This window comes from Onychomys torridus, chromosome 12 (genome assembly GCF_903995425.1).
Source record: "Onychomys torridus chromosome 12, mOncTor1.1, whole genome shotgun sequence".
In the NCBI taxonomy this organism is placed as follows: Eukaryota; Metazoa; Chordata; class Mammalia; order Rodentia; family Cricetidae; genus Onychomys; species Onychomys torridus.
In genome coordinates, this window is record NC_050454.1 from 27,867,809 (window position 1) to 28,140,960 (window position 273,152).

Genomic DNA, 273,152 nt, shown 5'->3' on the forward strand with positions numbered 1-273,152 from the left:
ACCAAATTGCATCAGGAAATACAAACTCTTCCAAGGATTAGAGCCTTTCAAGGGGTTTCTGCAAAAGGCCACTCCTATGGCCAGGAAAAAAGGCTGGCAGAGGGGGAGTACAGGTGCAGACAACGTCCTGAGGAAGAAGTGTGAGCCTAAAGCCCTTGTCAGAAAACAAAACAAAACAAAAAAAACCAAAGTGAAAATGGAAAGTCTTTCAAAACAGATAGGCATGGCTACTAACTGCGGAGTTAGAACTAAGGGCTGGAATGGCCTGAGGCAAACGGGCCACAGGCAGTTGATTTTTCTCCCTGTTTACAGCCAGCAGACATCCTTGTACTTTATGGACAGATGTGATCACAGGTCAACAACATGGACATGGACCTCCAAGTTGTTTCACATGTGGGTCAAGTCCAGTTGCTAAATCAAAACAGAAAGGCATAAATGCTAAGGGAAAGAAATCTGGCTTTTATTTTATAGCAGTGAAAACTATCTTCTAAAAGGAAAATTAGAAACAACCAAAATCATCAACCATATACTCTGCAGTTAGTGTTTTGCTTCAGACAGGGTCTTACCATGTAGCCCAGGTTAGTCCCTTCCTCATGATCCTCCTGCCTCAGCCTCATGAGTACTGGGATGGTAGATACACACTATCACTCCCTACTCCATTTAACCCTTAATAATGTTCAAAGAATGTCTTACCGGGGAAATGGATTTCAAATCCATTTATTTTCCATAAAATCCCTTGCAGACCAGGCTGGCCACCAGCTCATTCTGTAGCCAAGGATGACTTTGAACATGTCTTGATCATTTTTAAGTGCTGGGATTACAGGTATATACTACAATATCAGGTTTATATAGTGCTGAAGACTGACCCCAGGGTTTCAGGGCATATTAGATATACACTCCCCGACCTGAGCTATATCCCCAATTCCCATATTTCTTTCTCCTCCCACTGCCTACAATATCTAGTATTCCCAGGATGTCTCCCATCCAAGTACTAACCAGGCTTGACCCTGCTTAGCTTCTGAGATCAGACAAGATCTGATGCATTTAAGGTCGTATGACCATAGACTCCAATTTACTCTTTATATTTGATTTTAATAAATGCCCCCGTTGAGACAGATATACATTGGATTTAGCACTACTCGGAGCAGTGCTAGAGTGAGGAACTGCCTGGAAAAGCTGCTGGCTGGGCCCTGTTACCTTGTCAAATATGGTCACCCAGTTTGCTGACTCCTGTTTTTTGTTTGTTTGTTTGTTTGTTTTTAATGAGGAACCCAGTTATTGGTGAAATTATTAAGGCCACTCCACATAGTTAAAAGGGAGGTTTATTTTGTGGGGTAACTTACAAATGAAGGGGTAGGTTGTAGGGTCTGGGAAAGGTATGGCTCAGTCTGGCTGTGTTCTCTGGAGAACTCTGCTCAGGTCTACTTCCAACGTCCAGGGTCCCAGAACCAAGAGAGACCTCCCCTCTCAATCCTGGGTCTTCTGCTTCCTCTCTCAGCCCCGCCTTGTGGGCGTGACCATTACCGAAGCCTCAATGGGGGTTGGAACTTCCAGGCCAAGGCTGGGATGGCTACCCACTATACCCAGTGGTCATCTTAGTGGGTCTAGTTCTCCAGGACGAGGCCTCAACTCTGACTACAGTGCTGCAGTGAACGTAGTGTATAGCAGGATGAAGAGTTTGCTCTCAGCAGTCCTCCACACATGACGTGAAAGGGCCGCAGCATCCCACCTGGGATTAGCCTAGCAGTTTGCTCACATCACTTCTCAAAGTTCCCAGTTTCCTTTTGATGAAACGGGGACGTGGAACTGATTTTCAGAGTGATTAGGAGGCTTGGACTACAATAATATGGAAAGTCCCTGACACATAAAAGGGACTTAGATGGCAGAATTAATATTTGCTGACTTTAATTTAGGAGAAGGCAGTTCTTGACCTAAATGTTCAAAGGAGGGATAATGATTTTTTTAAATCAAATTATGGCACCCACACTTGTAATTCCCTATCCAGGGAGTGTCTATGTTACTACTTTGAAAACAAAATCAGTAAGATACTTTGGGAACTCTGCTCTTAAGTTTAGTGACTTGAGTGAAGCTTGCCATCATTTTTGAAAATGGATAATGAGGCTTTCTCCCTCCCACCTTAAGTCAAGTTCCAGGGGAGAAGTCATTTGTTGCATAGCTAATCTGTTATGAAGAAAACTGTAAATGATAAAAATAAACTTTCAAAGAATTTATTTATTTCAGGAAGGGTCCTGGGAAGTACAGATGTGTAGACAAAGTTTTCCATCTAGAGCACCAATCAGCTTGTCCGGCCAGCTGCTCCCCAAATAATCACAGAGACTTAGTATTAATTATAAATGTTTGGCTGATAGCTTAGGCTTGTTTTTACCTAGCACTTATAACTTAAATTAACCCATTTATATTCATCTATGTGCTGCCCCAAGGCTTTTATCTCTCCTGCATGTCCTGCTTCCTTTCTGTCTGACTGGTGACTTCCCTGACTTCACCTTCCTTCTTCCCAGCATGCTCTCTGCCCCCAAAATCCTGCCTAGCCATCAGCCAATCAACTCTTCATTAACAATGAAAGCAATGCATAGTTACAGTGTACAAAGATTGTTCCACTGCACAGGTGAAAAGGCTTTGTTCTTACATGAACAAGAAAGTGAGGCAGAAGCAGAAGAAGTTGACTCCATACCTGCTTCCCACTCTAGAGCTGCCTAATTTTGAAGATGTTAGTTAAACTAGTCATAAGTGCGACAGATAAGCATAATTCTAAAGACGGTGTCTACAGCCTGTAAATAGAACAGGGTTCTTCCCTGAGGTCTGATGGGCTGACCCAGGACAGCAAATGATTCTCTAGTCTCACTTTCCAGTTCTCAGACTATTTTTCTCTTGAGCTATAGTTATTCAACTTCATTTTCTTTTTTGTTGAAGCAATGTTAGCCCATTCAATTGTCCTGCAGGTAGTTGTATTAACATCTGAGAGCTTTGAATTAATGGCTAAATACACACATAGACACACATAGAGTTGCTTCTATCTATGGGAGGAGCTTCATGTAAAAAATAATTCTTTGTATGTGTCTTAAACTTATGAAAGAAACAAATTTATTCTGAATTAAGGATCTTTACCGGAAATATGTATAAATCATATAGGCTTAACTGTTAATTTAAGTATTTTCAGGATTGGTTACAAGGAAGACAAATGACCATTCAGTTCAATTCTGATGTAAGTTACAAATTTCCTGGGTCAGTTTGGCAGCAAATCACCTGGACTCTCTGGTGCTTTCCTTCATCTGTCTCTCAAACATGGAGCTCAGAGAAGGTCAATGAATTCATGTTCCCAAAGTACTTGGCGGTCTCCTTACACTGCTACTGTGGGAGCGTTACAATTTTGAAAAATTGTTTTAATCTTTCCTTTGTTCAAGGACGTCAGGACATTTCTTTGGAAGAAACAATTAAACCAGAGTGTTAATACGTTAATTCATAATCGGAAATAAAGCAATAACACACTCACTACATGAACAGCTTCAAAATCGCAGCATGGCACGTTTCCTCGGCTCCCTCAATGCTTTTGAGGTCTACAGAGGAGACACACTTGTTCCTATCTTTACAAAGTTAAAAGGTGTTACTACCCTGATAGCTGTAAAAGATGCGGCAGACATGAAACGTTGTCTCTTACCTATTAGCAAGGTGGAGCATACAGCTGCTTGAAGCAATTTATAGGCCATGATCCTGTTTTAGAAAAAAAAAAAAAAGATGTATTTATTTTAGTCTAGCCCAGATAAAGCTTTAGGGTCCACTAGATACTTTCCCCCAGGCATATAAAGCATTTACTGTGTACCTGACTGCTAGAAGACATCAGGGAGAGGCCCTTGCTTGACGTAGCGCTTTTATATACCACTTGCCTTTTTAACCTTTGGACTTTTTGAACTGACTTCACAGGCTGTACTTACACAAACCATTCATTTATTTACCAATTTAACCTTCCATGGGCACTTACATAATATATCAAAAAAAATATATATAGGAAGCCAAGATCACTCATCTACTCCTAATGGAAATATTTTTAAAAGGACAATGATGTCAGAAAACAGTTTGGCAATTCCTTAAAAGCCACAGCACGTAATAAGCATTCAACCCAACAGTTCCGCTAAGGGACATGATGTCAGAGATGCAACATTCGGGCCCACAACAGCTTTATTAGTAGAAAGTCAAGCCATGAAACAATCCAGGTGCTGTTCAACACTGAATGTTAAGTTGTAGTACATATGTGTCATGAATTTCTACTGAGAGTAAAAAGTATCGTTGGTAGATAGAGCAGCTGAGTGAATTGCAGAGAATTCTGTAGCAGTTAAATGGTTATACCCTTTATGGTTCATTTATTTAATATTCTTGAAAAACGACCAAATTATGGTTATTCAGGACAGAATAGTGGTTGTGAGAGATTAGGGATAAAGAGAGAGAAGGAGGCCAACATGGACTACAAAGGGGGAATGTGTTGGTATATCTCCTCTGTATCTGGACTGCGGTGGGGATGTAACCATAAAAATATGACCAAATTAAAGGGAACTGACCGCTCATCACACACAAAGGAGCCCATGCAGAACCAGGAAACCTGTGAGATAACAGATTATATCCGTGTTAACACCCCCTCTCTGTGTTAGCGTGTACTCTCCTTTTGTAAGATGCTCCCATTGGGAAAACCTTGGTAAAGGACACACGGGGCCTTTCTGGGTTATTTCTTACAAGTGTGTGCAAATCTACACATCTCAAAATAAAGCTTAATTAAGAACAAAGTGTCTGGCTACATTGCGATATCTGTTTCCAACAAAAGAGTGTAGGAGTAAAGCCAGCACCCTGCTTTCATGTCTCCAACAATTGTTTTTCCCCTGGTGTGATGAACAGTTAGCTGAGTGAATTCATCATCTGAAACAATTTGTTCTGAATGGTAAATCGTACATCTGTTACCCAGTCTCACCAAGAGTTGCAATTTGGAATATGTATAAAGAAGTAATAGTGTCAAAACAACTCTTCGATGGGCAGGGTGAAAGGTAAACAGTGCTGGTTACCACGTGGAAAGGTCGCGGTCACAACAGAACACAGTGCTACTTTTAGAGCTTTATTAGGAGGGAAAGGTGGGGCTAGGGGGTGGGAGGGTGGAGGGCAAGAGGGGAGAGCCAGGCCTGGTGGGGGAGGGAAGCAGGGGGAGGGAGCAGAGCAGAGAGCAGGGAGAGAACACAGAGAGAGTGGGGAGGGTGTCTACATCCAGCTTTTTAAGGCACAGATTATGTGACCATGTAGTTGCCAGCGCCTGCTGATGGTGTAAGACGTAAGACACCAGACCCCGAGCTGTGCATGTACAGGATCCTAACACAGGGTATTTGAATACCTGGATCTCTGACTGGGATTATATCTCTGTGAGTTTGTGGATGAAAGGCTTGGAAGAACTAGATCTGAAAAGAACCATAGCAAACTTGGAAGCCCATCCCAGGTGTCCATCTACATCACACTTCCCAGGTGTCCATCTGCAGCACACTTCCCAGGCATGAACCTATCCCACTTCCCAGGTGTCCATCTACATCACACTTCCCAGGTGTCCATCTATACCACACTTCCCAGGTACAGTCTCCACCTCTATAACTCTATTAACCTCCTTTGCTTTGACTCTGAGGAGAGGTAAGATTCTTAGTTGTGTGTTGTATTCTGGAACCTTAGGAAAATACTTAACCTTAAAGTTATAGGATGAAAAAAGAAATTATATCTTACCCTCCCACCACTTTCATAATTTTTTAGTTTATGAACTTAAAATAACAAGGCTTATGTAGAAGAGGGATGGAGTGGGGTTGCTTTGTGTATTTTATTATTCTCACATAACAAGTTGTTATTCATCTCTGTTGGGTGGGATGTAGAAAATCGTAGTATATCGTCCTGCTACAGAAGGGTGAATTTAGGCTCACAGACGTTTCCTAGTGAGATTCAGGATGAACCTTCACAGAGCAGTCCCACTGATACTCATGCACACAGGCGGGAGCTGGGCACTATGTCAAACCAAGTGTTCGCAGTCCCAGAGGCACGTGGTCTGGCCAACAAACCCAGTTTCATAGAATTAGCAATGATATAACACAGAATCCTTCATGGGCTGGAAAATAGTGTTCTTCCTGTAAGTGAAACCGTCCTTGAGAATCAAGTGTGACAGGGCTCCTCTTTCTAATATCTGCCTCCCTGCAATACTCAGGTCAGGCTTCCCTACAGTGTGATATTCCCAAGTAAATGACAAGCCTTTGAAAGACCACTGCTGCTTTTCACTCTTCCCTGGGTATCTTCAGAGCTTAGCACGCGCCGTCCTACAACAGTCCTCACTAAGCACTATCAAAGTTAATGGAATCAATTGATTCAAATTTAATTAAACTGCCTTAAATCCAGTCAGGGTTTTCCAGGACAGGTCTGTCAGTTTGCAGCCTTATCCAGCTGGCTGCACAAGATAAGCATCATGTAGCAAGTACTTCTGTTTTTATGTTGAGGCTCGGGTTTTTAAAGTACTTTCCTCCAGAGCTTGTCTTCTCTTGTGATCTATGAACGAAAGAAGCTAGAATCCATGAGAATTGGCAACTTTAATTCTAAAGAAACTGAAATGCTCTTTGAAATGAAATTGAAACATCTCTCTTTGAAAAAAAAAAATAACGATCAAGTAGCATGGATTAATGAAACCCGCCCCTGGGCTGTTTATAACTGAAGTTTCCCACTTGGAAATAGCTGTTTTTCTATGCTAGGAAAGACCCCTCAGCTCCCAGAGTCTCTTGCATATCAACAACATGTAAATGTGAGAAGAGAAGAGGGGGAAATCACATCCAATATCATCAAAATGATTTTTTTTTTTTTTTTTTGGTTTTTCGAGACAGGGCTTCTCTGTGTAGTTTTGGTGCCTGTCCTGGATCTCACTCTAGACCAGGCTGGCCTTAAACTCACAGAGATCTGCCTGGCTCTGCCTCCCGAGTGCTGGGATTAAAGGCATGTGCCACCATTGCCCGGCTTGGGTATTTGTTGTTGTTTTGTTTTTTTAAAGAAGAAAAATAAAGGAGAGAAAAGTTTCTTCTACCATGGAAGAAGATGAAATGGGTGTATGTGCTGAGTCATGCTACCAATGCCATCACGCTCCCCAGACTGCAGAACCACCAATGCCATCACACTCCCCAGACTGCAGAACCACCAATGCCATCACACTCCCCAGACTGCAGAACCACCAATGCCATCACACTCCACAGACTTCAGAACCACCAATGCTATAGGACTCCACAGATTAGGTAAAGCCTTGGAGAATGCATCCCTCCTTCACAAAGTTCTGGTGTTGAGTGAAGGGCATGGTGCAGCTTGGCTCAATCCAACTATCTCAGCATCAGTGAATGGTGAGAGACAGCCTGTGGTCAAGGAGAAGATGGAAACAGTACTGAACGTTGCACTGAACTTTGAACTGTAGTTGACCTCTGGAAAAGGAGCTGCTGATGGCACTTATTTCCGTAAAGTTAGCTGGGGTTCTCAGAGCAGCTATAGGAGAAGAGCACTTCCTCATAGCACCTGGTAAAGGGTCATTTGTAAACCAATTTGACAGCAGGTGAATTTATATTCACTCACCCAGGGTGAAGGACTCTAGCAGGCTGGGTCATGACACACTTGGAGCTGGCAGGCCTTGCCCTTCCCCCTTCCCTCTCCCTTGTAAACCATAGATTACATCCCTAAAGCCAAGGTCTATTCACCTATTTGGCCACTTCCTCCCCTTGAGGCTAACTGCCAAAGTCCAACTACCAAAGTATTGGAGTCTGTAGAGACCCACAGAGGTTTACTAGTGAGAACTTACCTTGGCTCCAAGAATCTGAGCTTGCTTTACCCAGCAGGGCTGCCTAAGGGGATGATTTGACCACAGGCGTGGTTACCAGGTGTCTGAAAGGGTCTACAGTTGGCTGGGCAGTGTGCTTTGCTTTAGCAAGGAGGAGGTCTTTTGCCCCACTTCTTGGCATTGTTATAAAAAGCCCTTCTAAAGAGGCAGAAGGGGCTGTTGGGTTTTGTTCCAGGTCCCTCCCACCCCTCAAAGCTATCTGGTGTTTCTGTCTTTCTCCTCTTCACTGCTGTTCTATCTAAAAGGTTTCTTTTCCCACTACCTTTCTATCTGAAAGTTTCTTATCTCTCTCTCCTCTTCATAGGAACCCTTTTAAAAGGTGGGAGTTGGCCTCCCACAGAAGTCCAGCAATCAAAAGCCCCCTTTTGGCTACCCTAATTAACATGCCCAGTCAAAACATATCACCGCACCTTACCCCATTCGAACACAGACTCCCCCTTTATTCCCCTTAAAAATCACATCTGCAAAGTCATTGGGTGCTGTTTTCTGCCTCAGTCAGAAATCAACCACTTTACTTTTCTTCCCTGCTTAACATAGGATCTCTCTGAGAAAACAGGTGTTTGGGTGTGGTCTGTGCCTAATTCGATATCCGGGAAGAAGCACCCAGCTGTGTGTGAGTCCCCTCAGGAGTCATTTCCCATCACCCCAGGAATTACTGGCTGGCTTTTAGGCAGAGAATGACATAGCAACTAATGAATAAAGGTTTCTGTAAAGCCCTGTTCCACCCAGAGCAGCTCGTCAGCGCGAGGTGCAATGTCAGATTCAGGACCACCTGCTTAATACAGAAATGAATATTGAATTATCATGTAAAATATGCCTTTGTCTTGGAAGGTGGATTTTTTTCATCTTCTGCACAGTCTGAATTGTGACAAACGGCAGACATTGTTTCTCTTTAGTCCTTTCCCTCCATTAAAGCACATGATATTCTCACCATTAACTACACGTCCATCAGGATTTCATTGCTGCTCTCACAATAGCAGGGCATGTCCAACAATATGCTAAAAATGGGGATTGGGTTAATTTGAAGAAACTAGCTGTAATCTTGGAGAGATGTATTCTGACCTTGTATTCATTTTTGGTGTGCTTGATACAGATTTAAAAATTTGTTACAGCCTGAGAGGCCTACAGTTTAATAGCCTTTGGAAATGACTTTAACAACTTGCATAATGAATGTCCCTTAGCAGGTGCAAATCACTCACTGCCTCTGAAATATTGCATTGATCCTACTTGATCTGAGGAGGAGAGAGGAGTCATCCTTGGGTCTGTGTTGTCCAGAATCTTTCTCTTCCTTCCCCCCATCTATGTACTAACTTGTTTTTTAAATTTATTTTTTAATTTAAATTTTGGTTTTTAAACACAGCCTTAGCTGTTGTAGAACTTGCTCTGAGGACCAAGCTGACCTCAAACTCACAGAGATCCAGCTGCCTGCTTCCCCAGTGCTGGGATTAAAGGCATGGGACACCACACCCAGTTTTTTGTGCTAACTTGTGTGCCCCAGACTGAGTATGAGAGTACAGAAAGTGGGGATCGAATAGTCTGATCCCGCAGTGGTAATTTATGTGTTCAACAACTATTTCATGTGCATTTCCCATGTTTTATGTAATTTTCAAAACCTATCTATTCTAGAAGTATTTCACATGCATTTGTTTCAAAGACCCGAGGTTACACAAGGGTGATAGAACTGCTCTTAGGGAAGAAGAAAACAGTTTCCTGGAAATTTTAGGGAACTGTGGTTGGTTTAATTTTCCATGAGGACAAAATGAGTTGGGCAGAAGGCTGGAAGATGATTGCGGGCAAGGAAAGCCCACTATAAACATATTGGGTCAGAGGGACCAAGTGTACCCTACATATTAGCAGGGCAGCCTCCAGGGTGTTCATAATAGTATTTGTGATTAGTCTGCTGGTGGAATTAAAACAATTCTCCTGTTTTATTCACACACACACACACAATTTAAAAAACAGCAACAAAATTCTTGTTAGCTGAGCCTGGTTGTCCATATGTACAATTCCAGCTCTTTGAAAGGTTGAGACAGGAGATTGGTGAATTCGAAGCTAGCTGAAACGACCCAACAAGTATGAGGACATGGTCTTTTAACATTTTTAATTAATTATTATTGTTGTTGTTGTTATTTATTATTTTTATTTGTGAAGAAAATTTCTGTGTTGAGTGTAGGAGTTTTTATTCACCCATGCATATCAGAGTACAAATTCAGGAGTTGGTTCTCTCCTACCATGGGTTCTGGGTACCAACTCAAGCTTGTTTGTGTTGCAAGTACTTTAATCTGCTGAGCAGCTTGCTAACCCATGACACTGTCTTAAAACAATGAAAACAACATAAAAAGTGGGGGAACGATTTCCGTATCACAGAGGCTTAATAACTTGGTGACTTTCTGTCAGTTGTCACTATGAACAAATTACAGTAATTTGGAGACGTGTCATTAATACAAACGTATACAGTCTTGCTGTTTAAGGCAAAGTGGCAATCTGTTCTGTGATATGGTGTTGGAATTCTGCAGCTTCTCAATTAAGCGTTGAGGTAATGCTTGCTAAGGCGTTTTTCTCATTACACACTGAATAATTGATAGTTGACAAATGTGACATTTATTGAGCATCAGCAGTGTGCTATATAGTCCACAGAGCACAGAACGATCGAGGGTTGCTGTCCCTTTGGCTCACTATCAAATCGCAGCCTATCATTTGCTAAGTCATTTATGCTTCTCTAAGCTGAAAGCAAAGAAAACATTGCTGGAGATTCAGGGTAGAAGTGAATAGGACCGGATTTTCTCGGCAGGATCCCCACCGGCCTTAGAATTAGTCCTGTGGGGAGGCAATTTGCTCCCATGGCTCTGGTAATCTCACAAGATAAACTTGATAAGGGCGGAGAGATTGGAAATCAGGGCTGCGCTGTCACTTTGTGATGCCCCCTTTCCCCCCTGCAACGTGTGGAGCCTTCTACAGCAACAGTGTCACTTAGGCTCACATGACTAAGTGCGTGTGTTTCGGCTTCATACATGTAAGGACCATGTGTGGGTGCTCCAGGGAGAGGTGAGGCTTGAAATGATTTGAAGTGTTGCTTGAATTTCCCCGTGGAAATAGATGGGAGACACAAGGTGCAACAGAAGGGGATGGGAGAGCTGTATCAAAGTCAGTTGCTGGGGAGAAGGGTTGGGGGAAGCACACTGAGAATTCCCAGCTGGTAGAAAGACATAGGAAGTTAAAGGAATAGCAGTAGCTTGGCTTGGTGACCCATGCCTGGAATTTCTGCACTTTGGGATGAGGTAGGAGGATCACTAGTTAGAAGCTAGCCTGGGGTATGTAGAAACATACTATTTCAAAAAGGGAGGCGTAATAAAAGGGCAGAAATCACTTCCTATTGTTTCCTACTGATGGCTGTTGGGTAGTGATATTCATTTGCCAGGGCTGCCCTAGTGAGATGCCAAAAACTGTGCGGTTTTAAAAAACCAAAAAATGTATTCCTCACCGTGCCCGGAGATCCAAGTCTAGGATCATTGTGCCAGTAAGCTTTATCTCCTCTGAAGTCTTCTTGGCCTCTCCTGCTGTCTCCCCATGTGTAGTGTGTAGTTTTCTCTGCACGGGTGTAAGCATCCCTGATGTCTGTCTGTGTCCTAACGACCTCTTCCTAAAGGGAACAGGTCAGATTGGATCAGAGCCCATTCTAACAATCTCATTATAAAATAATTACCTCATTAGAAGCTTTCTCATCAAATACAACTACATTCTGGGCATTGGAGTAATGATTTAGGATTCAACCTATGACATTTTCTTTTCTTTTTGAGATAGGTCTCACTATGGAACTCTGGCTAACCTGGATCTATGTAGATCAGGCTATCCGTAAATTTTCATGGGCCTCCTGCCTTGGCCTCCTGAGTCCTGGGATAATAGTTCTGTGCCTTGATGCCCTATTTGATGGATGGATTTTGAAGAGACACTTTGAGACTGGCAATCAAAGCATTTTATACACAGAATCAAGGAAACTGTAGGTGTGTTTTGGTGGCTGTGTCTCCTGACAGTTAAAATGCCCCTTTGTCGTTAACATCCCAACTGCACTTAGGTTCCTCACATGATGTAGAAGCAAAGGGGCACTGGGCACTTTCCAAACTGACACATATGCAAACGAACAAGGATCTGTGTCCTCAAAGGAGCCCAGCTGCATTGTAATCCCATTTGCACTGTGGTTATGATCACTTCTGACCGTTTCCAAAATGGTCATAAAAGTACCCTAAAAGGGACATCAATCCCCTACAGTTTTGGAGGGGAGGAGAGGTCACCTTACCTCCCAAGACTATGCCACCCACCTCATAAATACTCATGAAAGAGTCTTAGAGTTTCATGGTGCAAAACTCCTTTGGGTCAGCTGAATTCCTTCCTTCAGCAGATAAGAACTGAGGTTCAGACTTTCTTCTGGTCACAGTTTCTGTGGCAGTAGCAAAGAGAACAGCCTTCAAATGTGGGTAGTCTTACTCCCGCTAGTTATCAATTCCACAGAAGTGTTCTGAGCAGTCTGATGGCAGGTGCTGCAGCCTGTCTGTGATGCAGTGGTTTTTCTTGGCGAGGTTGCTGTTCCTTTGTGGCTAGAACAGAGCATTGAGAAAAACAACAAACACTGTCTCCGCGCCGCCCCCCCCCCCCCATTCCCTTAATCTTTCTAATTCAGTTTCTTCTTTAGAAGTTCCAAGGCGGTTAAATGATCTGTGTCTCTGTCCACTGTGAACAGGTCAAAGTCAATGTACAATTTTAGTCAGTGTTCCTATCCGAGTTGGCCCATCGGTCGGGTTATTCTTTCTAGTGGAAGGAAGATAAGACAGGGCAGGTACAAATGGACACTGGTGAGCTGGGGATGTAGGCTGGGGTGCTTCTACCCTTAGGAATGCACTCAGGAGTCACAATTTGTGTGTGTGTGTGTGTGTGTGTGTGTGTGTGTGTGTGTGTGTGTGTTCCAAAACCAGATTGTTTGGTTCATTCCTGGCTATGGAATAAGGATTAAATTGAATCATTATAATCATTTTTCTTTGTTATCATTTGTAACAGACTTCTCAAGCTAGTCAAAAAACCTATCTTTTAGAGCCAGAAAATCAAATTTAGTGCATATTACATGGCTCTTGAAATTATGATAATCCCCAAACAGAGAGCACCTGCAAGGGACATTTAGCACTGTAACTTTTAATGGATTACTGATGGCTCCAGGTCCCTTTGATGCTTCAGTATCCTTTACGTAAGAGGGGCACCTTCTGCTCCCACCAGAGAGTCTACCAAGAAACAATAGTTTGATTATTGTACATGAGAATTATGATACTATAAATAAAAGAGTTTTCAGTGGAAACAAGTATGGAATGTTGTAAAAGAAAATGAGGAAAATAAACGACAAACCCAGATACAAGCAACATGACAATTATAGAAAGCCACTGCATGGTCTAGTTAGATACAGACACACAGGCAACAATATGATAAAGTTGCATTTGTTTCATGTGCCAAGAAAAGATGAAAGACAGAAGAAGATGGGCTACTTAGAAGGTCAACCACATGCTATTTGATCATGTGCCAAGCTCTCTCTGTTTTGTTACTATGTAGTCTAGATTTTTAGCCTAGGCTAGCCCCTAACTCATAGGATTCCTTCTACCTTGGCCTCTTGAGTGCTGAATTTACAGGCAACTATCATGTCTAGTTTATCTAGCTCTCTTGAAGAAAGTTTTGAATTAAATGGATAAAATTTAATAAATACAGGCAAGTTTAACGAGTCCAGTGCAGTGAACTACTTGGTATAGCTTGGCATACTAGTTTCTGGGTCAGGAGGATGACTATCAGTAGGACTTCAAAATAATTAGTATTCACAAGGAGAGTTTTATCTGTGGATTAGGTATTCACAGAAATGAATGTGGCCTTAGGAGACAGATCAATAGATTGCTGTGCCATGTGAAGATGTTTGGGTCCCCAGAACCCACATAGAAAGCTGAGCATCTAGGGGTGGCCATCTGTAATCCCAGCACTCAGTAGACAGAACCAGGGGACCCCTGGAGCCAGCTGGCTAAGCAGAGAGGCTGGAATCCAGGTTTAGTCAGAGATCCCGACTCAATAAATAAAGAGCAATCAAGAAAGACACTGGATGTCATCTTCAGACCTCTCCATGCAAGCCCACTCATGCATGCCCACACACCTGAAAAAATTAAAAAGTAAATAAAAAACAAGAAAGGAAATGTTACCTTAAGCACGGCGACACTCTTACCTACTATCATTGCTGTAATGATGACGGGGGTCCACAGACAATGGGGTGATGAGCTTGGATGACGCACAACCGCCTGTAGCCTCAGTGCCAAGGGTGAACCTATATCTTCTTCTGACCCCCATTGGGCACCCACTAGCACATGTGTGCACATACACACATAGGTAAAAATAAATCTTTAAAAAAAAACTATCTGGTTCGGAAAAAAAAAAAGGTAGAATTTGGAAGGCCAAGAAATGTTATGGACTCTCAGTCCTTACACACACTCTCTATCTCATGTCCTGTTAGGTTTTTCTTTTTTTTTTTTTTGGAAATTTTATGTGCATTGATCTTTTGCCATGGGTGTCGGGTCCTCTGGAACTGGAGTTACAGACAGTTGTAAGCTGCTCTGTGGGTGCTGGGAATCAAACCCGGGGCCTCAGGAAGAGCAGTTAGTGCTCCTAACTGCTGAGCCATCTCTCCAGTCCCTATGACCTGTTAGTTTTGTTTCTCTCTTTTTGTTGTTTTTGGATTCAGTGTTTTTTAACAGTCTTTCATGTTTTTCACTTGGAGAGTTATAAGGACATTCTGTTGTTGACCATAATACTGAGATATGATCTCAGAAGAAGCCTTCTGGACAGGTCTTCAGACTCCATACAAGCTGGGGCTGTCCAGCCAGCCCCTCTGAGCAAGAAGGGCAGAATTGGGTCCATGTTCCAACTTCAAGCCTTGAAACTAAGCGCAGCCACGTTCAGGCCCTATGATGACGCTCCTCTGCCACACCCTACTGTTTGTCTTGTCTGAAAGGTTTTAAGGCTTGTTGAAGAAATTCCAGCCTCCAAATCAAAAGATGCTGGAGCGTCAGGCTGAAGGTATAGGACCTCTGATATCACAGAACAGGCACCTTTTATTTCTGAATGTTGTATGTTTTGTTTCATTGCTTTGTTACCATGTGATAATTATGGAGGATCAAAGATAATTATAGCTCAACAATATAATAAAGCCAACTAAAACTACTCTCAAAGTGGGGTTAGCCTAGGTTCTATATAAACACTGTGCATGCCCTGCAATTCTTTTTTGGCAACATCTTTTGAACGTATCTCAAATAGTACTTTGATATTGGAGAGATATGAAAACAATAACAAAATTCAGATAGTAAGCAAGTTAATGTTATGAAAGTAATTTTTGGATGTCTTACATTAAAAATATATAAGCTTTTTTTTTTTTTTTTTTTTTTTTAAAGCAGGCAGCTTCTGGATATTGTTGTGGTATATGACAGGAAGATAGTCCAATTATGGACAGGTAAGGTCCCGTGACTGAAAATGACCCCTTGGAGAGCGTGCAGGACAATTTGATTCATTTCAGAGCTTTGCAATTTGAGTTAGAAAAGACATCATAAGACACGGTACTTTCGGTCACAGCAGGAAAAAAAATCTGCTGACCTCTCCTTTGCAGTTGCCAGTGACTCATCACATGTTGGTAAGGGCTGAGTCCAAAGGCCAAGGTACCAGTCTCCCTTACATGTGTGAGACTTTTTCCCACCTTTGAACTTTTAAATAGATTTTCATTATGGGGCGCTCCAAAGTTCAACCTTCTTGTTTTATCCCTTTGCATCCTAATACTGACCCAAAGTTGGCTGCTTGCCCTGGTTTTTAAAAGAGTTGGCTGAAACTGCTGTGAGTTTGAATAAGATTTGTGCCCCCTGGTTGGGGATTTAGCTCAATGGTAGAGCGCTTGCCTAGCAAGCACAAGGCCCTGGGTTCGATCCTCAGCTCAAAAAAAAAAAAAAAAAAAGATTTGTGCCCCCACCCCATTATTTCCAAGGAAAATATTCCCAGGAAATAGAATTATAGAAATCCATGTATTGTCTTTTCAGATCCAGGCTTGTGCCTGATTTGTAGGGACTCATGAAGTTGACATACTGCTTTAATTCAGAATTAGACCTTGTATTTAATTTAAGGTTCTACACAAAATTTTGTCTTTTTTATTTCTTTTTTGGCACAATGGATTATTATTATTATTAATTTTTATTAACATTGTTTTATTGATTCTTTGGGAATTTTGCATCATGAACCCCAATCCCACTCATTTCCTAGACCTTCCATGCTTTCCCTCTACCATGGTAGCCTTTCGGAGGGGGGGGGGAGTTGAAAATTAAAAAAAGAAAAATAATTTTAAAAAAAGAAAAAGAAAAAACCCACTTTGCTCCTCCTTCTTTCCCACCTCTGCATCACATATTCATTTGTCATAGTGGCCGTGGGAGCTGTGGTACGTCATGTAGTACACCTTTTTGCCCAAACAGCTTTCCTTGCAAATGTTCACTGCAGTGACTTGTTGGTCTGGTTCCGACTTCTGGTACACCATCAATACTTGACCCTAATCAAAACTTCTCTGGGATATCATGCTGTTGACCAGAGTCATGGAGATCCTGCAGCTATGGTTCTGCAGGACCGGTCCCCCCACATGCTCCAGCAGGTCTTAGATGGGGTAGAGGTTGGGATGGGCCAACTCAAAACCCTGGATGTAGGCCTGAGTGATAGCTGAGTTGCTCACTTCAGGCCTCCACCAGGGCTGTCCCCCTCAGAGAGGGTCAAGGCCAGCTCTTTAGTGCCTGATGGCTAGCTCTCTTGAGTGGGTGGTGAAGGGTGGGTCCAGCTCTCCCAAGATCAGGGCCAGTTCTCTGGTTGCATCAAGGGAGAGGGCAGTTTTTGCAGGGAAGTTGAGGATCTCAGGGACTGCTGTCAGGTAACCACAACACTGGGGCTAGTTCTCCCTGGAGGAGGACAGCTCTCCTGCTGGCGTACCAGTGAGGGATGGGATCAGCTTTCTGGTGCCCAGGCCACGAGGGCCAGCTCTCCCATAGCCCCCAAGGGTAACATGGGCCACGGTCATCATCACAGAGCCTAGCTGTGATAGGGCCACAGACCCAGACGTGGGCACCAGCAGCTGCACAGGCTGGGACATCACATAGCTCCAGGTGGAAGTATAGGCCACCCATGTCAGCCTGATCCTCACCACCAGCCATCTCATCTTCTCTCCACAATGTACAACTGCCTTTCGGGCGCCCCCCTTTTTTTTTCTTTTTTTCTTTTTTCGGGGGTGGGGGTGGGGTGGGACTCAGTGTCTCACATATACTAAACAAATACTCTACCACTGAGCTAGCTATACCTCCAATGATGAAAATATTCTTGATACATATTTTTTGGCAAATCTTGAAATATTAAATTATATCTACCAAATTTCTGTTTCTACCTCTCCACTCCTCTTGTATAATGAGTTTCCTTCCTTACTGTCATTAAGTGATTCTTCAATTTCCTCTGGTTTCCTAGCTTTTGATTTCAGAGGGACTTGGGCTCAACAGCTTCACTAATATTTTCCATAAAACAGAATTATATTTCATTGAAAAAAATGACAACCTGTAATCTACTTCCATTAAAGACAGAAGAGGCATGTATTTATTTTCACCGCACCGACAATTTCACTCGATTTGGATGTGCTGCTTAATGATGAATCTTACCATGCCCAAAATGAAGTCATTCTCTGCTAATCTCTGAACCTGATAATTCCTCTCTCTCTCTCTCTCTCTCTGTGTGTGTGTGTGTGTGTGTGTGTGTGTGTGTATGTGTGACTTGCCTAATGCTGCTAACAAGGCATATCCAAAGGAGAGAAAACCTAAAACACGGAATGACATTAGCTTGTTTCCTTTTCTATTTCCATCAAACCTGAGGAGAGCAAAGTCCGCCCATGCACATATCTTTCCCCATTTATTTACTCTGTCTTATTCTCTTTAAAATCTTGGCTGTCAACTGCGCATTCAGACTTGCTAGGACCTGATAGCTGTTCCCTTCCCAAGACCCCTTGACTGTCACACTCTCTCTACCTGCCTTACTGCACACCTCACACTCTGGATATGAAATTCTTAATGAATGGCCAGAAATTTCACTGTCCCTTTCTTTCCCCCTAAGTGACTCCTCTGCCTAAAAATGCTCATCCCTACTCTGTTGAACTCATAAATGCATTTTCCAGTTTTTAGAGACAAGCTTTTTCTACATAGTCCTAGCTGTTCTGAAACTCACTCTGTAGTTGAACTTAGAGATCTGCCTGCCTCTGCCTCCCGAGTGTTGAGATTAAAAGTGTGTACCATCACCACCTGACCAACTTTTTTTTAAAAGTGTAAGCTTATTTTTTTTAAGTGTAAACTTATTTTTCAAGGTGCTGTTCCAATTTAAAAAATTTCAAAGCTTGTTTGATTTTCCCTAATCTGCTTCATGTATTAAAGACTTGCCTTCTTCCCAAGAGGGCCCATAACTGATGCTTAAAAGTCTTTCCTTCCAATCTTGTTAGAGAGATAGGAAAATGAGAAGGGATGCTTAGATGCTTCATCAGTTGCTCTTCTCCCGCTGTGAGAAAACAGCATGACCCAAAGCGGAGTAGGAAGCCAAGGGACCATATCTGCAACCATACACAAGAGCAGTGAACTCACTGGAAGTGGGACAAGACTGTAAACCCCCAGTGACGTACTTTCGCCAGCAATGCTGGACCTCCTAACATTTCCATCATCTTCCCAAATAATTTCACCAATTGGGGATCAAGTGCTCAAGTGACTGTGAGCCCATGGGGGACATTTCTCCTCCAAACCACCACAGATGCCTTTGTAGCTAAGCTCAAGATGTGAACAGGGTGGTAGTGGCGGCAGCGGGGCAGGGGGTCACTAATTCTATTTCCACGGGAGCCCAGGTTAAGAAATCAAATATTCCTTTTTCCCCACTGCTCCCCACCCCACTCAATTCCTGAATACTGAACACGGAATGTGAGCATTGGAAGGCAGTGGCCAGCCTCTGCATCCTGCAAGCGCGAGGGCGTCCTCATGGGTACCTGGAGATAACCGTTACAACATCTTCCACTCTGCCGCTTTGTAGTCATGAGACGAAGTTCACTTGTCCAGTGGAGGCCCTCCGCTTAGACTCCTCTATCCTTCCTAGCATTTTGTGACCAATCACTTCCCCGAACTATGTTTTTCATCCTGTGAGTAAAAGGAATGGTTTCTGAGGCCTACAATGATCACAGCTTGTCTCTCTTGTTCCCCTTTGAAAGTACAAACAAAATGACTTGATTTTTATATTGTTTTGATGAACAAACTCGCCTGAAATAAATGATTTGCACAGTGAGCCCGTAGTGTCTCCAGACTAGGTACCACACTGCACAGGAGCTCACTGCACACACTGTTCTCCGAACGCCCCGTCCTTTCCCTGGCAACCTGATCTGTCTTGTTTGTATTTCACTCTGATGGCAGAGTTGCTGGGTTCTGGCTCCCTCACATCTTGTCTCTGCTATCCTTTTGTGCAGATGGCTGCTCATGCCTACAGCACCCACTGACCTATCACAGATACCCAGAACAAGTAGAAAGGAGAGCCTGAAGTCCCCTCCCAGAAACAGACACTCTGCTGCTGCTGTGTCCAGTGACATAAGAAAGTGTGATTCCAGGACCTTCTGAAGGTCACGTAGGATTAGGCTTGGATATATGTATAGGAAAATTCAATTACTGAGGCTGGAGAAATGGTTAAGAGCATGTTGGAGCGCATTTAGGTTTCCTAGTGGCTTTACCCAACAGGTCTGCATAAAGAGGATGACTGGATCACAGGCCTGAGCGCCAGGTGTCTGAGATGGTCTGCACTTGGCTGTGCTGGGGGAGGTCTTTGGCTCCACCCCTTGGCGTTCCTTTAAAAACCCTAGGGCAGAGACAATCAGGGCCTGTTGGATTAGGATCCAAGCCCTCCCGAGGCTGTCCTGTATTTTCTATCTGTTTCTCTTCCCTCTATACTTCTAATATTTCCTGCTGCTCCTACTCAAGAGTACTCTGGGGAAAAGTGGGGGTGGGATGGCCCCCAACAAGAGCATGTACTGGGGGGCTTACAACCACTGTAACTCCATCTTCAGGGGATCTGATTCGCTCTTCTGGCCTCCACAGGCACCTTTATGCACAGCAAACACACACACACACACACACACACACACACACACACACACACACACGGTGGGTATTGTGTTGCCTGAAATATTGTGTGTACCCTGAAATAAACTTATTTGGGGTCAGAGAGCAGACAGCCACTAGAACAAAGCCAAAAATGGTGGCTAGAAAATGGGTCAGAGCAAGCCATAGCAGAAGTTGGCAGTGGTGGCGCACGCCTTTAATCCCAGCACTTGGGAGGCAGAGCCAGGCGGATCTCTGTGAGTTTGAGACCAGCCTGGGCTACCGAGTTTGTTCCAGGAAAGGTATAAAGCTACACAGAGAAACCCTGTCTCAGAAAAACAAAAACAAAAACAAACAAACCAAAACACAACAACAACAACAACAACAACAACAAAAAGAAAGTAGGGAGTCGGAGCCAGGTTTTTACTGGGAGGGCAAAGCCCATCGCAGAAATCAATTAGTGCTCTTTCTGCTTCTGTCTCATCCAAGCCTGGCCCAGGTGAGCATCTCTAGGGATAAGGTAGCCCGAGGAAGCAGGTTTTCAGCTTTGGGACAGAAGAGTTGAGAACGGCTCTTAGGCTGGCTTACTCACAGCAAGCACTGTGATTTCAACCTTTAATAGCCTTGCTTTGTTTGGGAAAGCTCCAGGCCCCTTATTTTCTTCCCACAGCGCCCAGAGGCACTTGTCACTGTGCCACAGTTATGATTGCTGGTTACACAGGTCACTCAGAGCTGACATGATGACATCATCCCTGACTGACCGGGGGTAAACCAGGAGAGAAGAAGGCACAGTAAGGAGACTTGGACTTGAGGGGATATATGAAATGTAGCAAGAATGCTGTCCATTGTTTTCAGAGTCACTGGACACGTCTCAGCTGAGGGTCATTGGCCCTTTCAGATGTCAGCTTTACAGCAGCCACCTTCTGTGTGTTGTTTAGAATATGCTATTTGTAGTTCTTATGATATGTCAGTTTGTCGGGTGGTAGTGGTGGTGGTGCACGCCTTTAATCCCAGCACTCGGGAGGCAAAGGCAGGCAGATCTCTGTGAGTTCGAGGGCAGCCTGGTCTACAGAGCGAGTTTCAGGAAAGATGCAAAGATACACAGAGAAAACCTGTCTCAGGAAAAAAAAAGAGAGGAGAGAGGAGAGAGGAGAGAGGAGAGAGGAGAGAGGAGAGAGAGAGAGAGAGAGAGAGAGAGAGAGAGACTTGTGTAGCATGTGTATTTACAAACCTAAAATGTTCAGTTAGGGAGAGCTGAAGTGATTCTCCTTAAAACCAGAAACAAACAACAGCCTCACTTCATCCCCTCTCCGTGCCATTAGGTTAGTGTTCTGTCATGAAATGATGCTCTTGAAGCAGGGTTAGGGAAATAAGCCAAACAAGAAATCCCCCAAATCAACCTGGAAGAACAGGATGCTCAGTTTATACAGTGCAAGGGTGATGCACAGAGCTGAAATGAGGAGGAAGGCTTTTGGGGGAGGTGTCCTGTGACTCTAGGCTCCTTATTTAGCATAACCTAACAGATCCATGTGCCCATATCACCCCCACCTCACCACACCAACCAGTATCGCCTGGTGCTTGGGGCTGGCTACTGACAGCAGGAAGACTCTGCTTAGATTATTAGACGGGCCATTTCTGTGATAATTGTATCCTTCCCTCCAGTGGATATTACAGCCTTTACTAATTACAGGGTGGTGGCTCCCCCCCCCCCCACCAAGTAAGTTGCTTTGAGATAGCAGATGATGAAAATCGGTATTGTAAAATAAATCCAGAAGAGGCTTGTCGAACTTTTCTTTCCCATAAAAAAAAAAATGAAAATAAAGTATCATTTGTGAAGTTCTGTTGACGAGAAATTTGGGAAGATAATTTAGGTTGCTTAGTCAAGAGAATGTGTCTATTGAAACAGCACCGACCACACCAGCCATGTTAAAACGAAAATGCAATCAGGAGAACTTACTCGAAATGTTTACATCTACTTCCAGTCTTCAAATTAAACTAGAGCATCGTGCTCCTTTGGGTTGCAATTCTAATTCTCTCTTCCTCCCCCGATTCCTATAAATGTAGCAGATGAGAAAGAATTCCTTTCTTTTCAGCAGAATCACTGCTGCACATTTAACATTTTTGTTTCTATTTTCTGAGGCCTTTATTGCCCATATGACACTTCGAAATCACAAAACATCTACTTCAGACTTTCTGCTCAATAGACCTGCCTTTCTGACTTACAGATTCATATGTAAAATATTTGCTGAGTAGAACTGAACCATGTTCGTCTCCGAGCCAAATAGCCTTAGCCTTTGAATCTGGCTGACTACATCACAGAGGTCAGAGGTCAAGTCACCTCCTAGCCTATCAATCCTGTCCCTCCAGCGTCCTTGACAAATGCTGCTTCCTCTTAGGTTTTGGTGACTCAGAATTCAGTGCTCTGTTGAGTATGCCGACAGAATCTGGACACAGGCCAACACATCAAATATTTGCATGCAGGTGTGACGAATAAAAAATGCTTGTGATTCCTCCAGGTGGCACCAGCCGTTAGCACGGAGGGCCAGGCCTGCGCATTGCAGCCCGGCTATATTCTGTTCTTCGTCATCTGGCCTTCCCTTTGTGCTTTTCTCTCTTCCCCCTCCAAATGCAGAAAACATAATCATACCCAAGAAACCCAAGAGCGCAAGTGGACCACTCAAGCAAGAAGAAATGATTTGACTTTCCCAGGTCTCATGCCATGTTCGCAACCAGATTTGGGGGAGTGGGTAGAGAGGAAAGGAGATGGGTAAGAGCTCTCAGTTCTGATCCAGTTCCAATCTCCCTTTTTTTTTTGGATGGATAGTGATGGAAACTGCCAGGAAGAGGAAAGAACTGAGGCTATAGAAACTTCATTTCTGAAAAGAAACCAAGCTAGATACAGACTAACAGTGATCAAGAACCTCCCAGAAGGGCTAGCATGGTGGCACCGGCCCTTAATTTCAACACTTTGGAGACAGAGGCAGGTGAGGTGGATCTCTGTGAGTTTGAAGCCAGCCTGGTCTACAGAGCAAGATCCAGGAGAGGCACCAAAATTACACAGAGAAACCTTGTCTCAAAAACAACAACAACAACAAAACAAACCCCAAAATAAAACCCCCTAAAACACAATAACAAAACAAAACAAACAAACAAAATAACCAAACCAAACCGAAATAAGAACCTCCTAGAGAGGAGCCCCAGCAAAAGGTTTGCTTCAGGCAAGGTTAGCTTCCCACTGAGGACTATAGGAGGCGCATGCGTCTGTCCAGCCCGTGCTCTGCAGGGGAGTCAGGGCGTGGGCGTGGGCGTGGGCTCTGCCGACCAGGAGTCAGTGTCTGCTGGTGTCGTGTTTGAGAACATGGACAAATATGCCTTGCTGCAGAGGGCTAAACTGCATCTGGATTTCATCCACGCCAACTCGTGAGTTTCCAGGAGGGGTCGGAATGGGGTAGTTTTTGTCCATGAGCCACCACCATGTTTGATTGAAAAACAAAAACCTAAATGAACTTGGTAGGACAGATTCAAGAATGTATTTATGCTGCGTGTGAGTTCTTTGTGGGAAAGTAATAATGCTCTATCTGGGGACTGAATCATTTTGATGCTCTTTAGTTAAAATCAAGTGGAAAACTGGTCCCACATTTATCACTTAACAAATCTACTTAAATGTTGGCCAGCAGATTAGAACTGCTCCCCATCCTTTCTACCTTTACTCTGACGCCGTGGAAGACACTCTAAAAATTCATGTTACTTTACGGAGTAATTCGTGTGTGTAGATTTCAACAGCTGTGGACGGTAATCCGGTAGTTTTTCCAATAGCTGTGGACAGTAATTGGGTAGTTTTTCTTCGCTGCCAGGGTCAGATGCCCTTGGCGCCCTCTTATTAGCTACTAATTGAAATGGTACAGTCTGGCTAGAGAGATGACTCAGCAGTTGAGAGCACCGGGGATGCTTTCCCAGAGGACCTGGACTCAGTTTGAAGCTTCCACAGGGCAGCTCACAACCGTCTGTAATTCATAACACCATCTTCTGACCTTCCTGAGCACCAGACATGCACTGTGGTACTCAGATGCACATGTGCCAAAACACCTTGACACACAAAATTAAAAATAGAAGAGAAATAGTACAGTCCATTCTCAACCATGACGATTGACAAAGACTCCCCAAGTGCATGTTTAAAATTTGGGGTGGCCGGGCGGTGGTGGTGGTGCCGCCTTTAACCCCAGCACTCGGGAGGCAGAGCCAGGCAGATCTCTGTGAGTTCGAGGCCAGCCTAAGCTACCAAGTGAGTTCCAGGGAAAGGCGCAAAGCTACACAGGGAAACCCTGTCTCGAAAAACCAAAAAATAAAATAAATAAATAAATAAAAAATAAATAAATAAAAAAAAAATAAAATAAAATAAAAATTGGGGTGATACAGAACTGCAGATGAAGATGAAAAGTCTGCATGTGTTGCCATAGCTCCAGCCCTTCCTGTGCATGAATGCCTGTCATAAAGTTGATGAAGGAGATAGAGTGAGAGATGAACAAGAACAATGATATAGACCAGTTACCACCATACACCATGATGAAGTGGAGCAAGGCAAGGTCATGATGCACCTTAGATTGGTACACCACGTAAATTATGGACAACTTATTTCTGGAACTTTCCAATTAATATTTTTGGAGTTACACAAAGGGTAATGAAAACAACCCACAGGCAGTGAAGCCACGGATAAGGGAAGGTTCCTGCAGTTGGATTGCAGAGGCAAGTGACTGCGGGTTTTTTTTTTTTTTGTTGTTGTTGTTTGTTGTTTTTTGAGCTGAGGATTGAACCCAGGGCCTTGCGCTCGCCTATAGGCAAGCGCTCTACCACTGAGCTAAATCCCCAACCCAACTGTGGTTTTTTTTGTGTGTCATTTGTTACTTCATGTTTGTCACAGTACAGCAGTGAGTGATGTGCAATTCATACGGTGTGTTGGGTTCAGCAGTTACTTAGTGATTTGTCTTCTGAAAGTACCGACTGATATGGTGGATGGAACAAGTTTGAACCACAGGAATGGAGGTGTAAAGAAATCCAGGACAGGGTGGCCATGTGTAGGACAAGCTTCGAGATTCTAAGGTAGCAGAGGAGAATAGGTAATGTCATACAGACATTTACCAGCCATGGAGAATGCTTTCAAGCTGGAAGGATGGGTCCAGTAGCTTAAAGACAAATGAAACCATTTTGAGTGAGTTCAAGAAAAAGTGTGAGCCAGTGCTTGGAGGACTGTGAATCTGATGGTGGAGACGCATCCTACCTTCGTTGTGTATAGTTTTTTGTTTTTTTGTTTTTTGGTAAGTCCCAGCTCCATTTTCCCATACCCTGTCCTGTGATACCTGTTAAGGTCCAGGAGAAGTCCCATAAAAGACCACCAGACATGTACGCAATCAATAACAGCATTTAATTCTTAAGAGCAAACATTCCAGCATGCAAGGGTCAAAGCATCTGACCAAGTGGCAAAATGGCAACCTCAAGAGAAGCTCAAAGGCTTATTTTAAGCAGGATTAGTGGAATTCCAGCTGTGGTTAAGTGTACTTTGAAGTGATTGGATGGTAGACCCTTACTGGTACAGGAATCATTTTATGATTGGCTCATGACATCTGGTCAGCAACTGTGGTTGTGGGGTCAGGGGTCTGTCTGCTGTGTCAGGGGTCTGTCTGCTGTGTCAGGGGTCTGTCTGCTGTGTCAGGGGTCTGTCTGCTGTGCCAGGGGTCTTCTGCTGTGTCAGGGGTCTGTCTGCTGTGTCAGGGGTCTGTCTGGAGTGTCAGGGGTCTGTCTGCAGTTTCAGGGGTCAGTCTGTAGTTTCAGGGGTCTGTCTGCAGTGCCAGGAGTCTGTTTGACTGAAAATAGCAAGAACAATTCCTTCTGGTGGCTGGGTAGGACCCTGGTTGGCTACCAACCTGGATGTACTTCCTGAGGGTCTGATTGAAGCCAGACATGAGTCAACATAGGATAGAGAGATAACATGGGCAGAGGTCTTAGCAAACTGGCCCCTGGGGAAAAACAACAACAACAACAACAACAACAACAACAACAACAACAACAACAAAGGCATCTGGTCCTGTTAGGTTCAGTCCTGTCATAAGAGGGGACGGCTGCCTCAATACCAGTGTCTGCAGCTCAGTTTTCAGCTGGTGGTGTAATAACAAAGAGGACCACAGCACGATGCCACCCAAACTCTGAGACTAACTGACATCTTCTCAACTCCCGGGTAGACCTTCATCCATAAAAACAGGAGCAAAACATTTTGCTTGCTTTTTGAAATAGGCTTTTGCTGTGAAACCCAGGAGCAAAACATTTTGCTTGCTTTTTGAAATAGGCTTTTGCTGTGAAACCCAGCGTGGTCTCAAACTTGAAATCCCCCTGACGCAGCCTCTCCAGTTCTAGGATCACTACACCCAATATTCAGTCTACAGACTGGAGAACCGTGCCCTGCCATCAAGCACGTGCTTTCTCTAAGGCAGTCAGTGTTTCTTTGCGTCCTCGCAGCCATTGACTTTGGCCCAAGCCACATCATCTCTCATCTGAACCACCCCCTACATAGCCTTATAACTGGGTGCTGTGCTCCCAACCCCAGCTCCCCTTAGGTCTGTGTTTTTAAAGCCTCCAGGCTAAGCTTTTTGAAAAGTGAACCAGAGAGAAAGAACTTTCATCAGAACAGACTACAGCGTTTTCTACTGGTGTGCAGGCCTGTGCAAACCCTTTCCCCTGGGGCAGGGATTGCTATATGACCCAGACATACCTTCGCTTTAGCCTGCTCTCTGTGTGCATCAAAGGTTTAGTGTGGTTCCTGTCACTCTTTTCTGCTTTGGGATCTTTGCCTGTCTGGAGAGTTCCCATCCTGGCCCCTGGGAGGACAGAGTTCTCATCTTCAGTGGTCTGATGAGGCATCATCTGTCAGGACAGTCTTCGGTGACCACCTGTGCCTCTGCGGTCACTCTTTCTTGCTACTGCTATGCAGGTAGCTCTGCCCACGATCTGGAAGGTTGTCTTTATCTTCATGTGCTTACTTGTGTGGTTTCTGTGTACCCTATGACCTCTGTCTAGATCGTGACTTGAATTCCAAGAAACAAAGATCCTGTGGGGGAAACATGGCAAATGCTTATAAAATTCTCTTGAATTAGTTAGCACAGGAAATCACATGGCAGTTCAGATCAGAAGTTTTACACTTTGAAGAGCCAGGGACATAGCTTAGTGTTATAATGTTTGCGTAGAATTACTGTGATTTTCTGATGGGTTGGTTATGTATTAAATTTGAACTCAAATATAATGTAAATAGCCGGGTGGTAGTGGCACATACCTTTAATCCCAGTATGCGGGAGGCAGAGGCAGAGGCAGGTGGATCTTTGAGGTCAAGGCCAGCCTGGTCTACAGATTGGGCTACACAGAGAAACCCTCTCTCAAAACCCAATATATATATATGTAAAATTTATGTGTTTGTGTGTGTGTGTGTGTGTGTGTGTGTGTGTGTGTGTGTTCATGGAGGTCAGAAGAGGGTGTCAGACCCCTTGGAACTAGAATTACTGGCAGTTATAGGACCTGTGAGTGCTAGGAGCCAAATTCTACACACAAAGAGAAACTTGCAAGCTGGATTTCCCCTGTTGGTGTGCTAAGGTTCATTTCTGAAATGTCCACATCAGGAAATGGAAAGCAAGCCCCTGACTCTGAAGGGAGCCTGATTTCACCCACAGATCACCCTTTAGCCTGCAAGAGTTGGAAGTAAGAACATGGTAGAATTCTGTCATGTTCTACAGAGAACCTGGCATTGGAGCTCAGGAGAGAGGGGAAGCTTATTTCAAGAGAGCCTTCCCAACATTGGAAAGGCTCCACACAAAATTATAGACAGTGGAGTGAATGGAGCACCTGCTAACTTCTGCACCCACAGGTTTTAATACATATCCTCCAAAATGATTTATTCATAAATACTATTCTTGAATGAAAAACATTAGGAAAAACCTCATTGAATAAATATTTCTGAAGCAAATTTAAAAGGTCCAAGTGTTCTGTATCAATAACACATTCCATGGTGTCTCCCATTTACTCTGTTATTTTGGTAAAACATGTCTATAGAACATAATATAATGAATGTATGAAAACCTTGCAATCAAGCCTGTTTCTTTGTATGCTAATAAAATATTAACAGGGAAACAAACTAAAGGGCTGGAGAGATGGCCCAGCAGTTAAAAAGTACTGACTGCTCTTCCAGAGGACCCGGGTTAAATTCCCAGCACCCACAAGGTGGTTCACAGTCATCTGTATCTCCATTCCAGGGGATCCCACACACTCTTTTGGTCTCTACAGGCACCAGACATTGACGGGGTGCACACATTTACATGCAAACAAAACACCCATACACATAAAAGTACAAACAAATAAATCTTCAAAAACAAAAATATGTCCTTCCCTTGGCCATGCAACATGTGAGTTCTACCTTAGAGTCTTGAATGAGCTTAGCAAGTTGTTTTCAAATATTTTTAAACTAAATTTAATTAAAAAATAATTCATTAACCGTGATACACACGTGTATGTATTATATGTATTTTAGGTAAATTTAATTATCCTTTATGTCTTTTTGTTGTTGTTGTTTTGGTTTTCTGAGACAGGGTTTCTCTGTGTAATTTTGAAGCCTGTCCTGGATCTCGCTCTATAGACCAGGCTGGCCTAGAACTCACAGAGATCTGCCTGGCTCTGCCTCCCAAGTGCTGGGATTAAAGGCGTGCGCCACCACCGCCTAGCCGTGTGCCTGTATCTTAAACCTTATTCTGATTACATACGTGCTTCACCTTCTCCTTCTCCTTTTATTTCCTCATAGCACAACTCACAGTTTCCTCTTTGGAGCGCTGGCCGAGTTGCTGGACAACGCCAGGTAAGACGTGTCTGTGAGCAGAGATCATGGAGGAAACAAATAGAATCTATTTATGTTTGAAATAAAACTGTAGTGCTGTTGAACGAAAAACGAAAAGAAATAAAAGGAGGACATGACTGCTCCTAAGGGGTTGAAGCTTTTTTAATTGTAGATAGAAGGAAGAGCACAGGCAGAGGCAGAGACATCTGGGAGAATCTGGAACGGACACAACTGGCAGACTGAACCCAGCAAGTGAGGAGAAGGGCGAGAAGAGAGGGGAGAGCCAGGAGCCAAGAGGCCAGGAGATCAAAAGAACAGTGTAGCCCAAATGGCCGGGTTATATGGGGAAGAGCAGCTGGGGGACAGGGAGCCCAGCCTCTGGGTGGAGAGTTGAGGATAGGGTGTGGAGCATGCTAGCCAGGAGGACCCTGTAGCGGGTAGTGACTGAAGGAGGCTGGCAGCCAGAGTCCAATTTGCTATGTCAATAGGCACTTCAATTAGCTGTTTGTGCTGGGTTTGAGACCTAACAGCTATTATCTCCCATTTGGAATGTACTGTAATTTGCTTTCCTATACAATCAAGTTCTATAAGAAAAGAACAAATGGCCGGGTGGTGGTGGCGCATGCCTTTAATCCCAGCACTGGGAGGCAGAGCCAGGAGGATCTCTATGAGCTCAAGGCCAGCCTGGGCTACCAAGTGAGTTCCAGGAAAGGCGCAAAGCTACACAGAGAAACCCTGTCTCGAAAAAACAAAAACAAAACAAAACAAAACAAAACAAAAAACAAAAAACAAACAAACCTGCCCCCCCCCCAAAAAAAAAAAACAAGAAAAAAGAAAAGAACAAATGAGAATTACTCACCTTGACTTAATTTATAGTGTCATATTTGAAGCTCTGGGAACCTGGATGTCTGCTTTTCTCTCCGTAAAGCAGAGAACCATGTGGCTACTTCTGAGGTATATATGTCTTAAGTTTGTTTTGAAGTCAGCTGTACTTCCCAGTAGCTGTTGCTTGTCTCTTCCTGTAGGTCGTGTGTTAAATGTATGTATCTCAGCTTACCCTAGTTGGCTTTCTGTTGCTGTGAAAAAACACTGATGAAAAGCAGCTACAGGGGGAAAGAAAGGGGTTTACTAGGCTCCTACTTCCAAGTCACTGTCCATCACTGCAGAAAGCCTAGGCAGGAATCTGGAGACAGGAAGGGAGGCAGAGACCATGGAGAGATGCTGCTTACTGCCTTGCTCTGCTAGCTGTTTTTAGATGGAGGCCCATCTGCCTAAGGATGTACCACCCACAGTGGGTGGGTCCCTCATATACCAATTAGTCATCAAGAAATGTCTCCCAAAGACAAGCCCACAGGCCCGTCTGAGTTAAGCAGTTCCTCAACCGAGGTTCCCGTTTCCCAGGTGTGTCAAATTGACAACCAAAATTTGCCATTTATGTAACTTATGCATCTCTTCAATGTCACGCTGAGGTGGGGACCACTATGCCGCTTCTACATACATGGGCACGGTACACAGAGGCTAGGTGGTTTAGTAAAAGTTTCACCACTGCTGTTTGGCACAATTGCTAAAACTTATTCAAGTGTAGACCATGTAGCTGTAGAGCCCAGCACCACATTTTACTAAGTTTGACAAAAGTATTGAGGCTTAAATAACCTCTTCAAGAGTTAAGGTCCATCTAGTAAGGTGTTTGAGGAGACTTGGGAAAGTCTCAATTTTGTTTTGTTTCCCCTTGAGACATGGTCTCATTATGCAGCCCAGGCTGCCCCAAGCTTCCTGTAGAGTTCAGATTGGCTTCAAACTCATGGTTTTCTTGTCTCAGCCTCCCAAGTGTTGGGGTTGTGGGATCACACCACCGCACCTAGTTCAGACCTCCATTTTTCTCAGCTCAAGTGAATACTGACTTGTTTATATTTCTATTTCACTGTTAAAGAAAAATTGTTGGGCTGGGGATTTAGTTCAGTGGTAGAGTGCTTGCCTAGCTAAGCACAAGGCCCTGGGTTCGATCCTCAGCTCAAAAAAAGAAAAAAAGAAAAATTATTTTTATTACCTTCTCTGTAGCAAAGTTCACCCACAAAACTGCATGCAGTTGTCAGATGCAGGCTCTTAATGGGGGGAGCTAAATTCCCCGTCACTAGTTGATAACATATCTGCTTTTTGAGTGTGCCTCTCATTTGGAACCTTGGAAATAAGATGGGCTTTTGGAGAACACACACAGAGTGTAGTAATTAGCTAGCTTCCTAGGAATTCCTCTCAGCACCAAAGGGGGAAAGCTGCTAGCGCCTTTTTTCTCTTTTTCTTTTTCTTCTCTCCGTGTAAGGTACAAAGCAAAATAAGAAAATAATAAACTGTTCCTCGGTCAAGGGGCACTGAGTTGAAGTCAGGAGCTAAGAGGGCTGGCGCCAGGAGCAAGGTTCACCGAGGTGGTTTCTCTGTAGGTCGTGGTGGCTGATGTTCCCACAAGGATACCCCCTATGCCCAGATTCCAGCTGCTGCCGAGCGCTCCGCTTTTGGGAGCTGTCTACCTCTGACTCTGAGAGCACACCACTGTCCGCTCTCCCAGCTCTCTTTGCTGTGTTTTCTAGTCTTGGTTCGACTGGGGAGGGTAATTAAAAGCAGAAATGTGGCAGGACATCAAGAGGGAGAAGAACACTTGGCATAGCGGAGGATGGTTAGTGTGACTGTGTGTGTGTGTGTGCGTGCGTGCGTGCGTGCGTGCGTGTGTGTGTGTGTGTGTGTGTGTGTATTCAGGAGTGAGAGAGGTGAAGGAGAAAAGAGTTCTTGGGTACCTTCAGTTGAGGCAGGTCCAAGCCCCTCTTCCCTGCACCAAGGCTGGGCAAAGCGTCCCACCATAGGCACTAGGCTCCAAAAAGGCAGCTCATGTACTAGGGACAGGTCCCGATCTCACTGCCCTGGGGCCCCCTAAACAGTTTGAGGTAAACAACTGTCTCACTTTTCCAGAGGGCCTTGTCCAGTTCCACGGGGGCTCCTCAGCTAGTGGTCCACAGTTCATGTGTTTTTCCACTAGTTCTGCTGACTCCCCATGGGAGACCTTGCCTTGGAGGAGGTGGGAATGGGGGGTGGGTTGTGGGGGAAGGCTGGGGATGGGAGGAGGGAGGACAGGGGAAGCTGTGATTGATATGTAAAATGAACAGAAAAATCTCTTAATAAAAAAAATAACATGTTAAAGTATATGTATCTTTAAAAGAAAGAGTTCTCGGAGTTGCATTGGTGAATCTCCAACACCTTGGCCACTTGCCGCTGATGTCTGGTTTGTTTACCTCGAGAGAAAGTTTGCACAGAGTTTAGAAGGAAAAGGAAGATAAGGTTCAAGGAGCAGTAGCAGGCTGGGGGTGCATGGAGCTTGTTTAGTAAAGGACTTGCCTTGTGAGCATGAGGATTCCAGAGTCCATGCAAAAATGCCTGGGCTCCAGGGTTCAGTTCTAATTCCAGTGTGGAGGAGATAGAAACAGCAGGATTCCTGTGCTCACTGGCCAGCCAGTCTCGCCTAGCTGGGGATGAATTCTTTCTTGAAAGAGATGAATTTTGTTGCTGAAGATGACCTGTGAGGTTTCCTTCAAACTGTGTGTGCCCGCACACGTGTGAACACGCACATGCACATCCACTTGCACCCACACAAACATTCAAAACCCCTTCCCCCATCAGCACTCCCTCCCCCCCGGGGGGGGGGGTTGGTGGGAAGGGAGACCAGATTAAAAAAATAATAATCCAGTTTCCTACTTTCCTTGCGTAACGGGAAAAGTTGCATGCTTTAGACCACACTTCTCTGTGGATCGGGGTCAGAGAACAGCAGGTGTCAGGTGTCTTCTCAGGGCTGGCTGTCCCTTCAGCCTTGCTTTATACCCTGCTGCCCCAGACGGCCCACACTGGTCTTTTTTCTGCTTTTAGTGGACATGGATGTTTTCCCACCCTCACTTAGATGCTGCTATTTTTCATCAAAAAGAAACTGTACTTTTAACATTTATTTAAGATGTTCAGCCAGGCTCCTGAAGGTTTTTTATGCTTCCCTGTTACTCTAATAAATTATTTTTCATTATAGTCAAGACGTTGGTGATTTCCTGTGGGTGTAAAGATTGGAATTTACATATCATGAAAGAATATTGTATAAAGAGGCAGGAAGGGTGGTGATATAGGAAGGGATGGCTGGAGGTGTCCTAGTGCAATGCTGAGCCAAAGAAAACATTTCCTGTGCTGAGGCAGAAACGCTACATACGATATCTAGTGGGCATATTATATAAACAAACTGCTTCTTTAAAGTCTGGGAGTATGGCTCAGTGGTGGAGTATTTGCCCTCAAATACCTGGCCCTTTATTAGGTATCCAACATAGAAAAGGCAACAAACAACAAACCCAGCAAACTTTTAACTTCAGTACAGTGGCATTTACTGAGCACTTAATGTGTCCATGGTTCTTAGTAAGAGGCACAGTGGTGTAGTGAAAACATTGATAACTGCATACCGGATTGTCCTTCAGCACTAGTGGAGAATTTTCAGAATTAAATATCCCACTCAGTGCTTGCTGAACAGGTAGAAAATACTTAAGAAATGGCAGGGATTCTTGCAGAATTTCTATATAAAGAGAACTTAAGGTATTTTTAGCTCTAGGAAAAAGCAAAAACGACTCACTACCAGGCTAGCCAAGTGAATGCAGTACGTCACTTCTCAGTTTACTTGGTATGGTTTATGGCTTGAGACCGATGGATATTTCTGAAGAGACGTAGGTTTCCTGTCACTAGTTCGTAGCTTCATGTAGCTGGAAGTTTCCCAGTGTCCCACCCGGCCCCGCACAGTCCAGACAAATTTTTCTCACCCGCAGTCGTGCAGCCACTTACAAAAAAAATAGTCATTCAGAGGCTTATATTAATTATAACTGCTCAGGCTTATTACTGAGTAGCTCTTACACTTAAATTAACCCATAATTCTTATCTACATTTAGCCGCATGGCTTGGTACATTTTCTCAGTTCTGCCTTGTCATCTTGCCTTCTCTGTGTCTGGCTGGCGACTCCTGACTCAGGCTTCCTCTTCCAAGAATTCTCTTCGACTGCTCGTCCCACCTGTACTTCCTGCCTGGCGACTGGCCAATCAGTGTTTTATTAAATGAGTGTACAGAAGCATTAATCCACAGCACTAGTTATTCTAGCTACAGTACTCAGTCTCCTCCTTGACTTTTGTGTGTAAACAAGGACATCTGCACAGAGCTAACCCAGCCCTTCCTTCCTCTCAGACTCTTCCTTTCCCCAGCACATACTCCTCCTCATCAGCTGCAACCTCATCCTCTTTGTCACTGCCTTTTCTGTCATCCCTGATGTGGCAGCCAAGATCTGGGACCCTTCCTCTTTTGCTTTATCATTTTTCACTTTTCTAAATCTTGAAATACTAGAAATAGTTGTGTTTTAGCAAAACTGAGGAAATAGCAGGAAAAAAAGAACAGAGAATCACTGGTAATCACATCTCATAGAGCAGGAATCAGAATACTTTTCTGTTACACAGAGATACCCTATCTCGAACCCCCTCCCCCCAAAAAAGAAAAAAAATTCTTTTCTGTGAAAGATCAATAAATATATTTGTTTCTGAAGGCTGTCCAGTCTCTGCTGAAATGACTGTTCTGCCAATGTAGGACTAAGAAAACCACAGCTGGTACTTAAATAAACAAGTATGATTGTGTTCTAATAAAGCTTTATTTATAAAACAGTTGGTGAGCGAGACTTGGTCCATGGTCCATAGTTTGCCTACTTCCAACCTAGATAAAACCTTCATTAATATTTTGAGGAATGGGTAAATTATTTTCCCAGCACATGTGAGGCCTAGGGCCCCACCTCCACCATTGCAAAGAAACACATTTTATTTGTGCATGTATATAAGATATGCCTTTAAAAAAGTAGAGTCATATGGTACAAATGGCATAGTAATTTCCCTTTTCAGTTTTTGAACTGGGTTATATCATAAAATCGTCCTATGGCTCTGTATTGTTCTCCAGGAAGTCTTTAAAATATAAATACTATATTTATATTCATTTGAAACTTTAAAAAAAATAACTACCACTAAATTCCATCTCTAGTCTTTTCAGTTACTAAGTCTTAGCTTTTGTAATAATCCCGTACGATGGGTGATTACAGTTCTTTCTGTATAAATATACAGTGAACCATCTTAGAAATTGATCTTAAGTGATTTATGATTTTTGTATTGTTTGATAATAGGTTACACCTTGCCTAAGCTATTGGGATTAATGACATTTTTAAAGCACAATTTTTCTGTGAAGTAATGTTATTTTTGTATTGTTTCCAGAGATGCTGGGGCTGCGAGACTTGATGTGTTTTCAGGTGAGCACACATTTCCTTTCTTGTTTTTTCTTCTAAGGAAAAGCCTGTAGCTACTTGGCTTTTATTTTATTTCATCAAACTATACCACATTCTATAGATTTTTAATATAATCTAAGTGCTGTGTGAACACAGTGACCCTATGGGGAGCCAGATTGAAAAAAAAGTATACTTGGAGGGTCAAGTTGCTCACTGAACCAGAAGGCCCATTTACAAAATGATGTCTTCTAGAGTTTCGTGAAGACATCTGAGTGATTTGGGGCCATGGATTTGTTTGCCACGAGAAGCAGTTTTATTTTAAAAATCACATTAACATAATTGTTGTTTATAATTAAGCACACATCATTTCTTTCTTACCACAGTTTAAAAAAGGCCTAAGTGAATATGTGGTACAGATAATTATCTGACTGCTACAAAATCCAAACCAACTGTGTTTTCTTTATTGACTTCATTGGTGGTCCCTCAGTGTTTTGTGAGCTGCTTAGTTAATCTTGGCTGATTACGATGCTAACAACACTGGTTTCTGTGATGCGGTTAGTACTGCCTTCTTACACCGGCACAGCTGTAGCTGTAGTGGTGATCATGTGGGAGAGGATATTGTCCCTAGCGTGATTCCATCTCTGTGCAAAAGGTGCCTCCTATCACTTCTTCTTTCTGAACAGGTTAAGATGAGTGCTTGGGGTTCATGAGATATGTAGACGTTGAGACCCCAAGACGTAATGAATGATACTCTCTCCAGTCTTCCTGTTCAAATTAAGAAAAGTTTGAGAAATAAATGAACAAAGGAGTCTCTGTCGCTGAGACATAATATCAGGTTGGGGTGTGTAGTCTTTTGAGAGAGTAAATGTGCTCGCAGGTGCAATACCAGGGTTAGATGGTCACTGTGAGAAAAAAATAACACAAAGAGAGTATTCGGGTACTTAATGACATAGAAGTATTAAGAAAACTCCTAGAGGGGGGGCGGACCTTACATTAACTCATCCAAAAAGAAAGTAGACACCAGCTGGTGGATCAGGCATGGAACGGGTGTGTGCTATCCATTCACTCGGGGGAAAGTATTTGTGTGGCATTGTGGTCACATGAGGGGGTGGCTAAGGTTGGACTTGGAGAGCTAGGGCATTACAGAGAAGCATGGTTTGCTATGTGGCTTGGGCTTTTTTTCTTGAGAGCAGTGGGAAGTCAGGGCAGGGTTTTTGCTGGAGTGGTGGCATGAACAGCTGGCAAAACTTGGGCCACACACTGTGACTAGAGGAGGAAGAAGTTAGGGAGCCACTGTGGCTGTCACCCAGAGAAGAGATGGCGATTGTGAGTGAAATCAGTACGTCAGACTAGAGTATTCTAATCCCAGTGAGAAGGAGAGGACCAGAACACCGAGGTGCATGTCCAGGTGGGGGGAGGGGAACTGATAGTCCTGAAGTTTTGACGTGACCAAAGCCCAGTGCAAACAGGAAACATTAGAGAAAGGATTAAGTCTTGTGGAAGTAATGATGGTGTTTACTTTGGGAAACATGTGATTAGCAGGTGGTAGGAATCTGAGCCCCATAGCTTTTAAAGCTTTTATTTCTATTGCTTTTTAATTGTGTTTGTATGCATGCCTCTCTGTGTGTGGGTTTGTACATGTGCGTGAAGGTGCCTGCAGAATCCAGAAATGAATGTTGGATTCCCCTGGAGCTGGAGTTACAGACAATGTGAGCTTCTTGGTGTGGGTGCTGGGAAGCAGACACAGGTCCTCTGCAGGAAAAGTATATGCTTTTAACCACTGAAACATTTCTCTAGCCCCAGACTGATTGCTTTAAGGGGTGAGCTAAGGCTGTCTCCGTGTGGGTAGTAGGGATGCCTAGATTTTGAGGTCATATCTGTTCACCCCTAAGCCCTTGGTGTACATATGAGTATATGTCTGTAGTTTGTCTGTCTTGGCAATCTTGGTCTGTTTGTATTGTGTCTTCTGGGTTCTTCCAAAAGTTATGATATTTTAAAGTTTTCAAATTCAGCTGTGGCTGTTGAGAATTGCTGAGGCTAGACCATGTCCTGGGCTAGGTACTTCTTAGTCCTAGATGAACAAAGAATAATGGGGAACAGCTCTTAGCATGAATACAAGATCAAATTACTACGAATCTCCCCCAATTAGTTTTATGCTTCGAATGTGATTTGTCCTCTGAACGCTTCTATCTTAGACACTTAGTCCTTAGTGGATGACATTGAGAGATGGTGGGACTTTGAAGGACAGGCCTAATAGGGGGTGATTAGAGCCTCGGGGATCTCGCCATCAAAAGAGATTAATGTTGTTCTGAGTAGGTTTTTGTGAAGTTTGACTCTGGGCTGCTGGCGGCCTGCCTTGCCATTTGGTCACTCTGTCCATGTTCTTGCATTCAGTCTTCCCACTGGTGTTTGATATACCATAAAGCCCTTACAGAGCTGAACAGAAAAATGGCACCATGCTAGTCTTAGACCTGTAGAATCATGGGATAAATAAATATTTGCCCCTCACAAATTATCCAGCCTCATGTATTTTGTTAGAGTCTAACAAAAATGGGTTACTACAACTAGTACATCTTTTAGATATTTTTTTAATTGGCTACATTGAGCACCGTCTCAATTTTAAATGTGAATTCTAATTGAACGTTGAATACATAGGTTGACTTAAATATGTTTAAAAAAACACAATTCGCCGGGCAGTGGTGGCACACGCCTTTAATCGGGAGGCAGAGGCAGGTGGATCTCTGTGAGTTCGAGGCCAGCCTGGGCTACAGAGTGAGTTCCAGGTATGGAGGGCGGGAGGACAGAAGGTCAGGAGGAAATATTTGGGGTGCTAGATGTGTCTCTGTTTGGATTGTGATGTTTTCACACATAGGCTAAAATTAATCAAATTATATTTATTAAGCACATGTTGTTTATTGTGCATATTACTCATCAACAGCACTGTTTTTTAAAAAGGAAAGATGTTAGTACTCATACCCAGCTGTTGAAATTAGTTTCAGAGCCGGTTTACAGATTGCATGCTAACCTCAGTTTCATTGGTTTTAGCTACACCTTTAACATTTTAAACCATAGCTTAGATTATGTAATTTAATGACAGCACCTCTTCATCATCAAAATTGACTTCGAATGACTCAACCCTTTCCAGAAATCAAAAGTACCATTAAGAAGCAAATATTTGCTGCTACAAAGAAGCACTCAATAAAGGCTCTCAGAGGAATTAACTACTTAGAAGGGAGCCTGATGAATTTAGTCAGGATGGCCCAGATTTATTTTAGAATTGCTGCATTGTTGGAAGGGCATAAGGGATGACCAGGTTGATAGAGACATCCTGGGGGCACCTCTTCGTAGTTACCATTCTCCCCTCTTCCAGGGGAAAATTACCTGAAGTGTAAAGGACCAATCTAGGTCCTGTCCTGCTGCATACATAATTCACTCACCTGCAGCTGTAGTGTGTTAATTTAAATCCGTTTTGCCACGCGGTTGTCTTCTGCCTGCAGTGGCTTAGGAAGCCATAGCCAAGACCCCATTCCCAGCCCATCTCTATTCCGTACCTGGGGCTCCATCCCTGCCACGGAGGAGGGCAGATAATCATGGGAGCAGCATGGTTTTCTGATGAACAAATTAAGCCCAATATTTATGAGGAATAACTGCTTTCTCTTACAGTGGATAATGAGACACTGCAGGGAGGCTTCATGTTGTATTTCCTGGATGATGGATGTGGCATGAGCCCTGGTAAGTTAATCATCTAGATACCTAACCGGCTGTGGAAGGAAACAGCGGTCTGCAAACCCACAAGATAAATAAAAATAAGTGGAACTATCTATTCCAAACAGAAATATGGGGCAATTAAGGCGACTACATCTCGGACAGATTGTTTTGGAATTTTTTAGGTTTTAAATATTCTAGCAGTCAAAATAAATTCCTTTTAACCATCTAAACCAAGACACAGAATGACTATATATACACTAGTCAGAGCACATGAAAGACAAATCATACGGTTGTGAGGCAAAAGCACCTGGGAATGAACGGACTGCAAATGTAATCGGAGAGATTCTGAGATCTTTCTGCTGTTCCCCTTTTACCTGTCAGGAGCCCTGAGGCAATTTCCAATGCCTCTAGGCTATTATTAATTTTCTGCATAACCTTGAGAGAGAGGTGGTTTCTCCTTGTTTTTAGCAGCTTGTGGGTATTTTTTTCTCCTCTTGTTCAGAGGTTTAGTTGCTTTGACTGAATGTTCCCATCATAGCAAATACGTCCATAACATACCTTAAGGTTTATCTCTGTCTCTTTAAGGGTGGCCCCCCCGTGGACACATCATGAGCGCACAGTGCAGACTCAGGGCAGTTGAAACGATGCTTCCCCTGACCCTGGCTGTCTGTTGTTTTGGATCTAAACTGGACTTCTTCTAATGCTTTAGGTTTCTTAAGCTAAGGTGCTGACTGACCACTCTGCTTAGAAAATGGTGATGAGTCTAAGCAGACTGCTCAGTCACTCACTTGTGGAAAGGGTGGCCGTTGGGTAGAGAAAGACTGTGAATGTTAAGAATCGCAGTTAACTTCCCTTTAGCTGTGATGTCGCCTCTTGCTCCCAGTAGCCAATGAGCAAGTTTAGAAAATGCCCCACTGTCCCACTTAGCTCCTTACAGTTACTTTGTTTGGACAGTTTTCCCTGTTCTCTTTTGATTAAAGTGGTGATTTTTTTTAGTATTTTGGTATGAGGTAGTAAAGAGGCTGTGGGAAACCACAGTGAAGAGAGGCTCTGTGCACGTCTAGCAAAGTTCTTAAGCAGCCAGAATGCATGTGGTATGGTCTGAGCTCCTACAAGAGAAAGCCCCACTTTTCCAATGGGTCATTTACAAGATGGATAGACCATAAAGAATTGATCTTCAGAAGGAAATATCACTTCACTTGACACAAACACTGCCTGTCTGCGAGATTCTTTTTTTTTTTCTTTTTCTTCCACATTGTGGCACAGCAGTGTGTATTTAGAAGGAGTTTTGAGTTGTGATCTTTGCTGGGGCTGGCAGTGTGCTCCAGGCTATCCTTTTAGGGTACTGGGTATTGCCAGCAGGCCCAAGCTCCTAGTATACCAGTGATCACAATGTGGTTGAAGCATGCCCTATTGTGGTCTGTGTGGCTAAGCTATGTGTATCAGTGGACAGACACATCAAACACGCATTCTCCTTTTGAAATTTTCAGTTTATCTTGGGTTTATTGGGATCTGTATAACTCTCTAATGGGAATCAGGAGCATTTGTACATAGAAGAAAAAAACACAGTATTGTTGAAAGAACAACTTTTTTTTAAAAAGAATTGTTTTATTATGTTTATATTTTTAATGATTTAGTAAACATACAAGATAGTGTGTTTCTTAATGACATTTCCATTTATGTACATCATTGTGCAAAGTTATCCTTCTCCCTCCCTCCAGTTGGTCCTTTTTCTCCCTCTATACAGTACCCCACATGCCTCCATGTAATATACATATGTAGATGTATGTTTTAAATCTGGGTTCTGCATATGAGAGAGAACAGAGAGATGTGCATCCATAGTGTGCAGGTTGGTTTTTGTTAGTTTGACACAAACCTGGACATATCAGGGAAGAGAGAACACCTCCATAACATTGCCTGCAAATATTTCTATAGGGTGTTTTCTTGATTAATGCCTGATGTGGGAGTCCCCAGACCACTGGGAATGGTGCCACCCAAAGGCAGGTGGTCTTGGATGGTAGAAGAAAGCAGGGTGAGCAAGTCAGTAACAAGCCTTCCCCCAAGGCCTCTGCGACTGCTCTTGCCTCCTGGTTCCTGCCTCCAGGTTCCTGCCCTCATTTTCTGTGGCGATGGATTGATGTGGAAGTGGAAGCAAAATAAAGGCCCCCATCCCACCCCTTGTTGCTTCTGGTTATCATGTTTTTATCACAGCAATAGAAACCCTAAAGAAGACAGTTATATTGGGGGACTTATTAAGGCAACTCCATGTAGTTAAAAGGAGGTTTATTATGGGGTAACTTGCAGCAAGTAAAGGGATTGGTTACAAGATCTGGGAGAGGTGACGTGCAGTCCATCAGTGTTCTCTGGGGAACTCTGCTTGGTCTACCATTCAGCATCCAGGATCACCAGGATCACCAGGATCCAAAAGAGCCAGCTCATCCAGATCTCAGGTCTTAAGGGCTCCTATCTCAGCCCCGCCTCAGGGGCAGGTCATAGGTAGGTGTGACAGTTACAGGAAACCTCACTGGGGGAAGTACTTCCGGGTCAAAGATGGACCAGCTAGCTACCCACTACATAGTTGGAAATCAAATATTACGTTAGAAAGAATTGATATTAAATGACTGAAAATACAACTTATTTGCGGTCTACCTTGAGCTAGATCCCTCGTGACCCAGAAAAGATGACTGTAGTGATTTCCAGGATGTTTCTTTATCCTTCTTCCTCAGTCTTCCGTATCAAATGCGTCTGCACCATGCTGCACCACTTTGTCTTTGGTTATTTTTTTGTTGTTGCTGTTTTTGCCTTTGAGACAGTTTCATTATTTGGTCCTGACTGGCAGGAACTCATCATTTAGACCAGGTTTGTATCTTTCAAGTTAGCACAAACTAACACAGAATAGATGCTCAGCTCAAATACTGTGCAGTGAAAATGTTATTCCCTGCGGTAAGGACTTGGATGTAGATGTTTTTATCACTGTCTGGCTGAAGACCCTCAGTGAATGTCCCAGTGCTTCAGAGTAAGGCTCAGACTCCCTTCACTGTCAGTATCTCACAGGCTTATACTTGGCCCTGCCCACCTCTCGGGACTTTTCTTGGAGTACGCACTTTCTTGAACTCCAGCCATACCTGGCTGGACCCTCAGCATATGGCTCTCCCTTTCAGCTGCTGACCTCCCTCAATGCCATTCCCTAACTATTCTACCTGAAGGACACACTCATTTGGTTCTCTGTCACGTCACTTGTTTCCTCACTTAATCCTCTTGGACACAGTCTTGTATTGCTTTCACTTTTTCCTATCACTGCACTGATGCAGACCTTAATGTCTTCCTGTAAGTGTACTGTAAATGTAAAGGAGAAAATGCATGTGAAGTATATAACAGTCCTAATACATATGAAACTGTCAGTAAATACTGGTTAATGTTATCATGGATGCCTTACCTATGGCTTACTCCCTTATGAGAACATGTGGTCCAATGTGTTTAGCTTCAGACTAATATCCTGTTAGTGGCCTTTAAATATCTCACACCACATGATACTGAACTATAGCAAGTTTGTGCCCAGACAGGCATAGGGTCCCCCACATAACTTTAAGCTGTACTTGACCAGCTAATAGGAAGAACATTCATAGTTAGAAGATCACATATTCTGAAGTCCGAAGGATTCCATCTCAGGATCCTGAACACTTTGGAGAGATGAGAACAATGAATCTACAAGTCTGAAGCAATCTCCTTCCTCCCCAGGGAGCAGCAGCAAGGACATGTCTCTGTCCTCAGTGTCACATGAAACCCCCCCCCCCCCCCCACCACCACCACCAGGACCAACCCCAGGAGAAAGTTACTGTTTCGCAGACAACTGCAATATTGACATTAACACTTATGCTCCAGGAGGTGTGTGAAGCATTTCATAGATATAGAAGCTCATTTAATTAGTTTTCTTTATCTTTATCAAAGTTGTGGAATTAGCACTTTCCTTTTAGAAACAACAAAATTAAGGCTTACAGTTTTAAACTGTAATGTCTGTCTGACCTTCATTACATTACCATTCTGGGTCTTGACACCAGTCCTTGTTATGGTCTGTCTTAAAAGCTATGGATTTGTCCCAATGTCCTGAGGCATAGCTGACGTTCTAACAGCAGAACTCAATGCTGACATCTGTAGATGAAATTCTAAACAGTCTTAGTAAATAAGAAACACAGAGCCAAATACAGGCGTAATAGCTGAAGAGATCAGAGAATTAGCAAAGAGCCACTGACTACCCTTTAGCTTATCACCAAGCCATAGTTTCCCACATGAGAGAGCTTCTTCCTGCCTAACCTGTGCTTTTATTGCTTTCCTCTTCTGCCTTCTCATTGGCTCTAAGCCCAGCCACATGACTTCCTTGTCACTGCCTGTCTATACAGACCTCCAGGTCTCTATGGTTGGTATTGGGATTAAAGGCTCTGTCACCACACTTGACTGTGTCCTTGACCACACTGAGACTCTGCCTGCCATGTGATCTGATTAAGGGCGTGAGCTACCACCGCCTGGCTTCTGTACCTGGCTCGCTGAGACTTCTGATCTCCAGGCAAACTTTATTTATTAACATACAAATAGAATCACATTTCAACACAATTAAAATATCACCACAGACATCAAACTATTCCTAATTATCTTAAGAACTCTTTGTCTGTTATAGATGAAGCTCCAGACATCATTTACTTTGGAACATCCAAGAAACGTTTATCAACCTTGACGTTCATTGGGCAATATGGCAACGGGCTTAAGAGGTGAGAATTGTTCCCCCTTAAGATGTGAATTACTTGCTGAGACTGAAAACAGTATCGAAGCAATTTTACAAGCAGGCAGCTGGAGTTTTATTCTACCGAGCATCTAAACTTGCTTTGGAATCTTTATATCCATAACTGCCTCAGGTCTTTACAGTGTTGAAAAGCTTCTCGTGTAGAATAAATTAAGTCTCTCACAGGCACCCCCCAAAAGAGACAAGTGTCATTGCATCGTTATGTTCTATTGTTTCCCAATGCATATTTGAGCATTGCTGTGGTATCTGCAGCTTTCTTTAGTTTGCCTCAATGTAAGTGAGACCTGTGTGGACCCTTCCAGGGCCCAGTAGCTGTTCTTTTGAGCCTTAGCTGGAACTTCTCTCAGGCAACTCTATCTCCAGCAGAAGTGTCAGGCCGGATCTGCTCAAATTCATCTGCTGTACTTTGAGAAACAGCACAGTCCTGGTGCACCCCTGGGGATGAGTCCAGCAGATGGGTTATATCGAAAAGAACAATCTGTTACAGTAAACAGAATCGCACCCCTCGTTTCTTCTTCATTGGGGTCTACATATAAATCATTGTGCTCTTTGCTTTTCATACAGTGGGTCCATGAGGATTGGCAAAGATTTCATTCTTTTCACAAAGAAGGAAGAGACCATGACCTGTCTGTTCTTCTCTCAGACTTTCTGTGAAAAAGAAGGTCTCACTGAGGTAAGAGATGGGGCTGTCTTTCCATTTTTCCATGGCAACAGTGCCGTTTTCATTTGCCATCTCTCGAGGTGAAGCCTGCTCTGACTCCTTGCAGATTATGACTTAGAAATCTGGGCATATGGTTGAGGAATGGACAGAAGGTGTCTGTGCATTCTGGGGTCACTGGAGGGCTTTTTGGAGAACTTAATTTTGTTCTCCTTGTGTCTAAATTTCCCAGAATAAGAAGCTGTCTTTGTCACAGTGATACTTCTTGGAGAAGCCTCCTGAGACCTGGACACTGTTTGTGCCACACACTGTTGACCACTTTTTAAGTAAATACACTGTTGAGGTCAAAGACTTAGAACACAATCTGTAAAGAAGCTGAATGCAAAATAGACTTAAATTGCTAATTCTAGTGACCGCATTCTTTAACTCCCTTAGCTGAACTTCAGACATCTTATTAATTTACAGTGTTTGAGTTCTGTTTTGAATGTCAATTGTAATTCAGTGCACCGTGCGCACATTACAAATACCGTCTGCTCAGCAAGGGTTAGATTCCGTGGAAAGAAAAAAAAAACAGAAACAAAAAAAAAAATAAATAAATAAAAACCAACACAATAGCTGAAGACCCTGTCCCTATTAAAACCGTTTTGAGTCTCATCACAAGATATGTCAGTCACATAGAAATTGGTTAAATAACAAAACTGGAGTGCTGTAAAAGAATCCTGCTCAGTGAGTATGTGTGGCTGTTATTAGCAAAATGTCAAAAAGCAGCAGTGTCGGGGGAGAGCTTAGAGGCCCTCAAGTGGCCTGTGAAGATTTTATGGAGGCATCTGGGCAGGCTGGTCTGTGGAGGTGGGTGTGTGTGGGGGTTTGAACAGTGTGGCAGTGTGAGCCTTCTGCAAGGATTGGGTCTGGACCCAGCAATAGCCTTTAGGCAAAGAGGAACACACACACACACACACACACACACACACACACACACACACACACACACACAGAGTAATCATTTACCCCTTGTACGTTCTCAGAAGCTTTCTCTTCCACGTGTGTGTTTTGTGTTGATAGTGACCTTCAGATAATCTAAGCTGCCTCATTGTATTGCCGCCACATGGATATTCAGACATTCTCCATGATCCTCCCACTGTACAAGAGGACTTACATAATTTCTTTCTTTCTATTTTTTTGCACACCGACACAGCTCAAAAGTGCTCTACCAAAGATCTGGCTGTGCCTGTGTCAGGCTTTACATTCTCAGGTCACACCACTCCACCTTGGAGTCTGCCATCACCTGTTCCATGGTTGGGTTTCTCTGATGCACCTTTTGTCTTGTCTAGAATGAACCATTACCTAGTGTTGTGTTTGCTTACTGCCATCATGGATGATGTGCTCAGTTTCCCCTGTTGGTATCACGTGGCTAACCCCAGCTTCAGACTGCAGTCAGCTCCATCTTGCCCGGTAAACTCTGCTCTGGAGCTCTTCCCTTGCAGTGACTCATGCCTCTGCCTCCCAAGGTTGGCATTCATTTGCCATGCTGGGATCTGACCTGCCTTGATCTTGTGTACCAATCCTCTCTAACCCTGTCCTGTGTCAGCTGTCAGATTCTAAATCAATCTCTGTCTCTCTGTCTCTGTCTGTCTGTCTGTCTGTCTCTCTGTCTCTCTCTCTGTGTGTGTGTGTGTGTGTGTGTGGGTGTGTGTGTGTGTGTGTAGCATGCTCCCTCTTGGTGCCACACGCTCTATACTTGAGTCCTGAGCTGGAGAGCAAGTGAGACTCTGCACAAACATCTTCCCAACCACTTTCACACTTGGTCATAGTTTGGCTTGATGTCATTTCTGAGCTAGACCTCATTCTTCTTCAAGATTTGAAAGGCACTGTCAGGTTTCTAGTATAGTGATTGAAAAATCTGGAGCCCTTTGACTTTGTTCTGTGATCTCAAATGGTATTGTTCTTTTTTCTTTTTCTCCCTTCCACTGAGAGAACCTTCTTTGTCTCTAGTTCTGATTTCATTGTTTCCCCTCGATGGTCTATTTGTAACCACTGTGTGGCACAGTAGCATCTTTCCATTCTGGAAACATATGCTTCAGTTCTGGGTGGTTTCCATCAAACTGGTGATTTTTTTTTTCAGTCCAGATTCTCCTTTGTCTTATTTTACAGTTCCTGTTTTCAAGACATAGACTTGTAAATTAAAAAAAAAATTCACTAACTTTTCTCTCATGTTTTCTATCTTGGATTTTTGCTTTGTTTCCTGGGAGGTTCTCAATAATTTTCTTCTATTTCCTTAATGTCATCCCCCTGTAATTACATTCTTAATTCCCTAGAAGTGTTTCTTTGTTCATTGTTTATTTTTAAAAAAATGATCCAGTTTTTATTTTGAGGACATAGTATTTTCTCTTATAGCTGAAAAAAATTTTACTTATGTTATTTGAATTATTTTTGTTATTTTGTTATTTTTGTTTTTGTACATACTGGAGAATGAATCCAGGGCCTCAAACATTTTAGGCAAATGCTCTGTCACTGAGATACATCCTCAGCTTAATTTTAAAAATTAAATTAATTTATTTATTTTATATCCAGACCACAGTTTGCCCTTCCTCTTCTCCTCTCATTCCTCCCACTATGCCCCTCCCCCAATCCACTCCTCCTCAGTTTCTGTTCAGAAAGGGGCAGGACTACCAAGGGTATCATCAAAGCTTAGCATATCAAGTTTTGATAAGATGAAGCACCTCCCCTTGTGCTTAGGCTCGGCAAGGCAATCCAGTATGAATAATAGGTTCCCAAGAGCCAGCCAAAGTACTAGGGACAGCCCCTGCCCCCATTGTTAGGAGTCCAACAAGTAGACCAAGCTATACAACTGTCACATACACGCCTAGGATGATTCCAGTGCAGGCTTCCTGGTTGTTGGTTCAGACTCTGTGAGCCCCTATGAGCCCAGGTTAGTTGATTTTGTGGGTTTTCTTGTGATGTCCTTGACCCCTCTGGCTCCTACAATCCTTCCTCCCTCTCTTCAGCAGGATTCCCTGAGCTTGGCCAAATGTTAGGCTGTGGGTCCCTGCATCTGTTTCCATCAGTTACTGGATAAAGGCTCTCTGATGAAAGTTGGGATAGTTACCAATCTGATCCCAGGACATGGCCAGCTCAGACTATGTATCTATTATTGCTAGGAGTCTTGGCTGGCGTCATCCTTGTAGATTGGTGGGATTTTCACTTGCATCAGGTTTCTACCTGACCCCTTTTCCAGTCATCTCTTTCAGTACTCGCCCCTTCCATCCACCCCTAAACCCGATCCCTCACACTCCCATCCCCACCCACCCCCAGTCCACCCAGGAGATCAGGGAGATCCACACTTTGGGCCCTCCTTGTTACCTGGCCTCTCTGGATCTGTGGATTGTAGCCTGGTTACCCTTTACTTTATAGCTAGTATCCATTTATGAGTGAGTACATACCATGTTTATCTTTCTGGGTCAGCCTTCAGCTTAATTTAAAAAAAATTATTTTGATGCAGGAGCTCATTGAGTTGCCAAGATTGGCCTTGAACTTTTGACCCTCCTGCCTCTCCTTGAGTAGAGGGTTTACAGGCATTTACCAAGTCTTCCTTACCCTGAAGATTTTAACAGTGTTTTTTTTCTTCTTGAAGTTTTTATCTTCCTCAGTTTGCCTTTGTTTCCACAGATTTTTTTTAACCTAGTTTCTGTTTATCATATCAGAATCTTAATTTTTTTTATTTATTCTTTGAGAATTTCCCACAATATATTTTGATCATATTCATTCCTCTCATCTAAGTTCCTCCCAGCTCCTCCTCCACCTCTTTGTCCACCCAACTTTATTTTCTCTGTCATGTCAAAGGGTTTTTATGCCTATCAATCCTGACTACTTCAAAGGTGAACCTAGCGAAGGCTCTGGGATTGTGGGAGGGGCTTGGCAGGCAGCTGTGAGTGCTGTAATCCAACTATCGGTTTTATCAGGGAAATTTGACTGATCTTCTTCTTCTTCTTCTTCTCCTTCTCCTCCTCCTCCTCCTCCTCCTCCTCCTCCTCCTCCTCCTCCTCCTCCTCCTCCTCCTCCCCTCCTCCCCCTCCCCCTCCTCCTCCTCCTCCTTCTTTTTTTCCACCAGAGCTGAGGACCTAACCCAGGGCCTTGCACTTGCTAGGCAAGCGCTCTACCACTGAGCTAAATCCCCAACCCCTCGACGACTGATTTTCATTTGTGTGTGTGTGTGTGTGTGTGTGTGTGTGTGTGTGTGTGTTGGCCCTTTGTGCCATGGCATGTGTGTGGAGGTCACAGGACAACTCGTGGGCACTGGTTCTTTCCTTCCACCAGCTGTTCCACCCCAGGGATTGAACTCGGCACTTCATGACAAATGCTTTTACCCACTGAGCCACTGCAGCAGTCTGGACCACGGAAACTACAAAAGCACAACTGAGCATACATGTTTATTGTCAGTCTCTTCCTCATAATCTAAGCTTCAGAAGAAAGATAAACGTTTAGCTTTGTGTTTTGTAATTTGGAAGAAGAATAAAATGAGTCGGGATAAAAAAGAGCAATGTTTGTGCGTTTCATAATAAGTTGATTTTTTTTTTTAAAACAGGTTGTAGTTCCAATACCTTCGTGGTCAACAAGAACAAGAGAGGGTATCGCAGATGACCCACAGAAGTTCTTGACAGAATTGTCCATCATTTATAAATACTCCCCATTTAAAACCGAAGCTGAATTGATGCACCAATTTGATATGATCTATGGGAGATGTGGTAAGGTCATCAAAAGTAAAATTCTGATGGAAGCATTTATCTTCATATTTTTTTGTATCAATGATCTCAGGTGCAGTTTCATGGGGTGGGGGGGAGAGGGCAGTCATTCATTCTATCCATATGGGTTTTATCTTAAGAGAATCCAGATGTGAGGTACTGTAAATCCTTGACACCAGGGGAAAGGTTCAAGCTAGTGCCTCTGAATGAGCAGAGGATGCCAAATCCTGTGCCCGTGGGGCTCCTCAGCCCCAAACTTGATAGCAGAGTTAGCCGTCAACTGCAGGTTCTCAGTTCGTGTGATGCTCCATTGTTAAGAGAGTTACCCGCGGGTGCAATAATGCCCTCATGTCTGTGCGGAGTAAGCAGTGCGCCATCAACATTCGTCTCCCAGGTGGACAGATCTTTCCCTTATGTCTTTCAGCTTCCATTGTCCTCCTACCTTCTAGACCATGCTAGCTGTGGGAGTTTCCTTGTGCCCATCTTTCTCTAGTCATTCCTCATTTCTGTCTCTCAAAACCTAAAAAGAAGTCTACTTTAGAGAAAGCATTGTGTGCTCTGCTCTTAGCGGTGGTTTGATTCATATATTTGTAGCAAGATTTTGGTAATTTTATTTCCAACTTGGCCTGCTTTATCTCTGAGATACCTTCTGTAACCTGTGGCTTTGTATTTTAAAAACGTTGTTGATTCTTTCCTTCTGCTATTGAGAAGAAACAGTGATAAGTTCGTATTTGTATGTTAATATAAATACTATAATCTTATTGTTTTAGGTTGGACTATGAAGTAATGGTTCATGGTATCTTCAGATGTGTCCTTATACTTCTTTCTCGTCATTCCCTTCTTTGATGGCTCCCTCCCTGCTCCAGCAGGTCCCTTTCCTTCCCTGAGGTAGTCCCCACTTAGGATTTCCTACTATTAGACTCCACTACACTCTCTACTTTCTCCCTTCCCTTAAGATTTCTTCCTCCCATCATGATTTCCTTTTTAAGCTTGTGACCCCCTCCACATACATAACTACTTTTATATACACATAAACGTGTAATGTGAAATCTAGGCTGTACATATGAGGGAGAACAACCAGTATTTAATTGGGAAGAACTCATATAAATATTAGTAAAGTGGTTTTTATTTTTGCTTATTTTATTATGCTTATGAGTTCCATTGGGTAGATTAGAAGAATGGTGGTTTTTTTGTTAGTTTCCTATGTGTGTATACATGGCATTGTGATCATCTTCATTTCTACATTACCTTCTCTTATCCTCCTCTTACTTTTGTGGGCTCCCTTCTTTTCAACTAGTCCCCTTCTTAGGTCGTTGTGTGTGGGTGCAGGTCTTAGGCAGATATAAACACTCCCCACCCTGCCCCCAGATACACACACGAAGTGGGTACCTGAGGTTACCACACTGTTCAGTGGTTGATTCAATATTTACGTACAGGCATTTTGACTACAAAGTTCTCATTTTGACTGCAAAGGTCTTGTTCTTAGCCCATATGCTGTTCTCCCAACCAAAGGAAGTATAATTAGTCCCCCCCTCCTTTTTTTTTGAGCTGAGGATCGAACCCAGGGCCTTGTGCTTGCTAGGCAAGCGCTCTACCACTGAGCTAAATCCTCAACCCCTAGTTTCCCTTTTTAATTTCTCTGAAAGATCACATTTGTCCTCACATAATACTTAGTTTTGTGAATAGTTTGGACATCTTTAGTTAACCATACCTTGCTGATCAGGAGTCAGCAAGTCATAGTCATAGGCCAAATTTGACATTCTGTATACATTTATTTGTTTATTTATTTTTAAACAAAATAAAATATGGTAAGAATAGTAAGGTAAAATAAAAATCATCCATATCAAAGTCAGACAGGACAAGCCAACAGAAAAATAAAAGGGTCCTAAGAGAAGGCACAAGAATCAGAGATTCACTCATTTAAGCATTCAGGAGTCCCATAAAAGTATGAAACTGAAAGCTATAGTATATACATTGAGGACTTGATAGCATATATGTGGAGGACACAGACCTGTGTAGGCCCTGTGCATGATGCTTCAGTCTCTGTGAGTTCATATGAACTTTGCTCAGTTGTTTTAGAGGGCCTTGTTCTCTGTCTCCCCCATTCTCTGCCTCTTCTGAGGGCTTCCCTGAGCTCTGAGGACAGGGATTTGATGGAGACATCTCATTTAGAGCTGCATGTTCCAAGGTTTTTGTCCTTGTGTAATGTCTGGTTGTGGGTCTATGCATTTGTTCTCTGCTGCAGGAAGAAGCCTCTCTTATGATGGCTGAATAAGTTACCAATCTATGAGTATAGCAGAATATTATAAAGAATCATTGTATTGGTCTTTGTTGTTGTTTGACCAGTAGTATTTGGGTTTTCCCTGGGCTATCTAGTCTCTTGTTCTTGGTCACTCAAGCAGTGTCAGGTATGGGTTCCAACTCATGGAGTGGGCCTTGAGTCAAATCATACATTGGTTGGTTACTCCTACAAGGTTTGTGCCACCATTGCCCTAGCATTTTTTGTAGGCAAGATAGATTGTAGAACGAAGGTTTTATGGTTGGATTGGTGTTTACTTTTCTCTTTTGGTAGCCTGAAGAGTTCTTTTCCATGTCATAGACACATGAACATTGAGGTGAAGGTTCTATGTAGATACCTCTTCATGTTCAATGTGTTTTGTGGGTATTACCTTCAGCAATGGGATTTTTTTTTTTTTTTTGGTTTTTCCAGACAGGGTTTCTCTGTGTAGCTTTGCACCTTTTCCTGGAACTCACTTGGTAGTCCAGGCTGGCCTCGAACAAACAGAGATCCATCCGCCTGGCTCTGCCTCCCAGTAGTTGGGATATTTAATGACTACTTATATTTTAGTAGGGGTTATTGGTCTTGGTCTATTTAAATTGTATATCTGATGTTGAATTAACTTTGGTAAGTGGTGTCTAAGGAGAAAATTATCCATTTCTTTTAGATTTTCCAGGTTTTTTTTTTTTAAAGATTGATTGATTGATTGATTATATATGTAGTGTTCTGCCTGCATATATTCCTGCATGCCAGAAGAGGGCACCAGAACTCATATTATAGATGGTTGTGAGCCACCATGTAGTTGCAGGGAATTGAACTCAGGACCTCTGGAAGAACTACCAGAGCTCTTAACCTCTGAGCCATCTCTCCAGTTTTTTAGTGTATGTCCTTATGAGTCATTGGATTTCCTCAGTGTCTGTTGTTATGTCCTCTTTTTCATTTCTGATTTTGTTAATTTGGATATTCTCTCTCTGCTTTTTGGTTAATTTGGATGAGGGTTTGTCTGTCCTGTTGATTTTTTTCAAAAGAACCAACTCTTTGTTTCATTGATTCTTTGTATTATTCTCTTTGTTTCTCTTTTATTGATTTCAGCCTCAATTTGCTTATTTCTTGCCACCTACTTCTTTTGGGTGTGATTTCCTCTGTTTGTTCTAGAGCTTTCAGGAGTGCTGTTAAGTTGTTAGTTAAGAGATCTCTAGTTTTTTATGTAGGCACTTAATGCTATAGACTTTTCACTTAGAACTGCTTTTATTTGTGACCCATAAATTTGCATATGCATTGTATTGTAGAAAGTCTTTAGTTTCTTTCTTTATATCTATCCTGACCCATTTTTCATTCAGTAGAGAGTCGTTCAGGTTCCATGAGTTTGTGAGATTTCTGTTGCTATTGATATCCAGCTTTAGTCTGTGATGATCAGATAGGATGCGGAGGATTTATTTCAGTTTTCTTGGTATTGGTTGAGACTTGCTTTGTGTCCAAGTATGTGGCCAGTTTTGGAGAAAGCGTCACAAGGTACTGAGAAGAAGGTATATTCTTTTATGTTTGAATGTAATGTTCTGTAAATATCTATAAGGTCCATTTGGTTTATAGTGTCTGTTAGCTCTATTATTTCTCTATTTTTCTCTAGTTTTTGTCCAGATGACCTGTCTATTGTTGAGAGTGGGGTATTGAAATCTCCCACTATTAGTGTGTAAGGGTCAGTATGTGATTTATGTTGTAAAACTTTTTCTTTTACAAATGTGGTTTCCCTTGTGTTTGGAGCATAGATGTTAAGAATTGAAATGTCATCTTGGTGGATTTTTCCTTTGATGAGTATGTAGTGTCCTTCTTTATCTCTTCTGATTAGTGTTGGTTTGAAGTTTATTTTTGTTAGATATTAAAATGGCTACACCAGCTTGTTTCTCAGGTGCATTTACTTGGACTATCTTTTTCCAGACATTTACCCTGAGGTAATGCCTATTTTTAATGTTGAGATGTGTTTCTTGGATGCAGCAAAAGCAATGGGTCCACTGTTTGCGCATCCATTCTGTTATTCTGTGTCTTTTTATTTGGGAATTGAGACCATTTATATTGAGAACTATCAATGACCAATAATTGTTGATTTCTGTTATTTTGTTGTTGTTGTTGTTGTTGGAGGTGGTGGTGGTAGTGGTGTGTGTGTTTCCCTTCTTTTGATTTTGGTGGTCTGGGATTATTTACTCATGGTTGTAGTCAAACTCCTTAGGGTAGAATTGTCCTCCTCACACCTACTGTAGGGCTAGATTTGTAGATAAATATTACTTAGCTTATGGAATATTTTATTTTCTCCACCTATGGCAATTCAGAGTTTTGTAGGGTATAGTAGTCCAGGCTGGCATCTGTGGTCTCTTAGAGTCTACAGCACATCTGTCCAGGCCCTACTGGCTTTTAGAGTCTTCATTGAGAAGTCAGATGTAATTCTGATAGGTCTGCCTTTATGTTACTTGGTCTTTTTCCTTTGCAGCTTTTATTATTCTTTCTCTGCTTTGTACATTTAGTGTTTTGATTATTATGTGGCAAGGGGAATTTGTTTTCTGGTCCAATCTATTAGGTGTTCTGTGTGTTTCTTGTACCTTTATAGGCATGTCCTTCTTAAGTTAGGAAAATTTTCTTCTTCCTCTTATTTTTAGATTTGGCCTTTTCATAATGCCCCAGATTTCCTGGATGTTTTGTTTGAGCAAATTTTTAGATTTAACATTTTCTTTGACCAGTGTATCCATTTTTTCTATTATATCTTCAACACCTGAGATTCTTTCTTCCATCTCCTGTACTCTGTTGGTGAAGCTTGCCTATGTAGTTCTCTTTGAATTCCCAAGTCTTTCGTTTCCAGCATTCCCTCAGTTTACATTTTCTTCATTGATTTATTCTACTTTCATCTTCAGCTCTTGAACATTTTTATTCATTTCTTTGCACTGTTATATTTTCCTGGATTTCTTGAAGTGATTTATTCACTTCCTCACACTGTTCACTTGTATTCTCCTGAATTTCTTTAGGGATTCATTGAGTTCCTCTTTACAGACCTCTATCATCTCCATATAGACTGTTTTTAGGTCTTTCTCTTGGACTTCAACTGCATAATCAGTGTCTGCTATGGTAGGATAGCTGGGCTCCAGTGGAGACATATTGTCCTGGCTGTTACTGATTGTATTTTCATGCTGACATTTAAGCATCTGTGAGTGGGATGACCATAGGTCTGGTTATTGACATCTGGTTTTGTCTGTTGAGTGTGTGTTTTGTTCTTGATTCCTGCTTCCTTCCTGGACTTTAGGAGAGTATGGTGGCTGTGTGCTGCCTGGTAGGAAATATCCTCTGGACCTGTTTCCCTGGCCTGTTCAGTTGATGTGTTCCCAAGGTTTTCCTGCTAGTGTTGGAGGCTGGGATAATGGGGTGATTTGGGAGAGGGAAGGTTTGGGGAGAAGGTCTTTTTGGTATATTAGGGATGGGGTCAGGGAGGAAAATGAGACAGCAGCAGCTTTCCTGCTACAGAGCTAGGGATGAGACTGGGGGGATTGCATCTAGAGGAGCAGAAGGAGAGCTGTGGATCTGCTGTCAGCCTACCTGTGGCCCTGGCAGGACTGGCCTTTGGGTTAGCAGGGGGTGCCTGCTGGGGTTGGGTGCTGGAACAAAGCAATGAGTGAGTGGGGGGAGGTTGAAAGGGGAAAATCCATGGGATTCACAGGAGATGGGAATAAGGGGAGCAGGCAGGGAAGGCTACAGGTGTTCTGCTGTAGAGTTGGGGATGAGACTAGGGTTTGGATCTGGGGGAACAGAGGGAGATGAGAAAATATGCAGGTAGCCTACTTGGTATTCTTTGTGCTCTGTACTTAATAAATAGAATTTTATTGGAACTGCATTCATTCTTAATGCCTTCTCTCTAGCTGTTTTCATGGCACAGTGACCAAGTTCAGCTGAGAGTAGCTGTGACAGTGGAGATATGATATGGGAAGCCTAAAATATTTACCAATTGGCTTTTTATAGAATAGTTTGTCAGGACCTGCTCTGTAAATGTGGAGCAATTCTCATATGCATTGGATTCAGTTTCACAAATGAGCTTCACCTACATAACAACCTTGGCTCAGGCTCTTAGCAATTGTCCTAATGCAAATTATGAAAAGTCTGCCAAAGTTTGAAAGACTGATAGTGGATTGAATAGTATTAAGAGCAGCGTATTGTGGAAATTCAGCAGTCTCGGACAGAGAGTGTAATTTTCCATAAGGCATAGCCTACATTTTATCCAAGCATATTTTGCTGAATCAGAAAAAGAAATTTGCTTTAGACTGGGCTGAATTCTACAGATGAAGTGATTAGAAATGCCTAGAATTTAGTGCACTTGAAGTACTGACAAGTCAATATTTCTTTTTTTTCCTCCCAGGAACTTTGCTGGTTATTTATAACTTGAAGCTTCTGCTTAGTGGGGAACCAGAGCTGGATGTTAAAACTGACAAAGAAGATATACTGATGGCCGAGGCTTTGGAGGAGTGAGTAATATGTGTGTTTGAAGAACATCATTCCCCAATGGTAGTGGGCTGGAGCTGGGGACAGTGACAATTCATTTTATGCCAAGTACAAACGAATATTAGGCAAGACAGGTGGTCCCCCAACCATGTTTGAACATTCCAATGACATGGGCAGCTTCTCAAGTATATGACTTTAGGCCTCAATAAGACCTTCATATTACACTCTCTGGATAGCAAGGCTGGAAAAATAATACATTCCCGATGTTTCTCAGACAACATGGAATGCCAGAACATTTGGGGATCATAGGGTAATAAGACTTATGAAGTTCCTTAATACTGAACCCCTGTTTCATACATATCAAAACAAATATCAGAGTTCATTGCTATCAGAAGTCAAAATGGATGGGTAGGTATTAGTGGGTCTGCAAATAGAGTAGGGAGCAAGGAAGAATATAACCCAAAATGAAAGGAACACGAAGAGAAGGCAGTTAAGAGTTTGTCTGCCCAAGAAGGCCTTGTATGAACTTCCCTTTACATAAACAAATCAATTAACATAATGATTCTTATCCACGGAGGAATCAAAGTAAACAGAATGAGAAGGGATTGAGAGAAGGTACATGTGGAAAAGAAAAGTCTCCAAGAGAGCAACATTGCTCTAAAGTTACTTACCAAGGTTTGCTAACTGGGGGATGCAACTTCACAGTGTCAGACTTGGGACTAGACGGAACTTTGCAAGCCACTTAAGGGCCTGGGGAGTTGGCTTTGTGGTTAAGAGGCCTTGCTGCTCTTCCAGAGGACCTGAGTTTGGTTCCCTGCACCCTAGTGGGGCATCTCACAACTGTGGATAACTCTGGCTCCAGGGGATCCAATGCTTTCCTCTGACTTTCTCCAGGCACATGAGCATACACACAACACATACACAGACTCAGATGCATAGCACATAAGTGAAAATAAATCTTAAAAAAAAAAAAAAACCAAAGTAGTTTACTACATTTCAATTTATGTATTATTATTTCCTAATCTAAACTTAAATTTCTTACTAGCTATGATAAGTCAAAAGAAATAACATAAAAGCACATTTAATAGTTCTATTTAATCCACTTTGTCCCAAATAATATAATTCTAGTGTTTTCTATCCTTTCTTTCCATACAGAGTCTTTGATTCCAGAGTGTGTTTTACAGATGTAGCATACAGGAATTTGGAGTAGTGGTGTCCAGTAGCAGTAGTAGCCAGTAGATACTGTACTCAACAGAATGGTTCTTAGATTGAGGCCTTGTGCCTCATGTAAACACATCAGCTTAGCAGAGAGCATCTTTTCCTTTGCCGTTGAGTGAAACTTAGAAAATCTCTTTTGGCTTAATGTTTGATAATAGACATCTGGATTGTCTTTTGTAATTTTTCCATTGTATGTTTTTTTTCCCCTCAGTTTCAAACACATGGAATTCCAAATAAACACAAATAGGGAGGATTTCGTTCATTTAGGGAAAAGAATGCATCCAGCCTAATTGCTGTTGTGCTGGGAACCCCATAGCCAGCATTAGTGTGCCAATATCAGGATGGAGGCCAGAGTTGTTACTGGCACCTCTATTACACTCTCCCTGCTTCCCGCTGCCCCTGCCCTTCTGTTGAACAGTTGGTTCCATAACTGATATTTCATGCTATTTAAAAGCTTTGAATACAAATGTTCAAATAGTTATCTGTCAGAGTGCCTTGGCATTTCAACACTAATGTCAGAAAACAATACATTTTATTAGGGGAATAATTTGTCAGCCTAAGTTTAGGGAGAAAGTTCTCGCTGTTTCCAGATTGTCTAACGATGCTTGAAGCTTCTCAAGGCATTTATGCGGTTAATTACAAAACAAAGAAAATGAATCAACTTAGGACACCATATGGTTTCATGTCGGGGAATTGACAGAGTTTTAAAATTTGTTATTGAGGTTATTTATTTCTTTATTTGATCAATGTTTTTCATAGTTCAATCACAAGAAGCCTTTCTAAGATAAGAATGGGATTTTAGGATGAAAGGCTATTGCAAAGAGGAGATAGGATTTCTGGACCCAGGATGTGATGCACCCATAGCTTTGGTAGGTGGACCCTAGTGGTGGCACCAAAGAAAGACAAGAACACTGGCTCTCTGGCTGTAATGCTGCTGTTTCCTCCTCTAAGATGTGGTCAGGCTTCATGTTGACTTGGGCCTCCTGTCTCTCTTGCACCCTCAAAATCCTTTTAAATGTAAAGAATATGTTGTTTTAAATTGTTAAAAATGTTTTCCACAAAGCTCGAGAGGTTCTCACAGTTAACACCAAAGGCCACACCAAGTGATAATACCACACTCAACAGGCTAGAAAACAGTGAGCAGGGTCAAATGAACAGCCATGAAGGTCCCTTCTGGGCCATCATTGATGGCTTCTGAAAAACGTCCTACTAAGTGCAGTTTCCAGCCTGCTTTGGAGAACAAGTGGTCTGCAGTCTAATTATTTGTTTCCATTTCTTTTCCTGTGCTGATGCTGATATCCCACTTGAGCTGCTGAACAGCTTTTTGCGTCTGCCCAAATTAAGTGTCAAGTCGTGGAACTGGTCAACTTTCAGTTTTAGAGATCTGGCTGACTTTGAAAATAATTCCATTTTCTATGTAGAACTGTGAAAATGTAAACTTTTTGACTTATATTAGGCTCAGAGAACAGGCTGCTCCCCATTGTTTACTTCGCTTCATTTGTTTCTCTCCTGTAGCCCAGGCTGGTCTTCACCTCACTGTGTAGTTGATAATGACCTTGAACTCAGAAGCCTTGTCCCTCTCCCTCCCAAGTGCTAGGATCTCAGGCATGTCCCACTGGATCTGGGTTTCCATTTCTCTTCATTATAAAATCTGTTGTGAAACAATGTTCTTAACTTTTTTAAGAAAACAGGTAAAGTTACATATGGTAATTGAGCACTGATCTTTAGTATTGGATTCTAGTGTTTTACAGTTATTTTTCATTATTAAATTGACACCCTGTTAATAAACTGCATAAGTAAGCTATTATGTGTTAATGGTAAGATAGTTTTTTTTTTTTTTTTTTTTTTTTTTTTGAGACAGGGTTTCTCTGTAGCTTTGGAGCCTGTCTTGGACTAGCTCTGTAGACCAGGCTGGCCTCAAACTCACAGAGATCCACCTGGCTCTGTCTCCCAAGTGCTGGGATTACAGGCGTGTGTCATCACCGCCTGGCTGGTAAGATAGTTTTAATAATGATTTCTCCACTCATAAAGTATCTAAGAGTCTATATTGATTTGAGTTGCCAGACTATACATAATTGCACCTGGACCTATATCAGGATGGCATATTATAGCATATTCATGCTGATAGTTTTTTTTTTTTAAACTTTTTGAATTCTTCTTCTTCTTTTTTAATCCTCTCCTTGAGTATCTTATACTTAGCTTGTCTTGCCTCCCTTTCTTTTGAATTATTTTCCTAAATTGCCTACTCAGGTAAACAATTACTTGGCCAAAGAATCTGAATGTTTGTGTTGTTTTATGACTATTCCACGGTGATTTTCAGTGTAGAAATCGAGTCTTTATCATTCTGCTGTGGGCTGAGTCTGCAACAGCAACAGTGAGGCTGCAGCAGGCATGTGTTCCATGATGAGAATAACCTCACAGATGTCATTAGCAATGAGGTTGACATGTCCTCTGTTGTGTCCAGTGACTTGGTGATAGATAACACTCTGAAGATGATTAACTTTCACTTACATTTTTAATTCTATTTTATTGACATTATAATGTAAGTTCCTTCTAGTCCCTCCCATGTTCCTCCTCTTGTTCTCTCTCAAATTCATGGTCTTGTTGTGTATGTGTGTATGTATGCATGTGTGTATTTCTAAACATGTAAATGCAATCTGCTCAGTGCATATAATGTTACATACACATATATATTTATATATACATGTACACACATTTATAATATATGCTAGTTTTTAATCTTTAAAAATTATTTTATGTGTTTGGTGTTTTGGCTTCATGTATGTCTGTGCAACATGTGTATGACTGTTGCCCAGAGTCCAAAAAAGATCTGCCCAGAGTCAGATCTCAAGAAACTGGAGTTATAGACAGTTATAAGGTATCATGTGAGTGCTGGGAATTGAACTGAGGTCTTCTAGAAGAGTAGCCTGTACTTTTAACCCCTAAATCATCTCTCTAGCTCTATTTTGTTTTGTTTTGTTTTGTTTTGTTTTTTTGAGACAAGATCTCACTGCATGATCCTGATTGGCCTTAGAGATCAGTCAGCCTCTGCCTCCTGGGTGCTGAGATTAAAGGCACCCGTCACCACACCCCAATCACTTAAATTTTTCTTGTTGTTATTATTTGTTTTTTGAGACATGGACTCTCTACAAAGCTCTGGCTGTCCTGGAACTCACTATGTAGACCAGGTTGGCCTGGAACTCACAGAGATCTGCCTGCCTCTGCCTCCTGAGTACTGGGATTAAATTTTAAATGATATTTGCGTGCGTGCGTGCGTGCGTGCGTGCGTGCGTGTGTGTGTGTGTGTGTGTGTGTGTGTGTGTGTTGTTCAGCAGAGTTTCAGAAGGTGAAGTTTGCATTTTATATACCATACATTACTTAGACTTTATAACTGTGAGTACAGTAAGAGAGAAAAGGAATTAAACCCAAGTTCCAAGTGAGGAGCAGAAAATGGTCTGTACTTGCACAGTAAGAGCTGTGTTAGAGTGTAATCACATTAAACTTAGGCAATGTTTTCTGAAAGAAGGAGGCATGGAAAAAACTTCATAGGAATTAGGGAAATGGTTCACTTGGCAAAGTGCCTGCTGCACACACGTGAACTTCAGGTCAGATTCCCAGAACCTATGTAAAAAAGCTAGTGGTGGCAGGTCATGTCTGTAACCCTAACATTTGGGGGACAGGAGCAAGTGGATCTCCAGAGGTGGCTGGCCAGTCTGTCATGCCAATTGGCAATTGCCAGGTTTAGTGAGAGACCCTGTCTCAAAAACAAACAAACAAATAAATAAGGTGGAGAATATATAGAGGAGAGCCTCTGACTTCTACTTTTGACCTCCACATACATATAACTACAAGCACATGTGTGCACATATGGAAACACACACATATACCATATGTGGACATGTGTGTGCATGTGCCAAATCTATAAAAATTCAAAAGAAAGAAATCAAGAGTTAGAGAAAAGGGAAGATTGTGCCAAGACTATTAAAGAGTAGAAATTGAAGTATTTTTGCTGGGTTGGACTATATTTGTTAGTTAACATTGGGGTCACTTTTGGAAGTCTGGGCCAAGCTCCCTATCTCAAACCACCTCTGTAGACCCCCTCCCATATCAAGTAGAGCACATATGATTTTCCATCCTCTGAAATGCTCCATTTGTGCAAAGCAAATCTTTAGTAAGTCTTATCTCCTTCTCCTTGGTGGTGTTAGGAACCTTTGGTCTCAGTTACAGAGGTAATTAAAACTTAGTGTCATTTCCAGAGACCCTGCACTGGCTGGGGACAGTAGGACTAAGTAAATGGAAGGTGAGAAGCTAGTGGAGGTGTTTACCTGCATCGGGTGCCCGTTGTGTGGTTAGTGTGGATTGTCATTTGGCAGATCTACGGCACTGTGGTTCTGTTTCAGTACCCTTCATGCGAAGTTCTGTGCAGCTACCAGATATGGAGTTGTACCTTCACAGTTCAGATGGTTTCCATTTCACTTAAGGGATAGAGAATCCTTTATGTGAGGGTGAGTGTGGAATTACAGACTCGTCATTTGCGTTTGAAGTCAATGGTAGGATATGCCCCCGAACCCTGGATGTAAGCATTAGGTTTCTCCATTGTCTGTTCTACCATCTTCTCTTTCTAATCTGGTTGTCTATCATCTGTCCCAGGGCCTTTAACCTTGAGGCAGAAGGTGGGACAGGAATAGAAGGAGTTGTTTCAGTTGGTATATAGATATAATTTATTCAAAAAATATTCAAATCTGTGTAAATATATGAAGTAATGTAAAAGTTTCTCCCTTCTCAAATCAGCTCTCTCAGCTACCTTTCTACTGTAGAAATTATTCAGCAACTTTTCTTTTTCTTTTTGTTTTTCTCTTGAGACAAAGTCTCACTCTATAGACTAGGCTGGCTTTGAACACAAGATCACCCTCTTTCCATCTCCATCATTGTTTTAGGGTTTCCATTGCTGTGATAAAATCGTGACCAAAAGCAATTTGGAGAGGAAAGGGTTCATTTCGGCTTACGTTTCCACATTGCAGTCTATTCTAAAGACAGTAGGGCAGAAACTCAAGACAGGCCAGCAACCTGGAGAACGGAGATGAAGCAGAGGCCGTGGAGGAGTACTGTATACTAGCTTGTTCCTCATAGCATGCTCATCCTGCCTTCATGTATAACCCAGAAAGACCTACTTAGGGCTAACACTATCCACAATGGCCTGTACCCCACCACATTGATCATTAATGAAGAAACTGCCCACAGGTTTGCCTACAGGCCAGTTTTATGGAGGCATTCTCAGGGGAGGTTCTAGTTTGTGTCAAGTTGGAAACACACTAGCCAGCACACGTGAGTGAGTGCTGGGGTAATAGGCATATGTTACCATGCCCACCTCTGCAGCTCAAGTCTTGAAATAAACCTCCTGTTTTTTCAGTATATGTCAGTTTAGAGTAGATCTAATTTATCATTTTTGCTCCTTAATTTTTTATTTTGAGATATCTGTCTTGCTCCTAGTAACGCAATTTCTGAGATCATTTAGATCCCTCTACAACGTGTATGGCCAAGTCTAGGATTTATGCCTTCCACAGATGTTTGCTATATATGCCTCTGAGTAATAAGTAATATATATTTCAGACTTACACACTTTTATTAAAATTTAATATCACTACTCGCCAGCAGGTGCTTCCACTTAGTTTCAGTGTGTCAGACACCAGCCTTTCGATACTGGCTGCCTTCTCACTGTCCCTTCTGACTGTCCCTTCTGACTGTCCCTTCTGACTGTCCCTTCTGACTGTCCCGTCTTCCTGTGCCTTATACCGCAGCCCTTTCCCATCAGGGCTTTTGTTTGGCTTACCTCTTACAAACAGTGAGTAACTTGACTTGTTTACTGTTTTGCTGTGGTGCCTGCATTCCATGTAATTCACACGGACTGTGCCAAGGCTATGCTTGGCTTCTTTTTCACACCTACTGTGCCTCTTTTGTTATTTTTACTATCTTCATCCATTTTAATTGTTATTTTTGTTCTGCTGTACTTTCCTGTCTTCCCCCTTATAAAAAAAACAGTTGTGTGTTTTTTTGTTGTTTCTCCACAGGAAAATGCCCTCATCCTGTCCCAAAGGTTTGCAAACAAGTGCTGCGGGCCGCAGGAATATATCATAAGAACTTAGCTGGTTATGGCGAAGTCATTACCTGGAGGGATCAGGGAATTCCTCCAGAGGAAGCCAAATTCTAAGGAGTTTTTGGTGTTATTTGGCTTATTATATATCAGCTGTATTTTGTTATAAAAATCATGTGTTCCTTCATAGTTTTTCCAGTTGACTTTTCCCTAAGAAGGGCTAACAGTGTGGACTGATCACTCTCTGGACATACACATTCCAGGTATTTGGAGAACAGCCTCAGGAAAGGCTTTCTCTGGAATCAGATATCTCTCTTAGCCACTTTTAAGGACTACAGGAAACACTGTCAAGGTGGGCACCCAACTTCCGAAGATAACAGTGGGGACACCGCCTAGGTCAGGTGGACATTAAGTAATAGCTTTATACAATTTAGCTCGGACCCTCCCTTTCTATACCGGGACTTCCAGGGCAGAGGACGGAGAAGAGAAAGGAGAATGGAAGAACTAGATGGGTAAGAACTTGAGAGGAACAAACTGAGATGGGGGAGAACTAGATTGAAGGGCTAGAAGAGAGTCCTAGAAGAAGAAGATGGGAGATGAAGAAGAGCCAGATGGGGAAGAACAAGATGAGGAAGAGCCAGATGAGAGAGAAAGAGATGGGAGAGGAGCTGACAGGGGAAAGAACTAGATGGATGAGAACCTAGAAGGGGAAGAACTAGATGAAGGAATTAAGATAGAACCTAGAGGGGACGGTAGATAAATATAGACAGAAATCAGGCAAGGGAGGAGCTAGGCACGAGAACAGGACTGAAGCTGTGTATATAGGATGTTATGCCAGAGGAATTAAAGCAAGTGGACTATGGAGCTAGGTGTGCTGAGATTCTATTTCCTGAAAATAGTCCTCGCCATTAGTAGTTCTCACTCTGGGCCCCCAGGATGAATAATAATATTAAGGCTGGTCCCTCTAATATTATACAAGAAATAAGCTGTTCTATTGTATTATTTCAGTGGTTTGCGTTTGCATCTAATAGACATGCCTAAACTTGACATTCTGTTATCTGACTGTGGACTTCACTTTTTTTACTGATGTCATTTCAGAGGTGTAGAATGCTCACACATTCCAGGCTTTTTGTAATAATGTAGGATTGTAGTTGCCCATTTTTACAATGTTTATCAAATCATACATAATAATTATTTAGGCTTAATTACATGACTTACTCCTTTTTTCTGCATTCCTCTGTGTCTTCCATGTCATTGTCTCCTTTTACGGGTTTATTGTTCATTTGCTGAGCTAGGGCCTCAAATGATTGTTTCATACTCTGTTAGAAGTAAACTTCTGAACATATTTTTCCTAAGAGTGTCCTTTTCTTCTCACTACAAAATTTATTTAAATGAAAATGTTGCCTAAAAAATAGTACACCCTAAAAGTTAGCTTTCTTTTAACTTGCTGGCACCAAGTTATTGAGGAATTTCTGGTAGATATGATTATTGAGATCTCAGTCTCTGTCTCTCTGCATCTCTGTCTCTGTCCCCCGCCCCTCCTCTCTCAAGGTCTTACTGTGTAGCCCTGGCTGGCCTGGATTCTGCTATATAGACCAGGCTGGCCTTCAACTCAAGAGAACCACCTGCCTCTGCCTCCTGAGTGCTGGTATTAAAGAAATAGACTACCATCGCCAGTGATTATTAAGCTTTTTATAATCACCAATTTCCTTCTCTACCTTGGGTAGCTATAAGCCTTTTTTTCCTGGACCTTTCATAATGCCTACTATATATAATCTATGTGTGATATCTGTGTCTTATTCTCAATACTTAGTTAATTCATATTGACTCCACTCTCTAGAAAGATTCACATGCATGCAGTTGACCATGTCCTGGTGCACACTCCTTATCATGCCTAGCTTGCATTATTTCAGGACACTTCTCATTGTCCCAACATCTACCCTTGGTCCTCTAAACCTGTCCCATGATACCTAAATAGCCATCAGACCAATCTTTTTAAACCTTTGAAACAAAACAAAACAAAACAAAACAAAATACCTTCTATGGCTTCCTGTCATACTCTGAGAGAAAGCTGGATTGTTCTGTAGCAGGCTGCAAAATTTGGATGCCTGGGTCTATCGCCAGGCCAGCCCCAACCCCTAGGCTCTCAAGCCTCACTAATAGTCTTCTGTGGGTTTCACCAGGAAATGAATATGTGTGCTCACTCTGACAACCCGATTTTATGTCTTTATTTTTCAAAAAACTGTTCCTCGACCTAATGGTCTGGCCTGCCAGAAGAGACATTAGGGTTAATTGGATGTCTAGGAACTATTGGCTGCCTAATGTTGTATAATTTGTTCTATGTATAGTGATAGACAGGATCAGAAAATGGGGCCACCAGATCGTTAAATCCAGGTCTGTATGCACAAGTTGAAGAGACTCAAGTTTCTGTGTCCATAGGTGGTTTGGGAGAGCTATCAATACAGTCACAAGTTGCCTGTAGTTCTAACATCTGTGTTCTTGTGTTGAAAACAAGGCTACACAGCGTCTAGTTTATATGAATGCTGTGGAGATAAAATAGACACAGCGCCTGCTGTGTGGAGAATCTCAGTGCCTTTCACTTCCACTCTTGCCTTGCACTTCCCCCCCACAGCACTTCTTTCTGGCATTGGCTATAGCGCAGTTAGTTTCTACAATAGGAAATTATGCCGGTGTCCAGTGTATGGAAGACAACATACGGATTAGATTTAAGTGACTAATGGGAATGCCATTGTCTGGGTAGTTCTCTAAGGATAGGGTAGATATTATGGTAGGAAGGCAGGAGCCTTAGTGGTAGCTGCTTCCCACCCCTGAAGATCACTGGGGGTCTATATCAGAATGTGGGAGGGACTTTATTACCATGGCAGTCTCTTCCATTTCAAACTCTGAAGGTCTGATCACATCTAAGGCATCTTTTCCTGACGCTTGTTTTGATTACATGATTCATGGCAGCTGTTCTGTTTTATATGTATATTTCTTGTGCAGATATTACCTCCAATGACTTAGTTTCTTGTATACATTATAAGTTAAATGTCCCAAATAGGTAGGACATTGGGTGAAAGAACTGACCCTAAGAGAAGAAAAAAAGGCTTGTGGAATTGACTGTCCTTGATAAAGGCCTGCCTCATCCTTAGCACCTACTATGGCTGAGGCACTCAGGCAGTTGAAGAACTCCATCCAAACACCAGCTTCCAGACTGATGACATAATGCAGAGAAACAGAGTGGTAACTTTGTCGTGTTTTGAAATTAGGTGGCACAAAATCACCAGCAGTTTTTAAAGTGACAACCATTGGGTAGCATTCCATAACGACTCTAGTTTACATCTTAACCAGGCTGGCTGGACCAGATCTCAGCCCCAGCCCCACACTGCTCTAACATGCTGCCTACCACCCTGTGGCGATCTCAAGAGAATGCTTTCATGACCCCATGGAGCTTAGGACATTTCTTTGAAACTACCTTTGCAGTTGATGTTTCTCTTAGGTATAATCTGCCCTAACATTACATTCGGTAAATCTTTTCAAAGTTCAGAATTTGCACTAGTTAAAAATATTCATGGAGCTTTTTGTGTTCATGGTAATATACACTTTGTTAATGCCAAGTATAGCAACTTGTCGGAGACTTTATGGGAACACAGTTTTGGTTGTGATATATAACTATTTTATACATAACAGATGGCAGCTCTGAGGTACTGTAAAAGGACCTAGCTTAGTGTTGTTCCTGGAATTCAGAGTCCATGGATCAGCCAGGAACAGTATTAGGTATCTTAGTCTATTTTCTGACAGAATACATATTGCTGCATTATTTATTTGGAATAGGTTTACTGAATTTATGGTTCTGGAAGCTGGGAGATCTAAGATCATGGGCCCATATCTGGTAAAGGCTTTCTTTCTGTTGGGACCTTTCTACTGTGTCTTAAAACATCAGATGATACCACGCAGTGAGAGAGACAGAGCCAAAAGTGTTTTTATAACAGGTCCACTCTACAGATAACCATTAGCCTATTAAGCCATTCCTATATAAGCATATGAATGAATTGATGATGACCTAGTTGTCTCTTATAGATCCTATGGTGTCACACTTCTTAATGCCACTCAGTGAACTTTAAATTTTAATGTGAATTTTTATGGGGCCATTCATACTGTAGCACAGGGGTAGCTTAGTTGATGGCCTGGATGGGAGTCTGTTGTCTGGTTTCCTTTGTGGCTATATGTAGGGACTAGCTTTCTCAGCAAGTGTTCTATTTCTAAACACTTGTGAGTCTGTTTTCTTCTCTCATGTTCCTCTGCTTTACATATCACCTGCCAGCTAGGTCTCCCAGGTAGTGACTTCCAAACTTCATAGAGGGAAGGAATCTGGGAGCAGTCTTAAAGAACTCATGTTCTCAAACTACAGTCCCAGGGGATCTGAATCAGTAGGTAAAGGTGAGACCTGGCTGTAAGCCCTCACTCTCTTATCCATGCCCTTCTCCTGTTCTTACTACTGTTGGGAAACTCTGCTGTGCCAGCAGAGACAGCGGACCCTAGAAGCCAAATGGCAGACAGACTCAAGTCTGAGCAGAGGAAAGAACTTTGATCCTAATCTGCCCCTCTCCCATTGTGTTCCCCTGACTCCACAGCCTTAAAATAGATTTCTCTTTACTCCTCTTTGTCACGTGACTGGGTGTGGGGAGAGTGGGAGATGGGGAGAGTGGGAGATGGGGAGAGTGGTTCTCTTCCGTTTCTTATCAAAGTCAATTAAACAGAAAGTGGAAAGGGAAAACACGGGGTGATACAGATACAGAATCCCCTGGCAAAGCATGAGGAGACAGAAAGGAAGGACATCGGTGTAGAAATGAGACAAGAAAAGCCCCTGAAGATAGATGCAAAGCGGGTCCTTACAAATGGAGAGCAGCAGAGCAGTGCTTTGTCTTATGAAGATATCCTGACTACTGGGCATTTGTATGTTAGCCCCTCAAGTGCATGGCCTTATTTATAATCTCATCGCATCACCACTGACGATGGTCTTCCAAGAACAGACCTCGTCACATAGGGAATGCTCTGTGACTCATTCTGGATTAAGCAAGAGACGCCATGAGTGATCATTCATTCATACAACAAACATTTATTTAAAGGATGAGGTCACTTACAGCTTGGTGGAGAGACATATACACAGTTGCCATGACAAGAGGTGCAGAAGGAGGGAAGCTCAGAGGAGAGAGCCTTACCCCTCTGAAGGTAGGGAAGGCCTTCAGAGGAAGTGAGATTTCCGGGATGCATCTGGAGGCGTCTAATGGAGCTAGCCAAGAGTGAACAAGAACGGCACATGCCATGGGCTGGAGATGAGAGGGGTGAGCCGTGTATGAGAACCGAGAGTAGTTCTAAAGGGCATCCAAGCTGGGAAGAGGTGAGGCTCCAGGGTTATCTGGCCCAGAACATGAAAATCTTTGTGTCCTATAGTTAGCCCTGTTTTCTCTATACTGCAGACTTCAAAAATAACAAGTATTACCATTCTGCCTGTCACAAACGGAAGCTGAAGAAAACACAAGAGTAGAAAAGAGATAAGGCTGCACTGAGCCTCAGAAGAGCTGGCTAATAAGGATGGCCCATGGCTGGCTTCTGGTAACTTGGGTTTCCAACGCTGATAGAAACCTTTCGTTTAACTGATCACGTTGCCTTGCTACATTAGACTGTGCAAACAACTGGACTTTGCTGATCAGTTTTAACTGCCAATTTGTCACAGACTAGAATCACCCAGTAAGAGAGTTTTAATTCCCAGTGCCTGTTTGGCCTATGTACATGACTGAGAAGGACTGACTGTCTTGATTGATAGTTGATGTAGGAAGACCCTGCTTGTTGTGGGCAGCACCATTCCCTAGGCACAGAGTCTTGAAGTATATGAGAGAGGAAAAAGCTAGCAGGGAGGAAGCTAGCAAGCAAAGATTCATGCAGTATATTCTCACTCTGGTCTTGACAGTGGATGTGAAGCTTGAAGTCCCTACCATGACCTCCGTGATGTAATAAACTAACCTGGAATTATTAGCTGAAAAACTATCTTCCCTAAGTTGCCTTTTTTTAGGATCTTTCTCACAGCAACAGAAATGAAGCTGGGATAATGACTTATTCCAAAACCTACTTTCCTTCTGGCACTCTGGAACTTGGACACGCTGTAGGTAACAGGTGCTTATATTACTAGATCCCTACAAATGCAGACCTTGTGTGCTGAGTCTTTCAGGAATTTCTCGCAGATGGGACACAGTGCATATATGCTGCATTTTTCATAGCAGGGGACGATGGTGGACCTTTCTGAAAAGGAAATGTTATGCTTCGGACATTGTGTTCCCCAAAAGCGCATGTTTGGAATCATTGGTTTCCATCACAAATCAGTATTTTTGGGAGGTTGTGGAAGCTTTAGGAAATGAAGCCTTGCTGGTGGAAGTAGGTCATTATGAAGGGGTTCTTGGAGGCGTGTTATCTGGGCCTTGTCCCATTGAGCTCTCTGCTACCTGATCAGGCATGAAGTGAAAAGCTGTACACTCTCCTGCCTCCATGATGCTCCTCCTAAGTGTTTGGGGCCAAGTGATCATGGAGTGACATCTCTGGAATCAGGAGCCCAAATAAATCCTTCCTCCTTTAAGCTGTTTCTGTCGGATATCTGATCATAGCAATAAAGAACCGATGTAAATAAAAAAAAAAAAAAAGTAAGGATGTCAAATGGATTGCTCCAGACTCTCCTCTTTCCTCTCAGCACCTGTGTGTGTCCTCCTTATAGATCTGTGATGGATCTTAGTCATGAGTCCTCCCAGTGGGTTGTCTCACAGAGGGAGGTCTTGATGATCCCTGACAGGCATGGTATGGATGTTTAGTTATATGTGTTGAATTAATAAATGCAGCATCAACAGAAAGAAGTGTTAGCTAGGCATAGTGATATATCTGCAATCCCAGTCCTAAGGAGGCCGAGGCAAGAAGATTACAGGACAAAAGTTATCCTAAGGACTGGAATGGTGATGTGTATGTTTAATCCTAGCACCTTGGAGGGTGGGGCAGGAGGATCTCTGTGGGATTGAGGACAGCCTGATCTACAAAGCGAGCACCAGGACTACACAGAGATTTTTGTCTAAAAAAACAAAGTCATCTTGGGCCTCAAAACAAACAGATGCATTACTGTTCCTATTGTTTATACAGAATGGTGTGTGTGTGTGTGTGTGTGTGTGTGTGTGTGTGTGTGTGTAGAAAGTGAGTGGTATCTGTGTATACCAGAACTTGTTTAATCACTTTGAATTCTCACCATACCTTTCCAGTTCATAAACTGTGTTCTAAATAATGCTGTTGTTTTTGCTATAGTGGGAATTGAACCAAGGACTTTGTGCACACTTGGCAGGCACACTCTACCACTGATTGGAATCTGCAGTCTCTCTGAATTACTCTTGATTTTAACCTTCAGATGACAATGGTGTGTCCATTTTGAGAAGTCTACAAATAAGGAGTTCCCAGCTTCTGGGCAATTGCAAATCATAATTCAGAAAGGATTTCAGCAATGGCAGGATACCTTGGAATGTTTATAGCATTAGAAGAACTACTGTTTTTCTTTTCTTGACTAAGGGAAGAGATACTTAATTGCCTAACCCCTGGGTTACTAGATGAGACTGCACAATCATAGTGCAATACTGTAATGCATATAGCTTCTCTTGTTACATTAAAAGTGCATTAGTGATGACATATATGCATGATAATGCTGTAATAAAGAGATCCATTACTTCATATGCTAACTTAGAAGTAAATTAAAAAGTGCATTGATATTTATGTCATAGCAGCCTCATATTAGGTACTTTGACATAACTTATGTCAGAAAATTTGAGCAATTGAAAGAAACTCCCTATTTTATTGAGCTTCAGAGATGTTGTCCAAAGGAAATTGTATCTTACCAGAAAAGCCTTGGGTTGCTAAGGGCTTCACCCCAGTTTCCAGAGTCCCTTGAAGTTCTGCCCTTGAACTGAGAACCTGCTAAGCAGATCCTTTAGATAGACTCATAGCAACATCTCATCATCTCCATCTGGACTAGGGAGGATGGCTCCCTACTCTCTCTTTAACCTTGGAGCCTTTTCTGTGGTTTAGAAGCACAGCACATCGCCTCTTAAGCCAGGCTCAGTTTGCTCTTGTCCCGTGTTTCTTGTCTAATTGGAGAATATTTACAGCTCACAAGTAGACTTTAATATTTAAGGTCTGCTAACAGGCACAGTGTCCCAGAAGCTTCCCAGCAGCATGCAGTTTACCACAGGCGTTTTCGTCAGGCTGCTGACATTGTTTTTACTCCTGATTTGTTGTCTTGCTATCCTTCATTTTTTTCTGTTTCTCTTTGTTCATCCATCATATTAGAGTCTCCTCTCAGCTGACCGGAAGTACTTACTTGAATACTTGTTGTACATGGGGAATTCAGTTGTGTATGTCCCTTTCATAATTCGGAAAGCCAATTAGACATTGTTTTTTCATTGTATATCACTGTTCACAACTGCTTAGCAGAAATTCCTTTTGTTTGTGCGAGCCTACAATCACTCACATTTGAGCAGGAAGATTACATTGTTTATTTGCTGGATTTTGTACTTCTGGGTCACTTGCTGGGTCAGGTAATGTAAAGTATATTTTCTGTGACTGATATGTCTTCTTAGAATTGGTTAGTTAGCCAACAAATTTGAAAAAACTGGTTATCTATGATTGCCTTCTGTTCTGAGACTTAATGGAGTGAGTGTTGTAAAAATCTGCTGGTGTGGGCAGCATCCTTAGTTCTAGAAAGAAGTTTCTAGGAGCATCTAGATGATATGAGTAAGAGTGAACCCTGTAGGCTCATATGTTTGAACATGCCCAGTTGGTAGAGCTGTTTGGGAAGGAGGAGGTGTGGCCTTGTTGGAGGCACTGTGGACTTTGAGGCTTCAAAAGCCCAGGCCATTCCCTGCTCTTTGTTCGTGGTTTGAGATGCAAGCTCTTAGCTGCTACTCCAGCCAACATGCCTGCTGCTTGGTGCCATGCTGCCCTGCTGTGAAAGATCCTTATCCCCCTGTAACCTCTTCCTTATATAAGGTGCCTTGGTCATAGTGTTTTTTCACAACAACAGAGAAATAACCAAGACAGCGCCTAATAGTACAACATTTGATTATTCTTCCTTCTCAGAGAAAAGTGTACTCTACTCTCTAACCTTTGGCATTCTCTATTTCAGACTTCCAGAGAGACGGTCTTTCAGAGCCTACACAGCTATTCTGTATTTTGATCCTCGGATGAGAATATTTATTCAAGCCAAAAGAGTTCAGACAAAGCACCTATGTTATTCCCTTTACAAACCCAGGTAATGTGTTTCCTTTTGATTAATTTCCCTGAGTTTTTACATCTCCAATTGATACAACTCCTTAAATTCTCAAGATGAAGGTACTGACTGCTGGCAAGCATTTCATATTGCTCTCAGGAAAGATCGAACTGTGCAGGGAATATGCTAAGTGTGATAAGGACCCTTAATGGGAATTGCTTATTCACTTTAGTGCGATAGTTGTGATTGTTTTCATACACACAATTGGATGTGTTTTCTTTTTACATAGTATATTTGAACTATTAAGGTTCATACAGTATTGTTACATATAATGGTGTTCTTTAGGATGAGTTTATATGATAGTGATACCATAGGATTTTTACCACTTAATGGTGACACTAGTGTCTTAGTGTTGTAAGTACACTCTATGGCTGATGACTCAGTTCCCAGACTATAATACAGTAGCCCTATCATGAAGCAGTGCATGACTTACCTTTGTATATGGTATACATATAGAATGGGCAGACATAAAATACCTGACTTATTTATAATATATGTATGAATTAAATGTTTTCTTCTTTTTGGTTATTTTTATTTTATTATTTTATGTGTATGGGTATTTTGCCTGCATGTGTGTCTATGTACCACTTGCCCGCAGGACCCACTGGGGTCAGAAGAGGGCATTGGATCCCTGGAACTAGAATTAGAGACAGTTGTGAGCTGCCATGTGAGTGCTGGGAATTGAACCAGAGACCCCTGGAAGAACAGTCAGTACTCTTAACTGCTTAAACATTTCTCCAGCCCCTTATTTTGTATATTTTAATGTAAAAATTAAGCTTGAATTTTCATGATATAGAATCGGTCTTGCCCACTTATTCATGCAGTTACAATGGTCTTTTCTTATTTCTGCTGTGTTTTCTGGGTGGTCATTAATTTGTACAAGAGATTAGCCTAATCTGTGAGTCAGACTATAGTGTACAAAGGAGAGTGAGTCTCACTTAAGTAGCTTACCATCCACTGGGAGAAACAATGCTTGCATGCTGGTTAGATATGTACTCTTTACTGTATTATTTTCTGCAGTGATTCTTTGGGGTTTTGTTTTGTTTTCAATCATCATTATGTTAGAGATGTGCACAAAAATGCAAATCTTCTGGCTCTGGGCTTTTCTTTTTTTTTTAACCAATCCAAATTTGGTGCTCTTTCCTCTTATATCACATTAACTTTTGATAAAAGACCTTCACCATCTATTATGTTGTCATGGTGTCATGAAAAATCAGCTTCTAGCCCAGGGCTTTAAAATTCCTCACAGAGATGTAATACTGAAAATCCAGATCGTTTTGATTCTGTGCCCTCCCTAAACACCAGTGGATTTCTCACGGGCTTTAATTTTGATTTCTGCTTATACTGAAGCTCATCTTTTGAAAGTGAAGTGTGCACAGGCTGAGACCATGTCAGGCTGTTCATTCCCTAGTAAATGTCAGACATGTTTCCTTTCCATCAGTCTCCTTCTTGTGGGGGTTACCAAGGAGCTCCTGGATTAACCAGCCAGTCTTTTCAAATTATTCCTTTTAGTGAGTTTGGTTACAAAAAAATTTCAAACCATTACAATATGGTTATGTTTCCATTTTCTGAGGAAATTTCAGTAGGCTGAGTTTTAAACCTAAATTACTTTTGTGGAACAATTGCTGTTCCCATCCTGGTATGTTTGCATTCACCTTCCGAAGTGACATTCTTGGCTCCATACTGCCAGGAAGCAGCTGTTATGCAAATGTGTGTCCCTTGGTGCCATTAGCTTCTTCCCCTTCATCATATTCTCTTCAGTATTTTCATTAGTAACTTGACTAAAAAAGCCAAGTGTGAATGCTTCTTAATTAATAGTTGACCCAGGCCTAGTGGAGATAGACCATATAAGCAGTACCAGAAACAAGGTGTGAAGGGTTGGAGTTCAGTAAACAAATATGGGGTAAATAATTGACAGATCAGCCTCTTGACTTTTAACACTGTACTAGGTAAACACACACCTGATAAGGATTTACATGAAAGAGTGTATGCGATTGACCCAGAGGGCTGGTTTTATTTCATAGTGTGTCATGGTTGCTAAATGTGGTTATGGAACTTAGCTGTAGAACAAAATAGTCACAGTACTTAATCAACCACGTCTACCAGGAGAAGTCCAGAATTAGATCCGTTGGGAGGGATACATGCTGCTGAAATATATCTCTTTCATGGGGACTAGCTATCTGCCACAGACCATTGAGAGACCTGAGGCTTTTCCCATGGAGGGGAGAGCACTCTGCAGAATGCAGACATGAAAGGCTGCCATGTGATTGGTAAAGTTCTGGGAGGCAGACCTGGGATGGCTGGACAGAAGACAGAGCTGGTCCGGCATGATGCTGTCAGGCTGTTTTCACAGTGAAGGGATGGATACACATCCGACCTTTCCCCATCGCTGCTTTGTACGAGGGTGTGCAGAGAGTCAAGTCAAAGGAGCCCTTCCAGCTGCCTTACCTTCACCTCACCCTTGAGGTGTGGGCAGAAGTGGGTAGATGTGAGGAAAATCCTAGCCACTAAGAAACTAAGAGCTAGGGGAGTCCTTTCCTTCTCCTCCAGTGGATGGATGACTTACTCCAACTCTTTTCCTCTGAGATATTGTTAGCAGGGAGTCGAGGGATACACAAAGAAGCACCAGTGTGGTGGAGGCTTCCATTTCGGGAATGGAGATTTGAACAACAGCTCTCTCGTTTGTGAGCATGGACAGATTTACCACCTGAAAATTTTAGACATGTACACACAGAGTTTGCTTAAATTGTCACAAACAATTCCAAAGTTGAAGTTAAAGACCAGTCTGCAGATCATCTGGGATCAGGTTATTTCGCTCTGTTTTCAGCCTATTATTTTAAATTAAGCACTAATGCAGAGTTGGCACCTCTAGTGCCACCTTTACTTTGTACCCCCCCCAAAAAAATGCTTGAATAGTTTAATTCACATACTTTGAAAAAATTGCTTCATTGTTTAAACAATATCCCCTTAATTTCATTTTGATCGTTAAATATAATTTGACCTAAAATGAATGATTCAAACCCAGATAAAGTCTATGATTAGAACATGATTTTTAAAAGCAAATCATAATTTCAGGATATGGTCACCCATAATTGTATGCCTTCAAACTTAGATGTGCTGTTCTCTGAGTATAGTAGAGACTAATTTGGACTACACCGAGGTTATGATTTGAATGAGCAATATTCAGTGCCAAAGAAAAATCAAGGGGACAGACTGATCATAATGTCACCTTAGATTTTAGAGGTGTTTCCTCTCCATGGTCCATCTTAGCTTCACTCAAAGTGGACATGGAAGTTAGTAATGAGAGTTGCAAAGTTAGACCTCAGAACAAATGCCAGCTGAACCTGCAGTGCAGGACTACAGGATGCCGTTTGTTTTTCCTGTTGCTGTGTGTTTTGTCTTGATTGTACTAGAGCTAGATCCCGGGTCCTTGGGTATTCTAAGTAAGCATTCTTCCACTGAGCCACACAGCCAGTCTGTCTTAGTTATGGTTTCTGTTGCTATGAAAAACGCCACGACCAAAAGCAAATTGGGGAGGAAAGGGATTGTTTCATTTATCAATCCAGGTAACCATCCATCACTGGGGAAGTCAGGACAGGAACTCAAACAGAGCAGGAACCTGGAGGCAGGAACTGATGCAGAAACTGTGGAGAGGGGTACTGTTACTGGCTAGGTCTTCATGGCTTGCTCAGCCTGCTTTCTTGTAGCATCCAGGATTACCAACCCTAGGGTGGCACCACCCACCATGGCCTGGGCCCTCCCACATCAATCACTAATTAAGCAAATGCCTATTGGCCAGCTTGCCCAACCTTCAGGAGGCATTTTCTCACTGAAGTTTCCCCCTCTCAGATGACTACTTTGTGTCAAGGTAACAAAAAATGAGCAAGCATACAGTCCAAACATTTAGTTACTTTTAAAATATTTTCATGTTAGTCACTCATCAAATTTTACATGTTTTTCACATTATGAGAAGAAAAGCAATTCATTTTCAGTCCCCAATATATTTCTTCTCTAAAACACAAACTAGAGGTATTAGAAATTAACAACCTATACTGTGAACCAATATTGCTTTAAGTTCTTTAATGTGTTAACAACCCTGTGAGATTATTGGTACCATTACTGTCATTGAGCTACAGATGAAATGGAATTGCTGCAAGCGTGATTGGTTCAATTTTACACTCCTATAAAGGCTACAAGATTAGCTTGAACCCAGGCAGAAAGACTCTGGGAAGTCCAGTTGATCTTGAAGCTGTTGCGTCTTGTGTACATCTGTTTAGATAATGGAAGAGAATCATCAATAAACTGTTAACAGACTCTAGCTACCAACCATTTAATTGATGTATGACCTATTTGTATCAGCAATCAATGAAGAATTGGCATTTTATTGCTTACATTGTTTAAAGTTAGTGTATGGGGCTGAAGGGACGGCTCAGTGGGTAATAGGTCTTGCTGCTGGTATTCCAGAGGACCTGAGTTCAGCTCCTACCACCCATTGGGGAGGCTCACAACAGCCTGTTAACTAATTTCAGGAAATCTGATATACTCTATGGGCCTCTGCAGGCACCCACACACATGTGACATATACATAGGTACCTACCAGTAAATAAAATAAAAACAAAAACAAATCTTAAAAAAAAAAAACCACTTAAAAAGTCAGAACATATAAAAGCATTTCTAGATGAGGCCATGATTTAAAGGCTTTTGCCAATGGATTGCTAGGCTGTTTCTGTAGGAAGCATGTGAGTAAGTACATAGACATATTTGCATATTATTTTTCCCCTTTAATTTAAAAACCCTCAAAAAGGTGTATGAAATGTGAGGCTGTCTTGGAAGAAGCCAGTGGCTCTCAGTCTAGCCCAGGGGCTATAGTTTGACCACCCTGGTACACACTTAGTGCAATGCACACTTAGTACAAAGACAAACAATGATTCTCCTTGCTGGCTTACCCTTTCAAATGGTCCACTCCTCCAGGAACACATTCACAGATACACTCAGAAGAAACATTTTACCAGCTCTCCGGGCAGCTTGTAGCCCAGTCATGTTGACACTTAAAACTGGCTGTCCCATGCTTTTGAAAATGAGATGTTGAGTGACTGATGCGCTCCTGAGTCAATAGGAGTGTAAGGCAAAAAACACAGAGTGGGAGTTGTAAGCGTAATATTTTAGAATGTTCCTTTCTATGATGATTTAAGAGCCAGGTTCCAAGGATCCTCTCTAAATGCCTGTAGCTTTAACCACATCAGGGTGTCCTAGTTCACAAAGAAGCTTTTCTTCTTTGAGTTTTTTATTAACATATATTATTTGTAATGATAATGGATTTCATTATGACACCTTCACACATGAACATGATATATTTCAAGCTTTATTACTTTCTCTTGTCTCTGTTAATCTCCTTTCTCTTCCCAAGCAACCCCTCCTCCCTTTGTGTGTGTGTGCGTATGTGCATGCATACATGCCTGTGTGTGTGTGTGTGTGTGTGTGTGTGTGTGTGTGTGTGTGTGTGTGAATGAATTTCATCAGGCTTGTTTATAGGACCATGAGTGAGAACTTGTTTGTACCACTGATGAAAATGTATTTCCAGGGTTGGGGATTTAGCTCAGTGGTAGAGCTCTTGCCTAGCAAGCGTAAGGCCTTGGGTTCGATCCTCAGTTCAAAAAAAAGGGAGGAAAATGTATTTCCAGTCCTAGTTTTCTCGGCTATTGCTGTGAAAAACACCATGACCATGGGGAAGAAAGGGTTTATTCCATTTCATGCTTCTAGTGTACCATGAAGGGAAATCAGGGCAGGAACTGAAGACAGGAACCTGGAGTCAGGAACTGAAGCAGGGGCCAGGAAGAAAGGCTGCTTACTATCTTGCTCAGCCTGCTTTTTTATACTAACCAGGACCACTGCCCAGGGGTTGCACCAGCCACAGTGTGCTGGGCCCTCCCACATCAATCACATATCTGGAATATATATCACAGACATGATCAGAGGCCATTCTGAAGGAGGCATTTTCTCAGTTGAATTTCCCACCCTCCAGATGACCAGGGCTTGTGGCAAGTTGACAAACAACTGTCCAGCTTACTCCTCCAGCATCTGTTATCTGTGTATAACTCTTCAAAGAGTGGCACATTCCCACGAGCCCCTCCCACTTCCAAGGCAGGATGCTGATGTGGCTGATCTGTACAGATCTTAGCATTTACGCACAGCCGCTGTGCCTTCAAGACTATAGCAGCCATGCATACTTTCCATCCACTCAATTTCTTTTGCACTTACACTCTTTCTGATTCTTCTGCACTGCTCCCCAAGTCTTGGAGATAGTGTTATCGATGGGCTGTTTATGTCTTGTCATTCAAAGTTATTTATTCTCCGTGCTTTGACAAGGTATGAGTTTCTGTGGTCTCTGCTGACCACTGCAGAAAAGCTGCTCTGGCCAAAGCAGACAGTAGCACTATTCTGTGAGCATAAACATAGCTATTTAGGAGACAGTTTGACAGGCGCTTGGTGTTCATTTAGCAAAATAACAACACCAGCTTCCCCATTAGGGCCTATGACTGCCCCAAGCTGTAGGCTCTTGGCCAGGTTTGTGCTACTGGATGTGAATTCTCTCCCATGGAGCAGTCATCAAGTCCAGGAAGAATGCAGTCAGCGACTCCCATAACAGACTGCCCCTGTGGCACAAGTGGGCTCATCTTGCCTGGCTGGAGTCCACAGCTGTGTGACTGTTGATGATAATTCTTCCCAGAAGCCTCCTTAGCACCTTCCAGCACAGCGAAAGCTAGCCAGCAGGGAGGAAGCTTCCAGACCAGTTCCAGCTTGCTTTTTCAATGTCCTGTGACTAAAGCATGTGGCACCTTTAGCAGTAGGGTCTTAGCAGCTTGTTCAGCTTGTCAGTTTAGTGACCGACAGCAGGCACAATTGCCTGTATTCTCTTGAGGGCCTCTGGAGCCTACAGGCCAACAGCTCTTGGGAAGATGCCCCTACTCCGATGTTATTCCTGTTTTGTTTTCCTTGAGTTCATAGATACATAGGCATATACATACATTTCTTTTTCCTTGATTATTCTAGAATCTTCTTGCTATTCTGAAACAATTGACCTTAAAAAATGGATTCTTCATCAATACAGCAGAAAGTGGGGCTTTTAGTAGCCCAAATGAATTTTTATGTTTTTCCGAGCCTGTCAGGTAGAGATAATTGCTTGGGGACTGGGAGAAGCCATTTATCCAGTGTCAGTGATGATCTGAGTGAGAGGACTATGTATATTAAAGAGAAACTTTGACAGTGGAGCAGTTGGGTGATCTTGTCTTCCCTTTTTGAGAGTTTTCCTGTTTTACATGTATAAGTGAACACGTGTGGGAAGAGATTTTTATCTCATTCTTGACTTGTAGTTTCCTGACTATGAATTTTCCTGAAGTAAAATTATCATGCATTAAAAGAGAAGTGATTTTTTTCATAGGTATAAAGTCTGCTAATTCACCAGCTGGATGGGACTTACTCAATGAATATTTCTTTCTTAACAATTGCCTATCTCTGGAGTATATAGTCTTATTGAAGACTATTCTATTATTAATGTACTTTAAAATGATAATCTGACTTGATTATGTTCTTTTCTTCTTTCTAGAAAGTACCAGTATGCTCCATCTTCTTTCAAAGGGAAGTTTAAAACTGAAGTTAAGGAGGCAGAAGATGCAATAAAAATGGGTATGTGAGTTTCTCCATCCAAATCATTATGGTCATCCACTTAGCAAATGTGAATGAGCACTTATTCTCAGGAAAACACTGCTCTAGGCATTGTGGGTACTGTCACTGACAGTCAATGTAGCTCCCTTCTCTAGAACTTAAAGTGCATTCTATATCTCTGGTTTAATTATGATATAATTTAGTATTACTTTTGCATTTACCTGCTACCGTGTGTGTGTGTATGTGTGTGTGTGTGTGTGTGTGTGTGTGTGTGTGAATGTGTGTGTGTGTGTGTGTGTGTGTGTGTGTGTGTGTGTGTAGATTAGAGAACAACTTTCAGGAGTCAGTTCTTTCCTTCTATGATGCAGGTTCTGGAGATCCAACTCAGATTGTCTAGCTTGGTGACAGGCACCTTTACCTCCTAGCCATTTCACTGAACTATAATTTGTATCTTAAGTATGATCCCTGTACTAGATAGTGTTACTATTGCTAGGATGAAAACCAAAAGCAACTTTGGGAAGAAAGGGTTTATTTCATCCACTTTTCCATGTAACACTTCATCATTAAAAGTAGTGAGGGCAGGAACTCAAACAAGGAAGAAACCTGGAGGCAGGAGCTGATACAGAGGCTGCGGAGGGTGAGGGGGGGTGCTGCTTACTGCCTTGCTCCCATGGCTTGCTCAGCCTACTTTCTTTTTTTTTTTTTTTTTTTTTTGGTTTTATGAGACAAGGTTTCTCTGCGCAGTTTTGCGCCTTTCCTGGAACTCGCTTGGTAGGCCAAGCTGGCCTCAAACTCACAGAGATCTGCCTGGCTCTGCCTCCCGAGTGCTGGGATTACAGGCATGCGCCACCACCGCCCGGCGCTCAGCCTACTTTCTTATAGAACTCAGGACCACCAGAGTGGTCCCGCTCACAATGGACTAGGTCCTCCCACATCAACCTCTAATTTAGAAAATGCCCTATAGGCTTTCCTGAAGCTGGATCTTCTGGAGGCATTTTCTCAGTTGAGCTTCCCCTATCTCAAATAACTATAGCTTGTGCCTTGTTGACATAAAGCTAGCCAGAACAGTCCCCAACATATTATGAATTAATTGAGATGTTAGAAACTCTGGATGGCAGGATGCTGTGTTAGCTCATGTTAAAGGTGAAAATTGCCTCTTATTTGGGATGTGCATTCACCCTTCCATTTGAACTTGGCCAGCCAGTGAGCTTTCTGGATCTGCTTGTCTCCACCCCACAATGTTGGGGTTGTATAAACGGGCAGTCTTTCCTTGCTTCTTATGTTGGTGGTTGGGATTCAAACTCAGCTCCTGATGCTTGCAGAACAGGCACTGTTACCCACAACAGCGTCTTCCATCTGCCTCAAATAGAATAGTTAAAATGAGTAAGATCTCTGAGAGGAACAGGTGGTTTCAGATTGGTCTCTATGCCATCCACGGTGGTCACAGCTACAAGTATAGAAAGACGTGCTTCGAAATGGCTTGGAAGAATCTCTCCGTGTTGTGACTGTGATGCCTCTGTTTCCAGCTGAACTCAGGTTGAAAGAACTGCAAGTCAAAGGAAACCAACCCAACAGAATTTCTTTGTCTTCTGCCAAGGTACGACATGCAAAAAGTCATCCTCAGTGGCAAGGAATGCCACTTGCCTTTTCTTCTTTGCGCCATTGTCCCTGATGACATACTTTCCAAACTCAAATACAGACAAGCTCACAAGATGAAGGCAATTTCAGCACAGGGAAACAGATGAGGTGAGTGTAGAGAGAGGAGAGGAAACCCAGAGGGAAGGGGGAAGAGTGAGGTGAACAAAGATGATCAGAATCGGGTGAATTTGGAGCAGGGAGAAAGAGCTTTACTGCCGGTTTGTTTAAAATGAAAAAGGGAAGCAGTGCAAGAAAAAGAAAATAATGAAAAGATAGCAGGAAAGTCTGTGAAGCATCCTCAGAAACATCTATTCAAATTGTAGCTCTCCATGGACCCAGATAAATGGGGAACGCAAGGAAAGGGCTAATAAGCAATCTTTCTTCCCAGTGCTAGGAATCATAGACCATAATTATGAATATGAATCACAATGCTTCCAGCTTACAAAGCTCTTTTCTTGTGAGTCGGTTTGCAGAGTTCATAAACAGTCTCTGTAATCCATGTAATATGCCCACGAGTAAGGCACATTATAAAGAACTATAATTATTAATTATAGCATACTGCAGCTAACAGAAAAAAAGAACATCGCTGCAAGATATGCACTGCAAGTCGGCTTTTACCAAAGCCACGGCATAATGCTTCCACTGTGGTGATGCATGGGGCACTGCAGCTGTTGGCGTTCGTGCAGAGATGAACGGGAATGCCAAGAGCTTTCTCTGTCGCCTCTTCTACAGATTCAATAAATAAATCTGTGCAACGATTTGGCCTTAGCTTCACGAGTCAGGGCTCTGTCTAATAAAGTCTCCAGCCTATCTGTCACACAGAAGGGATGAAGACAGAGACTGGTGTGTGTTGGTGTCCCAAACAAAGCAAAATCATGGCTTTCTCAAGGTTCTTACATTCTTGCTTTCATTTTTAAGGAAAAAGTAGACCTATATTATTTTTAATTAATTAATAATGTAAGCTTATTTATTTATTTATTTATTTATTTATTTATTTATTTATTTGTAATTTAAGCTTCCCCCCCACCCCAAGAGTATCAGTGCCCTGTGCCTTCTCTATATGAGAACTGAGAGAAAGACTGTCATGGGCCAGGGCCTTTTTTCTGTCGCTGTGCCTTTGCCCTGTGCGGAGTGCTCTGCCTGCCAGGGTGGGCTGTCTTTGACCAGAGCTTTGTAGCTCTGAAGTGTCCTGGTTACTTTAGTGCAGAGAAGACAGCAAAGCAGAATGACCTCTTCCATGCTTCCAAGCAGCTTTATTTGAAATTCTTTGCACTCTATTCCCACCCCACCCCCCATTTTTAACTTGAAAGAGCATGAAAGTGGTGTTCTATCAGTGATGCAGCCATCAAAAGAGTGCCACCCCCAAGAGGTACCATGGTCATATGTGGAGAGTGAAGCTCTTTAAATGTCTTTTTGTGTGTGTGTTTGTTTTTCAAGATGGGTTTCTTGGTGCAGCCCTGGCTGTCCTGAAACTAGCTCTGTAGACCAGGCTGCCTGCAAACTCATGAAGATCTGCCTGACTCTGCCTTCCAAGTACAGGAATTAAAGGTGGCAATGTCTATACTTTTTCAAAAAAAGGTTTAATTAGCATATGCTATACACAATAATGAGTCTCATAACATTTGTGTACATGCATATAATGCATTTTGATCACATTCACCTCCATTATCCTGCTTTGTCCCCCTCTGTCTCCTACTGCTATCTTTCTCTTCCTGACTAGTCTCCAGAAAAGCCTACTCTTATCTATGAGAACAGTAATAATGAACTCTTCCTTTGCAGCCTAAAGTAGAAGGAATGGAAACATACTAGAGATAAGGATGGGGGAGTAAGCCAGTGTATATCAGACTAAAAGACAGACTGTCAGCTGACTTTAGAGCACCTTAAAAGAAAAAAAGCCTGAGGAACCTCTAAAGGGAACATTTGGGAATTGTTAGTCGAGAATTTGATAAGGAAGAGACATGTCAGGAGGGATACTAACAAAAGTTATTACTGCTCTTTCTCCCAGAAATATGCCCCAGTGATCGCGAAATCTAGGATTCCTGTTCCTTCAGACAAAAGTCAGAGTCTATATGCACTGAATACCTTCCTCAGGTTTTCATGTAGTTGGTGTCAAAACCCATAGACCATATAGGGAGTGAAATGAAGTCAGTGAGGGATCTTAGAATGTGTGCAAAGAAAACGTAGACTTGGGCTTGGTGTGTATTCTGGAAACACTGGATTATAACTGTGCGTCTATGGAGTTCCTACCATGTGAACTGCATTAGACAAGCCGAGCAGGCGCTGCTGCCCCAGAACCTTCAGGTAACAGGGTATCTGCTCAGTTTGCATCAATTCAGTGTCCCTCTGTTTCTTCTCAACTAAATTCTCCTTCTCCAGGATGGATTGCAGAGAGCTTGGGAAGATGTGGAAGCAAAGCATAAGAATCTTCGAGAGAAACAGAGGTAAGGCTTCGGGTTTTCTGTGTGTGAGGACCTTCTCCAGCACCGTGCCAAGGTCTTATTTCTAATTTGGCAGATTTGGACCTATTGTGACAATTTCTCTCTATTAGCATGGGATGTATTATGATAGTAAATCTTAATGGGATGAAGCTTCCCCGACCAAGACACACATTGTAAAACATGGATGAAGTTATTATTGATGTATACAATTGTATCTATGTAATGTTGAAGATAAGCCAGAAACCCTTGAGAATTTGGCAGTTTAGACTTGATGAAGATGTCTGTTTGGGGACACCCAAGCAGGCAATCACATGACCACTACTTCACTGTCCCTGTCACCTTCCTTTACTCTAGAGCAGTGGTTCTCAACCTTCCACATGCTGGGACCCTTTAACATAATTCCTCATGTGGTGATCCCCAACCATGAAATTAATTTCTGATGCTACTGTTAGGAATCATAACATAAATATCTGCATTTTCCTACGATCTCAGGCAACCCTTATGAAAGGGTCATTTGAGTCCCCCTCCCCCCCCAAGTGGGTCATGACCTACAGGTTGAGAACCACTGTTTTTGAGAGCTTAATATTTAAAAAAAGAAACAACACTTCAAGGAATGTATCATGTATGTGTATTTAAAATAAAATGGCAGGGTTGGGGATTTAGCTCAGTGGTAGAGCGCTTGCCTAGCAAGTGCAAGGCCCTGGGTTCAGTCCTCAGCTGTGGGGGGGGGGGGAAGAAAAATTTATTAAAAAATAAAATGGCAAGGCTATAAAAAAAACCCAACTATTGATGTTTGTAAGTTTGATTTTAGCAAGTTAAACAAAAAGTTACTGCTACACAAACCAAGTCAGACTTTGAAAACTGAGAGCTTTTGGAAACTTCTTTATAGGAAACAGTGATTAGTTTTGGTCATATATTTATAACTTTAAATATAAGCTTAAAATGTTAATCATGCATATGCCAAAAGTAAATTTAAGATGTTATGGATTTACCAAAATTATCTAAATTAAATTTCCATAGAAATTTCTATTGAAAACTAAGATTTCTAGTCTTCAGAAACAAAGACTTTGTTGATAACTTGTTTCTAGCCATAGTGAAATGTATTAAAATTAACATGTATTGCCAGTAATAGCTGCTGCCTTGAATGGTTTTATTGGAGAGTGCTAATTTTTAAAATAATTTTTAAATTTAGCATACAAAGTAATGGCATTATGTCATGAAAATACTGTGTTTTCTCATTTCTCCATTTGTTTTGGAAAGGGTCTCACTATGTAGCCATGGCTGGCCTAGAACTCACAATGTGGACTAGGCTGGCCTCAGATTCACAGGGATCTACTAGCCTCTGCTTCTCGAATGCTAGGATTAACGATGTGTACTACCACACCTGTGCTTTTTAACTCTAGACAATCAGCATGTCCCTTACAATTGGGATGATGATGTCATGTGTTTTAATGCTCTGTCTTGGGACCCCTTGTACTGTCAATATCCTTATCCTTGTTTGTTTCAGAATTGGGATCTCATAGTTAAGATTTTTGAGAACAGCTTTGATCTGTATATTACCTTATATATGCATTTAGCATTACATAATAATACACTAATGTCAGCAGGTCAACCTGTGAGAACAGAGGAAAGATCCTATTTGTTGCCATTTGGGGCTGAGAAGGGAAGATTTGTTATACCTCTAATCATTCCAAATTCATTTCTAAAATTCTTAGTCTTTACCATATCCTCTGGCTAGGAAGACATTTTTACATGTTGCTTGTGTGACACAGTATTTAAGTAGCTCTTGGTTGCCCAGTTACTGTGAGTGTGAGCCAAGTCTGCTTCTTACATTCGGGTCTTTTGCACAGTTCCAGCAGCTTCCTTGTACCATGGTAATCTATATCACATTCTGATATTTCTCATTTTTTAATTTTAACACTTAATAGAAAAATCACAAAAATATAATGTAGAGGGATAATGTTTTAAAAAAATCAAACGAACAAACAAAAACCAGTAGTCCTAGCCTATCTGTTGCCACGTAAATTCACTTTATTAGCTTTTACTTATTACCTTTTGAGTTTTGGCAAGTGTTAGCAAGCTAAAGAATATATATTTGGCACAGTTTAATCTACATAGACTATTTGGGAATTTGAGAATACACTGCAAGTGGGAAACTCATACAGTGTCAGGAACTTATTTTTAAAAGTGCCAAGTTATCATTTTTCGTTTTTGTTGTTTGTTTGTTTGTTTGTTTTGTTTTTGTTTTCTTGTTTTATTTTTTTATTTTTTTTCTGAGACAGGGTTTCTCTGTGTATCTTTGGTGTCTGTCCTGGATCTCACTCTGTAGACCAGGCTGGCCTTGAACTCACAGAGATCCACCTGGCTCTGCCTCCCAAGTGCTGGGATTACAGGTGTGCGCCACCACCACCCGGCTATAATTTTTTCAATAATACTGTTGTGAGGGCTGTTCTACGTTGTCAATTAGGCTACATCTAGAATTAACTAAAATGTAATTGGCTGGGTACACCTGTAAGGGGATCTTTCGTAATTAAATTACTTGAAGTGGGAAGATCTACCTTTAATCCAGATCTTTTGAGGTGGAAGGATCCACCTTTAGTCTGGGCCACATGTTCTACTGCCAGCCTATAGAAAGGACACGGGAGAAGGAAGCTTACCCTCTTTGTTTACTTTCCTCCATCTCACTGGCAAGTCCATTCTTTCACCAGCTGCCTTCTTTGGGATTTTGATGTATACTGAAGACCAGCTGAGACATTCAGTCTTATGGACTGAACAACTACTGGACTCTTACCAGAAGTGTTCTAGAGCCACACAAGTATAAGGATGGACTTTTTAAAAGTATCTGGAACAAGTTTTCTAATTTGCTAACATCTACAGTTACTAAAGCCCCTCCCAGGAACTCAGGGAGCAGTGACAGCCTATGGGGGTGAACTGTTTTACCAAGTTAAGGAAACAAATGCATTTGATTGCCCTGACTCACTAATTGTGACAGGTAATGGATTTGGTGACTCTGTATATAAAACTTTTGACAATTTGTGGAAAAATAAGGAAAATAATGATGCTGGTTGTTTGCTCCTAGCATCTTTGGATAAAATGACAAAGGAAAAGAATGAGTTCCATGCTAAAATCAAGCAACTTCTCGCATCTCAGAATGTGGTGAAGGCCAACAGTGAACTCAGTGGCAACAATGACCAGCTCAGATACACATAAGGAGTCTAAAGGTTTCTAAATGTGCCCTGGAAGAGAATCTTCCCTCCAGCAGCCACAGAGCTCAAGTCGTAGGAAATAAATGAGAAGCCTTCATTATATATAAGACTGGCAGAATTAGGGCCTAGAGAAATGACTCAGCAGTTACGAGCACTGGCTCCTCTTCCAGAGGACCCGGATTCAATTCCCAGCACCTACATGGCAGCTCACAACTGTCTGTAACTCCAAGATCTGACCCCTTCACATAGACATACATGCAGGCAAAACACCAATACACATAAAATAAAAGTAAATAAATTAATTAAAAAAAAAAGATTGGCTGAGTTACAGTAAAAATTCAAGTCCCAGGCAGCCTCAGAGGGTATCTGTGGTTAAAGTAAGGACATTAATTGGTAACGAATGGGATCCTGTAACTTGGATCCCATTGTTACAGGGTGTAGGAGGACCTACTGAGGCTGAGAACTTCGAATCCTCAGATTTTCAAGGGTTTATTTCACCCAAGGAAATAGTCTCTTTACCCTCAGCAGAACAAGCATTCTCCCCACCCCTGAAACACTGCCTTTTCTACCTTTGACAAAGAAAATTAATCCTGTAAATTAGCAATGACTTTCTCCAAAGGAGATGTCAGGGAAGACAAAACTGATGTCCCTCAAGGTCCCACCAAGAGTTGCCTCTAGACCTATAGCCAGACTTAAGGATAAGCAGGCTCCCAGAGAGGAGGTAAAAAGTTGGCTGGGCGGTGGTGGCATACGCCTTTAATCCCAGCATTTGGGAGGCAGAGGCAGGCGGGTCTCTGTGAGTTCGAGGCCAGCCTGGACCACAGAGTGAGTTCCAGGAAAGACGCAAAGCTACACAGAGAAACCCTGTCTCGGAAAACCGAAATAAATAGATAGATAGATAGATAGATAGAAAGAAAGAAAGAAAGAAAGGAAGTAAGTTTAGTCCATGAGGAGATGCACTATATTACTAGAGAGCCTAATAAGTTTACTTACTCATTTAAGCAGAAGTCTGGGGAGTATGTGTGGGAATGAAATTTAAGGGTGTGGGATAATGGGGAAAGAAATACAAAACCGGATCAGGCTGAGTTTATTGATATGGGCTCATTATGTGGCAATTCTAGGTTTAATATGGAAGCTTGGCACAGTTGGAAAATTGTCAAAAGTTTGTTGGAGTGGTTGACTGAAGCATTTGTCAAAAGCTGGCCTACTGAAAAGGAGTTGGAGATGCCTGATGTCCCTTGGCTTAGTATTGATGAAGGGATTTTAAGGCTTGGGGAAATTACAATACTAGAGTGGTATGCTGTGTAAAACCTAATCCTCTGTAACACCGAGGCCCAGAAGACCTGCCCATCACTGGTCCCGTAAGATGCAAAATGGTGAGAGAGGCACCAGCACAATTGAAGAGCTTTGTTGTTGCCCTTTTCCTTGTGCTAGGATTTCGGGTCAAAGATGCTGCTGCTCAGTTGGCTGAATTAAATGCAGTGGGTTTAGTTGGGTCCGGAAGGAGCAAGGGCCAGGTGGCAGTCCTGGATGGCCAAAGGCAAGGTGATCGTAGTTATCATACTGGGCAGCATAGACAGAGTAGTATCCATAATGGTCTGGCCCATAATGATCAGCATGGGCAAAATAATGTTTATGGTGGCATGACTCAGATGGATCTTTGGTACTGGCTAATCAATTTGATACCTGGTGTTTCCAAGCGTGAATTAGAAAAGAAGCCTACTGCGTTTTTGTTTCATCTGTATCAGCAGAAAAATTTTCAAATGGAAGAATGTGGTTAAGGGGAGTCTTGGCTCATAAACCAATTGTTGGACTTAAGCCAGTTTGCAGACCCAAGAACTCTTTGGTTCCCCTAGACTTGTACTGTTAGCCTTTCTCCAGTCCTTCCCCACTGGGGGGAAGGAAACAATCAGATTTTCCTGGGTCTGTTGAATACTGGTTCTGAATTAATGCTGATTCTGAGAGATCCCAAGACAAATAGTGACCCTCCAGTTAAAATAGGGGCTTCTGGAGGTCAGGTGTTAATCAGTGGAGTTTTGGCTGAAATCTGACTTACAGTAGGTCCAGTGAGTCTCTGAATTCATCCTGTGGTTATTTCCTCAGTCTTAGAATGTATAATTGGGATAGGCATACTTAGAAGTTGACAGAATTCTCACCCTGGTTCCCTGACTTGTGGAGTGAGGCTGTTATGGTTGGAAAGACTAAAGGAAGCCTTTAGAGTTGCCTCTGCCAAGGAAAAGAGGGAATCAAAACCAATATTGCCCCCCCTGGAGGAATTATAGAAATTAGTGCCGCCATCTAGTGTTTGAAAGATGCAGGGGTGGTGCCTCCCACCCCATCTCCCTTTAACTCTCCTATCTGGCCACTGCAGAAGACAGATGGACTTTGGAGAATGAGAGCTGACTATTGAAAACTCAACTAACTAGCAACTCCGATTGCAGCTGCTGTACCTGATGTGTACCTTACTTGAGCAGATTAGCACATCTCCTGGTACATGGTATGCAGCTATTGATCTAGCAAATGCCTTTTTCTGGTACCTGTCCATAAGGACCACCAGACCAATTTGCTTTCAGTTGTTAAGCGCAGCAGTATACCTTTACAGTGTTGCCTCAAGAATTGATTAGTTCTCTTGCCCTGTGTCATAACTTAGTTTGAAGGGATAATGACTATCTGTTTCTTCCACAAAATATCACATTGTGTCACGGCATATTGATAACATTATGCTTATTGGACCAAGTGAGAAGAAAGCAGTGGTTACTTTGGATGTAATGGTAGTACATATGCACATCAGTGGATGGGAAATAAATCCAACCAAAATTCAAGAGGCCTTCTACTTCAGTGAAATTCTTAGGAGCCTAGTGGTGTAGGACATGCAGAAATATTCCTTCTAAGGTAAAGGGTAAGTTATTTCACTGACCCCTCCCACCACCAAAAAGAAGAACAATGTTTAGTGGACTTACTTGGGTTCTGGAGAGAGCACATTCCTCATTTGGGTGTGTTACTCCAGCCCATCCACCATGTGACTTGGAAAGGTGCTATCTGCCCATCCACCATGTGACTTGGAAAGGTGCTATCTTTGAGTGGGTCTTAGACTAAGAGAAGGTACATCAACAGGTTCAGGATGCTGTGCAGGCTGCCCTACAACTTGGACCATATGATCTAGTTGACCCATGATGGTACTTGAGGTGTCAGTGGCAGGTAGGGTTGATGTTTGGAATCTTTGGCAGGTGAGTCCCAGAGGAGACCGTAGGGATTTTGTAGTAAGGCTCTACCATCACCTGCAAATGCTATTTTCCTTTTGATGGTCAGCTCTTGGCCTGCTATTGGGCCTTAGTGGAAACTAAAAGTTTGACAGGGACCACCAAGTTGCCGTGTGACCTGAGCTGCCCATCATGAGCTGGGTATTATCTGACCCACTGAGCCATAAAGTAGGACATGCACAGCAGCAATTGATAATCAAATGGAGATGATATATATGTGATCTGTCCAGAGCAGGTCCTGAAGGCACAAACAGGTTACACGAAGAAATTGCCCAAAATACCTATAATTTCTACTCCTGTTAGAGTACTGTATCCGCCCAAGCACGCAGCTGTTGCCTCATGGGGTGTGTCTTATGATCAGGGGTCCAATCAGGGTCTGTTTGGCTGCTGGTTCTGCATGTTATTGCAGGTACCATCCAGAAGTGGACAGCTGCAGCATTACAGTCCCTTTCTGGGACAACCCTGAAAGACACTGGTGAAGGGAAATCTTCACAGTGGGCAGAACGTGGGACAGTCACACGGTCATACATTTTGTTCTGAAGGATAAATGGCCAGGTGTGCAGTTGTTCACTGGTTCACTTACTGTAGTCAGTGGATTAGCTGGATGAACAGGCACTTGATTGGAAAAATGGTGTGAGATATCTGGGGAAGATGTATGTGGATTGATCTCTGCAAATGAGTGAAGGATGTGAAGATATTTGTGTCCCATTTAAATGCTCATCAAAAGGTGATGTCAGCCAAGGAGGAGTTCAGTAATCAAGTAGATACAATGACCTGTTCTGTGGTCTGTCAGCCTCTTTCCCTAGTCACCCTTGTCATTAACCAGTGGACTCATGAACCAAGTGGCCATGGTGGCAGAGATGGAGGTTAGATATTGGCTCTACAGCATGGACTTTCACTTACCAAGGCTGACCTTGCTACTGCTGTTGCTGAGTACCAGATTTGCCAACAGCAAAGAGAAGCACTGGGCACCAGACATGGCACCATTTTCCAGAGTGACCAGACAGCTATGTGGTAGCAGGTTGACATTGAAGCACTTCCTTCATGGGAAGTAGATACTTATTCTGGTTATGAATTTGCCTTTCCTGCACATAATGTTTCTGTGACCATCTAAAATGACCATCCATGAACTTACAAAATGCATTATTCATCATCATGGTATTCTACACAGTATTGCTTCTGACCAGGGAACTCACTTCATAGCCAGAGATGTGCAACTGTGGGCCCACAGTCATGGAATCCACCTAGTCTTACTGTGTTCTCTATCATCCTAAAACAGCTACCCTGATGGAAAGATGGAATGGACATTTGAAGGCACAGTTAGGTTGTAACAGCATGGAAGGCTGGGGTAGGGAGCATCTCCAGAAGGCTGTATATGCTTTGAATCAGTGTCCAATATTTTGGACAGTTTCTCCCATAGCCAAGATCCACAGATCCAGGAATCAAGGGGTGGAAAGGAAATAGTTCCACTCATAGTCACCCACTAAGAAAATGTTTGCTTCCTATTCGTGTGACCTTAAGTTCTGCTAGCCTAGGCCTTTTGGTTCCAGAGAGGGGAGCATGTCTACCTGGAGACACAGCAAACATTCCATTGAACTGGAAGATCAGACTCCCCCTGGACACTTTGGGACTCTGGTACCCTTAAGCAAACAGGTTAAGACAGGATAACAGTGTGAGGAGGGGTGATTGATCCAGATTACCAAGGGGAAATTGGATTGCCTCTCCACAATGGAGGTAAGAAAGATTATGTCTGGAGTGCAGGAGATCTTTTAGGGCATCTCTTGGTGCTACCATGTCCTATGATTAACGCCAGTAGGAAACTACAACTTAACACAGGCAGGATTATAAAGAGTATAGACCCATCAGGAAGGAAGATATTGATCGCTATTCCAGGAAAAGAGCCAAGACTTGCTGAGCCACTTGCTGAGGGTAGAGGAAATACAGAATGGGTAGAAGAAGGTAAATATCAGCTAAGGCCACATGACCAGTTGCAGAAATGAGGATTATAATTGGCATAGGTGTTCCTTTCATATTTTGTTAAGAATATGTTTGTGAGGACATTTGTGTTTTCTTTCCTTAATTTCTTTATCGTGTAATGTATTAACACCAGTAAAGAGAATAACAGTGGTTATCCTATTTAAGCTTTGAGATACTAAAAGAATGTCCCTCAAGGGATATTGCCACCTATTCTAAAATTTATAATGAGATTGTGGTTGTGCATGGGATAGTTATATTAGGCATAATTATAATCTAGTTAAATATATAATGCATTCGTGATGGTAGGTAGAATAGTTATATCATGATAGGTATAATTATTCTGATTATTGTTTACATTTGGAAATTAAGCATGACATAAGGAGATATGATTGTGTGTCAAGTTGACAAGGGGTAGTTTGTGATAGCTATTCTTAGTTGTCAATTTGACTATATCTGGAATTAACTAAAATCCAAGAAATAGGGTAAATCTGTGAGGGAATTTTTCTTATTAAATCATTTGAATTTGAAAACCCACTTTTAATGCTGATATTTTGAGGTGGGAAGATATACCTTTAGTCTAGATCTTTTGGTATGGAAAGATCCACCTTTGGTCTGTGCCACACCTTCTGCTGGTAACCTATATAAAGAACATGGAAGAAGGAATCTCTGATTGCTTGCTCTTAACTCTTGTGGGCAAATCCATTACTTCATTGGCATTACAGCCCATTTTTTTTGGATTCTGATGTATACTGTAGACCAGCTGAGACATCCAACCTCATGGACTGAACAGCTACTGGATTCATGGACTTTCCTTTGGTAGATAGCCATTGTTAGACTAGCTGGGCCACAGCCTGTAATCTATTCTAATCATTCTATAAGTTCTGTTCCTTCAGAGAGCCCTGACTACAACAACTACCACATGTGTCAGCCCCGAGAACATAGAGATCTTTCAGATCCTTTTAGATTTAGATGAACAGACTTGTATTTGAATGAATGTTTGTGCTTGACCTGTGTAGTAATTTGCATATACAGAATACTTGGCTATATGTACAATCAGCTGTATCTACCAGATTTCGCAAAACATCTGCTATGTTATAGGTCATTCTTTTGATATCTGTCTTGTGAGTTTAATTATTAGATGCTTTTATAAATTTCATATTTTATCTTAATAGAGTACTTTTAACCTGCCTTTCTAAATACAATTCTAGGGCACTAAGGAAATCAAGAACAATCTCCCTGTTCTTTGGAGTGCACATAGAAGACCAAAGGCAAGCTGGAATGTTCATTTACAGTAATAACCGGTTGATCAAAATGTATGAGAAGGTTGGTCCCCAGCTCAAAATGAAGTCCTTGTAAGTAAGCTTCTTTCTCAAGTCAAAGTGTAGGGAGGTCACAGGCCATTTCTGTCTGTGGCACTAGATGAGTGATTCATCACAACACAAGCAAGTGTACTCTTTGCCATTCACCCTTCCTCTCCTGCAGGAATTAATCTGCCTAATTTATAACATGAGGCTGTGTGCTGGCTCTCAGAAGAAAATCACATTTTGGGAAAAATAATGTTTCCAATGCATTTCCTTAATGTCTTTCAATCTCTTATGTCATCTTTTCATGTTTCTAATATTTTAACAATTAAAAAAATACAAACTAAAGAAATGTTAACAGAGAGTGGGAAAAACCCTAAACTCTAATCTTGTAAGGAACAAACCCTATTACAGAATTTGCAGCTCTTGTCAGTTACCTGCATGGATATATGTTAGTAAACATCTCCAGTCTGCTTAGATTCTCAATAATGGATTCTGGTGTGAAAGTATAATAAATTGGTTTGACAGTTATGTGGAATCTTACTTAGACATCATAGAGGAATGGAAAGATGGTCCAGCTGTTAAAGGCCAGTCTCACAACCAAAAAGACAAAAGGACAGAGGCATCATAGAAAGGGACAGAGTCAGACAAGATGTCTAAGAGTGGTGGAATGAGTTGGGGTGGGGGGGGGGGAGGCTTTGGTCTTCTTGCTGCCTTATGCTCAGGGAACTAGCTCTTCATTCATTGCTTGGGCAAAAGCGGGTTGTTGCAGAATCATGTGCCTGGGTTGCAGTAAGCTCTGCAGTCAGAAAGGTCAAGGGCGACCATCTTTTTTTTTGTGTGTGTGTGTGTTGGTAACCCTTTATTTTTACCATGTTGTGCATTTTTTACATTTATGAATTAGCATATGCATGTGGGCACATGCATGCCACTGCTTGTATGGAGGCTAAAAGGCAATTTGTAAATCAGTTTTCTCCTTTTATCACATGGATCCTGGAAATCAAGGTCAGGTCCACCAGCTGGGTGGCAAGCGCCTTTATCTGCTGAGCTACCCTACCAGTCCATTATGCACATTTCCTTACTATTTTGAGACAAACTCTGTGTAGCCTTGGCTGGCCTGGAACTCACAAGGTCCACCTGCCTCAGCCTAGAATTAAAGGCGTGCATTACCACAGCAAGTCTATTGTGCACTTAAAAGTCTAAAACCTAGATGTTTTCAGTAACATTCACTTTCCCCAGCACATGCTCAATGCAGTGCAGTAAAGAAACTGCACAAACCTAACAGACTTATAAATAGCAATGTTCCGGTCTAGAACCTCTCCCATCTCTCTTAACCCAGGGGTCAGGTTTATGTAACTGTCATTTTTTTTTTTTTTTGGTGAGGATATTAACAATTTCACTTCCTAAGTGGTTTTAAGTTTTTTTCCTACAAATTTTAACACAACTTTAAACCATGTTTTTTCACTAACTCTACTTTGTCACACACTGGCAGCCTCTTTACCATCTAGGACGATTAGGTACTGCGTATTTGGACTTGTCTATGTTCTGTATCCATGATATATCACAAAATAAGACACACAGATAAAAGGGACAATGGCTAATCTTGCATTACCAAAACTTCCATTAGTATTAGGCCCTTCGTATGCTTTCTTTCTTCCTCCCTCCCAAACCAGCACAAGTCTGTGCTGCTCAGAACTGGTTTCACCATTGCAGCATTTCACCATGCGTTTAAACGAGAATTTACAACATGTATTGTTTACTACATCTACCTTTAACATACTTTGTGCACTCCTAAACACCTAGAAGGACTAGATGTTTCAGATGAGGACATAAGTTTGTCCCCTATATACACAGTAGTGTTGAAACCACACACACACACGTAACAATGGTTAGATCTCAAAGTGTCTTCTGCTGAGAGCATTGTGGTCTCCAATCTCCTTTTCCTCCAGCCTCTCCCCTGTATCACGTGACACAGGCACCCATCACGTGGATACTTTCACAACTCTCTTCAGAAGACAACCTTGCTATGAACTTTAGCAGAGTATACAGGATGTGTTAGCTCACTAACTCTACATTTGTCATACGTCGGCAACCTCTCAACACCTAGAAACTAGAGATCATAAAACGCGGACTCCTTTGTCCAGTCTGTACACTATATACAGAACAGCAACGTTAAGTGAAGAGTATCTAACACACAGGGTGATGGGTCAGCTAAAGGTGTCTAGCACACTAAGGGAATATTTTTTCAGTTTCTTCCCTCCCACCTCCTCAATCCACTGGACAAGTACAGCTTGTGTACTGTTCTCTGAGGTGGACTAACTATTCTAAACATAGTATCTCCAGTTCTCCAAAAAACTATTTACATAAAATATTATTCTACTACTTCAACTTTTAAATGTAATAAGCACTTTTACATATGTAGAAAGACTAGGTATTTCATGTAAGACTTTATCTGCTATTCACACTGCACTGATAAATAACTATGCAAATCCGTGGTTATTATCTGAGGTATCTTCTGAACACAACCCTCTGGGCTTTGACCCACTTTCTTCTTGCCCTGTGCCTTTAAACCAGTAGACAAATACAGGCATATGTAATGCTTATAAATAGCCGAACAAATTCATATCCCCAAATCATCTACAGAACAATCTTACCTATAAATTTTAACAGGGAACACAATGTGTTAATTTTACTTTGTCATAGACTGGCAACCTCTCTAACATCTAGAGGCTAGAAGCTGAAGATTTCAGACAGATTTGTCCATTATTTACAGTATACACCTAACAAAACAAAATGCAAATTTACAGAAATGGCATCTGAAAGGTCCCATATAAGCATACTAGCACATGACCTCACTGCCTCCCAGTACTTCCTCCAAACCACTGAGCAAGTACAGTACTGTTCACAGAGGGGTTCAAATTCTACTCCCAAAAGGCAGCGTTTCATGAATTTTAGCAAAAAGATATTTACAAAGTGATATTTTACTACCTCTACATTTAACATATGTTGGGCACTTCCAAACATCTGGATAGACCAGATGTTTCAAGTAAGGACTGTTGTCCACTATGTACACAGCAGTCCAGTAAACGGCACACATGTAACAAGAGTAATAAAATTTTTTTAACACAAAAAGAAAAAATTTTAACATAAAAGTAACAAAATGTCTTGTTCTACTACCTCTACTTTGTCATACACTGGCAACCTCTTTAACATCTAGAGTGACTAGATGGTATAAGTTAGGACTCCTATGTCCTTTACATGTACTATGTACACAGCAAAGCCAAACACAACGGGACAGTGATTTCTATTCCACCCATGGAGCACAATGGCTTCAGCTCTGCATGTCCTTCTCCCGGGAACCAGGGCACAAACACAGTGTGCTCAACTGGGGAGGGGTGTGGCTATTCCTCCCTAACAATATTTCAAATGATTCCTAACAAAAACGTATTTACATAACGTGTTGTTTTGCCGCTTATAAAATATGTCAGGCACTTTAGAGCATCTAGAAAGATATTTCCAAAAAATACTTGGCATTGTCAAACACATACACACACACACACACACACATACTCAAACGGGTGGGGGTGGGGAATGAATAAAATGCATACATAATACAATAATTAGAACACCAAAAAAAGATGTCTTCTTCACACGACCAATCTGGCTCCAGACCTTTTCTTCCTCTGTCTGGGTCCTCTAACTACTGAACAAGGGCGAGTGTCGCTCCTGGGTCTTTCTAGAGGTGGCCTAAACAATTCCATTTCAAAGTCACTTCTAGAAGACAGGTCTATGATGTTTTCAAAGACGACTGGGTACACACCTCATTTCTGATTTCCTACCTCTACTTTACCCTGTGTCAGCAATCTCTACAGCTAGATGTCCAGATTTAGCCAAAGGTCTCTTTATAAGGGTTGGGGATAAGGTTGAGAGCAGCTTTTTCATATTATGTACAAGGCCTTCTACTGCGGCGGGTTCGCTGCAAGCGATGTCATGTCCAGGCTTCTCTGGGTGGGAGCAGGGCCCTACAGTCGTTCCTCCAGCCACTATGCGGGGCTCCATTCATCTTCCTCCACGACTGTCGAGGCCTCTGTTCATCCAGGTCTGGGTGGGAGGGGGGGGTCCTCCCAGCAAAGGCCCAGTGTTCCTGAGCAGACCCACCGCCTCAGGCTGCAGAGCCTGGAAGGGCCAAGCTTGGCCTTTGGGTGGCCGCCATTCTTTCCGCCACACCACGCCCGCTGACACCTGAAGATGTCCTTGAAGGCATGGCTGGGGCATCTCCATGGTCCTGGGCGACCATCTTTTACCAAGGAGCGTTGAGTGCACTTTAAAACTGTGCTCCAACAGTGAGAACAGTGTTTCTTTATTATTAGTTTTACGGTTAACATGCAAAGTGACCAGTTTCTTCATGGCATCTTCATACACGTGTGCCATATTTTGTTTTCTTTCTCTCTCTTCCCCCACGCCCTTCACCATGCTTTCTTCCTCTTCCAGCTGATACCCTTTCTGCCCTCCCACCACCCAGTGAGTCTGCCTTTCTACTTTCTTATCACATGTATTCCAGCACCTGTTCTATTTCACGCTTTTCTTGAGATCACTTCCTTCCCTCTTATGATCCTTTTTTTAGTTCTATGACCTATAAATACATTCATAGGTACACAACAATATATATATATATAAATTTAAAAAATAGTGAATATAGGCTCTATGTGTCATTCTGAGCCTGATTTATTCTCTTAGCATAATGGCTTGTGGTTGCATGAATTTTCCTTCCAATGTCATATTTTCATTTTTTGCCTTTTTTAAATTTGTTTTTTCTTTATTAAGAAATTTTTCATTCATTTTACATACCAACCACAAATCCCCCTCTCTTTCCTCCTTCTGTCTCCACAGCCTTCCTCCCCAACCCCCACCCCCATCCCCTCCTTCAAAAAGATAAGGCCTCTCATGGGGAGTCAGCAGAGCCTGGTACATTCAGTTGAGGCAGGTCCAAGCCCCTCCCCCTGCCTCAAGGCTATGCAAGGTGTTCCACCATAGGTAATGGGCTCCAAAAAGCTGGCTCATATACCAGGAATGGATCCTGATCCTACTGCCAAAGGGCACCTTAAGCATACCAAGTTACATAAGTGTCTTGCTATACAGAGGGCCTAGTCCAGTCCCATGGAGGCTCCATAGCTGTTGGTCTACAGTTCATGGGTTCTACAAGCTTGGTTTGGTTGTTTCTGTAGGTTTCCCCATCATGATGAACTTGATGCCCCTTGTTCATAAATCTCTCTTCCCTCTCTTCAACTGAACTCCTGGAGCTCAGCCTGGTGCTTGGGTGTAGATCTGCTTCCATCAGTTACTGGATGAGGGCTCTATGATGACTGTTAGGGTAGTCACCAATCTGATTACCCAGGTAAACTCTCTCCACTGTTGCTAGTAATCTAAGCTGGGGTCATCCTTGTGGATTTCTGGGAGCTTAACTAGCACCAGGTTTCTCCCTGTCCCCATACTGTCTCCCTCCATCAAGGTATCTCTTCATTTCATATCTGGACCACATTTTCCTTATCCATTTATCTACTGGATAATAGACAACTAGGCTGACTCCATTTCCTGTTATATATTGACTAGTATAGTAGTAAACATGGATGTGTAAGCATCACTGGGATATGCTGATAGATACTTTTAGGTAGATGCCCAAGAATGAGAGAGCTGGGTCATGTGATGCTTCTGCTTTCAGTTTTATGAGGAACCTCAGTTCTGAATTCCATTATGACTACACAAGTTTGCATCTCTGCCAGCAGTGAATAAGTGTTCTTCTTTGTCCACACCCTCATCAGTATCTGTTGTCCTTTTTTTATTTTGATGATGGCCATTCTAACTGGGGTGAGACAAAATCTCCTATTTCCCTGATGGCTAATGATGGTGAACATCTTTTCAAATATAACTTGGTTATTTGACTTTATTCTTTTCAGAATTATGCTTTTTAGTTCATTCATTCATTCAATTATTGATGGTATGATTTGGTTTTGTGGCATTTAATTTTTGCAGTTACGTGTCCCGGATATTAATTCCCTGTCTGATATGTAACTGGCAAATATTTCTTCCGCTATGTAGGTGATCTCTTTGTACTCTAGTGATTGTTGCTTTTGCTGTGCAAAATCTTTTAAATTTTATAATCCCATTTATAATCTTGGAGTTATTTCCTATGCTATTGGAACCTCACTCAGAAAATTCCACTCCTGTGCTTATATTTTGAGGTGTTTTTCTCTGTATTTTCCTCTAGCAGTTGTAAACTTTCCAGTCTTACATTATGACCTTTGACCCACTTTTTAATTAATTTTGAGGCCAAGGTGGGAGATATGGGTCTAGTTTCACTCTTCTATGTGTGAAAATCCAATTTTCTGAGCACCAGTCTTTTCTACAACATGCATTGTTGACAGCTTTGCCATAAGCAGTGATTGTGTGGGTTTTTTTCTGGGTTCTCCATTCTATTTTGTTGGTCCACAGGCCCGTTTTTAAATATAGCTCTATAATACTTCCAGTATTGTGATCCTCTTACTTTCACCCCCTAATGATTGTTTTAGTTAATTGGGAAGATATTTGTGTTTCCATATGAATTTTATGATTTTCTTCTAGTTTGGTGAGAAATGCTCTTGGAATTTTGATGGGGATCACATTGCATCTGTATATTTTCAAAATAATAGTTATCCTTATCCATGAACATGGGAGATTTTCCCTAAGTCTCTTTCTTCAGTGTCTGAAAGCCTTCATTGTAGAAGCCTTTTATTTCCTGGGTTAGGTTTATTCTAATAGTTTTTGATACTGTGAATGGGATACCTCCCCCATTACTAGCATTTTAAAAAGCTATTAAGTCATTATCATGTATAATTAATATGTGCCAATAAAATACTAAAAGATAAAAACACAAGCTACTGAATTTTTTATAGTGAACTTTGTGTCTTAGAATACTGCTGGAAGGATTTCTGAGACCTAATAGTTTTCTGGTGGAATCTTCAGGGTCTTAGAAATACAGGATTGTGTGATTGGCGAGTAGGGATAGTTGAGTTCTTTTTTTTATTTGTAGAATTATTTTTTCTTGAAACTCAACTTAGTTGGCTCTTTTGCTTAAACTCTTAGAGCATTTAGCTTAGCAATTGGTATTTTTAAGCCTTCTGTCTTTAGATCTTCTGACTATTGGCCTTAGCATGCTATTCAGGCACGAGTACCAAAGCCCTTTCCTCAATTACCCAGGTAAAATTGGTCCCTCCTGTCACACCCACTTGTCACTTTTCACGTAATTTTAGCACCCACTTTATTTTCTTAAAGCCACTTATCACCATGCGGAACGGTCCTGCACATGTATCTACTTACTAACGGCGTACCTGCCATTCTAAAGTGCCTGAGCAGCAGGGACCTTATCTTTCCTGCTCTTGTCTAAAAGTTCCTAGTTTCTGGAACAGGTCAGGAACGAATAAAGGAGAGTTGGGTGAAAAAGGCAGAATACTAAACAAGGAAGTCACAGCAGGCCTTCTGTGTGAGGCACATTTAAACTTCCAGAATGAGGAATGAAGGGAGACAGGGTAGAAGAAGAAAGTTGTGAAACATGAAGCTGGCAGGGGCATCAGTTTGGGGAAGTGTGATGTATGCTGTGGCAAGAGCAACGGGGAACTGTGGTGTTCTGTAACACGGGAGGCTTCACCCGAAATCTGATGATGTCAAGAATCAAAAAATCCCAGTATATCTCTCCTGTGGCTCTAGAAAAGCAGAAGAAGGGAACCAAGAAATTTTGCACATCAGGTTAACAATCAGATACCTGTCATTACCCTCCTGGCCTGTTAATGTTCCCTTACTAGAACTTAGTGAACACCCCAAGGACCCCTGTGATCGTGAGATGTGTAGCCTGACAGTTGAAATGAGGACAAAGAAAATGGTTCTCTCTGTCTAGTATCAGGCATAAGAGGACTGGGGCAGGCCATTTCAGGAAGACACTGGTGTTACTGGTGTTCTTGCTAAAAATTTGTTCCTTTTTCCCAACCTGAACTCCCCATATAAGTAACAGGTTTGGAAAGAGTATTGCCAATGGATTAATGACATACTGAGGTGATATTGTAAGATATAACCATATTCACCAGAAATCACCATGGATAATGAAATCTCTTCAAGATAGCCTAATAACTCTGGTATGGCCCACACCAAGGCAATGGATTTATTTGTGGATAATTTGGATGCAAGTGACAATACCAGTTTGCCTTTTCTTTTCCTTTAGCCAGATTTTACAAAATTGATACGTGTATTTACTTCCTCAGACTTGGAGCAGGTGTGATTGGAATTGTAAACATACCCCTGGAGATCATGGAACCATCCCATAATAAACAAGAATTCCTCAATGTCCAAGAGTACAGCCATCTTCTGAAAGTCATGGGACAGTACTTGGTCCAGTACTGTAAGGACACCGGGATCAGTGAGTATTCCATGGTCATTGTAAGGGATACTTTAAGAGGTCTCAGTCTTGTAAATTAAGCTGAAAAGATGATACTGATTTAAGCAACCAGTAACTCCAAGCTAGGAAAAAGGGTTTCTGCTTTGAAAAGAGACTGGGGTTGTGACTCAGTGATGAAACCCTTGTAGAACTATGAATTCCATCCCTGGCAGTCCATGATCCAAATAAGTAGCAGTGAAAAGGGAGCAAGTTTCATAATCTTCCCCAGAGTAATGCTATGAAAAACAAAGCATCAGGTGGTCATCATGGCTTACACCTTTAGTCCAAGTACAAGAGAGGCAGAGGCAAGTGGATCTCTTTGAGATCTAGTCCAACCTGGTCTACAAAGGGAGTTGCTGGCCACCCGTGGCTACAAGTCAGAACACCCCCTCTCTCACATGCACTCAGGCACACATGCACTCAGACATACAGCTGTGCACACGCATAAAGTTAGACTACAGGTTGCAAGAGGAGGGCAATCAGCAGTATCATGTGGTAATTTATCATGGCACAGGGAGGCAGAAGACAGCTCCCAAGAGCTCAAGAACCCTCAGAGAGTCTCCTGAGGCGCAATTGTCTGGGAGCACATAATCCCACACGGACCTGAGAATTTCTTGCCATCTCATACCATGGAATAATACGTCAACCTGTGTGAATATAGATAAGTAAGATGGCATTCTGTAGATCTAATACTTGCTGAGAATACTAATACTGCAAACATTTCAATTAAAAATGAATGTTTGGAAACTTAAAAGGTACATACTAGTTATCTGGAAAATTTCATCTGTATCATCTCACTTCCTAGAGATACTGCAACAGTGACTTGCTGTCCTATGTGTTAATTACACAAACACTTAAGTTAGGCAGACAGAGCACTTCATTTATGAAAAGGAAACAGATTAGCTACTCTTAATCTGTTCAGTGATTGGCTAGAAGTATGTATAATACAAGGATATAAAAAGTAGTCTTCTACCCTTGGGACAATTTAAGAAGTTATTATTGCTCCACTTGAAGTAGAGTTTTTTCTACTTTTTAGAGAATTTTCTTTTTTGTGTACTGAAATAGCACCTGAATATTCCTTATCAGTGATATAGAGAGACAGATGCAGGTTATAGGACCACAGAACAGCCTGATGCTGTACCAAGGGTGTGCTTAGTGCCATAGTTTATCTATGTCATGTTCTATGGACCATCAACATCCATACCATATATATCTCCCCCTCAAAGACATATTTGAAGTTATTACTAGGCACAGAGATTACTACATTGATTGACAGGTTCTACTTAAAGCTGTAGAAAGCACAGAAAGATATAAATGCACATTGTGGTGATATTGTGTTCCCCAAAATATTGTGCACCCTAATAAATTTATCTGGGGTTAGAGAATGGAACAGTCACTAGACAGACATAGAGGCCAGAAAATGGTGGCACACACACCTTTAATCTAGCATTCCAGAGGCAGAAATCCACCTGTTCAAGGATACAGCCAGGCATGGTGAATCATGCCTTTAATCCCAGGAGTGATGGCAGAAAGAGAAAGATATATAAGGCGTGAAGACCAGAAACTAGAAGCATTTGGCTGGTTAAGCTTTTAGGCTTTGAGCAGCACAGTTCAGCTGAGATTCATTCTGGATGAGGACGTAGAGGCTTCCAGTCTGAGGAAACAGGATCAGCTGAGGAACTGGCGAGACCTGTTAAGATTCGTGCTACAACACATGGAATCATAAGCATAAAGGGAGTGAAATAGAAGTCAAGCATGTGCTCCTTGGTTTTCAAGTGTTAACACCATACAGAATGAAAGCAGTGAGCATTTGAAATTGTGGGGCTCTTGTTCTCTTCCTAGCCTCTCAGGAATGCAGACCTTAGCCTCCTAGCCTTGTAGTAAGGAGTGAAGTTCTCAGAAAGAGCTAGCACACATTGAGAGGTCGTAGAGATGTCTCCACCAGCGTACTTGGGGTGTCCCGGTCCTGGTGTGTGTGGAGCTTCCTCCACACTTTGGCGTGGTGTGTGTGGACTCTCAACAGTCCTATTCTCCCATCTTGGCTGTCACTTGCCACCTCTCCTCATCAACTCTGTTATTCCCCATCCCTATCCTATTCCTCCCTCCTCAACTTTCCTGCAAAATCCTCTCAAGTGATGTAATATGGTTCAAAATAATTTATGTTTCTGTGTCTATTAATACTAGTTAATAACACTGTTTTTCTAATTCTATAACTGCTTGTGAATTATTTTAGGGTTGGGGGATATTTTTACAAGAGAAAAAAAAAGATACTTGGAAGGAAGACAGACCAGAAGCAGAGTGGCAGACATGGGCAGTGGTTCCTGTATTACACAGTCCTTCCAATTCCACTGAACTGGAATTCAGTCACCGAGGTCTGACCTGATAGTTTCAGTAATTGATGAACACACTGACCTTCACCAGAATAGCAGGAGTCATATAATGCTTGACTAATACTCTTAGAGCCAGTACAACAGGGCACACGGTTTTAATGAAGAGTATTTGAGAGGGTTTTTTTTTCTCTTTGCCTTATAAATAAAAGATGCAATCTTTGTATTTGCTGTAAATCTGATCTGTTCCTATGGAAAATTGGGCCCTTGTGAAAATTCGAATCAGCAGAAAGAGCAGTGCAGAGGGAATGAGTTTGTGTCACTTAGCAAATCTGCATTTACTTTTGGCACAGTGGATCCTGAGGTTATCAGAAGTAGTTTTCTCCAAGGCTGACCTCACCACACTGTTGGCTGCTGTTTCCCGAAGTCCTCTGTATCCTGACAATGCTATTGCTATCCATCAGCTCTGAGGAGGAGGGAGAGAAGGAGATAGGGATCATGGGGTGAGACATCAAATGACATTGGAGGTTGAATGGAATCTGTTATGCAGAAATGTGTTATTAACTCTCTCAAGTGGATCAGAAGGGAACTGATAGCCAAAATACAATCTATGATGCAATAAACATAATCTCTCCTGATAAAATTCAATACATTCTTGGTCAATAAAGAACCCCAAAATTGCTTCGTCTAGTGGCCTTCATCCCCTCCATCTCATTGTTACTTAACCCTGAGACATGGCCTCCACAGAGGCAAACATGCTACTTCTTCAGGCTTCCTTGGAATCTCAGTATCAAAGTATTTGTAAAGTGTTTATAACTTCTCAGCTTTCTCATGTTTTTTTTTTTCCTTCAGTCTGCTATGGTAGGGGTGAGAATTCTAGAACTGACCAATCAACATAGTCTACTCTTGTCTAGTAACTTCTAATCTAGTTGCTGTGGTCTGAATATTGGGTCCACTTCACATTAATAAGTTGAAACCCTGATTCTCCAAGAGGATGGGATTGGGAGGAGGCCACTTTGGGAAAGGTTAGGGAAAGGTGAGAGCAGAGGCCCCATGATGGAGATTAATACTATAAAAAAGGAGCAGAGGGTAGAGTGAGAAGGCACCATTCCTGGATTAGAAGGTGAGCCCATAACTCCAAGTCAGTCAATGCATTGTTCTTGGACTTGGCAGCCTTCAGCAGTGTGAGAAACAATTTTCTAATGCTCAGAAGTCACCCAGTCTACACAACCCAAATGGACTAAGACACAGGGCTAACTTGCTCTGACAAACAGACACAGAATTGTTGCCTAGTAGACATGAATGAGAAGGAAAGCCACAGCCAGTGTCTGGCAAGCTCCAGTCTTTAGGTTAGGAAATGCTTCCCCCAGGAAGTGATTAGTTCTGAAGGACAAATAAGAGTGGACAGGCTAAATTAACTCTCCTCACATGAGCCATGGGGGATAGGCTTAAAGTCTCTCCACTTGTCAGCCATTAAGATCCTTGAAGGTAAGTCACATCTCTGTTTAGCCTTGTCCTACCTTTACCAACAGCTCCAAATTCATTGTTTATTCTTCATGTGGACAGAACTCAAGAGTTCTCTCATTCTGGCATTTATACTTTGAAGTATCACCTGGAAGAAAGTGTTCTAGAGGAAGTGTAGACAGCCTTGACTGAAATAGGATCATCTCTTTCTTTGAAGTAGTTTCTATGTAGCTTGATAATGCATTAACTATTGGTAAACACATTCGTGACCCTCCATGCAGTTCTTGCTAACTAAAAAATTTAACAAAAAATTGAATGTGAGTTCATATTGAGCCAGACTTACCTATACATTTATCTTTCTGGAAGTAAGCATTGTTAGTCCCTAGTGTACAATTGTACATTTACTCCCCTTAAATTTTGTCACCTTTCTTGACCCCATTTATTTGAGTTGTCAGGGTTTTATCTGTTGCTAACTTAACAGCTGGAGTATTAGCTTACAATATTTGTGTACAGTAAATGTTCTCTATGATTTCATGCAAATCCTGTTGCATAAGATGGAGAAAGACAAGCATTAGGGCCTTGACTGATGGTCTCCATTAAGGTAGAAATGGATACGTGGGGCACTGGCTTCCTAATTAGGTTGTTACCTAAATCATATCAATTTCCAAATTTCTGCTTAATTTTGAAAGTGAAGTTTAATATTCTTAGGGTGAATACTTTCTTAAAAGATAGATAATACTTGCTACCTGGGTATAGCTGTCTGTTGTATAGCAAGATTTCACTTCCCTAATTAGTTTCTAAGATGTGGGAACCTCACTACAAGGAAAATGGACTGCTACACCCTTCTAGGGACATGTGGAGGGAGGAGGCCTGTGTAACCAAAAAGGTGAAAACATGAGACAAGTTTAAGATCTAAACCAAGAAAAAAATTCTTATCTTTTGAATTTTACTTTATGAAGTTACGGGATTTATATATTTATTTTGGCTTTATTATATTACAAATATTGTATTTTATGAATATCTATAATTTTTATTATGCTCTTGTGGATTGAATTGTGCCCTTCTGAAATTCATATTTTGAAGCCTTACTCCTAGTACCTGAGGGTGTGGCTGTTTTTGAAGATAGCGCCTTTAAAGAAGTACTTAGGTCAAGATGGAATTGTTAGCATGGACTCAATCCCAACAGGCCTTGAATCTTTGTAAGAACAGATTTAGTCACACAAAGAGACTGTAGAGACAGACATAGTAAAAGAGACTGTTGGGGAATATACCAGAAGGTGGTCGTCTGCAAGAAAGGCAGAGACCACAGGGACAGGAGCACACAAAGGCCGTGGGACAATACATCAAGAAAGTGGCCTGGCTGCTAAGGTAGACCAAGGAAAACGAGGGGAATTTAGAACTGGAGTAAGGATAATTACACAGAAGCCCCAGAGACCTCTCATTTAGCCTTGACAATGAACAACCAGTAGGGAAACTAAGTTCAACTCTTCTTTCATCTCTTCCACCACTTGGATTGTGAAAGGCAGAATTCGGAAAATTCTGTAATTATAGCCATGAGTATCTTAGCATGTATTTCTAAAAGTAAGTGCCCTTTAAAACCACAGTGCAAATACCAGACCCCAATTTGTCAGAACTTCCACAGTATGATAAATTATCTAACATCTTATTTGTATTTAGAAATTATGTCCTATCTTGATGTAATCCTCAGGACTTCTCTCTCTTTTACACCTATTTCTACCCCTTTATGTATCCTTAAAGTTTTCTCTTTTTCAGGTAGAACTGGTTTCATTGTCTTGCGGTTTCCACAGAGTATAGAATTTACTCACTGTGTTTCTGTTTGATACACTTTTCTATTTTGGTTTTGCTTTGTTTTTGTAAAGTGGGATAGAAGCCCAATCATATGTGATTTAGATGTGTTTTAGCTTGTTAAGAGGGTTCTTCTTGTGGCTCAGGCAGTACAGTACCTTAGAACAAAGCCCTGTTTTCAATCCCTTGCATTGCATAAACCAGGTATCATGGCTCACACCTGTAATTTTAGCACTTAGGAAGTAGAGGCAAGAAAATCAAGAATTTCAAGGTCATTTTCAGCATACATTATTAGACCCTGTCTTCTATTGAGAGGCACGAATGTATACTTCTTTCTCTTTTAAAGATACTAGTAGTAGATATAATTAATCTCAAATCACATAGAATTCCAAACAATATACATTTTATCCTACTGTAGCTGCAGGTTTTTCTGTGTCCCGCCCAGTCCACAGCCGCTCAGACCCAAGTAAACATACTTGGCTTATATTAATTAAAACTGCTCGGCCTTTAGCTCAGGCTAACTATTGACTAGCTCTTACACTTAAACTCATCCCATTTCTGTTAATCTATATGTTGCCACATGTTCCATGACTTTACTTGTGTACCATTACATGCTGCTCCCTGGACAGTGGGCTGGTGTCTCCTTTCAGCCTTCCTCTTCCCAGAATTCTCTTTGTCTGCTTATCCTGCCTATACTTCCTGCCTGGCTACTGGCCAATCAGTGTTTTATTAAACTAGTATACAAAAGCATTATCCCACAGCATTCTACCATATTTTATATTTTATTATCTCTAATAATTCTACCAAGAAAAAATTCCTGATTTAAATGGAGTCACTATCTAGTGGTGAAGACAACCCCTAATCTTATACTATCAAATAAAATCCTCAGTTCAGGAATAGATTATGTCTTGTTGAGTTGTTGACCAAAGGGGTCAGAGTCACTATCTAGTGGTAAAGACAACCCCCAATCTTATACTATCAAATAAAATCCTCAGTTCAGGAATAGATTATGTCTTGTTGAGTTGTTGACCAAAGGGGTCCTCTAGACACCCTCAAACATTACAGGCTATCTTGCCAACACACACACACAAAACCCCACAACCTAATAGTAAGACTCTATTTCTGAAGACACCCTGCTGAGGATATCACTCTGTATAAATAGTGCTGATTGGCCAGTAGCCAGACAGGAAGGATAGGGTAGGCGGGACAAGGAAGAGGAGAAGGCTGGGAACAGAAAGGCTGGGAGGAGACACTGCCAGCCGCTGCCAGGAAAAGCAACATGTAAAGACAACGGTAAGCCACAAGCCACGTGGCAAAGTATAGACTAACAGAAATGGGTTAATTTAAGAGTAAGAGCTAGACAATGTTAGGCCTGAGCTAATGGCCAAGCAGTTTAAATAATATAAGTGTCTGTATGATTATTTTATACGTGGGTTGTGGGACCATGGGAGCTTGGTGGAACCTGGAGAGAAGCTCTCCAACTACAACACCCACTTACTTATATCATGGAACCTGGAGAAACAGAGCTGGTGCCCCATGGGTAAAAGCTTTACCCATACTGATTAGCATTTATGGTGCTGGAAGGTATTCTGCATGCTACTGGAAAAGAAAAATTGATCATCAGTATTACTCAGCTACAAACCCTGTAACTTATAATAGCAACCCGTCTGAAAGATATATAATGTTGGCAATAAATATTATGTTAGTAACCAACCACTTAAAAAAATGGATTTAAGGCCCAGTCCATGAGATGGAACCCATGCCTTGACACTGCTAAACTAGAACTTGAAACTAAATAGGTCATGGCCCTAGGGGAAAACCTATTCCTGTTACTCTACTAAATGAGCATAGTGATAAAATGACTTCTATCTACATATTGCTATACTCACAGATCAGTGTCTTGCTCAACCCTCCATAAGTGGTGGTTAACACAGAGACTATAACCAGACACTGTGCAGACAGTGAGAGACCTTGGAACACTAAACTCCAAATAGGATGTCTTCATCAAACCCTTCTCCTTGTAGCTCAGGGATCTAAGTAGAAGGGGAGGCAGAAAGATTGTAAGAGCCAGAGGGATGATGGATGACTCCAAGGAAACAGCATCTTCTAGACTGAACAGGGCTGACGCACATATGGACTCACAGAAACTGTGACCACATACACAGACTTGCACAGCAAGAAGAGGAAGTGGACATAGGGTCCTATCCTAGCAAGAACCTATTTGCAGTTGACACCTTTGAGGAAAGGGAAAATCAGTTTTCTCCAATGGAGTCTGGGTATGCCAGTCACACTTCAGGTCAGACACTGTGCTCAGGAGTAAGTTGGTCAACACAAACTAGACTCCATGTATTCTATGTGCTTTTTTGTTTGTTTGGTTTGGATTGACTTGGTAGTTTTTAATCATTATTATGTTTGATTTGAGAGAGACATAAAGGAAAGGAACATGAAGTCTGGTGGGTAGTAAGAAGCAGGGGATCTAGGAGAATTTGGGCAAAGAATATGAACAAAATATACTGCATACAAATTTTTTAAAGCCAACAAAATATAAATAAATAACTTCCTGTCAGGTACACATTAGTTGGTATTTTTTACCATTTGACAGAGAAGCAATAGAACTTTCTCCTGCTAAATATTGTGGTGAATGAAAGCACAATGTGGGAGGAGTTGAAGATAATTAAAATACGGAGACGGGGGGGGGGGGGACGTTCTGGCTGGTGGGCTAAATGGAATGCATACTCTGTTTAGAATTGATAAATTCTCTTCTGCTCCTAGCGAATACCAGAGCAGTCAGGAGTTCACCAGAAGAGTGCCTTCTGCTGGAAACACAAACACATAAATCCCAACTAGCCAACTAAACAAACAAAACTCACACTTTTAGCTCTTACCTGCTGCACAGCTTTTGTTGGGTGACTGGAATTATCATCACCAAATGAATTTGTATTATGATAAATGAATTTATTTTTTATTTCTTCAGTGAAATAAACTACATTTCACAAACTATGTCTGAGGATCTCACTTATTTGAAAACAAGGCACAAAGATGCTGGCTCCTTGTTTGGCTTGGAATTTAATGCAGTTTGATTTTTATGTCTAATTTTTACTGCCGTGCCCAGATCAAGACCTCAAAACTGTGTTTATCAGCCTGCTAATTAATGTTCACCTTAATGAAGAAGATCAAGTTGTAGTTAAGGACTTTGGACTTAACATAGTCACAGATCTAATGTTTATCATAAGGACTGTAGGCACCAAAATTAAATAGTATATGCTTTTTTTGGGGGGTCATGTTATATGAGTAGATTTCAGCTACTTTTGCTACAAAATCAAGCTTAAAAAATGCCAGGAATGCCAGGGTATCTATGTGAGATACTGGCTGTTTTCATGTCTTTCACCAAAGGAAGCTTTATGCTATTTACATATAGCGCATCAAAATTATATTCTATTATACTTTAAATATACAGCACAGAATCTTTACTTTAAAAAAATACTAATTTCTCTAATCATGTTTAAAAAACCAGTTCAGTCAGAATTAAATTATATCAACAAAAATTAAATTAGATTCTTATAGCTGAGCATGGTGGCACATCCTATAATACCAGCACTCTAATGGTTGAGGCAGGTGGGTTGTGAGTTCAAAGCCAGCCTGGCTTAGGGAGACCAGTATGATATAGTTAATTAAATTTAAGATATTATTATTTATAATTGGGTGAGGTTTATTAAATCACTTATCAGGTTTCCTGTATTCTGAGTATTGTTAAGAGAGTCCTGCTAGAAAAATTACCTCCAAAGTATAGAGAAGAGAGACTGATCTTTTAGTTACAGAATTTTGACATTTTTTTTTTCAATAAATTATTACAGGTTTTAAAAGACTCCTGAAAAGCAATAATGTAAGCACTACATTTTTGGCATTTGGAATTTGTTCTGAATAATATATTCTATACATATGTAACAGTAAATGTAATTTTCAGAGTTTTTTCACAGATCTCTCGTATAGAAAATGAGACTTTAATTCTGTATGCATTAATTCTAGATTTTTAATGGAATGAACTTGTTGAATCTTCCAACAGAAGTCTCAAATTATATAATCTGTCATAATTCTGAGTGTTAGTTGTGAGCTTGTGGCCTTTTACTCTTCACAGAAGTAAATGGAAGTTTTAAATCCATCTAGTTTAGAGACACTAAAGTAATAATAATTTTGTAGTCAATTGTGGTTCATCTGCACAACTTATTTTATTGGTGGCTGGAAATATTTTAAATGTATTTTGAAAAATTAATTACCTTTTAAGCTCTGAAATTTCACATTTAGCTTCTGAGTTACATGCAAAGGGAGAATTTAACACCTTCATTAAAATATACAAACATAAATATCACTTAGTAAGCTATGTATTTATTTATTATTGTACGCCACTCCATTTGTAAAGGCCAACCTAAAACAGTGAAGTATCATTGTTACTGATTTTGTTTCTTGCCAGACTAGGTTAGATGAAAAATTTTTCCAAGTGCAAACTCTGAGCCTGCTCCCGGTAGATGCAGTTCAGAATGTCACTACCTATGTGCCTCTTAACCTCAACCATCATGATGACTTTGCAATACATGGATTTTGAAGAGAAAAGAGTCAGAATAGCTGTATAACTCCCGATGGGCTGTGTGAGACATTAAAGAAACAGAAACTGAGATGGTGTGCTTCCTATCCCTGCTGTCTTTCTGGCCTTCTTACTTATGAATACATTTTCCTCATGTCCAGAATCCAGGCCACAGCAAATTTGTTCGGATACCACCATGGGCACAGTTGAAATTGGTTGGGATGGCTTTTGTGTAATGAGTATCATTGAGACTGCACCAGGAGTTAGTAAGAAGTGTTTCTAACCCCTCAAAAATCCCCTTGATTTCTGTGCCTTCCATCTCTTCCTTGTGTTTGTACAGGCCAGGCCAGGCCACAGACGAAGGTCAGGGACAGATTTCTGGCTTCTGTTCTCACATTCCACAATGTGGGTCCCAGGGATCAAACTCTTTTACTGCTGAGCCAGAACACTGCCCTTATCCCAGCCTTGGCTATCCCTGTGGCTTTTATTTGAAGACTGTCTTCACATGTCTGGGCTACTGAAATTTCCATTTCAGCCTTTAAAAAGTAATTATGTAGCTTGTATTTATGTAATAAGTAAATTTAGTATTATGTAATCCCTAAGGAAATATGTAAGGAGAGTGGATTTCAGCTGTATAATTACATATTCAATAATCTGAATAAATCAGGTAGATATTTTAAAAGGGAAACCATTCAGCTCTGTATTTCAGGTGCTGCAGTCATGATATTGTAGAGCCATATCTTCCAAGCTTTCCCCATCCAGCAGGGAATAGAGGCAGCAAGTGAAGGAGATGTGCGGTGTGAAGTGTCAAATGTTGAAGGGTGGTGTGATCACAGATCAGGGAGAACATCACCCAGCCTGGAGCATGTGTGCTGGGGCTGTTAACTCCATGGTTTTCCCACTCTTGCGGGGTTTAAGTTGGAGATCACCATGGGCATCCATCTCTCAAGTTAGCTGTGTTGCATCAACTGTCTTACGTTTTCTGGCAGAGACTTTATTTCACCAAACAGGTTAATAAGGTAGCTTGTCAGGAATAGCGGTAGCGGCATTGCTGCAGAATGCTAAGCTGCCTGCTGAAGCCGTGCTGCGTTATGAAGCTTAGCTTTACTGTGAGAATGGTGGTTATGGAACAGTGACATTTAGAGAGATGACAGATGCAGTACAGCTGCAACATGTATGTCTGTAAGTCTCTTTCATGTCCCCCTTTTACTAAGGTAAAATGTATACAACAACATTTCCTGTCTTTACCTTTTTTATGTACAAGCCAATGTCATTCAGTACATAATACTGTGTCGCTGTCTCTCCCATCGTTTGTTTCCATTTCCAAAACACTCTTGATATTTTAAAGCTGAAAGTCAGTTGTCATGAAACAATAACTCATTTCCACCTCATCTTCCTACTACCTTCTTTCTGTGAGTTTGGCTCAGTATCCAGTGGGAAGGCGGTTCTACAGTGTTTGTCCTTTGCAACTTTGTTTTACTTAACTATATCTTCAAGGTCCATGTATGTTGAAGCATGTATCAGAATGTCTTTCCCTTGTATGACTGACTGCTAGTCCATGTTATGTATGTATTATGTTTTGCTTACTCTTTTGTTTGTAGACACTTGGGTTTCTCCACCTGATTTATTATGAATAATGCTGCTGTAGACAGTTGTACAGATCCTTTCTCTTAGCAGTTTTAAAGACTTTTGTTCTTGCTAATAGTCACCATGGTGTGCAGTAGATCTCTTGAACATATTCCTCATGACTGAAGTCTTGGGTCCTTTGGCCAGTGTCTCCCCAGCTGTGTCTCGAGGTTCTTATAACCATTATTCTACCCTTGGTTCCCATGAACTCAACTCTTGTCGGTCTATATGTGAGTGAGACTATATGATGTCTGTCTTTTTGTGCCTGGTTTATCTGTCTTAACTTAATGCCCTTCATGTGCATCAATGCTGTTGCAAATACAGGATTTACTTCTTTTTTTTCCAGTGCCAAATGTGTATATTTACTATGTATTTTAAACAATTCCTTTATCAGTGGACACTTAGATTGATATTCTATGTCATACCTATTTTGGGAATAATGATATAATGAATATGGGAATGGAAATGACTACTCAACATACTGAATTTATTTCCTTTGGATATATATATATATATACACATTCTAAAGTGAGATTTAAGATCATATCATAGTTCTTTTATGTTCGGTATTGGCTGTACAAGCATGCATTCCTACCAACAATATACAAGTTCTCTCTCTCTCTTTCTTTCTTTCTTTCTTTCTTTCTTTCTTTCTTTCTTTCTTTCTTTCTTTCTTTCTATACTTTCTCATAAATCCCTGTCATCTTTCGCTTAAAAAAAAAAAAGACACTCTTGTTATGTAGCCATGACTGGACTATAACTTATTGTGTACACAAGGCTGACTTTCAACTCACTCTGATCTACCTGCCTCTGCCTTTTGAATTTAAAAACATACACTAGCTATTGTTCACCTACTTGGTAATGGTTATTTTAGCAGATGTTAGATATATCTCAGCATAATGGTTTTGGCCCACATTTACCTCTATGTCCAAAAGTACAATTTCTGGAGAATTTGATAATTCTATTGAGTTTTAAAGAAGACATCATTTTTTCCATGGTAGCTTGTGCTATTTACCATTTTCCTTGCTGACTACAATGCACAGGGGTTCCAGTTTCTCCACATCCTCTCTAACACTTATTGATTTGTTTTGTTTTTATTGATTTGGATTTGTTTTGTTTTGCTAGGTTGCTACCCTAATGGGTGAGGTGGAGTCTTAGGCATCTTTCTCATGATTTTGATTGTCATTGCATGATGATCAAGATATCGCATCTCCTTTAATGTGTTTATTGGCCATTTGGATGCCCACTTTGAAATGTCTAAGTACACCTCTCTCATTTACTATTTGAGGCAGGGTCTCACTGAATAGCTCACATTGGCTTAGAACTCACAGTGACCCTCTAGCTTTAGCCTCTGAGGTGTCAATATTACAGAAGTGAGCCACGATATCCTGCTCCTTCGTCTTTTTTGAATTGGGTTTTATTTTGTTGAACTTTGAGTTTTCTATATAATAGGGACATCATTCCATCAGTGGATACATGGTTCACAGATACCTTCCTGTGTTCTGTTGACTGCCTTTTTACCTTGTTGACAGTGTTTCTGAGAAACTGTTTTCATGAAGTCCATTTTGTCTATTTTTTTATTTTGTTGTCAATACCTTTGTGTTATATCTAAGATGTTGTAGCCAAGTCCAATGTTGTGAAGATTTTTCTCTTGTAGTCTTATCCTCGGGTGCCATCATTTTACACCTTACATTTAGACAGCAAGCCCATTTTGAGTTCATTTTTGTGTATGATGTTCAGAGTCGAGGGTCATTGTATTACATGCAGATATTCAGTTTACTTAGCAGAATTTATTCAAAAGATTGTCTTCTCCCTGCTGAACAATCATCCACTTTTGCCAGAAATAATTTGTCCATGTATGTGAGTGTTAGGACGAGGTTGTCTTACATGTCTAACCTCATGTCCATGCTACACTGTTTAGAGTTTAGATTACTCAAAGTGTTAGTAAGGCTTGATGTTAGGAGGTATGAGTTCTCCTGTTTTATTCTTTTTCAGGATTATTTTTGACTAGATGGATTTTTTTGTTTAGGAAAAGAAGACATTGGCATTTCCGTAGGGACTGGGTTAAATAATATATAAATCTTTGGGAGAATATTGGAATCAATCCTAAATCTCACAGTATGTAAATATTATCTGTCTCTACTTATATCTTATTCAAATTCTTTATAAATGTTTTATAGCTTTCATCTATAAGGTTTTCATATTTCACTGTGAGTTCCTAAATATTTTACTCTTTTTGATGCTGTTTATTGTCAATTAAATAGTTTTTTGACTTCCTTTTTGGATTGTTCTTTGTCTATAAAATTTTAATCAATTATGAACAATGATTTTTTTCTTCTATTTTGTTCAATTTGTTTGCTCTAACAGGTTTTTTTTTTTTTTTAGCATGTGCAGTGTATTCTAGATATTAAGCTTATATCAGATGTAGAGACAATTTTACTTTGTCCTTTCAATTTGAATGTCTTTTTTTCTTGCCTAATTGTTCTAGGTAGGATATCCAATATTTGGCTTAATAGAAGTGTAAAAACCAGTATCTTTGCTATGTTCTTGAGCCTAAAGAAAACTTGCAGGATTTTTTTTTTTCTGACATTATTATGATGCTCGTGGTGGATTTTTTTTATATGTGACTTTTATTACACTGAAGGAAGGCCCACCTAGTTACTTGAGTGGTATTCTGTTGACTTTTGTTTGTTTTGGTTTTGTTGTTGTTTTATAATAAATGGATGCTGGATCTTTCACAGATTGCAACATTGTTTGAAGTTTTTGTGTAGTCCATAGCCCCCTTATTGTTTTACTATGGTACATTTGCATTGCACATTGAATTATGAATAAATACTGCTTGATCGTGACATATATTATTTTTAATACATCATTGAATCCAGTTTGCTGGTATTTTATTGAGAATATTTGCATCTATGCCTGGGGAATGTTGACTTGTAATTTCCTTTCTTTGTAGAACATCGTCACAGAATTGGCATTAAAAGTAGTTAATACCTCCTTCATAGAATGAGTTACAAAGGAGTGTTCTGCATCTTCAGGATTTTTGTTGTTGTTGATTTTTTGTTTTTTGTTTTTGTTTGTTTGTTTGTTTTTTTGTTTTTGTTTTTTGTTTGGTTTTTTTTGTTTTTGTTTTTTTTGAGACAGAGTTTCTCTGTGTTGCTTTGTGCCTTTCCTGGAACTCACTTTGTAGACCAGGCTGGCCTCCAACTCAGAGAGATCCACCTGGCTCTGCCTCCTAGTGCTGGGATTAAAGGTGTGCGCCACCACCGCCTGGCTTTTGTTGTTTTTTTAAGAAAAGTTTGCGAAGGTTTCATGTTAGTTTTTCTTTGAATAAGTCTGATGTCAGTGTCTATTTTCAACTTGAGGGAATCTAGACACACCTGAGAGATGTGTCTTTGGTCATGCCTATGGGGTGTTATCTTGATTACTTTAATTGATATGGAAGACCTCTGTTAATTGTGCATGGGATCATTCTCTGGGCACGGGAACCTAGACTTCCCAGGGAGAAAGAGAATGCTGTACCAAGGCATGCATTCATTGCTTTAGAATCTTCACTGTGCATGTCATGTGACCAACTATTTCAAGCCCCTGCTGCCTTGACTTCTGCTCTGATGGATCTTAAAGTGTGGGCTAAAAGAATCCTTTTCTCCATAAAGTTGCTTTCGTTAGAGCACGTTACCATAGCAACAGGAAAAGAAACCTAGAAGCCAGCACCCATTGCAGGGCGTGCTCTTGATTACAGATTCAGATTCCTTCCTCACCCTACATCTGTCCAGTGTGTTCTGTTTCCTCCTGGATTTGTCTTGGTAAGATTCGCCTTTGTTGGAGTTTGACCATTACGTACATTTCCAATTCACTGCTATGTCATTGTTTATAGTAGTATCCTATTTTTCCCCTGTAGAATTGGTAGTCATGTCCTTTTCTTCATTTATTATTTTATTGACTTGAATCTTTATCTTTTTTCTCAGTCCATCTAGCAAATGTTTGTAAGTCACAATTTTTTTGAGAAAAAAAATTTATTTTAATGATGTTCCTTTTTTATTATTTAGTTAGTTCATCTTTTATCTGACCTTTATGTACTTCTTTTTGCCAGCTTTAGGTTTAGTTGACCCTTTGTTTTCCCAGTTTTTTTTTATTATTATTATTATTATTATTATTATTATTATTATTATAGAGCTTGGTTTTAGACTTAAGATCATCATTTTTTGTTTGTTTGTTATTTATTCATTTATTTTATGAGACAGGGTTTCTCAATGTAGCTCTGGTCATCCTGAAACTTGCTCTGTAGACCAGGTTGGCTTTGAACTCACAAAGCTCCACCTACCTCTGCCTCCAGAGTGCTAGGATTAAAGGTGTGTGCCACCACCTCTTGGCAAGATCATTTTTTATGAGCACTTTTTTTGTAGCTATAATTTCCTTTACAACATTGTTTTTGTGATCTTGTCACAAATTTTGGTATATTGAATTTGTTGTTTCCATTCACTGATAAGTATTTTCTAATTTCTTCATGATTTCTTCTTTAGTTGTTGGGGCCTTCTGATTTTCATTCTTTTTTTTTAATTTCATTCAAGTTATAGTCATCTGGGGAGAGAGACCCCCACTTGAGGAACTGCTTCCATCAGACTGGCCTGTAGGCAAGTTTGTAAGGCATTTTCCTAATTAATGGTTGATGGGGACATTCCTAGCTGACTGTGAGCAGTGCCACCCCTGGACAGGTGGTTCTGGAAAGAAAGCAAATAGAGCAAGCCATGGGGAACAAGCCAGTAAGCAGCATTCCCCAGTGGTTCTGCTTTAGTTCCTACCTCCAGCTTCCAGCTTGACTTCTTGCCCTGATTTCCCTCAATGATGGACTATGGCATAAAAGTGGAAGCCAAATAAATGCTTTCCTCCTAAAATTGCATTTGGTCAGTGTCTTTGTTACAGTTTCTATTGCTGTGAAGAGACACCATGACCACAACAATTCTTGTAAAGGAAAACATTGCATTGAGGTGGAAGCTTACATTTTTAGAGGTTTAGTCCATTGTCATCATGGCAGGAACTATGGCAGCTGGGAGTATGGCAGCATGCCGGCAGACGTGGTGCTGAAGAAGTTGCTGAGAATTCTTCATCTTGCAGGCAACATCTTGCCTGTAGACTCTGGGCAGTATCTTGATTGTATATGAGCCCTCAAAGCTCACCTCCACAGTGACACACTTCCTCCACAAACACCTCACCTACACCAACAAAGTCATACCTCTTAATAGTGCCACTCCCTTTGGGGGCCATTTTCTTTCAGACCCCCACAGTCAGTGTTTCATCATAGCAGAAAGCAAACTAGGACAGTGTTTAATTCTCCAGCTTCCTTTTCTTCGTTTCCTTTATTCTTCTTTCTTTTCCTTCACTTTCATGCCCCTCTTTTAAATGAAATCACATACCTGCAATCTTTTTTAATGTTAGTTTTGAGATTATAATATGATTACATTATATTCCTCTCCTTTTCCTCCCTCCAAACCATCACACACGCCCCTCCCACTCTCCTGATTCAGGGAAAAATCCAGCTCTCTCACCTGCTGTCCTCAAGCTCCCAGGCTTGGGGATTCGCTCAGGCTTCTGAGTCCTGGGAACACTAGTTACACCACCGAGCCTGACTCAGTGGAGCTTTGTTTCTTTGATTTTTTAAAATGATATCTAATTTCATCTTATTGTGGTCAGAGGAAATACAATACGTACCACACACATTTTCTTTTCTGAGTTTGGAAAGATTCACTGCAATTAGGATTCAGAAAGTTTCTATAGTTAAAGTAGGTCAAGGAAGATGAATGGAATGAATTTAGAATGAAAGATGGGAGGTGAAAGAAACCCTGAAAATCTGATTTACTTATTTATTATTTATATTACTTATGGACTAGTTTAATTACTTGTTTATTTATTTTGAGACTAAGTCACGCACTTTAATCTAGGCTCATCTGAAATTCACTATGTGGTCTAGGCTATCTTTAAACAGAGAGCAGTCCTCCTGGAAGTCTTCACAGGTGAGAGAACCAAGCACAGCTGCACATCTGGATTTACAGGGATTGACACAGCCATTAGCTGTGGCTGCCATAAAAACATACTGTGGGTGACATGATGGTGACAGCAGGAAGTTGTTTTCCAGCAGTGTTAGAGGCTGGAAAGTCCTCTGTCAAGGCGCAGTGGGGTGGCTTTCCTTTGGAGGCTTCTCTAGGTTTCTAGGTTGCTGCCATCTATGCTATATGACCTCTGCTCTGCACAGATGTGTGGACAGGAGGACAAACTCACCGCTGTGTCTTCTGGAGATGTTTTCAGTCCCTCCCTAGCGATTTCTCTTGTCTGGCATTTCTATCTAAATTTGTTGCACTAGCACCGACAGCATGGCCATGGTCACTGGTTCTTACTGCTTGGACACAACCATGGTGTGGACGTGACTGCCTACTACTCCGTCTTCCTAAAGCTCTTGGAACTTGATTTTAAGATCTATAAACGTATATTTCTGTTTTCTTTCATTCATTTTCCACCTGCCCTTTATACAGGCAAGCCTTTAGAGTGGGAAAAAAGGGAGAAGGCCCCAAGGAAAAACAGAGTGAAACATTCTAACCAGTGCTACAAAACACAAAGCATCTTTAGATTACTATGGACAACTCTACACCAACAAATTGGAAAACCTAGATGAAATGAATGAGTTTCTATACACTTACTTCTTTCTAAAACTGAATCATATACATAGCATAAAAAAACTGTGTTAAAAACAAAGCATTTGTCTCCTTTATAGCAGAATTTTGCCAGTTTGCTTCCTGTTTTGCTTAGTTTATTGTTGGGTGCATCTGTTTGTAATTGTTTTATCTTCTTGCTCTTTTGAACCTTTTATTAATATAGAGGACTCTTCATTCTCTCTTGTGACCTCTTTTGCTTTTAAATCTGTTTTGGTGAATGTTTGCAGAGCTGCGCTTGTTCTATTTTGGCTGCTTTTTTGCAGGAAGTATCTGTTTTTGTACTTTTATTTGTTACCAGTTTCCATCTTTGTGTCAAAGGAAATGTCCTTCTTCATTGTCTCATTTGCAACTAATTTGCATCTAGGCAGCACTTCTGGAAACCATATTTTTAATTCATTGTAATATTCGTTTTTTGAATGGAGACTACATTCTATTTACACCAAAGTAATTGCTGATAAAGAGGGGCTTTGGTCATTGTGCTAATTGTCTTCTGGATGCCTTACAACTTCTTATTTGTTCCTCATTTCTTGTTTTACTTTCTTCCTTTGTGTTTGCCTGATTACTGTAATGAAACATTTAAATTCCTTTCTCCTTTTTTTTTTTTTTTTCCAGACAAGGTCTCATGATGCAGCCCGGGCTGCCCTCCGATTTGTAATGCTGCTGCCTCCACCTTCAGAGTCCTGGGATTATAGGCTTGCACTATTGTTCCCGACTTCATTTCCCAATTTCTGTTATGTGTATTCTTTAGCCACTTTCTGTGTGTGCATCATGTTTAACACACTGAAGTTACAACATTTTAATCTGACTGCATAGTAGCTTTACTTCAGTTACATTTCTCTCTCTCTCTCTCTCTCTCTCTCTCTCTCTCTCTCTGTGTGTGTGTGTGTGTGTGTGTGTGTGTGTGTGTGTCTTGACCTCTTTCTTATTTTAAATGTTGGTTTGTTTATTTTGTTTGCATGTCTGTGTTCTAAAGAGAGAAAGGAAAGGCATGGGGTTAGGTGGGTAGGCAAGTCAGGAGGATCTGGGAGGGGTCAGGAGAGAGAAAACCGTTATCAGACTATATTGCATGAAAACAAATCTATTTTTAGTATATATATACATACATACATACAATATATACATATATTCATATCTAAACACACACATGTACAAACGTGCATGCACACACCATAACCAGCAGCTTCTACCCCTCAGCCTATTGAGTCTTCTTCTATCTTTGTCTTTCAGCAGCTTGATTATAAAGGGTGGTTGCTATATGTTTGAATTTGTCCTAGCTAGAGGTTCTTAAGGTTATTAGATATGATATTTTTATTAATGCCTTTAGTCAACTATGGGGAAAATTGAGTCATTTATGTAGGTGATCTTTGTTTATGTTTCTCCTCTTTCTGGAACTCTCTCTGTGTGGGAGTGAGTGTCTGTATGTGTGTTATGAATCGGTACGTACCATGTTTGTGAGCGTGCAGCCAGAGCCTGGGGTTGACATGCAGACTCTTCCTCATCATTCTTCACTTTAGTTTTTGTAGGAGAGTCTCCCACTGAACCTGGAGGTCACTGACTGGGCTAGGCTAGCCAGCCATCAAGACCTAGCGATCTTCTCTCTGCCTCCCCAGTGCTGATCACAGGCATGGATTGCCACATTCAGCTTTGTAAGTGAAATGTGGAGGATCTGAACTCAGATCCTCATGCTCACACAGCCGTTACTTTACCAACTGAGTCATCTTCCTAACCTTCCCCTTTCTAGAGCTCTGGCGGTGTGTATGTTGGTCCACTTGGAGGTGTCCTCCTGGTCTCTTAGGCTCTGTTCACTTTCTTTGGGTCATTTTCCATTCTGCTCCTCAGATAAGTATAATTTTCATTATTGTGTCTTCAACTCACTGGCTCCTTCTTCCTGCTAGAATCTGTACTTGGACATCTCTAGTAAGTGTTGATAGACGGTTTTGCTCCATAATTCCTTTTGGTCTTTTTAAGACTTGGGTTTCTCTGGTACTTTTATTTTTGATTTACATCACTTTCTTGATTTTTCTCTCCTTCTTTTAGAAGTTGCTCTAAAGTCTTTGTAGATGTTTTCCTTTTGCTCTCTATGCCTTATGATGTTGTTCTTGAAAACTGTGTGTTGGAATCTGCGAGCCTTGTAACTCTGGAAATTGATTCTCACCTAAATTGATTCTCACCTTTGCTGCCTCTTACGTTTTATTTTGGTTTTGTTGTAGAGGGTCTCTGTGCGGAGGATCAGCCTGAGATGTAAACATAAATCTCCTCAGGCATTTCTGATTTTCTATCACCTTCTGGTCACTTAAATTTCTCTTGTACACATTGATGTTTTTGAGTCTAGCTTGCCAAGCATAGTTCCCAAAAGGAAAGAACACGGAAAAATGAAGGGTATTGAAGAAAAAAGGTAGTAGTTCCTCAGCTCTCTGGGAAATTATTGTAACCAGTGGACACGTGTGACATCAGTGGCCCAACCTTGTCCTCTGCTCCTTTAGAACCTGGGGGGTGGGGGGTATTGGGAAAGCAGGGATGTTTTGCTTACAGGGATGTTTTTGAGGTGTGTACCAGCTGTTCCAAGGACACACACACAGCCGTCTGTCACAGGGCTAACATGTATAGGTTGGGTAAGGACTACCAGCTGGGAGCTGAACTGGCTTTGTAATCCTGCTAGGCTCCAAAGTTCCAAAATAGTTACACTCAAGAGATTCTACCAGTGATGATTCCAACTAGAGGTTAAAATAGGTTTGAGAGCATCCTACTCTCTCTTTTCCCAGAATCCTCTCATTCTTTGTTTTAATGTCTCACATTTCATCTTTATATTAATCCTATAAGGCAAGTTACTGTAATCATTTACTTTTTATAATTATAGTTTATTATTTTTATTACATTTATTTATTTTATGTCTGGGGACATGTGTAGAGGTCAGAGGACAAATTGTAAGATGTGGTTCTCTCCTTCCACATTGTATATCCAGGGATCCAACTCATGTTGTTATACTTGGCACCAAGCACCTTTGCCTACTAAGCCATTTTATTTGCCCAATACTCACTTGATGGATAAGAAAACTTACCGGCTTGCCCAAAATTTTGCAAATAATATGTAGCAGAGCCAGAATGTACTTGTCTTAGTTAGGGTTTCTATCACTGTGAAGAGACACCATGACCATGGTGACTGTTATGAAGAAAAGCATTTCATTGGGGCTGGCTTAGAGTTCAGAAGTTTAGTCCATTGTTATGGCAGCAAGGAAAGCGGGTAGACACAGTGCTGGAGAGGTAGCTGAGAGTTCTACATGAGGATCCACAGGCAGCAGGAAGAGACAGTAAGCCACTAGGCCTGGCATGAGCTTCTGAAACCTCAAAGCCCACCCCTTGGTGACAGGCCTCTTTCAATAAGGCCACACCTCCAATAATGAATGCCACTCCCTATGAGTCTATGGGGGCCATTTCATCCAGACTAGCACAGTATTCTACATCTTTTAAATCTATGGAACACCCTAAGATAGTACAGATAAAATAGTTATGAAATCAGAGAAGCAAACTCTCATAAGCCATGTCAAATTCAATAGAGTAGTCTTTTGGGAGCTTGAGAAGTGGAGAATGTGGTAGACTAAGGCCAGATAAAAGGGCTGCTGGGGATACAGCTCAGTTGGTAGAGTGCTTGTCTCATATCCCATGACCCGGACTTTAATCCCCAGTACCATGTAAACCGAGCTCAATTATGCATGCACTCAGAGAGGGAGACAATGGGATCAGAAGTTCAAGGTCATTGTCTTGGTCAGTGTTCTATTGCTGTGAAGAGACACCATGACCATGGCAGCTCTTATAAAAAAAAGCACTTACTTGAGGAATTGCTTACAGTTTCAGAGCTTTAGTCCATTATCAGCATGGTGGGAAACATTGTGGTACACAAGCAGACATGGTACTGGAGAGGTAGCTGAGAGTTCTTGGTCTACATCTGGATCTACAGGCAGCAGGAAGAGAGAGAGAGGGGGAGATGTTCAGCCTGGCTTGAGCTTTGAAATCTCAAAGCCCACCCTCAGTGACACACTTCCTCCAACAAGGCCATATCTCCTAATCCTTTCAAATAGTGCCACTCCCTGGTGACCAAGCATTCAAATATGTGAGCCTAGGGGGGCCATTCTCATTTATATTACCTGAGTCCTCAGCTAAATGGGGATTTCAAGGACAAATAATAAGCAAAGGGCAGAAACTGAGTCTGAATCAAAAGCTCACCAGGCAGATGCCTGTTATTTGTTTTTTACTCTTTTGGGGGGCCTGCCACCCAGCTCCCAAATAAATCAGACATGGAGGCTTCTTAATTATGAATGCCCAGCCTTAGCTTGGCTTAGTATCTAGCCAGCTTCCCTTAACTTTAATTTACCCCATCTACCTTTTGCCTCTGGTCTTTTCCCATTCTCTTACTTCTGTAAATCGTAATCTTACTCTGTGGCTTGTTGTGCAGCTGGGTGGCTGGCTCCTGGAATCCTCCTCCTTTTCTGGCTCCTAGATCTTCCTCTCAGATTTCTCCTTCTATACATCATCTCTGCCTGCCAGCCCCGCCTATCCTTTCTCCTGCCTTGTCATTGGCCGTTCAGTTCTTTATGAGACCATCAGGTGTTTTAGACAGACACAGTAACACAGCTTCACAGAGTTAACCAAGTGCAACATAAACAAAAGTAGCACACCTTAAAGCAATGTTCTACAACAGATGACTAAGGATGGTTTGGAGGAAAGACATAAGTAGAAATTTGATGAGGAGCCAACATGGGAATCTAGGGATCTGTGACATCTTTTTAGTAGCCCTGCCCATGAAGAAAACCTCTTTTGAAGACTGACTTTTTGGCCTCCTGGTCTTAAAATTAAACATGTAAAGCCCGAGTTTTTACAAGGATAAAAGGTATAAAGAATTATTTATGTGCACTCTATGTGATTACATGATCACATGTGAAAGTTGCTGGAAGAATGGCTGTTTCCAGTATCTCTAAGGTTTACACTTCACTACACATTTTTGGAAATGTGAACATGGGTGACCGTTCTCTGTGGATGTATTTCAGAAGTTACATAGCCATATGGCCAGGCAGTGGTTCTCATATTGGGTAAAATAGTAAAACATAGTTCTTACTTTTTTTAAAATTAAAGACCCTTTTAAAATAGTACATGTACATGTAAAAATACCAAAAGTGTTCACAAAAAGTAAAGTAAAAAGTAAAAGTATCCCCCCCCCCACCCCGCTAACTTTCCCCGTAACTTCTTTTCTTCTCTAAAGATATCTACCATTAAAACTTTATTTGAGGTTGGAAAGATGGTTAAAAGCACTTCATGGTCTTGCAGAAGACCCAGGTTTTTTTGTCCCCAGGACCTACATAGCATTTCACACCGATAATTCTAGTTCCTGGTGATTTGACATCTTCTGCCTTCTGTGGGCACCAGGCACACATGGCACACAAACATACGTGCAAAAAACCACCCATTCACATAAAAAAAAACTCTTGCTGGGTGGTGGTGGTGCACACCTTTAATCCCAGCACTCAGAAAGCAGAGGCAGGCAGATTTCTGTGAGTTCAAGGCCAGCCTGGTCTACAGAGTAAGTTCCAGGATAGGCTCTAAAGCTACACAGAGAAACCCTGTCTCAAATAAAATAAAATAAAATAAATAATAAACAAACAAATCTCTCTATTTTTTTTTTAAATAAAACTTTCTCCATACTTTGAGAAAAGAATGTCCAACCTGATATTATATGTGTACATATTTTATAAGTCACAAAAACTTTAAAATATTATCTGGTGTTGCCTTATAGCTCTTTAAAAATAAAAGCTGTGTCTTGTAGAGCCTGGTAATCACTACATTTAGCTCTTCCTCCCTCCTCTTCAAGATGCTCAGGGCTCTTTCACTATTTGGAAATGGAGTTTATCAGTTCGTCTTAGGCTTTTATGTGATTTCCAAATTTTGACTCTTCTAACAATGCTGTATGCAATGTTGTCACAGCTGTGCAATTTCTAGTTCAAAGGATAAGAACACAGCTTCTCAATGAAATTCCAATGGTCTCCTGAGATAAGCTATTTCCAAGCAATGATGGGTGTAGAACTTGGGGTTAGGATGGAACATAAAACACAGCCGAGGAAGAAACCAGAACCAGGGATGATATAAGTGTTTAGGAAAACTCTAGCTGTGTGATAGGAGTGATAAATATTTCTGGCAATAATTTTAAAAGTGGCCTTTACAGTTTAATTAGCACAGCTATTCCTGGGAATATTTAAGAATAATAATTTAAATGTCACTGTGCTTTATTGCAACAATAAAAATGTAACTTTTTATAACTGCTATTGTCTTTATTTTTATTGTAAAGATGGTGCCCACTTACTGCACATGATTTGAAAATGTAATAGCATATAAATCAGTAAACATGTTTTAATCTATAAAGACCCAACTTATAAATAACAGACCCAACTTATAAATAACTCATCAATCTCTTATTGGCTCCCACATAGTTGAAACCATATTGTATATGTGCTCACATCTAAACTATTTTTTTTATTAATCACCTTGATTATGTTAACTTACTTCTTTTGTGTTACATATTGTCTGTTTCCTTTCCTTCAGGTAATAGAAATCTAACACTATTTTGGGATGAATTAAAATACCAACATAGCAAAGACATGGACAGATCTTTAGAGTCTCTCCAGTGCCGAAGAAGACAAGCGATGGCCAGCCCATTCATCCTACAATGTGGTGAGTGCTGAACGCCAGCCTAATAGATATTCATGGTTTCCTAACTATTCAAATCATGGTGATAAGAAGACACGGTGGTGAAACACAGTGTTTGCATCTAAGGAGGTTGCTGTCTAGGCAAGTGTAAAGTAAGTACAATAGAGGGCAGATTAGATAAGGGAAGGATAGACAGAGATCTCTGAATGTGCAATGACAAAGAGTGGGGTGGAAAAATGGAGGTGAGATTTCATGACAGAGACATGGGATAGTCGTTATGATAGGGTTGAGTAGAGGTAAAGCACAGGGAAAGGAAATGGTTGATCTCAGATATGTACCTTATTTGAAATAGTTATGATGGAGGATGAGAAACAGCCACTGTCTACTTTTTATGTAACACTGTGTCTAAGACTAATAGAGATTCTGTAATCTAATAAAAGAATAAGTGGAGGAAGACCAAATGATGAAAGGTAGAGTATTTTCTTGGGTAAATGCCTTTATGAGGTCTTGAGTTGCAGGGCTCAACAGTGGGAGGTAGTGGAAAATTCTCCGTAGAAAGAGAGCAACGGAGAGCCACCGAGCACTTGCCATGCTTTCAAGCCACTGTATAAAGGACTTGGAACTAAGGACAGTGTACTTTCTGTCACCTACAATCCACCAGATAAAACAGACGCATACCAGGAGAGCACCTCCCCAGCCTTTCTTCTGGGACTGGTCCAGGGGGAATTGAAGAGTCAGATGCAACTTGAAGTGAGGCAACTCCATGGAGGGTGATTTAGTGCAGAACCAGAATGGAGGGAAGGTCAAACCTGGGATGGTAGTCTCTTGTGATAGAAGACCTAAGTGAGCGATGTAAATGCCTGAACTAATGTGTGGCAGTGAGACTTAATAAACGGAACGCCTATGACACATTTAGAAAGTATGACTGAGGTAATTGATGACAGAATGTGACAGCCTGCCAGGGGACAATTAGAGTGGCCAATAATGAGTGTATCTTTGATGCCTGCCAAGTACTTGAAATACATTCTCCAGTGGTGAAGGGCTGAATGGGATTGGGGCAGTCACTGGTTATCTCTGAGAATGAATCTCATATTTAGGAATCGAGAGTATTGCTTATACTTATTTCATAAAGTTGTGAACATTTGATCTAATAAGTGTCAGGTTTGCTAAGTGATCAAGAAAGTATTTAGCGGTGCTGATTTTCATCGCCATTAATACTGTGAAGCCATTTTATCCTCAGCTCTTCTTCATATAAATACTGGTAGAAACCTCATTTTTTACAGATGTTTGTATTGAAACAGAAATTAAGTCATTCTCCCAAGGTCCACAGGCTGTAGGAGGTGCTTGCTTCAGGTGCTAGTTGCCCATGCAAACTGCTTCTGCCTCAGGAGTGCACAAATTATTTACCTCTGTGTCAAGAGGGAATTCAGGATTAAACTTGGGTTTAGCCTAAAGACAGCTGTGTGCCTTGGGCCTAAAAACAAAGAGAGATTGTAAGGGGAAACACACAAAGAAATCAGTGGGTTGTGGAATAAGAGCCAGGGGGTGGATAACAGACGGAGGAGGGCAGTCTGTGAATGACTTACAGATCTTCACTTCCCTTCTTAGTGTGGTTGAACATGGAAAGTGGAGCAGACGGGAACAGGCTGGAAAGAGTGAGAGTCAGGTCACTGGAATTCTTAGGGGAAGGGAGAATGAGATGCAGCAAGTTTCCTTTGATCAAAAGGAATAGCATCCAACTTGGAGGGAGCTGGGGCAATGATGATGATTGCTCATTTCTTGGCAAGCTTCTCACATAACTCACAGAAGCCTGGAATAGCTGTGCCAGCAGTCATGGGGTATGTGGTGAAGGGGTCGCTGCTTTGAGTATATCTGAACTGGCATCTTTTTTTTTTTTAATGATAAGTTCGATTATTTCATGTTTTTGTCTTTATGGTAAGATCTTTGCCTCAAATGGAGAGTCCTGCCTTCCCCTTCCAATCACGAGGAAGAATTCCCTGACATGTGGATTTGTGCTAATAATCCCAACAACCTGGAAAACAGGTAGTGTTGATCAATTTTTGAAAAATTCTTTATCAGTGTAGAATTACTAAGGTGTGTCTTATAAACCCTGAACATGTTAGTTGTAAAGAGATTTTTAGCTTAGAAGCCTGTTTCTCTTTAAACCCTTCTTTAGCTCCTTGCTACCTAGGAGAATATTATTTTGTTAATGTATTTTTTCCTTTTTTTAAAAAGAGATCTGCTGTAACCAAGCACAGGTCCTGGGGTATATGCAACTCCACCCTTCCCTGGCAGGAAGCCTTGGCCTCCTGAGCTCCGCCTTCCCATTCTTGTTCACAGGGCATACTTGATCTCACCAGAGTATTCTTGAGAGGGCACATGTAGGGGCACTAAATGCTTAAACTGCATGATTCCCCCCCCTATTTAAGTCATATATTGATTTCATTGCTTTTATGCTAGAGGAAGAAGTTCAGCCTAAACCGGAAAAGGGGCTGATTAAATATTGATGGCTGCCAGTGTTCTTACAAGCCCTTTTAGACTAATAGTCCTTCTCTAGGGAAAAAGAGTTAGTATTCCTTTTTAACAGAGGCACCCTCACCCCAGCATTGCTTTTCTGTGCGGGCTCCTCTAAGTCCTTAGGGCTGATGGGTAAGTGGACCACTATTGCTAATAATGACACCAGGGTAATAATTCTTGTTGAAGCATATTCATGCGGCTCTGGAACCAAAGCACAGAGCCCTGGGAAGCTGTCCTTCACAGCTTTCTTTACTTCCAATTATCCAGTGGCCCCGAACTGTCATACTCTTGCCCTCTTCTTCCCTTAGCAACTAGTGATGCCTCACAGAGCACTGCAGAATCATCTTCAAGACTACATTAACTCTGTCCCCTTTACACATTCAAATCATACCACTCGCAAAGGGGAGGGAAGACAAATTTAGTTGTGTTGACAGAAAACTGATGGACCTTGAAAATCTGAACTCCTGAAAGTGCTTCTATTTATAGAAACACTTCTATCTCCTGAAGCCCCTGAACCTTTACACACACTGACACGATATTGACCATCTATCTGCATTTCATTTCCAGTGAAAATATTATAATAAAATATGCATAAAACAGCAGCAGGAAGCTTAGCAAGATGTAAAAACATCTAATTGAGAGCACGCGGTTCCTGCATGGGGAAGGCAAGGTCAGTGGTGTAGATGTGACTCCTGGTAGAATCTAGGGATCTGTCCTGTGGTCTCACTTAGTCCTCTGATTCAGCATTGTAGTCTGGACCTGCCTTCCTGAAGAAGGGGGCTTGAAATATGCTCTGAGATATATGCACTGTTAAGTTTAGATAGAAGCATATTAAATAAATTCATAGAAGCAAAAATGATGTGGTTGTCTGCTAGGGCATGTACTGTGAGTACACAAGCAGAGTCATTAGATGAGACATGATATTGTCTATACTTGCAAAGAATACAGTTGAAAGTCTAAAGTTGCTTCCTAGCTGCACCCAAAGTCAGTGCCAGTGAGTGACATTTGAATGAACAATGGTTTGTGTAAATAGAACTTGAGGCAGAAACACCATGGCTTTCTCTTCTATAGGATTTGCACATTATGCCATTTTGTCTTTACAAAAGCCTTGGGAACTCATCCTATTTCTAAGAGAAGAAAACACAGATACTCAGAAGGCGTCAGTGACTTGCTGGAGGTTCCCACTTCAAGTTGAACCTGAAGCCAAGAGTCTGAAACAAAACATCCTATACATCCCAGGGGAACCCAGTCCACTTAGATGTATCTAATGATTAGAACAATCTTAAACACACATGGTAGCATTCACAGCCAGCAGCCAAGACAAGGTAAAATGGAGCCAGTCTTGCTGAGGCCACTCAAGTCTTGCTTGTTTTCCAGTTTGAGCACAGAGGGAAACTCCATTTTTGTCACAGTCCCTGAGAAATAGCCTATAGAGCATTCCCATTATATTCATGATATGCATTCATCTGTATTGAATGCAGGGATCACCAAACACCAGCAGGGTAAAAATGATGCCTGTTATTTGGCTGAACCCAAACCCCCTGAATTTTAGAAAGGATGCAAAATACAGAGTGGTTGTATTGCATATTAAAATTTATGACCAAAAATCTTTGAAGGGAGACAGTTGAATGTGCTTCACTTTGATAAAATACCTAGGTTTCTTTGTTCTGAATATAAACCTTACATGGCTGTAAGGTTCTTTTCTCAAATGACATAGAGCACTGCGTTGGTCCTGCCCCACAGATGTCTTCATATTGCTGCTGTTAGTAGCTATATGTACAGTAGTCATTCTTGGGATTTGTTTATGCGGCACCTTTCTTGGAAAATAACAGTAGCAGACAACACATGAAAGTAGGCTTAAGTGTTTTTTCGCAGCAGTGCTTGATTTCCGTGGTAGTCCTTTACTTTCTCTGTTGGTAGGGGGCAAGAAAAATACATGCTCGCAGCCTGGAAAAACAGGTCTGGTGGTTCCCATCGGCTCTGTATTTTCTCCCCTGTTTCCAGTGGCAGGAAGGCCCTCCCCATTGTCAGCCTCCTCCCTCTCCAATTCCAACACAGACATTTTGTGCACGTTTGACCCTCTTGTCTCTTAATGATGGGATGCAACTCTCCCCTACTTCTTTCTATCAGTAACAGAGAACTACTTAACCTAAAAGAGATCCAAATAATTGACATTTCATACTACTACTGCACACCCCAGCTATGCCCCAAAACTGTACTCAGAGAGAGTTTAATTCCTTTTATGCATCAAGACTCGATGCCAAGGCAAACTAAACAAACTATTTCACTTAAAAAAAAATGATGGATTCAGTTCTCTGGAACATAGCTATAGCATTAAAAAAAAAAAAAAATGGCCTCAAGCTTTCCAAAGTAAAGGCTTCGTTATTTTTTTTTGTAACATAATGAGAATTGTTCATGGTTGTAAAATACACAAGGCTGGGAGTCAGGATGATTGCCAAGTACTAGACCACTGAGGACAGCAGGTCATTTGGGAAAGAAGTGCCAGTCAGGGCTGCTCAGAGCTGTCTAGTGACCTATGTGCAAGCCTCATAACCCCAAAGCTGTCCCTGAATACTGCGCGACATTCTCAGTGATTCCAAACAAGATCCATGTGTCTCAGAGAGAGAATGATTTGTTGTATTTTGGAGTGATGCATAGATTTCTAAACCAGATTTGGGGGCCAGAGTGAGGAACTATTTGTCAGAATTGAGATGATAATTTTTTTTTTTTTTAAAAAGACTCAATTTATGATAATGTAGGATAAGTGGGCCATTAGCAAAATAATTCGTGTTCTCCCATCCTCATTAACACATATGCCCACCACATTTGCTGTGTAGCTCTTTCTCATGCCAACTGGACATTGAAGATGAAATATTACCCCAAAGTTGTATAATCCTTCCTTATATTTGAATTTTGGGTATATAAAAGAAAATATAACACTTTAGAGAAGTAAATCATCCTTTATAGTTCAGCATATACCTTCACACTTCCTTCTGATGCTAATCTCTTCCTTGTGGATTATGAAGCTGTAATCAGCCCGAACACCTGCCTTCTATCCCACTGGGCACCGTGAGCAGAAGATTGCCATCAAAAGATGAGAAAGAGAGGCAACTTCAAGAGTCAGTCCAAAGATACCAGAACAGACTGGCGGAAATACAGTCACAGGTGAGCTGTCACTCAGCCTTCCAAATTTAGCAATTGCTCTTGAGCTGCTGATATATTACATGCAAATCAACCAATATGGTTTTCCCAAGTAAAATGCACACAGCCTTTTTTTTTTTTTTTTAAATTCTCTTTTGCCACTTTTGCATCTGAGAATTATTCTAAAGGTAAGTGGGGAGAAAGGGCAGTTCTGTTAAAAATATATGCATATGTACTAAAGCCATATATCTACACAGTGCATGTGGGGGACAGAGTATTTATTTCTGCTCTACAGTTGTGTGTTTGTTTAAGGTTAGGTGTTGAAGATAGGGAACCAGGTGTGCATGACTTCAACGATTAGGCTTCACTTCTTTCTCAGCCCATGCACCACCAGGCTTCTTCCATGGAAGTGAACTTTTTAGATAAAGTGTGTTCTTCAGACAACCCTGGCCTATTAATACAGAATGTCAAAGACATTTTTTTTTTTTATTGTTAAGAGAACTCGGTAAGAATAAACATTACTATGGATGAATAGGTAATGATGAGAATTTTCAGTGGAAGAAATGGAACATGCAGAAAATCCTATGACCTTTATTTTTATTAGCATATATCAACTGTCCAAAGTAAGGGAATTTCTCATGACGTAGAAATAATACACATGACATACTTTGATCATTTCCTTCCTTTCTTACACTTTCTCTTAACTGTCTCTCATTCTCTCTATTCTTTTCTCCTTCTCCTCTTCTCTAGTATATTTTTGTCTTCATTTTTCACTTTGATTTGTTTGCCTGCTTTGCATGAGAGAGGGAGGGTGGGGAGAGAGTGCTTGAGTGCATATGGAGGTCAGAGGGCAACCTTGGGTGTTAATCTTCACCTTCTATCTTGTTTGAGGCAGGGCCTCTCTGTCAATCAAAGCTGCATTTGCCAGGCTAGCTGCCTGCAAACCTCCAGTGATCTCCATTCTCACTTCCCATCTCATAGGAGCATGAGCATTGTAGGTGGGTGCCATTGCACCATGAATCTCCACACTCGTGTAGCATGTGCTTTACCCACTGAAGCACGCCCCCAGCCCTTATTTTCTTGATCAAAAGTTACAGCTCTGCTTATAGATTCAGCACCCAGATTCAGCATTTTTAACTTTGTATAGCTAGTTTGCTCAAGTAGCATTTGAGAAGGTCAGCAGTAAATATTCAGAATTATTGGTTCATCTGTGGATGCCAGAAAACAGAAAAAGAAAAGACTCATTACAATGGAAAATCCTGTGATGGGGTAGGATTCAATCCAAAATTACATCAGATTTGGTTTCTTGTAATTTAAACATTTTTGTCTTCTTACTTCCCACTTTGCTAGGGATCTCCAGTGTGAGTCAGACACCAGCTGAGGTGGTAACATGACTGGTCTTCCCCCTTAGCTTGGCATCTTGGTCAGTTTGGGAATGATACTGAGGATTACTTAGGAAACACATCCCAAAGCGTTCCCCACTGCTAAAACACATCTCACTGTTCTGTTTAGTTAATAAAGACTCTAGTCTTGGATGTGATCACAGAAACCAGAAATAAAGACATCAGAGCCTGTGGTTATTTTACCTAACAGGCAAATAGATAAATATAGATGTTTCTGTTCTGAAATATCTCTTGTTTGTAAAGTCATTTCTCAATTTCTCTTCCATTCCTTGAAGCTTTGGGAAGACATTCAACATACTGGAGTTGATTTTACCTTTTTGCAATCTCTGAATATATTGTTTTCCTTCCTTAGAGGTCACTATTGTTAATTGGATATTGATAGTGCCGTTTATAAAGCCTTAATTAGCTTATTGTTTGTTTAAAGTTGGATCATGTTATGTATTATTATTATTATTTTTTTTATTTTTGGTTTTTCAAGACAGGGTTTCTCTGTGTAGATTTGCGCCTTTCCTGGAACTCACTTGGTAGTCCAGGCTGGCCTTGAACTCACCCAAATCCGCCTGCCTCTGCCTCCCTAGAGCTGGGATTAAAGGCGTGTGCCACCACTGCCGGCATGTTACATATTATTGAAGTGGAGATTTTAATGGAAACTGACGAAGTCAACAGATGGGCACCATCCATTCTGTTTATTATCTCTTTCTTGATAGATCTTTTCCCCGACACAGATTTACATCAGGATTATAGATCAACTCATTTAGATTCTAACAGCAATTTAGCACCACTTATGTGGAAATCTTGTTCAAAGAATGTAAGAATCCTCACTGTCCTTTTCCTTTACTGAAAGGAGAGTTTCCACACAAAAATCTGTATGGAAAAACACTCTTAGAATCAAAATATAGTTTCAAGTATTCAGTGCTATTAATGGCCAGACTCCAGGCAGCTGGTTAATTTTGAGTGGTCATTGACTTTTGGCTTTTGGGGAATGTCCCAGGCTAGACAGACCATGTAGGAAGTTCAGAGTAACTGGAATAGTAGAATATTAGGTTCTTGGAGGCAGAGAAAGTCTCAGCTGTGCCTATCATGACTCGGTATTACCTCAATCAGTGCCTGGTGGGTACTGAGCACTCAACAGGTCATTGTTGAAATGGTAAATAAATCATGTCTTCAGTTACCAGACTGTCTCTTTGTGGACCAAATCCAATGATGATTTCCAAATTGCCAACCACAATAAGACAGCATTAGTTCAATAGTGCCTGATCACACCTGGAATGGTGTAGAAGTTTATTCCAAGGAGACCTCAAGGGGCACTTTAAAATAAATACCTGTCATAGGGAAAGTGGCCTTGAACTTCTATCTTGAAGTATACTTAGAGTAAATTGTAGGAACCAGAGCATCTGAGGCAAGAATAGCATAAGACTTGGCAAAGAGCATTGCTCTGATCCCTCATGGGGGAACTTAGATACTTAAAAAGCGAATTCAGTTTTTCTGTGGTGTAGTTATCTTTTCCACATAGCAAAATTCTTTATAAAATATGGGAATTACTGAATAGAAGGATTTTGAAAGAGCACTTCAGCTCTTTAAGAAAAATAATCCATGGAAGTAATACGAATGTTCAATAACTGTCCTTTGGTGATATCTACCCAGGGTCAGAAGCAAGAGTGAAGGCCATACTGTGCATAGTGCGAAGTTGTCTTCTTAATTGTCCTTGAAACAATGATTCCCAACCTGTGGGTCAAGACCCAATGAGGGTCGAATATTGGATATCCCGCATATCAGATAGATATTCACGTTATGATCCACAACAGCAGCAAAATCACAGTTATGAAGTAGCAAAAAAAATTTATGGTTGTGAGGGGTCACCACAACCTGAGGAACTGTGTTAAAGTGTCTCAGCATTAGGAAGGTTGAGAACCACTGCCTTAGAATAACTGTCTTTGGCATACAACATTTGATAAATTCGGGGATGGGGAGGTCAGCGAAGCAGCATTGCCTCCGCTCAGTGTCAGAATAAACTGCATTCGGGTGCAGGCAGAATGCCGCTAGGAAATCAAGATTAGGCTAAATTACTGCTATGATTCAGCGTGTTTCTTGGCTAGCACTCATTTGTCTATCCTCTCGGATTCAGGCTGTCATAAAGTATAAACTGTATAATTATACTCGCCCACTGCCTCGCTCTTCCCGACAGCCTCTTACTAACAGTGATCACTTATCCACTGAGAAGACCTGGGGAGCAAGGGTAGCCATGGCTTACTCCTGCACACTTAACTCTTCACCTCTGTGTTTTAGCATCAATGGTAGCTGGCAGTCTGAGGTGGAAAATGAAGAAGGTAACAGGTATCTTGGGTAATTCTCTGTTGCTGTGATAAAATACCATGACCAAAAGCAATGTAAGGAAGAAATGTGTATTTTGGTTCACAGTTCAAGGACACAGTCCATCAGATCAGGGGAGTCAAGGCTCCCCACTATCCATTGATCTCTGCATTGTGTCCCATTACAGCTTCCTGTGTGTGTGTGTGTGTGTGTGTGTGTGTGTGTGTGTGTGTGTGTGTGTGTGTGTGGTGTCTCCATTTGCTACAGGAGAGACTTCTGATGAGGGTTGGTAGCAATGCTTCTCTATGTGTATATAAGGATATGATTTAGAATGTAGTAAGGAATTATGTTGGTCTAGCAAGGCTTTTCTAAGATTGATGACCTCACTAGCTATGATAAGAAAGCTAGATTTCCAGCATCAGGCATGATTTCCATTCTGTAGAATGGGTCTTACCTATGATTAAACAGCTGTTGGCTACGATCATCAGGTGCATACCACTTACTGCACTTTCAGGGATATCTTGTCATGCTAGTCATTGTTGTGGTTCATGGGTGTTGCATCAGGGTAGGGATGTTCATTGCTTCCCTTCCTTGGCAGCTGGTAAAGTACTTTCTCGTAGAAAGCCAGACCGTAATAAGGAGGCTTTCAGGTTAGATCCAGCTGGAATCATCCAAGCCAGGGCCTCGCTTCATCTAAGGAATCCATCACTGGAAGCTTGTAGGTGATTGCTGATCCTGTCAAGCTGACAGTCAACACTAAGCACCACACTAGATCCAAGATCCAAAGTTATTCTGGATCTTGAGTTCTGTGGTTCTAGGTTGTATGTCACCTACAGCCAGGAGCTTAGAATGTTAGTATTTCTCAGCTCCTCTCAAAACCCAGCACCTTTGGTTTCTCTCCCACCCTGTACACACCCTGCCCATGTGTAGAGTGACAATCTGTTACCTCTAGCAGCACCTACACAGGCCACCCACATTATGAGAGCACCAAAAGTCAATCAGGAAACTTGTGGGAAATGAGGCATCCTCATTGCATGCCTTGTCCTCTAGGGTGAAAGGCATAGCTCGTACCAAAGTTGCATCCCCACATGTTTACACACACTCCCCACCACACTTCAGCTACTTAGAACCATTATGATAAAGGAAGAGAGTGGTGCAGTTCAAGTCAAGTAATTCATCAAGTCATGAATCTTTAAATGGTGACATTAGGATGTTTATGACTAATTTTTGCACCAGTTTTTCTCACGGAGGAAAAAAAAACTAGAGAAGAAAAGGATGTCCAAACATTTACAGAGCAACAGAGTGGTAGAAACCCCTGAGTTCAGTAAAGCTGAAAAGAAAGGCCAGCTCAAGATCTGTCACCCTTGGTGGTATGTTTTTATGGAATAAAGAAATGGCGTAATTGATAATCTGTGTTGACCAGCCAAAACCCTGGTTATAAATTGTGTGGCTGGAGCAACCCTCTGCAATCTTTCTTCTGAACAGATGAATTTGTACCCAACTCTGGTGTGGGCTTTTGGTCTCCCATTACCTGCTTTCTATACTGAGCGGCAAGCGCCACCTGCTGGCGAAGAGAATCATTTCAATAGTAATACGTTGCTTGATTGCTTGGCTGCTGTTTGACAAATTAACTGGATAGTTGTTTTTCTATTTTCTAATATACCGAGACAATATTTTTAATACCGCTGATCTACAAAATCTCTATGTAATTTAGGAGTTTCTAATCTTCCAGTTTTAACTCACAGCTTAAATTTCTATATTCCATTGTGTAACAAGGATGACTCGGCACATAGAATTTAGTTTTAGTTACATTTGATTCAGGCTTTTGGGGGGGCAGCATTAAAATACCCTCAGCCATTAAAAGATGAATCATAGTTTCATGCTCTTAAACTTACCTACTGTATGTTTATGTTTTACTTAAAAATTATCATTTATTTTAATTTTATGTATTTGTGGGGTTTACCTGCATGTACGGCTGCATGACTTGCATTGGTGCTCATGGAGGCCAGAGGAAGATATGCTGGGAATATGCATGTTTGTACAGTGATGTTGTGTTGCTTAGTTATCTTCTAGGCTTCGTGACCGATAGTCATTTGTTGGTTCACTGTAGCATGAATCGTAAAGTCTTATTAATAAAAACAAACCTGAGCCAGGTATTGGGGTGAATGCTGAAAAGATCAGAGAAGCAGAACAAGCCACAGCTACCTCACCTCGCCAGTTTCTCCGCTGATCCTGTTTCCTCAGACTGGAAGCCTCTGTGTCCTCACCTGAGTGGGTCTCAGCTGAACTGCTGCTCAAAAGCCTAAAAGCTTAACCAGCTCTAGTTTCTGGTCCTCACGCCTTATATACCTTTCTGCTTTCTGCCATCACTTCCTGGGATTAAAGGTGTGAGTCACCATGCCTGGCTGTTTCCAGTGTGGCTTTAAACTCACAGAGATCCAGATAGATCTCTGCCTTCCGAATGCTAGGATTAAAGGCGTGTGTGCCACCATTTTCCGGCCTCTAGATCTAGTGGGCTGTTCTGTTCTCTGACACCAGATAAGTTTATTAGGGTGTACAATGTTTTGGGGAACACAGTATCATCACACTCCACAGTCAAGGCTCTCTGTAGCCTGACACAGCCTCCTTGCATCTTTTTTCTCACTTTGCCTGATTCTGCTCTCCATTTCTCTTGTGCTTCTCCTGCCCACACTACACTGAGAGCCATTGTGAGAGCCTCTGCCCTTTCTTGAGTCCCTTGTGATCTCAGACTGATGCCAAACCCTGTGTGAAATCTTTGTCCACTCCCCACTGTAAAAGCACATTTTTTTTCCTTCTGGTCTCCTTGTCCTTGGCATGTCTCTTTTATAGCACACTTTCACCTTCTCCCTGCCATCACAGATACTTAAGTATCAGATCCATCTCCTGCATCAGGCTATGAGTTTTTCAAAAACAAACAAACAAACAACAACAACAACAAAAAACTCATCTCATTTACTCTTGTCCACATTCCCAGCAGCACCTAGGACTGGATCTTTTGAGTGATAGGTATTTACCAAATGATGTGGAGGACAGAGTGAATAATTTGATATTTTCATTTGGGAAGACTGAACGGTCCTTCACAGATGAAACTTTTCAACTTCTGCATCATATATTACCAGAGACCAAATTTTTCTTACACTTGGTCAAGGTAGAGTAATGTATACTAAAGTACTAAGTTCACATCTGGATTCCATTTGTGTTGTTTATAGTCTTCTTCCCACCAAATGGACAGTCCTGATAGGATTCCATGCCACCTGAAAAGGAAAGGCAGCCATATCTTTCTATTGTTTTGCAGAGCTCATATGGACACACACACACACACACACACACACACACACACACACACACACACTGAACTTAAATAATCTGGCAGTTCCCATGTTGGTTGTTGTCGCTGTAAATGTTGAGCAAAAGCAGCTCGAGGAATTTTTAGCTGTGTGTTTGAAGTTAGAATGAAATATCTGAGCGGAACTTTGTAATGGAGAATGTGAACACATTTTCCCATCTAGAATTTAATCTCTTTTAATGTGCCATTATTGTGTAGGATGCTGATTTCAGATGTGTCTCGCTACGATGACAGATGCCTTAGAAAGTGTATTGATTTATCACAAGTCCTTTCCAACCCCCTTACATAAACATCCATGTTCTGAAATTTATGGCACCTAAAGACCCCTGTCTTGCAAGAGGCTGTTATACTCATTGTAGTTGAAATATTTTACTTTATTACTCGGGCTACAAAGAAAGATCTCATTTCTCGGTGGTGTTGTATTACTTTTCCAAGACGGAAAATTAATGATACTTTCACATTTCTAGGCCCTGAGTTCATGCATAATAATGAGAGGTTAGAAGAATTGCTTATGGTGAACTTACCCAGAAGCCCCTGAAGGCAGGTGCAGTGGGCTCCCTTTGTCATGACAAACTGCTCACTACCCTGCCTGGCACACGCTTGTGCACAATAGATTGCCATCGGAGGGTGGGCCTCCCTTCTCAACTTGAATTGACCGGTCCAATTAACTTCTTAAAAAGCAGGTGTTAAACCTTCTGTCAGAATAGCAGTTTGTGTTTGCTTAACATACCCAGAGAGGCTCAGTAGCTAGAGAGAAGTTAGCAGCCTTGTGTGATGGTATGTGATTCACAAAGCCCAGGATATGCACAACTTCTGAATTCATAAATTACCCAACTTTTTTTTCCAGGAGGCTGGAACTAAAGCACATTACCTATTGTTGTCTGATACTGGGCTTTCTGGAAGGGACCAAATAATGGTACTGAAGGTCAAGATGACTTTCAATCCAGAGGGAAATATGTCCCTTTTTGGAGGACAGAAATAGCTTTGACAGCTGCATGCAGGCATGCTGCATTGCATTCCTCTCTTTGCATGCCAGTCAGTCATTCCTAGCCATATCAATAAGGACAAGAGGAGAGGCGTGGGCATGTGGCCTGAAATAATTCAACGGGAGACAATGCTAATTTGGATTCTAATGCGTCCGCGCCTATTTGATCTCTACCTTACAAACCCTCCTTAAGCACCTGAACTGTGTGTACCATCAGTTCTCAATTAGTGTATTGTCTAATCAAGGACTGTCAGAGGCTCACTGGCATCCTGGATGAATTCCGAGTCTATTCCCTGCCTCAGTTATATAAGATGCGGGTATTTGGCCTCCTTCTAAAGCAGGCTCCTCCTTGCTCCTCTCTAGGGGAAGCCCAGGCCTCAGAGCCTGCATCTCTGGGCACAGCATCCCTGTGTCCTTCCCTGGGAGCTGGGATCCTGTTTCCCACCTTGTTTGGCTTTAATTTATCTTCTTATACAGAACCTGAATTTACATTTTGAGTTCAGCTCAAGGATCTGGATTTTATTACTGTTTTGACTTTGAACTTATTTTTACATGTAGTACCACTGGCTTATTAATCCTTGTTGAACCTATATTTTCTTGATCTATCCCAACTCTATAGGCTCAGGAAAACTCAGACTGGATCCTTTTATGGATCCGTTTTCACCAGGGGTGGAAAACCTTTACCAGCAGGTGCATTCAATCCTCTGGCCCATCCTCCCTGACCAGTCCCAGCCTTCTACACAGGATGTAGAGAGAGGTTGCTGATACCCAGGGGCCTCGCACTTCAGAGATGGATCCAGCTCCTGTGCACAGGAGAAATGGGAAAATCAAGAGCTAACAGTGATTTCTGTTTGAGGACTCTCTCAGTTCTAGGCAGATTTGGAAGGCAAGGTGATCACTTGGGCTTTTTTAGTGGCTTTTTTTAGATATTAAATTTTTTTGCATATAATATATTTTCCCCCTCCCCCAACTCCTCCCATTTCCCTAACCAACAAACTTTAAAACAAACAAAAACTACAAGACAATAAAACAGCAACAATAACAACAACAACAACAACAACACAAAAACTGTACTCACATGGAGTCTGTTTTGTGTTTGCTAACTTTTCCTGGGGCCTGTCATGGAGTCCATAGTTAATACCTAGTGACATTCCACGGGAGAAAATGGACTCCTAATGACATACTGCTATGCCCCTGGATCAATGCCTTACTTATTCCTCATCAGAGAAGCCTCTTCTTGAAGTAGATCATAATTAACCCAGAGACCCACAACTGGACAGTGCCGAATGAGAGACTCTGGATCACTCAGCCCTAAATGGGATGTCTTTGTCCAACTCTTTTCCTCAAGCCTCAGGGATACAGAAGAGGAAGCAAGAAAGATTGTAAGAGCCGGAGGTGGTGGATGACTCCAAGGAAACAGTGTCACCCAGACACAGCAGGGCTGATCCACAAGACTTGCTTAGCTGTGTTTTAAGTAGGGAAAAGAAACAGCAAGCCATAGTGAGCAGTTTGGCCTGCCTGGAATACAAGCAAATCTCTCTGAGGGGAAGCTAAGACCTTAGGAGAGGAGAAGGAAATTAAAAAGACACATGAGAAAAATATTCAATTAGATTTTGCTGCAAAGACATCCTTTCAAATTCAAACACACTCTCCAGAGATTCCACAGTTTAGAGAGGGAAATTTCTTCAAATGCTTACTAATAATAGTCACAAATGAAAATTCCAAGATGTACTATTCTCTTTCAGATCTCAAATTCAGTAAATTTAGTCAGAGAGTCACTGCAGAAACATGAAAGCATTTTTCTCTACAGTCACTCACACACACACACACACACACACACACACACACACACACACACACACACACACACACGAAGATGGGGCATACACCAGGTTCACAAAACCTCTTGTCATTGGAGTCTTGGAACCTTTTTTTTCAGGCTGTGTCTATCACAAGTGTACAAATGTTCACCTGTTCCTTTCTGCCTTGGAGGTTCCTCTGCTTTCTGCTTCCACAGATAACCACCTGAGGCAGCTTGGGCTGATTCCATTGTGGTTTGCAAGACCCTGAGTTTGCAAGAGAAATGCAGTCATCTTGCTGGTGGAGGTTATGACTGTCATTTAAAAATAATTACCCGTATTTGTAAGATGTCTCTCATTTTTCTTTTTTTGTTTTTGAAATCTGAGAAGATGAGGAGGAGAAAAAGATGCTATCATTAGGAAATAGCTATTCACTAGGTAACAGAGACAGAATTGGAAGTGGATTAACTATGCCAGCAGAGTTCAGTTTTATAAAAAGTGCAATCAAAGATGGGAAAATGTGTTCTTCAAATTAAAAATGAATATATATGATTTTAAAAGATATTTTAAAAAAATAGGGCAAGCTGCAGGCTGATGCTGAAAGCCTATGCTGGTTAGTGGAAAGTGATATTCTTAATTAGAACCAAAAGGCAAACTTCACTTAGTGCATTTAGCATGTGCCGATGTTTGTAGTGCACCGATTCTATGTCTGTATCTGTTTCTATAGAAGATGCTTCAGAAAGAAAGCTGATATACCCTACTCTGTCCTAATTCTTTAGCAAATTTCCTCCTCTTTCATTATTTTGCTTTGGTTTTGTCCCTTTAATTCTGTCGTATTGGGTTTTACAAGAAAAATTCTAGATGGGGGTCAGGTAGGTTGAGAAGCAGTCAGTGAAATGTAAAGAACCAAATAAATGTATAGAAACTTGATAAGGCAGGCTTATACTTACATAATCACACAATGGTTATGTAAGTATATATGTGGTAAGTTTGTGGCTGGGAGAGATTTGACAATGTTTCTGAACTATTAAAAGAAAGCCAATGAAATTGAAGGACCTTAGCACACAAGAGGTGTGGCTGATGGAGAAAAAAAATCCCGGGAGACAGAAGGAAGAATGTGAGGACTAGGGAGAAGCTTTAGGTCAGAGTTGGAGGATGTGTGTGTTTTCTTAAGTCAGGGGCAGAGCAGTTTAAGGGCCTTCACATACACTAATAACCTTAATTTTGTCTTCTCTGAAGAGGAATCATGGCCATCTGATGACAGAGAAGGGCAAGCACTGTGTTCAAATGCTCTGAAAAATAGTCTTGTGTACTTAGGAACAAGAGTCAATTAGCGACGAGTGAGAGAACTGATCACCCAATGAGAATCATGTATGCTCTTGTATGGAATCAACAGTCTTAGGGGTCTGGAATTTCTGAATTGTTGAACTCTTCTGCTCCCCTGTTTTCAGTTGAGAGAATCAAGCCTCATTTGGAAAGGGAAATTAAGAAATTCAGAGTTCATAGTGACCCTAAGAAGAATCAGGAGTGACCTGAGGACCCAGGACTAAGGACCATCAGGAGAGGTGTGTAAGGCAGAGCACAGCCCAGGGGACAGACTTCTGTCAGTAGAGTTAGGGGAGGAAGGACAGTCAGGAGGAGTATGAGCAAAGAGAGGAGAGGGAAAGGGGAAAGATTTTAATTGATAGTTGCATCATTGGAGGGACTCTAGACACAGAGAGAGCTATAAATTGTAAGGAAGAGTAAAGAATCTCACAGCTGGGTTAGTACAAAAAGCTCAAGTTAAGCCATCCCTAGAATTAGAAAGTAAAGCTATGTGATTAAGATTCAAGAAGGAAGTGGGTAGAACTCAGGTGGATGGGAGGAATGAAGCTCCAATTTCCCAAAGCTGTGTCGTGCCCCTTCACTAAAAGACAGGAAATAATAGCCAACTGTGTTCAAGCCTGCTGAGTGCAGAACTGGAGTCGGGGGGAGGCATTTCCTTCAGCGGCTCTTCTTCCTGTGTGCTCCCAATGATGCACCTTCATTCTATTCCTTAAAGCCAGTACAATGTCTTCTATTGGCTTTTTGATAGCTTCAGAATGTTCTGTTTGACCATAATTATTAATGTTTATTTTATTCAAAATGCAATTGGAAATTCTGTCATGCTTTTCTGGGTCTCTTGTCCATTTGTAGAAACAATTCTGAAGTCAAAACAAAAGAGCAGAATTTATAGGACTCATAAAATGTCTATTTACTCACAATTCTTGTTTAGCAATATGGTCAGTAATTCAGGTCCGATCCGATTACAGTAAAACTGTATAACAGAGAATAGTTATCTTTAAGTTATTATTAAAATGTTATAAACTCAAATAATGTAGTTGAGTCATATATTATAGCCAGGCTAGACTGGGTTTGTTTTGCCGTATCAGGAATCAGTGTCATTATAAAGGGTGGCCAACACTGCTGGAAACAAATGTATATGGCACCTGGAAAGCACTTGCAAGGTGTGATAGTATCCAGCATGGACAACAGAATCTGTCAAGCTGTGAATGCAGAGTAGACCCTTTGCAGTGTTTCAACCATGGAAAGATAGGCAGTACACTTTAGGGCCATCAGTTCACCCTATAATGGACAAGCCTTTCCTGAGCATCTATAACACCCTGAACATTACGCTCTGTGCCCCATATAACAGAAACAAGTGTGAAGTCCACTCTATTGCAATGCATCATTGACGTGTAACTGGAAGACAGTGTGATACAACCATGTAGATAGGCAGTATTGTGGGTGTGAATGTAGCTGTAAATACACATCATTTCCACTCTTTTCTGGAAGTCCTGGAAAAATAAGGCACACAGAAGACAAAGATGTAAACTCCATGCAGCTAGACGATATCTTCCCGCTATTTCTCAGGGTCACTTGGAAGAGTCAAGATGAAGCAGGAGCTTCAAAGGAAGAAAGAGAAAGCAGTTGAAGAGACCCCAGCAAGAGCAAGTCAGAAGGATCAGCATATCATACACCTGCAGAGAAGGGCGGATGTGGAGTTGGCAAAGTGATGCTAGCCATTGTTTCCAATGGTGAGAGGGCATCTGAGACCCTGCTGGGCAAATGCCAGTTCATGGAAGTAGGATAGGTGGGCTGCTCGTGAAAGCACTTAAGAAGCTATGATTGACAGAGCAGTGGTTTTCCGAGGTCTGAGAGAAGAGGCTTTGCTTGTGAAAAACTTACAGGACTCTCACCTTCTACCCCACTTTTCCTGTGGAAACACTGGCTAAGAGCAGACTTGAAGACCTAACTCAGAACTATGTTTTCAGAGAAGGAACCAATGTAGCTCTTTTTATTCTGTGGCTTTATAACAAGACCCATTAAAAAGTAAAAATCTATTATCTGCAATATCGTGTGAGCCAAAAAGCAGCAAATGGTTCTTCCTTAGAGACCTGGATTTAGCAGTTGGGGTGGGTGCTTTCCGAACTGAGTCTTGAAGGAGGAGTGGGGATGCAGCAAAAAGACAAGAGTGGACAGGACCATCCGGGCCACAGACATGGTTTGTCTAATAGTACAGCAACATCAAGGGGGCTGTGTAATAGGGAGAAACAGTGAGTACACAGAAGCACCAGGGTGCCAGAGGGATGGGACGTGGTCAAGATCAGGGTAGACATCAGGAAACAAATCATAAGCCACGTGAGTGTGTGAGTTTGCACTTACTCAACCTGAATTGAAAGCCTGTATGCCAGGCCAGGCACCAGAGGCTCAGCAATGGTGCCGCCTTCCAGGGTGGCATTTCTCCATCCCGACTGCATATCAGAACCACTTGAAGAACACTAAAACTGTGCTATTAGTCTCCACCCCTGATCGTTAAGTTAGAATTCCATGTGTAAGGATGTGACATTATTCCACAGGCTTGTTCAGGATTCTAATAGCATATATGCAAATTTGGTTGTCATGCTTTTTCCTCATTCTCCCTTCTCAATTTCACTTGTATTTTAATTTAGTTTTCTTGAGTGTGTGCATGTGTGTGGATGCCATAGCATGTTTTGGCAGTAGAGGACAACTCTGTGGAATCAATTGTCTCCCTCTACCCTTATATAGGTTCTGGGATCAAACCCCGGTTGTCAGGCTTTTTTGGAAAGCACCTTTATACACCAAGCCGTTTAACCAGTATTTTATAGTTTTTTCTTTCTGTCTTTTTTGTTTGTTTGTTTTTGAGGCAAGGTTTCTCTTTGTAACAGCCCTGGCTGTCCTGGAACTCACTCTGCAGACCAGGCTGGCCTGGAACTCACAAAGATCCACCTGCCTCTGCCTCCCGAGTGCTGGGATTAAAGGCATGAACCACCAATGCCCAGCTTGTATTTTGTTTATTACATTTATTTTTTATTTATTTAGTTGGAGGAAAAATGGCTTAGTGTGAGTGTAATCGTTTCTCTCCTTGTACTACATGAGTACTGGAGAAGTCAGGTCACAGGTCTTGGTGACAAATACCTTTACCTGCTGAGGCACCTCACCTCTTCATTTTAGTAAAAAGGGCCTCTAATAGTTGGTGACTTTGGCCTAATGCATTTTGAATTTACAAGAGTTAAGTGAGGAAATCCACATAGCTTGATCACTAATGGAGAGTAGAGGGGGCTCGTGAGCCAGGAATGTTCAGAGCCTCTAACCTGGGTGTCAGTGCTGATGATCCATCCACCAAAGAAGAGAGACCCCAGAGGAAGTGCTGCGAGAATAACAGATTCAGATTTGGAAGGGTGGCCTTGAAGGCACCTGTCAAGAGCCATCTGAATCCCAGGACAGTGAGTTCCAGGCCAGGCAGTCAGACCTACGTAGTGGGACCCCATCTCAAAACAAAGCAGCAGCAACAGCAAAATCAGTAGCTAAAAGCAGCAACAAAAGCATTAGTGTCAAAGGATCTCCCTTCTTAGAGGGAGTACTGGCTCCCTTCTCCATAGCCTGCCTGGGGATACTGGAAGCTTCTGGATGCTGGACATAAGGCAACATCTCAATGATGAGAGGCATAGTAAAAGGCAGTTAAAACCCTCACCAGTTCACTGAATCTCAGCCCAGTGTTCTCAAGATGCCCCTGAGCTCTGTAGGCAGAGAGTAAGAGGGTATCTGGAGAGGAGAGGTGGAAGACTATGGGATGCAAAGGCTGGACCCAGTCAGGATTGGAACAAGTGGTATCCTGAAGTTGCTCATAAGACATTCAATCCGCAGTGCTTACTAAAACGTTGGATGCTTTTACACTACCCAGGTACCATCAGAAGAACATCCTTGCAGCAGAACTAAGTGTTTATGGGTAAAAAATGTGATGTAGATATTTCATTAGGAAAGGAAGAATACTGAATTTTGTGGTGATATTGTGTTCACAATATATTGTGCACCCTAATAAACTTTATCTGGCATCAGAGAACAGAACAGCCACTAGATGTAGAGGCCAGAAAATGGTGGCACAAACACCTTTAATCCTAGCATTCCGAAGGCGGAGATCTGTCTGAATCTTTGTGAGTTCAAAGCCACACTGGAAAAAGCCAGGCATGGTGATACATGTCTTTAATCCCAGGAAGTGATGGCAGGAAGCAGAAAGGTATATAAGGTATGAAAAACAGGAACTAGAGCTGGTTAAGCTTTTAGGCTTTTGAGCAGCAGTGCAGCTGAGATCCATTTGGATGAGGACTCAGAGGCTTCCAGTCTGAGGAAACAGGATCAGCTGAGGAATTGGCAAGGTGAGGTTAGCTGTGGCTGCTTCTGTTTCTCTTATCTTTCAGCATTCACCCCAATACCTGGTCCTAGGTTTGTTTTATTAATAAGACCTTTTAAGATTCGTGCTACAGAATTTCTGTAATATGCCACTGAAGATATTTTTCTGTAGTTATTAAATTTTCTTTAATGTTTTCTTTCCTTAGACACCTCAGTTTATAGCAGTGAGTAGAATCCCTGAGTTCAAGCCCTCCTGCCTTTCTTCAGCACCCAAGGTGAGTAATTAAAATAGGAGCCAGGAGCCAGAGAGATGGCTCAGCTGTTAAGAGCACTGGCTGCTCTTCCAGAGGATCCAGGTTCAATTCCCAATGGGCACATAGTGGCTCACAGCCATCTGTAACTGCAGTGTTGGGGGGTCTGACACCACCTTTTGGCCTCTGTGCGCCATAAATAAAATAAAATAAAAAGTTTTCAAATTTCAAAAATTTTAAATAAATACATGAAGTAATTACCAGCCATTTGTGTTAACATTTCTCACATAAGCTTCGTCAGTCACAGAATGAAGCACTTAATGATGTTAGCTGACACTCTTTTCTCACTAAACTGATATATATTTATTAGCAAAAACTTAGCAAATAAAACAAATAATTAAATCACCCATTACTTTACTGGTTGGATATGATGACAATTCCAATTTTTTAAAAGGCATTTCCCATAGTTTCTATGAGAAAGGTAACAGTTCAGTCTATGGACATATGTTTACCTAGAAATATGCTGCATACATAATTTTTGAGTATGCATGTGCACATGTATAGGTGTGTTTGTGTGGGTGTACATGTGTGTGCAGGCATGCTTATATGCGTGTGTGCATGCTTGTAGAGACCAGGGGACAGCTCTAGATGTCTCTTGGGTATCGTCTGCCTTGTTTTTGTTTTTTTTGTGTGTGTGAAACTAGGCTAGGAAGACTCATCAGCTAGGTGAAGGGACCCACCAGTCTCCACCTCCCTAAAGCTGGGGTTGCCACCGTACCCAGCCCTTTTAAGTGGGCTTATGTCCTCGTGTTTGCACCGGAAGCACTTTCTTGTTTTTCAAGTTTGCTAAATGTCATAGAATGTTTTATTTTTCAAGTTTCCAGTATCTAAAATCCAAAATTTAGGGCCCCACATAATAACTGACATCTGTAATATCAACATTAGGAGGGCAGAGGCAGGAGGAGTGCCATAAGTTTAGGAGGATTGCCATAAATTCAAAACTAACCTAGTCTGCCAACCTGCAGCCTGCCAGGCCATGCATTGTGAGGCTTTGGGCATGCCCTCTCTTCATAGATGTACTACAGCAATGTAAAAGTCAATGTAGAGGACATTTGAATCATTCAAGCATCTTTAAAAAGAAATGGTTGTTAGGCCTCAGAACTCCTCAACTATATTAGATACATAAATATGCGTGAAACTCCACAGTTTAAATTATTTCTATTTCATGCATGTGTATATGGATGCATGTGTGCGCGCCCATGTGTATGTGTAGGTACCCATGCATGTACATGGGGTCAGAAGCCAACATCATGTGTGTCTTGATAAACCATTCCTACCTTATTATCTGAGAGAGGGCCTCTCACTCAACTTGTAGTTCACTGACTTGGCTAGCTTTTGGTCAGCAAGCCCAAGGATCTACCTGTTTCCGCCTCCCCAGGGCTTATTCGTGTGCAGCACTGCATCTGGCATTTTATGTGGATGCTGGGGATCTGAACTCAGGCCTTTCTGCTTGCCTGCTCCCTGCCTTTAACCTGTTCCTATGTCTTAGTCGACATGAATGTTCACGTTTTACGTCGTGGTATTTTCCCCCAGTTGCTTCATCATTGAAGCATTTGTTTCCAGTATGTTCCTTTGGTTTGTGTTGCTGTTACTTGCATTTTCTGTACTTCATATAGGAACCAGAGACTTAGGAACTCAGTCATAAGTTGGAGTGCACATGAGCTCATAACCCTGCCCCTTCCTTCCATAGGAATTTACCTACCTCCCTGCATTCCTGAATTGCAGAATCAGGCGCAGGAGCAATCGATATGTTCTATTTGTGTTAATTTTCTTCTCCTGGATGGCAGCCCATCAGTCACCTGCAGGAAACTTAGGAATGCTAGAACACCACCCATAGCCTACCTACCCCTATGTCCCCTAGTTCATTTTGGCTTGTAGAAAAGAGATCAGACTCTAGCTCGGAGGAGCACATACTCTATCTAGTACTTTTAGCACACATGTCCTTCACAGGTTAAAAAAGTAACCATCAGGGGCAGGATGCAGGATGTGAGATGTGGGATTGGCCTAGGAAAGGGGACTTACCTCACCTCACATGCACCAGGGAACAAAAGGCAAATGCATCAGATCTCTGCATTCAGCCCACCTCTGCAGCTCTTTCTGAATCCACCTTTGGGAGAACTATTATTACTGAAGTAGACATTCGCTAAAGAGGCTGTCTAAAACTTTCGATTTTTGAACTTTTTATTAGTAGTACGAAGTATGACTGATAATCCCAAACCTCACGAGTGGTCAGAGTACAGAGAAGAAGCTTTGATGAGGCTCTCGGTCCTCAACTGACATCTCTATCATCCTCTATCCCACAGGCTCAGAGCATATCAGAGAGGAGGCGGTAGAAAGGTTGTAGGAGTGAGCGATGAGGGAGATCCTCTGTGAATCCGTGTCTTCTGGACACGGCAGGGCCATTGTACTCATGAACTCACAGGAGCTGTGGTGACATGCATGACCTGTCCAAGATCAAGGCAGTCAGCATTCTCCCATGGATGAGGGAGGGGCACACACACCCTAGCTCCATGCTGGGGCACTAGTAGTGGCAGATGGTGAAGGAAAGTCATTTTTTTCCAGAGGTATGGATGTGCTCTCTTAGATAGTGCCATATCCATGTGCATACAGGCAGCATTGGTTGGACGCCGTGGATTTAAGGAAAAACAGGACATGAGGTTGGAAAAGGGATGTGTCTTAGTTACTTTTCTGCTTCTGTCTCAAAGCACCATGACCAAGGCAACTTAGAGAAGAAAACATTTAATTTAGGGATTCACAGTTCCAGAGGATAGTAGAGTCCATGGCTTTCATCACAGGGAGCTCTGCAGCAGGCTTGCAGGCATGGCTGGAGCAGCTGAGAACTGATGTCTGACTCACAAGGTCGAGGGAAGGGAGGAGAGAGAGGGAGAAGAAGAGGGAGAGGGAGAGGGGGAGGGAGGAGAAAAGAGAGAGTGCACCCAAGCATGAGTGTAAAAAGCATGCTAACTGGGAATGCTGTGGGCTTTTGAAACCTGCAATATATGAGCCTTTGTGGCCCATTCTCATTCACACCACTATAGCATGTATTGGGGAAATCTGGGAAAAATTGGGAGGGCAAAAATAGGGGATGAATATAATCAAACTGCACCATAGGCTATAAAGGTATAATTCAGTGTTATGAGAGAAAATGGTAACTCATCATAAATAACCAAATTCCATCTCACAAAATTATATTTTCTTGTTTTTAACTAAGGAAAAGTCCACACTTGGGAGACTCGGGCCTTCAGTGGTAGACCTAATTCAAGGCACTCCTCCTTCATCTGTCCAGCTCTCGTCCGGCCAAAGACGCCCAAAGAGAAGCACAGAGGATGCCGACTCGGACGTGGAGTTTGTCTGCATGACTAAGGTTCTGAAGAGGTCTGTGAAGAGGAGAGTGAAATACCAGCAGCAGAGTCATGTGTCCTCTCTGTCGGAAGACCCCAAGCTCATGGAGGCATCCCAGGCAGGTTTTTTTTCCCCCTTTCTTTTCTCTTACTCACAAAATGTTTAATAATCTCCTTGTTCTGGAAATAGCATCTGGTAAAGGTTTTGGCTTCATTTTCACATTTTTAGCTCACTCTAATTATGGGATGTACATTGCAACCTGTGTTTGCTGGATAGAGACCCCATTTCTATTTTTTCCCATGAATTATCTATTTTGGAAGAAAAGTTCGACTGCTAATATCAGCACAATGTAGAGGATACAGCCAAGTGATGGTGCCCCAAAGAATACCTGGCTGGGAAAAGGTCTTAGGTTTGTGGCGTGAAAACCACATATTTTAGATCTTAAATGTAGAGATGAACTTAAATGTACATGTATGTAAAGCTAACATGAACTGAATGTATTTACCTACTGTTTGTATATGCACAAACACTTCTGTAGCTTTACATAGCGTGTGTGTGTGTGTGTGTGTGTGTGTGTGTGTGTGTGTGTGCGCGCGCGCGCGCGTGTGTATAATCTATTCTGTATAATCTTCTGGTGGACCTTTCAGCATATGTACACGTGTCTCCCCCCTCATCCAACTTAGAATAGAACAGTTTAATTCTTTGACAGACAGATGTGAACTGCGACTGTGGCAGCTGCTTAGGGTTTTTATTGTCCTCCTATTGTTTTGAGACAGTTTTACTGTGTTTCCCAGGCTTTTCTCCCTCTTCAGCCTCCACAGTAGCTGGAACTAGATTGAGATGCTACTCTGCCTAGCATGTTGTTTATAGCATTTTCAAATTTTTATGTTTATTAGTATTCGTGTGTATGTGTATTTGTCTGTGTAGATGTATACTGTCTATGGGTGGGTATTTGCAGAGTCTAGCAGAGGATGACAGATGCCCTGGAACCGGTGTTAGGGGAAATTGTGAGCCACTGGCTTTGTGTGTTAAGAACCAAACTTTGGTGCTGGACATGAACAATAAGGATTCCTAACTGCTCAGTGTTCTCTGCAACTGACCTCATGGTGGCTGTTTATGACACAGGAACACTCATGCTTACAATGAGGAATTTAACTGAGAATGTGACAGAGATGTCTTTTCTGGGGTGGATGTGGGTGTGTCCCTGTTTTTAAGATTACATTCAATTAAAGTGATACTGAGAGAGGCAGAGCATTGGACCCATAGATGAATACAAAGTATTTTTAAGGGGACAAGCCATGATAACACGGAGGCATGGAAAAGAGCAGTGTTGGCAGCCATTGAAATGGGGGGTTCCAGAGCGCAATTGGCCCGTGGAGAGGAACATGAGTTCATCTTAAAATGGGCGACTTCCAAGGAAAGGCGTCCAATACCGAGACCCTAGATTTGGAGTTGAGCTCTAATCAGGACTCATGAGCTTGGGAAGTGCTGACACATTTGAGTGTGCATGGGGGTGAAGGGTATGTGCGGAGAAGGGGGACAGTCAAGGCTGGGGAGGTAACTGCCCAGACTGTGGAGGACTTGCTAGACCCAGGAGAAGGGAAAGTAGGAATATGTTTTATCTTTAAAGCCAAGTGGGGAATAAGGAGATTCAAAAAAGAGCTGGGCAAGAGAGCTAAATTCCATAGGTCTGAAGAGTGTTCTTTGACTTAGCCAAATTTAGAGGCGGTAGGAATGATAGGCGGAAGCCTTGTTGTTGCTGCTGCTGGTGGTGAAGAGGGCAGAAGCCAGATTGGGACCTGTTGGCAGATGGAGAATCATCAAATGGAGGCAGGATGTATGTCAGCTCTCGAAAACTAAGTTATTTTGATTTGGGAAGACATTTTATTTATGGAAATCAAATGTGGGGTAAACCAGTAAGGAGATCATTAAATTCTTTTTATTTAAAACAAAGGTAGTTTTTCTTTTTTTTGTAAAATTGTTAGGTGTTGTTAGTTGATCTTTACATGTACTTGTTGAATGATGTTTTTCTTTCATGGTCTATTTATGTAGATTTTCCTTGTGTGATTCTCTTGCCTCTGCCTTCTAGGGGCTGGGTTTATAGGTCTCTGTTTCCAGACCTGGCCAGTCATGTATTTTTGAGGGCAAAGATCAGTTGAATTTTCCTTGAATTATCCTACAGTTAATATGGTCTCTGTGAAATAGTTAAAGTGGCTTAATGTATACCATTGATTGGTTCTAATGCTTGCATAATTTTTGTTACTATTTTAGGTCTCTTCATGGGAAACAAAGAAGAAGCAGAGTGAGAACCTTGTACAGGAATGCAAGGCATCCCCTGAAGTTGAAACCAGCAGCAGAGATCCAACTGAAATCCTGGTAAGACTAACTTCACTGATGAATTGCCCCTTAAGGCAGTTTCACATTCATAAAAATGGAAGGGTCTGCTAGATCTGGGTAGATGAAACATACAGTTCAGTCACTTGAAGATGAAGGAGCATGTCCTAGAGATGTTAGCTGTTACATGTGACTGCATGAACCAGTAAATACATAACTAAACTTTAGCCCATGACCCCTTTCTTCTTAGTTACCAGACTGAGAGAATTTTGACATATGTGTAAAGGTATAAAAATTGTACATATAATTTGAAGAGCATATCAGAGCCTCAAGCCCCAATCCAAATCATAAGCAGTTTTAAATATGGACTCATCAGAAATTCTAATTCTTTTTTTGATGTTTTTGGTCTTATTTGTTTACTGCCTATCTGTCTGTCTGTCTATTTTGTGGTGCTAGGGACCACTAAGTTACAACATCAGGACCTGCAGTATTATTTTGAACTTACTTAAATGAGGTGGCTCCCAAAAACCTCCTGGAGAAATCTCTTCAGGAAACATGGGCATACTTTCTAGTCACTCCACTAGATAATGTATCATCATTTTGACTGACGGTTGGTATCAAACAGCTATGTATCTTGTAACTGTGGGATCTCTTTGATTTCACTAAGCCAAGTGTGGCAAACCCTTGTTATTCAGGATTGATTCAAGAACTGGCCAAGCCATTGACTCTTCACCCTGTTAAAGACATTGTCCATATGTTATATAGCATTCCTTTATATTCATGAATTGTTTAAATTGTACTTGGTCCAATGGGGAACATATTTCTTCTGACTTTATGTCCCTTCATGAGAACATCATTGAAGCAAGGCACACAACAGGGCCATAGGGAGATTTTATTTAGAAAAATAGAGAGCCGGGCAGTGGTGGCGCATGCCTTTGATCCCAGTACTCGAGAGGCAGAGCTAGGTGGATCTCTGTGCGTTCGAGGCCAGCCTGGTCTACAGAGTGAGATCCAGGACAGGCACCAAAACTACACAGAGAAACCCTGTCTCGAAAACAAAAACAAAAACAAAAAAAACAAAAAAAAAAGAAAGAAAAGAAAAATAAATAGATATGGAAAATTTCAAATGAAGTTCCATCAGTTCCCATGTGCCCATTTCCCACCCCCAGCTATGATCACCTTGGCCATTCTGCTTTCTCCTATTTGTGTCTAGTCCCTGATACTTCCAGGCATCACACCAAGCACATTGCAATTGTCTTAAGCCATTAGAAAAAAGAAAGAAAACACATTGAAAGGGAATAATTTATGTATAGGAACAGGAAAAAAAAAAACAGAACAAACAAACAAAACCTTTTACTATCAATGATAAGGCATACCAAAATCCAGGACATCTAGAGAGTAAGCATTAAAGCATTTTCAAAGTTAGAAAAGAGGTCAGACTCTAACTGGAAGCTGTAAAGTATGGGAGGACTACAAGCAGTGTTTTAACCACAGACCTCTGTGATGCAGTTTGACACAGCGGCACCTGTGACTGTTAGGGGGTCACTGCTTGTTTTGCAGAGACACCAATGTCTGTAGCTGGAGAGCTTCTCTCCAGGTGCCACCAAGCCCCTGGCAGTCCCCCAACCCACGTATAAAATAATCATACAGACATTTACATTATTTAAACTGCTTGGCCATTAGCTCAGGCCTACCATTATCTAGCTTTTACTCTTATATTTAGCCCATTTCTATTAATCTATACTTTGCCACGTGGCTTGTGGCTTACCAGTGTCTTTACACCTTGCTTCTCATGGTGGCGGCTGGCAGTGTCTTCTTCCACCCATCCTTCCACCTCCCAGAATTCTCTTCTCTCTTGTCCCACCTATACTTCCTACCTGGCCACTGGCCAATCAGAACTTTATTTACACAGAGTGATATCCACAGCACTTCCCCTTTTCTTTCTTTTTTTTTTTAAAGGAAGGTTTTAACTTTTACATAGTACAATTACATATAACAAAACAATCATCAAGCAAGAATTACAGTTACAATATTAAAGAAGATATCCTATCTCTCTTATATTTGTGAGTCTAAGGTTTTATATCTAACTTATCTTTTATCATAACTGAGGAAATTATAACTATCTAGTCTTCAACCACATCAAAGACCTCAGAAGGATATAATATTACCTGAGAACCGGGAGAAGGATGTAAGCATTTTTTAGGAGTCTTGCAAGAGTAGACAGAGACAGCTGGCAGCCTGGACAGTCACCTAATGTTCCTTCGTAAAGTTGGGGCATTTGTCTTCAGCCCACAGGGCTAGAGTCTCTCAGTCACTTCTCTCAGTGTCCTGTAGAATGTCTGGCAGTTTTCTCTGCGAAGCAGGAACCTGAAGGACCATTTTGTCAAGCAAAGTTTAGTGGTCACCTTTCTATGGGTCCTGCATGTCCAGGTGATCGAGCAGTCCAGGCAAGAACAGTTTCTTGCCCAAATGGCTATTTTTGCCAAGGTGAAGATAAACTCCATATGAAGTGTCTTCAGTGCCCATCCTCCTCTCTGAAGTAAAATGGTGCTGCCAGGAGTAGACATGTTTCATTGTCTAGAAAGTCTAAATTTTAAAAATATTTTAAATGCCATATTCTGTAGGTCTTTGAAGTATTTGAAGATTACCTATCTATCTGAAATATCTCTGTGTATATCTAGAAGACTTAAGTAACATGGCTACGAGTATGATTATCATAGATGACTAATTATTAATCTATTTTTAATTATCCATTACAATTTAAAATGAGCTATACAGACATAATACCTTAAACACGAGTAGAAATATGTACATAGTATAACAAAATTAACTTTAAGTTTGTATCAATAGACTAAAGTCTATACCAATGTAAAACATTTTAAACAAGTTGTTGCTCTTTAGAAGTAAGTTCCTTAATCTACACTTTTATCCTATTATATATGTATCATATTCCCTTTTCTTCTTTAGAAAGAGATCACATTTATAATCAACCTGCTTTAAAGAAAAATATTGGTTTTTCTCTGTCCCACACCAGAGGGCTCTTCTGATTTGGGACACAAGAATCTCTTAACCTTTTCTTTTAACAATGTGCTTGGGTTTAGAGAAGGAGTGAGCCAATTCCACCTCCAAAGCCAGCTGGGAATTTGGGCGTAGTTTTTCTTACTACTTCCTGCTGGAGGGGAGTGCTGTATCTTATGGGGACACAAAGAAAATTTTAGGATTATGGAGTAGTCCATGAGGGTAAACCTCTGAGCCAGTTGCCTTGAAACCATTCTGGATGTCAGATCATCTGGGCCATGGTGTCATCAGAGACCTTTCAGGTGGTCTTGGCTGATCAAACCTGATGTATCTTAATCTGGAACAAATCCACAGCCTCTGACTTTCTGTGGAAACAAAAGCAGAGACTCCTTTCCAAAGCAACACATCCTTAGATCCAAATTTTGAAGTCAAGGTACCTTTAAAATTTACATATTTGTTTAACTCAACAGCTTTTATGATCAAATCTTTTTCTGCAGTTAAAAATCCCAAAGACAACATAAACCAGATTCTCTGTGTAATATCCATCTTTGTAAGACTGAAATGCTGCTGTGGCTGCTGGCTCCGCCCACCTCAGCTTCCCAACATGGCGGTGGTACAGTTTACCACCAGCTCTGGGTCTGGAGCCATGTGTACCATCAACTATCAGAAGCAGTTCTATCAAAGCAATTCATAGCCCAGAAACATTTTGTTGTTGTTGTTTTTTAACTAGCAAAGGCTAAATCTACATGCAGCAGAGTAAAGTGCTGCATGTAGACTCCTCATTCCCGCCACACTGCAGGTCAGACGCACATGCCAGGAACCTGCCATAGTAGCTCAAACCGGCAGGCTGCCGCTAACTTGAGAGAGACAACTAGGAAGCTGTTTTTAGCTCTTAGAATCTTTTTTCTCAGGTTTTAGGTGGAAACTCTTGCCAACACGTTGGGCGCCATTTGTAGCTGGAGAGCTTCTCTCCAGGTGTCACCAAGCCCCCGGCAGTCCCCCAACCCACGTATAAAATAATCATACAGACATTTATATTATTTAAACTGCTTGGCCATTAGCTCAGGCCTACCATTATCTAGCTTTTACTCTTATATTTAGCCCATTTCTATTAATCTATACTTTGCCACGTGGCTTGTGGCTTACCAGTGTCTTTACACGTTGCTTCTCATGGTGGCGGCTGGCAGTGTCTTCTTCTGGCCAATCGGAACTTTATTTACACAGAGTGATATCCACAGCAAACGTCTTCATCTGCTTTTCCTAGAGTTGTTACGTTGTCACCTTTCTAAGCTGTGCACCAGGTTTTAGTAAGTCCTTATTCACAAATGAGCTGTGTTGCCTTTGTGTGGTCTGTCTGTCCAGGTCTGCTGCTTTTGTGGGTGTGGGCATGGTAGGTGTGATGATGTGATCTTAGCAGGGCATTTGTTTTCACACTCATATAACTAATTAATGTACATAAGTGTGCCTTAGTGAGATGAACATTCATTTCTGTTTGGCCATAGTTGGAATAATTCAACTAGGAAATAATTACCTATAAATGCTTATCTGTCTGTACTTTCTGAAAGTAAAGAGAGAGAGAAAAAAAAAAAAAAAACAAGATTCTTAACCCCTAAGATCCTTCACAGTTATATTTTAATTATTATGTATACGTGTGAATGTGATGTAGTGGATGTGTATGTCTGTGTGTATGTGTGTGCACTTGTGTGCACACACACGTGTTTAAGTTTGTTTCATCTGGATTGTTTGTTGAATACACACACACACACACACACACACGTGTATAAGTTTGTTTCATCTGGATTGTTGAATATAAAGGGGGAAAGTAGTCAGTGCTACCAGCGGTGGTATAGAAATTGTTGCCTAAGGAAGAAAAATTAGCTATAACCCAAGACACCCACCCCCATGCTACTATTTATTATTTTGGTGAGCTTAATTGGGTGTGGGACTTAGGGCCTTATTCTCTCCTATACTAGACTCAGAATGGTGGTGTGTTCAGTTCCCACAGAAAGGCCTTACTTAGTGCCTGGCTGTGCTCTCTTGTTCTAGTTAATGCTGTCTGGGGAACAATTTCATTAGGATTAGCTTATTTTTCCTTGACTGTGTTAATAGTGGCTACCCACCTACCTTTAGAAAAGATGAACATGTGCACATGTTCACATTAAGGCAGTTAATTTCCCTCCTTTCTGACTTTGGGTACCTCACTGCCTCTGTATGGATAGTTGTCCAAGTTCAAGTGAAACAGTGATAGCCTCACTTACCCTTCCCATTCCCATTTGGGTTCACATTGCTTATTATTTCATGTTGCTTATTATTTCATCCATGGATTCGTTTTTTTCTCCCAAATCTCCTCGATGCTGTGGCTCAATATCCTAACAGTTTCATCTGTTATCCTAAGTTCTTCCTCTTTCCTTCCCCAAACTCTTTTTTTTTCCTTTTCTTTTTTTAATTAAAAATGGATTTTTCCCACCCAATCTATTCTGATTATGGTTTTCCCTCTCTCAACTCCTCCCAGTTCCTCCCCACTTCCCCTCCCACCTCCCCTCCCATCTAGATCCACATCTAGATCTATCTCTTTCTATCTGCAGTTAGAAAGCAAACGGGCGTCTAAGGAATAATGATAAGACAAAAATAAGATAAAACAAAACAAACTGGAATAGGACTAAACAAACCAGCAGAAGAAAAAGAGCCAAAGAAAAAGCATGGGAACACAGATAGACATAGAGACACACACATTTGCACACACAGGAATCCCTTGAAAACACAAAACCAGAAGCCATGATGTATACACAAAGGATCTGTAAGGGTTTTTTTTGGTTGTTGTTTTTTTTTTTTTTTTTTTTTTTTTTTTTAAGCTCTGACACAACATTATGAGACAGAGAACTTATAAAGACGCTGTGGAGCTTGTGTTCTGTTGCCATCTACTGTTGGCCATGATGGGCCCTGTGCTGAAGAGTGATTTTCAATGTCTTCCTTTTCTTATGTGTCACACATGTCACATACTCCCAAGGTCTTGGGCTCATTTGCCTCGTCTGCAGTTGCTTCTGGCTGTGTAGACAGTTGTCACTGCCCCAGCATTGCTTTTAAGTGTTGATATTAATTTATGACTGGCCTTTCAGCCAGTGTAGGCCATTCATTTTCTGAGACCATGCAATCAAAGTGTTCTTGGTTAGACCTTGCACATCATTCAGCGCCATGTAAGTTCCCAACTGGGACTTAGTAAGTTTAAGGCACTTTCTAGATACTAAAACAAAACAAAACAAAACAAAAACTCCAGTGAAAATAATGAGGAGTTTTTCAAAAGACATCTTAATCATCTTTTGTATGTGCTGGTTAGCCTCCCAGTCAGATTCTGTCCAAACTTCAGCAAACTTCAATCATTATTCTCCACAATTCTATTAGCCCAGGAATCATCTTCCAACAATGTAGGGAAACTAGTGTGATCCAAATTTATCATCTCTGTCCCTACACAGCTGAATTGTTCTCATATTCTGGTGTGCGTGTGCGTGTGCGTGTGCGTGTGCGTGTGCGTGTGCGTGTGCGTGTGTGTGTGTGTGTGTGTGTGTGTGTAGGGCAAGGCATGTGGGTGGTAGGTCTGAGTGTGGGCTCATCTGAATGTCTTTCCTGTGTCAGTTCCCTTTTCTGTGTGGCCAAGATGACACTTGAGGCTTGTTCTTCTCCTGTGTCATTTCATCTACTCTTGGTGTTCTGAGGAGGAGTGTTTTCATTCACACCTCACAGATGAGGAAGAGAAGGTTTCCCACAGTCACACTGCTGGAGGTGGTCACACTGATCCCCAGCTGTCCGACCACAGCTCCTTCTTCTTTAAGGGCTCACTGTGGCCTTTCCTTTTCTCTGTCATCACCGTAACTGTGGTAACTGATCAGTTGTCAAAGCAGCCTCTTCCACTTAGACCAGCTGAGACATGCCAACCTTCCTCACTTAAACATGAGAATTCCAAGAAATACCCATGCAGAATATTGGTTGACATCTAAGAATTTTGGGCTAGATGGCTTCCAAAGTTGTATAGATGAACATCTACTGTAGGCAGGAGTTTCTGTACCACCTGGTCCCTGGAACCTCTGTCTGTTCAGTGCCAAATAAACAGACAGAGGTTTGTATTAATTACAAGCTGTTTGGTCTATGGCTCAGGCTTCTTGCTAGCTAGCTCTTTCATCTTAATTTAACCCATTTCTATTAGTTTATGCTTTGCCATGTGGCTTCATGGTGTTACCTGTATTTCATTACATCTTGCTCTCCCAACAGCGTTCAGAGTCTCCTCTGACTCTACTTGTCTCTCTGCTTGGATTCCCCACCTGGCTCTATTCTGCTTTGCCGTAGGCTGTAGTAGCTTCTTTATTAACCAATGGTTGCAACACATTCACAGTGTATAGAAAGACCATCCCACAGTAGTCTACAGGCCAGAGACTTGAATCAATTTTAAGAGCCCAAACCATCTAAAACTGGTGTACACACACACACACACACACACACACACACACACACACACACACACAGAGACAGAGAGAGAGACAGAGAGATATGAAATCTTGCCATTGGCAGCAACATGCATAGAACTGGAGGATATAGAATGATGTGGAACACACCAGGCCCCAAAGACAAACTATACGTGTCCACACTCATTTCTGGAAGCTGAAAAAGTTGACTTCATAAATGTCAGTACAGATAGGAAGGGTAGAAGGATAGAAAAGGAGTGAATGATGGCTACTAAAACACATTTCCAAAAGGAGAAATGGTCTTAGGTTACATAATGCAAAAGGGAATGATTGTCCACAACAATTACTCATGCTATAATTTAAAATAATTGCACAAGAGTTCAGAAGTTACCAACCCAGAATATTTGAGGAGATGGAAATGCTAATTGCCATGAAGTACCAGTCCACATTGTATACGTGTATTGAACTTCAGTACTGTACCTGTAGGTAAGTACAAGTACTTAAATGCCTAATAAAGACTTTTAATGACCAACCCACGGGTCTGGAGAGATGACCTAGCACTTGCTGCTCCTGCAGAGGATGAAAATTTAATTCCCATCACCCACATCCATTGTGAGCTGCCCACAACTCCAGTTCCAGAGAATCTGACAACCTTCTTCTGGCCTCAATGATCACACACACATGCAGCATACTCATCTACATAAATAAAAATAAATGTTTAAAAAATTTAATTCAGCTGGGTGGTGGTGGTGCATGCCTTTTATCCGAGCACTTGGGAAGCAGAGCCAGGTGGATCTCTGTGAGTTCGAGGCCAGCCTGGGCTACAGAGCGAGATCCAGGACAGGCACCAAAACTACACAGAGAAACCCTGTCTTGAAAAATAAAATTTAATCCAGCATTGACTCCATGCTCAGATTAATACAAATCTCCTTAAGCTTGTCTCTCTCCTTGTCCTCCCTACATCTGACCTGAACAATATACTTGTTTTTGTCTTAGGACTCAGCTCTTCTAGTTAACCTGGACTCGTATTACAGTCGTCTTATAGATACTGTAAGAGCATTGCTCTCTGGGCAGCCCCTCAGCTCAGCTCTAAGGAAGATGGGAGTCTTGTTTTGCTTGTTTTGGAATGTGATTGTGACCATAGACTTGCTACTACCTTTCCCCATGACCTGGTGTTGTCTTGCCTTGGGCTTTGAGAAAATTCATTATTTTCTCACCTCTGTGGATGAATGCTTGATATTTTGACTTGTTTTCCAGCATGATGTGTAAAGCTCTAGTGTGGCCTGCTTTTCCCCAGTTGTGAAAGACGTAGCAGCTCTTTCCTCTCATCTCTTATAAGTATGCCAATTTTTGTCAGTAGAACCAGCATCTGCAGAAGCACTGTTGTATCTCCCTGTTACTGCTCAGCATCTTGCAGCTCTGCCAAGGACTTGGCTAAATTGAAGTAAAAGCTCTTGTACATTGCTGTGTGATAAACTGGCAGTCTGACTCCGGACTCCCACCAAAACTTTGAGACTTGGGTTCCATACCCAAGAACTGGGACTGGACGTGTTTCATCAGTATCCCCAGGCCCCACCACCACACTCAAAAGTGAGGCAGCCTGAGAGGCTATTACAGCATCGTGCATAACAGAAGCATTATAAATCAAAGGAAGCAGTGGACAGAGAGTAGCAAGCAGCCTGTCAAAGAGTCAAGAGTTCTTTCAAGCCATGTCGCCAGATGAAATATATGAAGCAACTACAGACACTCCTCCCGAGAGGCTCTTGGGTTAACGCCAGCGGCATAACAGGTTGTCAGACCCCAACAGATGATTACAAACACAAATGATCAATTTGCAAATCTCCAAATTTGAGGAATTGGGTAAGAATAATTTTCTGAAACTCAAGTACGTGAGACAGAAGCACAGACTTGGACTATGCATATGCATGCCTTAACTCACCTTTCTGGGCTACACATTCCAAATTCCTGAAGACATTTTCTGATTATAGTAGGAATCGATGCGTGTTCTTTTCTTGGATCTGTTTCCATCTGTATTAATCTTCAATTACTAGTCTGAATGTATGTGGTAAATGTAATGTGCTAAAACATGAGGCCCAAGGTAAGATAACACCAGGTCATGGGGAAAAGTATCCACTAAGTGTACTCAGAACAGAGTTCGACACAGTTTGGGGCCCAAGAAGGATCTGTGAATAAAGCAACCAGTGAATGGAGGTATCTCTGTGTGTCAGAGCCAAGCCGAGCCTCATGGTGATACCTGGTTTGCTCTTGATTTTTAGTCATTCTTTCTGAGGGGCTGCTGTGTGCTCCCTGGAAGCACCACGGCTGTCTGAATTCTTAGGATCAGTGACAGAGCTCCCGTGTAGAAACTGACAAACACTGGGTGAGCTGACAAAATGTCAGTCCAGACTTTGTTGATGGTAGTTAAAATCCAACCCAGAGGACAACCCCAAATAGCTCAACTAAATGTTGAGCATCAGTGTTAGATGATAAAGAGCTTAAAAGGTGACTGTATCCCAAATCAAATAAAGAAAAAAGAGTAGCAAAGAGTCCCTGCCTAATGAGTCCCTGACTGTGTTGTATTCACCCTGGTCCTTGTTCTGAATCCTCCCAAGTTTTCCTAAGAAACTGCATTGGTATTGCAGTCATATACATAGAATGCTATGATGACAAGATTTTAAAACATTGAAATTGCCTGCATTTCAAAAGAAGACCATTTCTTAATCCACCTTTCTGGTTGCCTTCCCATGAGCCTAAAAAGGACTAGGTTTGTTTCTAATACTTCTAAACCATTCCTTAGGAAACCTTTCATGAGATACAGTCCAGAGGTACCCAAGGGCTTCGAGGAAAATTATCGACAGTCAGCCCCTCCTGATTCATCCATCAGCACACAGCAGACTGGGCAGATGGCCACAAGATGAATGGGAAACACACAGAGGAGCATCTCATGGTTGACTTAGACTGCAGCTAAATAGTAGATGTTTAATGGCAACTTTAAATTGATTTGTAGTTTTGCTAAGTGGAAATATTTCCTTTATTTCTTCATACAGTTCTCAGTATTTTCTGGTAGACTTAGTTTTTTTTTTTTTTTCAGAGGGAGAAATCAACCAAATTGTGAGTTCTGCTTTGAAATATCATGGCCAGAATTAAAAGTGTATGAATGATAATTAATAATAACAACAACGAATCAAGTCTGCTGTATGGTCCAGTGTTTCCCAAGTCATAGTTGCCTGGCTACAAATGATAGTAGCCGTAATATCTTCATAGTAGCTGTTGAGAAAGAGGACTGAGTGCTGGAGAAGTGGAAAAGACATTTTGAAGGAGCAAGACTTATGTTTGTCTTTTAAAATTGATACAAGTTTTAAGAAAGCTAAATGAGGGGGCATTGCTGGTAGACTCTCCATATTGGCAGAGTTGTCAAAGCAGGACTTTCTGTGATGCTTCTAGGGAATTCCTGGCTGAACCTTAGGTTATAACAGAAATGTTTTCTATAAGAAAATGAAATATGACCCATTATCTCAGAATCACATTGAAAAGGCTTTGGGAAGTTACAGACTTTATGCTTGAAATGGTAAGGAGGCAGATCCTGCAGGAAATTTTCATTGTGCTTTTGTTAACCATGGAGATTTTGTTTCAAACACCTTATTTGACAGTGATAATGACTGAATTGGAAATAGAAGGCATTAAAGAAACAACAAATAAAAATACAAGTAGGGGGCTGGAGAGATGGCTCAGCGGTTAAGAGCACTGACTGTTATTCCAGAGGTCCTGAGTTCAATTCCCAGCACCCACATAGTGGCTCACAACCATCTGTAATGAGATCTAGCGCCCTCTTCTGGACTGCAGGCAGAACATTGTATACATAAATAAACCTTTATATTATAAAAAAAAAATACAAGTAGGATTCCACTACCTGAAACACAAGGAAGATGACATAAAAATGTTTGGAAGAAAAATCGCACATTGTGGTAAAGAGTATGAAAGACTAGATGATAAAATCAGTGTTGAGACAAATGTGTACCATAAATGAGAAAGGAACAGATCACCAGAGGAATCTACTCGGTGGCCATTGATAACCCTGAGGGTTTGAGGTATCAACAAGACATTTATATTGAAATGTTGTGGGGTCAGTTGTGTAGGTGAGGAGGCACAGTAAAGAAACTGCCAACAGACTGCTCCATGGTAAGGGAACAGTTTTTACTGTAGCTGTGAGAGAGAACAGCCAGAGGCATGTGGAAGAGTCTAGAGCAGAGACAGAAGTCAACTGGTCATGGCCAGGGCTCGGGAAGCAGGAGAGAATAACGGAGATAATGCCAAGAGAGTGAGAAAGAGTAAGTGCCAGGATTGTAGAGAGTAGTGGGTTAAAAGGAGGTGAGTCCCTGTGGGGAGAGAAGGGCCAGGAGGCTCGCCTATGGACTTTGAAATTTATGACAAGTGCTTGTGAGTAGGAACTGAGGGAGCCTGAGATGGCATGGGCTTTTCTATGCAGCCACAGGTATATGTCAATGGAGAGCCATATGTCCCTTCTGGCAGAGATAAGGGAAATGACTTCTTTTGGCAAATGGGAACCAGTTTTATAAGTTCCCAAGGAATGCTGGCTTTTAGCTAACCACCAGAAATCTTACAGTCTAGCTTGAGCTCATTTCTGGATACACGGATTGTCTTTTTGGAGTTTGGGGAGTTAAGAGTTTCCCTTGGACCTGACAAGTTGGAAATATCTAGAGCAGATGTGAGCGGTGAGCGGTGATGATGCTGATTAAGCCACTGTTTACGGAAGACACGGTAGCTTATCCCTCTGCAGTTTGAATTGGTGCATTGCAAGACTGAGGGTAGAGTGGAATCACGTGCCCAGGGATCGTTGAGGCATAGAACCTACGGGAATGAGAGGAGGAGAGGATTCCAGGAGAATGCTCATGTTCCTTTGACTCTGTAAGGGATGCCACCAGGCAACCATGCAGCGACAGGTGGAAGATGCCCGGGCTCTTCCTTAGTGTTTAGACCCTGCACGCACCACACGGCCAGCCCTGCTGAGTCAGGCTTTTTGTTGTAGTTGCCATTTTTCTGCCTCCACCGTGACCACTCTGGCCAACACCATCTCTTTGATAGCAACTGTGGAAGCCTCATTAACGGTCTCAATATTCCTCTGGCATCCACAGTCTAAAGCTCCAAGTGTCCCGTGTGAAGTGTAAGTCACGTTAAGCTATTCTCCTGTCCTGACTTTTCTAATAGCTCCTTCTTGTTCGACAAAATTCAGTGTCCTTGCTGTGGCCCCAGAGCCCTAGATGACCTGAGCGAGCATGTTTCGAGTTCTCAACACCTTTGCTCAGTCCTTTCCGTGTCTTCTAACACTCCAATAAATACTAATTAAACAAAAATATAAGAATGGAACACAATGTCTTGAAACATAAGTTCTGTGAAAGAAAAAGAAAGATAAGAAGAAAATAGTGTAAACCCCAGCTTTCCCTTGTGGATTCTGATTCCCGGACTTCCTTTCTCACAAGTCGTTCCTACCACTGTCAAACAGCACACATGGCTTTTCAGTGTTTTGTGTGTTGTTTGTTATTGACCTAGAGATCGGGGACCCAGCAGAGAAGACAGTTTCGTGACAATGCTCACTCCTTGTCTTTGGGAAGGTGACATTCTGGGATGTAAGGGAGGGCACAATGAAGAAACTGCTGAACTACTGACTGCTCTGTGGGTGGAGAAGTCTATCCCAGACTGCCAAGGCTCTCTTAGGGCGGCGGGGAGGCAGGACCAGGAAAAACCATAAAGAGAGTAGAGTGAGTGTCTGGGGAGGAGAGAAGCCTGTGGACTGAAACAGCCTGAGAGCTTAGGGCAGAGCAGGAGACGAGGAGGGTCAGAATGCTAGCATGGACTTTGGCATGCACAACAGATCCATGTGAATAGGGAATCTGTAGGCAAGGTAAACTAAGGGAGTGGCTCCTTTTGGCAAACAGAAACTCATTTCACAGGTTCCTGAGTAATTCTGTGGGAGAACTTTTGCCAACCATCCTTCTATAGTCCAGCTTGAGCTGAGTTAGGACTGCCATTCTGGGGTTATTCACTGCTTTGGGGGAATTGGGGTTCCCTTTGGACCTGACATGTGGGGGCAGGGATCTGATGGTGCATAGATAGATAAGTGAATATGCTACACAGTAGGTGATGTTAAGTGCTCAGGAGAAAGTGGGCCAGGGGAGAGGGATGGGCACATCTTTGTTGGCTGTGTCAATGTGAGTTGTAATTTTAGGTAGGGTGCTCAAGGAAGGTGGCAGTGAGTGGATTCCAGAAAAAAAAAAAGGATGGATGCAGGAGGAATAAACAAGTCCTCCCCAGACACAGCAAGCCAAAGGCCCTTGAGAGCAGAGGGTGGCTGGCGTATTGGTGAGGAGATGGCTACAAAAGAGAAATGGAGGGAAGGGCCAGAGAACATGGATCAGCTGGGTCAGATTATTAGGGTCCTACATTCTTATTTCTCACCTGTTACTTTTCTTCACAGAATTTGTATACCTGATACTGAGTGTTTGTCTCTTTATTTATTAAGGATCTTTCCCATACAGTAGAGAATAGGCTGGCTACAAAAGGCAGGACTTGGGACTTCACACCACATCAGGGCTTGATCCACATTACAAACTCAACTCCAGTGGGAAATGAATGTGTGATGGGGTGGACGAGCCTATAACAACAACAACAAAAAAGTTAACTGTGAAGAGGAAAAATGGCCAGTTGAATTTGGCAGAAGGGCATTTACTTGTCTGGTGCCTTTTTAAAGTCCTTGACAATTAAATGTACCCAGTGGGGGCAAAGGCACAAAGGAAGAGAAGGAAAGAAACCAGACAAAGTGATGCCATCCAGTTCCCGAGTTTCCTAGCAACAGGCACTGCACAGCCTGTGGTATCCCCCATTCCGCTCTGACTTAGCCCTGACTTGTTGTCTTTTTACATAGAGACTTTACAAAGTGAGCAGTTGATATTGTCACTGGCCTGCCTGACAGAAATAAATACATTCTGGAGAGACTCATGCTTCCCTCTAGGCCATCAGAAAGAACGGACTCCAGACAATTTGAATTTCCCTAGAAATCTCCTGCTGAAAAAGGAAGGAGCTAAAGTCCCGTGAATCCCTGGGGGAACTGGTCTCCTGGAGAAAGATCTAAATGTGTCAGATGCCCTTGAAGCAGAGACTGGGAGCCGAGACAGTAGTAGGCAGGGACTTGCTAGACTGTTTAGTTATACATGGTTCCTGCTTTCTGTTTTAAAGCCCACCCTTATGTCAGGACCCCAGAGATGGACTTGGCGAGTGACGAGATCTCTTTGTTCCCCTTCATAATGTGGCCACATTGAATAAATCTCCTTTTTCTATTTTCTACTTTTTAACTGTTAATTTGGCTTTTCGTTCTTTTAGATTTTTTTCCTCCCTTCCCCCCACCTCTGCCAAGGAGAGTGCTGGAAAGGCGTGGCCCACCACTCTTAGCCTAATTTGACTCTTCTAGGTGGGGTATTGAGGAGGCAAAGCGGCCAATCCTATAACAAGTTGGCCCCAAATGGAGAGGAAAGATGGCCATTCTCAGCGGCTGCTGGAGTCTACTCCAGGGACATCTTCGTATCCTTCCACTCAGTCCACAGTCTACTGCTTTCCCCCCTTTACCTGTTGAAGCAGAACCAAACAGAAACGTTCAGACTTTTCATTTGGAGTCTCCAAAAAGTCTAGCCCTTGGTAAATTTCTCCCCTTATCAGTATGCCGCAGACTTTCCTTTTCTGTTTGCTTTTGGGTTCTTTTAAGCAGTTTCAGGTTCTTTTCAACTACTTGGGGTGACTGCCATTTGATGACCAGCTTTATCATTTGGAGTTTGGTTGTGTAGGGGCTATTATTGTTCAGTAGAGAAACACAAATCTCGGTTGCATTGGGAATCTGTGCCTGAAATGTTAATACCAAAGATTCATAGAGAAAGATCACTGACTCAGATCATCTCGGCCAAATTAATTAAAGCAAGCTTTTTATTCATGTACATGAGCTGCCTCCACTTCAGGTGGGTTTTGAGAGGTCAGCAGTGGATGTAGGAAAATAAGCCAGGCATGGCAGCATATGCCTGTAGTTCTAGCACTCAGGGTCTTTGAGTTCAAGGCCAGCCTGAACCATACAGAGCAAGTTCCACAGAAAAACTCTGTCTCAAGAAACCCAAATAAACAAACAAACAAATAAATAAAATGGATGTCTGAGGGCATATGGCTTTCTAATGGAGACAGCCCTAACAATGCCCCACTCCTAGGAGAACGAATAACAGAATGAAAAAAAAAATCATTTTATGAGTCTGTGTCGAGAGCATTAACAGGAAGTGTTCGCTGCTGGGAACAGTGAAAGTTTTGTTCAGATTGGATGCTTCTCTTCGACACGGTCTTGTCAATCAATACACATGAACAGGACCATCCCACATTAGAATGAAGCCCTGGTAAATAAGGCATGCAAAATTCTTCATGCTTGTCTTCCAGTCACTGTTAACTGCCATGGAACATGTGCTATGCTACTTGTAACCTGCTCAAAAGCCATATCATCCAAACATGGAGACACTTAATATCACGTAGCTTTTCTTTATCCTTCAGAGAAAAACCATTACCTTTCTGTGATGTCAGGAATATAGAAAGGCATACATCTGAAAGTCACTTTCAAGATTTTCACAAAATGAACTTCAGAAATGTGCGTTTTCTTTTTCTTTCTTTTTTTTTTTTTTTTTTTTTTTTTTGCCCCTGTGGGGAATTCAGGTAGTTACAGTATAAGTATAGATATATTTTAAGTGGACCACAGTAGCTGAAAAGCAACTGTTTGCCCCTACCTGAGAGGCTCTTCTTTTTGTTTGAATGAAATAGGAAAGGGCAGTGATGGGCAGCTGCAGGTACTAGTTGCTAGGCTACAGGTATGCGCATCTAACCTGCTTCCAGACAGTGCAGTTTCCAAAGTGTTGTGCACTAATCCACCTTTGTTTCCTGGAAGAGGGGAGAAGGCAGCCTGACAGCCTGTCCTTGTTTGGTTAGCAGGTGTGTGTGGGTGAGGAACACAAAGGAAGCTCTCACTATGAAGAACTTTCAGGAAACAGTCTCTCCCTGTGCCTCACACCAAGTGTCTCGGTGTGCATCCAAACAAGGGCAGTGAGGGACTTTGCCTTATTTCTCCTTTCTCTAAAAGTCATTAATTTGTTTTTAAGATTTATTTATTACATATACAGTGTTCTGCCTGCATGTATCCCTGCAGGCCAGATGGGGGCACTAGATGTCATTACAGATGGTTGTGAGCCACCATGTGGTTGCTGGGAATTGAACTCAGGACCTCTGGAAGAATAGCCAGTGCTCTTAACCCCTGAGCTATCTCTCCAGCCCCAAGTCATTAATTTTTTAACTGTATACTTTTTTACCTTGATAAGGTTTATAACATACATATAGGCATCATTCTGAGTTTTTTCCCCTTCAAGGCTATACTCATATTCATCTCTCCCTTCCCCATACCCCTCATCTCATCTATGGAACTGCCTTCTGGAAGTGAAATGGAAATTTGATTTCACCGAGCCCTGTAAAAGCGATCCTGGAGAATTCCCAGTGTGGTGATGGGCATGGTTTACAAATTTAAGGAGTGTTACCAGCCTCCTCCCATCTCACATATGTCCTGCATGGAGATCTGCCTGCCTCTGCATCTGTCATACTAGAATTAAAGGTGGGGCCCACCCCACCAAGCAGCCTCCCCCAGTTTTTCTTGCACTGATGTTGAGCTCCTTCTCTGTCTCAATTGTGTGTGATGACCTTCACCCAACTACACAGGCTTCCCATTTGTTCTGGTGAATCAAATACTTACTTGCTGAAAACATTGTTACAGCCATGTACAAGATCAGTTTTGGAGATAAACAGAACTTTTAGAAAACACCCTATAGAAATAATAGGAGTGAATGTACCATTGCAAAGGCAGTAGTCATTCTGGAAGGGCACACCAGTATAACCATCTCCAGGGACCATTCACTACTTCAGAAGCTTGTGCATAGTTCGGTGCTGGTATTCTCATGGTCTCCCTTATCTGACATGGGCACTGCTTTTCAAGTCTTTGCTGGACTCTGTGCTGTGTCCTATGTGTTTGTACAGTTTTAAATGAACTTTTTTTTTTTTTCAGGTTTGGGATGAAACAAACACCAAGGTCTCATTGAAACAAGAAAGAATTGAAGTGCCTCTCACAAAGACAGGTAAGAGGAAGTAGATGCATGGAGGGGTGATGCTGTTGTAGGTGTGACCATCTTTGATGGCCTGGACAGAGACCAGAAGGTTTTCAGCAGTTTGAACTTCAATAAACTTGTCGTTCTAGAAAAAGGGGAAAGGACGGAAAGAGAATTTGCTTTTGACAGAGCAGAGAGACACCTCCTGGCTGGGAACAGTGTGCCCTGCACTGCCACACTCTCTTAGCTCCCACAGGCTTTTGAGCCAGGCCACACTGATTGTCTTTGGAATTTTGCCAACGAGATTGACATAAGGTCTATCATTTTCAAAACCTGTTTCAAAATTATAATGGTTTCCCAGTCCCCTTCCTGCATTCAAGATTTCTCTGAGACCCCTCCCAAAACTGTCTCAAGAAATATATTCATTGTTTATTTCGTGTGCATGGGATGTCATTCGTGCATTTCAGGTAAGATTCGAACTCACTCACAGCAGAAAGCTGTCATGTTCAAGCCAGCAGTAGTCTCCATGGATAGTTTTCCTGGGGAAAAAACTTTATACTTCTTTTTTTGGTCATTATTCTATAAGGTTGTTGTTTTGTACCCTGTATTTTAATAGACTATGGCAGTGAAAGTAATTTGTGTGTGTGTGTGTGTGTGTGTGTGTGTGTGTGTGTGTGTGTGTGTTTTCCAATGGAGACAGAGTCCCCTGGCTAGTCTGGAATGAGCTGTGAATCCAGGCTAGCCTCAGATTTCCAGTGATCTATCTGCCTTTGTCTCCTAAGGGATGGGACTAAAGGTGGGCACCACCACACCCAGCAACTGTCCGTATTCCAAACTAAATGTCAAAGTTTTTCCTAGTCTCCTTGGTGACCCTCAGCCATGCCTAGCACCTTATTTTTGTCCATCCACACCATCATTTTGTGGTCAGTGTCCTCAGTAACCTCTTCTTCCCCCCCCACCCCAATCCTTTGTTGCTTAGGTAACCTAATCAACTGTTTATTCACTACTTCACCTTTGAACTCATCAGTGAGGCCCTAAGAAATCACAGTTTTTCATTTTCATTTTGATTAGGATGATTTTTAGTTGTACAATCAGGACTTTTGGGGTGATAATCTCCTTACTTTTAAAGCCAACGTTTTAATTTTAATGCCAGTTTTTCCTAGATGTTTCCAACTACTCCTTTGCCATGAAGTAGGGTTCCAATTTGCGATGGAAAACTTACTTATACAATTTTGATCTTAAAATTCATATTTAACTTCAAATACGCATTCTAGGCTTGGCAAGAATGTACTGTGGAATGTTTCCAATGATTATAATTACGGACCAGGTGACTGTTGCTAAATTGTTTTACTCTGAAGACATGTCAGCAAGCCATGTGAGTGCTGCCAACCATGCACTTAGAGGACCTGTCAATCAAGCCATTGTTTCCTTTTAAGTTTTCCTTGCCAGACCTTGGTGGGTACTCAGCAGTTCCCCACCAGGTAAACCATCCTGTTGCTCTCTTCTTCTGTATGGCCTTTAGTGGCAATAAAAAAAAATGACAGTGGTTAATTCTGTGAAACAGAAGTATCAGGATAGTCATAACCAAGAATTGCAGGGGCCAGATGAGAAAAGCACACTCAGCTAGTCCATGGGCTTCAATTCCACACAGAAATTGTGGACTCCAAACAAGCCACCAGCCGCTCTCAAACTAGAATTCTGAGGTTTCCTGAGAGAGCAGATCTTCTAGAAACTGCAGGCTTCTTCCTGCTCTAGAGTTCAACTCTCTCCTGGAGATTCAGTCTTCATCCAGACTCATCAGAACTTGTTGAACAGGAATCCCAGGGAGAGAGTGGAATGTGAGAGGGAAGACAGGAGGTCGGTCATTTTAGGGGAAGGAGGAGTCAGCATGGAGCTTGAGCAGACTGTGTCACATATCCAGACACTTGTAACAAGCATAGTAAAAAAATTATAGAAAAGGGGCTGCAGATGCTTTTAGATTATTATATACACTTAGATATACTTCATTAACATGATTATAAATTACTTTCAGAATATGTTATAAATTGCCTTAAAATTGGCATAATTTGCAAATGGATGTTTAATTCATATCCACATTTTACACAGGTAGTTAATGAGCTAGCGTTTTGGTGGAGGGGACACAGTTTATTGTGTGCTCATCAGAATGATTTTGTCTGTGTTCTTTTGAAGAAAAACAAGAGCTGTGTGATGATACTCTGGTGATGAAAAGAAACCCTTCAGCCCTTAACTGGAAAAGGTGTGTATACTATTATCATACAGATTCCAAGGGAGTATAATTACGCTGCTGAAAAAGTAATTATCAGTGTGTAGCTAGAAGAAGGAAGAAAATAATAGCAACAAAGGCAATTAAGAATGACAGCAAATTTTACAATAGAGAGCCGAAAGGATAAGAAATCTTCCTTTTCTGCAAACCTTTTCATTTCTTTTGTGAGGATTTGGGGATAATGAAAGGGAGCAAACTCCACTTTCTGCTCACAATAGATAACCAACTCAAATTACTTTACTGGCACCAAAGAAGTGAGAGTCACGCACACGCACCAGGTAAGAGTGTGAAATCATAGGACTAATGTTTTTTCTCTGGGTAGCTCATTAACTTATCACCAAACATATTTGTAATTATTGCAATCTTTGCATCCTGGAATTTCCTTGACATGAGAATTCTGCCATTTGGAAAATCAACTAGATATTGTTGATGTATGTGGTGGGGTGAAAGGCTGTTTTTAAGAAATCAGGCTCTCGGGCTTCCTGCACGCACCTCAGTTCCCTTGAGGCATCCGAGGGGTTTTGCTGATTGCATATCCTGCACCCTGTGTGCTGCAGCCCTTGGAATTAGAGGCAAGGGAGACCAGTAGAGCTTTCATTTTCTGACGTTACTCCAGTGTGCATGTCCAGCTCTGCCTGGCTGCTAGAAGCCTTCCAGAGCCCTGTCGCTTTGAAGGTGAAGTTGAAATTTCTCCATGGTACAAATTGACTTTCCATTCTTACTTTTACCCTCCACTTCGTTTCCCAGGAGTTCTGAATGACTTATAATTTAGACATTCTTCCCCCTCTGCCCATGCAACTTCCTGTACTTGGATACTTGGATGTCCTCTGCCAGTCTGTGTACCATCTGCCCTGCCCTCCCATTTCAATTGGGTCTCGGGTCAATGTTCTCTTCCTTGGGGCCTCCCTGGCTCTCCTAGGCAGATGTGGGTGTCCACTACTCCTGCTGCAGTGATCAGGTGATATGACAGTCTCTCAGTTGGTTATTTACTAACATTTTACTATTTCTGTTCCAGCTTGTCCGTTTCCTCTGTTTTCCATAGAAATAAATCCTATTCCATGAACATACAGTCTACCTTTAATCTCTGTGTCTCTAGCAGCCAAAAAGATGCCAATCTATAGTGGGTACTCTATTTATTTGAATAAAAAATGGTATAGTTTTCTACTAGTGCTCTTTCCACACCTTTTTATGAATGACTTTAATATAGACTTATGTGTCAAAATGTGAGTTAAACCTTAAGATAGATCCACATACTAGATTATATGTGGGTGTTTGTTCTTGAGGTTCATTTTTAACACTGTTGACCCACCAGACTGGGTGGTGGTCAACTCTCGGGAGGCAGAGGCAGAGGCAGAGGCAGGTGGATCTCTTGAGTTCAGGGCCAGCCTGATCTACAGAGCCAGTGCCAGGATAGCCAGGGCTTCACAGATAAACTTCTTATCTCAAAACAGACACAAACACAAACCAAACCAATTAACCAAGCAACAAAAACAAACAAACAAACAAAAACCCACTGTTGACTTAGTATAGAATGAATATTAGAACTATAACTAAAACAACCTTAATGGAAAAAATTGATCAAATCTAGTACTGACAGTACCGATGACAAAGATGATCATAATAACAGTGATTATTAAGTACTGTTTGCTGAGCACTTAATATGTAGTACTGAACTAAACTAGTTATGCATTTCATTTAATCCTCAATATACTCATGTGAGATAGACCCGGTTATTAGTTGTTTCCCATAGTGCCTATGGATACTAGGCAGGTGCTGTGCCGCTGAGCAATGTCTCCAGCCCTGTGAATGCTCCTGGACTCTGGCCTAAAATATTTTACCCTCTCTCCCAACACCGGAGAGAATTTCCAGCAGTCTTAAACAGCTTTTAAAAAATCCATAATAAATTTCCATATAAAGGAGGTTATGATTAATGAACATTCAGGCATTGTGTACATATTCTTTAACAGATGATTAAACATTAGTTTATATAATGTTCTTCATCTTAAAATGGACAGCTGAAGTAAGACAGTATAATTAATGCCAAAGAACAGTTAACAGTAGAGGCGTATTCCTTGTTATGTAAACTATTACCCCGTTTTAAAGGCTTTCCAATATAATCACATAAAACTCTCCAAAGCCAGGGTTTGAATGTATAGCTGTCATTGTGAAATGATTAACAAATGTTTCTTGCTACTTGAAAATAAAACTGTCTCATCTGCCCTCTCCACCCACCTCACCTCTGCCCATATTCACCTCCACCATTCTACCACCTTTGGTCTCTCATACTGTTGTGTTCCAACCACACCCAAAGCTTTGGTCTTCTGTCTTACTGCACCCTTTTATGCACGCTGACTGATAGATACACCAGGATCATTACCCTTCCCCTAGAACATTCTTCACCCAGATCTCCACTAGGTATTTCTTTTACCACCTTTAACCCTTCTATGTTTTGTTGTTGTACATCTTTGTAAGTGTTAAAATAGAAATTATGTCTCCTCCTGCAGAGAAGAGATGAGTGGCACATGACTGTCTTTAAGAATAAACTATCACTGACCAAGGGGATATAGGTATGGTAGTATGCACCTATAATCCTAAGTACTTGGGAAGTGGGCAAAAAGATCAGGAGTTGAAGGCTACCTCAGCTACATTGTGAGTCCAAGGCCAACCTAGGCTACATAAGACACTATCTCAAAACAGTCCTAAATAATTAATGAATTATCACCAATTTTGTTAATCAGTGATATCCTAAAACCTTGAGGCAATGTATGAAAATAAATGATCATTACTACAAGACTTTTGTATAATTACACACATGGAAACTCTGAGTGTAACACTAATTGCCTGTGGCTTTGTTTGTCGTGTATTAACATTTTGTGTGCTGCCTGTGAATGTTTCTGAGTTGGATATAAGCTAATGTGTTCTTCTTGACAGCAGGGGGCAAATGGAAGATTTAAGTCCACACTCTGGACACAAAGTCAGCACTATGAATGGTGATTGTCAGCTGTCTTCTCAGATGCCTTCTCAAAGCACATCTACCAAGGAAACAGCAAGAAAGCTAATGGCTAATTTAAGGTAAAAATAATTGCTAGTTTTCCCACATGCTTTGTTGAATGTTTGAAGTAACCAGCGACAAACCCTGTTTTGTTTTATTTTGATTTTTTCCCTATTAGGGATGCTTTTGAATACATTTAGTGGAATAATTTTATGACCTGTTCCTCTAACCATATTCCGTTAGGTATACTACAGGTTAATAGTCCCTTGAAAGATACTTGTGGTCACTAACTGCCTATTTCTATGTGGCCCAGAAGTATGATGGATGTACATATGTATGGTATTATTCCTTTGCATGTAATAAAGAAGTTTTATTGAATTTCATATTCTTTTTCCACTCAACAAAGACATGTATGGCATTCCCATGGCCTTTAAAAAGTCTATTTTTGCCAGTTTTGATAAGGAGCTTACAGAAGGAAACAGTTTCACTTTTTGGTCAGTTGAATGTTAACATTTGTAGACATGGTCACTCGAGGAATTTAGATGTCTTAAGCTCAGCTCCTAAAGGAGAGCCTGGGAAGGAATGGCGCTTCCCGGTTTTTCTGAACAGGGACTGATACAGGAGAGGGTTTTATCATTAATACCACAGAAGACTGTGTCATAGGGCAGGGAAGGGCTAGAAGCAGGGGTCCCATTCACTCAGCGGCACCGTTGGTTTTGCTGGGTTTGTTGATTGAGGTGAGGGGCTTTGAGCCAGAAAGAACACAAAACCTCCCCTGCCTGGAGTGATATGCCCCTTACAGACTTAATTTTCTTAGAGACTGAGTGGCTCCCCCTGAAGCAGAGAGTTCTCAAAGAGTAGGAAGGAAGGAGGAAGAGAAAGGGAAGAGAAGACAGCGATAGCCCTTACTAAGGCTCAGGTGCTGTCCTGTGTGGGAGAGGAGGCAGAGAGTCACTCTGGATGCAGTCCTGAGTGGGAAAGGAGGCAGAGAGTCACTCTGCACACAGTCCTGTGTGGGAAAGGAGGCAGAGAGTCACTCTGGATGCAGACTGAGTTATGCAGCTGTACGGAGCTCCTGTGGCAGCCCTGGAGACTGAAGGGCTGTATCTTCTTGGATGTGGAGGCTGCACAAGCTGTCTTCTGGAGTTCTGCATATCAGCAGTTCTGCCCCAGGGGATTGAAGGGCATTTGGTTCCATGTAATGGGGCAAATAGAGGACGGGGCAGTAGAACCCTAGTTCCACCTTCCCCATTAGCTTATGCTAAGCACCTGCTGTGCCGGAGTTGCAGACCTATAGTAATCTGGAAAGGAGACAGAAATGGGGCACACTCAACTGTGTACAGATGTTATAAGATAGTAAAGACCACTAGATGGATGGATGGATGCGTGGGTGGGTGGGTGGGTGGATGGATAGGTGGGTGAATGGGTGGGTGGGTGGGTGAATGGATGGATGGGTGGGTGGATGGATGGGTGGATGGATATATGGATAGGTGGGTGGGTGAATGGATGGGTAGATGGGTGGGTGGATGGATGGATGTCAGTATCATACTGTCATGCCCGTCAGTAGAATGTCTGAAGAATGGGATTCTCCAATAGTTCTTCACCCTTTGCCAGCATTTTCCAGAGGATCGTTTGTTTATCTTTTACCCTCTGCCTTGCAGTTAGGTGGCCATAGTTTTAGCCTGGTTTATTTACTGATATTAAGATTTAGGCATATCAACTTGTTACTCAGACTTTTTAGTATGCAATCAATTACAGTTTTATATATCTATATCTATATCTATATATAGATATAGATATAGATATATGTGTGTACAACTCTACATATCTGAATAGATATGTGAAGATCATCTAAAATGTGTGAATAGGATCACATAATTAGTGATTGGGCCATTGCTGAAAGTAAATAATAATAATAGCTTTCTTGATAATAATAGCTATCATTTTTTATGCCTTTATATTTTATATATTCACCCAAGCATTATTATGAATTAAAACCATAGATAGGTGGGTATCTTTTATTAGCACTCCACATTGGAACTAGGAGATACTGGCCAGAGTGTGCCATAGCAGAGTTTGGATGCATTGTTACTTACCTTTCTTTTCCAGCTGCATGAACATTCTTTTCAAATTTAACGTCTTTCTTATTTTTCACTTGGCTAGTCTTTTTTCTTCATGAAAGTATAACACTGGTACTAGTAATTTTAATGAGTTACATGTGATCAAAAAGGGACAGTTTGATTGAGTGAACCAAGACTTTAAAGTGCATCCACTTCTGCTGTAGGGACCAAGGGAATATTAAGCATTCCCAGAAACCATCTCCCTCAAGAACATGTAGACTCAAAAGTGCTCAGAATCATCCTAATGAGCACTGATTCCTAGAGTGTTTCCAGGTTCACCTCCTTTAGGGGTCCCTCATGGATTATAGCTGGTTGTATCTGCAGGAAAGAAAACCTAAGAGAGGTTATGATAGATCCTTGGAACAAAAAGCATCCTTAAAGAGTACCAGAGTAGAAAGGGACCCATGCCAAGACCTGCAGAAAGTTTTAAGAACAGGTAAATAGTTATAACTAGACCTTACATGTAGGAATTTTTGTTGCTTTCCCCCTTTTTAGTGTTTGACATTTGGGGGTTGAGTTAATTTTGCAGAAAAATGAGGTCGGGGTGTCCATGTGTGGAGACTGAATCTTGCAGCAGCATCTGCCCTTCCCTTGAGTCAATTTTGTGGGACAGAATTCCCAAGGGAGGAGCTATTTAGCAGGCAGCTTGCTTGCTAGAAGGGCACAAAAGGTTGAACACAGGGAGCACCTTAGAAAGAAATGCTGGCCCTACATGTCTAGATCCCATGTTCTCCTAGGAATGAAATACGTATTGTGAGTACAATTAATCCCAGAAAAACCCAATGCCTTCTGGTCACATGAAGTACCTTCAGATAGGGGAACCCAACTGTCTGGGAAGACTAACATCCACATGTGATTTCTTTTTTGTTGTTCTTTGAGACATGGTCTCATTATGCAGCTCAAGATGGTCTTGAACTCAATTTCCCTGCCTCAGTTTCCCAAGGGTTGGGATTAAAGGCCATGCCACCACATTGAGCCCTTTTGCAGGCGCTAATGAAGGAATTGCTTTGGGTAGTTAGGCACCTTTGTTCTTGGTGGGAGGTGAATAGAATGGTAGCCCTGGGGTAGGTAGTTTCCTCCAGGAAGCTTTCAATACTGAATTGTCTATAGAAAAGAACACTAACGCAGGCTTTCCTGAAATGGTTAGTTGTAGATTTCTAGGTGTTGTGAATCTTTTTATCTTTTAAAGTATTTCTCCTGTTTTTGTATCTATCTCTGTCTCTGTCTCTCTGTTTCTCCCCCTTCCCTCCCCAACCTGCTCTCTGCAGGGATGTATCTGTCATATATGTGCCTTTATATGTGTGTGTGTGTGTGTGTGTGTGTGTGTGTGTGTGTGTGTGTGTGTGTTGTGTTATACAGGTGCTCTGCAGCATTGGGATTAAGGTGGGCCACCATGCCTGCCTGGCTGTTGTGTGGGTGCACGGGATCCAAACACCAGTCTCTACATTTCTCTTTTACCCACTAAGCACTCTACCCAGCCCCTTCTTTCTCTTTCCTTTTTCTTCCCCCCTTCTTTTCTGTTACTTCTCCTCCCTTTCTATTCTTTTTCTTTCTCCTTTGGTTTTTCCTTTCTCTTTATTCTTTTAATGAACTTTTAATTTTGATATAAATAATAAAATGAAATGTGTGGTATAATATAAAATATAATATAAAATTTAAATCTATATATTCAATATTATATAAAAATAAAAGTGTGTCCTTTACTTGATTTATCTTAATGACAGTATCTTAAAAAGCAGAGGAAGAGAACCACAATCAAGGTGTTAATGTTGACACAGTCACTGACGACTCAGAGCATTTCTATCACTGGGAAGCTCTCTGCCATTGCTCTTGTATGACCACACCCAAGTCCCAAACCCCAGTTTGTTTCCTGAAAGGTGAAAACAAAGTATTTGATAGGAACTAACATCTATCTTTGCCAGGAGGTTAAACACATAAGAAACAAACCCTGTTCTGATAGGCAGGTGCTACCTTTCTGCTCTGGGTACACTTCTGTTTCTGTTATGATCGTCTTCCTAGGGAGATTCTTCTGTATTTCATCCCTGAGTTTCATCTGTCATCAGAATTTGAGTGCACATCTATGGAAGAACTCATAACAAGTCCCGAGGTAAGCTGCCTAATTTGGAACTGAGTGAATGACAGAATAGCCTATTTCAATCTTTAGTGAAGAAAAGCCTAGAGTCCCGCACTGAAGAGGACCGAAGACCTATGTAGTAAATGGAGACAGAGATCTCATACCAAGTATGTGAGAAGTCATTGTGATTACAGGCAGAGTAAAGCAGGAAAGATCTTACAGACTGAGACTGTTGCTTGGAAAAAACTTCCCTCTTGTCTTAGCTACTTTTCTATTTCTGTGATAAGACATCATGACCAGGCAACTCATAGAAGAGAGAGTTTATTTGGGGGTTACGGTTGTGGGGGTGAGTCCATGAGCATCATGGTGGAGAGCATGGCAGCAGGCAGGAGAGTATGATGTTAGAGCAGTAACTAGCAGCTCCCATTCTGATCCACAAACACAAAGCAGAGACAGCTAACTGAGACTGGCAGGAGTTTTGTGAAATCTCCAAAGTCCACCTTCAGTGACTCATCTCCACCAACAAGGATACACCTCCTGATCCTTCCCGAATAGTTCCACCAAGGACCACACACGAGCCTATGCAAGCCATTCTCATTTAACCCACCCCACCCCTCTCCCACCAAACATAGTTTCTGATCTCATCTTCCTGTATTGAGATGCTGAGCTGAGGACTGCCTAGATCAGCACTATTAGGTGCTCAGAGTTCTACTCTTTCTAAATATCATGGGGAAATGATGAAGACAATCCATTCACCAAAGCTCTTCTTGGTGACAGTGCCTTGTGAGATGGGAAAGAAAACATTGGCCAGCTACCTCAGATACAGAGAGTGAGTCTCACACAGGCCCTGGTCCAAATCCAGTGGAGCTTATTATCTCGCCTGTGAAGGTAATGGTGAGTGGGGAGTCCATGTACCAGGCCGGAGGATGAGTCTGAGAGGCCCTTCTCTACCATCATGGTCCATATCGATTGTAGATTGGCATATGCATGAGGAAAGGCTCTCTAGGGTAAAGATGCCATGTACCAGTTGATCCTGAGTGACATCTTTAATGTCCTAATGTGTAATCATTGCTTCTGTTCCTTCACCTTCTTCTCTCAGCTCAGCCTGTCTCTGGGCTGACAAACACACTAGTTATTTTCTTGCCTGACTTCCTGGGGACCTTCAAACCATTTTTCTACTTCCTCCCTGAAGCACTTTCTTAGTATAGCCATGGCCACACATTTCTCACTTCCTGGCTTTCTTCTCCCCTACCCCCATCATCTTTACAGCAATGATTTTCTGTTGGAATTCTGGATGTTACCATCTCTGAGGGCTTCTCCTTGGTCCCTGTTGCTAACTCTGCTAACTGCCATATCAAGGTGAAATCATCTAACCTCTTAACTTTCATCCTGCCCAATACACCTGTAACTCCCAGCTTGTTTCTACCCAAAACACACCTTCTTCAAATTGCCTTTTGTCATTTCGTTTTCCTTAACCTTGATTTATTTTATCTGTACATTGCTAAACAATGCTGTGTTTATTGTTCATGTAGGATGCCTTAGTTCTTAACAACACTAGTAAAGTCACGTTGGTCTCATTTAGTTAATGAACTTGATTAGGCCACACTTAAAATATCCCTGGTACAAATGTTGGCTGGTTCTAAGCTAGGATGCTTTTCTGTACTAGGAGCATCAATGTTCTAACCTTATTCCAGACAGATCACCATGTAAAATTAACGTCCTTTTCTGTTATTGCTTATGAAAACAGCTGGAGCAATGCCCAGAGAGTACGAACAAAAAACTAAAAATATGTTTCAACAAGGTAAGCTGTCTTTCCATGCTGCCATTTATATCCTGAAATCTAAATGACCCAATGCTCCAAAGAGGAAATAATAGATGTTTTCAAATGTTAGGTTCAGAGGGAAATCAAATTTTCCTGTCCTTATCAAGACTTAGATTAATGTGTAGCAATCAGATGTCACAAAGCAACGTCCTTTTGAATTTGAAAAGTCAAATGTTCCCACAACTAGAGCCTATGAGGCACCAGAGTAAAACTTTAGTTTGAACAAGAACTAGGAAATTCTCAGTTTTTAATATATATATTCTCTGAATCTTTGAAACACTAGAATAATACAGAAATTGTCATGGAATCACAGCAAAATAAACAAGCTCCCAGAAAGTTTAAACTTCTTGGAAAAAAAAAAATCTAAGATTGGTTATATAACAATCAACGAGCCTCATAATCCACCTCCTCTTCAGCATGCTACATGCATACACAAATAGCTGTTGTTTGTCAGTGTGGAGCATTCTCAGAGACTCTTCTTAGCTGAGTTTATGAAAAAATACAGCTAATCAGAGGGAAAGTTACCAACATAAGTCAAGTCATGGAGCTTTAATTTATTGGTTGATTCAAGTAGCTTAGAGTGTCCCAAGTTTCATATGAAGTTTTCATATATTTTGGTTGATTCTCCCCATGCTCTGCCTCACCTCACCTCCCTGCACATATACCCTTTTACTCCAGTATTCTCCACTAATTCTTCATTCCAATGTCTTCTCCACCTCTTCCCTTATGCCATCCCCTCTTTTTTTCCATTCCCATAGACCCTTTCCTGTTTGTTGACCTTACCAATATTTGCTTCCACCTGATTCATATGAGAGAGAACATGTTGTGTTTGTGTTTCTGAGCCAAGTCACCTCAGCATAATGCTTACTACTTCCCATCCATTTTCATGTAAATTTCATTTTTCTTTCCAGCTATATAAATACTAACATGCATCGGCATATTATTTTATTATCTACTCATCTGTTAATGGACACCTAGGTTTATTCCATTTTCTTGCTATGAAAAAACATAAAGCTGTTTAATTTAATAGAATCACACACTCTCTCCACTTCAACACCTGCCTCAGTTGGTGGCACAGAGCTTGTCCTCACAGAAGATAGAATTCTTGCATAATTGCACTACCTCAAGCTGCCAACTAAAGCCTGCTTGAGGGCAAATTCTGTCTTAAACATCTTTGTAGCCTAATAATTAAGCTCCTGCCTTGGCTTAGGAAGTTATTAGTAAATGTTTATCAAGCAGAGCTGTGGGCAGGTAAGGTTTTGAACATTTGGTTTTATAGAGGAGAAAGTCATGAGATCAGCATGGCTAGCAGATGCTATAGATGGTGTGGGGGAACTGCTCACATTATTGCATGTGAGCCAGAGTGGTGAAATGTGAGAGTGTAGGGCTAGTAGGTGAAGGAGACTACCTTACAGTTCCTTGTCACCCAGCCAGTACCAGAACACAGAATCTTAAGATAGAAACACTTCAGTGTTCATCAAAATGGGTTTGGCCCTGTGTCTGTTTTCTCAGAATTTCCCCTGGTCCTCTTTAAATGCTGATACAAGTAAGCAATACTATTCTGAAATGGAAGAGGGGCCTGCAGGAGCAGCGTGCCATCTTGGAAAATAACCCAAACCCTAAACCCTTGAGGGGCTTTGGAGCCCTTTCAATATTCTTTATATCAGGATTTTTTTTTTTTTAAGAACATGAGAACAGAATTTCTTATTCTGCAGCCTCTGTGCTCTCTGGACATCACAGACTAGTTACAGTGCTGCATCGTCATTAAGACACTCCACGCAACTGGCCATCTGTCAGTGCCTATGAGGTTCTGGTGTCTGAGATGATTTTCTACCACTGTTGAGAGCGCACACTCAGCCTCCAGGGGGTTTCTTGATTCCAAAGCCAAGGTCATTAGACTTACTGCGCTGTGCCTCTCTACTCTTTCTGTGATAATTATGTCCACATGCTGTGTTCTCCCCCTTTCTTCTTGAGAGTAAGTTCAAGTTGATCAGAGTTGATCCTTAAACAGTGTGTGCAGGGGTGGAATGTGAAATTGCCTTGTGATACTATGGGAAAATAATAACATGTTAAAAAGTATGCTAAGAGTAGTCTTTAAAAACATTCTCAGATCCAGAATATCTACATGGTCCAATATGAGAGAAGACTCAAGAGAAAAATGCAGTCCATTATCTATGAGGCAAACAGAAAAGTGGTGCTTAATGAAGTCTTTCTGGGGCAGTGTGAACAGAAAAGGAAAAGGACTGAGGATAAACTCAACAGCCTTCGTGCAAAACTGGCATCGCTGTTGCAGAAACTTCAGCTGGTGAGTGACCGTGGGGGGAGTGGGAACGAGCTCTGTGGAAAGAGCCCAGGTCTGGATTTCTCTCCTAACAGTGTGCTTTGCCTGCCCACCTCGGGCAAACAAACTGCCTAATGCAGTCCTGCCAATTATTCTACTATATTCTGGAAGGGCTCAGATCTGGTCTCAGGAGAGGTACCATGCTAGATTGTTGGGAACAGACAGACAGACAGACAACAGGCAACACAATGGTAGGGCTCTGAGCAGAGTTCAGACGCTAACACTACTACAGAGGATGTACAACACTACTGCAGTATGGTGAGTTCTCTGAAGAGAGGAGTTAGGCCCACATAGCTGAGCTGGGATCTCATCTAGCTCTATGAGCAAGTGGGGTGGTGCTTCAAAGCGTAAATCTTCAGCCGGGCAGGGAAGTGGGTGGGAGTCAGGACACATGGCTGCCAATATATGCCCTTTGGTAAAAACTCAACTTCTCCAGGCAAGAAATCCTGGAACCTGGAAGCCTGTTAGTTAGTTCCACACAATACTTTCAGTAGAGTGCCTGTCCATATCTGTGAGGGGAAGAGTTGCTGCTCCACTGAGGCCTGAGCAGCAATCTGGTCTCACTAACCAATTGCAATCAGAAGTCAATGGAGGCATAGATTAGAACATTTAAATTCTTCTGTGCTTCTTTCTCCAAATAAACTCCAGAATCTCTGCCAGTTAGCTGCTGGTTGTCTGGGTGTCTTTTTCCATTTACTGTGATAAAATACTTGGATGAAATGAACTTAAGAGAGAAGAGTGTATTTTGGTTTACCCTGCAAGGATGCAGTGCATCATGGAAGGCAAGGCCTGCAAGTGTGAAGCTGGTCACATTGCGTCCACAGTCAAGAGCAGAAAGCAATGAATACATGTTGCTGCTTAGGGTCCATTATCTACATACATACATACATATATATATACATATATATCTCCACCTCATTTAACACAGTCAAGGTAATCCTCTACAGGCATACCCAGAGACCTGTTTCCTAGGTAATTCTAGATAACTGCCAATCAGCTTCTTGATAATATGTGTCCAGTAGGTAAAAATTTCCAGTTTTTTAGAAAATGAGATATTTCAATGTGGTTTTATCTCCATATATAAATAAAGATCAATCCTCTTAATCCCAGAGGGAGAAGTTAAAACAACACAAAAGAAAAACCAAGAGACATCATAAATGTGAATTATTGTCAGTTTTGTTTGTATGCTTCCATGATGGATTGAAGTAATAAGGATTGGTCCATCTCCTTTTATTGGCCTACATTCATTGTTCATAGTGATTGGTTTCATAAAAACATTGTCTTCCAAGCCTATCATGCCCCTTTCCCACATCCCTCCAGGCCTATAAGTGGTCCAGTTTTTGTGTAGCACATAGAAGTCTTGGCTATCTCAAAATTTTAAATATGGTAGAGCAGGTTGTAAAGGTTTACTGTGGATTCTAGAAATACATGGAGAAATCTGAGCCAACATTGAGTTTAAGAGATAAGTTCCTGAGCAGTGCAGTGTGAGAAGGCAGGAACAGAGAATCTGGAAGACTGGGAATTACTTTGTCCTTGAAGGAACTGGGAAAATTCACCACACAACAGAGTAGGGTGAACATGGATTTTAATCCAGACTGCATGGGTTTCCTCCCGCGTTGTGAACATTTGGAAATGGGAGTTCATCTTCTCTCATATATTCATCTTCAGCTTTTATCAGGAATTCCTTCTATATTGAGTACAAAATGAGACACAGAAAATACTTCTTTTTAATTTTTTATCATACTTCCAGAAGAGAAATTCCCTATGGTTTTTGGTGATCTGGTAAGTGATTAAAAAGCTACATTACTAAAGAGCAAAAAAGGATGATTAATGCTAAATAGTTTCACATTATAGTAAATGTATCTGTGCTTCTGTCAACATCACCACTCCAGCCAATTCTTTTTTGTTGTTGTTGTTTGGTTTTTTTTGTTTCTGTTTTTGTTTTTTTCGAGACAGGGTTTCTCTATGTAGCTTTGTGCCTTTTCTGGGACTCACATGGTAGCCCAGGCTGGCCTCGAACTCACAGAGATTTGCCTGCCTCTGTTGGGATTCAAGGCGTGCGCCACCACTGCCTGGCTTCCAGCCAGTTTTTGAAAAGAGGAAAACACTAACTTCCACTGAAGAAGAAAACATTATTTAAAGCCTTAACCACTTGTAGGCATAAAATGAGATTAAATGAGAGAAAACATTCACAAAGGTTAAGAGCATCAATCAGATGTGATGTAGGGCTGTTGTCACATGAATCACCAGGATGACTGTGGGAGGCTGCTAGAATGACAGGGATAAGAGCTGTGCTTCTCCCCCTGGAGTGACTGTGGCTTCTCTCTTCCAGGGTGGTCCAGCGGGGGACCTGGAGCAGATTGATGCTTACTTAGAAGCTTTGCTTAAAGAAGATCACCTTCTGACCACTTTAAATAGAAGGACTCTATAGAGTCAGGGCAAGCGAAAGATACAGATCAGTGAAAGGATGTGTCAAAAGTCAGAAAAGTTGTGTCTTCTTAAAACTGCTAATAAGAAAATTGGAGAGTTCTTTTATCTTTGTATTGCCATTGTAAAGTTTAACCTAACTCTTAAGTTTTATATGTTTTGAGACAGGGACTGATTTGCTATTCATGGTCTTCCTCATGTTATTTCCTAACCCTTCCCATGCTACAGAAGTCATTTTTAGAGTTTCCCCCTGAGCTCTAGAGGAAAAGAAACTCAGTTAAGTTTAACTTTTGCTTTAATTGGATTTTGATATGCTCTTTATGCTAATTTCATTATTTAGGTAGAGTAAAAGGATAACCCTTGTAAGCATAATGTGCACATGTTGTACATGTGTAAGAACTGTATTTTTACATTTGTTATTTATGTACAGAATTGTTTTACACTTTGCTCACTGATTGCTTAGTTTGATTAGAAATGTCTGCAACTTTGGAAGGCACAAGAAAGCATTAAACATTTGTTTGTGGACTTGCGTTTTAATTTATGTGATGTACCTCCTACAACCTTTGGAGCATGTGAGTGGGTTATAGTGAGAACCCTTCATCTTCTTTGTGTCTTAAGCTACTGGTTTAGGCTTCCCAAGAGGCATGCTCCTACCAGTTTTCTTACTAAAATTCTACATTGGTATGTTTATCAATTATTGGTTAGTCTATTACCAGTAGAAACCATACCAATCATTAAACAGCTGAAAATGTGAATGTAATAGTATCCAAAAGATGCTGTTACATTTTCTCACTCCTAATACCTTCCAAGATTATTTTATATCCTATATTATTACATATAATTTATTTTACAGTTACTTTCTTATACTTTTAACAACTTTTAATATATTTTAAAATCTTTGATTTACAGAATTTATTTTAATGCAAGATACAAGAAATCACACAGATGTATTTCCACATATAATTATATGTATGTACTGAGACAGTATGGTAATATTTCCTCTATAATGGTTTCTTATTATTCAATTCTATAGAAATACTGAAATTTATTTAGCCATCCCACATCAGTGGATGTTTAAATTTGTTATCCATGTGGTAGTGGTTTGCCCATTGAATTCATGCATACATATGAGTCAGTATCCTGAAAAATATATTAATTTCACTCATGTATAGTTGTAGTTGTCCAGTATCAGAAAGTGAACCTCTTGGTTAAAGGAGCTTATGATGTTTAGTCCTCATTATCATCTTGACAATGTTTGAGACCACCTAGGAGATACACGACTGAGTGGATGCTGCCAGAGACGTTTAACTAAAGAAAGACCCACTTAAATGTGAATGGAACCATTGTAGAGCAGGGCTCCAAGTTGACTAAACTAGAAGAGAGGAAGCCAGCTGAGCAAGAGCACTCGTGTGTCTCTGCTTCTTGACTGCAGAGGCTGGGAAGATGTTCCTTCCATGCTCCAACCTGTGGAACTGTGTCCCTCAAAACTGTGAGCCAAAAAAGACCCTTCATTCCTTAAGTTAATTTTGTCAAATATTTTGTCAGGGTAATGACAAAAGTAATTAACAGATATCATCTAATAGCATTCTGAAAAATAAACTAGTACACATTCCTCATTCCTCTATAATGTGTGAGTCCTCCTCTCTTCACAAATTGACCTGCATTATCAGCTTGTGCCTTGCTGATCAAATAAAAAGTTGTGTATCCTTATACACTTAAGGTCCATCTGCTGTATTATTAGTTGGACATCATCTTATGCTTTATTGACACTTAATTTTTAAACCTCAACCTTTGTGCATTTTTCTCCTGGGTGAAATATATTTCTGATTTGTAAGAACAATTTTCATATGAAAGAAATTATCTTTTTTCTTATAATATATGTGAAAATATTCCTATAATTTTTTTAGTTTTTAAATGTTTTACTGTATTTCAAGGCATCCAGATGAGATTTCAACTTTTTTGTCTAATATCCATTTGTTACTGCCTTCTGTAGTTACATTTAGAAGGGACTTTATGATGCTAAAGTTATTTTTAACAATATTTTCTTATAATTTTAATAACTGTTAATGTATTTTTATGTGTTTGATTCATCCAGAATTTATTTTGTTATAAGATGTAAGATGTGTATTTCCACATAGCTTCTAGCCTGGTCCCATTATTATATATCAATCAATCATCTGCCCACTGATCTGAAAGTACACCTTTATTGAATATTAAATTCTTTTCTATATAAATCTTTTAAAAGACATTAAAAGAGGAGGGCTAGTTGGGAGGAAGAGAGTCAGCAGGAGTGGGATGGGAGGAGAGGTTGTAGAATATTATTTTAAGATGTGTTACACTTGTTTATGCTGTGGAACATTTGCTTTAAAGATGCAGATTTGTGTTGCATTCTTTATGTTGCATTTCTTTAACTCCATGAAGCTGTGTTACTGTGCCACTTTAAAACACCTGATGGTCTAATGAAGAGCTGAATAGCCAGTAGTGAGACAGGAGAAAGGATAGGCAGAATTGGCAGGCAGAGAGAATAAAAAGAAGGAGAAATCTGGTGGGGGGGGGGCGTGGGGAAGAACAAAAGACCATGGAGAGGAAGACACTAGGGGCCATATAGTCAGCCAACCATGGGTAAGAGTAAAAGTAAGATATACAGAAGTAAGAAAAGGAAAAAGCCCAGAGGTAAAAGGTAGATGGAATAATTTAAGAAAAGCTAGCAAGAAACAAGCCAAGCTAAGGCCAGTTATTCATAAGTAAGAAAAAGCCTTCATGAATTTATTTGGGAGCTGGGTGTTGGGCCTCCAAAAGAGCAAAAAAGTGAAAAAAAAAACCCCAACAACAGGGAGATATCTGTTACCTAAATTTAATGGGGTTGTATTAGTTTGAAAGTATTTGGGCCCAATAAGCTCATTAGGGAGTGGCACTATTAGGAGGTATAGCCTTGTTGGAGGAGGCTGGATGACACAAACCTTTAATCCCAACCTTGAGGTTAGAGGGCACACCTTCAGTCTGGGCCACACCTGTTGGAAGAGTGTCACTGTGGGGGCGGGCTTTTAGGTCTTTTTCTCAATCTTCACTCAGTGTGATAGTCAGTTGACTTCCTGTTGCCTCTGAGTAAAGATGTAGGACTCTCAGCTCCAGCACCACATCTGCCTGCATGCTACCATGCTCCCCACCATGATAGACTGAACCTCTGAAACTGTAAGCAAGACCTTTCAATTAAATCTTTTATTTATAAGAATTGTCATGGTCATAGTTTCTCTTCACGGCAATGAAAACCCAAACTAAGATAGTTAACATGATCAAAAACAGTATACATGTATGAAGTTATAAAAACATGTAAAACATTACAAAAAGATCTTACATTGAGCCTACTTCTAACATTTTATTTTTAAAAATTATTTTCTGGGGACCTCTCCAGCACTCTGCCTATTTCTGTTTTCATGTGGTTATCATTTATCATGGTCTGTTATTCCTTGTTCTCCCTTTCTGTTCTTGATCCAGCTGGGATCTTCTGCTCCCCTAAGCTTTCTTTCCCTTAAACCTTGCCCTTCATTACTCCCACTGTTGTCCAGGGGAGTCTTGGCCCTGGAGGAGATGGGAATGGAGGGGAGGGGGTGGGGGGAAGGTGGGGGCAGAGACGGGAGGGGGGAGGACAGGGGAACCCATGGCTGATGTGTAAAATTAAAACACAAATATAATAAATAACAAAAATTATTTTGTTTTTTTTCCTTATGCCAGACTCACAGTGCTATGGTAAGCTAATTAATAATTATATTTTATATAATGTTTGTGTATACCTTTATCTGTTCAGTCCTCATTCCAACTTAAAATAAGTTTTTTCATTTATCACCCATTCATACATTTATTTGTGTTTTCTTTGGTTTATAGTGATATTGTAGAACATATACAGTTTTTGAAATTAAGTCTTTCTAAAGACAAAGTCAGCATTGGTCTTTCTATGTGTTCTAGCCTTGGTATGCTATAGTGTCATTTAAATTTTTCCTTCAAGTATTTTGTGCATTTCTACTTATATTTATTGTAGTCAGCCCTGTTCTTTAGGTAATTCTTAATGATGATGTCTTCCCATTCTCATATGACTGGAAAATGTTTGAAACAGAAAGAGTCCTGGTTTTTGATATTGTATCAAATATAATAATTCTCAGAAAAGGAACAGTTAATTTGTTCTGCATCAGGAAGTCATCATTATGCATCATTTATAAATAATAAAATATGCATAATTTATATGAAGAAGCACAATTTTAGTATTTTAAATTCTTATATCTTTTAATCTAGCCAAAGCTTTCTTCTACATGAAAAGTAATTGCCTTCCTTTATCCTTATCAGTGCCCATTTTTCCTTTAATGTTAAAATTGGTGATTAATGAAAGTGAAAAGTAGTAAGAAGTCAATCTTCTGAGCCTCCTCAGACATTTAGAGTCTGAAATGGCAGACATTTAGAGTCTGAAGAGGGACATCCCCAGAGCATACTTCCTATTTAACTACATTGTTGTCAGAACGAAGTCCCAGGACCTCACCATCCTTTTTAGTCTACCTAAGAAATCTCATCCACTGTAATGGTTTCAAGTAAATCCTTCAAAAGAATGAATTTCAAACATTACAGGCCTGTTGTACATCTGTTATTTAACTCTAATTATGAAATAGAAATGTTTTCCTGAAAGTCTACACTTGGTATAAATGAAGCAAAATTAATGGTATTTATTTTAACTACCTTCCTTTCTATCATGGCAGCTCTGGTGGATCCAGGTCTTAGGAAACTTTAGATATTAAATAGTCAGTCAGTCAGGACTAATATAGAGCCCCAGCTATAAACTGAGCCAGTATAGGAATTGGAAAATGAATAGGGTTGAGTTAGACGAGGGAAACTGGACTTTGTGATCAAAACAATTAGATTTCCATCTGAAGAACCTAGTTCTAAGTATGGTTTACAGGAAGATGTTTGGAACAATAGAAAAGTTGGTTTCTATCACTGAACTGTAGATATGCACCTGGTTTCATTGTTTCAGTCCCAGGCCCAACTGAGACTTACCTAAGATAATATTAACCTACAAACTGCAATGAGGTAAGGCTAGCAAACAGAGGACATACGCAGATACAGACTGGAGAAAGGGAAGAGGAGGACCAGAGAGAAAAAATAGTGTGAAGAAAGCAAGATGACATCCTAGTATGTTCCTATTATTTTAAGATAAGGTTTAGCTACTACATCTATAATCCAACTTAACACTAATCTGTTTACCTCCAGCTGTTTTCCTTTCTCATACACAGACTTTCAATTTAACAATATTCTGTGTATAATTTTCCATGTATAAAAATCCATTACTCATCTAAATACATACTTATTCAGGTGTAGACAGGCAGACTTTCTTATTACACAGATAAGGAAATGGGATTTGAGACTCTTAGGTAATGCTGCTGTGGAGTCAGTAAGTGGTAGAGAAGTTTAGAACTCATGTGTCCACAGTTACAATAGGAAGAGTTTATCCTATCACTTACTAGTTTCATTGAAACATTACTTAGAGCCTTGTCTCTCTTCCCCTATCTGTAGAATAGAAATAACAGTATTTCCCTTTTCTCAGTAGATGTTTTCTCTCTTAGGTCTATTTGTGTCACTCAGAAATGTAGACATATGTATGGTATAGCCAATAACACTACAAGGAATTCACTTAGTAAAATATTACCTCTGGCCAGGCAGTGGTGGCTCATGCCTTTAATCTCAGCACTCAGACAAACAAAAACCAAAACCAGAAAAACCCCAAAAACAAAAAACAAAACAAAAATTGCCTCTGCCTTTCACAGCAAACTACCTCTACATAGCTGTAAGCACAGTATCTTCCATTAGTGGGAAGTGACTTTATTCTTTTTTATTTTGTTTTGGTTTTGGTGTTTTTGAGAAAGGGTGACTTCATTCTTAAAACTGTATAGCATCTCACTAGCTTCCACATCTTATTTCACCTGTATCCAGAAGATGTTTGGAGTCACTTTCTGAGAACATTGAGTTTTCATTATTTTTCTCTTGTGTGACAAAGCACCATGACCAAGGCAACTTACAAAAGAAAATGTTTAATTAGGATTACAGTTCAGAGGGTTAGAGTCCATGCTGGTAGAGCAAATTCATGGTGGCAGGAACAGCTTCAGAGCTTACATCTGAGTCTGTAAGCAGGAGGCAGAGAGAACACCCTGGGAATGGTGACAGTCTTTTGAAACCTCAAAAGCCTACTTCCAGTAGCATACTTCTTCCCCCAAGACCACACCTCCCAGTCCTTCTCAAATAGTTCTACCAACTTAGGACCACACATTCAAATACATCAGTCCTCAGAGACCATTCTTATCCAAACAACCATAGCATGTTAGCCTCAGTTTGTAGTGAAGAATGAGGGATTAAATCAAGAAATAATTTATGCAAAGACCAACCTGAACCAAAGGCTGTTTTCTAAGAATTGTGTCAGGGTCAGTAAATCCATAGCTGATGATCACACAGAAACTCCTACAAAGAGACCTGTGAGTGGCCCAGAACATTTCAGATGGAATACCTGCCCAGCCTGTGAACACTGCATGAATTCAAAGCATTTGGGGTCTGTAAGGTCTGAAGCAAAGACCAATCAATAAAAGCAAGTTTATAATGCCTTCACCATGACCCTTTGCTTTTCATTTGGCTATAATTCTTCACTTTTCCTCATTTTCTCCTTACTAATTAACCTTAGGTAAAACGTACATTTGCTGACCAGACCAACCTTCACACAACCCACACCTCACAGGTGAGTCAGTCATTTAAATACATTTAGCACTGGTGACATGAAAATAATCGGGAAATCACCTCTCCACCCTTGGAAATGTTCTGCATGTAGAGAGTTATTTTAAACCAAATTAAATCTCGGCATGGAATTCTAATGCTATCGTTTAAACAAATCTAATAAGTGCAAATTGATTTACAAAGACTGTTTGCAAAGTATGTAATGCACTGGTGACATTTTACCAAAAGGCAAATTATAGGAATTTGCTTTTAAGTGTGATTTTATCTAGATTGGCAGATAAAATCAATACAAATATGCCAATGTGTTGTCCAATCTCAAAAAAATGCCAGAATTCTTTTCATTGCCCCTTTTTTTACATCTAAACAATTGAGTTTAGCAAAAGTAAAACAATTTAGTTTTTAATTAACATTCATTTTAGCTTATAAAGATTGCTACTTGGCTAGTGTCATGAGTTACTCATTTTTTGAGAACTGACAAAAAAAACTTGGATTTCATGAAAAAGTGGAGCAAATCTAAAGAAAAATGATACAAAAACAAGAAAAATAAGATCAAAACAGTAACAATGTGTAGTCACAGGCTCAACTTCTGCCTGTTTTTTCTTGTGTGTTTTTTTTACCTATAGAGATGCATATAATTAAAATATACAGATGGCAAATGGAATCAAAGAAAGATGTGGGGTGGGGGTGGAGATACCACTAACAGAAAAATGAGTAAATAAATTTTGAAGGCTATGCAGTAATAAAAGAGAGAGACAAGCAACTGAATAAAATGTGAAGCAATAGTCTCCCATTAGGATGTATGGAATTCAGCACACACCTCTGATCATTTTCCAGAGCCAAGAATCAAGTGACCTAAAGCTAAGAAAGTCAAGAACGGGCAAAGTTGAACCCATGTGAAATCAGCATCTGTTTCTTGGAGGACATTCCTATCTTCTGTGTTTCATGATTAAGCCTAAGTTAAGTGCTATCTACATAGCATCTCGGGGTCTTCCTCATAAACTTGACTTCAAGTAGAAGCAAGCCTGAGCCAGGGAAAGGAGGTATGTTCTGCTTGTATCCTTAACCTCGACATACTTTCCGGGTATGATCAACCCATTGGCATGTCTCTGTTTCATTTGTCTAGGTATGTATCTCTCACTTCTCAGTTCCCCCAGCTGCTTCTCTCCCACTGTCCCTGCTATAAGTGGCACAATCGCAGTGTGGAAGGCTGTTACTATAGACAGCAGCTTCTGGGCTCTCCCAGAGCTCCTGAGATTAGATGATGAAGGATCATCAAGCTCTATGGCGCTGTCTCAGAGGTGTGGATGATGTATCCTGTGCCAACGAAGTTGTTATCAGTTTAATGAGTGTGAAAGCACTGTGCATACTAGTGGTTTCTATGTAGGAGCAGAAACAATGTGTGAAGAAGCAGGCTGGGCAGGAGCAAGGATCTGCTGTCAAAATGAAGCAGGAAGAGATGATGTCTGGGCATGTGTACCACTGATGAGCGTGCTCGCTCAGAGCCATCACAGGAATGGCTGGGCTCAATTCAAGAGGCTTATAAATTGTGTTGCCATTCATGACTTAACCATGGAGATTTTAGGCTTGCTTATGGAACAAGTGCTCTCGCACAGTCAGGACATGTCATGAACGCCCCGGGGGATGTCAGTATAAAACTGGGTTGTAAAATAAGAAGTAAGAGGATTGCCCATTATCAAGCGTCACTCACAAATGATATGTGATTTGGCACAGAGAAATCAAAGGGCATATGTTTATTCAGGCAAATCCATAAAAGATCAGCCTTACATTATTCCTGGGGACTTAGAATGTCTATGGAGCTACTCTGTGCTGTTCTTAAGAGTCCTGGAGAGGTATCATCCAAAATGCATTTCATGTGTCCCTGTCTCTTCAAAGTGCTGGCAAGACTTATTTTTGGTCTGTCAGAGTCATTAATATGAGCATCAGCTGTTACATTTTATGCAATATCACAATCCGCACATGTCTTTTTAAGTTTCTGAGACTGGGTTTCTGAGTGTTAAAAACCCCGAAAACAAATGTTTTCCTTGATCCATTTGTTTCTGTGTCCTCAGTTGTCAAACTTTTCATAGCTCTCTGGTTGTATTAATACTATTTTTTTGGTTTTTTTCTCTCTCTCTTTTGTTTTTTGAGACAGGGTTTCTCTGTGTAACAGTCCTGGCTGTCCTAGAACTCACTTTGTACACCAGACTGGCCTTGAACTCATTGAGATCCGCCTGCCTCTGCCTCCCAAGTGCTGGGATTAAAAGTATGCACCACCACCCAAGTGTTTTCTCTTTTTAACTTATTATTCCTAAAGTGGCTTTGGCTTGTGCTCAAGCTAGACAAGTCTATCAGAACAGTACTTAAAGTAGAAGCAAACACATCTTGAAGTTTAGAGACAAAACTTTATAACAATTCCTTTAGCTACTTGCACACGGAATGGGCTTCCCTTTTGTACTTCACATATGTTTTGAATATTTAAGATTTGGAAAAAATGGAACCCTTAGTGCAATATTGGTGAGAATGTAATTCATAACAACATTATGGTAAACAGTATAGCAGTCTCTCAAAAAATTGAAAATAGGGTTTTTAAATAATCTAGCCATCTCATTTCTAGGTGTTTACCTAAAAAGCATGAAATCATGATGCTGATGAGACATAGGTTGTGGTGATATTTTGTTGTACCCTAATAAAATTTGCCTGAAGATGAGAGAGACAAAGGAACAAGCCACAGCTACTTCTCACCTTGCCAGTTCCATAAATCCTCTCTTTGAATGCTCTGAGTCTTCAGCCAAAAGGGACTTCTCAGCCAAAAGGCTGCATCTGAAAGAAGAGGCTTTGTTCCTATCTCCGCCCAGCCTTATTACTTCCTTCCCAGTGCTGGGATTAAAGGCATGTGATTCCCAAGTACTGGGATTAGAGGTGTGTGTTACCACTGCCTGGCTCTGTTTCTCTCCTAGACTGAATCAATCTTATGTAGTCCATGTTGGCTTTGAACTCACAGTGATCCAGATGGATCTCTGCCTCCCGAGTGCTGGGATTAAAGATGTGTGCCACCACTGCCTGGCTTCTGTGTCTAATCTAATGGCTTGTTCTGTCTCTGATCTTCAGGCAGATTTTATTAGGGTACAACAAAGTATCACCACAATGTGTGTTGCAGTAGTATCTGGTAGATAAGATATGGAATCAACTTGTGTGTGTATGTGTGGGGGGATTAAAGAAATGATGCACACAAGCACAGTGCACACAATCACAAAGGGACATCCTTCAGCCTTAAAAGGAGAAGGAAGTATCAATGTTTGAGACAACATGGATGAACCTGGAGCACACTGTTTTGAGTAAAATGAACCAGGCACAAAAATTTCACTACTGAATGATTTCAGACAAATGTGAAATTTATGTATTTCTAAAGTAACTTGAGTTTGTATAAAAGCAGAGAGTGGAATGGAAGTTGCCAGGGTCTAAGATGGAGGTGGAAGAATGGGAAGACATTAGTTAAAGAATGGTAACTGTGATTACTACCCACACATTGTATATTTGAAAATCACCACCAGAGATCAAATAAGTTTGTGAAATGACATGTTACTTTATTTAATCATTTTATGTATGTTCATATATAGTACTTTATATTGTAGACTATAATCTTACAATTCTTTTTAAGAAATTATAAAATTACATTATTCAATGTGTATGTGTGGGTATATGCACACCACAGTATGCCTGTGGAGGTCATATGACAACTTACAGAAGTGGTTTCGCTCCTTACCTCATGAGTCCCAGAGTTTGAACTCAAGTCAACAGGTTTGACGGCAGAGCGCCTTTACTAACTGAGGCATCTCACTGGCCCTATAAGTAAATATAATTCTTATTTGTCAATTATACCTTAATAAAACTCCAAACAACTGCTTTTGGAGTCCTTGATGTATGCCCAACATGTGTACATTGCATGATTAAGACATTCCATCATCATCACAAGGACTATGGGTCCTATTTTACTGCGGTAACCATGACAACCACACTTGAGGTCTGCAGCGGACGTCACTGAGCAGGACTCACAGGTGCTTTCCTTCGGAAGGCATCAGTGTTCATGTGTTGAGTCTATGCTGCCTGTGCTTAGACTATTGGCAGGGATGGAGTATAACAGACATACTCTCGCCATTCCCTACAGACCTCTATCTGGATCAGGGATGGCATGCAGAGCTGACAGGTGTCTGAACTCCTCTGACTGCCTTCTTGTGTCCTTTCAGAGGAGCACTTCTCTGAGTGAAATGAAATCGCCACCTTTTTAGGATGCACATAATCCCCAACTATACATCTAAACATCAGGATGTTAACAGGGGTTACAAGCATCTGTCTGCACTTGTGATTAATAAGCTCCGTCTCCTCTCATTTCCTGATTCACTGACCGGTCTGTGAGCCTCCAGGTCAGCACCTCTTTAGCCTCACTACATTGAGATGGGAAAACCCTTGAGAAAGCTCTGTTTGTCTGGAAAGTGCTACAGGAGAACCTGTCTGTTTCTACCCCAGCAGTAAACCACAGGCGCATCTGGTCTTACAGTTGCCAAACCTGGTGTTTAATGCCCTCCCGACCCTCTCCTGAAACCATCTTAGTCCTCGTATAGCAAGACCATGGGGTGCTTGATGTATGCCTGATATGTCTGTGCATTTCACAATTAATATGTTCCATCTTCACAAGGACTCTGGGACCTGTTTTACTACGGCAACCTTGACCACCCCACCTCAGGCCTACAGTGAGCAGGCGTCACTAACCAGGACCCATGGGTGCTTTTTTTGGAAGACTGATGTTTAGGAACCTTCTTTTCCTTGTCTTATGCACAGGTTAACACATTAGTGATTAACTCTGAGTCCAATAACACCTCTGTGTAGCATTAAGAAAAAACAAAATCAAGGCGCTGCCCCTTGGTGTCATTTAACTAAGAATGAGCCTGGTTTGAATTCTCTGTTTTGACTTCCTGTGTCCTCTGTTCCCTGTGCCTGCCTGTTGTGTGAGTCTGAATCTGGGCTTCCCTGAAGGCTAGCCTATGAATCTGACCATGTCCCTGTATGTCTGTCTGCTTGTGCCTGCGTCCCTTACAAAGGGCTTTGCTCTGTCTTTATCAAACAGCACGGAACGCACAAGGTAAGGACAGAATGAGAGACTTTACAGAAATCTTTAACAGAGCTTTGCAAGGGATTAAGTCACTAAGTCCAAGTAATCAAGATAACAAACAGTACTCAAACAGCATTATTTGTTAAGCAATATCCAAACATTATGTTGAAAATGTATGGTAGATAGCATTTTTAAAGATCTCTTTCAACCCCTACTTTGTCTGTTTCCAGCAAATGATTATCAGAACATACAGGCATTGTTCTGGGTCAGGGGCATGGAAAAGTACATGACTTCAGATCATAGCTATACATTAGCTTAGGTTGTAAATGTTGATTACATGGGAAATCCATGGTAAGTATAGTTGGTTGTTACATTGTTCTCTTAAAGCCAGGTTAAACATACAGTCTGAGTTCTCAGTAGGATAGTAGTCTTAAGTCTTAAGTGACCTCAAGGTGTGTTATTAACTCTGACTGTGAGGTCCAGAAAAAGTCCAGTTTCTTAGAACTTAAGAGATATTTTTTTTTTATTAAAATGAATTGCCATAGTCATAGTCCATATCTCCCCAGGCAATGGAACCTTTATCTGCTTTGGGAGTAGCCAGGAGAAACCAGGAAATTTGCCTGGATGGACTTACTCTTCTAAATCTTTTTTGATAACATACTGTGTGTCCTCTAAGTTCTAAACTGTATAGACCACCGAATGCAAGAGCTAAGATGGAACTCTTGATTTTCTTCTTTTAAATCATGTCTGTCAATATGGCTGATCATCTAGCTTCTTCTTGTATAGGCTGGTCTAGGTTGGAGAGATGGCTGGGTGAAGAGCTCAGTTCTACCCAGGTCAGGCAGGACATGGTGGAGAAATCATACCCCATTATTATTTGAGGGGAGAGAGAGAGAGAGAGAGAGAGAGAGAGAGAGAGGGAGGGAGGGAGGGAGGGGCATTAAATCAGTAGGTAGACATGGCTGTCTGTGCTCTTAAAACACTTTACAATGTGTTTGTGGAGAAAGAGTTATGTCCAGATGAAAAAGCAAAAAGAGCAATAAAGTTGTAATATAAGACAAAAGTGGGACTCTGCTGTCCAAGATTCATGATTGGGATTAGAGGAGGCAACACAAGCCAAGTCATGGAGCTTTCTGGAGAAGTTGAGGCAGATCATTGAGGAAAGGGAATAACTAACAGAAGCTAACAATAATTCTATGCCAGTAACTGAATTAGGCACTTTACACTCATTTATTATCTCATGGAATCTTCTTAATCACACAACAGAATGAGCACTATTTCTGTGATTCCTCTTTTATATACATGTGAGGAACCTGAAGCATGGAGAGACTAAATAATGCCTAAAATGACATAGCAGAATTGGAAAGTTAACACTCTGACTCTAAGCTGTACCTTGAACTGGTACAGTATTGCATTTTTACCAAAAGAGGTAAAGAGAACAGCTCAGGTCAGGGTCCACAGTGTGAGAGGGCATGGATGTGGGGGACTGATATGCAGTTGTGACTGCTGGAGGGTAACTGCAGGCATTCACTGCAATCATCCTCACACAGGCAACTGGGTAGCATAGGACTGAATTTGCATCACACTCTGGGGTTGCTCAGCATCCTGAGATGCTAGCAGCGAGTGCCTTAGAAAGTCTTAGAACAGAGAGGCTCAGCCTTTGGTCCCTCAGGTTTATGGTACCCTCTGCACATGGGGTTTATCTAAAGTATCATCGTTGGGTCTTCAACCAGATCAGAGCCTCTGTGAATTGAGTCAGATGCGTGAAGACAGGAGCAAGGCCATTTTTCATGGGCAAACATTGGGGGCTAGAGCAAACTGATTACTAGGACTCAGGAATATGGGGACAAAGAAATGAATCTATAAGAATTTAAAGTCCTTGCCTCATGTAGGCCTTCAGAGGTTTATTCAGTTTTGTTGTTAGTTTATGTGTACATGCATGTATGCATGTATATATAAGTTTGAGACAAGGTCTCACTCTATAGCTCTAGGCTGGCCTGGCACTTGCTCTGTAGCCTGGGATGGCTTTGACCTCATGACAATGCTCTGGTTTCAGTTCCTGGGTGCTTGGATTGCAGGCATGTACCACCATGACCAGCTTGACTTTTGGAATTCTTACTGAGATGGGTGAATGGGTTTCCTGAGTGTGAGGGTCTGAGGTTGAAATGACAAGTAAAGCTACAGCTTAAAACAGCTTAGTTGCACTAGGGAGTCATGCATAGGCTAGATAATCAAATTCTCAGATTGTTTTACATTAGCAGCTATGGGCAAACCCACCCAGTGAATTAGGAGTGAGGTAACAAGTGAACACTTAGAAGTGTGGGTGTGCAACCTGACACAGAAAGAAAACCTGAAGGTGGCAGAGTGGCAGGTCATGGGGCTTGGATATGTGGTGTGAAGTCTTAGCAATCCTCCTGCCTTAGTCTCCAGGGTATTGGGATGACTAGCATGTATCCCACACCTGACTCATTTCTATTTTAGAATAAATCACGTGATTAATTTCTTCATAAGATAAATCACAGCCCGATAAGGGGAAAAATCAAGATCTTGAGAATAATTAGGATTTCTGGACTCCTCTCCCAGCTCTGACCTTTACTGGCTGTGTGTAATCTTGGACAATGCCATTAACTTCTCTGCATCTCCAATTCTTTATTTCCAAAACCGGGACAACACAACCTATGCTGACTGCATTATCATTGAGCTTGTGTGATGTCATGTCAGTGAATGATCTTTGAATAAAAAGCGTATATAGCACAGTCAATAAAGGGATGGTGTGTCTGTATGCAGAATGCATATGACCGACCTCAGCATGTTGGGTCTCACTGATGTGCTGAGGACCTTGTCCCATCATGCTTGAACTGAATTCCCTTGGGGAAAGGATGCTCCTCCAGGTTCAGGGCTTGCTTCCCTACTTTTCCCAGCTTTCACTTATCCCCGTGCTCATTTGGATTATTTTAGATGACATTTTTCAGTTTGGGATGGTGGCAGCCACAGAATGAAACTAATGAAATGAGAATCAGCTTAGAGTTTTGACTGTCACCTTAGTCTAAGCCCAGACGCATGCATGGGAGTCTCAGCTGTACTTGAAATTCAGAAGTGACCTTTGATGATCTGCTTCCTTAGTGCCCATTGAATAGGAGCTCTGGAAAGATGAGACTGGGTATCTTAGCTCTCATCCTGTGTCCCAGTTGCTAATGTCCATCAACCCCTGGGTACCTTACCACCTACAGCACTGCTTGGGTTGTTTGGTCTGTATGGTGACTACAATTACTGTTACTATTCATAAGATGCAATCACTGGAAATAAATGACTACTATGATCTCGTCAGAGTAAAGACCAAGGCTCCTCACTTCAGAACCCCTGGCATGGGAACTCTTGACTATCTGTAGGTGTCAATAAAACACCATATTTGCTTAGAATCTTAAAATTCATAAAGAATTTTTACATATAACATCAATTGTTAGCATTCTGGTTGAGGCTTTCACAAATTTTACCTATAAAAGATGTCAGCTTTACTAGACAACATACACTAAAATGTAAGCCATTCATAACACACATATTGTAGCAAAATTTATTAAAGCTGTATTGCTTAATTCTGACCACATGTTCTAGGACACACTTTCTACTTTAGAACAACTGACTCAAGAAAAAGCTTTGATTTTTTTTTTTAACCATCTGGGTGACTTGAATGAACAGGCAGGTATGGGTACCACCATTATCTTACAAATACCAAGCTAAGTGGTAAAAGACTAGGTCTAGGCCCATTTCCTACCACTAAAGAGCTGAGGGACATGTAAAGGGATTCCGGCAATAGATGGATAGATGGATGGATGGATGGATGGGTGGATACATAGATGGACAGATAGATACACAGATACAAAGATAAATAGATAGATGGATGATAGATAAATGATAGATATAAATAAATAAACGTTTCTAATGCAGAAAGTCATTTTACTTTTAGACTGTCTCAGGTACTTTCCTTGTTGTCATGACAAAATACTTATCAAGTTAAGGAGAGGAAGGTTTATCTTGGCTCCTATTTTGAGGGTCATGGAGGCAGAAGCTTGAGGTAGCTGGTCACATTACATCTGCAGTCAACAAGTGCAGAGTGATGAATGCTTCTGTTCACTCAGTTCACATTCTCCTTTTTATTCAGTCCAGAATCCTGCTCCTTGGAATGATGCCACCCATATTTAAGGTTGGTCTTCCTACATCCATTAACCTAATTTAGATAATCTTTCACATGAGCATGCCCAGAGACTTGTCTCTAGGGTGATTCTTGGCCATGTCAAGTTGACAGTATTAACCATCACACAGACGCAGTGGAAACGCAGCCTTAAAGCTAGGATAGCCATGCCATCCCATCATCTGTTCGCATTTCCTATGTCCTCCATTCACCCTTTTTACTCATTAATGGATAAGGATCCAGGATCATTATGTGGGAAGTAAAACACTTTAAAGAGACAGACTGACTAAATTAAGGCACAGCTGGATTTTATCTTATCTGCTACAGATTTTAGGAGACAGATGTTTGGAATAGTAAACAGGTTTGATACCAGAGCTAGTTCTGTGTAAAAAGCTGGTGTTGTAATCCCTGCTCTTCAGTATTTGGCTCACTCAGAAGTGATCAAACATGTACTCTTGTCTCTCCTTCCCCAAGATCACAAGAGACTGACACCAGACATCTCCTGAGCTGGCTGCGTTCTGGTCAAGGCTTCCTGATATCAAGGAAGCCTATTAATCATCAAGCGCTTGTCTGGGAAACAGGGAAGCCCTTTGTCTCAGAACCCCTGAACTGTGTACAGTCATGGTCAAGTCAAGAGCAGCTGTGTCTGATCTGCATAAAGATCACATTATGAAATCAATTTCCCAAGTCAACAGTGCATTCTCATCTTAACTGAGGTGACTCTCCTCAGCCATGGCAGCAAGCCTGCATCTATTAATACTGGCATCCTTGGGAGAAACTAGGCTATGTCATAATCCTGAACACAACGTGTCTCTTACAGGACTTTTTGATTTCACAAAGGGGATCTGTGTGTATTTGCCATGACTAGGGTGGCCCTTGTTTTTGTGTTTGTTTTGTTTTTAGCCTTCTTTCTCTGACATTTCTAAATGTAAATTCCGTGTCACTGACAATTGTTGATTAGTCATAGGATGTAAATAAGCAAGTCATCTGGGCATCTGTACGTTTAAAAACCTTTTAAATAATTTATAGTCAGCGTACGAAATAATAGGCTGCATTGTGACATTTTCATGCATGTGTAGTATGGTGCTTGGTTCATAGTCACTCCCCTTGAGTTTCTTCTGGGCATTGGATACCACTCTCAGGCAGATGTTTGTAGCCATCTGGTTTGTACCGGCCCATCACAGCTGCCAAAATGCCACTAAGATGTATCACATATAAAAGAAAGAAAATGTCTGAATAGCTTCAGGTTAGAGTGAAATTGCAGGACCTTTGCACAGACTCATAGACATGAACACAGTTTGGTGAATTTGTGTTAGAAGTGGACTTTTTAGCTTCCCGAACTAGAAAGTAAGAAGACTAGACAGGACTTGTCGTAAGTTGCTCTAAGAACAGCAAATAAGTCAATGTTTGTTTTGTTATTGCTTTATGTGGGGATTTGAAATTGAACCTGATGCTTTGTGCATATTAAGGAATAGTTTTACCCATGGAGCTTTGCTCCCAGCTTCCATGAACTTAATTTTACTAGATTACAAGATGTCATAATTCTTGGTCAATAGATCAAATGACCTCATGCGTACAAAGCACAAAGCCTAGCCTCATATGTACTTCGAGTACTCTGTAACAGCAGGGATTATCACAGTCACTGTGACAGCTGTAGTACAATTATTACTACAGTTTAGAGTGTTTGCTATCTGAAAATGAAAACATATATTTTTAGAATGGGAATTCTGTTCCTTCAATAATATTACTCATTTTAAAATTTTCATGGCTATGGCATCAAATATATTACCATTTCAGCATCTATTTTAGAAGTCACTTGGGCAAAGAGACAGACAGAGCAATGGTGGGACCATCATGGACATGTTGGGTGATAGTTACAGTGGAATTTTACAGCGTGCAAAATGGGATAATTTCAGCCTTCCAAGTGAAAGGCCCTGGAGAGGGAAGAGAATGGGGAGTGAAAAGTAAGGACAGACTATGCAGCAAAAGGTGATTGTGGGGCCCCAGCCAAGAATTGGGGTGAAGACTGTGAACCCAACCAATGAGATGGGACCAGCAAAGACACACCAGGCCATAGAGGAGTAGCTGGGGACATAAAACTGAGAAATTCTGGTCGGTGGGTGCTGGAGGCTAAGCCAGAGAGCAGAGGGGTGGAAAGCTGAAGATTCTGCAAATAACAAACAAAATGCTCATGAAATGCAGGGAGCAAGTGGGGAAGACAAGGATGAATACTTCCTGTGAAGTCAGATGACACCAGGGTGCAGTGTGAGAGTCTTAAAGTCTCCCTGAAGCTAAGTAGCATAGCGCACCCAGCCCAGATTCATGTGTGTGTGTGTGTGTGTGTGTGTGTGTGTGTGTGTGTGTGTGTGTGTGTGAAATCACATGCCATGGTGAGAAGGTAGAGGTCAGAGGACAGTTTGTAAGTGTTGGCTCTCTTCTCTAATACTTAGGTCCTTCAGACTGAACTTAGGTCCTCAGGCTTGGTGGTAAGTGCCTTTAACCACTGAGCCATCTTGCTGGTCCCCCAGCCTACCTCTCTTTATATAGCCCTATCGTTTCACAAATAGCTCACACCAGAAACTTAGCATAACATGCTGCATCAACCATGTCCCATCAAGTCATGTTTATGCCCTCTTCTTAGAAGAGGGTTCAAACAGTTGCCAGTTCTGGGAGCAATGCTGGATGCTAACAAAGAACAAAGGTCTTCAAGTAAGGCTGACTGGGCTTACATGGTCTAGCCACCTGCCTTCTAGTTTTGTTACTTAGCTCCTTTATTTAACTCCTCTGAAAGAAAATTTTATACTCTAAAATAAGAATAATCAGGTGATCTGTCATAATAAGAGAATTAGAGATAATAAGTGGAATTGACCAGCATACCCTGAAGACATAGACTTTTTCTTCTTTTCCTTTTTAAAAAATATATCATGTCTCTTAACTATAGAAATAGATGAAATACTTATTTTCATGTGCATGAAAGTTTTATCATTTACTCTCTGCTTACACTTCAATTGGTCAGATTCTGGAAATAGTTGCCATTATGGCAGGTCATGGACATCCCCTGGAGACCCTATAACCCACCTATGCATTTTCTATTGGGCAGAAGATCTCTAGGACCCTGTTCTCAGTTTTAAAAATGACATTATATTTATAAAGTCTTATATTCTTTATGGCAGAAGAGAAAGTATAAACATATATGCTTATACTTTCCTTATGGGTATAAAACAACATGTGTTTATAGCTTCCATATGTTTTAGAGATCATTAAGAAACAAATCCATACACATGTATTTTTCTTTCTTGTTCCAGCACTTCTACAAAATGAAGCCTATCTCCCTCTCCCCCCGCAGGAAGCTGTCATGTTTCTACACAACAATCTCTTGTTTAACTTCTCCTAGAACACATGCTATCCTAAAGCCATGATAAATAAATCTATAGATTACATTGGGATTAAATTTATTTTTAGTGTGCATGCTCTGAAGATTTCCTTTCCAGGCTTCCTAGGATGAGTTCTGGGATAAGAGAATGATGCACTCTCACGTGAGATCTGGTTTGATGGAACTGTGGAAATTGCTGAACACTCAGTGGTGAGGTGCATGTGGAGACGCAGATGGAAGAAGGAGATGGCTGTAACGAAATCCTTTGGATTGCTTTACTCCTGTTATGCTGAGGGCTAAGCCAGGCTCTCATGAGCTACATCTCCAGCCCTGTGAAAGCATGTCAGGTCCAAAAGAAACTCGGGGCAAATGGCTAACTGTGGTGCCTATTAGTATATCAAAGTGTCTGCTGGCCTTCAGGCTCACTCAGTACCTATGGATCCTTCCAGCTCTTCTCACCCCATCCCTATCCTAAACTTCTCCAGCTCCTATGTTGCCCTTTCTTCAGCTTCTCATTCCTATATAACCTTGATATTTTGGCCATGCTCTCTTGGTCCTCTCTCCTGGCTTTCTCTCCTCCTTTGTCTCTCTCTCCTCCCTTTGCCCCTCTCCTCTTAGTCTCTCCCCCACCCCACCACCACTGCCGCCACCACCACTGCCGCCACCACCACCTCTCATGGCCTGGTTCAGTCTTCTGGCCATATCCGGTGTACTACTCTTTCTCCTTGCTCTGGACTCTTCCAGATGCCTCTGACTGTCCTCTCCCTCATATCTACAATCATAACCTTCCCCTCAATCATACTTTGGAGTGGTCATGTCTTTGCTTTATACAAAGCATAGATTATTCATAATTTACATTTGCTCCGGAAATGCAAGTAAAGACCATTCATTATTTTTAAAATAATTTTAAAAATTATCTTCTTATGACTATATCACTATTCTTGGATGGAAACATTAGCTATAACTTTTCTAATTAGGCTTAGTAAAGTTATTCAAATTCTCATCTGAATACATCACAATTAAAAAGCCACTTGAAAATGTAGCAAAATGATAAAAAAAAAAAATTTTGCCTGCAAAGAAAGATAGAAGTAAAAAAGATAGCTTCGGTCTGTAGTTCCCAAATCTTAGGATCTGCATGGCTCAGCATGGAGAGTGTGTTACAAGGAAGTCTCTTGGGCTGTCTTGAGCACCACTGATGCAGGGTTGTTTTTTTTATGGTAGATCTATGAATTTGTTGTTTATTGTTTACCTCTACATGATCCTGATGCAGGGAGTTAGTGAGCCTCACTTAGGCTCAGGGCATAAACCTCAGATGTCTTCATAAAGCTCTGTTCAGCACAGGAGCTCATGCAGCTCAGCTAAAGAAGCACAGGCTTAATAAGGTTTCCTTGGATTGCCCCACAGACAGACCTTTGGCTATTCTATTTTATTCTTCATAGTCTCATCTGCAGGTGTACTTCCCAGTGATATGTATTTTCTTCTCTTGCCCTTCAGGGTCCTGTGGATGGAACAAGAGGCATTGGCCTTTTGCTCCCTGCCAAGGTCATGTGTGGCAAGGTCAGCAGTGGATTGGGCAGGGCTTTGGGGTTGGGAGGCTGAGGTCAGGGCCTGGAGTTTGGCAGCTCTCTGTAAAGCTGTGGTCAGGTTTTCCAGACACTGAGGTGTGAAATGCTTTGCTTACTATCCCAGCAAGTACCCTGCAAAAGGGGAGCCAGAGCTGCTTGGAAACCTCTGTCTGATGAACTCTACTGACGCGTTTTCTGCTTCCTCATTTGAGGGGGTGTGAGGAGCTCTGATACTCACAAACTTGCTGGCTTGCGTCATCAGCCCTCACAGCCTCCTGACCCCACTTATGACTCTTTCTTTTATTATCATAGTTCCTCCTTGTTGGAGTCTCAGTGTTCAACTCAGGAAGAACTGCTGGCCCAGCTCAGATTAAGTATTTTTTCCTTCAATTTCCATTTATTGATAAAGTACAGTCATTTTACAATACCAAGGCCATATGAGCTGCTAGATTTTAATACTGCTTCTAACTTGTCACAGAGTTACTTCCCAAAGACATTACCCATAGCTAGATTGAAAAGGTATTTAGGAAATGTGACAATTCTAGAGATCCACAGGGATTTCTCTTTGTGGAGTTTGAAACGAAAGAGCAAGCAGCAAAAACTGTAGAGGGAGGCCTGGGTCATGAGGTCAGAGCAGGGAAGGTGATGAGAAACATCTGTGAGCATTCAGGCTGAGGATGCTAAGTGCTGGATGCTAGATGCAGGATGCAGGATGCAGGATGCCTTCCTTTCAGGTAAAAAGCAAAATAGTGTTTTGGAAAGATGCTATTCAAGAAGAAGATGCCAAAGTCTTTGTGGACTGGTTCCCAAAGCATCTTCTCTCCTTGGTGGGTGAGAGCAGTTACATACTTTTCCTCTCTGAACTTTTACCTCTAACCTTATACAGTGATAACATGAGCTACTGAATGACATTTCCTGTGTCATCCACATTTCTTTACAAATCTTAATAGACTACCACAGGAAAGAAAATCTGACTGTGGCTTTGGCAGTTAAACTGTCTGATTGCAGGGCAGAATGCACAGTATCGGAGGAGGGCTTAACTTCCAGGAGCTCTTAAGAGAGGAGGGACTGTTTCAAGCAGAAAGGTCTCCTTACCTCTGTAGCTGGAAAGTTTTTCTGTGTTCCTGCCAGGTGGCCCTGTGGTGCCATAGCCGTTCAGACCCAAGTAAACACACAGAGGCTTATGTTAATTAAAAACTGTTTGGCCATTAGCTCAGGCCTTCCACTGACTAGCTCTTACATTTAAACTCAGCCCATTTCTGTTAATCTATATGTTAGCACATGTTCTGTGGCTTTACCTGTGTGCCATTACATGCTGCTCTCTGGACAGTGGGCTAGCGCCTCCTGACTCAGCTTTCCTCTTCCCAGAATTCTCCTTGTCTGTTTATCCTGTCTATAGTTCCTGCCTGGCTACTGGCCAATTAGCATTTTATTTATCAACCAATTGGAGCCACATATTCACAGCATACAGAGTGATATCCACAGCATACCTCAAATCAGCTTTGGGCAAAAATCAACCAGGTTGGTCATTTAGAAATCAGCCCATGGAAAAATTTACACTCATCTCCTGGAAGGTCTTGTCCAAGGTGTCTAGAGCCTGGATTGGCAGGTGTTAAGATCACCCAGCCATTTTGCTTAATAATAAAATACCAAATGTTCTAAGGGCAGTATTGCTTAATGTAACTGTCACCATGTTATCATGCAGGGGGCATCAGGAGATTTGATCATTAAAGCAGAACTCAAAAAGTGAAATGAACCATTGTCAAATAAAAGATTTTTACAGACACTCTAGATGATCACAGCATTAATACACCAGGTTTGGGTGGGGGGGGGGGGGGGGGGGGGGGAGCTCCTGTGATCCTCTAGTAATCTCACTCAATAACTGCCCAGGGCACAGTAGATCAGTCTGAAAGGCCCAGGAGAGGTGTCTAGCAGCTGCTGAACTCCTGCTTAAAGACTGTCCGCCTTGCTTATTCCCCACAAATCATTAGGCTGACTCCTGAAAGATGGTGGTGAGACATGTTTTGCTATAAAGCTGAACGTAAGATGTCTCAACTGGTGTTAAGTGGATTTCAACTCTCTCACAGCATTTTCCCATTGTCTTACACATAGCTCCGTGGGTTAACCAGGAGAAGTAGCAGCAAGCAGCGGGGAAAGCAGATGAAGAAAGGTGTTTAAAAAGAAAATGTGTTTTACACATTGGGACCAATTCCTTTAGGAGATCCTTTTTTAGCCAGGCTCCCCGTCTGTCGGCAGAAATCATTTCTTACATTAAGATTATTGATTGAATAAAGACTACGTCATAAAGCACAACAATCTAATACTCACTGTAGTGAAATGCTTTTGGAATGTTTTCTTATGCTATTTCTGACTGTAAAAGTATCACACAAACAGGCTTTCCTCCTCCGAATGGCTGTACATTTCTCCGTGGCTTGTCTTGCAGACTTAGAGTGGTTCACAGATGCTCGAGACTCAAAGCAAAGACATGTCATTTTACAGACCAATGCATTTTAAAGCACTATGTTTCCAAAGAGGAAGGGCATTTTATGTTTCACCTGCTGGGTAAACAGGTATCGACATTATACATGTTTCATAGAGAACACAGCTGGCAGCTTGTTTTCTTGACCTGAATCTACATGAGAAAATAGTGAAGACACAGGTTGCATGTTTCCCAGAGCCAGCTACCTTGCTGATGCTCTCCCTCAGCTGAACAGTTTTTGTGTAAGGTTTGAAGTTTGTGATGAATAGTAATGAGGTTTCTGTGTTCAGCTGGAATGTTTTCTTCCTTTTACACAGGTGAGGGGGAACCATCTAAGCTTTCAACCCTTAAACAACTTTTCTGAGATTGAATAATAGGACAAAATCATCATAGACAACGAGTTTCATACACTCTGACTCATGTTTTAGATTATGTGCTTAAAGGAAACATGCCAAACTTAGGACTATCAGTTCAAAATATCAGCTGGTTTCTGTAAGAGGAATACAGCGTTATGTACTTTTCCTAAGTGTGTTACACTTAGAAAATACTTCTACTAAGTGTAGGTAGTAGAATATTATTTTAAGGGGTGTTACTTTTGTTTATGCTGCATTTGTTTAACTCTGTGAAGCTGTGTTACTGTGCCTGTCTAAAACACCTGATGGTCTCATAAAGAGCTAAATGGCCAATAGCAAGACAGAAGAAAGGATGGGTGGGACTGGCAGGCAGAGAGTATATATAGAATGAGGAAACTAGAAGGAGGGATCAATCAACCAAAGAAGGAGGATGACTCCAGGGGCCAGCCACCCAGCTACACAACCAGCAATGGAGTAAGAGTAAGAGTTACAGAAATAAGAGAACAGGAAAATCCCAGAGGCAAAAGGTAGATGGGGTAATTTAAGTTAAGGAAAACTGGCTAGAAACTAAGCCAAGCTAAGGCTGGGCATTCATAAGTACGTAAGAACAAGTCTCCATATGTGATTTCTTTGGGAGCTGGGTGGCAGCCCCCTCAAAAGAGCAAAAACAACCTACAACAACAGTTTATACCTGTAATCCCAGAATTTGGCAGGTAGAAGTAGGAGGAGAAATAATCAAGATTGGCTGCAACTATTCATCATGAGACTCTATCTCAAAACAAACAAAACCAAAAATAATGAAAAATAATGGGACACTTGATATGTTACCCTACTTTAAAAATAGGTGCCTAGTCTTCTCCTCAGGAAGTACTGAGCAGTATTGATCCAGAAATACTGATCAGACAATCCCTGAGGAAATCATTGGTCAGGACTCAGCCTTGTCATAGCAGTCCAGTGTTTCTTTGGATTAAGAAGTAAACATTTTCCTAAAAGACACCTTATCTCAATTTGCTATAGATTATCTTTTAAAAGCAACAGCAAGCATCAGTTAATGATATCAGGAAAAAGAGAAGCATTCTCATAGAGATCAGGAGTAAGTCTAGGATGATCCTTGTTCCTGCTTTTTACCATCACACTGAAGTCACAGTTCATGCAACTAGACAAGAATGTGAAATAAAAAGCACACAGATTGAGAAAGAACTAATACTGTCTTTGTTTATAAGGGACATGATTGTGTCTATAGAAAATCCAAAAGGAAAGAGGAACAAAAGTCTCCTGGGAATAATCACTAATGAGGGGTTTATGCTAACATTGTAAGATACAAAGTTACTACAACAGCCAATCATTTCCTCTATACCAGCAATAAATGGATATCCGAAATTAAAAACAGTACCATTTACATTCATACCCTTAAATAAAATATTTATAAAAACTATAAAACTCAGATGAAAGTTATCAAAGAATTAGAAATAATCCCAGCAATATACATGGATATTGATACTATACTTAAACATTTTTTATTGATCTTTGGGAATTGCATATACATATATTTTGATATTTATTACCCACTCCATCCCCTAACTGCTACCAGATCCACTCTTTACTGTCCCGCCCCTCCCCAACTTCAAGTCCCCCACCACATTTGTAACACACCGCGTCCAATGTGTGCTGCCCATAGAGTTAAGGGTGTGGGCCATCCATTAGAATGTGGTTAACTACAAGAGGCTACACTTGTAGTTGGAAGATTTCCTGTGTCCCAGCCTGCTGGCAATCAGGACAAATCTCTCCCACACATGTCCCCAAGTAAACACACAGAGGCTTATATTAATTATAACTGCAGGGCCATGGCTCAAGCCTTTTGCTAGCTAGCTCTTATATCTTAAATTAGCCCATAACTATTAATCTATGGATCACCACATGTTCCATGGCTTTACCTGCGTCCCATTACATGTTTCTCCTTGGGTAGCTCACTGACATCTCCCCACCCTCACATTCTTCCTGTCTCTCTCTTCGAATTTCCCACCTGTGTTTAAGCTGCCTTGCCATAGGCCAAATGGCTGTATTTATCAACCAATCAGAGCAAAACATATTTGCAGAATACAGAAAGACATTCCACAGCACACACACTTAAAGAAAACTAACTCTTCCTGCCTTAGTAGGCACCAACTGTCAATAACACCACAGATTTGGGTCTGTGAGAGCCTGCTCCATTCTGGAATGTTGATTGGCTTGATCTTGTACAGGTAACCACAGCTGCTGGGAGAACCTGAGTACAGTGGTCCTGTCATGTCCTGAAGACAGTGTTCTGCTATGCTCCTCCCAATCCTAAGTCTTTCTGCCCTGTCTTCCACAATGGCCCCTGATCCTGCAGGGAGATGGTGTGGTACAGATGTCCTGTTTTGAGAATATAGTTTGAATGACCAGAAGATGATGGAAGAAACCAGGGAAGAAGTTTAAACACTGCTATGAAAGTAGAAAGAGGACTGAGCGGTGGGAGAAACAGGCTGAAATGAGGGGGAGAAGGGGAGTGAGGAAGGATGATGGAGGTAAGAAACAAAAGATTGATATCACAGGTTCTTTCTCATTTGTGGAGCCTAGGTGTGTGTGTGTGTGTGTGTGTGTGTGTGTGTGTGTGTGTGTGTGTGTGTGTGTACGGTGTTTGTGTGTGAGTGTGTTTGTGTGTAGATGCATGTGTGTGATATGGAATCAAAGGCAGACTATTTAGGGATAGAATGGAACCCAGCAGGAGGGAAATGGAGGAGTTAGGAGCAAATATAAAAAATTACAAGGATATACATGCATCAGAATGTCATAAAACCCCATTATTTTGTAGAAATATTGAGTAAAAACAAATGAAAAATATTAATTAAGTGATGAGATACCCTATGTTCATGGGAAAAGAATACTCACCATTGCTAAGGAAACAGTTCTTGTCGACTTCATCTCTAAAGTCAATGCCAATCAGAATTAAATTTTTGTAAGTTATGCTGTGGATTTTGACAGCCTAATTCTAAAGTTTATGTGGAGACACACAAGACTCAGAACAGCCAGTACAATCAAGATGAGAAGAACAATGTTGGCAGACTGATGTGACCAGACTTCAAGGTTTGTTACAAATTGTAGGGATCAGCTGGATGTGGTACTGGAGAGGAGATAATGGAGCCTAACACAGCACAGCACCCAGAAATGGACCCCTATAAGAATATGCAAGTGGCTTGACAAAGGAGTCCAGGCAGTAGAAGGGAAAAAAGGCTTCCTTTTAGCAAGTCATACTGGAACAAGATAGCAACATGCAAACAAACAACAAACCCAAGGCAAAGTTTCCACAACCATCACAAAGATCCACTCAGAATAGATAGCAGATTTAAATAAAAAATAAAAAGCCAAACTTACTTATATGACTATATTAGAGAAAATTTATATGGCCTTGGGTTCGGGGATGACTTTTTAAATAAAAAACAAGAGTAAAGATCTCATTAATGATGTGGATATTGGTCTGTATAAATAAAATGCTGATTGGCCAGTAGCCAGGCAGGAAGTATAGGCGGGACAAGAGAGAAGAGAATTCTGGGAAGTGGAAGGCTGGGGCAGAGAGACCTGCCAGCCACCGCCATGACAAGCGAGATGTAAGGTACCAGTAAGCCACGAGCCACATAGCAAAGTATAGATTATTAGAAATGGGCTGAATATAAGAGTAAGAGCTAGACAATCGTAGGCCTGAGCTAATAGCCAAGCGGTTGAAATAATATAAGTGTCTGTGTATTTATTTTATAAATGGGCTGTCAGACCGACAGGGCTTGGTGGGACCTGGAGAAAACTCTCCAGCTACACATTAAAATTAGTCTACTGATCTATAACGTGTACTGTCAAAAGAGTGAAAAGACCAGCCATAGACGAAGAAAAAAGATATGCCAAAGACATCGCTGATGAAGAACTATTGTCCAAAATACACAAATAATACATGAGATCCAATAATGAGAAACAAGAACCCTGACTCTGAAATGAGCCAAAGATATCACCAAAGGAAATGTGCAGACAAAAAATGTACCTAAAAGAAGAATTTCAGCATCATTTATAACTACAGAAAAGCCAAAGGTGACATCACTACACTCCCATTAGAACAGACATGATCTCGGCACTGGCAATGCCCAGTGCTAGTGAGGATCTGGAGTAACATGAACTCCGGTTCATCACTGATAGGTGGAAATGGTCAGCCACCTTCCAGAGTTTGGTGGTTTCTTTAAAACTAACCTACTCTTACTATATTGTCCAAGTACCTTATGTTTGCAGCAACTCTATTCATAATTTGCCCATTTGAAGGCAACCAAGATGTCCTTCACTGGGTGTATCCAGACAGTGGAATATCATTCAGTGTCAAAAAGAAATGAGCTGTCCTGCACAGCAAGCAAGCATTCAGCATGGTGAGGAGACAGCTTGAAGGATGGGAGAAATCTTTGCCGAGTATGTAACCCATCTGACAGGGGATCCTATCAACGAGTGGGCAAATGAACAGAACAGATTTTCCAGAAGAATAACTTACAAAGGGTGTTATGTCATGGAAGGAACTGTCACTATCCTTAACTATCAGAGAAGTACAAAGGAAAACTATATTGAGATGCCATACTTCCCCGTCAGAGTGGCTGCCATCAAGAAAACAAGTTACAATAGATGCCATCGAGGTGGAGAAAGGACCACTCACCTTGCTGCCTGTGTGTAAACCAGCAAAAGCACCATGAAAAATTAAAATGGAGCTCCCTCCAAAAGCTGAAAACTACCAGGAGACTCTTTTATTCCACTCTATGTGGTCCCAGATGGAGTCTAAGTAAGCATGCCATGTAGACACCTGCTCATCAATGCTGATTGCAGCTCTATTCACAAAAGGCGAGATATGGAACCATCACAGATGCCTGCTAACAGACGAACTGGTAAAGAAAATGCTGTATAGATACAAAACAGAGTTTTTCTGAAAGACATCAGGTTATTTGCAGGAAAATAAGTGGAACTGAGAATCACCATGAAATTTGCCAGTTTGAGAAAGACAAACAACACATTTCTTTAATACATGGGATCTAGATCTTAATGAAGCCTAGGTGTGGGGGTCAGAAAGTACAGAAGGGTGGACATGGGGAAAGAAGGGGCTTGACAGAAGAGCAGGGGAGCAAGAGAAGGTAGCAGGGGAAAGAAAATCTGTCTCCTTTCAATTGCAGAATCTGTGTGTGTGTGTGTGTGTGTGTGTGTGTGTGTGTGTGTATGTGTGTATGACATTAAAGGGGTTTGTGTGTGTGTGTGTGTGTGTGTGTGCATGAGAGAGGGAGAGGGAGAAGGAGAGAGAGAGAGAGAGAGAGAGAGAGAGAGAGAGAGAGAGATTAAAACAAAAGGGAACTATCTAAAGGAGAAAAGAGACCTGAGTTTATCCTCTGCCCAGCTTCCATCACCACTTTCCTCAATGAATTTGGGTTATTTTCATGGTTGGGGGTGAAAAGCACCTTAAGCTAAATTAAAAAAATTAATATTAAATGAGAAATTGTACCACAACAAAGACAGAGGTGTAATAAACATTCTGATTGTGAAACACTGAACTACTAACATGAAATAAAGGAGAGTTAAAAACCAAATGTCTTAGAAATGATTTGGCCCAAATAATAATATGGAAGAGTTGAGTTACAGACAAAATGTACAGTAGCAAAAATGAACAGAAAGTGTAATCATGGCCAAACATTTAAAAATATGGAAAAACAAACAAAAAGGTAAAGTTGAGTCAATATGCGGCAAGTCAACCAGCCTACGGATAGCGGTAAAGACATGATTATACCAATATTGTTACCTCTTTGTTCTCACATGAATCATTCACCACCAACAACAAAAGAATATAAGATGTGCTAAAAATAAATCACGTTGACGTACACGTATGGGAGGCTGTAAGGAGTCTTGGCTGTTTCACGTGCAGACTTGAAAAGGTACAGTTTGTAGTTGAACTTTATAAACATTAAAATCCAGAGATTCCACATTATCTCACAGATTGCAACAAAAAAGTAGGAATCTAAGATATTCTATAGATCTTCTAACCAACAGTTAATATAAATAAAGCATACAAATCTTAAGGAAATACCACCAACACATTACCCCAAAGAAATTTCATGGAAATTTGATGAGCTACATTAAGAGCTAAAGCCTGTCTTAATTTCAGAGTCAAAGTAACTTAATTTTTGTCATAAAGAATTATCATTAAGAATAAAAATTTCATAATTTGCATATCATAGGATCACTTAAGACAGTAAAAATATCTATATTTTAACATTTTTTCTTTTATTTTTGAGATTGTAATATAATTACATCATTTCTCCCTTTCCTTTCCTCTCTCTAAACTTTCTCAGGTAATCCCCTTGCTCTTTTTCAAATTTATGTCCCTCTTCTTATTGTTATTGCATGCCTAAATATAACCTGCTCAGTTTATATAGTAAAAAATATAAAATGAACTGAAGGAGAAAAATATTTAACTGAATCAATGCAGTGGATCATGTGCTTATTAAAAAGTTAGTGGCCTAAGAAGGTTTTTTTTTTTTTTTAGACTTATTTATATTATATAATATGAAGGTTTACTTGCATGTGTGCCTATGTGCCACATGCATGCCTGGTTCCTGTAGAGGCTAGAAGACATTGTCAGATCCATTGGAATTAGAGTTGAAGATGGTTGTGAGTCACCATGTAGATTCCAGGAAATGTACCTAGAGCAAGTGTTTTTAACTGCTGAGCAATTTCTCCAGCCCCAACCTATGAACAAATTTTATATATAACGGCAAGTGACATAAAAACTTCAGCAGAATTAAGACAAATAAATGAGGTATAATCCAAAATTTTCTGCAGCTATTAAGGTTGTTGAAAATGGAATTCAGCCGAGACATTAAGAGATTAGCAGGGAGATATGACCCTGTATTAGCAAGGAGATATCACAGTGTAGACAACTTTTACAAAGGAGGCGCTTGCATCCTTATTGCAACTCAAAGGCACAGAATTGTCAAGAGAAGGAATGTTAGCCCTCCATCATTCTGACAGAATAACAGAAAGAACAAATTACAAGGAGGAAAGATTTATTATGGTCCATGACCTCAGAGGGCTTGAGTCCATGGCTGTTGGCTCCTGGGCATGGCACAAGGCAGAACTTCGTGATAGGGTGCACACAGTAGGAAAAGCTGCTCACTCACAGCAAGCAGAATTCGAGTAAAGAGAAGAGTCCAACTACCCCCTCCTGGGTATGCCTCAAATGTCCTGACTTCCTTCAACCAGACCCCACCTCTGAAAGGTTCACCTTCAATTGCACCATAGGCCATGGACCAAGACAAGGATGCATGGGCTTTTGAAGAACGTTTCAGATTCAAACTAAAGCAGAATGTGTGTGTGTGTGTGGGGGGGGTTGTATGTGCAGGAAGTGTTATTGTTTTTGTTTGTTTTGAGACAGAGTCTCACTGTGTAGCTGTGGCTGGCCTGGAACTTACTCAAACTCACAGAGATCCACCTACCTCAGCCTCTCAAGTGCTGGGCTTAAAGGCATGTGCTATTATACCCAGCTCAAATGTTTGTTTTGATATTGTTTGAGAAAGACTTTTGGAAACACTTGAGATAGAACCCCGAAAGTCAGTAATGCAGTCTTTTCTCTTTTCTCCCTCTCTCTCTCTCTCTCTCTCTCTCTCTCTCTCTCTCTCTCTCTCTCTCTTTCTTCTTCCTTCCTTTCTTTTTTTTTTTTTAATGGAAAGGGGTATTTAAGGAAGACATTGAGAAATGAATGCATCCTGTAGTTCTAAAGAACACTATTCTTGCTATTTGAGTTGTACATGAGAAGTCTAAGGAGACAGTCCAGACAGTAAAGCTGAGGTTGGTTGTAACAGGATGCTGGAGTGCTCTCCATGGACCCAGCATTGACATCTGCTGGGAGAAGATGACGTGTTGTCATAGGTCTCCAGCAAGGCCACTTTCAGGAGTGAGGAATTTCAGGATGCAGAAGAGTAAAGGACAATCAAAGTAAGCTAGCCCTGTACGTAATTATCAATCTTAGAACCAAAGTTAGTTATGGTTGCAAAACAGCAGAGAGGAGACCATATTTATATTTGTGACCCCCTAAGGGAAATACACTGCCGCCACATTTTCTAAAACTCCCTTCACGTTCAGTCACGGTAGTTATGTCTGCGTTCCCTGATGACCACCGCTCCCCTGTTCCCTTCTGCATTTTCACATCAAGTCTAAGCTATTGGGTCTCATTGCCTGAGGGGAGGAACTAAATCTTCCTTCCCAGGTGGCCAAAAATGTCACTTGCTCCAGGTCTCTTGACAGCGTTCTTGAGGAAAAGGTGCTGGCTGACCGTGAGAGAAAGTCAGTGTCTCTGTCTTGTCGGTCATCATCTTACAGAACGGCATAACGAACCAGATGCCAGTGCCAACAGTGGAAATCTGAGAGGAGACCTTGGATTTTTGCTCAGTTCCATTCATACTTTTCCTGCTTTAAAACATTTGTTTGTTTGCTTGTTTATGCATTAGTTCATTCTTTCATTTGTTTATTTAGTGCAAGCTATACCTTCAGAAGGTTGTTCTCTCCTTCAACTATGTAGGTTCCGGAGATCAATCACAAATCCTCAGGCAAGCCATTTCTCTGGCCCTCCCCACCATACTCATCCCTAAAAAGCAAACAACAATCAACTTGAAATTGAGAACTATGCCTCTTTTCAGGATTCTTATGGTCATGACAACAACAATATCTTTTCCAAGGGGCTCTTTGTATGCTTTATTACCTATTAATGTTGAATATATTCTTGGCTCCTATGTGAAACTGAACTTCAGACATGATACAATTAATTTAATTTCAAAGCTTCATTACTAAGAACCACACGAAATGTTTTCTTGTTTTTAACAGCTAGAACAGGTTGGATAGTAAAATTTACACCAACACAACACCAAATTCCTGTCACACTAGTGTAGAATCTCTCCAGAAAGCCTTTGCACCCAGCAAAACTTAGCTGTGATTTCTCTCTGTAGTCTGTTCAAGTCCTCAACAGCCAGCAAACTAAGTCCTGAGACATTCGTCAACGTGATGCTTCGTAAGACTTCATATAACAACAATGGAAAAAGCTCTGCTCTCTGGCTCCCATAGGTAGGGAGTGTCATCTGTGGGAGGCCACAAAGATTCCAACTTGTGATTTGACTCAAGGTCAGAGAGTCAGAGTTTACATTGCTCTCCAAGGCTGCATAATAGAGTGCAAAGGCATGGTTACCAGGTGTCTTATACTTCAAGGCCTAATCACAAGATGCTTTGCTGTGGGGCATGCTTATCAGGTGTTTTGAAGGGTCTACACTTGGTTGCATGTTGTGCTTTGATCTTAAAAGTGGGAGGTCTTTTGCCTCTCCCCTTGCTAGTGTATAAAAAGCTCATTAGCAATAAACTTGAAGCTCCTGGGTATTGACCCAGGGCCCTCCTGGAGCTATCCTATGTCTCTATCTTTTTTCTTCATTTATATTTCTATCTATCACTCCTCAATTCCTCACTCCCCTCTTTGAGGGACCCTTCAATAGGTTGGAGCTGAACCCCAACCTTGGTCCCCTGACAGTCATCTACTTAAAAAAAAGATATTCTAAGGCAACAGTGGGTGATACTTGTGTATCATAAATTGACTGGTTCACTATTCTGTGCTGATTGCAGTTCAACTGAGTAAATGTTTATTGGACATATTTATATTTAGTGTGTGTTGTTTGGCCCTTTGACATATAGAAAAGAGTGAATAAGGATCTGAGAGTCTTGGAAAAATAATGAAGTACCTTCTGCTGCCTACCCTGGGACATGCTCTGCCAATCATTATCTATCTAATTGAGATTTCCCATTGACTTACAAATGAACTCAAGTTTTCTCTACTGTAGAAAACTTTTCTCCAATTCTGCTATCTTCTGCTGTCACAAGTATCTTCCTTCTTTTTGACTACACTTTCCCAGAAAGTAGTTCATAGCTGCTTTCATAGCTTCTTTATCTTCCTGCATTTCTATCCTTTATGTTCGTTTTTGCCATCTTTCTCTTACTACATGAATCCTGGGATCCTCCTTAGTGATGCATTTCTTGTTCAGAGATGGAATGGAGAGAGAAGGCAGAGACCAAGGGAAACAAGACTGTTTATACCAAGTGGATACCAGTAAAAGGTAAGTGAACATTTGACTTCAGACTGAGAAAGCATAACTACAAATGGCCCTTGAAATTTGGAAAATTTGACATTCTGAAAAACAGACTCTAACAGCAGAGGTGAAAGAAAAAGGATAAGAAGCAGGGGAATTCTAGTCATAGTTGTCACCAATTCAGAGTAATTTCTTCTGTAGACTCAACCTGCCCATCATGGGTCACTTCTTCCAGTGGGCACAAGAGGACAGTCGATGACTGTGTTCTTGTGTAGAGTTTGGCAGTTTGGGCAACTCAAGGTGACAGCTCTGTGTGACAGAATGGGGTGCTAAGGAGGCTGAGAGGAAGTTCAAAAGAAGTCACCACTGAGAAAGAACAAATCACATGAAAAGCTTTGCTCCCAGAGAAACAAATTAGAGATGAATCAATCTGAGATCTGCCTCTTCCCAGCCTAAAGTCAGCCTACAAACACCCTGAGGAAAAAGAATAAAATTGCCGTGCGTGTGTGTGTGTGTGTGTGTGTGTGTGTGTGTGTGTGTGTGTGTGAAATCCTGCAAGGAGCAGGGTCAGCCTCAGCAGACTTGTGGAGGAGGATGAGAGCTGGAAAAGGACTTGGGAAGTAGCGAGTAGAGAGTTTGATAGAGCTTTAAAAAATATTTTTTTTTTTTCAGATTGGGCTAGAGTGATAGCTCAGCAGTCAAGAGCATTTGATTTTCTTTTGGAGGACCCAGGTTTGACTCTCAGCACCATATAGTGGCTCACACCATTCATAATTATAGTTCCATTCATAATTATAGTTCCATTCATAATTATAGTTCCATTCATAATTACAGTTCTAGTTCCCTCTTCTGATCTCCAAAGCATGGGGCATAATTTTGGTGCATAGACACACATGCAGTCAAAGAGCTCATACACATAAAAGAAAATAAACCTGAAAAATAAAAAATAGATTTTTTTTTTGACAATTTGAAAGATGTCACATGTGCGCAGATCTTGTGCAAGTAGCCACAACTACTGTGTGCTCATGACTAAGACAGCCATGTCCTGTCCAGAAGACAGAATTTCACAGCACTCCTCTCTACCATCTAGCTCTTACAATATTTTTATTCCTTCCATGTTCTTTGGACCTTATAGGGCATGATACAGATGCTCCATCAAGGGTTAAGCACTCTATAGTCACTTATTCCCATCACTCTGATGAGTTGTGAGTCCATGCGTTCACCATCACCCACTGAAAAAAGAGGCCTCTCCATCCAAGTCTGAGAGCAGCATGGCTGGAGAGTATAAACACATGTTGTGGCATGTCGTTCTGTATGCTGGGAATGTGTGTTGCTCTGATTGGTTGATAAATAAAATGCTGATTGGACAGTAGCCAGGCAAGAAGTATAGGCGGGGTAAGCAGACAAAGAGAATTCTGGGAAAAGAGTCAGGAGTCACCAGCTGTCACACGGAGGAAGCAAGATGACGAGGCAAAACTGAGAAATGGCACCAAGACACGTGGCTAAACATAAAAGAATTATGGATTAATTTAAGTATAAGAGCTAGCCAGTAATAAGTCTGAGCTAATGGCTGAGCGGTTATAATTAATATAAGCTTCTGAGTGATTATTTTATAAGCAAGCTACAGGACCATGGGACCTGGAGGGACTGGAGAAACCTTCAGCTACAAATACAGATACTCTGAAGGCAGTCTGACATATCCTTTCAGAAAAACAAGAGTAGCAGATTCCTCCTCTAAGGACTGTGACCTCCCAGCCACAAGCTTTCACCATGTCTACAGTACCAGGCATGAATTCCTTCCCATGGAATAAGTTTCAAATCTAACCAGAGAGCAACTGTTTATCACCAAAACAGTTATAATATTGTCTAACCCGTAGGCATATATTGCCTGGCAGGTTGGTATTGTAGCATACAGTGTCCCCAGCTGGGTAAGACCATTGATGACTTTTTTGCTTTGACAGCTTGCATATCATATTCCAACATCATAAATTGCTAGTCAGCAGGCATGAAGCTTCCAGTTCAGGTCAATCTTGATTTTTCTGTGTCCTATGTCCAAAGTGTGTGATGCCTGTAGAACTGGGTCTTCATAACTATTTATGGTGGGCATCCAAATGCAATAGCAATAGTTGGTATTATCTTGGAGCCTTTGGGGACTCCTGGGCCAGCATCAACTCATAGGGGGCCATAGCACAGCAGGCACTGCAAAGGAAAACCTTATTTGGACAAAACAGCAGAAAACGGTGTCATCCCATAGGTAAAAGGTCTGTAGGTTTTGTTTTATCTTGTCTTTATTTTTGAATCTTAAAGGTATCAGAGATTGGAGCAGAGAGGCCAGAGCATTTCAGAACACTGATGTAAAAGGGTAGGTATTCTGTGAGGAAATGGGACATGGGTATACTGTAGACAGTCTACACAATGAATCCCAAGAACTCAAGGCAAGATGTTTGACAGTATCTATGGTGCTGCAGGAGAAATGACAGAAAAGTAGCATGCCTTGAAGAAGCATGAGGGTTCTGTCATCCTTAGGGAAAAAATTGTCATGAGAAAAGTTTCTACAGCAATAGCTTGAGGACATAGATAATGTGAACCAAAAAAACAAGAAACAGGCAGGACTACTTATTGGCTGTCAAGGGTATTTGTATTACTCACAGGGGTAAAATACAAGGAACCAGTAAAATGAGGAGTGTGGTTAGAAGGGCCCTCAAAACAGAGAGGTCTGGGTTGAAAACAGAAGTGACTCAAGGGTTGTGGAAATGACTCAGCAGTTAAAAACATATCATATTCCAACATCATAAATTGCTAGTCAGCAGGCATGAAGGCTTTTGCACAGGAACCATATTCAGTTCCCAGCCCCCACATTGGATGGCTCACAACTACTTGTGACATTAGCACCAGGGGCATCTGATGTCTCTGGTCTTTGTGGGCACACACAACTCACATGCACCCCCCCACACACACACACACAGACACATAATTAAAATTTAAAAAATACAGTGACTGTAGAAGAAAAATTATATTCAGGCCTGAGCTGAGGTTAAGAAGTGGAATGTCTGACCTGGAAGAATATGACAAGATTAGTACAGTTCCTAAAAATGCTATGGAACTGAGTGTGTTTTTTATTTCCTTTAGCTTAGGAAAAAAAATCACATTTTAAGCAAAAGCCAATACACACATAAAATTATGCATGTATACATATAAACATTTATGTATAATTGGGATTGGAATAAGCCACTAAATTCTTCATATACAGAACTAAAAGTGATAAAGTTTGCTTTAAATGGGAAATTACTAGGGGGTTTTGCATTGCCTTGTGGAAAGTTAAATGATGTACTACTTCCTGCCCTAGTTGCTATGACAAAATACTCAACATAAGCAACTTAAGGAAGGAAGGCTTCATTCTGGCTCACAGTTCCAAGGAACTATCTCTCCATTGTGGTGAGAAAGGCTTGGTAGATTTTAGGGTGGCAGCTCCCCCGCATCCCCTTAGCCATCTGGGAAACAGGTAATGGGATCAGAAGCAGGTCCATGTTACACCCCTCAAAGTCTTCCCCACAGTGTCCAGATCCACTGCCAAGCCCTTACGTCCCAACGATTTCATAATCTCACAACATGGTGCTATGACCTGGGGACCAAGTGTTCAAAGATACAAGTTTATGGGGCCGGGGCGGGGGCAATTCACATTCTGTCTATAAAGGTAGACCATTACAGATGTCAATAAACAATACTGAAATAGTTTCTATCAGATAGAGACAGCCCAGTGAAACACAGGATCATAGTGAGAGAGAAATAGAGACATAGAAAATCAATATTTACTGAAGTATAAGATATAAGAGGATGGACTGGGCCAGTGCTGGGCAGCAGTGGAACATACAAAGGGGAAGTTGACAGAGGAAACGGTCTGGCCACAGTTGTACAAGCTGAAGCATGCAAACCTCAAGTACCATTTGTTTGGCTTTTTTTTTTTTTTTTAACAGCTTCCTTTTTCGTTTTTTTCTTTTAACATTTACTTATTTAGTGTGTGTGTGTGTGTGTGTGTGTGTGTGTGTGTGTGTGTGTGTGTGTCCGTGTGTCCTCTGGATTCTTCTAGCCTGCACAGTCCCAATCAGCTTTACTTGAGGCCTCCCATTCTGCCAATGGTCCCTGCCCAACAGATGTTCTGTGTTCACACTGGCCTGAAAGCTGTGCTCAGAGTGAGCATCTGAAGGGAAAGGTCAGGAAGAACACTGCACCCTTGCTGTGACTAAGACCCTAAGACACAGTGACTTTGGGGGGCTGTGAGGGACAGGGCCCAGACGCCGCCGCCACTACAGCACTTCCCTGTGGGCTCTGGTTCACGTGGAGCCTGTACACCAGGGAGAACCTGAGAGCCTTCCTTTTTCTTTGGCAGTTCTGATTCTAGTGAGGAAGAGAAGGGTCCTTGGGGCAGCTTGACTGCCTCACTCATTCCCTCTCGTGTGCCATACTAAAACAGTGTCAGTTCAGGGACTGGTGCTCATGTGGCTTCCGCAGGGGCTCTGTGACACTTCTCAAATTGTTAGATGCACTTTTGTGTTAGTTCCAACTCTATCATTTTTCATGATCAAAATGAGGACGAATAAGGTGCCTCTAAGAGAATACAACAAATTTAGGAAAAACTTGCTTGTGATTACAGAACATGGAAAAAAAAGAAGGGGGAGCAGGCATTAGGGGAAGGGTATGTTGATAAGGAAAATAGGAAAGGTTGCAACTGATTCATCCTGTGAACTGCAGGGAACAGAAATAGAGAAGGTTACTTTTCATCAGGATCCTGTGAGGTGTGTGTGTGTGTGTGTGTGTGTGTGTGTGTGTGTGTGTGTGTGTAAGTTACTATGTAACTCTCATCAGGACCCTATAGTTGAGTATGTTGTCAGAAACAACTTGTGGAAGTCTTTTCTTTCTATCACACAGGTCCTGGAGATCAAACGTGTGTAATCAGGTTTGACAAAATCACTGTTACCTTCTGAGCCGTCTTGCTGGCCCTCAAATATAGTTTCTAATGATCATTTACTATTGTTTTTTATGAAAACATGAATGTCAGTAAAAACTGATGTTCCATTACAGTACTAAAATGCTATACTTGTATATACTTTTGATTTCTCAGAATAAAACAGAAAGTATGTTGTTTTTAATTGTTATCTTGACTGAAACATGGAGGTCATTCCTGAAACATTGTATTTATGGGGGCATTTCCAGAGACAATGCCTGACTGAAGTGGGAAGACAGACCTTTAATGCAGGCAGCACCGGCCATGGAATTGGGTCCCGAGTTCTGGCGTTCCCACCTCTGCTTCCTGCTCTGCAGAGATGTGAGCCAGCAGCCTCCTGTTGCTGCAGACAGGAGTGGGTCCTAGAGCATGTGTGCCTTCCCTGCTGTGATAGGCTCTGTCAAGTCGGGTGTGTGTGTGTGTGTGTGTGTGTGTGTGTGTGTGTGTGTGTGTGTGTGTCTTCTCTTTTATTGGCCAGGTATTCTCCCACAGAGATGGCAAAGCAACAAATACACAGGCCACTAGTATATGATAAACTAATTAATTCTGAAACCAAACATAAACACTTATTATATCAAAGATAAATTCTTCCACCCCCACCACAAATTCCTCAAGAGCAGACACAAAAATTTCAACTTGATTGCCAACTGCAAAAAAGTGACTGACACATGCCTTGTGACAGAGAGCCACCAACGATTATTTAATTTAATTGAAATGAGGCACAGGGGCAATTCTAGGAAGGCAGAGGACAATGTCCTGCTCAGATCCTGCTCATTTCCTGCCTGGGAGTTCCTCCTGCTGGTGCACAGCACATGGCATTCTATAACAGATGAATGAGTGACGAGAAAAATATCATAGTCATTAGCTACTAGGAGAAGGAATATCGAAGCACATACTTATAAAGGTGATGCAGGCAGTGAGAAAATACCTAGAAGACTGTTTTAGAAATCACACACACACACACACACACACACACACACACACACACACACACACACACACACAGTACCATCTTGCCTTGATTAGCAGGATGGAATTCCATACTGAGTGTTTGACTCAGGACCAGAGAAAAGTTGAAAGGAATTCCTCCATTTCACGTTTTTGTATTGTTTGGATTCTTTTTTAAACTACAAGTATATGTTATTATGATAACATAACAAAGCAGTTTTATTTTGAGGCTATGAAAAAAAGCAAGAGGAAAGAGAGCATGAAAGACAGAGACCTGGAACTCAACATTCGTATTATCGAATAATGAAACCAGAGGAGACAGCAAGGCAAGTTGGGATAACTTAAGCAAACAGGCCTGGGGAGAGAGCTCAGTAGGCAAAGCGCTTGCAGTGTAAGCCTGAGTTCGGATCTCCAGAACCCAGAAAAAAGCCACCCCATCATAGTGCAAATCTGTAATCTCCATATCCAGGGGATGGAGACAGGCAGAGTCTGGCAGCTTGTTGGTCAGGTCCAGTGAATGTTCTTGCCTCAGAAATAAGGTAGAGAGTGATAGAGGAAGATGTCAGACATGGACATCAGCCCTACACACACACACACACACACACACACACACACACACACACACACACACACACAAAATTAAGGAAGTGATTCAATAGGCTTCACTACCCAGAAGAAAGCAGCTCACATTCTAGCATGTCCTTTTTGGGATTCGTTTATTGGCATGATTCAGGAAGAGTTGTGCATGTTGACCACAACACCAGATGTAGAAAGTCTCTGGACCAGTTTAATAAGAAGCCAAAAAGCACAGAAAAGAGGGTGACCCCAGTGGTTCATAAATACTAAACCGTGAAAGTGAAGAGAAGCCAGGGAGGAAAGAAAAGGTGGTGTGGGTTCTAAGCAGGTATTTTGCTGTTGTTTTAAGTTTGATTTCACGTGCACGGGCGTTTTTCCTGCTACATGTCAAGGTAGCACCACTTGTGTGCCTGGTGTTCCCGGAGCTACAGTTCGTTGGGGGTTGGCATGTGGGTAGTGGGAATGAATCTGGCCCCTCTGGAAGAGCGACAGGTGTTAGTAAACTCTGAGCGTTTCTCTAGTCCTGAGTGAGGTACGAGAAAATAAGGACAGAATATAAAGGAGAGCATTTCTTTGGATGACTAACAAGAAAGACTAGTACTTCAGACAGGAAAATATGTGGAAAAACCATCAAGGTCAGCATGAATCGAAACGGGAGGCTGTGAACAGCAGAGAGAAGGAATGAGGTTCCCCGGAGAATCCCCTGCTGAGATCAGCGTTTGGAAGATGCTACTCCGTGCCAAGAGCGCCACCTTGCTGACATGTACAAAACTGAAGTCTTACTTGAAATCTTCAGCACCCTCGGTGGAAAAGCGGTTGCGTTCCTCATCTCCGGGCTCCGCCCCCATCCCATCTTTGCTAATTTCCCAGCCAGCCCCAGCTCGTGTTCTCTTAAAGTTCTGACGGAACAAAATAGCAACTGAAAACAAAGTTTTCTTTCTCTGCGAACTCCTAAGAGCCAATGTGGCCGTGAGCTTTGGGGAGCGGATCCTTTGTTTTGTCATAAAAGGCTAGGATGCCAATGAGGAAAATGTAGGATCCAAGAATATTAACAAGGCCACCAGACTGCAAAACCGGAACTGAAATCAGTGGTCATGGGTAGCTGTCCTGTTACCCATCATACAGCTAGACCTAGAAGTCACTTACAGTTCACCAGGATCCAAAAGGAAAATGTGGATCCATCACACGGTTCAACAAGGTAGATACCAATTGTCAGCATATGTATATTTCAACATATAAAAAGAAACAAATTCTTAAAATATGTCATATGAAATGTGCCTTTATGTATAAAATAAACAAGCATTTAATAGCTATTGTGAGTCCTCCTGAACCCCGTGGTCTCCAGCTCAGATATCTCTTGCCCCTCTTTCTCCCCTTCCTTCCTTCCTTCCTTCCTTCCTTCCTTCCTTCCTTCCTTCCTCCCTCCCTCCCTTCCTTCCTTCCTTCCTTCCCTCCCTCCTCCTTTTTAAGTTAGTGTCTCGCTGAGTGAGGCTGGTTTCACATTCCCTGCATGCCAAACATGACCTTGAACTTTTTTTTTTTAAACTTTGCTTCTTTGCAGATTTTACTTCGTGCATCCCGATCCCACTCATCTCATTTCCTCCCCTGCCCCACCCCAAAATCTGCCCTCTGCCCTTGCAACCTCCACGCCAAAGGAAAACAAAATTTAATTTAAAAGGAAAACTAAAACTGAAACAAAACGAAACAGAAAACAACCACACGACCAAAACAAAACAAAAAAGACTCTCTTCATGAAGCTGTGGTGTGGCCCACTGAGTCACACAGTTCACCCCTTGGTCCTTTCGTTTGACTTTGCAAGTGTTCATTGCCGGGAGTCGTTGGTCTGGTTTGAAGCCTCTGGCTTCTGCTACACCATCGATCACGGGTGACAGCCCTGCCAGGGGCCATCTCTCTCACGTGCCACAGGCAGCAAGGGGTGGGAGGAGGCGGGCATCTTTCCCTTACCCATGCTACCACACATGGCAGATGAGGGGTGGAGGTGGGGGTCAGCTCTGCTGTTCTTATCCCCTCAGGACTGTCTCATCTGGTGTCCCTAACAACAGGGTCAGCTCTAGTGTGCTCCTCCCTAGGTGAGGTGCACACCCATGGTGAGGGGTGGGACCATCTTTCCTGATTGGGGAAAGGGAGACAACAGTCCTGCTGCAGTATCCATCAAGGGGGCAGGACCAGCTTGTGCAGCCCAGGGTCATTGAGGGGCAGGACTGGCTCAGCATGGCCTTTGGATTTCAACATACTTGGTTCCTATGACCCCCTGTGGTAATACGGGCCATAGCCATCAATACAGACCCCTGCCACAGCAGGACCATGGACCCAGACAAGGCCCTTGAAGTAGCTGGGGCCTGGGTGTCACCATGGCCCTGGTGGCAGCACAGGCCACCCAGACCAGTATGTCCTGATAGCAGCATGGCCCTCAGATACAAACATGGTCTCAGGAGGCTGACCAGACCTGGGGCATCTGCAGAGTCCTCGGTGGTGATGTGGACCACATCAACCCATACCCTGGCTGCTGTAGAGCCACAGACCCCAGACATAGCCCTCAGCATCAGCCTTGACCTGGACAACACCATGGCCCTGGGTGACAGCACAGGCCACTCAGATCAGCACAGCCCCAGGGGTAGCGTGGTGCTGGACATCCACATAACCACAGGTTGAGGCGTAGACCCTAGGCATCCCATGGGCCACAGACATCAACACAGACCCTTACTGTGGCAAGACTACAGATCCAGACATGGTCCTAGGCCACAGCTGGGACTCAGATGTCACCATGGCTCCAAGTGGCAGTGTAGGCCAACAGATTTGACATGGTCCCCACAGCAGCATGAACCCAGGTGACTGCCCAGACCCTTGGAACTGGCTTGGCCTTCAATAGCATCAGGAGCCACAGACATCATCACAGACCCTGGCTGTGGTAGGACCATGGACCCAGACATGGTCCTCAGCAGCAGCTGGGAACCTGATGTCACTATTGCCCCAGGTGGTAGTGCTGGCAGCTTAGATCAGCATGGACCCCATAAGTGCATGGCCCTCAAACACCAACCTGGCTCCAGGTGGCTACCCAGATCACATGCCTCTGCATGGCCCTCAGTGACAACATGAACCTCATGCCCCCTCAGCTACTTCAGGGCCTCAGACCAAGATTGGCCCTTGGCAGTAGCCCAAGCCCAGAAATGACCCTGGACTCAGGTGACCAATAGACCATTCACATTAGCTTGTTTCTTACCACCTTCTCCTCTCCAGCTGCCTCTCTCCCCAGACCATGAACCGCTCCACCTCTGTCTTCAACCTCCCCACCCTGTACTGATCACCACAATGGTGTCTGACTGCCTCGTGCCACAGGCGCTGGGTGGTACTTGATTGAGACCTGCCTCCGACAGCCTTATGGCATAGTGCAGAGCTATGGTTGTTGCCATGTTGTGGCCCGGGGCTAGAGTCCCTGGGCAGCTCTTAATTGAGTTCTGACCCCACCATGGTATGAGCTGCATGGTATTGCAGGAAGCTGTGGCTGTGTTGGAGCTCTAGAGGCACTGTAAACTTCTGATTCTCCTGTCTCCATCTTCCAAGATGGTGCCATCATGCCTGGTTTATGTGGTGCTTGGGACTGAGCCCAGGACTTCATACATGCTAGGTAAGGACTCTACCAGCGCAGCCACATCCCCAGCTCTCTATAGTGGGTGACTCTTTGCTTTGGAGTGAAGCTTCTGGAGTCCCATTTCATTTGTTTGGGACACAATTCATAGCCAAATACAGAAAGATGAAGAAGCAAATTCTCTTGGTTACCTTCAGCTGCCAACTTGACTCAGTCCAAAGTTATCTAAAGGAGTCTCAGTTGGAGGATTGCTTCAATCTGATTAACCTGTAGCATGTCTGGGGAACATTAATTTTCTTAATCGCTGACTGGTTTAAAGAGGACACACTACCCCGGGCAATACTACCCCTAGCCAGGGAGTCCTGGCTGTGTAAGAAAACTAGCTGAGCAGAAGCTAGGGAGTGAGCCAGTAAGTAGCTTTGCTCCCCCAGTTCCTGTCTCTGCTACTGCTTGAATTTCTGCCCCAACTTGCATTGGTGATGAGTTGTGACCTAGGGAAAAAAAAAGACTGGATTCCCTGAGTTGCTTTTGGTCATGGTGTTTATTGCAGCCACAGAGAGCAAAGTGGGACTGGAGGCAAATGGCCAGCAGACAATGGAAGCAGTTCCCCATGCTCTCTGAGTGTCTGTGTGGTTACAGCCCTTTGCTGGGCTGCAGAGTCACCAGGCAGAGGAGAAATGGTGATTGGACAGAGGGTTTAATGCACGTTTGATGAATAAATGAAGAAGTGGTGTGTGCTGCCAGAGGGAAAGAGTGAGAAAGACTTCAAAGACAGCTCAGCAACAGTGGCATTAAGTTGCTGTAGATAAAAGTTGGCTATTGCACAGTATTTTTTAATGGAAAATACTTTCGTGATTTAGCAACACAAAAATGTTAATTTCAGAGACAGAAGGGCATTGAGGAAATAGAGACAGCAGCAGTGAAGAATTCCATCTCTTTGCTTCTGTTCTGCCTGTGCTGTTTTCAAGCTGGGGTAATGACTAGCCTGTTCCTCCCAGTCACAGCATTGGCTATGGCCAATGCTGATGACATTTCCTGACCCAGCAGACACATAGGCTCTAGCAACCTGGTTTCTACTCTCATGTCTCTTCTGTTCATGCTGAGTCTTTAGAAATCTGAAAGTCATCTTTGTTTTACATCTAGTATCCTCCTATGAGTGAGTACATACCATGTTTGTCCTTCTGAGGCTGGGTTACCTCACTCAGGATGATTTTTTTCTAGATCCAGCCATTTGCCTGCAAACCTCATGATGTCATTGTTTTTCTCTGCCGAGTAGTACTCCATTGTGTATATGTACCATTTTTTCTTTATCCATTCTTCAGTTGAAGGGCATCTAGGTTGTTTCCAGGTTCTGGCTATTACAAACAATGCTGATATGAACATAGCCTAGCAAATGCCCTTGTGGTAAGATTGACCATTCCTTGGGTATATGCCCAAGAATGCTACAGCTGGGTCTTTGGGGAGATGGGTTCCCAATTTTCTAAGGAAGCGCCATATTGATTTCCAAAGTGGCTGTACAAGCTTGCATTCCCACCAGTAGTGGAGGAGAGTTCCCCTTGCTCCACATCCTCTCCAGCATAAGCTGTCTTCTGTATTTTTGATCTTGCTACACAACTCTAGGGAGGCTACCTAGAAAATGGGACCCTAGGAAAGACACAGGGATCACCCAATGACAGAGAAATGGATGAAATCTACATGAACAACCTGGACGACAGTGGGAGTAATGAAGGGCAAGGTTTGAGGGAAAGAAAGCTTAGGGGAGCAGGAGATCCCAGCTGGATCAAGAATAGAAAGGGAGAACAATAGACCATGATAAATGATGACCACATGAGAACAGGAATAGGCAGAGTGCTCGAGAGGTCCCCTGAAATCCACAATGATACATCCTCTGCAGACTGCTGGCAATGGTGGAGAGAAAGCCTGATCTGACCTAGTCTGGTAATCAGATGGCCAAACACCCAAACAAAGGTCGTGCTGGAACTCTCATCCAATAACTGATGGAAGTGGATGCAGAGATCCTTGGCCAGGCCCCAAGTGAAGCTCCAGGAGTCCAATTGTCGAGAAAGAGGAGGGACTGTAAGAGTGTGAATTGTTGAGACCAAGATTGGAAAAGCACAGGGACAAATAGCCAAACAAATGGAAGCACATGAATTATGAACCAAAGGCTGTGGAGCCCCCAGCTAGATCAGGCCCTCTGGATGAGTGAGACAATTGAATAGCTTGAACTGTTTGGGAGGCACCCAGGCTGTGGGACCAGGACCTATCCTTAGTGTATGAGCTGGCTGTTTGGAACCTTGGGCTTACACAGGGACACATGCTCAGCCTGGAAGGAGGGGACAGGACCTGCCTGTACTGAATCCACCAGGTTTAAATGAATCCCCAGGGGAGTCTTGGCCCTGGAGGAGATGGGAATGGAAGGGAGGGGCTGGGGAGAAAGTGGGGGGGGGGACAGGAGGGGGAGGACAGGGAAACCCATGGCTGATGTGTAAAATTAAAACACAAATATAATAAATAACAACAACAAAAAGATCCACTACACATGTATCATCACACACATCTGCATACTTCACACATACACAGTAATAATTTTATTTTAAATCTACAGTCTCATATGTCCATGACTTGGTCATATCTTCAGAAATAAAGGGCACATAGCAAGTATTGAGAAGAGATGTAAAGGGATATGCATTGGGCCTATTGCATTGGGTATATCACCCACTGTAGCCACCAAACATAAATGTATGTTGTGTACTTTGTCTCTACTCTTCCTGGCATACATTGGATGGTTTTTCATATGAAGATTATCACATATCGATATCTTAGTGTCTGGTGGAGATGAGAGGGTTAAAAATGATCCAGCAGAGCTACTGGTGAATATACCATGTGCATCCACAAGCAGAGTGGGTAACTTGTTAACAGCCCATTTGTTACTTTCCAGGAGAATTGGTGTTGGAAGGTTTATCAGCTTCATGGGAAAAGACCAAGTTCTGCCTGAGACTGTTTCTAAGCTCTTCAGTCTCTCCTGTAATGGGAGACAGTCAGACGCCAAGGTCAACTGCTACAAACATCCTAGCCAGGATGGTCTGGACAATGGAATTGAATGAAGCAGCTGTGAGACACCCTTCCCAGCTCTTAGTGAGCATGATACAGGCAGTGGAGAAGACATGAGGCCTTCCCCAAGCACCAGCTGTTGCCTTTAGTTTTTGTTGTAGTTGAACTGGTACTCTGAATGCAGCATTCATAGCTTCCACAAAGATTTTCACAGATGAATCACTGCTTTTTTGTTCATGGCTTATGCAGTTCTCTGCAGAATATAACATGATCATTAAATTGAAAACATATTCCCATACCTAAAGGTTCACAACAGGGCTTATATGCATGTTTCCTTGCACACAAAGAAATACAAATGCATTCCCTGAGTGGAGTCTCCAGAGTTCAGCATTCTTGGATTGAGCATACTTTTGCCCAGTGGGTTAGTTGTCTCCTGGCTTCAGAGGCATCTGTATATTATAAGTGACTGGATTCTGGTCTATCTGAGAATTTGCTTTTCTGCCCTGATTTCTCACACTGAATGCTGTCTTGAGTGTGTAGTAATGTTTTGCTTCAAAGAGAGAGCAACTGTGTAGGAAAAAAGAGAGAACTTCAGGCTGGGCAATGAGAATGTTTTCATCAGACTGCTTATGAATCTGGGTCTAGTCATGCATGAAAACTTGTGTATCATCTGCAATTATTATACCAGTTGGAGGTTGGAGCAGAAGAGCAGACAGGCAGGCCGTACAACAGCAAGCACTTGACATTTTAAATGCTCCTGATATTATAGCACTGACATTTCATTTTTCATATCCCTTCCCTCCAAAATGAAATGATGAATGGGATTCCTTGACAGGTTAGAACTTCTAAGTTTCGCATCCTCTATTGCAGGCCCATTAGCATGTCTGTCAATGAATGGCTTTCTTATGGAAACACCTCAGAGGCTTCCAAGACCACATGTGAACCATCTTTGTGTCAAAGGCTTCCTGATTATGCTTTCATATTCAAATGAGAGTTACAGCACCCCACTTGGGAAAACTGAAGAGACTGGGCTGGCCTGTCTTTTATCCTTACTAATGTCAATGCAGATAGAGATGAGGATGGAGGTTGGAATGAGAGATAAAGGACAGTAAAAATGAGCTATAAGGAGTAGAAATATCTTGGGGATTTTTCTTGTATCTGGAATTTTTCCTGTGTCCTGACTGGTCCTGCAGTCACTCAGACCCAAGTAAACACACAGAGGCTTATATCAATTATGAATTGGATAATATCAATTTTCTTGCTAGCCAGCTCTTCTAACTAAACTCAGCCCATTTCTATTAATCTATATGTTGCCACATGTTCTGTGGCTTTACCTGTGTACTATTACATGCTGCTCCCTGGATGGTGAGATTATGTCTCCTCTGCCTCTGCTTTTCTTCTTCCTGCCTCTCTCCTGGATTTCCTGCCTGCCTCTAAGCTGCCTTGCCATAAGCCAAACAGCTTTATTTATCAACCAGTCAGAGAAACACATAGTCACACCATACAGAAAGACATCCCACAGCACTTCCCCCTTTCTATCTAATCAAAAAAGACAGTTTTAACTTTAACATAATAAATTACATATAATAAAACAGTTATCAAGCAAGAAAACAGTTATAATATCTAGTCTATTTGTATTTTGCAAAATTAAAGAAAATATTCTATCATCTATCCTATATTTGTGGCATAGTTGGCATAGTCCAGTCAGCTGGCTATTTCTGTCATAACTCACATTTTTTGAAAGTCACCTGTTTGCACTTTCTGTTTTACTAGGTAATAGTATTTCCTTCTCAGGTCTCTGAAGGAGTTGAAGATTGGATGGTTGTAGTTTTCCTCGTTAAGAAATTTAGAAAAGAAACTCACTAAAGAGTTGTAAAGTGTATAAATTTGAGAGATATCATAAGATAGTTTTCTGTTGGTAAAACATGATAGGATAGAAAGTGAATTAGGTACATTTTGGACTTAACAAAATAGGACAGATAATGTAATATTTTTGCTGAATATGTCAACTGCAAATGGACTAGACATTGTTGATATATTTATTGCTTGTATATATTGTATATAGTTATTGTGCTAATTGTATATAATTTTTCTTATGTTAGTTATAAACTTTTTTATTTAGACAGAAAAAAGGGAAATGTGGTAATATTTTATCTGTGTCCCCCAATAAAGTTTATCTGAGGATCACAAGAAAGAGCCAGCCACTGTATTAAACATAGAAGTCAGGCAATGGTAGCACACACCTTTAATCCTAGCATTCAGGAGGCAGAGATCCATCTGGATCTCTGTGAGTTTAAGGCCACACTGGGAACAGAGCCTAGCATGTTGGCATGCCCCTTAAATTCCAACACTAGTTAACCATAAAGGTCTGGAGGTCTGTACAGAGAGGCAAGAAGTTACAGTGCTAGACAAGAAGAGGAAGTGATGTAGCTGGGTGGAGAGAGGAAATGAGTTAGCAGAACAGAAAGGCATATAGGCATGGGTATACAGGAAGCAGGTCTCTTTAGAGACTGAAGGTTGGAGAGGTGAGGTCAGCTTTGGCTTGTCCTATTCCTCTGATCTCTCAGCTTTAACCCCAATATCTGGCTCCATGGTTTTGGTTTAATAAGACCTTTTAAGATTTATGTTACAATGATGAGAGATAAAAGACAGTAAAAAGGAGCTATAAGGAGTAGAAATATTTTAGAGATTTTTCTCCCCTTAAATATCCTGCAAGGATTCACTGTGATGCCCATACTGTATAATAAAGTATGTTGACATGAAATGGTCACAGGTGAAATAAAGTGAGAAAAATTGCTGCAACCATATGATAAAATTCTACTTCTTTGTAAAATGTAGGTTACTTATTGGATTTTGTGCATCCTGGCAGTGGAAGTTAAAAGAGAAATACTAGTATAAGAGCCAGAATATCAGCGAGACAAACAATCACAGAAAGTTGCTGTGTAGTCAGATGATTGTCTCAAATTGTCTGGGGTCCAATGAATCCCAGAGATTTGCAATACAAGGTTTTAGGTAATATTAAAATAGATAATTTTATCTGCAGCAAGGAGACAGCAGGCCACAGAGCAAATGGGGCAAAAAAAATGGACTCAACCATCCTTGCTGGGCTGGGGCTGCTGCTGAAGCCAGGTGGGCAGGAGCAGGAAAGTCATACCCCTCTGTCTGCTGCTGAGAAGTTTCCTTCTAGCACTCCCTGCTTCCATCCCCCAGGGGGCTGAGTGAGACAGGGAATGCCTGGCAAAGGAGAAATGTTGGCCAGTGAGCCCAGGTCAGCTCACAGGGCCAGTGAGGGAAGGAGGGCAATGACTGAGAGCTTGCCCTGTAGTGTGGGGTTGATTAAGTAGGTTCAACAGAGTCCTATGGATATTGGTTCCATACAGAGCTACAGACTAGCAGTGTCTACGTCTGTTTCACCCCAGCCTTCTGTCCACCTTGGGTGCAGAACCCTGGAGCTCCAGTGTTTCCTAGGCTCCAAGGTCCATCCTAGACCCCTTCAGCACCTCTTCCCTTGGAATCATGACTGGCTCATGAAGTTCGCTGAGATTCCTTTTTGGTTTTCCTTAGGTTCCACTTCTTGGATTTCCAAAGTTGATTTAGTGTATAATACTGAAGGCTCACTCCGGGTCTTCATCTCTAAACTGATTTGAAGCATCTGTGGAGGAGAGGCCCAGGGGTGCTCATTGTTCATCACAAAGAATAGCTTCGTGCTGTCCATGAGGAAGGCCCACACGGTCCACATAGTACTCCTGGTCTGACTTCCTAGGAAACTGCTTTGGTGAGTTAGGACAGAGAGAAGTTCCTAGAAGTTTGTCAAAAACAAAACAGAACCTGAATCGGAGGGGAGGAGCTGAGGGGAAGGTGGGGGTGGGGGCGGGAAGGGGGAGGACAGGGGAACCCATGGCTGATATGTAAAATCAAAACACTAATATAATAAATAAAAAAGGAGAAAAAAAAGAAAAAAAACAGAACAAAACAAAAAACCAAATCCACAAATTGTATCTATTTCATAACTTTTCATGAGAGCAGGCCTACAAAGGTAAGTTTGAAATTTATGGATACAAAAATTAAGTTAGTTCATGATTAGAGCAAGACTGCATCTCCTTCTACTCTGTACCCCTATCCCCTCCCCTCCCACCTCCGGACACCACCCCATCCGTCATGCTCCAACCTCAGCCATACTGCCCCCATGCTGTCTGTAGTTTAGTTTTGGGGTACTGAGTCTAAGGAAACACCTCAGATCTCATGTGACTTTATGCTGCTTCGCTGATCCAGGATCCCTTAATTATTTTCCTGTTGTGAGCAGATGCTGGCAGGAAGCAGCCAAGGAAGCAAAGGCTTGCAGTTTGAGAGGATCCAGACCATCATGGTGGAGAAGGCGTGGAAGCCAGAACAGGAGGCTGCTGTTCATCCTGTGAGCACAATAGGAATGCAGAGACCAGACAGGAAGTAGGCCCTACCCCTCAGTGACTCATTTCCTCCAGAGAGGCTCTACTTCCTTAAGGTTCCACAACCTTCTAAAATGGCACCAACAGCTTTGGACCGAGTGTTCAAACACGAGAGCCTATAAAAGACTTCTCACTTTCAAAACAGCGCACATGTTTTAAAGTATTTCTTCAGATTAGAAGCTTTGAGTAGAGCCTACTGCCTGGTGACTTAATGTTTATCCAATGTTATGGTGCTTAATCAGAACTCTATGAACTTACTTCCTATACGGTTCTTGAGTAACAGCTTCACCAAGAGCTTCTATGTATATGAAGAGTTCCCAGTATAGAAAGAGTCCAAAGTGACCTTAATACTCTCTGACCTCCATTTATCAAAGAGCAGTGATCCAATCAGAGTCATATCACTATTCGATAAGAACCTAGACTCTTCAATGTATTTGATGCCTGCAGGGAAGATTATACTGGAAAAAGAAATATGAAGATGGTGATATTAAGGGATCTGATGACATTTGTTTTATGAAAATGACACTCTTAGAAAAAGCAGTAACGGTTTCCCTGATTCCTATAGAGTCGAAGATACACAATGAAGCAGATAGCCTGGTTCATTGCTCCAACAGGTGGAGAAATAAGGGAAGATGGTAAGAATGAAGAAGCATCTGGCCTAAGATCAGGACAAGCCAAGTGATGCAATTTCTTCTCCACCCAAGTCAGTGACTGGTAGCCAGCTGTCCCACAGTTAAGGCTTGTATCCTCCCAGTACCAACAAAAAGCGTTCCGAACCCAGAGTGGTATCTGCCGCAGGTAGGAGACTGAACGTGGTTTAGGTAGGGCCAATGTTACATTCATTTTTTCTTTCCAAAATGAGTTGGAATAAAAGTAATTGGGGAAATATATGAGAAAAATATGTCTTGTGTAAAACAGAATTTATGGCTGAAAAACAGTAATTTAAAGAAATACATAGCACATCAGAGAAATAACATGAGAGCTGGGAGAAGTAGCTTTCCTTTCCCCAAACTTATATTAGAATAACCTTTAAAAGTGAAAATGAAATACAGGAGAGCCCTGACATTTAAAACCGAGCTAAGGTTTCATGCTTGCTGGGGAAATCTAAATCGTTAAAACCCAGTGGACAGGGAATAGATTTTTTCAGTACTCAGAGTTTGTTTCTGGGGACAGCTGTAACTAGACAAAACCAGATGCTCAAATTAAACCAACAGACAGAAGACTTTCTCAGTGAGATGACGTACAACATTGAGAAACCTACATAGGGCAGTATAATTGCTCTGGAGAAAGAGAACAAAGCTGAGTACCAGCTCTGGGTTCTTCTGATCTTTGACCCTGAGCCTTGGTCTTCTTCTTTCTAAAGTGAAATGATCAATCTCTGACATTCCCCTTCCTCTGATAGTCTGATAGCCCAACTCAACGAGATGTTCATGGTGTAATGTATAATGTAAATTTAAGAACAATAATTTGCTCATGTTCGAATAAAATTGCAAAACCAAGGTATTTGGTTTCAATGACTTGGCTTGTTTCTTTTGTTGTTATTGTTGTTGTTTGTTTGTTTCTAGAATCCTTTAAATTTTTAATAAATTAATAATTAATTTTCATTTTATCTATTTTTTTTTACAAATTTCGTGTATTATATTGTATATTTGTGTCATATTCTTTTCCACCCCACAACTCTTCCCAGATCCTTTCCTACTTATTACCCACCAAACTTCATGTTATTTCTCTTTCTTAGGAAACACAAAGAAAAGAAAAAAAAAAAACTACTAAAAAACATGGCGTCTGATTTGTGTTGGCCAACTACTCCTGAGCATGAGCCAGCTCTGAAGTGTAGTTCATATACCCAATGTAACACCACTGAGGAAAACTAATTTTCCCTTTCCTAGCAGATATCATTTGAGATTAGCTTCTTGCCTAGGTATGGGACTTCATGCCTACTTCCCCTCCTCCATGCTGGAATTTTGTCTAGATTTATTTTGTATAGGTCTCCTGCATAGAGCAGTCTCTATGAGTTCATATGTGTGTCTGCCCTGTTGCATCTGGGAAATGCTGTCTTTCTGAACCTTTGTCTTTATAGATCCCAGAGACTTCTTTTATTGATTTGGAATCTTGCGACCAATGAGTCTTTGCTCCTTAAGAGCTCTGTACCTGAAGTTGCTAGCTGCTGTCCTTATACAGAAGTCTTCTTTGCTCTACTGTTATGGAATGCTAAATGAGTGACAGATTGCCCACACAGAAGTCACCTGGAAATCTTCTTCCAAATAAAAAGAAAATGTATGGCCCCAATACACAATGTGGTTCCAATACTTGACCACTGCATGTTCTTTGTGAGAGCACGATCCTTTGGTTGCCATGGAAAAGACCAGAGTACATCCACACTCTATTTCTTGGCATTGACCTTTAAAGCATGTTGAGACCATGGAATCATGAATATTGCTTTTGTAAGATACAGAAAAATTGCAGATGAACTTGTTTGCATTTGTCCTACATGTCTGACTCTAGCTAAGATATTTTTGCCAAAAAATAAGCCTGAGTTTCCATGTTAATGATGTCAGATTAAAACACTTGTGGAATTACTGTAAGGTGACATGAGATAATGTATAATATCCTCCATCAGCAGGGTCTTGGCAGGCAGTCACTGCGTGCTTTAAGAACATCATATCTATAAATTTTAGGATCTTTAAGCTCTGAAGCAGATGAAGCTACAGGTGTTTCCTAGGGAACGCTTCCTCATCTGGGTAAGAGGCCACATGCAGACGTGTCCTGGACACTTTAATCTCTTGTTGTGAGCTATTTTAACTGGCCCGTTGTGAGCTCTGAGTAAACAACAGCCTGATAACTGTTATCTCTGGATAGTCAAAACCTTTTAGATGCCAATAGCCCCCAAATTATCACTTGCCAACACATTTAAGCTGTCCCCTGTGTTCTTCAAATGGTCATGGGCCCTCCTTCACTTTTAGGGAAAAGTCTTTGAATAGGATGCCACTCTTGGTTTCTATTTCAGCATGGGTGTCCAGATCATGATCATGAATTATTATTATTATCATCATATGATCTATGATCTCATGAATAATTCTTATTAATACCATGCACCTCTCTCTCTCTCTCTCTCTCTCTCTCTCTCTCTCTCTCTCTCTCTCTCTCTCTCTCTCTGTGTGTGTGTGTGTGTCTCACCCAGAGATTGATGTCAAATGTCTTTCTCAACTGTTCTCCCCCTTGTATTGAGGCTGGATGTCCCTCTGACACCCAGAATTTACTGGCTTGGCTAGTTTGATTAGCCAGCTTGTACTGAGGATCACCGACTCAGATTCCTGAGGGCTGGAGATACAGGCAGGCTGCAAAGCTGCCTGCATTTGTGTAGAGTCTAGAGATCAGAACTCAGGTCTTCATGCTTGTTCAGCAAGCACTTTACCTACCTAGCCACTCCTCTGCTCCCATTTTGTGCTTCTATAGGAGATATCTAAAATATATAGTATCAAAAATATATATCAAAGCTAGTAGTTATTTATTAAGATGCTTGGCATATATGTAAATATTATGCCTGCCATTTAATATATGTTTCTTAAATTGGTTTATATGAGAAAGTTAAGTAAAAGTATATACTAAGAAGTTGATGTCTTCCTCTACCAACGTACCTCCTCTACTCCAAGTCTGTTTTGGGATGTATTATCTTCTGTCTGGGCTATTGCAGCAGGATGCTAACTCATGTTCATTCTCAACCTTGTCCTCTTTACTGTCTATTTCCAATGAGCAGCCAGTGATACAAAGCACAAAGCAGATCTTAACATACAGAACATTCCAGTGTCCACCTACTCTCAGAGGAACGTTGCAAGTTCCTGGATGGGATCCAGGGCTTTCTATAACCTGCCTCTCTCTTCCTTCCTCATAAATTCACTGCAGATACTGAACCTCTTAGCTTCCTTTACCCTCATTAACCACATTGGCTGCTTTTCTTTCTACAACACCCTAGGCACAGGCCCTGCCCAGAGACTTGGCTTATTTATTTGTTCATTTTTTTTTTGTCTCCATAGGATGTGTTTCTCCAGATGGAAGCACGGCTTTTTCTCTCACTTTCTTGAAGCTTTTGGTCAACTGTCACATTGTTAGTGAGGCTTTTCTTAATCACACATTTGAAAATGTGCTTTTTTTTTTTTTTTTGAGCTGAGGATTGAACCCAGGGCCTTGCACTTGCTAAGCAAGCGCTCTACCACTGAGCTAAATCCCCAACCCTGAAAATGTGCTTAAAATCAACTAGTTTGCATGTATATTTCGAGATGATTATGTGGATTTTGTTCTTCATGCTGTGGTTATAGCATATCTCTTTTCAGGGAAAAACAACGTTGACAGTGCTTGGGCTGGGAGAAGGCTTAGCCAGGAAGAGTGCTTGCCATGTAAGCCTGATAACCCGAGTTTTGTCCCCAGAACCGAGAGTGGCTGGAGGGAAAAGTGACTCCCAAAAGTTGTTCTTTGAACTTTGCCTACATGGCGTATGCCCAGAACTGGTCTCTCTAACACACTAATACGAGTAAGTAAAATAATGTTTTAAAATGTTGAGAATTCTGGTGTAGAAGGAATATACCTCTAGACAGAACCTATCTGCAATGAGTCAAAGCTAACATCATCTTGAATGAGGAAGACAGAAGGTTCTCTAAGATCTAGGACAAGACAAAAGTGCTCACTTTTACTGCTCCACTCAGTATAATCTGGAGTTGGAGCTAGGACAATTAAGTAAGAGAGAGAAACAAGACATTTAAGTTGAAAACATGGTTGTCAAATTGTCACTGCTGGTGACATGATCTCTACTCAGAAAACCCCAACCAAATTCTAGTAGAACTAATAAATGCACCAACTTTGCCAGACACAAAACCAACATATAAAACCAGTAGTGTTGCCATAATAAACTAGTGAGTTGTCTGGAACAGAAACCAAGAAAGCAATCCCACTTACAAAACTACAAAGAGAGATAGGATACCTAGGAGAAATTTAACCAGAGGTGGAAGATTATAAATAGTTATAAAACTCTAATGAAAGAAGTTGAATAGACAAAAGATGGAGGTAATATAAAGGTTTATGGACTGGTAGACTTCATAAAGGTATAATGTCAGCACTATTCAAAGAAATCTGCAGATTCAATACAATCTCTCTTCAAGTACCAATGGAGTTCATCATAGAACCGAGAAAGCCATTATAAAGTTTGCTAAAACACCCCTGTCTCTCCACCGGCCCCAAACAAAAACACAAACCGCTAATGATATCTTACATAAAAGAGCAAAGTTGTGACATAAGCAGGCTGGCACACACCTAAAATTAAAGCATCAGGGAGGTTGAGGCTGGAGGACTGACTTAGTTTAAAAACCAAACTTAGCTAGTGAGTGAGGCTCTGTCTTAAAACCAAGAAATAAATAAATAAATAAATAAATAAATAAATAAATAAAGAAAGAAAGAAAGAAAGAAAGAAAGAAAGAAAGAAAGAAAGAAAGAAATGAGACACACACACACACACATGGCGGGGGGGGGGGGGGGGGGGGGGGGGTGGGACAACTAAAAATATGTTGTCCACTTTCAAATGCATGACAAAGCCATACTTGTTAAAATACCATAATCTTAGGTTGTCTGAAAAGATTAACAGAATGTAAAATTCCTAGCCATGATAACAAAAGAAAAGAGAGAGAGATGGAGGTAGAATGCTATAAATAGGTATGAAATAATGAAAGTATCAATTTTAAAAAGTAACAAGATAAACAGAACACCTAAATTAATAAAATTAGGAATGAAAAAGGAATGTTAACAACAGATTCCAGTGAAACTCAGATCGCCGGGGAATACTGTGCAACTTTATATTCCAACGTGTTAGAAAATCTAGAAGAAATGGATCGATTCTTAAAGGCAGATGACTTTCTGAAGGTAGAAATCCAGAGGATAGAAACGATATAAACAGAACCACAACAGGTCATGTGATTGAAGCAGAATTAAGTCTTCTATGAAGAAAAGCCCAGGCCTTGATGGATTTAGTACAGAGTTCTACCAGACTTTAAAGGAAGATGCAATACCACAAACCAGAAAGAGAAGCAACAGTACCAAACTCCTTCTACAAACCCAATATAACCTTGATACACCTTGGTACTCAAACTGCATAAAGACACAACAAACAAGAAGACTGCAGAACAATGTCTCTGATAGACATAAATCATCAATAAAAACTTACAAGCCAAATTCAAAAATCGCATTAAGAAGTTCATACATGTGAGCAAGTTGGTTTTATCCTAGGGATGCAAGGTTAATATAATGTTCACAAATTAATAAATGAAATAAATCACATGAATAGATATAAAGTAATCACTTAGTCATCTCTATAGATGCAGAAAAGGCAAAGTTCAGGTACCTTCATGAGAAAAACCCCAAAGGAATTAGGAATAGAAGGAATATACCATAATGTAATAAGGGCTATATAGAGCAAACTTATAGCCATATTATATTAAGTGGGGGAAAACCAAAAGCTAATAAAACCATTTAAAGAAGTAAAAGCATAACTACCATATGCCCCAACTATATCACTTATGAGTGTATTTCCAAAGGACTCAGCATCCTGCCACAGAGGCACTTGCATGTGAATGGTTAATGTTCCTCTCTCACAACAATAAGGAAGCAGAATCAACATGTCCATCAACTGGTGAATGGATAAAGAAAATGTAGAACATAAATACAACGGAATTTTATTCAGCCATAAAGAAAAAGGAAATTGTGCAATGTGCAGGAAACATAATATTTTATGAAGTGATATCACTCAGGCTTGGAAAGACAAATACCACGTGTTCTCTCCCAAATGTGGATCCTAGTTTCTAACTGTTATATATGTGTGCCAACATGGGAGTAATGTTGGTAACAATGTGGGTAACAGTCAGCCTAGAAAGGAGCCCTAAGACTGGGAAGTAGATGGGGAAAGGGATGAGGTTGAAACAGACAACAGAAAGGTGAATCCTGGAGCAGAGGGTCAATCAAGGAAACTAGTGGCTCTGGGATAAGAGAGCTGTCATCAAAAAGACACCAGATAATAGCTACGGAGGCTGTGGGGGAGAAAAGCAACCTTGGACACCATGGAAAGGAGTGCCTATTAAGGAATGTGAAGGTTCCTCAGAAAATTAAAACACAAAGACCATACGGCCCAACAGTTCCATTATAGTGTATATGACCAATGTAATTGAAATACTTATTCAAAGAATAACGTGCATTATTGTGCCTCTTGCAGCACTATTTACCACAACTGAGAAATAGGAACAACCAAAGTGTCTACTAACAGGTGAATGGATGAAGATAACCAGACACACACACACACACACACACACACACACACACACACACACACGAATAATATTCAGCAATCAAAACTAGCAAAATCCTATTATTTATGACATGGATGTAACTGGAGCTCATCACGCAACCCAAATAAGCCAGACGGAAAGACAAGTATCTCATGATGTCATTCCTATATAAATACAAAATGTTGATTGCATACAAGTTGAGAGTTGAATGAGGCTGTGGAGTGGAAGGGAGGCAGGGATGAGGCAAGGTTATTACTGTGTGCTGAGTTACAGTTCTGTACACTGTTGCAGAGTAGGGCAATAACAGATCCCAGTAATGTGTTGTATTCTTCAAAATGCTAACAGGATTTTAGAGTTCTCACTGCATAGAATGCTAAATGTTCGGAGATACAAATATATTGAATCTTGTTTAAACATTATACAACTTAAACACATCTTAAAACATAACATGGTGCCATATTTATGTACCCAATAAGTCTAATTTAACTTAAGCATGAATAGGTAAAATAAGAACACAGCCTCCTCATTCTTCCTCTCTGTGCTCTTCACATGTCATTCTTACATCATTCCATGTGTTTGTTTCTTATTATGCATCCCTGCTGGGATAGAACTCCTCTCTGTAGACTTCTTGCATTTCAGTTTATCAAGGTATCTCCAGCCCATTCCATCTGCCACACAGTAGGCACTCATCAGATACATGATAAAGAAAACACAAAACTTGCCTATGATCACACATTTAAAAAATGGCAGAGCTAAACAGACCCTCTTGCTCTTCTGCAGGTTTGAAATGTCATGCCATCTGTCCCCTCATTATATCACACAGGTCAGAACGGCAAAATATTTTTTTCTATTATCCTTCAGATTAAGTTCCAGAGAACCTCATATAATCCAGCTAATGCTTTTACTTAAAAATGCTTTCTAAGTTGGCTTTTAAGCAGCTTCTTGATCACAAAGGAAAGTCATAATGTTATATTATCATTCAAGATGCTCTTTGTTTTGATTGTGCATTTTCTCACCAAAATGGCATTTGTTCATCTGGTCACCTAACATGAGTGCAAATGATTCCTGACTATTTAAAGAAATCACAGTCTATTCTTAAAAACAGAATGATGAGGCTGGAGAGATGCCTCAGAGGCTAAGAGTGCTTGCTGCACTTCCAGCAGACTCAAATTTGGTTCATGTCAAAAGCCTCAGAATTGCCTCTAACTTGAGTGCCAGGAGATCTAGCTCCATCTTTTGCTTTCTGTGGACACTTGCACCCATATGTGTGTACATGTACACACACACACACACACACACACACACACACACACAAAGAAACTATAAAAAACAATGACATGCCTCTGTTGAATGAATAAAGAGAAAGACAAGAAACAAAGAATCATTGACTTTGTGTGTGTGTGTGTGTGTGTGTGTGTGTGTGTGTGTGTGTTTTAATCTGTTGAAAAAATAAATACCTCTGCTACCAGATACTGTATAACTGCTCTATTATGTTTAAGTATTTTGCTGGTGTATTTATATAAAATTATTTGACTAAATTTACATATGAAATTTGCTTTGAGAAAAATATAACACAATTAAATTGAACTTTTACCATTGTAACATTAGCAGGGCCTAGGCAGATTTGTAAGCAAAATACCAAGGCTTCAAAAATCAAAAGGGTAGAAAACTTGCAAAGGAAAAAATAAAATTGATCTTCAAGGCCACATGGATTATAAAAAACAGCACAGATTAAAACATAAACATACTTTTACATGTCAAATTTAAAGTTAAAATATAAGATTTGACATTGGAGGAAGTGGGAAAGCTGATGTAAGAAATTCTTATCAGTTGTTCAGTTTTTGTAAGTCTAAAATTAGTTTAAAATGTTAAGTAAAAGAATGAATTCTTTGTTTAGTTTTCACTGGTTCCTTAACTTGCTCCACATTACTGTTGCACATGGAATTGCTAGTATTGTCCTAATCAGTCTTGGCATCTGGTATTTTCATCTTCATTATGATTATCTTGGCTAGTCAGGGTCTTCAGTGTTTCTACAGACAGTGTAAAATCAATTTGTCAATTTCCACAAAATTGCTTCGGGGATTTTCTGCTAGAACTCTACTGGATTGTAGATGAGCTTGAAGGAACTAACAATGAAAGATGAATGATGTACCAACAACGTGCTGCATAGACTGCCCAGGGCTAAGCTCCATGGACGCACTGCCTGCCCAGTCAGCACTAATGAGTAAGTTAGATGGATCAGAGCTGGGATCCCCCAAACTCACTGTCTATGTCATGCACATGCAGTGTTGGAATATCCTTTCTTATAACATTATAATCTGCTATAGAATGAAACTCACAGAAATTGTCTTCTAGATTAAGTCCCACTTTTGCAGACATGTGTAGCCTGATTTGAAATTCATTGGTGGCTGTACTTCTACCAGCTCAGAGCTCCACGATAGGAGTGCATTTCAGTGGAATACTTGACAGCATGTAGCTCAAAGCAGCTTTAAGTAGAAATGAAAAGAATCTATTCACTTATGTAACTGTATGTTGACAGCTAGAAATAAGGACTCATACAAGGGATGATACTGCACCTCTCTGGGTCTCCGATCTCTACATGCCTCCCTGTATACTGAGTATATTTTCCTCCAAGTCTTCCCTGAGGTACGAATGAATCTTAACACAGTCAATTCACCATTTAAAAAGGAGAGACTTTTCTCCTGCTTTCCCAGCTCACCTCCACTGAAGTTCAATGAAGACTGCTTGTCCTGCTGGGCCTTGGCTGCATGGGTCACTGTGGTCATCAGAATAGAGGGCCCACTCTACCTGACTCTGTGTATATTCTGAAGCTGGAGGCAGGCCACTGAGAACCACCTTTGGCCTCACCAACATCTTCTTCTTTTTTTTTTTTTAAGACAGGGTTTCTCTGTGTAGCCCTGCCTGTCCTGGAACTCACTCTGTAGACCAGGTTGACCTCGAACTCACAGAGATCCTCCTGTCTCTGCCTCCCGAGTGGGTTTAAATGCATGCGCCACTACTGCCAGGCCAGCCACCTACATCATAGGAGTAGGTATCTCCAAACTTGATATTTTTGCATTTCTTTTTTTTTAAAGATTTATTTATTTATTTATTTATTTATTTATTTATTTATTTATTTATTTATTATGTATACAGCATGTATGACTGCAGGCCAGAAGAGGGCACCAGATCTCATTGCAGATGGTTGTGAGCCACAATGTGGTTGCTGGGAATTGAACTCAGGACCTCTGGAAGAGCAGCCAGTGCTCTTAACCTCTGAGCCATCATCTCTCCAGCCCTGCATTTCTTACTTAATGCAGCCATGCAATATTTGTCTTTCTGTGGCTCATTTAAGTTGTTTGGCATTATTGTATGTAAACATTAAAAAAAAAAAAAACCAGTAAAACTCAATGTATTTCCAAACTGAGACCTGTTCAAAAACGAACAGACCTTAATCACAAAACAAGATGAACAGACGGCAAACATGTACATGCAAAGGCAGTCAGTATCATCAGATGCCAGGAAATGAAAGGTCAAAACCACACAAAGAAGTTACGTGTCTGTGGAAATGAAAAAGAATGAAAAGAATGATGACATTAGGGCTGTGGAGAAACCGGATCCCTTACAGCTACAGTGCAGTGGGAATCTAAATGTCCATATGGCAAACAGTAGGGCAGTTTCTTTAAAAAATAAATAAAAACAACAGCAACAATGACAAAACCAGAAACAGCAGCAACAACAAAACCATCATGTAGCTAGGCATGGTTACACACGCCTGTAATGATAACTAAGGAGGCTGAGGCAGGAGGCTCATGAGCTGGGGACCAGTCTGAGGTTCATAGTAAATTGCAGGTCACTCTAGGCAATTAAATAAGACCTATAGACACTTTACCAGGGGATATGGATGTGTCTCAGTAGCAGGCACAAGCTCTGGGTTTCAGCTCCAATAACAAGGGAAACAAAGCAAATAAAATAAAAAACCTAAACAGGTAATTACTTTATCACTAAGCAATGGCTCCAAGGGATTTTATAGCCTCATTATTCATAAATAACAACAAAAAGAAAAGCAGGGATGTCTTTCTTTTTTGAATGATTCTGTTTTGATGATGAAGGAAACGGTGGCAGATTCATATTATGAAATACTACACAGCCATGAAAAAAACAGCTACCAATACATGCAATAACCTGAATAAAATCTCTAGAGAATCATGCTGAGTTTTAAAATAGAGTTACAAATGGTGCACAGTGTATGGTTTATATATATAATGTTCTTGAAAAGATAAAAATTACAGACATGGAGGACAGCTATTAAGGAAAAGGTAGAAAAGAGGGACGTGAGCGGAAGTAAAGGAGCAATGTGTGGTGTGTGTGGCGATGGCAATGGTGGCTATAGCTGAAGTTTTCTCCAGCCCAGCCCCAGGATCCCACAGGCGCTTATAAAATAATCACCCAGAAGCTTATATTAATTAAAACTGCTCGGCCATTAGCTCAGGTCTACCACTGACTAGCTGTTACATTTAAACTTAGTCCATTTCTGTTCATCTATCTGTTGCCACATGATCCATGGCTTTACCTGTGAGCCATTACATACTGCTCCCTTGATGGTGGGCTGCATCTCCTCCTCAGCCTTCCTCCTCCCAGAATTCTCCTTGTCTGCTTATCTCGCCTATACTTCCTGCCTGGCTACTGCCCATTCAGCTTTTTATTTATCAACCAAGCAGAGCAACACATTCACAGCATACAGAACATCCCACAGCAGGTGGTGGTCTTGATTGGTTTAATATCAGTATCAATGACATGTCTATTTTGTCACTACACTGTAGACTGATTGTGGTTACCATTAGAGAAGTTAAGTAAAGGATTACTGTATTTCTATGCCCCCTTTGTTTATGTGACTCTGTAATTATATGAAAATAAAATATTTAATGAAGAACAAGGACAGTTGTGGTGGCATATGCTTGTAATTCCAGCATTTGGAAACCTGTCAGAAGGATGTTGAGATGGCCCAAGGGTAAAAGTCCCCTGCTGCTGAGCCTGATGATCTTAGTTAGGTCCCTGGAATACATATGGTGGAAGAGAGAATTGATTCTTGCAAAGTTGTTTTTTGATCCTCAACCCTAACACACATACATACACAGATTAATGTATGTATAGATAGATGACAAATAGATAGATAGATAGATAGATAGATAGATAGATACAGACAGACAGACAAGTGATAGGTAGATAGAGATAGAGAAATTGTTAGATAATTAGATAATTGGATGGCTAGGTAGGTAGATAGATAGATAGATAGATAGATAGATAGATAGATAGGTAGGTAGATAGATAGATAGATAGATAGATAGATAGATAGATAGATAGACAGACAGACAGATAGATGGATAAATAGATAGATAAATAAGGATATTATCTGGGATGACTCTAATTTGCTGAAACTATTTGTTTCTATAATGTAGAAGAACAATGTAGAAGAAAGTTCCAAGCATTTTTCAAAGCAGGAATCAAAGAGTGTGTTTTTAACAAACAGCCTTGTCCTACTGAGGAAAAAAATATCATTTTCTAGAACTGAGGTTAGTGTGGAAGGCTGTCATTTCCATGTGCACAGACACTAATTTCAGTGGTTGAACAGTCACTGACAATGTGCAAATTTCACGGTTTTGTTTGTTTGTTTGTTTTCAAAAATAGAATTTGTGAGTAAAGAACAAGGAGGAACACTGTAGCACTTCCCTACAATAATTCTACTTCTTATACAGCTGCTCAGGATCCTCAGAGCCTTCCTTGATGCCCAACTGCCAATGGCTCACTTTCCCCTGGAGACCCTGACCTACTTTGTCTTCTAAATGACCCCATACAAAACTGAAGAACCAATTCCCAAAACAGCATTTAAGATTCAGGCCCTCAAAATTCATGGTTTGATCAAAATCTAAATTAAAAAAATCTGGAGTCAAAATTATGTTTCGGAGTCAACATTTTCTATTCATTTTACATACCAACCAAAGACTACCCTCTCCTCCCTCCTCCACCCCCCAGCTTTCCTCCCCAAGTTTCATACTTTTTAATTAAGAAAAATATAAATCATCAGGAAAACTATTCCCTTCAAATTCTGTATTAGAAAAAGAATAAAGTGACTGATCTTTAATGTCGATTTTATGCCTTTTCAGCTGTAACTGAGCTATTTGCTGAGAATGCTCGACATCCATACTTGTCTGTGGATTCTTGGCAGTGCTGATTATGTTCTAAATAAAATGTCTATAAATAAAATATCTGCCACATTTATTTGTTTTTGTCTATTTCAAATAAACTGTAATGATTTCAGCTCTAAGCTGTTCCTTAGAGTTATCAGCTTTGATGATAGCTGTGAGAGATGCTGATTAAAGAGTGAACTGTCCATGCCCAAATGGTTATCACCCTAAATGTTTTAGTTTTAATTCCACTTCTTTTGTGGTCAAAATAATAAGTTTATAAAATAAAATTGTGTTACCAGAATGTCTAATGACATTTTTCTGTTAATATTTGTCCTGGTCAGAATAAATAACATTCCCTAGATACTAGTCTTTGTGGTGATTTGAATAGGTATGACCCCCTAGACCCATGTGTTTGAATATTTAGTCATAGGGAGTGGTGCTCTTTGGAGGTATGGCCTTGTTGGAGTAGGTGTGGCCTTGTAGGAGAAGGTGTGGCCTTGTTGGAGGAAGTGTGTCACTGTGGGAACAGGCTTTGAGGTCTCCTATGCTCAAGCTATTCCCAGTGTGGTTCATAGTTGCTTGTGCTGCCTGCAGATCAAGGTGTAGAACTCTCAACTCCTTCAGCATCATGTCTGTCTGTACACTGCCATGTAGACAATGAACTACACTTCTGAACCTGCAAGCCAGCCCCAATTAAATGTTTTTGTTTATAAGAGTTGTCATGGCCATGGTGTCTCTTCACAGCAATAGACACCCTAACTAAGACAGTCTTGATGGGGGTTCTAAATACATTGTTGAAAATATTATACTGAAAGTCAGCAGTCATGAAAGTTTAATGGAGACTTTGTTCAATTCTTGCATAGATAGGACTGTAACTGATGTTCATGAACAAAGAGGTTCTGTTTTAATAATATTGTACAGCATCTAGTGTGGTGGTTAGTATTGGCTGTCATCTTAACAGATCTACAATCAAGCCTCTGAGCTGGCCTGAAAAGGATTGCATAGATCAGGTTAACAGAGACAAGAAGACCCATGTGTGGACTGCACCAGTCCATGTGCTGGGCCAAGGCCCACATAAGAAGAAGAAACCTTAGTGAACACAAACATTTATCTCTACCTTCTCTAACTGCCTGTGCATTCTAGCCAGCATGTCCTCCGCTCCTGCCCACTTGTCATGCCTATCTGCTCACCATCATGTTTTCTCCACTGTGGTGGAGTGATCCCCACAAAATGCAAGCCAGGAAAACCTTTCCTTCCTCACATGATTTTTCAGCAGGTATTTTGTGGCAGCTATGTGTGAAGTAGCCAACACACCCACAAGCTAAAATTGGGAAAAACTGCAAGGCAAAGGATTCAGAGTGGCAGGTGATATCCAGATAGCCCAAATTTCAGAGAACAAGAGCAAGAGCAGTCTGTGGTTACAAACTTTTGAGACCATCCAGCCAACTTGAATAGTTGGTTATTTCATAAGAAGATGAGTTTCTATTTCCCCCTTAATTGGTATGGTATTACATTGGCAAGATACACCCATAAATATCACAAAGCAGAATAAATGACATTTGGTGGAGAGAAAAAACTGACACTGTGTTTTGCAAAAACTTTTTTTTTTTTTTTTTTTTTTTTTTTACTTTGCAGTTCATTTTGCAGTCTCTGACCCCAATCCCAAGACACAGCATTGCCTGGCAAATTCATGTTGCTCATTAAACAAGGTCTGGGTGACCCTACAGGAAAATCAACACCACAGTCTGTAATTGGCCCTGAAGGAGAGAAAAGAAAAAGAAAAGGAAAACAAAACAAAAAACACGACATACATTTGTTCATTTATCTGAGTCTAGTGTTCTCCGGGAGCAGACATTGCCATTAAAGGGAAAAGAAGCTTGAGATGAAAACCGGAAAGAAGATGGAGAAGGTCACAGCGAAATAGCAGGCTTGGGTCTTGCTTCACAACTGGGATGATAAGCCTATTCATTTACGCAGCAACCATCTCTGGGTATCAACCGATTACCACAGGGACGGAATGGGAGCATAAACCATCTTACACAGAAGGGTAAGTCAGTGGCTAGAAAAACAGAAAAAGGAGTCTGTGAGAGAACTTTGGGAAACTTTCCCAAGAGCATGTTATTTAAGGTATAATAGCATCAGACACATCAGAGACAAAAACCAAAGCAGTTTCTGAGAAATACTGCCTGTGTTAAGCAGATGTGTGGCGAAGGCAGAGTAAAATATGAGCAAGGTGTCCAGGATGGTAAAGAACGTAAGTGGAAGCTGGAGACAGGGTCAGGCAGCTCTGTGGAACCTGTGGAGCTGGGTGCTAATAACCCATACAGGGCTCTGTATTACACTGATCCATGCACTACACTCCGATGTGCCATAGGGCTGAAGCCCCTTCATTGGGAGAAGGGCTTGCTGACCAAGAATTGGTTGCCTACACAGGATGGCAGAAGAGCTACAGAAACCACAATGGCTACAAAAACTCAAGTTTCCGTGAGACACCACAGTCTGGAGTTCTGCCTTTGGGCAGTTAGTGTGGTGAGCAGAGGAGAGTATCTGAGGGAGACCAGGGGATAGTGACATTATAGAGCGACTTTGGCTTTGTTTTCTCTTTGGCTTGATATTACCAGGAAATTCGTTTGCACCCAGGGAAGTTCTGTAGCAACACACTTCAAATCATTATAACTAGTTCCTAATGAAATAATGCAAAGATAGGGTGGGGCTGCCAAGAGGAAGACTTCTCTTGTGTTCGAGCTGTTTGTGCAGAACCCAGACAGATGGGCGTGGGTAGCCAAGCAGGTAGGTGTGTGGACACTGAGTGAACGGTCATTAATACATGTTCTATTCTTGGTGTTATTTATTATCTAGTAAACATTCTCTCTTACTTGGTCAGTAGGATTTGCAGCCCCAGCTGGTATCGAACAACAAACCAAACCAAAAATTACTTTGGGGTGTTAAAAGACAAGACCTAAACGACTTGAGGAGTTCAGACCATAAAATGTTTACACTAAATTAGAGGTAAGAGAAGATACAGGGAGACCTAGTGCAACCGCAGCCCTGTTAAAGAGATTCTTTGGGCTGGAGGAGAGATGAGCTATTAACAGATCTATTTCTGAAAATTATCTGCACTCTAACCAACTTTTTGTCCCTATTATCTCTAACCTGGTCTGAATCAAAATGAAGCCCGATATGAATGGGCGATTACAAAATAAAGTAGAGGTTTTCAAAGGGCTCCAGCACGCGCTCCTGAGTTGAACCCATGAATATGGGAGAACCATGACCTTGTCAGTGTCCTAAGGAGCAGAAGAGAATAGTGAATAGAAGAATGAGCAGAAGACCATTTCCACAGATAAAAATGGGGCAGGAGATGTGTCTGGGATGAACGCATCTGAGAACCTCCTGAATAAGGTACAGAAACCCAAAGGGTTTTGGTTCCTTGATGGGAACCATACGAAGAAGTTGTGGCTTGTGTGAACCAGCACCTCCGTGGTGGCTTTTCATGCCCACGAACTTTTTGAGGGCAGTGGTGTTAACTCGAACTGTCTGTATTAATTATTCTTTTTATTTCTGTGGCAAAATGCCTGGCAAACGTGGCATAAGGGAGGAAGGGCGCACAGTCCTGGGGGACACAGTCTGCCATGGCAGAGAGGCATGGCGGCAGGAGCAGAATGGGGCTGATCACACTGTGTCCACAGTCAGAAAGCAGAAGGTGATAGATGATGCTGCTGCTCAGTTTTCTTTTTTTTTTCTTTTTATTCCTTTTGGGATGCCAGCTCATGGAATGCTGCCACCAACATTCAGGGCTTCCCCATTTCAGATAAACCTTTTTCAGAAGTACACTCACGGTCATGCCCAGAGGTCTATCTCCCAGGTGATTTTAAATCCTGTCAAGTTGAAAACCAAGATTAAACATCATGTCATCTAAAACAAAATGATATATTCCCTTAAGGATAGGAAAGCTTACTGATCTGAGAGCAATATGTTTAAAGAATAAATTTTGAGAAGTGAAAACCCAGGGTCAAGTCAACTTAAGGATTCTCTTGGTAAGTGTCTTCAGAGTGTCAGGATGCAGTGAGGATGTTGTTTATTTTACACAAAATTTCCACCAAAGTCACAGCCCAATTCGCTGGGGCATCTCAAACTTAATGAGGAGAACATCAGACTAGAATGGCCTAAAGAAGTCCCATTTGAAAGGGGCTCTAGTCACTTTAACTCAGAAAACAGTGGCAAGCTGTTCAACTTCTTCAACTTAAACACATCTCCAATCACATCTGGTTGGCCCCCGTGCATACTTCCAGTTTTTTATATTTGCTGTCTTGTGGTTAAGTCCTAGAGGAAGAAGTGTGGGAAAAACCTGTAGAGACTCAAATGCTTGATGAGATGGAGTTTCAGGAGTGTAGGATGGTGGCCATTCCTGTGGGACAGAAAGGAGCACTGATTGATCTTGCTAGTTATTAACTCATTATTTACTTTCACCCACAAGACTATACAGCGAAGGGAAGTGTAGTTGGAGATCTACTCTCCAGGTGCCACCAAACCCCCGTGGTCCCACAACCCACATATAAAATAATCACTCAGCTGCTTATATTACTTATAAACTGTATGGCCATGGTAGGCTTCTTGTTATCTACTTCTTCTATCTTATTTTAACCCATTTCTGTTAGTCTATAAGTTGCCACATGGCTCATGGCTTACCAGTACCTTACATCTTCCTTGTCATGGTGGCGGCTGGCAGTATCTCTCTGCCCCAGCCTTCTACCTCCCAGAATTCTCTTCTCTCTTGCCCACCTATACTTCCTGCCTGGCTACTGGCCAAACAGCATTTTATTTATACAGAGCGATATCCACAGCAGGGAAGAGCTAAGAAATGAATCTGAGGCTTTTGACATCAAGATTTTCTACTGTACCAAATGATTGCCTTGACTCCTGTTTCAAAATATGGGAGTGAGAGAGCTATTTTGGAAAGCCCAAAAGAATGGAATCCTCCTTCTGCTTCATGACTTTATTCACCAAAAGAATGGAAAATACAAGAGCGGGTGTCTTGGTTTCCTTGGTGCCTCTGTCATAGGCCTGCATAGACTGGGTACCTTATAAAAAACTCAAGTTTAGTCTGTGACAGTTCTAAAGTCCAGGAAGCCCAAGGTTAAGGAAGTATCATTTAACTTGGTGAGAGCCTTTGTGGTGATTTGAAAGAAAATGGTCCCCCAAGGGAATGGCACTATTAGGAGGTGTGACTTTATTAGAACTGGTGTGGCCTTGTTGGAGGAAATGTGTCACTGTAGGGGTGGGCTTTGAGGTCTACTCTGCTCAAGCTTCTCTCAGTGTGACACTCAGTTCACCAGCTGCAGCCCCCTTTCTGCATGCAAGTCACCATGTCCCATCATGATGATAATGGACTGAACCTCTGAAACTGTAAGCAAGCCCCAATTAAATGTTTTCCTTTGTAAGACTTGCCATGGTCATGGTGTCCCTTCATAACAATAGAAACCCTAACTAAGACAGCTTCTTACTTCATTCTCTTAGGGTTGGAGCCAGAAGGAAAAACCAGTAGAAGGCTTTATGAAAGCTTCATCTTCTGCGAAGCAGTCCTTATGGCCAAAGCTCTTAAAAGTCCTAGTTCCTAGTCACATTGACAACACCTAAATTTTGAAGGGCACTCTTTCAAACCATGGCAGAAGAACTAACTCAATTTATGGCAGATCAATGAGCTTGCAAATAAGAATAAATGGACAGATGAGGAAAATTATGACCTTCGAGAATTGTCCAAAGAACACCCAGGAACTTGAAATTGAACTATGTTCATTAAGTCCGAGGTTGTACCAAAATATCATTTTTACATGTTTTTTTTATTTCTTTAAAATGTATTCATCATCCATTTCAAAGTTCAATTCAGCTAACAGCACGTGGAGGGGTCTTTTAGAAAAGTCTGGCGGATCTGTGTCATCTCTTGCATGCTTTGTGTTTATAATGAGAATCAGGATGCAGGGCCTCCAGCACAAAAGCTGCACTGGCTTCTGAATGAGATTATCCATTCTATTAGTGTTTTGAAGGGGTCAGGATAAGCTTTACCACATTAATGAGAACATCTTAGTGACACAGGAAGAGCTTAGCAAGAAAGCATAGAAGTCCTGCAGGAGAGCCTCAGTGAGGGAAGTACTGAGCTGCTTCAGTCCCAACTATTTTAGGCCATCTGACGAAACTGGGAATACAAAGCAAGAAATTGTGAAAGGAATATGTTGAGGCTAAAGAGATGGCTCAGTGGTGGAAGTGCCTGCCGCGTGTGCATGAGATCAGGAACTCAGATCTCCAGTGCCCATGTCAAAATCAGGCACATCTCTGTAAGGACAAATATGAATGGGAGCAGCTGTATGTGGTGTGTGTGTGTGTGTGTGTGTGTGTGTGTGTGTGTGTGTGTGTCCATCCCCACCCACCATCAGATTATGAGGAATCACAGGCCAGTCAGTCTAGCCAACTGGTGAGCTCCAGAATCAGTAAGAGAACCTGTCTCAAAAGATAAAATAGAAAGAGATAGAGAAAGAGGAAGATACCTGATGGTGACCCCTGGGATGCACCAAAAAATGTTTGATAATGAAAGCAACCCCTTCTTGTTCATTATGATGAGGCTGGTCCCTCCTGGTACCGTGTTCCCTGAGGAGTTGCATTCTGAAGGTGGAAGCTGGAGTCAGGGATTAAGGCTACGTACAACTAGTGTAGTGGTCAAACTCACTGCAATTTATGTTGGCTGTATCTTACCCTGCTGTCTGGGGTTTTAAACTTCACCCCAGCCCTTGCATTTTGTGTGTTTGTTTGCCATAAGCTTGGTTGATTTTATTATGCAATTTTGCAGAACATACAGCTTTTCAGAGAATGAGAGATCACTGTCATCCACTAGGTTTAGTGGGAAGCAAATTCTGAGGCAGAAGTTCCAATGTCGAATGCTTACTTATCAGAGGAGCTCTTTACCAACACCTGTAGAAGAAAAATGAAGAAGAAAGAAGAAAAGGAAAGAGAAGAGAATGGGGGCGGGGAGGAAAGAGAGCAGAGTAGAGAAAGTCATCATGATGTAGATTGAACATCCTCAGCTGACCTCATGGGGATGCTCTGATGCTAAATGGCCACTAAAATATTCAATATTGCTTTAAAATGTCTAGGGTTTTGATCAATTATTAAATGTGGGTCACTGATTTCAATCACTTTGTGTGATCTTATGCAAAATAGCCCTTTAAAACTGAAGCAGTTCTAGAAAGAGCTGACAGTTGAAGGTTGTCTACTGACAAGTAATGAAAGAATTCTTCTATAAAGAAATATCTAGAACCAATATCTTCAAGTCAACATCTTCAAGTCTGCCTTACTTTGAATTTTATGTAAAACTGGAGCCATCCAAGCCCTACATTCATTAATCATTCTTTGATTTGTGTGTGTATCCTTTCAGACTCTTTTCAAGACCTATGTGTTGATTTTCCATTTTCTTTGTGTTTGTGTGCATGGATATGAATGTAACAATGGAATTTTACAATAGTTTTCATGTTGGAACTGTTTCATTTGCCAATACATCTTGGAGATGTATCTAGCTGATTCTATCATATCTAGCATATTTTTTTAGCATGTATATATATAAATGTATGAGTGGGTGTCCATTTTCCACAATGTACCCATGGAGGTCAGAGGACAACTTTTTGTGTTGTCCGTGGATTTCCATCATGCTTGAGACAGAGTCTGTCTTAGTTGCTGTAATAAAATATCATGACCAAAAGGAATGTGGAGGGTAACAGGTTTATTTCAGCTTACAGTTTCACATGATAGTCTACCACTGAAGGAAGTCAGAGCAGGAACTTGGAGGCAGGAACTGAAGCAGAAACCATAAACGGACACTGCTTACCAGCTTGCTCCCCATGGGTAGCTCAGCTTGCTTTCTAATGAAGTCCAGGACCATATGCCCTGGGAGTGTCACTATCCACAGTGGGCTAGGCTTTCCCACACCAATTTCTTATTAAGAAAATATTCCACAGGCTTACCTACAAGCCATCTTATGGAGACATGTTCTCAATTGTCATTCTCTCATCTTAGATAACTTAGATAATTCTAACCAGAATAGTGTCTTTTGTTGTTTTTTTGCAGGCTAACTGGTCCATAAGCTTCTGGAAATTCTTCTATGGCTGCCTTCTATCTCCCAGTAGGAACACCTGTACTATATCGCACATCTAACATTTATGTGTCTTCTGGGGCTTTAACTCAAGTCCTCATGCTGGCTGACAAATACTCTTGTTCATTAAACCTATGCTCTAGCCACCATCTTGCACTTTCTAATATTTACAACTTACATGATTCTTGGTGAAGGAATTATTCTAATATTTAACCTATCCTTCCTATATCCTGATTTTACCAAGATAGTAATGTGTATATGTAAATAGTCTACATGAGTAGATTAAGGTGATATATTTCATAGTTCTGTCTACCTCAACAATAGATTTAAACAGATACATCTTCTTCAACTTTATTTGGCCTATTAAACCCTAACAACTCTATTAAACTCTAACAACAACAACAACAACAAGCTAGCAATTCCACCTAATACAACTGCTGTAACTATCATGCTTACATTTGGGAATGTATTATTGTTCTCCAAAGTCACAAGAGTTCCAGCATTTTTACAAGCTCAGTACCAATGTTTGGTCTGAGCTGTGGGCAAGACTCCCTTGTAAGTGCCTTTAAAAGTAAAAAGATAGTCATGTGCTTGGAAGAGATACCAGCACAAGGTGGATGTTCCCATTCCAAAAGGCAAGACCTGGAGCATAGAACGAAGAGATTCAACCAGAGCAAGCATAAAACTAGACAGGAAAACCCCCAAATCCTATAGCTTCTTATCTGATATTGGGAGGCGTGGTAGGAGGTCAAATGCAACAGGAAATGGTCTCATACACTGAGTGAAGCTTAAGCATAGGAAACCTGCCCCTTACTGTGACACACTTCCTCCAACAAGACCATACCTCCTACACCAAAGCCACACCTCCTTATAGTGCCACTTCCTATGAGCTTATGGGGACCGATTACGTTCAAACTACCACAGCAGCTCTTTGAAAATAGTGTATTCTAGGGGTATTCTCTTATCAAGAAAAAAATCTTTCAAGTGAATTTACACTTTTACACTTGTGGCTTTGTGATTAGTGGTGACTCCATATGTCCTCAAAGAATCTTTTCTATTATTCTAATGCAAAGTGACTGCTTCCTTTGAATGATACTAATCTCTTTATCAAGCCCTTCTTGTACTGAACCTTCAACTTGCTCCTTCTCTGACCAATCTGCAAACTTTTCTAACCCTTGCACTCTGCTCTTTGCTCCCAGTTCTCAATGTAAATCTGATTAAAAACAGACAGCAATACTCATGCCACAGACTGAATTCTGAGACACCTTTAAATTAGTCCATAACCTTCTAATTCAGCCTCAGACAAATTCATGGAAAAGGTACAAAAGACAGCTAAGTTCTTTGCCAGACTGTGGCGTGATTGGCCTCTAGTATAATTGCCAGTAGAGTCTGTGCTCTCTTCTGAAATCTAATGAGTAGTTTTTACTCTCCACATTTGTGTTACCCATTGTCTTCTATATTCCCAGGATACTTTCCTATTAAACTCTTCTGGCAGCATCCCAGGTCTTTTACAGCTTACACCTCCAAACATCTTCAAAATCCTCTTGCCCACCACCTCGACGACTTAGGAACATGGTCGGTGTCACAGCAAGGTTTTCTCTTTTCAGTGCTGATTTTGCTGTGTTCGTTTTCGGTCCCCATGGCAAAATACCTAAGGAAAGCAGTTTTAGGACAAAAGTTCATTTTCTATCCTGGTTTCAGTGACTCATCCATGGCCGGCTGGCTGCTATGCTGAGGGGTCTGTTGTGAGTGAGGCAGACAGTCAGAGCAATGAGAGCATGCTGCAGATGGAGATACTCACCTCGTGGTGGCTGTGAAAGAGAGTGCGATCATAAAAGAAACAAGATTTTTCACTGCCTTGAGCCAAATGAGACACTAGCTTGAGTTGGGAGAAAGCCTAAACTATGTATTAATAGAAATTGTTGATTGTTAGATTCTATGAATATTAAGAAATATTTTTGTATTGCTGGATAGGAAACTGCAGGATTTGGTATTTTCCTTGCTGGGTTTTTGGTTTCCTAGTTTGATCACTCATAATCCAGCTCTCCATTTTGGCATGGGACTGTTTAGTCTGCACCATTATATGTTAGAAGTATGTAATCCCTCACAGTTAAGGGACTTCAGGCTTTTAAAGTGTTAGAATTTTTACAGACTATGAGGACTTTTAAAGTTGGACTGTATTTTATATTATGAGATTTGGGGGGACAAAGAGTATAATGTAATGGCTTAAAGGTGATATGTTTGTGTGACGAGTTGGCTAGGGACAGGGTTATGATACTTTTAGTTGTCAGTTTGACACAATCTAGAATTATCTCTGAAGTATCAATGAAGGATTGCTTAGATTAGGTTGGCTTGGAAGCATGTCCGTTTGGGGGGAAGGGGCATTGATTATATTAACTGAGGTGGGAAGACCCGCCCACTGTGGGTGGTACCACTCCCTAGGCAGGCAGTTCTGAACTGTTTAAGAGTAAAGAAAGGAAGCTGAGTATAAGCATGCATTCATTTCTTTGTGTAATGAGTTGAATGCATGTGTTATGATTGAGACTATAGGAGGCAGGATACAAAGCATATTTGAGGCCTGATTTTTGGGAACTTAATGAACTAATACCTTTTATCAGTACCTAATTTCCAATTTCTCCTATTATAAAGTAAGAATCATAATAGAGTCTTCATCACGTAACTTCAAGAACCAGATAGATAGTGAACTTTAAAAATGACATTTGAAAAAGGAATCTGATTGTCCAATAAATGGTCACCAAGCATTGACTTGACAGATTACATCATCAGCCCATAGCCAGTTCATGGTGTATTATTAGACCAAGCATGGCCACATCTGCAGGACAGTTGTCATGGACAGTTCTCTCAGAAGAAGCAAGTAGACAGGGCAATAGATTAAAGAGTATGGGAATCGCCTCTAATATGCTGGATGATTCTATAGACTGAGAAAACATTTCATAAATTTAAAAATAAAATCATCAAATCCTTCCTTCAACTGTTAATCTTTTATTTAACTTCCATTAACATGTGTAGATGCTAATGAGCACACATGTAGAAAATAGACTCGGGGTTCAACACAGGAAAAAGGATCCCTGGTCTTTTAGACATTCTGGCCAGAGAAGGGTATAGCTCCCTGAAGAAGCCACGAACCAATACGATGTTATTTTGCATCTTACATAAGAAGCAAACAGTTTGATTTAATTCAACTTTTATTTTTAAAATGAAACTGAATTTTAATATAGAGCAAGTGGAAGGGCATTCCTCTGGGCTTAATGTCTTGTCAGAATAGTGTCAATGCCCCTTGCTTTGAAGCACTTTCTGGAGGGACCCCCACAAGGCTCTAGAGAGTTCTCAAGTGGCAGGATTTGTGGCTCTTCCAGCTTTATTACAGTGTTTTTCTGAGTTCTTTGGAAGTGTCTGAGGAGGAGGGGGACATAAATGTCAGAGCAACTGCTGTCCAGCATGACAGGGAAGGGACAACAGCGGCTCACAACTGATGGGGATCAGGGATTTTGATAGGCATTCTCTACCTGGTCATACTGAGAGAAAAAAACTGTCCGCAACACGCCGAGCATGATTAAACTCACTGTATAATCTCTCTTTCTTATGTAACGTGGCAAATACATCATGGAAAGATTGTTCGGTGACAAGAAGCTTTCAAAACACACAAAAATGAGGAAAATAACACTACTTGTGTTTTTCTCCTTGGGAAATTTCTGGTACAAGCAACAGCTGTTTGTTATTATGCTGTTTGAAGGGCTCATTCCTCCCTTCCCAAATCTGCAGATGAAGGGAGAAGAAGCTATTATAAATAAACTATGATTGAATTACTAAAGCCCAGAGACTCAGTGGAATGATTTACTGTGAGTATATTTAATTTTGGAGAAATGGAATGAATTCTGAATTTCAGCCTGGCCTTTGTCTGCTCTTTTCTTCAGCATAGGCCCCTTTTCTATACAGAACACAAAATATTGATCAGCACACAAACTTCCATTTTCTTCCATTTGAATACCCCCGAAAGTAAGTCAGAGTGGGCCCTTTATTGCTGGCATATGTGCAGGTGCTATTGAACAAAACGCACATGCAAACAGCTGAGGTTCTTGTGTTCTGTCTTATGGAAGCGTCCTTTCTAATCGAGTAGGCGTTTAATTCCCCTAACTAGAGTAGGACATTACCCAAATTGAAAGGAAGAAGATTAAATGGCAGCATCAAAACTGGATGAATTATCTGCTGATGAGAACACAATGACAAGTGATTAGCGTGCTTTTTTCATCTTAATTTGCCCAATTATCTTTATTTGTTTAGTTATCCTGGGTAGAAAATGAAGCCAATAAAAATTTCAGGACAGAAATGCACGTCGTTTTGGTGGAGCTAACCCCGGCAAGCAGCAGCCAATAAAGTAATCGAGACACAACGTCAGCACCTCCGAGGTCAGTGTGGATGCGTTGCTTTGGTAATATTTAGTGCCCTTGCTGTTCGAGCCACACGAGCACCCCAGACAGGCGTTGATCTGAAGCCTTGACAGTAATTTTGACTTTCTTCCCCACCCTCATGCTGATCTCAGCCCAGGGCTCTACATTTCTCAGAAATGAAATACCGAGTTGCTCACTAGCCACATCACAGAAGACATAGCTCTGTTAAAGCCTGCAAAGAAGGGCCAGGAGGTTCTGTGACATTACGAAGAGGCTCAGAGTGATGGGTCTGTAAGGATTCCCGAGATCTCTCAGGGCACACAGGCTGTGCCTCGCTCCTCTTCTAAAACTCGGGGTCTACGACTATGCCTGCCACAATATAGGTAAACAATTAAATCTTGGTAATTTCCCTAAACACATGTATAGGAATGGATGACTTTTCTCATTCCACACTGTATATTCACTTAGCATGCCTTTCTGATACCTGTCCTCCATCAAGAAAGATTTATACAAGTGCTTCAGTATCAAACAGGAAGCTGGAAAGCCAAATAAGGCTGCCAAAACACATGGAGGAATTTATTTCAGTAGGAAAAGCTCTGCTTATTCAGTAGACTGTTTATAAGTAGACATATAGTCTTAAATACCAATCTCTGCAGTAATGGGGTAACAGCTATTACACATGTGATTGAATAAGATGCTAACCTCTCTCATGCTCAGATTTCTTAAATGTTCATTGCAAAGTAAGGCTGGCCTTCACATAAGAAGAGATAAAAATCAAACAGTTATTGAAAATGTTAGTTCACCATTGTCATGTACCAGATGTGAGTTTTTCTGCGACACTTCACTCTTAAGTAATTCTATGTGGCTTTATTTGTGCAGATCAAATTAATTCTGTTTCATGCTGTCTCCTGTCAAGCTTGAGTGGCATTCAACTATGAGTGTGAGTTAAGAGACCATTCCAGCTGCTTAGGTTGTCTTTCATGTTGCCCAAAAGATGAGGTTCAAGAAAAGGAGGCAGTGAGGTCATAGCTTGAAAGAGGAGGGCCCATGTGGGAATATAAACAAAATCAGATGCTATTATTGATGATAGAAAGCAAGAAGGACAGACAAAATGTGTCCTGAGCTAGCTAGACAGTAGAATAATGATTAACACAGAGTGGGCTTCTAGAAGTATTTGCTAGAAAAATACCTTATGAAGCCATTTTGAAAATCTCCACTTTCCTCCTTTGGCATAACGCTTACTTCTTCATTTATAGCCTTGTCTGACTGACTCCCTTAGTAGCCATAGCCTTGTCTGACTCCCTGAGTAGCCCTGTAAGTAGATTTAAACAGGTATTTTTCTGGATAAATTAGACCCTTAATCTCCTTGTTAAAATAAGAAAAAGCTGCAGTTGTGGACTTTAACTTTCCCCCTCATGCCCATAAAAGAAGAAAAAAAGTGCCAGAGAGTCTTTTCTGGTACAACTTACCAATACTGCAAGTATTTATATTGTCTCAGTGCACTGATGGGTCAATTATAATAATAATATCAAGTCTAATAAGATAAACAGAGAGAACTGCACACTTCCCTGGGTGTTATCAGGGGGAATGACAAGAATCTTCAGTCTTGCTAGTCTTTGAGACTTCCAAGGACAAATTTATATTAGCAGAGAGACAGGAAGGAGCTGGCAGCGGTTATGAATATTCACACGGGTCTCCTTGTTGTGCAGGAAACAAGATTGATATTCCTGTGAACGTTCTCAATTTAAAACCTTAGCAAATCAGACTATCTGAATTTGTTTCATGATGCAGAAAGCTTTATCTTCTAAGTTAAGGAGGGGGGGGGCATTGCTCTATCTCTCTTAGACTCCTTTTGTTAATTGTGAAGACTTTCATTTTTTTTAAAGCCCAGGCTCAGGAAATCCTGTAACTAAGCATGAAAAGGTGAAAAAAAAATCAGGCCCAAGACTTCATTTGTATTTGCAGACATGGAATAAGGCGTGAATGGGATTTTACTTATTAATGGTGAAAGGAGACGTTTGTGACATTAATCTTGAACACATTCTGAGTATGTCAACGAAGAATGTGTCATTATCACAGAATGGCAAATTGTGTGAAGAAGAGCTGTCCATAGGTACAGGTGGATTACTTCTTTCCTAAGGTGATGGACTGTTCAAAAACTGGGTGAAGGATAGAAACATCAGGGAAGGTGCACATGGCTGCCAGCTGCCGTACCCAACCCCTACAGGAGGCCTCAGCTCCTGCCTCCCTGCTGAAACCTGTGTCACCGCCCGCTTTTTGTCTGTAAGTGTATGCATGTGTGCTTGCACAGTCACGTGTTTACATGTGTGGAGGCCAGAGGTCATCCTGTGCTGTTGTTCCTCCTATGTTGCTAGACAGGTTTTTGTTTGTTTGTTTTTGTTGTTTGGGTTTTGCTCTGTTTGCTCTGATTTTTTTCTTTACTTTTGTTTTTATTCATCGATTTATTTTGCACCATGACTTCAGCCTCTCCCCCATCCTCCCCTCCCAGTCCCTCTTCCTTATCCCTCCCACCCACCCACTAGTCCCCTCCTCTTCTATCTCCCTTCAGGAAAGGGCAGGTCTCCCATGGGTATCAAGAAGACATGGCATATCAAGTTGCGGTAAGACTAGGGACCTCTCTAGGCGCTGTGGATAGGCAAGGCGACCCAGTATGAGAAGTAGGGTCCCAGAAGCCAGTAACAGAGTCAGAGACAGCCCCTGTTCCCACTGTTAAGAGTCCCACAAAAGGACCAAGCTACACAACTGTAACATATATGCAGTGTCTAGGTCCGTTTCATTCAGGCTCCCTGGTGGTCAGGTCAGTCTCTGTGGGCTTACTTTGTCATTGAGATAGACTTTTTTCATCTGCCTGGAGCTTCCTGATTAGGCTGGGCCAGCAGCTCCAGGGACCCATTTGTCTTTATCTCCCCATCACTGGCATTACAAGCACTTACTGCTGTCATGCTCAGCTCTTTGGCATGGTTCTAGGGAGTGAGCTCCGGTAGATCTTCATGCTTGCTAGGCCATCCATTCACAGACTGAGCTATCTCGCCAGCCCCTGGTACTCTCCATCCTGCATGAGCCATGAGTCCCACTATCAACAACTCTTCTGGAAGTTTGTCTTCCATAGCGTGCTGGACTTCTGTGAATTCGGGCAGATCAAGAGCAATTTGGTAATTAAATATGCAGCAAGTGAAATTGTCCTCAGGAATATTTCTGCCATGAAGGCTTCACCTCCTAAAGTTCCCATTCTTCCCCTATTCCCAAACACTGCCACCAACTGAAACCTAGGGTTCAAATATCGGATCCTATGGGGGACATTTATCATTCAATTCACCATAGAGATTAAAACAAGAATAAATAGTAGAGGAGAATATGCCTCACTAAATTTACATTCTAGCTCTCTTATATTAAAATTTTCATCTTCTCTGCTTTTTATGTCCTAATATGTGTTGTGTATCTTATTAATCAAATGATGATAAAAACTTCAGAGAGAGAGAGATTTAAACTATGTACCTAAACTAAGCCCTCTGCCCTTATTCTACCAGAAATAAGCTATTTAATACCAAAAGGAAATAAGCAATCATTTCTCTCCTTGAGATTTGAGTTGGGCTCTTTTTTTCCCTTTTAGCTTTAAGGTAGTATCAATTATTGTCTAGCAGTTTCCTTTGAACTGAAACATCCCCTCCAGTGGGGAGGGAGTAGACTCATGAGACTCAGGAAGTAAACTGATTTTATAAGCCTAGGAAAGCTGAGACTTGCTAGATTCAGGAGAGCCCCACCTCCACCCCCAGACTTACAGAAGCAGTAAAGAACAGTCAGGGAAGGGGCTCTAATCAGCCAGTGGCTGAGAGGAAATTGGGCCCATCAAGCTGCCTGCAAGTCATGCACAGAGCTTAGTGTTGCAGCTTCTGTGAGATTTCACCCGGGTTCTGCTGGGCTTTGCAGAGATGAAACTGGAACCTAACAAGAACTCACTGGTTCTGCAAGTTGGACTTCTGTACAGTTGTCACTTTGGTTTGTCATTGGCTCACTATTTGGGGTAAAGAGATGTGTGTGTTGTATCTCCCCAGGAAAAGCCTCTCTGGCAATATCAATGAGAAACTAAAGTGTTTAAAAAGGCATCTGTTTCCTTCTGTTGACTTTTTCTCTGCTTTTCTTTGCACATTTCAGCAGAAATGAGAGGGTTTATAATGATACTCCTTTTGGAACATAAACTCTTCAAGCTTCCACAGGTGAAGTATTCCCCTAATTATTGCCTGATGACTACTGACTCATAGCTTATTATCATGTCCAAGAACTAGACTGAAATATATGTATACTACAGAATTATAGTAACATGATGTGAGTGCTTTGGCATCTTGTCAAGATGAAATAACACATAAGGCTTGCCATCCTCTCTTGGATAAAGAGATTAAACTTCAGACAAAATAGGCAAACTAATGGAATTTAAGACATTGAAAATTAAACAGTGAGGGACAAGGAGCCAGGAATATGTTAGCAAAGGAGCCGAACCTTCTGTTTCTCAACATTATCATCTGGGGTATGTTTTTAGATAGTCTTATAAGGCAGAGGAAGCTTAGGCATCATATGAAATGAGGAAACAGGTCAAAGGGAAAAATGTTGTAGGTGAGAGTGTTTGAGTAACAGTATAAGTTCTAGAGATATGTAGAAGGCACTCCTCAAATACTCACTCAATACTGACTACAAAATGCAAATGACAAAATAGTCTTTCTACAAATTTTTGTTCAGGGAGCTTCTGGAAGACTCCAAAACTACACAGACTATTGCCATCATTTTGAGTCCTCATGGTAACCACATGAAAGACCTCTATGATAAAAACTTCAAGACACCAAAGGAAAAAATAGAAAAAAACACTAGAAGATGGAAAGAGTGTCCTTGACCACGAATTTATAGAATAAATATTATGATAACGATTATATTACCAAAAGTTGTCTTATAGACCAATCACAGTCTCCTTCAAAATTCCAATGGCATTCTTCACAAAACAACAATAAAAACAAAACACCAACCCTGATATACATGTGGAAGCACAAAACCCAAATAGGCAAAGACAGCCTTAGCCAAAAGAGCAATACTACAGATATCACAATACCTAGTCTCCAAGCATATTACAGAACCAGAGTAATAAAACAGTATGGTCCTGGCACAAAAGCAGACATATAGATAATAGGACAGAATAGAGGACTCAGAAATAAAACTTTATAGCTATAGACAATCATTTTGGACAAAGGTTAAAGGTATAACATTGAAGAAAGAAAGCCTTGTTAACTAGGAAAACTGAATTTACACACATAGATTTCTATCTCTCACACTATATGACAATAAATTCAAAGTGGATCAAAAACTTAATTTTAGACCTGAAACTTCAAAATCAACAAAACACCTGCAGATACAGGCATAGGCTAGAGCACTCTGGAAATAAATTCAATAGCTCAGAGAATAAGAAATAAGTGAAACGAGGAGATGATGTTAAAAGTTTCTGCATGGCTAGGGTCAGGATCTATCCCTGGTGCAGGAGCTGGCTTTTTGGAGCCCATTCCCTATGGTGGGAAGCCATGTTCAGCCTTGATGCAGGGGGGAGGGGCTTGGTCCTGCCTCCACTGAATATACCAAGCTTTGTTTACTCCCCATGGGAACCCTTACTCTTTTGGAGGAGTGGATGGGAGATGGATGAGTGGGTGAGCGGGAGGAAGGATAGGAGGGGGAATTGTGGTTGGTATGTAAAATAAAAAATTTAAATACATAAAAAAAGTTTTAAAAAGTTTCTGCATTGTAAAGAAAATAATCTTCTATGTGAAGAGGGTAAGAAATGGCCTTTGCCCTCTACATATCAGAGAAGCAATTAATATACAGGATATATGAAGAACTGCAAACAAGTTAAATAAGGAAGTGGAAGTCATCTAGTTAACAAATGGAGTAGTGAACTGAATAGACAGTCCTCAAAAGAAATACAAATGGATAATAAATACTCACCTTACCTGTGAGGCAAATGCAAACTGCTTTGAGAATCCATTTCATTCCGATTGCAATGGCTACCATCAAGAAAACAAATGGCAACAAACACTTAGAGACGATATTCACTCTGGTAGGCCTGTAAACTTGTGTAGCCATAAGGAAATCAGTATAGAAGTTCTAAAAAAATTAAAATGGGAACTAGCATATGAGACAGCTATTTCTCTCTGGAGGATATTCCCAAAGGATGTTACGTCATCATACCATAGAGATACTTGGGCATCCATGCTTAGTGCTGGGTCATTCACAGTAGACAGGAAATGGAACCAGCCTACTTGTGCATCCACAGATGAACGGACAGCAAAAATGTGGTACACATACAAATGGAGTTTTGTGTCAGAAAGGAAAATGAAATCATGACTTCTGCTAGCATTGTTATATTCTTGCAAGACAAGCCAGACTCAGAAAAATGCTGCATGCTTTCTCTATTATGCAGAATCTAGATGTATAATTATATATGCATCTCTCTCTCTCTCTCTCTCTCTCTCTCTCTCTCTCTCTCTCTCTCTCTCTGTGTGTGTGTGTGTGTGTGTGTGTGTGTGTGTGTGTGAAGGTCAATGAAGGGAATCATGAGAGAGAAGGAAAGATTCCTGAGGAAGTCAGGGTGAAAGATGGTAATGGCACACATGTGATATGTAAACAGAGAAGGGAACTACCTGGGGGAAGGAAGAGAATGAAAGCACAGTGGATGAGTGAGTGGTAGAGTAGGGTAGTAGGGGAAGGGAATAAATTAGAGCAAAGCACAATCACACACACAGACACACACACACACACACACACACACACACACACACACACAAAGTAAAACTCATTACTTTATGTGGTAACTAAAAAATTAATAGAAAACCCCCCAAAAATTAATAG

At 41.4% G+C, this 273,152-nt stretch overlaps 1 protein-coding gene across 1 annotated transcript; it reads left to right on the forward strand.

Moving 5' to 3' along the window:
- Positions 1 to 23,434: 23,434 nt before the first annotated feature.
- Positions 23,435 to 188,601, forward strand: Morc1 (MORC family CW-type zinc finger 1). Its single transcript, XM_036203849.1, has 28 exons — positions 23,435 to 23,496; positions 28,907 to 28,960; positions 35,242 to 35,276; positions 38,916 to 38,984; positions 43,633 to 43,723; positions 44,320 to 44,428; positions 48,996 to 49,155; positions 55,821 to 55,926; positions 72,418 to 72,543; positions 80,165 to 80,244; positions 81,750 to 81,820; positions 84,238 to 84,302; positions 93,951 to 94,094; positions 102,332 to 102,486; positions 127,601 to 127,729; positions 129,646 to 129,748; positions 133,249 to 133,387; positions 149,104 to 149,172; positions 152,420 to 152,668; positions 154,822 to 154,926; positions 172,498 to 172,567; positions 174,728 to 174,798; positions 176,134 to 176,138; positions 177,756 to 177,893; positions 181,953 to 182,040; positions 183,755 to 183,808; positions 185,940 to 186,134; positions 188,503 to 188,601. The coding sequence occupies exons 1-28, from the start codon at positions 23,435 to 23,437 to the stop codon at positions 188,599 to 188,601; spliced, it is 2,841 nt and encodes a 946-aa protein (XP_036059742.1).
- Positions 188,602 to 273,152: the final 84,551 nt, after the last annotated feature.

Coding starts and splice junctions, on each gene's coding strand:
- Morc1 (XM_036203849.1), top strand. CDS start 23,435: ATGGACAAATATGCCTTGCTGCAGAGGGCTAAACTGCATCTGGATTTC. Junction 80,245..81,749: donor AGAAGATGCAATAAAAATGG/GTATGTGAGTTT, acceptor CTCTGTTTCCAG/CTGAACTCAGGTTGAAAGAA. Junction 81,821..84,237: donor TTTCTTTGTCTTCTGCCAAG/GTACGACATGCA, acceptor CTCCTTCTCCAG/GATGGATTGCAGAGAGCTTG.